We start from the raw sequence: 288358 nt of genomic DNA on the forward strand, positions 1-288358 counted from the left end.
AGTCCTTTAGGCTTTTATATAATCTGAGTAACTATTTTAATCCCTGGTCAGTACGGGCTGTCAGTGGGCAGCGGGGCGGAGGCTGAAACGGGTGTTTGCTTTAAAGGTCATTGCCCCCGGCGGAGTGTTTTCACAGGCTTAACTTGGGAAGGCCGTGAAGGCCAGAGCCTAGAGGGCACAGGGTGGCATTAAAGTGCCTGTTCACATGCTGTTAAAACACACTGAAACTAAGGGGTGTTGCTCAAAACTAAGAACACAAATAATGGCCTTGTGCTATGTAGAAAAATGTTTTTGACAAGTTGCCTTGTAAGAATGAACTCCAGAATAATTCCATAGGCTCTATCGTACAGCCTGCGCAAGACGCATCGTGATGCTCTTTGCTACCTTAAACCCCGTCAACTGTCTATTTTCACACCTTGTGCCTGTGCCGTTAAACTAGCGTCAGAGTTTAGGAATAAATCTACACTGATGGGTGGGGTGGTATTGAAATTAGGTGTGTTTTGGTAAATTTTGGCTTGTTTCTGTTTCGGTGGTGAAAACACAGGTGCGCCACTGACTGTTTAAAACCCTGACAACCCAGTCAATCATCAGAGTCCATTCCTAAAGGTGCTCCCAGTGCAAAAACCTGACTTTTAACTCAACAATAAACAGAATAAAGAATAAAAAGACATTGCTGTTCCCTTAAATGAGCTGCTGGTGTATCTTCACAGTGTGAACGAGCTGGTCAGTATTCTCTGCTGTGATGCACAAAAGTGCCGCGCTGTTAAGATACGAACGCATCAAAGTCAGAGCTCACCTGACTCTTAAAGGGAATAAAAACTGGCTCACTGATTGGTTTATTTCTCGTTACGCCCAAAATTAACCACACCCATTAATAATTTCGAGAATTAGTACATGCCTTTTGCATGTTTTGAGCTGCGCAAGGCATATTTTTTGTGTCCTCACGATACCAGAGACACGCCCTAAATCCAGATGCGCAATCCACAATTGACCACTGCGCTATAGATCACTAAAATAGAGACCCAAATGTTTTTCGTTATAAATTGGATGACTTAATCTACAATGCAGAACATTTTAAAATAAAGAAAAACACTTTTAACAGTTTTAGTTCAATTTAGTTTTAGATTAATGTAATTCAATATACTTCAAAAATATTTATTTTTAAATACATTTTTTGTACAACCTTTTAGAAAGTAAAAAAGTGTTTTTTATATATATTTAAGTATAACTTTAATATAACAGCTCAAATGTATTTCAATGCTCTGTAATTATAATGAGAAAAATATAAATTTAAGTAAATTATAGGATGCAGTGACAAAAAACATTTAAATGTCAAATAAAAAATTAAGTAAATTTGTAATACGCTAAAAATTGTAGTACAGTAAGTTAAAATATAGTTTTATACCAAATGAAGTATACTAGAAGTGTGTTACTTACAAAGACAGGAACAAGAAGCATATCTATACTCTCATGTAAATAGATCACAATATTTAACACCAATTCTTAGTACATTTCTAATATACCTAGTGTAAAATGAATAGTGATACAGTTGAAATACTCATTAAATGTATTATAATTTAACTGTGAGCATATTTAAAATATGGGGTTACATAAATGAAATAGTATGTTTAAATGTTACTTAAGTATATTTAAAATAGTTCCATTTAAGTAAGACTTTTGTCCTATTTTTATACAATTACAGTATAATAAGTACAAAAATTTTAGATTTTAAATATACTGATTAATAATAATGTGGCTACAAGAATATTTTAGTGCACTATAGTATAATAATGCTCAGTGTATTTTAATCTACGTTTTTATCACTAGGGTGGGCTGGACTCTGGGCATCAGTTTCTTCAGTTCTCCGCCCCTGGCTGTGTTTTTCTGCAGTGTCAGGCTCTGAAGATTCCTGTTGCAGTGACTCCTCTCCTGCTCATGCTTTGGATCTGTGCCACGCTGAGGGATTACGTAATGCTTTCCTGCTAAGAAACAGGACGCCAATGACTGTTAGAGGTGCTACAGGTGAGCCTGTAGCATGCCTATCAGCATGCCTATACTGGATCAGCAACTACAGATGCATTGGAAAAAGCTGCATAGTACAAAAACAGTGCACTATGTATGGTGTGTCAGACATTTTTTTTGTGAAATAGTAAAATGTAGTGTACAAATTATCTAGCTAGAATTTCCAGAATTTCCCAGTGTCACACCCTAGCCTGTGTCTGTCCAGTGTCTTTCCTTTTTTGGTTCCTTCCTGCTCCTGTCCTCTGTTCTCGTGTTTTGTTTACCTGTCATGTTTCCCAGCCATGTGCTACTGTGTTTTGGTCCTGTCACCGCCTTAGCCCCGCCTTGTCATCTGTAACCCCTCCTGTCTCATTTGTATCTCTGCCCCCTCATTACCTCCAAAGGTCTCCCTAGTGTGTGCCTGAGTATAAATAATCCGTGTATCATTCGTTCATTTGATATTCAATTGAGAATCAAAATCGGAAAATTAAAAAACCAATTCGTTTTTTCGTTTTTTCGTTTTTGAATATAATACCAAAAAACGAATAACGGCTTGTATTTTGTATTTTTATTTGGTTATCCAAACAAAAATTGGAAATTTAAAAAACGGACCAGGAGCCGAATTTGATTTTGATTTTGAACTTGACCCATTTGTGTGCCCCGGAAGTTACTGATTTGTTTATTCTTGGTGGGTTTCTGTTGCGCGGGAGTTCACTGCAGTGTTATCTACACAGTCTGTATTGCTGTAGGCTTTGGATGGAGTTGAGGATGGAGAGTTTTATCTTGTTCAGAGGAACTAAACGCGTTGCAGTGAAAGAAGACGATATGACAACAGAAAAAATCGGCAGGATCTTTCAGGTGTTTGTCTAACGTTCCGTAGCTAAATGTCATATTTAGTTAATACCTTCAAAAAGATCTTTAATTAGGCCAGAATGTGGTTCCAGTCCGGCCATGCTGCCTACAGCAATACAGACTGTGTAGATAACACTGCAGTGAACTCCCGCGCAACAGAAACCCACCAAGAATAAACAAATCAGTAACTTCCGGGGCACACAAATGGGTCAAGTTCAAAATCAAAATCAAATTCGGCTCCTGAATCCGTGTATCATTCGTTCATTTGATATTCAATTGAGAATCAAAATCGGAAAATTAAAAAACCAATTCGTTTTTTCGTTTTTGAATATAATACCAAAAAACGAATAACGGCTTGTATTTTGTATTTTTATTTGGTTATCCAAACAAAAATTGGAAATTTAAAAAACGGACCAGGAGCCGAATTTGATTTTGATTTTGAACTTGACCCATTTGTGTGCCCCGGAAGTTACTGATTTGTTTATTCTTGGTGGGTTTCTGTTGCGCGGGAGTTCACTGCAGTGTTATCTACACAGTCTGTATTGCTGTAGGCAGCATGGCCGGACTGGAACCACATTCTGGCCTAATTAAAGATCTTTTTGAAGGTGGTAAGACGCATGAAGAGATTTCGTGCACGTTGCAGATCCTGCCGATTTTTTCTGTTGTCATATCGTCTTCTTTCACTGCAACGCGTTTAGTTCCTCTGAACAAGATAAAACTCTCCATCCTCAACTCCATCCAAAGCCTACAGCAATACAGACTGTGTAGATAACACTGCAGTGAACTCCCGCGCAACAGAAACCCACCAAGAATAAACAAATCAGTAACTTCCGGGGCACACAAATGGGTCAAGTTCAAAATCAAAATCAAATTCGGCTCCTGGTCCGTTTTTTAAATTTCCAATTTTTGTTTGGATAACCAAATAAAAATACAAAATACAAGCCGTTATTCGTTTTTTGGTATTATATTCAAAAACGAAAAAACGAATTGGTTTTTTAATTTTCCGATTTTGATTCTCAATTGAATATCAAATGAACGAATGATACACGGATTATAAATACCCCATGTGCTTCCTTTTTGTTTGTCATGCTTTTTGCTTGAAACTTGTCTTGTTACTCTGCTTGGATCGGCCGTGGGTTTTTTTTGTCTACAGTGTTCTGGTTGGTTTTCTTGAGTTTGTTTCTTTGTTTGATTATTTTGCTTGTTTATTTAAGTCTTTCAGTTTATCCTGTTTTGTAGAGTTTTTTAGAAGTAACCTTATTCTTTTTAGTTTGTCTCTAGTGTTTTGTTTATTTTCGTTATGGAAAATAAATGTGACTTGTGTATGCATCCTGCCTCCTCTTCCTCGTTACACCCAGATGGTTTGAAGTTTGGCCATTCTGCAAGGTTAGCCATGATGCTAACAGCCAGGCTTGCCAGAGTTGGATGCTAACCGACACACAGCAGCTGAGCATGGAAGGTTTGGAATTGGAATGGGTTAGCCGTAGTGCTAAGAGCAGGATTTGGCATGGATGGAGATGTAATGCTAACAGGGACAGCAGTTAAATCAAAAATGGGTTAGCCACAATGCTAAATGCTTTTTGGGTTTTATTGAAGCGAGAGCAGCTGGCCACAGCAGGCCTGGGATGGTTTAGCTACAGTGCTAGCAACCACAGCAGGTGGCTTTGGAAGGTTTGAAGAAGACTAGCCATGGTGCTAACAGACACAGCAGCAGAAATTGGAAAGTCTGGAGCAGATTAGCTGTACTGCTAACTGCCAGGCTCAGCAGGGTTAGAGACACAATGCTAACCGACACACAGCAGCTGAGCTTGGAAGGTTTGGAATTGGAATGGGTTAGCCATAGTGCTAAGAGTTGTCTTTGGCAGGGATGGAGATGTAATGCTAACAGACACATCAATTAAATTAAAATGGGTTAACCACAATCAGGGTTTAGACACTTTTTAACCAATAAATTTCCATGCCTTCAAGGCAAATTTTCATGACCATACGATTTTTAAAACAGTGCAAACATGGACAAAAACACAATCAACTAAAACTACAATCAAAATTGATTTATAGTAGTTCTAAAATGAATCTGACACACAATTTTTGATAATAAAATGTGTGTCAAATCCCGAGAGCTCCATTGTGTAGGGCTTAAATTACTGAATTAACTCTGAGCTGACGCATTTGTTGGCTTAAAATAGATTTAATAAACGGAAACACAGAGGTTTGTAGACCAAATTTCCATGACATTTCCAAAACTTTCTGGGTTTTTTTATTTTTCCAAAACTTATTCAGGCCTGGAAATAGCTAATTTTAAATTCCATGACTTTTCCAGGTTTTTAATGACCGTATGAACCCTGCACAATGCTAAATGCTAGGTTTTATTGAAGCTAGCAGTCAGCCTCAGCAGTATTAGACTGTCAGAAATAGCGTAGTGCTCATTAAAGTAGTACTAAATGTGGGTGTGTCCTAATTTTCGGTTTTAAGCTTTTCTTGGAATGTCCTAATGGTTTCACTTGACTCTAAATACCGAACATACCTCAGAGTCCTCTGGTTTTAGTATAAACTCTCTTTGACAGCATATACTCTATTGTTCTAAATTGGCTTTCATCTGTTTGATTGTATACGGCCTCTTTGAAGGATTTAAAGTAAGTGTACAGCGGGTTTAGAACTTCTGTTTAGTCTGAAGGTTTTATATGAGACACAGCAACACAGTTGGATGTCTGGTGGAGAATACACAGACATGTAGATATAAACATTAATGGACTAATGGATTGAGCGGAGCGGTCAGAGGGTGCCGGAGCTATTTCTGTATATGTGTGTTTAAGGGTGTGTATATAAGGCTGAGTGTGTTTTCAGAAGAACAGGCACAGTGTACACGGAGCTCAGCGTCGGCTCCTTTTATTAGATCACCGGTTCGCAGATAAGGATGTTCTGGGGAGGACACACACACAGCGCTGATAAGAGCTTTAAAGAGAAGACTGAACAGAAAGAAGTCTTCTCTGGGACACAGAGACAAGTACTTGTGATCTATCACGATACAATATCACCATCTACAAAAGTATCCGGACACTTAGGGCCCTTTTTTAGTGACCTATAGGGGAACCGTCAACCGTGCAGCTTGATTTAGGGGCGTGTCAGTGTGTCTTTGCTATCGTAACGATGGGAAAAGTACAAAGTACGCCTTAAGCAGCTTGAACTGAAAAAAAAAGCATGTACTAATTCTCTTAATTAATCATCGGTGTGTTATGGGCATAAAGTGAAATAAACCAATCAGCCTAAGTGTCACTTTTGATTCCCTTTAAGAGCCTGGTGCTCTCAGACTTTGGTAGATTGCTATTTTAACGGCGTAGCTACCTGGATGTGCCTAGAAACTGACCTGCTCGTTTACGCTGTGAAGCTGTGCAAGCAGCTCATTTATGGAAACAGCAATAGTATTTTATTTAGTATTCTGTTTATTGCTGATGTAAAAGTTGGGATTGTGCACTGCTGCCTGCAATTGGTTTGCGTCACAAGCAGAGGTGTATGCACGTGGGGGACGCACCAAGATAGCAATGAACGTCTGTCTGACTGTTGACAACGTTTGTCTAGGTTGTATTCAGTCGGTGGATCTCCTGTGTTTTCTGTTGCCAAGATACAGATAGCAATACATCAGAAATGTACCTAAATCACACCTCACTTCCAGAGCACCATGCGCATCAATGTAGATATATTCAGAAGCTCCGTTGCTATTTAAATGACACATAGGGAAACAGTTAAACAGGCTGTTGGTGGGATGAAAGATAGCAATGCGCATCACAATGCATCTTGTGCAGGGTGTAATATAGGCTCTCTCATGTGGGGTTCTGAGTATTGAATAACAGGGTGAAAGGAGAATAAAAATAAAAGTATACAGAGAAGCAGATACAGGACTGTAATTATTATAGAACTACAAAATGACCTATATGACCAGTGAAGCTGAAAAAAGGGAAAATGGCGTATCTGCATGTGTGTTCATCTTTCGCTTGTCGCACTCGTTTTCCGCGCTGGTCTCTGAAGTACACTGAGCATACGCTCCAGCGGCCTGGCAGAACTCCTGAGTCATGCTTTGAGAGATCCCGTTTCAGAAGGAGGAGGAAATGAGCAGCATCACGGCTCCTTTTCCCGCTGCCAGGAAGCCCAACTCACCAACCCGCGATGGTGGCTTTCACGGTTTGGGACTCTGACAACGAGAGAGTGCAGCGAGAAAGAGTCATTTAGGGGGCTTTGAATACCCAGGCCCTAAAAATACACTGAGTGCCAAGCAGGAGGATGCTCTCCACACTGCCCACCATTCAGCAGCTATCTGCCAGCAGCTGAGGGAATGAAAGAGACAAAGATGGGGCTTGTTTAAGAGAGGAAATGGCATTCAGCTCCACAGAAGGTTAGCTGAAGGGCAAGCGGCAGCTCCGAGTGCTAACCGAGTGCTGATTTGGGTCGGGTTCAAGTCAAATAAGGGTTTTATGTCTCTGGAGTATCGCGGACGCTACGCGACCTTTGGTTCTCAAGAGGGTAAATGCCAGTGCTTCCTGCTTCGCGGTTTCCTTGTTTTCGTTTTGCACTTGGACTCTTGTTAACAGCCTCATAAAATCAGCCACAGTTGCATCACAACTTCCAGTTAAGTTGAGTATAATGCAAAATGAATAGCTGGCAGGTAAAGTAGGTCACTGTTTACTCGGCCTAAATGAGGTTCTTGGAAGAAAGTAATGAGGAACCTTATGTTAAAAAATGTCTGCTTAATCTCTTTTACTGTTGAAAGTACAAGTTTTTTGAGAAGCATTTATGGATTCTTTAGATTAAATCTGTGTGGGAACTAGGGCTGCACGATATTGGCAAAAAAATTTACATTGCAAATCTTCTTTTTTTGATTATATACTGTATATCGTGATATTAAACAATGCAGGGCCCACACTGTCTTGCGTCTGGACCGATCAAGAGCTGATTCAGCGCCAAGCTCAACTGAAAACCAGAGAAAACAGCAAAACAACAGTAATCATCCCTTTAATTAGACGTTTAAATGGCTTTTTAAAAGGTAAATGAGCGCATAGTTTTTCTGGGAATAAAAGGGTGAATTCAGCCTTAAATGGAAATAATATCTGTGCTGTAAAACTGTGCTGGACTGAGGTTTCCAGACATGCATTCACAAGCATGTGCTCAACCATGTGGATGAAGGCCATGCGGTTAGCTCTTGTTTACTCCAGCCCCCAAACAGCCCCCCCTCGCGCTACCCCACGTGCTTCTCAGGCAGCAGCAGCCTGTCACTCACACAGACACAGAGACAGCGCTGTGTATCTACTTCTTGTGACAATCAAAACATTTCAACATGACGTGTTTGATTTAATTGCCTTAAGTGATATCGCACATCCTGTGATGTGACTATTGCGCAGCCCTAGTGGGAAACACTTTGAGGTACTTTGAGGAACGTTCAAGAAAATGCTTTTAGCATCGGAAGGATTTCCTCCACAGTTTAAATTGATGAACTCCCAATGAAACACACTGTTGGACTGAGCTGTTTTGAGAGGTTACTGGGAAAGAAGTACTGAATAGCTGAATGGTATTGTTAATACTAGTATTATCAGTGTGGTTGCTAACCAATGACAATAAAACAACATAATTGTACTCATACAGATTTTCAAATTACAGAGGCTTATAGAAACCTGAGACTCTTAATTAAAAAAAAAAAAAAAACATTTATTTTTCTGAAGAAATCTTAGCTATTCTATGGAAGCCTAGCAGTGAAGCTGCTTTCCAAACTGTGGCAAACCAGATCCTTTGCATAGTGCAAATTTCATACTCTCGGTTTTAGTCCACAGCAGGTGAGCCTGAGCAGCTCTTAAAGTGATAGTTCAGGTTCTGTGCTACAACTGCAGCCGATAAGCTAAAACATGTAAAACTGCCTGCATGTACATTTGGCCAATATTTTTTATTGTATAAAAAATGACTGGCTGAACTACTACAACTTTGCTGTCCATAAAATGAAAAGTTAGTTTTAATGTCATTTAAATAATATAGTGTTTTAAAGCTGTGATGTAAGTCTATGCAAGGACCGGGTAAATGTGAAATTTTATTGTTTGTATACATACAGCTGGTTAAAAGCTAAAATGTAAGGTATATAAATGTTACACTTATTTATAATGTTATACTGAGGTGTCTAGTCTCTCTTTCAGTTATAAATCTGTATATCAGATATTGACATCGGTCCAGGGGCCTCATGTACTAAAGGTGCGTACGCACAAAAACATAGCGTACGCCATATTTCACGCTCACGGTCAGATGTACTAAATTTGACTTGAACGTGAGACAGTGCGTATCCCCACGGCACTTTGGTTTCGGGCGTACACATGTTTTTTTTGTGCGTATATATTGTGTTTTTTCATTTGGTGACACTTAGAGGCGATGCATTGAAATTACAACTATTAATATATCCTTTATGCACACATTGTAGTAAGCATTATTGGGTAAAATAAAGTTAATTAATCAGACAATTTCATTGGCTTGCAGAAATAATTGTTCAACATGTTTCCACTTATAGATGCCTAGATTATATAAAAATGCATAAAAGTTTGCGCTGGAGTTGTAGGAGATGGCAGCGTTGGCATTATTGGAAAATATTGCTAATTGCTAAGAGCGCATTTTCCGTGACCATTATGTTTTTTGATGATGATGATGACTGGCTTATAAGATATATTATTGAATATATTTTAATATAATATATTATTTAAATGAAAGCATGTATTATCCATCCTAAAAAAATACATTTAAAACATGGGTAATTATTAGTTATTACGCTACGCGTCTTGCAACATTTTTCTTTCTTGACTTGCATATTATACTCTAACATATTATTATTATTATTGTTTTTATTATTATTATTATTATTATACTCTGTGTAATTGAGGGAGCATTCGTGGCAGGTGTGATGTTTTCGTGCACTTGTTGCGCTTGATTTCAAGTTGATTGCAATGTACTAAAAGAAAGTATGTGGGATTCTGCCTATACGCACGGTTTGATAAATCCGGATTTTTTGTTTGTGTACAGAACTTTTCAGGTCTGAGCGTACGGAACATTTTAGTTGGAAGTCCACGCAAGTCTTAGTACATGAGGCCCCAGAACTCCCATATCAATGCTTCCCTATAAAGAAGAAATCCAATCCAATAGTTTTTTATTTCTGCCTGGCACAATCTTAATTTACATTTTTGCATCAACATAATCAAAGTATGTTGGATTATCCTATCTGATTTTTGTTACAAAACGCAAAAAGAAAAAGCCCCATTAAATTCATATTATAAAAAATTTGTACATTCCTGAAAACCCATTTCTTCTTTACTATACTAAATAAAAAAAAAAATAATAATGAGGTTTTACACCCAGTTTGAGTAATCTGCACTTTTTAGTTTGGTTTAAGATTTATAAAAAAATGCATGAACACATCGCAAAATCAACACGATTCAACAAACAACACTGTTATGTCTCTTTTATTTTTGTATTTCTGCAATTTTAACAATAATCAATTTAAAAAAAATTCTCACATCATACAAATCGTCATCTATACTCCAAGCATATAACACGAACACGTAAGGCCGAGACAAATGATACAGTGGCAGATGGCTTTAGATCAAGGAGAGACCATCTCCTTACAATCACAGAGGATTTATAGCATTTATTACTTATTATTTTTAGTATTTTCTTTTGTACATATCTTTTGGATTCATATAAAGACACTTAAAAGAATGTAGAATTCGGATGTGATTATTACAGTGTTGGTTTGGTTGGCCAGGAAATAAGAAAAATAAGAAAAAACATCAAATAAAACCATACAATTTTTGGCAGGCAGAGTCACTTCTAATTCAGAACCTCCCACATTCTGTTTAACGGGTTATAAATTTAATGTCTGAAGGTCATCTCAAGGTTCTCTCTCTGCTCTTAACTCACTTTTAGCTATAATTATGTTTTGAAATTTTGGACATTAAAAAAATAAAAAAATAAAATAAAAAAACACAAATGGCACCAAATCAACCTCTGGTAAACGGCTCCGAATTTTTGTTCAATATTATTCGAGCTTCTGTAATGATTGGTAAGACCTTTCTGTTTTTTGTTTATTTATTTTTTTTTAACTCTTAACTCCTAGAATACACTAAACACTATGTACAAGTGGACTTTCATACATATGTATTTTAAATAGATCTGACTATAAAAAATAAAACAAATGTGTAATAATATTGAATAAATTGAAACTTTTTTAAGGCTGCCATTCATTCGAGGGGGAACTGCATGTTCCTCCCTGTCACACAGAATGGACCAGAATGAATATATATTTATATTTATATATATAGAACATGGCTCTGGTAGAATGGAGATTAGCCAATGGGGCGGAGAGGGGGGTCTATACACCGGACGGGACTGGATAAAATCAAGCTACTCTATCAGATGAACAGAGATCGGATTCAGAAATGTGTCATGGGAAAGAGATTGTTCTGATCTTATTACTTAATATCAATTATAATGTTAGAATTTTATAAAAAAATCAATTTGTATTTGTATTTATTTATCTTAAATTTTAAGAAACCCTTTTTTTGTGTCGCCCTAACTATCGCCTTGTAGTGTTTAGGGCCTGAATTCACAAAAGTACAGAAATAAATGTATCTTAAATGTTTCTTTTTTTGTCATATTTTTCATAACCTTTTTTAGTATTTTTCGAAAAATCTCCTCATGAATTTCCTCATTTTTCTTAACAGGCATTCTCGAAAATTCTCAGTTTGTGAATATTATCTTAACCTTAAAAGAGCCTCAGCTTTGCTTTGTCCACACAAGATTAATTTAAAAAGTCTGATTTAAAAGGATTTAAAGTGGAAATGTGTCTATATAATTTTGTCTATATAAGATTATTTACTGGTATTTAGCATTGATTATGATAAACTATGCAATGCAGCATAAATGACTAAGACTATACTACAAATAGCCTAAATAAGAAAACAATAAAAAAAAATGTATTTCTTCTTAAAATATTTCTAATGTTTTTTTGTGAATCAGGCTACCTTCAAAATGATTGGTTTTAATTGTTAAATTACAGAATTAATGTCCAATATATGAGTTTTTATGTTGTTAAAGTACTGTCCTACACAATTTCTGCATTATGGCTTTCTGGCATCACGCCACTCACATAGTTTTTCAATGCATAGTTTGTTTAATTATTTATAGTTGTATGTATGTTTATATTTTTTAACGCCTTGTACCAACCAAAACTAGATTCATTATTTGGTTAATCATTTTAATGCAGAAACGTGTTGTGTTATATGTTGTTGTGGAGTCCCTCAAGGTTCGATTTTAGGGCCTATAAAAACTAATAAATTAGTTTTAGGAGAATTAGGAGAGCAATCTAGTTATGAAAGTGAAGGAGTGTGCATTACATTATTACTGTCTACAGGGTTAAGAGAATACTTGAGAACTTCTTAGGGTTTTTATTTGTCTTCTTCTTTTAACTGAAACTTTTCTGAATCCGATCTCCTTTGTTTTCAGCAGTTAGCAGTTAGGCCTGATCTGATTAGACCAGTTCTTCTGCTTATTTTTAGGCTTGTTTTAAATCTGAACCAGCATTTCTTGTTTCTTTTTTTGTTTTCTTAATACACTTTTTTTTTCTTTAATTTGCAGCGTTGATCATGATTTACGTGTCAGCAATCAGAGCAGAGCAGCTGGTTCTATATGGTGATCACTACTACTATTTCTAGCGTGACGCAACACGACTACAGGCGAAACACAGAGATAGAGATGCCCCCCCTCCAGGCTTTTTGGCGTGTTCGAACCATTTCCGTCAGACGCCGAGGCGAGGAGAGAAGACTGTAATTTGCTTGGCATCAAACCTCCCGCTGCACCACCTTCAGCATATTTGGCCCTGTGATTAGATTACGCGCCTCTGCATCGCGAGGAGAACAGAAGCATGGAAATGGAGCCAAATGTGAGCCAGCTAAATATAGCGTAATGATCAGTCACAGAACGGGGGAAGCAGCAACCAATACTCACAATACTCATGTCTTTGAGGTCAGCACCATTGATTATCGATTATCAATTATCTAAACGGGGTGGACAGGGTCTCGGGAAGGAAGAGAACGCAAACGAGTCGCTGCTAACAAACAGTCTTCCTCGCTCGGCCTCATTTTGGGGCGTCCTCATATAAAAATGGCTCTCCATTCGGATAAACGGCAGATACAGCACGGCTCATCTCCAAAAACACGACCGGGCCGTACATGCTCGTGTCAGTTTCAGTGCGCTTGCTTTTTTTTTTTTTTTTGCTTTATTTTGTTTAGTTAGTTCGTTTTTTTTAAACTTCTCAGCTTCACTCATTCGTTTTACAGTAGTTGATCTTTTCCGATCTACGCAATTACAAACAAACAAACAAAATTAAATTAAAAATTAAACAAATCACAGGAAAACAACCCAAAAACAGTATGTTCACAAAACAATAAATACAAGAGGACCAGCCTCTTGAATAAATGGATATGGATAATGGATATGAATGAATGTTTACACACACACACACACACACACACAAACACACACAGACGCACACATACACACGTTGGTTTTGCTATTCTTATGAAGTGAGGTCCTCCCACATGTACTAACAACTAAAGCTAATTATAAATATACAGTACCAGTTAAACATTTGGACATACCTTCTCATTCAACTCATGTTCTTCTTTTATTTTATCTTTACTTAATTTATTTTCTAAATTGTAAATTAATAATTAATAAGAAATATGACTGTGAAAACAGCTAAGTGTTTTTCCTCCACATTAATCCCCTGATCTAAACCTGATGAACTGAGATGGTGATTTGGGGTGATTTAATTGAAAAGCAGCAACTATTGTTCAGCACCTCCAGAAACTCCTTCCTTCAAGATGCTGAGAAAACTCTTCATGTCTTCATGAGGTGACTCTCCCTCATGAAGACACTGAGATTAAAATACCAGGAGTCTGCAGATCTGTCCGAAAAAGAATCTTAAGCTTCGTTTAACACTTTTTTTTGCTTACAGAATAAATTATAATTCAGCACGTGTTCCTGTAGAGCTTTAATTTAGTTTTCAATATTAAAATTTACGATTTAAATAAATCATTAAAAAAACACACTGAATGAGAAAAGGTGTGCCCAACTTTTGACTGATAGTGTTTAAAAAACCTCGACAAATTATGATACACCACTGTGCTTGTGAGGACATCTGGGGCTTCATGTACTAATCCTTGCGTGCAATTCCTACTAAAATATTGCGTACGATGAGATCTGAAAAGTTTCATATGCTCAAAAATATATGCGCTGATTCGAATCCCGGTCATGCAGCTTGCCATCAGCTGCCGGAGCCCTGAGAGAGCACAATTGGCCTTGCTCTCTCTGAGTCGGTACAGTAGATAGGTACACTCCTAGTGTGATGTCGATTAAGCACGAAAAATTAAACTTGCGTAGTGGAACGCACATTCCCACACTCACATTTAGTACCTCTGACCGTTAGCTTAAAATATGGCCTATGCAATATATTTCTATGTACACAACTTTAGTAGATGATGCCCCTGGCCCTCACAAAGGCAACAAAAACGTGTACACACACACGTGCACACACACACAAACATACTGACACTACTACTTCTACTACACCTGCAACATGTCAGGTCAATGTACGATAAGTCAGGAAACCTGTGTGTAGTGACTGTGTGTGACGGAGTGCCACAGTGAGATCATGAAGAAGTGAAGTGAACTGGGTTAAAGCGTTACATCAGGTTACTGTGTGTGATTTTTGTGCATATAAGTGTGTGTGTGTGTGCGTGTGTGTGCCCTGCAGCCTAGCTTCATCTGCAGGCTCTTTGTCCGAGTTGTGATCAAACAAATGTCCTGTACAGCCTCTAATGGATCATTACAAATGCCTTCAATTATGGCCACAATTAGTTTACACTGGTGTAGAGGTAGAGCTAGAGGCACCGGCTGATCGGGCGAGCGAGGGTCTACTGTGTATAAACACACACACACACTGCAGATCAAGACGAGGTTGTGAGCTCTGGGATATTGACTTCCCTGTGCACTGTAAGGGGTATTATGTAACCTAGGCAAACACACACACACACACACACAAACACTCGTGCAACTTAAGAGCGGGCTGTTTACCTAATTCAGATCACGGTAATATTACTGTGTTTGACTAACTACAAAAATCAAGAGTTTAAAAAGTACATTAATAACTGATATGGTAGCAACTTTTTTTGTACGCAACATTTTAACAGCTGATTCACACCAATAAAAAAAGAAAATAAAAATAATAAAAATAATTAAAAAATTAACTTTTTTCTACTATTTCAGATTTTTGAGAGTATTGTAGTAATATTATAATAATAATGTCTAACTTATTTGTTTATTTGCTTGTTTTAGCTTCTAAAAGAGCTTTATTATACTGAATTTAGCAAAGCTTTTGTCCAAAAAAAAAGAAAAAAAAAAAAAAAAAGAAAATGAATAGCAGAATACTAGAAATACTAGAGGAGATACTTTTAGTAGATAAAACAAGTATACTTAAAATAAGCAGAATTATATTTGTAATAATATTCATATATTCGTGTAAACAATTGAGATATTAATGTTTAGATTGATAGATTTAATAGATTTAAGAGAATTTCACTTGCTTATTTTTTTTATATATACACACACACTATATGTATTACATGTCAAATGTTTGTGGACACCCCTTCTAATAATCCAGCATTCAGCCACTTTAATTGGCTTTAATTTAATGCAGCTTTTCTAGTCCCTAAAAAGTAAAAAAGTACTGCCAATAGAATAGGACTCTCTAGAGCCAATAAACAAACCTAAACATGCCTGATGCCTAAATAAATAAGCAGCTGTCACAATACGCTTGTCCATATAGTGTATGTGTATACATGTTCATATGTGTATGTTTGAAATGGTCCTCCATTAAACCACTACAGCATACTGCTAAGACATATTCCTACCCCTGTTCTAGCAGCTTCTGCAGCTCTACTGCCCGTCCCTGTCCAACTCTCCTCAATCAGGCGGAAGCCGCTGCCAACTCCTCCTGGTTTTGTGCCCAGAAACGAGCGCTTCCATTCGTTTTCGCTGTACTGACTTCATCAGAGGCGTCACAGGAGCCGCTAACCTGTGTGCCTCCTACACTGGCCAAGTTACGACAGCGCGCAGAGCCTGGAAACACTTCCACAACATCGAGATAACATTGAGCTAGCAGTGTGAAGCCAAGGTGGTTTAAACATCATAGACGTCACTGTGTAAACATCACTGTACAGAAATGTATAGCTGGTTGCTTAACCCACAGAAAAAAGGGTGTTGTCGCAACTTTAGTTTTGAAACTCCAGGTTTCAGTCTTCACTTAAACAATACGTCACCAAATAAACCTGAAAGCTGGCTCTGGCTAGTGGTTAGCATGGTCGTATTTGGCAGGCACCAGTCTCAGCTCACTCAGAATTGACCAAATTGATGTACTTTTTGTGTAGCAGAGTAGAAAACAAAATGAAAATAAATGGTAGGGTAATTTTAATATGAATCTAGCTAAATAGAAGCTTGTGTAGCTAAAGATTAGCATGGCTAATGGCTAGTGGTGCCTAATGGTAGGGTAAAATTAGCCTTTACTGAATAATTTACAGTTTTTTTTTTCAATACTAACCTGGCTAATGATTAATAAAAGCTATTGTTAGCTAGTATGCATTTTTAACCCAAAAGAACCCTTAAAAGCTGTATAAAGTTCCTTTTAGCAATGTCTGTCCTTTACTTTAACTCATCAAGTTCCTAAGTGATACATAACCTGGTAGCTAGTGGTCAACACAAATCTTAACTTCGTATGTAATGACTGTTTCAGTAGTTTTAGGTAAACAGTTCCCCCTAAAGAGTAAATTAAGTAAAAACAAATACAAGAAAGTGTTTAGCTCAGCCGGAAAGTGCAACCTACCTAGTGATGAAAAGAAGATATTAGTAGCTAGTATTTGGCCAATTGTAACCTGTACTCAACACATTTAAGCTTTTCAGTACGTGAACAGTGCAGCTAAAAAGCATAATTTAGCTTGCATTTAGCAAAAGATATTATTGACAACACGGTTCTAGGTGGGCAACATTAGATTTTATGTTGTTTATGTCATAAAACAGTTAAACAGGAAATACTAAAATTACTAATCTGGCTAACAATAAAAAATAAAACCTAGCTGTCGATAGTGGTTTAGCATGGTCGCAGTAGGTCAATAGTAGCTTTAAGTGAACCTTTTTATAGATTTTTTTATATTTTTAGACGTACAACAAACTTCCTTGTGGCTAGTGGTTGTTTAATATGGATGCATTCAGCCCATGCTATCCAAATAAAACGCCTAAAAATATGTAAATATTGGCCAATAACGAGTGAACTATACTGGTGGCTAGTGGTTATAATGTTTGTATTCGTCCAACAGGCTATCAGCTTTAGTTTGTTGGGTGACGTATTCTTTTAATCCAGACAGGATAGAGCTTAAACACTTTCAGAGGACATGGGCAGCCTTCAACTCCACAATTCTGTTGCTATTTTGCATATCTCTCTCATCTCTTACCTCACACATACACACAGCCAATACATTTAGTACATACAGAGCACAAGAACTGCACGGAGTTACGATACAAGCTGTTTTCAAATCTCTCCTATGGGATTTCCAGTAGATACGTATGTCAGAGGTTTGCATAGTCTACTGCCTTCAGCTTTTTTTATTTTAGTGCATTCTAGCATGGCATTAGCTTTTTTTCCAGTGCTAAACATCAAACCCCGCCCCTCCCAGGTGAGAGAACCATGCTGATGAATGAAATGCAAACTGTCAAAAGGAAAGACTTCTTCATGTCGTCCCCTGAGGGTATAAACAGACTGCCTACACTCACTTGTGCATTGCTCCATCATTCCATTAAACCACTGATGAACCAGTCTGACTGGTCCCCAAGGTGTTCCGAGTTTTGGCTGAGAGATTTTGAGTTCTGAATGAGTTATTACCTACATACTGGAAATGGACATGCAAAAAAAAAAAAAAAGAAGAAGAAGTTCTATGCACACGCGACACACTCACTCAAACAGACTCACAACATGTTTCTGTGACACATATGATCCCTCCCATGTCTCTATCCCACTTAAATCAGTGCATGTTTGTATATATTCTATTGCACAGAACCCGCTGCGCCTTTTTCTGGATGAAGGAACGAGGCATTCTTCTGTGGCGGCCGCTAATAATAATCTATCCGCATTGAGCGCCATGCTTGTTGTTGTCGTCGTGTTGCGCTGGATAGCTGCTAACTCATTCCCATTGTAAACACGTGACTCCACTCTCGCTGTGGACTGGTAAGAAGAAGACACCCGTCACTCGTTGCTCCGGTTGGTTGGTGTCCGGTTTGGTCAGCAGAGAGGTTAGGCTTGGGCCGAGAGTCCGAGCAGGCGAGCTTCAGCCTATCCATGTAGCAAACAAGTGAGGGAAAGGAGCGACTAAACGAACGTACGCACAAACAAACAAACGAAGCAGTTGCACGAGCGAAAGGCCGAAATGGTGTCGTGAAAAGGCGGACGGAGACCTGGTACCCAAAGAAGTGTGATGAAATTTAAAAAACGAAAGACCACAAAAAGTTCCTCCTCAATCTTAGCCTAGAAAAAAAAAAACGTGTGAAATGAGATTTTAAAAATAAAAGCTCAAAACGAAAGAAAGAGGAGAAAGAAATTAAATGAAATGTTCCGCAGAGGTCGGGAGGGAGCAGCGAGAAGATTACGAGTCCTGAAAGGCGATCTGGCCATGCTAGGTGATAGCGTGATTCGTGTCCTGCTCTCTGCTCCAGAGTGAACGGTAGGAAGTGATGGTGGTGGTCGTTAATAGTCCACGACAGGGGCCATGTCTCGGCTCAAAGCCACAGATATGTTGGTGTAGAGGTTCTTTCGGGCCACTTGAGGCGAGTAGTGCAAGTTGTTCAGGCCGTCCAGCCTCTGGCGTTCCTTCGAGTGGCGGAGTAACGTGTACCTGAAAATAAAAGACAGATTTTGTTTTTTATTTTGATTATGATTACAATACTTTAGAAATCACATTTTAACCAATTTAGCTTTGTTTGATTAAATAAACATTTATTTACAGTACCCTTCAACATAGAAGTGGACAAATCTCTTCTCCTTCAGTGTTTTATACCTTTTTATGATTTATTATGTTGTTAATTTAATATCAAAGCTATACAGGAACATATGCGGAATTATTCTGTAAAAAGAATACGTTTTATACTTTAGATTCTTCTAAGTACCACCTTTGCCCTCTTCGAGGACAGATTTGCAATACCTTGGTATTTTAATCTCAAGCTCCGTGTCTTCATGAGGTTAATGTACAGGGGTTGGACAATGAAACTGAAACACCTGGTTTTAGAGCACAATAATTGATTGTGGTGATGGACAGTTCTGGTGGAAACAGGAGAGTTGAGGTGCACATTGAATTCTGCGTGATTTGATCAGCCGTGGTTTTATGTTTTTTTAATACAATCCGGGTTAGCACCCGAATATCCCTTTCAGACAGCTTCCTCTTACAGCGTCCACAGTTAGTCCTGTTGGATGTGGTTGGTCCTTCTTGGTGGTATGCTGACATTACCCTGGATACCGTGGCTCTTGATGCATCACAAAGACTTGCTGTCTTGGTCACAGATGCGCCAGCAAGACGTGCACCAACAATTTGTCCTCTTTTGAACTCTGGTATGTCACCCATAATGTTGTGTGCATTGCAATATTTAGAGCAGAACTGTGCTCTTACCCTGCTAATTGAACCTTCACACTCTGCTCTTACTGGTGCAATGTGTAATTAATGAAGATTGGCCACCAGGCTGCTCCAATTTAGCCATGAAACCCCCCACACTAAAATGACAGGTGTTTCAGTTTCATTGTCCAACCCCTGTAGTTAATGTAAAAACAATGATCAGATTACTACTGAACTCTATCATATTCTGCAATAATCAGATAATATTGTGCATGTAAACTCAAGCAGTAATCTGTACAGTGAGAATAAGGTTGTATGTTTGGAAGGGCATCCCGTTTCCTTCACATCTACTGAACATCTTTTGAAGAGAGTGCCTCCAGTGACAGGTTCACAACAAAAGGTTTATGGTCATTATATTATTTATAGCACAAGAGCAGGAATGTCACAGAGAGAGCGAGAGAGAGAGGACTGGTACTGACCTTCCCAGAAACTGGACCTCTCCTCTGTGGTGGTGGGGAATAGACATGTAGCGTCCAATGTCTCCTGAAGGTCGACTCACAGTGTAGCCAGCATACTGAACCCTGTATCGCAAAGAAATACAAGGAAAGTCACTCCAGAGTCGACATCAAAGAACAGGGGGAAAAAAATGCTGTGCTGAGCCAAGGTCATTACAGTAAAAACATCCTGTTAAAATAACGTTTTATAACAGATGATATATTGTCTCAGGAATTATTGTGATAAACATTTTATTATTATAGAAAGTTCACAATTATCTTATGCCATGTTATTTTATCATATTGTGATAAATTTTCTTATCGTATCGACAATATACATATCAACGATATCATCAGTGCTTATTAAACGATACTGACCCAACTGTACATTTCATTACAGACAGTGTAATAAATTCTGTTTATAAGATGAAGAATCACTGTAATGTGCATGAAAGAGCTTTTTAACTGCAGAATAGTAGAATCTGACACTGCTGATGCATTTTATCCACGTGCCAAAATATAAATACTATGTTTTGTGAAAATGTTAAAATATTTGGATGTAAATTAAGTGCACCCGGCTCTTAAAGGGAATAGCAAGTGACACACTGACTGGTTTGATGCATGCTACGTCGAAAACACTCCCATAATTAATTAAGATTACCAGTATATGCCTTTTGTGTGTTTAAGTATATGCCTTTTTGCAAGGTGTACTTTTCCAGTCGTTACGATAGCAAAGACACAGTGACATGCCTTAATTCAAGCTGCACGGGGTGCAAAGACTAAATACTGACTATCCTTAGCTCACTCACTATATACCACCAATATATACCATGCAGCATGTCTGTTTTAATTAATACAAACTAATGTTTTGTGGTCAACAGAAGTGTGCACTATCATACATCTCACACCGATGTGTTGTGCTCATTTCACACAAGAGGGGAGGTGTTAAGTATGGTACAGTGGAGTGCAGCCACAGCGCTCATCACTTCACAGCGGACACAATACATACGCACTGTGAGGTGCAAATGGTTTCGGTTTGACTTGCATTAGAAAAACATGCTACACTTTTAATAATTGCTCGGTATTGTTCAAATATTTTGCATTAATAAACTCTATGTAGACTAAATTTGAACAGAGCTATTTTAATTAGCTGTTACCACACTTCACTGCCACATGAGTACTTGGATTTTGGCAACTAGTGGTTTTCTTACAATATTAAATGACAAATCCACTTGTTGTTGTGGGTTTGTTGGCTAGATTTAATATTTTGCAAAAATACTACATTTTGTTTTGTATTTGCCTGGAAACTGCTAGAGTGTAACGTTTGGCACATGATAAAAGAGACTCAATGTGTAATTTTGTACTTGGCATGCTCCAAGCAGAGTGTTTTTACTCCTCTGGTGTAAAATGTGCTGTAGAGGTTTAGCTTTTTTAAACTGGAATGGAGTGAAATGTAGATTTAAAGGTGCAATTAGACCCAATTAGTCCTATTTATCCCTTTTTTTAATGCTCTTCTGCATGTTTGATGTGAAAAATGTGTATACTACACAAGTTATACACTGTCTGGCCAAGGTCACCACCTGGATTTAAATACGCAAATAGGTAAGAGCCTCAAATTAAATAATTGCTAGATGGGTGATTTTAATGTTTTAACTGGTAACAAGTTATTTAACTTTAATTGATGCAGTGAGTAGCTTCTCACTGGTAAAAAAAAAAAAACATATGGAAAGACACATCCTGTGGTCCTGAAAAAAACGGATATGTTTAATAGGGAAAGTAAGAGCTTTTCCACACGCCCAATGCACTACTTACAAGCCTGTGGGGGCGGAGCTATGATCTGGGGTTGCTGCAGTTGTTTAGGTCTAAGTTTAACAATGTTATGAGCCCAAAAAATGAGGTCAGGTGACTACCTGAATATACTGAATATAGACCAGATTATTCCATCAGTGGATTTATTCTTCTCTGATGGAACGGGGATATTCCAAGAGGACAATGTCAGGATTCATGGGGTCAGATTGAGAAGGAGTTTAGGGTTGAACCCCATTAAGAATCTTTAGGACGTGCTGGAGAAGACTTTGCCATGTGCTCCAAATCTCCCATCATCAATACAAGGATTCTACAGTGAATGTGTTTCGTAATAAAAAATAAAAACATCCAACCAAATATTAGAGTGAGTGACCTTTTTTTGGCCTTTTGGTGTATTTGTTCTGCAGTACAACTCAAACACAACCTGTAACAGTGTGAGAGCTTATTGTGAAATCACAAGAATATGAATTGCATAAGAGTGCACACATTTCTGCTCCCTTGACAAACTGCATTATGTGGTCTATCCTGAAGTAAACATGCTTGGTCGGTGGATGTAGCTTAAACAGTTTAGGGTGGGATTCCTGCCTGGCTCAGGAGAATTCGCAAGCGCTTACCTGTTCCAGAGGTCATCGTCCTCTCCTCCCCAGCCCCAGAATGCATTTGGAAATCCATTTATCTTCTGAAACTGCTCGGCAGTGAGGCCACTGACACCACCGAAAAATTCATCATACGGCAGCCTGCGTAAAGCAAAAGAAAAAAATACATTAGGATGTATTACAGAAGGCCACAGTCTAGGTCAATACAGGTTTCACACAGAGAATCTGAAACACTTTTGGTTTGAGATTTGTTTGACATTTTTTTGTTGGAGTAACTGTGTCTACTGTCTATGAAATACTTTCTACTAGGCTTTTCTTTTGTGAGGGTCTGACTGAAATCACCAACAAGAAACAAGAGTTAGCGAAGTCTGGATGTTGGATGGTTGCCTTCCCAACCTCATTTCAAAAACGCTGTGGAGCTTTATACCCCTCTAGCCAGCTAAGAGAAAACGTTATAGGGATGTTTAGCAACAGTTTAAGAAGGTTTTAGGAAGGTTCGCTTGTAACATTACAGAAACAATGTTTCAGGAATGCTCTGAAAACCAGTGACATAATAATGGTTTGCATTATAATGTTTCTCACCTAAAGTTCCCAATTAGTCCAATACTTACATTATGGAAACATTAAAAACAAACATTTCCAAAACTAAAAATAAAGAAATTGACAAAAGTTGAATAAAATTATTTTACAACATCCAGAAAACATTTTACTAATGAAAAATTAGCTGGGTAGCCCACGCCTGCTATAAGACAAGATGGAAATAAGTTTTTGTTTGTTTATCTGCTTTCAAAGATTTTTTTTTCAGTGTGTGTGCATTTGCACAGCTGTGACAGCAATTGGTTTATCTTAAAGTAAAGAAAAACACATTCATTAGAAGGGGTGTTGACAAACATGTGGACCTCTCTGTTGAAAAAGGGTCTTATTTAGTGTTTTAGTTAGATTATCTTTCTGAACTAGGAACTGGATCTAACCAAGAGCATAAGCGTGAATAAGCAGATCAGTTTCCTCTGTTGTTGGTTTATATCATGCCCAATACACACCCATTATTCATTTAGAGAATTAGCATGCGCCTTTTGCACGTTTCGAGACGTGCCAGGCATACTTTTCCCGTTGTTACGATAGCAAAGACACATTAACACGCCCTAAATGAAGCTGTGCTGTTGACAGCTGGCTTATAGATCACTAAAATAGGGCCTAATGTCTTTTTTGTTGTTTTATTTCTAGATTTTTCATATTTTGTGTCTTATTTAGATTTTTCTTTTTCTGGATTATGAACTGGGAATTCTTTCTGATCCAAAAAATAAAAGAATAATCAAGACTGGCATTACCTCTGTGTTATAAATGCGTTAAAAACCCCAGTGAACATCAGTACTTACATGTACGAGTACTTGTTAAGCTTGACAGCGAAGTGGCGTGGCATATCGCTGCAGCCGTAGTAGTTACGGTCGTTCTCTAGAATGTGGTCGACGTCATGGAATATTACACAGTCCCAATGCAGGTCCTTCATAGCCTCTTTGAAGCCCACGTTGAAGAGCATGGCGCGATTGAAGGGCTCGTCTCCGGCCTGCGGCATCAGACACACAAACTTGAACTCTGCTGTAATACTGGTTATCTCATGGCTACTGAGTCACTCCTGCTGACGGGGCTGTCAGTGATAAATGATGGACCGCTGAGTGCTGACACAAAACTTTGAGTGTTGCGCTTCATCATACCCAGAATTACTCTGGCCTTTGGTCAAGCTCTGAGTGGAGATAAACGCATCTGAACCCTCAGTGGCAGAGGTAACATCGATGACGTTGTTACTTTGTGACATCCCAATGAATCCTCCACAGTGTGGGTGTGTGCTGCATTACTGAGCTATAAAGACTAGTGCAATGCCGCAATACTGCTGTTATTTACAACACGGCTTTCTAGGGCTAATCCCAGACACAGGGTGTGATTGGTTTCTCAATCAAGGGATGACTGCCTCTGCCTCTTTATATTCCGCTGAGACAACTCTCAAAATCTTCATTCAGACACCCTTAAAAATAAAGATGCTGCAAATGGTTCTTTGTAGTGATGGGCCACGTCGCATTTTTCAGTTATGATCTGATTTGGAGATACAATCCTTGATTTCGACACTGATTACTCAAATATTCCAATAAGAGTCATTTTTGCAACAATATTACATTAAAATTACATTATGAACCTGAAACTGATCACACTGAATACACTGAACTTTTTAGGCATGCCAAAAAAAAATATATATATTTTTTATAGAATTAGAGAATTAGTAGTTTCCCAGACAAGGATTAAACTGTCTTGGACAGAGATGTCCAATATAGTAAGGAAGTAGAAGTACTTCATAACTGTACCTAAGTACTAAAATACCGTATCTGTATCTACTGGAGTACTATGTTTATTTTACTACTGTACTTAAGTACTAAAATGCGGTATTATTTTTACTTTACTACTGTATTTATGCACTTAAAAGCTGTATCTGTACTCAACTGGAGTATACTTTTTACTTAAATACTATACTTAAGTACTAAAATGCTGTATCTGTATCTACTGGAGTACTATTTTTACTTTGCTACTGTATTTAAGTACTTAAATGCTGTTTCTGTCTCTATTGGAGTATTATTTCTACTTGACTACTGTACTTAAGTACTAAAATGCTGTATCTGTATCTCCTCGAGTATTATTTTTATTTTTACTACTGTACTTAAGTACTAAAATGCGGTATTATTTTTACTTCACTACTGTACCTAAAAGCTGTATCTGTACTTAACTGGAGTGTTTTTTTTTTTACTTCACTACTGTACCTAAGTGCTAAAATGCTGCATCTGTATTTACTGGAGTATAATTTTTTTACTTCACTACTGTACTTAAGTACTAAAATACCATAACTGTATTTACTGGTGTATTATTTTTATTTCACTACTTTACTTAAGTACCAAAATACAATATCTGTATCTATTGGAGTATTATTTTTACTTCTCTACCCCTTTTACTACTTCACTTCCACTTTTCCTTGGATGAGTTTAATATTTTTAGTCCAATGCATATTTTATATATAAAAACGTTTGGAATTATTCTAAACCCACATTATCACTAAAGCCAGAGCGGTAGATGCTCTGCACTGTCACCGGGTTTGATGAAGCTCCTAATCATTAATGTTAAAGTGTTGGGGTGTACAAATACACCAATGCAAATATAATAAATTTTTTTGTTAATACTCAATTACTGTTCTGCTCATATTAACATCTGCCCACCTGTTCAACAACGTAGAATCCAAACTGGAGCCTCTGTCTCTGCAGCACTGGGATGAGGTGCCGGAAGAGGATGGGGAGATGCTCGTGACGATTTCGGAAAGGCACCAAGATAGCCACCTAAATTCAGCAGAAAGGGAAGGAAGCAGTGCAGACAAGTTGAGTAAAGGATTTCCACTTTCCCAGTTTAGATTCTGAACTTGAATAAACATCTGATCTCAGTCTTTGTCACTATAGGTCAGTAGTGGTCCTCTTACAGACCTATTAAACCTACTGTATAAATGAACAGATGAGTTAAATCAGGTGTGATTGTGTACAAAATAGTTTTCAAATAAAATCTAAAAATATATAATCTAAATATTTAGAAGTATGCAAATATTGAAAATTAGTGTGGATTTTCATAAACATCTGCTGATTGATGCTGATAAAACATATATGTTGTACAGTCCCAATAAATCACTTAAAGGGGACATGAAACACTTCAAGTATTTAGTTTAATTCACAAGATGTATTTTCACTCTAACAAATTTTAGAAGTTTAACAGTTGTCAGTGAAGCGGAATTAAAATAATAAGCAATCTAAATGTCATCTTTTTAAGTAAGGGCAGCGCCATCTTGTCCCAGCGCTGAAAGTGACGTCACGAGGTTGGTTCTCGAACGCCTCACTACTATAATCTATGAGAATACCGTAATTTAGCTCCTCAATAAATAATAAAATCCAAACCAAAACTCAATGCAGAGCGGGGGGGGCACTTTTGTATTGTCCCTGTGTGTAGTAATACTGGGAGTAGTGAATTTTAATAGGGTGAGGAATGAGTAATATTTACTTTCACTTTCATACCTTCAGCGGGGGCTCGCAGCGCTGAAGCGTGAGAATCCTCCGGTTAGCTGCAACGCTAGGGGTTAGTGGCGAGCACTTTCTAGACCAGGACTATGTGAAGGAGAGGGGTTTGAGTCAGGAGCATTAGCGCCGGATAAATAAGCTGAAGTCCGAGGCTTTTTTCCTCCGTTTTTTATTTTTCCTCTGATCAGCTGGAATGTACAGACCGTCCGACTGATGGTAACGTTACTATGAGAGCAGCAGCTGTGAGCCGCACCAGCCAAACAACACGCCCACCCAGCAGAGCAGCAAGAGGTACCGTTACCGAAAATCTAGATAAAATGACAATTTAAAGATAACATAGCTAGCGTTAGCTACTTAGCTAGCTATCTTATTCTAGCTAGCCAACGCTAGCTAACTAGCTAACGCTAACTAGATGAAGCTAAGTACCCAGTAAGCATTCTAACTTCTAAACTGAACGGTTTATCAACCAAACAGCGCCTGGATGTTTCAATATCCACTTAAATCATGTTCGTTTCATTCAGTCTTAATGAACTCTGGACTTTGCATGTTAAATAGCTAAATGTATATAAACTAGCTGGTTAACTGGATGGTAGTACCTGCTGTGGTCGCGCTGCAGGGTTCTGCACGGCTCCACGTAGAGAGAGAATAAACACTCCCAAAACGTCTCGCTCTCAGAAAAGCATCTGAAAAGTTCTGCTCAGGTTTATACAGGAAAGATCTCTGAGTGAATGCTCCATGTTAGCCTAGTTCAGCTTCGTCTTCATCCATAATCTCCACAAACAATAAGCTCTTTTCCTCTAGCTATATGCCTGGGATCTTAAACCAACCAACCTCGTGACGTCACCAGTGCTGCACGGGCAACATGGCGGCGCCCTAGCTCAAACGTAACAAACATAAATATATTATAATTTAGTGTGTAAACATTTTATATAACCCCCCCCCACCCCCCAATAAATTCCATTATATTTAATACCTTAGAAAACTTGTACAAACTGAAATGTTTCATGTCCCCTTTAAGTCTCTCCAAATGCAATGTAATTTACTAACAAAAATGAATGTATGTACATGTGTAAATCTAGTGAATTCAGTCCATAATTATCTTCAGTGTAAATTAGAATTCTGTTTCAACAGAACACAGAAGACCGTCTGATGTGTTTTTCCTGGATTTGCTTAGTGTTTGCATGCGTGAACAAACAAGTAAAAGCTACAGCCTTGAATTTCTGAACTCTCTCTTACTTATGACTTGAGGGCTCTTGACATTTTTTAAACATTTAAGAGGAGGGTTAAGATCTGCTGTCTGCTTTCACTGCATGCATTACTGCACTTTTACCTGTTTTACTTTATTTACTACTCTTTTTTTCCTGTCTTTAATATGTTCCTATTTTATATACTCATTCAAACAAAAACAGGTGTTACCAAAGTTTTATTTGAGCAATGCTTTAAAATAACCACTTGTGGTTATGTGGTTCTTTTACTAGACCTGTCATGACGATAACTTATTGTACCGTATATGAACATGACTTATGGACAATGATTTATATACTAAAAATAAACTTTTTAAAGATGAATTGCCAAAACACAAGCACATCCCAGACTATTTTTCCCACACTATTTGTTGCTGTACTCCCCCTATCAATAGTGATGCCCCAACACCAGGAGGGTGAGCACTAGCACACGCCTCCTCCGCCACATGTGAAGTCAGACTCTGCCTCTTCCCGAACTGCTGCTGATGCAGCATTGCCGAGAAGCATCACAGCGCTAACGCTCGGAGGAAAGCGCAGCGACTTGGTTCTGATACATCAGCTCACAGATAGATGCAGCCTTGTGCTGATCCACATCACCCTAGAAATGATGAGGGGAAAGAGCGCCATTTATTGTACCCACCAAGAGAGAGCAAGGCCAATTGTGCTCTTTCTGTGCTTAGATGGCAAGCTGCATCACTGGGATTCGAAACCAGCTGTCTCCTGATCATAGTGGCAGTGCCTTAGTACACTGGACAACCACAAACCAGAGCCAATGACAGGCGTATTTTTTACTTCTTTAATTATATATTAATAAAGTAATGCTCTTGCAGAAACTGCTGAGAATTAATTGGAAGTTTGATTAAGCATATCTTTTGGAGTACCCCAGGGTTCTATGTTAGTGCCTATGAAATTGATATGAAATGTGAGATTAACGTAGTTGTGAAAATTAAGAATTGTGGGTTACAAGGTCTAAGTGGTTAAACAGTCTAAAGAGTTATTCATACACACTAATTTCAATTACAAACATGGTTATTTATTTATGAAAGCAAATGTTGTTTTCACACAGCATCACTATATTAAGTGTGTGAAGAGTTGTATTTTATTCAATTGTGCCTGTTCTTTGTTTTAAAGCAAAATGTGAAAATTTGTTTTGTTGTTGAAAATTGCTAGATAAAAAGAAAAGCGTATGATTGTTATTATTGAGGAAGCTTTCTTTAAAGTATTCCTGCCAGGCATCAAAGCTTGCCTTTGTCTTTGTTAAATCGTCTGCTTGTCTCTACACATGCTCTAAGTAGTGTGTGTATGTGTAGTGTGTGTGTGTTTGCGCAAAGCCCCTGTAATCATACAGAAGCACAGGCAAAGCTACTTGACAGGTGTCACGCTTTAATGTTGTCAACTGAAACTGTTTCACAAATGTCGGCAATGCATTTTTTATCACAGCACAGTGAAACTCCAAAGAGCTGCTAAGGGTGGAGGGTAGAGCAGCTTTCTGTTGTCTACTCTATTTCTCTCCACATGGCTTCACACAGACCTACATAAAATCAGAGATCAGTGTTTCCTTTAGGATTTTTTGCAAAACATCTTTAGATAGGGCCTAAAGGAGGTCAAAGGGAAATAATGGGATAGATGAGGAAAGAGGGGGAAGAAGGAAATGAAGTTAGAAGTAGTTAGTTAGATTGTTAGAGGTGTTAGGAGAGTAAGTGCTCTTTGAAGAGCTCTGTCTTCAGGAGTTTATTGAAGATAGTGAGAGATTCTCCTGATCTGGTAGTAGAAGGTAGTTAGTTAGAGGTGTTAGGAGAGTTAGTGCTCTTTGAAGAGCTCAGTCTTCAGGAGTTTATTAAAGATAGTGAGAGATTCTCCTGATCTGGTAGTAGTAGGTAGTTAGTTAGAGGTGTTAGGAGAGTAAGAGCTCTTTGAAGAGCTCTGTCTTCAGGAGTTTATTAAAGATAGTGAGAGATTCTCCTGATCTGGTAGTAGTAGGTAGTTAGTTAGAGGTGTTAGAAGAGTAAGTGCTCTTTGAAGAGCTCAGTCTTCAGGAGTTTATTAAAGATAGTGAGAGATTCTCCTGATCTGTGTTAATGTTTAGCATCGTTTATCATGCTTGGTATGCGTTTACTGAGTTTACCACCTCTTCCAAATCTGACTGTTGTCCAGCTAAAACCTATAAGCTGTACAGGACTAGGATAATAACATCAGCTGAGGTAATGTAGCATTCTGGTAGTCTGGGGTCTCCTTAAGTCTTAAGTCTCCTTAAATGCTGTTTGACACGTCATGGCACGCTGAGGAGTCTAAACCATGTGTAGGGTTTGTCTGTCGATGTGCAACCAGCTTGACATCACATTATAAAGCAGCTCAGCTTGATTTACCAACATTTAGCTCTGTTCTACCAAACCAGCTGCTGATATGTTTAAATGAAATATACTTTCTGTATGAATATCATTTATATTTATTCTAACATTCTAATGTTTTATTTAATTATATTAATTATAATATTAAATTAGCTTCCAGATAAGGAGCTTTTGACTGTTATTTTCACAACCTAAAACATTTGCACAGTGCTGTGTATATTTACACATCACTATTTCTACACGTCAAATACCAGTCTTTATCTTATACCTGAGTAAACCAAACACTAACATGTGTTATTTATTTAAACAAACCTGCTATTTCCTAATAGACAGGGATAAGATGATGAGAAATTAAAGGTATTAATGAATAGATTTACATGGGATGTGGTAAGATAGGGAGAGAAGTATGAAGGGATGGAGGGGTGAGACCAACCTTCCAGCGGGGAATGCAGTCCTGAGGCTTCCAATGGCCGCCGAGGCGAAGGCTAGCGTCAGCCTGCCGCAGGTCTCTCTCCACCTCCTCCAGCGCTATCTCACTCATATTCACCTGCAGGCGTCCCTCTGAGGGGAGGAGAAATGATGTTTTAATACAATGTGATGATGTCTACAGCTTGGTAAACAACACTCTGCACGACACATCCCATAAAATACTCTACAGCAGCTCTTAATAAATCTAAAACCAAACTGCACTCTCTCACTGATTGATTTTACTATATTATATATTTAAGTGAGGAAACTGTAAGATCATCATTTATCATCATGTGCCCAATTTTGCCAAGCTATAGGCAAGTCGTTAACCACTGCGTTAACAGAGCAGCTTGATTTAGGGCATGTCAGCAAGTCTTCGTCAACATAAAGACGGGAAAAGTACAGTTTCCACGGGTCCAAATGTATAAAAGGGATGTACTAATTCTCTTAATCAACAGTGCAGCTACCTGGACGTGTTCAATGCTTCTCAGCAGAGGGAACTGTCCTGCATGTTCAGTCTCAGCAGCTCATTTACAGGAACAATAATGTTATTTTATTTTGTATTCTGTTTATTGTTGATGTAAAAGTTGTGCTTATGTTAATTTGTGTGTAGCAAGCAGGGGTGTACACTTTGTGCGCATGCGGTGCACCTGCGTTCCCAGATAGTAATTAACTTCTGACTGGTGTCAGGGTTTAAATCAGTCAGTCGAGAACCTGTGGTTTCCAGTGCCAAGATTGCAACCATGCATAGGTTTATTCGTAAGCGCCATTGCTATTTAAATGATGCAGGCGAAAGGTGTGAAAATAAAAAAAAAGCCACAGGGTGTAATTTAGGGCCCCATGACTTTGTACAGTAGTTTGGGGAAAACCTAAGCTTCCCTTATTGGTTTGTTTTTTTATTTGTCTTATTTTGATTGTTTCATAATTATTTACTTATGTCATTCTCCTCTTTGTCCTAAGGTTTAGGTAAAGTAATTCATAAATTGGTGATCTTTAAGGCATGCAATATTTTTATTGAGAAAAATAAAATCTACATACACCTCAATTTGTTATGCAAGCCAGCTCTATAGGTTATAGGTTATAGCTTTAAATCTAAAGGTGAAGAGTAAATACTTTTTCTACACTGACTGGCTTATACTAACAGACACACATACTGTATATAGCTAATATATGGTATTACAAAAAATGAACAGATTTCTCCAGAGATCAAAGATCCAACAAGTAATAATGCACTCTGTGTATCGAAGATTAGAAAACAAACAATTATATCGGACATATGTGATCTGCTTTGGTAATCATGGAACATCATGGAATATGTGAATTATCCTTTCAGATAAAGCAAGCTGCAGCATAACATTTATTAAACATAAAATTTATGTGAGAGTATATATGCATAAATATCAGATTACAGCACATGCGCACATTGTGACGACGATTCTAAAACAATATACTGTGCAGCCCTATGATTCAATGTCTCTCAATATATTGTGATTTGTACTGAAGGCGATTTATTTGAATTGCTTCAACAAGGTTTTGGTAATAGTACTTATCTGATCAAACAACGCTGATGTCTAGCGGGTGGGGTTTAAGCCCTTTTTACACAGGCCCTAAAATGCAATTTTTGTCTATTTACAGTCCCTCTGTTAAGTTTGGAATATTTTTTTAAAAACACTGTACTCTGGAGGTTAATTACTTATGTAAAGGTAGATACTCAGATAATCAGAATCGATACAGTACTGCATTATTAACTAATAAACAAATATCAGAAAACAGAACTTACTCATGCCGGGCAGTTTCTCAGGGCAGAAGTCACTGGGCAGGTAAGTAAATCCTTCTGGAAGGTACGGAGTCGGGGGAGCGGCTGTTTCGCTCAGGTTAAAATCGTACGGATAGTCTACAGAGAGAGGAGGGAGACGTATAGAGACAATGACAGAGTGTGAGATCCGGCACAGATTCATACATAAATTCATCAGCTTACAACAAATGACCTGTCTCATCAGTTATGGATGGTATTTTATTATCAGTACAGAAGGGAAATGGCTCTGCTGTTTATTGTATGTTCAATTACGAGCGAGGCAGATGAGTTATTAATGGCAGATGACAGAACTCCGCCCGGCTGAGCGTGGAGGAGTCGCTCTGTACCTGTTCCGTTGATGCTGTAGGCACTTCTCACCACCTGCTCCAAAACCTGAGCTCCAATGTTTCTCATGTTCTCCCGGATCCTCATCCCTCGGGCCTGCACCATGAACAGGTACTCATTCACTGCAGAGAAAGAGAGGGAGAGAGAGACAGAGAGATTTTAAACAATTAAACTTATTTTTAAATGTGGAGTTAACAATCGTTGCAATCGTTTAGAGCATGTCCGTGTGTCTTTGCTATCGTAATGACAGGAAAAGTATGGCTTGCATTGTGCAAAACACAAAAGGCATATACTTATTCTCTTAATCGTTTATTCACTAAGGTTTGGTGGTGATCATCCATCAACACCCTGACCTCATTAACTAAAGCTCTTGTTACTGAATACAATCAAATCCTTACAGCAATTTTCTGTCTAATATATATATATATATATATATATATATATATATATATATATATATATATATATATATATATATATATATATATATAAAATATATTTTTGAAAAAAGAAACAATGACTAAGCAGATGTCGCAATATTTGTACCTATACAGTTTATCAATGTAGCCAAAGTGCCAAAAGACCTGATTAAACAAACAAAAAAATGCATATCTGAATTATTTCCTTGCTGCCAGAGGGCATTAGAAGAGTTATCATTATCATTATCATTACACAAATGGCCAGCTCATCACTGCCAACTGATGGAGAAAGTATTTTTTTATTGATTAGCAATCATTTGCATTTGTGACAGTCCTTAAGAGTTTAATGTACCATACAACCTGTCATTTTTATCACTGGTGTCGTAATAATGTTAATACTGTTTCCAAGGACAAATACAGATAATGAGGATCCCGACAAATCAATGGGGAAATGTAAATGTAATATAATAAAAAAGCTTAGGCAGACTAGACAATAAACAGGCATAACATATATTTATATAATTTTATATATATTTTTTTATACTACACAGTATTCTCTGGAAAACACAATGCCAACGTTGGGCTTCAATACAACCCTTTCTACCACTGTTATATGGGCAATATTTCTATTTCTAATTATATTACTTAGTTTTGATTTTTACAGTGTAATAATGATATAGAAGCCATGAAGAAAACTGCAAAGAATGTCTGCAGAGGATGTCTGTTCCAAGAAACTTATGAAAAATAAATCTATCAAGCAATTAATAAAATATATAATAATACTGTTACTGCAAAAAAAACCTTGACATTTTATTATAATTTTATTTTAGGGCCATATCACCCACACCTATATAATGCTAAATGACTGCCCAGCCCTACCTCCTACACATGGGTTTGTTTTCTGGTAAATGGCTCCAGTACCATGTCTAAAAGCAGCTATTGTGTTTGTCCTACTCTAATACTAAGCCTGATAAAGTAAGGATAATGAATCAGAGTGAAAGAGAGCCTGACAGAGAGAAAGATACACTTCGGTAATCAAATTTGTTCTTGAAAAAATGGACTTAACAAACCATGCACAGACCTTCACAGATTACAGACTAAAAAGCATAATCAAGTTGCCCTTTCAAAGATGTGAAAAGGCACATAAATCATGATAGCTTACTTGCTGTAAGAGAGCGCAGTAAGAGCATTATCATAATCGCCACACTATTTCATCACTGCTGATTCACAAAGATGGTATATATATAATATATATATATATTTTAATCGATTACCAAACAGGCAACTGTGAAAGCCCTAAACAGGACAGCAATATACACTATTATTTCTATATATTCAGTGGTGTGGGAAGCTCAAGATGCATTAATAAGAAATACATGACTGTGGGATAATAAAACACTTATAAAATAAGACAGACTGGACCAAAATTACGCTAATATTTCACATACAACTTTCCACATTTTTCTGATATCCACAGCATTCTCTGAAGACTGCATGGCTGATGATACCACAAGCTTATTGGACTTTAAAGTTATTTACTTAAACATTACATAACATTATGTGCTCAGATCAGATTTGGCAATCTTGACAGTTCACATTTAAAAAATGAAATGACCTTAATCAGTCTGTAATGTGGCATTTATATCCTGTCTCTTCATGCAAGATCAGCCTCCGATCTCTTTTAAATGAGAGACCAAAATACTCTAAACAGAAGGTCTAACTACTGTTTGAACAACATATTTTATATCACAGATAAAAACTGGTGAAACTCTCTTGAACAGTTTGTCACATTTGGCTCAAAAATACACAAAAAAAACAATATTTCGACTTGTTCTGGCTTGTTGTGTTTCTGGCTTCCTCACCAGCATGTTGGCTCTCCTCCACTCTCCAGACAAGCTCTAAACTTATTTTGCTGAAGGGCGATACTTTTTCCATAAATGGTAACAATGATTAGCATTCCAGGAACCCCCATTCATTAATATTATTGAAAAGGTAGATCCCCCCATGCTAGTGGGGAAGCCACCATTTAAAGATCTGTACAATACAGTAGCCATAATAAACTGATTCATGTTTTTTTGCATTTTTTGTAAGCCAAAGACTAGAAGCTTAGATGAGTTTTTTTTTAATCATATTTCTAATAATGATAATGATGATTCTATATTTCTCATAATGATCTCTCCTATGATCTTAACAACCCAAACATCTCATTTCCCCTATAACTAAGCTCAGAAACATGGGTGACAGGGTCTTCTCTTTTGCAGCTTCTCATTCTCTTTTAAAATCTCCTCGCCGATCATCTGAGGGCACCACAGATTATATGCATGTGGGAAAGTTTATAATAGATTTTTATAGTAGTTTTTTGTGTTAAAGCCATAAAACCTGTCACTCTTGAATAACCTGTAGTATTCTTTCTACTGTAGTTCTTTGTTTTATATTGATGCTTCTCTCTGTGCAGCATTTTTCCCACTTTTTTTGTAAAGACAGGGCTTCCTTTCCCAACAACACTCACATTTATGTCACACGCCTATAAATCAGACTTGTATCTGATATAGAACCAAATATAAAATTGACTCAATTCTGTAAGATACAAGGTCTCTGTCACATGAAGGCAAAAATGTGATACAGCCCAAGACACGCCCCTTTTAACTTGTATATTTGACTTTGTTAGGCTCTAAATGGACTCCAGTGCCTAAGAGTCTAAGAGCAGTTTTATTTTGTTGAACTCTATTCTTATCTTAAGAGGTGTGTGTGTGTCTTTAAGAGAGAGAACTGTAAGAATTTGATTGACGTGCTCTGACAAACTGGAACATGCTTGCCCCAGTTTCACACCCAAACTAATGACCTCAATGTGTCACCACTAAAGTAAACAATACACCTGTCTTCCTTTGTGCTGTTTTTTCTTCTCTGCGTTTAGGTGGCAGTAGTGATACTATCACTATTTCATGATCAGGAAACACACAGGCCACTACACACTGCTCTATTTGTTTATAACCTAATAAAAACATGGTTAACATGATTATAACTGCACTGTGTCGTTAACTTACAGAATAAGTGGTGGCTTCCTTTTCAGCACATATTGCATTGTTTTAAAGTGTGGTGCGCCACATTGTTAATTAGGCTACTTATCGTGGACTTTTGCAGATCAGGAGCTGTGCTGAATGTAATGCTGTAAACACTGCTGCATGGAAATAATTAATCTTCAATCTCACACTCTGTGGATTAACCTCATTAGAGCATGCCTGCTCTGCTGTGAGTGCACTCCAATGCTAAGGGGGTAAGGATCAGGCAACACTGAAGTTCTACTGCAAATGTACACTCAAGTATGGGTGGACAATTTAGCAATATTTTTATCCTCAGTTCTGTTTGGCTTTGAATGCAACCGAATGGTGTGTGTGTGTGTGTGTATTTTGTGTGTGTTTTTGTGTGAGCAATGAATCATCTCCCCAAAAAAAACGTGAGGTCAGTGATGTATTAGGTGTTACAAAGATTTAAAACTGACAACTCGATGAGCAAAACAGAAGCATCGTATGTAGGAAATTGGAAATACTGATATATTGATGAACTCCCAAGTACTGCTAATGCGTGCCAAAATTACCGGACAATGACACTGTTTATTTTGATTAAACTGTTTAGTTTTGTTCAGCTTTCCCTACAACTAAACCAAAGCAAACTATGCACACTACATGTACATGTTAAAATACTGTTTTATTGGTTATGTTTCCTCTGTACTATATTAAGCTGTTCTGCGGATCCAGAATCTTAAATGCAAAAATACCCCAGACTCATACTGAAATGTCTAAGTATGACTCCAAGGCTGACCACAAAACCACGAGAATCTGCGGAAATCCATCTGACTGAAAGAAGGGCTGGCACACACACACACACATAAACAGGCCTAAAACACAGGCACAGTCACGTTCTGTTTAAGCCTGCTGATTTGAATGAGACCCACATTTACATGACCAAGAGAACCAGAAGGAAAAAAAGAGATAGAAGTGGAATGAGGGAGAGAGAGAAAGTGGGAGAGAAGTGTTGGTGTGAGAGATGGCCCTATCAACACACTCACAGAGGCGATGTGTGTTTTTTCAGCCGGCTCTGGTGTGTGTTGTTCAGGATGATTCCCAGGAGACTGAGCCACAGATCGTTCTTTCTCTTTTCTGGGCCACCTCACTGTGAAAAACACAGTTTAGAGACTACACAAACCCACTGGTGAAGACTGAACTGTAGTGTTTAGTTGATGGGCCCAACTTACATCCTGCGCATGGCGCGTCGGGATGCTCATTGCTATCTTACACTTAGCCATCAGTCTATTTTTACACCTTCTGCCCACGTTATTAAAATAACAATGTTGGTGACATTGGTGGACACATTGTTCTTTATAAAAATATAACTACATTACTATGCTATTATATCATCATTACATGATATTAGGCTTTAATTAGGCTTAATCCCTAGCTGGAAAACTGACCCTATATCATAAAAAAAAAAGTTATCCTATATGTCAGGCCTAGTAAATGTAAATGACTTCATATCGCCTGACTGTATGCACAATAGGGCTGCCACGATTAGTCGACTAGTCATGATTATGTCGACTATTAAAATAGTCGACGACTAATTTAATAGTCGATTAGTCGTTTTTTTTCCTTTTCTTTGTTTTTCTCTCCAAACTGCTGCGACTGCCTTTCTGTCCTGGACGCACATGCGCAGTAGTGGAAACCGGGGTAGGTAGTGGACGACATCTCAGGACATTATACAGACAGGCTCTGGTTTCATGGCTACCCCGCTACAGAACTCAAAAGTGTGGGATCACCAAGAAAATAAAAGTGAAACGCGTGCAATGCAATATCTGCAATGAAGAACTTGCCTTCCTCGGCAGCACAACCGCGATGCACGAGCACCTGAAAAGGAGGCATGTTGTGGCTGATTAAATGACGAAGAAGCTAAATTGCTATTTAGCTGCTAAAATTAGCGTAAACAGAGCGTTAACTTAGTACTTAACTTACTCATCTTGATAGCTTTAAAACAGAGGTCACTAATAGGCGGATCGCGATCCGGATCCGGACCCAGACGTTGTCACAAATGCCGTCCCAAACCGATAAACTACAGAGAAGGATTTCATTCTGACAATGGCTTCTGTTTTCAGTGCTTTTCAGTGCAGTAAACTCACAGATCAGTCATGTGTGGTGTAAAATCACCAAACGCTCTCCTCTGCCAATCAGATCTGTGCAGACCGCTGCCCTGTGTACGGTAATGTACACAATATCTGGACAGAGAGGCATTTTTTATTAATATACTTTTTTTTCATAATAGTTCAAACAACCTCACGGTTGAGATGTTTCATAAATGCCAGTGCCTTATCCTTATTTTACACAGTTGTTTACACTTTATGCTAAACAGTAAAATAATTGTCTGTTACAACAAGCTGCATATTTCATTAAAGGTTTAATGAACTATGATTTTAATTGTTTTTATTTTTAGTTAGCATATAGCTGAAATCTAATGTTGGTTGTATAATAGCAGCTGCATTCTATTGTGATAAACTGTGTTTTATATTCAATTAACGTATGATCCGATTAGTCGACTAATCATAAAAAATAATCGGTGATTAGTCGACTATAAAAATAATCGTTTGTGGCAGCCCTAATGCACAAGCACAACCAATTACAGCCAGCATCAATTCAGGAGTGAAGGAGGCTTCTGTAGTGCTTAGATAAAGGATGTTTGCCATTTTCACGGCCATTCACTTGAACAATGCGCTCTGTGTGAATCACCGCGGCCAGAACCATTGCAGGGAAAATGGGCTTTCGTTTTAGACCAGATAGATTGGCCGGCTGCACCGAGAGCGCAAAGCTTTCACTTTTACCCACCCCCTCCTCCCTTGTACAGGCGGGGGGAAAAAAACACACCGTCCAACATTAACAGAGCCAGATCCAATCTCTTTTCTGCTTGAAGTGCAGTTTGTTAAATTCCATTTCACATGGCTGCATTTCCCTGGAAGGCTGATGGATTCAGCACTTCTGGCCCCCTTGATGCTTGTAGCGTACGCGCAGCACAGCGTCTGAAGTTAATCGTTTTTTAGACCGTTTATTACGCGTATGATTGATGATGAAAGGAAGGTTTAGAAGTGATGAAGAATATCTTTTAAATGCTTCTGCTTGAGTTCAGCTTGCAGAAGCTCTGGGCTGTTTGGTGGGTATTGATTGTTGTCGTTGGGGAACAGACCCTCATTATTTCTCGTGGCCCTGGTGCACCAGCCAAAGCCACGCTGAGAGCAAGAGTCAATCAATACACAGACAACACACACCAATGTGCACCACTACTGTAGGTAATCTGCTATAAACACACACAACACATACACACACACACACACTCACTCACTTCTGTTTTAAACACTCTACTCTTCTCATGCACTCTCTCTCTTGTAGTAAATTTCTCTCTTCCTCTCACTTCTCTTCATTCCTTTCTGTGTCTGTGCGCTTCCTTTTCTTTTACCTGTACCAATTGTTAAGCATGGTGGTGGTAGCATCAAGCTCTGAATCTTTTTACCTCTGGTACTGAATACTAAAACAGTTTATTGGCTAGAACTTGGCGATACGACATATTGCAACACTGTAAGCAAAGAGATATACTGTGATTGTTTTATGCAATCAAAAATGTGATCTTCTATTTAGTGGTTTAAACACAATATCATATGAATTGGTCTGACACCAATCTTACCATGTAAACTAATACTAAAAAAATATATACTGTATTTGTGTACGTTGATACACTATTGCACAAAAAAAAAACACTGCAATGTACAAAGTACGTAAACAGCATTAATATTTTCTTACACCCTTGTGTTTAGCTGCAGATGTTGATTTGATATTTAAAACAAACTTGCTGCAGAACAGATAAAAGGGTTAAAGGAGGTGAATGTTCATGTGCATGTGTGTGTGTGTGTGTGTGTGTGTGTGTACACAATGAAGGTCAGTTACCCATAACTAGATAATCACTGTCAAATCTATCAATATTTTCTCAAGGTTATTTTTTAAAAGAAGTATTGATTTAGAGTGTCTTAAAAGCTCCAGGTATTTTCCTTCTGGTGATGTAAGTTGGCGATTAATGACAAAGGCCAGAGCTGGAGGAAATACTTTCATTACCTGTTTAGATGGCACAGATAAAGTTTATATATAAACACTATCTGTAAACACTATATGCACAATATGCCTCATGTATATAATATACACTAGATGTCTAAATATTTGTAGATACACTTTCTAATACTATAAAATGAAACATAAAACATAACCTTATTGGCACCATGCCTAATGCCAGGTATAGACTTAAGGGGTATTAAAGCATCCAGCATTGAGCTTTTGGATGGGATATGTTGGGGATGATGTGGTGATCATCTAACAATCTCTTTAGCGTGCCTTCAAAATGTGTTAGAAATTGTACTCTGGACAGCAGAGACAGTTACTCCAACAAAAGCAGGATAAACTATTTTCAATACCCTTCATATTTCAGAAAAAATCAATAAATGGCCTCAATAAGTGTCTCAGGTGAGGACAAACGTTTGCATACACTCACTGCTCATCTGTAATAGTGTAGAATAGAATAGAATAGAATTTCTGAAAGGATTCAATTTTGATTCACAAGGCCCAATTTGATTCAATTCCTTTTTGTTTCAGGATCAATTAATTTAGGGCTGTTTTAGTTACAATCACTGGCTAATGTAGTAACTGTCCCAATGTAATTCTTTCAAATCTCATATGTTACTTAAGTATTATCACTACAGTTGTTTTTACAATATCGCCCAGCCCTAATTTGAGGTTTAGTAAAGGTTTTGAGAAAATGTTGTAAAAACATAGACCAAATAAAACAATACATTCCAAACAAAGCCTTAATCTCTTTAACAAGAAGAAAAAATAGGGCGCACAGGCAGCATTTTTTGTAGCACACAAACACCAGTTTTTCTAAAGTAAAACCACATTCTTTTTTTTTTAAGCTTTAACGTATACCTCCCACACAGCAAGTTCACACACACACACACTACTATTCTGTAGTAAACCACATCTAAAAGTCTATACCTCTTACACAGGAAATGATACCAGTTCCACTGACAGCCTGCAGCCCAGCAGATGCACAGCAATTTTCATCAGTCAGAGATCCATACAGAATCCAGAGCAGAGCAGCCCATGCATGTAATAAGCCAATTGTTCCGCAGTCAATCAAGACTGAGCTGTGAGACGTGAAACAGAGCCCATCACGTTCTCACTAATTTCCTCATTAATGCAGCATTTAAAGCTGGCACTGAGCAACCAGCCATGATCGACTCCTCTACATCACATCGTATACGTAAACATATCTTTATATCCAATACCACCGTATAACATAATATAATTACCGTATTTTTCGGACTATAAGGCGCACCGTATTATAAGACGCACTATCAAAGAACGCCTATTTTCTGCTATTTTTCCATACATAGGGCGCATCGCATTATAAGGCGCGTTAAGTGACACTAGAAAGGGTGCCTATATCAAAGTGAACAGGGGTGGCGCCATGTTTCCCTTCCCCCACCGGGGGTGGTCGCTTGCCGGTGGAGCGTCTCAGTATATATAAATCTAGCTCTTTCAAAGTCAAACGAGTGCTGGATATTAATCTACACAGATTCCTCTCCTGAAAACTGTTTATTTGGGTGAGTAACGTGCTTCAGTTTATTTACAGTAAGCTTAGATTTCCAGATGTCCACTAAGGCTTGCTGCACCAGCGTTAGCATAGCTATCCGCTAGCACGCTAGCTAGTCACCTAAACTAGTAAAGTTAACCCAAACTTAAACGACAGCGTTACACTGAGTAATCCTGCGTGTTCTGGTAAGACAGTGAGATATTAGCTAGCGATTCGTCCCCCGTAGCTTGTTTTAACACTGTAAACAAGCAGATTACAGGCTGATAAAACTCACCTCTGAGAGAGTTAGCGCTTAGCATCTAGCTAATGCTAGCCAGGCAAAGCAGCACAGACTTACAGGCCGATAACTCACCTCTGAACGGTGAACGCTTAGCGATTAGCATCTAACTCTAATAATACTGCTCCAGCAGTATTAAAAGTGCTAAATTTAGAAAATACTGATCTCTGAACAGTGAAAAAGCTAGCTAGCTAAGCGGTTAGCATCTAGCTAATGCTATTGCTGCTCTGCACGGAGTGTGTGTTTACTGCTCCTTACACCTGACGGGTAAAATTTAGATAATACTGATCTCTGAACAGTGAATAAGCTAGCTAATGCTATTTGCTGCTCCAGCCTCGGAGCGGCACGGCTCTGCACGGAGTGTGTGTTTACTGCTCCTTACACCTGACGGGTAAAAGTTAGATAATACTGATCTCTGAACAGTGAATAAGCTAGCTAATGCTATTTGCTGCTCCAGCCTCGGAGCTGCACGGCTCTGGACTCTGTATAGCACTGAAACTCTGTATAACGCTGCACGGAGTGTGTGTTTACTGCTCCTTACAACCTGACGAGTAAAATTTAGATAATACTGATCTCAGTGAATAAGCTAGCTAGCTTAGCGGTTAGCATCTAGCTAATGCTATTGCTGCTCAGCCTCGGAGCTGCACGGCTCTGGACTCTGTATAGCACTGAAACTCTCTATAACGCTGCACGGAGTGTGTGTTTACTGCTCCTTACAACCTGACGAGTAAAATCCATACAAAAGGCGCACCGTATTATAAGACGCACTGTCAATTTTTGTGAAAATTAAAAGTTTTTAAGTGCGCCTTATAGTCCGAAAAATACGGTATTTTAGACTTTTTACAACACAATAAGGGTGAGTGTTTTGGTGTAAATATAATACTTTCAAGAATACATAATTGGTAATTTGGTTTAACACCTGTTATGATCTTTCTTTAACACATTATGGCATGAATTTGGAGTCTTTGTGTATATATCAAATATATATCTTCCTATTTTGAATTTTAATAAGAAACTGATCGTTTGAAGCAGTAAGAAAGCATAAAAACATGCAGGAGGGTTTTCTGAGGGCAACACTATGCTATAGAGGGTTAAGTACTGAGGATATATATCCATATGCTCAAAAAAAACTGTAATACAGTCTTATGCAACAATTTGAGCACCCTTGGTCTCATATCTAATGTCTAAATATGTCACACTTTCTACAGAGGATATTTACTGTTCAGCAGCTTTATTTAACATGCTAAAAATAAAGAAAGAAATAAATACATTGTTTTAGTTACATTTAGAAAATAAATAAGAATTGTGCTCTTAATGTGCGGACGATCTGCAAATACATTATTTTTATAGAGCTGGACAATATATATTGATATTTTATCAAATCGTGATACATTTTTATATCCCATCAACAATTAGAATAACAAAGACATATATAGTCAGTACATAAAGAACACTGACTCAACTGTACATGTCAAAAATCCTGTTTAACTGAATATTGTGAAGAAAAAAATAAAAAAAGAATCACTGTTATATGCATAAAAGAGTGTTTGAATTGCAGTAGATTGGAAATCCTGGGTATCGTGCAAATGTCTTTAACCCTTGTGTGGTGTTCGGGTCTGTGGGACCCGTTTTCATTTTTCATCAAATGATACTAAAAAAAATTTTTTTCTAACTGAAACTCATTGGCATTTGCTCATTTTTTTGTGAAAAACATATATCAAAACACATTTTCGATAAACACACACTGTACACCCCCCCCCCTACACATTTATTTTACGTACTGTCTGTTTGGCCAAGGGCTAATAAACATTGCTTCATTTGTAAATTTTCTACTCATATCTTGAGTTTAATTCATTTTCTTTTACATTTTATTAAAAAACTAATAAAAAAAAGAGTAGCACTTTTTTGAAAGAAGTGTAACATAAGAAAGGTAAAGGGCAAATATTAACCATGTAAGCTGTTTATATTGCTTGCAATTTAGGTGAAGCGAGCATGTGTAAAGCATTTTAATATAAAATTGCTTAATTTTGCTGAATTAAATACAAGTTACAAAGTAAACGAGTAACAAAAATATGAACACCACACAAGGGTTAATAATTGTTGTGATATAATATTTTTATCATATCACCCAGCAGCTCTATCTTTAAATGTGTGATAACATATGCCACAGGCTGTGGCTTTTATACTGTTTATATCAATATCAGAATTGTGTCATATCGACCAAAATTAAAGAATATATCATGTTATAGATTTCTGCCATATCTTTTACACTATTACACTGTTTCTGCTACACAGCACTTTCCAGTTGACTTACGTCTAAGTGTTAAATTAGGCAAAGTCATGATTCCCAAAACTCGTGTGCTGCATTTCCCAGGCATTGTACTGTACACCACCACATGCCTGAGAGATCATTGCTCAGGAGCATTTTGGAGAACCAATCCCAAGCTTGACTCAGAACAGATCAATGATTCACTCGCAGTAACTACCATTAACGGAGGTATTAGCTTTATATTTAGACATATTGATGTCTTAGTGGGCTGAGCACATCAATTACTGGGTGAAAGCTGTGATGGATCAGAGAAGGCCGTTTTTGTCAACACTTCAGTAAGCCAGCATGCACCTGTTCATTTCAGGTCATCTGTCATTAGGTTATTTGAGCTCTCTGAGGATAAATAACTGTTAACTGGTGTTTACACCCTGGATAAAAACATGATGACACTTCACACATTAATGGATGTAGTTACTTTACAGACTTGTCAGACGTGTGTGTTTAAGTGTCTACTAGGGATGTGCCATATCGTATTGTACACAATAATATTACCAACATTTTTGAATACCGGGAACGATTTTATAGCCTAAAATATCGTAAAAATTCACTCTGTTCTAATTTCCCATTTTATATCTACTAGAGACAGATTATATCTGTCGAGTATCATTTATTTTACTTTAATCCTGGATATATGGAGATATATGGAGTGCATTATTAGCATCATGACATTCTGGATCATCGACTTCTGTTACAAATCTGATAAATTTTTGGTATTTTTTAATATCTCAGTTAGGGGTGTGCCATATCATATTGTATGTAATTACTAGGGGTGGGCAATATTATATCGTATACAATATATCGTGACACAGAAATATCATGATATTAAAAATCCATATCGTGATAATAGGGCTGTTCTGTCTTAAAAGTACTCTATTATTTACTGTGAAGCTTTAGGTGTATTTATTGTATAATTGTTTTAGTTTGCAGTTTATATGCGTGCACTAAATATTCTGCAATATTATTTGCTGCATTATATTATTTTATGCTATATTATTTATTTTTGCCACATTATGATTATACTGTTATACTATTATACTATATTCCTGAAATGAATTAATTATTTTAGTTTTCCTATATCGCCAAGTATATCGTTATCGCAAAAATACCCTGAAATATCATGATATTATTTTAGAGCCATATTGCCCACCCCTTTTTTTGCAGTACTGTATTCTTGAAATATTTTTTTTAATTCAGTGTTTTGTTATGCTGATATTATTTGATATTATTTTAGAGCCACATTTCTGATTGGTGTGGATTTGAAGATATTAGATATTAAAGTTAATTATTATAAGACTGGTAGAAAGACATGCTGTGAATTAGGGCTGCAACTAATGATTATTAACTAATGTAGTTAGTGGATGATGATTCTGCCATGCCCTCTATCTCTGCTTGCTGTGAGCACGGTTCCTGTTTTTAGCTTTCTCTATCACTTTCAAACAACAGAATCAGCTAAACATGGGCATTTAAATGGCATTTAAATGTACAGAAACTGCTGATATTTAGTGAGAAAACAGGGAATCTGTTGTGTTTGGCCACTTATAGAGACGCAAACCAATTAACGATTAGTCAAAAATGAAAAATTGGGAGTTGATCATGTTTTATAATCAGTTTTACTGATTAATTAAGAATCAAAAGTCTAACTAAAAAAAGAACAGAGTAACAGCATTTTTATCAGCTGCAGCTGTACTATTGTTCAAGCTCATTTTTATTCACAAGCTTTTATCCACAAGCTCTACTTGCATACAGGAAATAAAGTAAAGTGTTCTGCATTAGATTTTTGACTTGGTATCAGTTTACTAAGTTTACTACCTTTTCACATTTGTCTGTTCTCTACTTGTACAGTGCTAGAACAGTGGTGTTAGCTGAGTTGACTTATCCTAGATGCCTTTCTCTGTGTATATTTTGGTAATGTGACCTACTATATAACACTCTGTGGTTTTTATATGGCTTGTTATAGCTTAGCTTATAGAATTAGAATATTTTGTAACCGCAATACCATGGCATTTTATCAATTTCTAAAGCAGCAGGCCACCACACACTAAGAAATGTAAGTACAGATTTGTACTTAAAAGAGTACAAAGCTTGTCGCTGGGGCTGTACCTTATATTGAGGTACAAAAAAGTCCAAAATTGTCTGGCTTTCAAATAAAATTGTCTGGCTTTCAAATAAAAAATGTGCAATTAAAATATATATTGTTTATTAGTACAGTGATACAGAATACTGAATGTACCTTTTGGCTGCAGGTTAAATGGTACAAATTTGTACTTATTGCTGTTAGAAATTACTTTGTACTTCAGAGGGAACAAATCTGACCCTGTAAAGACCAATATTGTACCTTTGAGGGAACAATTATTAAGAGTGTACCTTTGAGTACAAAAAAAGTACTCATATCGTACCTGTTTTTTAGAGTGCACTTCAAAATATATGTAACTCATATTATCACTACTATAACAATTATTGTAACATACGCACAGACTGTACATACATTAACAGTCTACCGATGGTCTGACGAGTCGCAAATTCACTGGTGAGTTACAATATATAGACAACTGGGTCACACATTTCACAGCCAAACGAAATAGATTCAACCACAGAGGCACATTATACTGCTACCGCTGGTAAAGTGTTCTTGTATCAGCAATGAGGCCTTTCATACTGGCCACATTGGTGTAATAGGTAGTTTAATGCCTGATTCATACGTTCCAGATCGAGTGCCATGCAAACGTGGAGTGAAGCGAAGCGAAGCACGGTCGCTGCAATCAAATCTGCCAATCCATTTTTTGTGGTCTGCTCTGAGCTGCATTTCATTAAAAGCATGTATTCCGTGTATCTCTCACAGCTAAATGATATGCCAGTTTACTGCTCTGCTGTGTGGTTTCTGGTATAATAAGATACACTTCACCTAACACGTCAGTGTGACTATTACAGGCCACACACAATTTCCATTCACACGCTCACTGTTTTTTCCGTGGGACAGTTCAGAACTACAAAATCTAGTGATTTCTACAGAATCTAGTGAAATCTAGGTGTGAAAAGTGTTGACACTCATTACTCACGTAGAATTATAGATAGTAAGATTTAAAATACTTCTGTAGAAGTAGAAGTACTTAAAATATAAAGGTCAAAACCAAGTTCTGTAGATGATGTTATTTCAAATGGATTTTGAATGCTCTTGATTTATTTGAAGTAGTCTAATTTAAATTTGTTCATAAGACTTTGTTTTTTTGCAATTAGATCATTGTTTTGAAGCATTTTTTTGTTCCTAATGGACCATTTAGAGGAAGTTACTTACTAAAACTAAGATATTTTTAGAAGACAAACCTTGCTCTCTCCCCAAAATGCCAGCAAATCCCAGCCAAGTACCAAAAGATATTGGAGAAGCTTAAACTAGTTCAGAATCTTCATTTTTTGCCCATATTGTACACACCTATTACACAGCCAGTAAACTTTTTTTTTTGATGATAAACCATTATGATAATGTATATTGATTATGCAGCTTTATTTTTTTCTGTTTTCCTGCCTCAATTTACTAATATTTAATTCTGAAACAGAATCTCCATGTGTGTGTCGTTTGGGAAACAGAGCACTGGCATAATGCTCAAAGCCAAGGCAAAAGTCTTGTGACCATATCCAGCCCTGAGCTGCTCTTTCTGGTCATGGCCAGGTCATATGATGTAGAGTGGGGCTGGTGAAGGATTGGTTAGCACACTTCTACAGGAATGTGCCTGATTTCTGTATGTCCCACAGTCATGTGCATGTATACAGGAAGCATAGCATATGTTAGGATAGAAAATACAATATGATGCATATAGGGCCATTATAATCAACTGATGAATGTAAAACAATATTAGGACTACCAGTACTTAGTAATTTACCAATTGTGTTCAATTGTTATATGTGTAAAGGTGGGTAATTCTGGTCCAGAAAGATTATTAAAAATTATTTTTGCCTGGTGAGACACAGCAGAGCTATCCAGGCAGTTGGAACTAAATCTAATTCTGAATCTAACATACTTAAAAGTGTATTAAACAAATGTATTAAAACAATGAATTATATTATGTGTGAAATGAATGTAGCGATACAGTCTAATCAATTTAACTGGTGCAAGCTCATTGGTGAATTGGAGCACAGACTTTGCTTTATTAATCTAAGGTTCAACGGTTAAGAATTTTGTAAAACAAACCAAAATTTGGGGAACAGTGTCATCTCATACCTCTATAATCAACTTTAAACAACACACGCTTTAAGAACACAGCGTAGAGCCCACATGAAACCTGGTCATGTGTTGATCATGAGGCATCCATTGAGCTCACCCCACGTTCCTCATTACTATACACATTACACTACTGTGCTCAGATGTTCTTTATTAGTGCATATGAGCTCTCATCACATGCACACTGCACCTTAGTGATACATTTTTAGACATATGCAAATATTACTGTAATAATATTTGGAAGCTTCTTGTTATCTGATCCACTCACACCAGCAAAACACACAAAAAAAGTTTGGACACCCCTGATCTAAAGTCTAAATTATATAATTTTCCATACATTTGACAATGAATGTAGAAACAAGGAGATGGTCCTAACACCCTGAACTCGTACTATGATCTTAGCCTAAGCCTAATCATAACCCGAACCTGTTGCCCTTTTTAGCTGAAAAATAACACACACATTCAAACAAACTGCACTAAGACACAATATTACAGGTCAAAAGTTCTCCTCAAGCTAACACTCAAATCCACTTTACTCAGACACCATTTATTACTGGACGAAAGCTCTCATCAGACACGCTCGCAAAACACACATCACTAGACACACATATGCATACAAGCAATGCTAATTACTACTTTCAGTGTGCGCATGTGCATTCACACCCCTTCATTATGATCAACAGCACACATGACAGGATTATTCTTACTGTGACCCACGACTAGAGCTGTCTTTCGCAAGCAGGAGTGCTGTACAGCCTCCTGCTCGGTGAATTTTTTCCACTTTTTTCATAGTTACTGCAATACTGCACCACTAATAACAGTATGGATTTGTTACTCATATATTCTACCACACCTAACTGTGAGAGTGTGTTCTTAATGTTCATAATCTGATTACTGACGTTTTCTGATTAATCAAGTAGCCATGCAAAAAACAGCGCAGTCTGATTTCTTAAGTTGGAGGTGTATTGAGGTGGATTTTAGCTCAATAATCGTATTTGTAAGTGCATGTAAACTCTTAGTTTGAGTGTTTTTAGTGTTCAGACCGTGTTAGCGGAAATATGCGAGCAGACTTGAACACAGCCAGATAGTGTCCAAAACCAGAAGGTTTTGAATAATCTTTATCTTTTAGCTATAGTACATTCATATTTTGCTGCATGGTGTACGGTTGACAGCTTGCCTATAGATCTTACTCTTTATATCTATTGGCTGATTCCAAAGCAAAAATCGAATTATTGTCTGACTCATTTAAACTTCTGTGTTCTACAGAAATCTAACAAAGTGTATGTTAGCACACATACTGAAAGAATGCAGAAAGCAGGTAGAGATAAGGTTAAAAAAGCTGGGATACAGCTTCATTGTTTAGGAGCTGTCGACAGGTCCAGGTTTCCATTGCCTGACCCTATAGCTTAACAATCACTCAAGCAGTTTGCATTGTTTTCCATGTAGTTAGCTGAATAATAGGCCTTAGGATATAATGAACCCAAGAATGAAAGGTTAATTTGTTGGTGGGTAATGTTCCTAAAAGTGGCTAATTATGGATGAACAAAGCACCTTTACAAACTACTGTTGGCAAAGTAAATGCTGTTGGCCTACATATAGGTAATAATTAACTCTTTCAGCTCTGTCTTTCCCCAGCGATCCATTTAGGGACATGGGTGACGATCCCTTTACCTTGTTTAAGTTTGCTGCTATACAATGCAAACCGTTTAAAAACTAGCCACGTTACACTTCAATGACATCATTCAGTAACATGCTGTCTTGATTTTAATCACTATAAGATAAAAGATGCAAAAAGCTTTCTTTATTAGAAGATGCACTTTTAAGCACGGAGTAAATGCACAAGCATATTCAGAGCACAGTTTGGATCAGTAAGTGCTTATTATTGATTTATAGTAATTAAATTAGGGTAATGGTACCATGTGATCATGTAATGTACTGTAAATTAAAGTTTCTATAAACAACCTAAATAAAATCCCATCAGCTTTCAGAATTGTTAGACCATGTTTTCTGCAATGTAGCTCAAGCATTGAGAACTGGCATCATAAACAGGGAATAGTACATCATTCAGAAATAGCCACTTTTAGACCAAATCATGAATTTCCTGTAAATTGCCCAACAAGACCCTCTTATCTGGCCAGTTTCATGTTATCCGTTAAATGTTGTGTCGTGATGTGCGTGAGAGATAGTAGGAAAACACAGTTCTGACTACTATACTTTTATATTCCTGACATAAATACACTCTTGGAAATAAAAAAAACCTTCCTTTGGAAAACCCAGATCAAGATAGACAAACTTTGAATATTTATATAAACGTAACCACAACGCCAAGAGGAAATACTCATACATGAAAGTCATTCACAAATATTTGAATATTTTGTGACTGTATCTATTGATGCTGCTTTTAGGACTTGCTTTTAGGTTTTTGTTCTGTACTCAATAATGTTGTCACGTCTGCTTCTGTACAAATGAAAGGCCTTCTCTTGTGTCTGACAACTGACTTACATGCTCGCAATTGTAAATTTGCTGTTATAAACAGGTCTGAGGTTTAAAACCAGCTGTAAAACGGTTTAAAAAAGATAACATATTAATTCCTCCACTCGAAACAGTGGATGCAGTGGGAATTTGAAACATATTTGAAGTAAAATGTCACTGAAATTGATGTAATACTGGTTTTGGCCCTGTGGTCTTTTGGCACTGGCAGCATTCACTGCCACTTTTAGCATTTCAATCAGTTCCACTGAAAGGTTTCTCTATGATGCATCCTCTGAAAAAATATTTGTTTGAGCTGAGGCACAAAGAGGCTGACGACAATACGCAGAGAGTAATGAATTTACTGCAGCCTTTCCACACAGCTCCTCCGCGAACAATAACAGGAAGCTATTAAACACACCATCGATCATTCCAACACGCCGAGAGGGAGAGAGAGAGAGAGAGAGAGAGAGAGAAATGAAAACAGTATGCAAAAGAGAGATTGAGAGATTGTGCATAAGATACAACAATAACTAGAGCTTTTAATCTCTACTATACATTAATATAGCTAATAATGATTCAAGTGATATGTACAGTTTACTCTGTTGCAGCTATAAAGGCCTGCATTTATTTACAGAATAATAATGTTTTTATCTGACTGTCTGCTAATGGAGTAACAAAAAATATTTAATATTTAATATTTAACACCCATCAGTAAAACCCACTCTGCCAATCTACACAGCTGCAAACAGACCGCAAAAAACTCCAGCCCTGCAAACAACCACCATGCAAACCCACCAACAAGAGATGCAATGCCATGAACTTTACAAGCTTTTATAACCCAGTTCTTATGCAGTAAAAGGTTACTTCTACCCAGTCTAAATGGAAGCTCTAATGCTGGTCTAATGAACTGGAAATGAGAACATTAGCTCAATAACATCAGGCACATTTATGGCACTCATTTTTGTGTTGAATAGAGACGCCACCTATCATAAAGAACTGAATAATGAATTTAGTTAATGGTTAATGAAAACTGAAGATGAAAAACCTCATCAACTGGCTACAGCAGTAAAAGTAAATTCAAACTCAGCTGTCCCACTTTTGAAACATATTTGGGGTGGAAACCACTGTAGCAATCTGTCAATGTTTTAATGTTTTCATCAGAGCACTTGTCACATTATACTGCGTTTAATATCTCTTCACAATCTGGCTGCTTTCCAGCTGAAAGATACGAGCCGTACAGGGCTACAGCTGAGCTAAGTTATTATTAAGTTAGAATTCTAAGTGTCTGAATTTGTCTTTTGTTGTGTGGCAATGGTTTAACATTACATTGTAATATTTTTTTCAACTGCAAAACCTCTCTAACTTACAGTTAGCTACTTTAATCCTTCTTTTTCTTGTCTATCCTCTCTTCGTCTTCCTCCTGTATCCTTTCTTTCAACCTAAAGGTGTCATTTTGCTGGTAAACCTTTATTTCCTGCTATTTTTTAAATAAAATAGGTCACTCCGAGTTGCGTATGCATGCATCTTGTGAAACTGTTTTTCTGCTCCATTGCCTGCATTAGCCATTAAAAGAAAATAGACAGAAAAACAAATGAATCAGAAAAAGTCCCCAGCCTGATGCCAACAAGTAAATTGCGATTGCATGGGCAGGTCATGAATATTCATGCAAAAGAAATCCTGTTGTTTCTCACATCCCACTCATCCACCGAACTAAAACAGCCTGAAACAGGAGCACCGAAGCAGTTTTCACCAAAACGGACACACTGGGCACTCATTCATACTAGAGACCACTGAAACATTAATGAAAAAAAAATTAAATATGACCTTTAGTAAACTTAGGTGGTGGGCTGCCCCCACAGAATGTATGTAGCGGAAACACTGCATTGTGAGACCAAGTTCTTGCCAATACACAGCCCTGAGGAAGGAACACAATTATCAGAACTGTACTCTGTTTGTTTCTTTGTGTTTATAAATGGTCTAATGGTACAAACAGCAAGTAAGATCCAATTCTGCTTTTTAATGGTGTCTCCTAAAATTCTTTGGTTCATCTCAGTTACACTGTCACAGTTCTTAACCTTTTCCCCTTTAAGGACCCACTCAAACCCGCAGACTCAAACCCACACACACACACACACACACACTCAAAATGAAACGTGGTCTTAGTCAGCCCACTTCCCAGAAGGCAGGCTTTGATGTCAAACAGAAGAGGAGGTGGATGCTGAAGCTTTACAGTAAATACTGTAACATTGCTTCGGTCTCTCTGGAAGCTTCTACTCAATCCCCTATTGGGCATCAGGTTGGCACACGGCCAAACCACTCCACTGCCCCTCCACTGCAGAGAGAGAGAGAGAGAGACAGAAGAGAGAGAAGCAGAATAGAGAAAATAAGAGAGAGAAGAAAAAAGAACTGCATAGAGACAGTAAACAAGAGAGAGAGAGAGAGAGAGAGAGAGTGTGAGGGATGGAGGGAGAGACAGAAGCAGAACAGAGAAAAATAAGAGACAACTGGATAGACAGTAAATGAGAGAGAGAGAGACAGAAGTAGAAAAAAGAAAAGAAGAAAAGAGAAAAAGAAGAGACAAATGCATAGACAGTAAATGAGAGAGAGACAGATGCAGAATAGAGAAAAGAGGAGAGAAAGAGAGAGAGAGAGGAAGAAAGAGGCATAGAGACACTAAATGAGAGAGAGAGAGGGACGAGGGAGAGACAGAAGCAGAACAGAAAAAGAAGAGACAACTGGATAGACAGTAAATGAGAGAGAGAGAGAGAGACAGATGCAGAATAGAGAAAAGAAGAGAGAAAGAGAGAGCGAGAGGAAGAAAGAGGCATAGAGACAGAAATAGAGTAAAATAGAGAGAGGGGGGAGTAGAAAAAAGGAAGTAAAAAAGGCAAAAAGACCTACAAAAAAGAACAACGAAAAGGAGACGGGAAGAAAAGAATTGAGAGAAAACAGAGAGAAGTGAGAAGGACAAAAAGAAAAGCGAGAGGGAGAGAAGAAAATAAAGAGAGAAAAAAGTTAAGTGAGAGAGAAAGGAGAGAATGAGAGAAAAACATGATGGAAAGCTGAAAGAGAGACCCAAGGGAGAACAAATCAGACAGGAAAAAAAGGGAGAGAGAGAGAGAGAGAGAGAGAGAGAGAGAGAGAAAAAGGAAGAGATTCCGCACACTCCTTTCAAACCACTTCCTCCTTATCTCCTCTCTCTTTTCCTGTACTCAGGAACATTCCTTCTTTACTCATCTCCTCATCCATCATTCTCTCTCTCTCTCTCTCTCTCCTCCTTTCCCCTCCTCCGCTCTGCTCTAGAGCTGCTCCCCCTCTCCTTTTTCTGCAGCGGAGACTGCAGCGTGGGTGTGTTCTGTGGGGTTACTCACGGTCAGTTTGAGTGTGTCTCACAATGACACCCTGCACATCACCTGACCGACACACGCACGCCTTTTTGCTTCCACTCCGTCTGTCACTCTTTATCACTCTTTATGAGGGGTGTAAAAAATAGTGCATTTACATTCATAATCTGATTACTGTACAATATGTGGTTAGAAATCCAATCAATGAGTTTACGTGAACTTGGGTAATCAGATAATGCGGGAACTCAAGATGCAGTTAATAATCAGAACTGAGACAAGGCGCTACCAGAAATCCAGTCCAGAACCAGGCAGTTCTGAGACGCGTCTTTCCCCAGACCATCATCAGGCTGTTAAACAGTCGTTTGGACAGTTTACTGTCCAATAGGGCTGCAACTAATGATTATTTAGGTATTCAACTAATATTAATTATTAAAAATATATATTTTTTCCTGATTAGTCGATTAGTCAATGATTATTTCTGCTTGCTCTGAGTACAGCTCCTGTTCCTAGCTTTCTTATTCACTTCAAAACAACAAAAACTGAACGCTAAAAAGCGACAAAAGCTGAACATGGTATTTATATGCCCTTCAAAATTTCAAAACATTGCCCTTTAAATGTGGAAAGCGCTGATATTTAGTGAGGAAATATGTAATATGTTGTGTTTTGGCACTTTTGGAGATGCAGGATGAGTTGAATGTTAACTTATAGCCTTCTGTTTCTGTTCCCAGTGCTACAAATGAACGATTAGTCGAGAATTTAAGTTTGGAGTCGACAATTGTCGATTATATCAACTGATCATTGCAGCCCTACTGTCCAGCAGTATTATACCATCCCATACAAACTCACTCTGCACATACAGGACTATCTTGTACACCTGCATTAAGGCCTGTCCGAATTATATATATGTAACATCTATATATTGTGTTGAGTGTAAGTCAGGTGTATATATTCTGTTTTATAGTTATATATATGTTATATGTTATATATATTTGTTCTTTCTGCATACTAAGTGGGATCATGCACCAACGACATGATCAGACACTCTGTATGAATAAGTCCAAAACCTTTTTCTTCATAAATATTACTGAATTACTCTTTAATGGCCCTCTGCTTTTTACAAGCGCAGCAAAAAGAAATCAAGTCCTGATCCCGTTTGTTCTCTTAATGACATGACAAACAATAATGACAAGCGGCACCATGACAACCCTATCAACAGAGTGACCCATCTCCGCACCAACAAAGCCAACATGCCTCGCTCGACTGCTCAGGTGACCGCTGTAATCAGCAACACTCCCCTTCATTGAACCATCTGTGCTGTGATTAGCCACTGATGGAGGAGTGCCAGCAGGAGAGGCCGCTGTGAGGAGATCACGGAAACGAGCAGGTAAACCATGTCACCGAGAAAAGTGACGCTAAAGAGAACAGCAACGGAGTGTCTGCTGCCCTTGAAAAGGCCTTCAGATGAAGGCTCCCAGCACAGCATGTTATAGCTGTGGAGTGTTCAATAAAGATAAGTGCAGGGGTCCATGCTGAGCATTAATAAGGAGACGCTCCCCCTTAAAGCTACAGTTCAGTGTTTACCAATTTAGACTCACTTTTGGTCTCTGAAATGCTTTTGTATCTTAGGTTTAAGTCCAAAGACATTAAAGATTGCATTAAACATATTAAAGCTCTCTGTTAAGGCAATTTTTCAATTTAAAAAAAAAGTTTTAAAATGTATCATTTTGTCATAAAAATGTGTTTGTGAAAGTCTTATATTGTACTAGCCTGCACTAGTAATTACTTACTAAATATATTAATTGAAACTATTATTTAATTTTACAAATATTTCTTTTTTTTTACTTGACACAAACAAAAACATTAAAATTAAAAAAAGTACATGTAAACAATGTGGTCAACCAGCTTTTAAGCTTTTAATAATGGGTATTTAAATGTAATAAAAGAATCAGTGTCAGATGTATGTTAGCGGTGTCAGCCATTTAAAAATGTTTTGTATTAATCATCACAATAATAAAGTCAAGAATCATATTTTTTTTAAATACTGCATTTTGCCTGTATTTTTGGGAGGCATACAGTAATAATAGTGTAGTGTGGTTTAGGCAGACTAGAGCTGTTTTTTACTGTATCATACTAATACAGATTTAATGCTTTTAAAATTGGAATATTGTAATGCATGTTAGTAACTAAGGGTTAACTTGTTATTGTAGCTGCATATTGTGTATGTGTGTTCGTGCACGCGTGGTCACGTATGTGTGGGAGACGAGTAAGAGCGAGACAGAGAGAGTGTGTCAGTGTGTCAACAGTTCGGAGGAAAAAGAAGTGTGAATGAAAGTAGTAGATGGCTTGATAGGCAGCTAACTTGCTGGATTAGCGTACTAGCCACCAGCTCACAGCTCAACTCAATGACATTTTAGTTGCCTGAAATTTATCAAAATTACAGACTGGAATAATTTAAGACTAAAGATAAAGATGAAACTAAATTAATTCATATTAGAAATTGCTTCCAAAATACCTCACCATTTGGACTGTTTACAGCTTCACAAATGACAGCGTATCTCAAGGTAAAAAAACACACAAGCAATTCTATTAGATCACTTCACAACATAAAACACACAAAACACAGTTTAAAGTGAGTGTTTCATGACTTGAATTGGTAAAGGTAGAAGTAAAAGGCTTGTAATAATAGTTAGCTACATAAGCCTCATTGCTTCAGTTAAAACATCATAGAAAATCTTGGATGGCTGACTACTTTTGTCTTAAAATTTTAAGATAAAACATTAGGTGGTGGTACACCTATAACAGAGGACTATTTAATGATTGATCATAAAACAGTGAAGAACCCTCTGTATCTTTAAATGATTCTTAAATGGGTCTTCACCATCATGGTAAACCTGTCCTAGATTACATTTTTGTAGCCAATCTGCTTTGATCTAGCGATACTGTCAGACAATATGTGAGTAATACGGTCAGAGAGAAAGGCTGGCAAGATGAGGTCATCACGTGAGCCGGCTTTGTCCTAAAAAAGGAAGTCTGGCTGCAGGAATCCTGCCTGTAAATAAGGAAACTACTTTCAATATAACTAAACTTAGCAACTGGGCAATCAGACACCACTGCTGTTGTACATTTTCTTTGGCAGTTTTGTGTGCCTGAACCCACACAATAAAGCATAGCTTAAATATAATTCCTTCAAGAGATGTTTAAAGCAAACGTCTGTGATTTGGTTAAATTCACATTAAACTCTACACTGTTTCCACACTAAAATGACTCCATTTTATACATATAACTAATAGTCCTTATAACAAATAAGTGGGCCATTTCTTGGTAATGTTATTCCTGATTTCTTTACTTATTACTTAAATGTTAAGTTTATCTACCTAGGCCTGCTGCAATTATTACATAATTATCTGAGTGCAATTATTTGTGCTAACTGCAGCATTTTGCGCGGATCGCAAACATTTTAGACATTTATTACTTTTTTATTATTATCACAAACTTAACACACAGAATATATAATATGTGCCCTTCCTATGTTTTAACCTAAAGCCTGGGAAAGTCAACTTGCTAGTGGTCCATAGCACATTTACTTAGGTTTTTTTTTATATGTTTTAAGAATTTGAACCTATTATTTTCAATCTTACAGACATACCGATTAATATATATAACTTTAAAAGATTATCATAACCATAACAAGGCTGTAAAAACAGATAGGCCTAATTATATCGTCAGATAAAATTTCACGAACATGAATCCACCATATATAGCATTTTTAAAAACAGCCACTATCCCTAAGAAGCAAGTCAATGTCTAAGAAAAAATACGCTCCTGAACAAGAGAAAGACACCTTGAGTGAAATTGAGACTCAGCAGGGGAACCCACCACCCTCTGTTTGAACCAGATGGCCATATGGTAGCATAACAGTAGCAAATATAGTTAAGGGCATAATGAATACAGTAATATTTCTGCCATTAAGAATAACAGAAACAATGTGAAGTACAATAATAACTCCAAAATATACCAAATAGGCCAGATGTAAGACTCCAGAGCTACACTGTGCAGAACAACAGTTGAGGTCATGTGCTTTTTGTCCCATGTGGGTTCAGCTATATAATGAGTGACTGTGTTAAATTATATCTTCTTGATCAGACACTGTCAGTGTTTTTCGAGAGTTGGTTTCAGTTTCATTAAAATGTTTGTATTCTTCCAGATTTCAAAGATAAAACTGAATCCTAGCAGTCTGCCTCTAAGATGACACATAGGACTCTAGGTTCCCTTTCAGCTTCCAATTTTAGCTTTAATATTGAGCAGAAATTAAGAGGAAGCAAGTTCGATCAACCTCTAAATATGGGGAAGTTCATATTCATAAAATCTTCCAGTGATGCAAATCTGGTCCTAATTTCACTCTAAGGGCTATAAGTTATAAATAAGTTTCCCTTACATTTACGAGAAGGAACGAAATTTAGGTCACCTTGCCAGATGGTGAAAGTCATGAGAAAGCAGAATTCACAAAGAACTAAGGAACATTCCAGTAAGTTGTTATCGCTTGGCCACAATAAAATTATATTCCCTCATTCCCTTTTCCTTTTTTGTGTTCGTGTTTTATGGCTGCAGAATTGCAGTCTAATTAAAGTTGGTGAGGAAACAATGGAAATCAAACAACACCTTGTACACTTGTAAGATTACAATAACTGCGCAGAAAGATGCACTGTCAGACGTTTTGCTGATGTTTTTTGAGCAGAGTTGTCCACAGTGTGCAAGGCACCAATGGCACACAAATATGAGATAAGACCCCCCACTCTGAACATTTCTGTTTCTCCCTAATTCAATACAGCTAATTCAGCTCATCAGAAACTATGAATTGGTTTTGAATGCACAATAATTAATTATTTTTACTCTGCTGTAAAAAAAATCAAGAATCGAATCGAACCATGACCCTAAAATCGAAAATAAAATAAAATCGAGGATTTAGAGAATCGTGACATTCCTAATATATATATATATATATATATATATATATATATATATATATATATATATATATATATATACTATAGCAATTGATTATCAACATATCAAATAAATTATCTTTATTTTATATACAGTATAATTTAATTAAAGCGTATTTAATTTTTTTTGTAATCCTCAAAATAGATTAAGCCATAAACCTATATAAAGCAAGCATATATTCCAGAACCATTTTTGCTCATACTGTTTATACTCATCACTGTGTGTGTTCATGTACTGTCCCCTTAAAAAACATACTTATGTATGGGTAGTCATGTGACTTCACCCCTTCAACAATGTGACCTGGAAGAAACATGCAAGCGAACTCAGAACACAGAAACTAAAGTGAGGAACTCGAGTAGCTTGAACCAAAGGAAAATGCTGTTCCTGTTGCTGGTTAGAAATAATCATTCATTGAACATGATCAAGGTAACATATTTTAATTCAATTAATCATCATATTGAGATTACATCATCCAGCACTATTTGTAACCAATGACAAAATTCTTCACTGTATGTTATAAGCATTCTGACCAATCACATACTGTTCTTTAATAAACATTTTGTTGCGACGGGGCGTCGAATGGTCCAGCGCTCTAGTGCGCTGCCACTATGAACGGGAGGTCCAATTGGGTAGATGGCGCTCTCTCCCCATCACGATCAAAGGTGGCGTCAGGCGGGCCCAAAGGGGTGGGACAATTGGATAGCCAAATTGGGAGAAAATGGGAAAAAATCCTAAATAAATGTATTTTAAAAACAATTGTTGCGACAGGATTACAATATGACATTTTGTAGAGCAGGGAAAGCCATAAGTTCATGACGTGTTGAGAATTACTGAGTCTACCTACTCTTGCCTCATAGCATGAGTTTTCCAATCGCCTCCGAGTGCTAGCTTTGAATCTCTGCTGCTTCACTAACTTTAAACACCTTTGTGGTTTTAGTCAGGATGTCGTTCTGTTTCTTGTGGCTAAACATCGGCAAACAAAACTTTTGTGTTTTTTTAAACAACAATACAGTCACCATGGCAATGCTGTTACACTACTACAGTTTCCATAATACAATGCAAATCCAACGGCTAAGAGTTTAAGGTACTGTGACAGTAGAGGTGGACAATATGACAATATTTTGTTGTGTCGTAATAAATTTTCTTATCATATAGGGCGTAAAGGGCAAATCATAGGGCCATGAACGAGCTTAAACAAGCACTCTGGTGGTATAGGGCAACATGGCTCCAGCAATCCTTACAGTAATGCTAAGAATCAGCATGTATAGTAAGGAAGTAGAAGTACTTTACTACTGTGAATGCTGTATTTGTACTCTACTGGAATATTATATTATTTTCTCCTATTTCCACTTTTATATGTTTTTAATTTGTTATTTGGGCTGCATCGTTACTCCTTGCATTTATAAAAATGTAAGGAATCATCTCAAACCCACATTATCAGTAAAGTCACTGATTGGTAGATGCTCTGCACTGTCAGCAGGTTTGATGAAGCTGCTCATAAATGAGTGAATCAAGTTTTCAAGCTGATCTTATAAGAAGACCTCACTGCTTTTGTTCTGCCTTTCACTCTTAATACTTTCCACTACATTCTGTAATAACTACATAACAGTTCTGTACAAGCAAATTGTAGAATAAACGACTTGAAACACACAGATAATGTTGAATATTTTAGTACTTTCACTGAAGTTTGGAGCTTAAAGAACCTTTAAACTTCTACTTAAGTATATTTTTTGATAGAGCATTTTTTGATAGAGCACTTTTACTCAAGTCTGGGTCTCTAGTGCTTTATACATTTCTTGCCCAGAGTGCAGCTCAGACTTACGTTAAGTTATGAAATGGGTTGTGACACATTTTTAACGCAACTACACCTGAAATGCAGGCGGAAAAGCACGGAGCCTTAAGCATCTGCTTTCCTGTCCTTAAGTAAAGTAAGTTCAGGCTCAAGTGTACGAATCCAGGTGAAATTCCAAAATAAGATAAAGAAAAAAGACAGAAAGTGTTAAGCAGGCCCTTGTACTAAAAAGATCTCTTCACCCAGTGCCATGCCTGTTTTACCCGTCACTTCATCCATCACTGGCTTTACCGAGTAGGAGTGGCTAAGCTACAGATATTACTCTTTCAACACCACACTGATGAGGTACAACAGAAAACATACTTTTCCTCTCTATGCTTCTGAGACAAGCGATAAACTGTTGCTTGGTGTATCGGCTTGATGTTATGGCTATAACAAATGAGTTTCCGGTTATCAACTGCAGCTCCGTGAAACAGATTACGGAAATTTTAAATCATGTGGCAGAAGAAAGGGGGGTAGGTTTAAGAGGATTTCAGCTGCCAAAGGGAGTGGGTGCAGCCACCTCGCCCGCCCTGATTGATTCTAAACTGAATTCCATTGCTAATACGCTACTTTGCGTCACATGGCTGTCCTTGGACCTTAAACAGGAGGGTGAGGTTCACAGGCTAAAAGTGTCAACTCCATGATAACTTGGATAAAAGCTAGGAATGCCGTCACTTTACAGCTCTCACTTGTATCGATCTGTGAGATGTCTGAGCCTGCTGGGACAGAGCAACAATCCATCATTAACACAATTCCATTTGAAAGCCTCTCGCACTTTGTAATAGGAGCTTGTCACTTCCAACATGGCTGAGGCTGCATGTGCCGAGAAAAAGAGAAACCCAAGGTCGATCACTTTGATTTACACGGCAGCTTGGCTTGTTCATAGAATGCGACAACTGCGCAACATGCCCTGATGTTTGTTCCACTGAGGACAACTTGTTTTGGGGACCAATAAACAACGATTTATCTTGACTGCAAATTAAGTGACAGGGTGTCACTAAGCTGTTTTAGGCCATAGTGGCTAGCTGATCGTTATTTACTCCTCCTGTCCATCTCTTCATCTTCGCTAAACAAAGTATGATGCAAATAAAGGACAGACCACTGCTCTCTTATTTGCAAATTACCATGTAAATGAAGGAGCAAGAGAGTCTAGAGAAGCTAAAACTTTGCTTCCTTCTATCAGTGGGCAAAGAAAAAAGGACAGAAAAAAAACTTCTTAATTATACTCAAATATGGCTTCTGAGGATAAAAAGAGGGGCAAGGACTATAAAAGATGAAAGTGGAGGTAAAATGGAAGGCCAGATGGACCGATAGATAAATCAATGCAGAGTTAGATAACATCAAAGTGGGGGAGAGAGAGTTTTCCTGTAAAGACCTTGAAGCAGTGTTCAATAAGGACCTAAATGATATAATGGTTGGCTGATAAGACTGGTTGGAAGTAAAGCACACAATTTTTATGTCCAGCCCAGTAAAACAATCTTTTTCTTTTGTGTTTGTTCTCTTAGCAATTGCTTTCAACTGCCATACATACCACCTGTCCAGCTTGTAGCTCAAAGTCTTCTGTTCACAACACTTGGTCATTTTCACCAGTTTTGGGCCAAAGTGTAAAAAACTATAAGATAAATCTATTTTTTTAACATTAATGCAATATGAGTTAAATAAAATAAGATAAAAGCATCATACGAGCTGTAATAACCTTGTAAGTAACAGAATTGTAATCGAATTGTACTACCTACTGTATGTGCAGCAATAGCAGGAGATTTTCACACTACAGACTGCTCACATGCCATAAAAAGACTTGAGGTAGAGGTAGAGAGAGATACAGGTCCCTAAGGAACAGTGGTGTGCAGTGAGGCCCTTCTAACCCTTTAGAGAAGGGATGACAATAAATGCAAGTAAATAATTACATACTTTTAAATCAGAAAATATATATTATAGTTATTGTAAGTGTATGGACTTATTTTATAAATTAACTAAAATACAAAACAGCAACAAATTCAAAGCATTAGTCTGTGTTTTCAGTTGCTACAGAACTCTTATATGACTGACAGCGGTACTAACCAATCAAAGCTTTTTAAAACACAGAAGGGGTACCCACTATATTAACTGCACGTCACTGCTAAGGAACATGCACACACAACCACTGCTTAGCCTGGGTACAATGAGTTAAGCAACACCAAGTGCTGGTGGACGTGTACCATCAGTACTCTTTTCTCTTGCAGTGCGTTGTGGGGACTACAAGCACAGAAAAACTTGTAAAAAAATCATATGTAGGGTCCCTCACATTTTTAACATTTGCTAAGATTCTTAACATCCTGTAGTGTGGGCCACGTATATTAGGAAACTGTACTGACTCTTTCACACTCCAGCTTTGTCTGCAACGTCTCTAAAGGCCTATACTTTAAAGGTCCATCTGTCTTCTTTTGATAATTGCTTTTCTAGCCATTATGAGAGCAGTCCTGACATGCAGTATTGTCTAAATCCTACCCTAGAGAGTTCAGTAAGACAGTCTGTTCCGGCAATGCTTTTATACTGACGCCGTTTGTAAGTAATCAGCGAAAGTTGGACACCTGAATTGTTCAAACCAACTTTTAAAGCATAATTGTTCAGAGCTCAACTTTTGCACAAAGGAGCTGAACAAAAGAAAAATGCCCTTTTGTAACTCCGAAATATAGATAATTTCTAAAGTTTTTTTTTATTTCCTTCTTGCTTTTATACCTTGAATAAATAAATGGACTTGACTAAAATACTGATGTTTTAAAAATTTAAAAATGTCACAAAAGGCAGAATTTGATTCAATACAATTCATTAGTATATTTAATATACTTTTAATTAATCAAAATAAGGAGAACCTAAAACATGCATTGTGGTAACAAGGTAATATTTCAGCTGTCAGCTTATTACAATCTTTGAAACAAAAGCTGGGCCTTATACTGTAGTTTCCGAACCTAGTGTTCACCTATACAAACCACAGGCTTGTATAGTCAGGTCTTTACAGGAATGCATAGGCGGGCCTGTGATAAGTTACGTAAGGTGGTTGGTTGTAAAACTCAGGTTTCTATCCTGCTGTAAAAGAGTATGTGACAGCGCATCTGAACTACATGATCAAGCCACTTTGCACTTTGTGCAGTAGCCATAAAAGTTTATCTGGGCCAAGCGTTCAGTGCCAAAACGTGTCAGGGAATGCATCACTTCAGTCATTAATGGTAACGCAATTGTGCAAGAGCTCACCACATCCGTCTACTGCTGCCACCCAGACCCCTAGTCTCTGTGGTGTAGCCTTTGGATAAATGAGGAACAAAAAACACCTGCACAAAGTGGGGCATTAAGCTGTAAGTGGCAATGGAAAAGTGTGTTGACACCTACAAGCCCATATATGAGTGCCAGCATGGCCTGTTCGGAGTGTACATGTGCTCACATGTGTTTAATGCAAATGGTAAAATATACATACTGCTGGTGCTAACTCCAGGAACTCCATTCCAAAACAGCCTCCAAGACAGAGACCAAACCATAAACACACAACATCCATCAACGTCACTTGGCCAAAATTCCTTTAACAGCTGAAGTCATGCATGAGTTTAGAGAGAGGCCATGTTTATTGTAATGTAAGTAATGACATGATACACAGCACTTTAACAATGTTTTAATGCTGTAGAAGACGTGTTTGAGTAACCTCAATAGCACTGCCAACTGCTAATCTTGTCTGATCCAGCTTTCAATTGAATTCCTATTGAATATGAGCTTAATAGAATGGTGCAGAATGCTAAAATAGGCACATAAATGTTACACATAACCTGTTTATTCATTGTTTCTTCTCAAATCCAGGGCTTTTGTTGAGAAACTGCCTCTATTGTCCAGAGAAGGCTTTTTGCTAGATTTGTGAGCATTGCTCTGAGAAATTTAATTGCATTCAGCAACAGGAGTGTTAATGAGATCAATATGTTAGAAGAGCTACACCACTTCATCTCCAACTCATCTCAAAAGTACTGAATCTGAATAAAGCACCATCATTCCAGAAAATACAGTTCCAATGCTCCACACCTCAATGCTGGGCATTATAGGTTCATGTCCATCTGCCCCAGATAATCCTATTCTATTGACCAGCTGTACATTCACACTTCTGAATCAGCAACAGGTTCAAATTTAAGTAGATGAATGCTTTTATTGATTAACAGGAAATTCCAACAGACATTTCTCTAGCAATTTCCGCTGTCCAATCAGGATCCCCTCTGATGACACTTTACTCTACTTGCACAATTCACAGAACTAATCCCGTAATAAACAGTTCCTCTCATTCAAGTTTTGCTTTAAAAGGAAGTTAAGAAGAGGAAATTATATGCTGTTAAACCTGATGCATGTATTTACAGTAAATCTGCCCCAGAAGCGAAGGATACCTTGTTTGTTTAACCAATTAAAAACCTGTATTGTTCAAAGAAGCACCCATACATCACAATTCAATACATTTGGAACCCCACATCTGCACTAGGAACACATATGAAAGAGAACTTACTCAAATCAGATACATTTTAAAATGTCTGTCATGTTATTTATCTGTCAATGTTATCTGTCAATTATCTGTCAATGTTAATTAAGCCTTTAAAACTATGCATGTCCAGTTACAAAAACTACTCCAATTAAGATGTGTTTGTACTTATTTATAGTGTTTAGAATTTTGCCTATACTTTTACACTTTAAGTTCCCTTAAAGCATTGTGATATTGCATGTACACGATATTGCATACCCCTATTTAAAACCCAATTAGAAACAGTTGATCATTGGAACCGTTTAGTCTTCAAACCAAGGCAACAGCTTTGCACACTGAGCCAAAGAAAGGGACAGATTTATTATTCATTAATTAGGCACCTTTAGTCATGAGCTTATGAGCTTCTCAGAAAGGAATGAGATAAAGGGAAAAAGTGTGGGTGATGGGTCAGCTGATCTTCAGAAGCACGAAGGTAATCAAGTTTACCCTGCCTTCCTTCCTTGTAGCGGTTGATGTGCCAGTCAGCAGTCAGTGGAGAGAGGAAACGAGTGACAGCCCATGTGTTCTGTGTTCAAATGTTTATCATCAGCAGGAGACACAGCAGATCTCTCTCTCCACTGCTCCCTCTCCCTTTCTCTCTCTCAGATGGTAAACAAAATGCTCAGGGGATGGAAGGAAGCACCTGGGTTCTCCTAAGGTCTGCTCCATATATATAGGACACTTGCTCAGTTGAGCTCCAACAGGACTCCCCCAGCCCTCCCAGCCCCCAGCAGTAGGGACATGTCTGTATCCTAATGGTTTTATTCATCTCTTGACACTGTCTCTTGAGACAAGGCTTAATATCTCTTGGGTCATGAGGCTGGGGGATGGGATATGAGTGTGTGTGGTGTGTGTATGTGTGTCATGTGGTTTCTCCTGCTATTACTGCCTAAAGGGAACACTCCCCTCCGCACATGACGTAATTCCCCAGTCTCACTTCCTAGCTGAATTTTCTAAATGAACCACAGTCCCGGAAGTCCCAATGTACTTCCTCGTTCAATTGGAATTGTAACACAAACCCATTCCAGCCCACTCAAAGGCACCTTCTGTCCCTCTGCGGCTAAAGGGGGACCATCCATAATTAATACACCGGTTCTACTGGTCCTTGTGTCGAGTTTTAACGATGCCTTTCTGGTGCATCAAAGCATAAAGGGAGCCAACATGGGGGGAGGAAGGGCAAAGAAATGGGCTCCAGCAAGACCTTCGGTCATTAATAAGTAAGCAAATAGATGGACTAAGTGGGGAAATGTGCAAAGACACAGATGATGAGTTTAGCATAGGTTACGGTTCTGGAACACAGCCTTTTACCGGGTTTTAAACATGCTTGTCATATAACTAAGGGTGAGGGTGTAACAATTCCAGTACATTGCTGATGAATGAAAAATGAGTAGGCCTGTCACAATAAGTACATTATCAACTTGTCGTACACTATATGGAAATTATAATCATTTGGCTGACCTCAATATTACTCATTGTGTTTACTTAGTAGAGAGCCTTTTAAAATGAATGAGCTGTTGACACTGTGTAAAAATGTGTAAAAAAATTCTCTTTAAAAGTGTTGCATTAATTAATTACTACGTTATTATACTATCATTATATCAGTGGTATAAGATGGTCCTAAAATTACAATATTCAGACAAAAAAATAATACATATAATCCGAAAAATGGGCGACCATGACGGGTCTAAACATTTTAATTTAAAACTGTGAAATAAAGTCTGCAGTTTTGGAGTTGAAACGACAGGCAAAAAGAATATATGACCTTGTAAGCTGCAAAGGCACTTTTGGCTTGTGCAATGCTCACAAATCCACATCTTCTTTAGTTAATTAAAGAAGAGCAATGTGCAGAGTACACTGAACAAAAGTGATCCACTACATTGGCTGGAAAAGTAAAATCTGTACAACACTACCACATAAATAAAATATATGACATCGGCACAATTTTGCCGTTCGGTTTTGTAGGTTCGGCAACAGCTTTGCTGAAGTAATATATTTTATTCATGTGGAAATGATGCACACATTTAAATGGAGTAGATGTTATGCATTACTTTTTTAGCCTACTATACTTCCTAGCTCCCGTGCAGCGACTGGCATCGCTTCAGAAAAAACAGTGTGATGAAACTTCGAAAAAGTCATACTCATCTTCCCTACCGTCTGACACTAAACCAATTAGACCGTTTCCTCTTTGTAGCTGGCTTTGCTTATATTTTCACATCACAGAATCTGAGAACTGTTAAAACTATTTAAAAAGGCGGCCTCTGTGCACTTCAATTGCACTTCACCACCTCGCCACGCTCAGAGCCAGCCAGACGGAGCTAAAAGCCTGACTCTGTGAGTTTATTCATCAGTGAACAATAACACTCTTAACTCAGCAGTGCAGCGCTGTTTTCGGCTGCTGCCCATTCTTGGTTCGCCTCATGCTTGTAAACAAACAGTCTCACACTCCAGACTGTGAGCAAACAATGGGTGGGAAATAAGGTAAAAATATAATATAACAATAAACAACACTTCAGGTATACAAACTGGGAAAGAAACAACACAACAGTGAAAAACAATAAAATTTGCAAACTATTTATGCCTCCAAAAAGCACCTGCTCAGTGTTTAGTATACTTGCAGATACTACAGTTAATCATTAGTGCAATATTAACCATTGATGTATGCTTAGATTAATCATTATTTATTACATGTGAGTATATTTTCATTTGCTTTAGGGCTGAACGATTAATCGTTTTTTAATCGAAATCGCGATTTGAATGGACGCGATTTTTCAATCGCAGGAGCTGCGATTTGAATTAGCCAATAGCCTGCAAGTGTTTCCAACTTATGTGGTTAAAAGCGCCTGTTCTGTGTCTGAGAGGCTTGTGTGTGTGTGTGAGCACACCGCCTGCTCTTCTCCGATTGGCCTGATGCAGCAGGGGCTGGATTCATTTGAATATTTTTTTCACTGGAGGGCGGGGCTGCGTTCAACGCAACGAAGCCAGCATGCACTGCCGCTCTCTCCATTGCAGCTACATCAGGGTGAATTAAATTTAAAGTGGCGCTTGGACATGAGTGGAAGACTTGGATAAAATAATTTAAAGCCAGGCGGACACTGTGCAATTGTTTAAATGCGTTGTAGAGTTCAGATTGTCTGCGAACCCGAACCTGACTTGATGCCCGAACTCGCGCCGGGTCAGCAGAGAATTCCCTCCGCTTTCCTTTGCGCTCTGTCAGATGGTGCTCCAGAAAATGGTCTGTGAGGTAGATCTGTTTTAATACAACAAATCACACTATGATCTTTATGATGTACCACAAGTTACACTGTTATAATCACACAGTGCTGCACGCGTGTCAGCAGCTGCAGCTCTGCCTGTTTAAAGCTCCGCGCGTGGGTTAATCGGTTTGCGCCGCACACATCGCCGGGGTGACGACGCGTCTTTTTGGGGCAGAAATAATATTTCTTTATTTTATTTCTGCTATTGCGTGCCGTTTTTCGTTTATATCTTTTGGAATTCGTTATATTGTAATTTTATTAGTATTTGGGGATTATTAAATAAAATATAAAAGTAATATATAAACAGTATAAATAAATATCAGTTTGTACCAGTGTTGGGAGTAACGGCGTTAAAACAGCTTCTGGCCGCTGTGCCTGTGGTTTGGCGTGGTGAAGTGAGGCACAATTGTGACGATTTGCTGCTCTAATCAATTCAGTGATTGCCGTGGACAAGCCAAGTTCCGAATTAAGGACGTTAAGCTCTTTTTAGCTGCTCCGATGTTTGTGGTGCTGCTGCTTTCTCTTTTAGAGCTTAGATTTTCTGCCCGAACCTGACCTGACCCGAGGACCGACCCGAAATCGGGCTCCTATTTTTATTTTATATAAAGCTTTGGTGTGCTAATCATAATGTTGCTAAGTAACCAATTATTATTGTTCACTAAAGCGAACGAAATAGCGAAAACTGAAAGTGAAAAACATTTGTGTTAACTGAATCTGATAAAAACGGCAATTAAAAGAAAATAACATAACTATCTCGAACTGTATTTTGTGTTTATAAAACTAACTACAACTAACTGAAATTACTGATAGAATACCCTCATTTTCGTGTTAAATTAATTTAAAAGCGCTGTTGTACAGCGGAGTTGTACAGCGGGCGGTGTTGTGCCGAGCGCGTGGCACCTGGTCCGTGGCGTTAGTTCTTGTGTAAAGCGCTCGCGCTAGCCGCAAAATACGACAGAAAACACTGAGAAACTGCAGAACTATCTATGGGATTACAATATGAGCGCCAGGCAGATGAAAGAGAAACAGCAGATACAGCGTGAGAATATTTACCTGTGAGTAGTAACTCACACCAGAAATCTCTCTCTCTACTTTTGCATTTAATGTGCAAAAAACTGATTTACTTTTAAGTTAATTTATATTGTAAAAATGCATCTCAAAACTCAGACTTTACAGTTACTGATGTTGCAGTTAAACCTTGTTATTTATTTTGTTGTTACTTGCAATTTAAAAATAAAACTGAAAACTGCATTTAATCTGAGATACCTGTGAATATTTTATGTGGAAGAAGTTTATAAATTTATTTGATAGGTATGGTAACCACTAATACAGGTTTAGGTTTTTGATGGATTAAAAATAATCGCAATTTAAATCGCAATCGCAATATTCTGTGGAAAAATCGCAATTAGATATTTTGCCCAAATCGTGCAGCCCTAATTTGCTTAAATAATGCCGGTGTGATCATTAATCATTTGAGATGATTATTGTGTTTAAAACATTTTGCAAGATGTAACATAACCTTTGTCACAGAATGATTATCATTTACATCATGTTATTTATTACTTTATTTACTTATGCTTCTTTCATCCATGGCTATTATACACAAACAAAAATAAATAAATAAATAAATAAATGGGTATGGCCCTACACTGCAAGAACCTTGGTACTGTACTGCTGCAGTTATAGGCAATCGCCTTAAAGCAATAACTCACTGCAGCTCACGGTTTTAGAGTCTTGTTGCACATGCAAATGCAATGCAGGGTAAACCATGTCCTGGTTTTATTTACATGCATAAAAGATAATCTGCTACATTTTCTATGAACAAAAGAGATATATGATGCTTAACTGCACACAATACAAAGGGACATTCTAAAGTATGATACCCAAAGAGTTGGAGAGCATATGGAAAGCATGAGCTTAGCTTTTCTTCAAAAGGTTGCAATGGTGGATCTAATCATCCAACATCAGAACATGATGTCTCTGATGTTGTCAGGAATAACTAAAATGTTCCAACTTCTAGTCTAGGCATCCTCAAAAGAGAAACTTGTTTTCAGAATCAATGTTGGATGAGCAGGAAATGCTGGAGCAACGAATAGGGGACATAAAGCTTAGCTAGTGCAGAGAAAGTGCTTCCTCATACCAAATGCCCTGTAATTTATTACTGTCACTGTCATAAAGATTTGAGCTTGTTTGCAGTGAAACTTTACACACTGAGGAAGTAGACCATACCAAATATTTCAATAATCTGTCTCACACAGAGGCCATTATTGTATGTTATTTGTTATTAACAGCATCAACCTATGTTTAATTATTAACAGTAGACAATAAATGTGTTCATGGAAGAAACATGATAAGAAAATCACACTCATAAAAATAAGGACCTTTGAATAGCAAACCCTTTTATTTTAAGTCACATTTCCTCCTTTACAGGGCTTCAGACTCTCCCACTATATAAACCCTAATGCCAAAAGCATGCAAGGAAAGACCAGTCACTGTCTAAGGAGTGTCCTCTTTGCAGTTTTTTTTTACTGGCATTTATTAATTGCAACAGTACCTAAGATTTGCATAACAATCAATGAATACTACGGAAGCCATAAGACTACTATCAGAATCAGAAACCATAATCAATGAACAGGGAAAATACATAGGTATTGATTACTTCTGCACTTGCAACAGCCTTCAACTCATTTACAATGCAGAACTCCATTTAAGATGTGCTGAGTCCGACAGAGGAAGGAGCAGCAGTGAGGATACTGTAGATGGCTGCTGCCTTCCATTGGCTGTTTTGACATGAAATATGATTTCCCTTTTTATGGTGCAACATATCTTCCATAATCAAGGGCAATAATAGAGAGTATGTCCCCTGCTGTAAAGATTTGATTGCAAGCAGTCACAAAAACAACGCATTTAAAGGTATTGGATGCATGTCCATCACTCCAAAGGACACAGATGCATTGCTCCACATCACAGTGTTGGATAGCTTTATGCCTATTTAGATGCCTGACATTGGGCATGCTGACCTTAGGCTCATGAATGGATACACCAGACTGTTCTCTTTTAGTGGAGGATTGCCTTTTAGTGGAGATGAAATAAGTGAAAATAGGAAAATGGGGATACAAGCTGTGCCAACAATGGGCACACCTTTTTCTTATCTACATTACATAAATGACAGAAATAAACCTAAATGGCTATTACTGACATTTCCAGCTTATTACTTTCAGCTGGTAAAACAGCCAAGCCCTCAAGGAAGCTGAGTTTAGTAGAACCGAATGAGCACTGAAACATGACTGCCGTTCTCACTGTCCTTTACATACCATATTCATTGCGCATGTAAACATGTCCATACTTGGCAATTCTGTTTTCTAATATAGTCTACTAGATGTTATTAGCTATTCTCTTGGTACTGGGCATGGTGAACTTAGACTCATGTGAAACTTCATCAAAGTGTTCTATTAGATTTATATTAGATTCTAAATATTTACTGCATTGAGGCCAAGAACACAAACGTATCCCCCAAAAATGTAATGTCTATTCAAAGTAAATTGCTTCATAGACCAAAGCTTAGACTCATAAATGGATGCACCTATATTCCATTCTTATAACAAAGGATGCACCCTAAAGTTGCTATAATATAATAATGACATGAATTACCATAAATGCTCAGTGCTGAGATTTCCAGGTAACTAAATGTTGGATTACTTTAACTTATCACAAAGGAAAACAATGACGGTCCACTCATCCACAAATTAATGTTGTACCTATAGCATGCAAACGCACAAAGCAGCGCTAAAACACAGTTGCCCTTTAGCTACGTGTTATGTTCACTGAACTTGTGTCTAGATAGTTAGCTAGTTAAATGTGAGCCTAGTCACATGGCATTCCCAATGTCTAGCCAAGCAATACAATTAGCAGTCATTAGCTATTCTCACACTGACAGACAGATGCTGTGAAGATCATATTGCATACAGACACAAGACATGGGTGAGGTCAGGTGTTGGGTGATTAGATTGTGATCTCTCTAACTCATCCCAAAGGTATGAGATTGAGATACAGTAACTATAGTTTCGTAATGGCAGGAACAACCCCAAATATAGTTCCTGCCATTAGTGATCCACTGACTGAATCACTCCCAGTCATCCCCAAAGGAATTGCATGGGGTTTTCCATTTAATTGGACATGGTGCCCTTAAACTTATTTATGGGTGTACCACAGTGCTATTCTTGTAAAATGGTTAAATAACATAGATATGGTATATGAATGAAATGAAATTGGTCTAAATGACCATTAGTGATGTTTCCAGCTGGGTAGCTACATTTCCGCTGGTAGCCGTTTAATTTCAATCAGCCAAACCCTCAAGGAAGCTGAGGTCAGTAGAACTAAATGAGCACTGAAACATGGTATCTGCATTCCTGATGTCTAAGATAGCCTATAAGCTGTCATTAGCTTTTCTCACACTGTCAGACAGAGGATGTGAAGGTCAGATTGCATAGTCACAAGACCTTCAGTGAGGCTAGGTGTTGGGTCATTGGTTCTAGATCACTCCAACTCATCCCTAAAGTATTAGATAAAGCTTTACTGCTCTACACCCTACAATTGGAGGCTTTCTGTCCATTTTGATGCTCGGTTTTGGGCATGTAGTGTTTCAGTACCTATATTTTATACTCTAGACATTTATTAAACATAAATGTTAAAAACAGCCCTAAACACTGGATCACTTCAAATCATACCAAAATAGTATAATAATGACATAAATTAGCCTACATGTCCACCACTAACAGTTTGTTCAAGAATTTAAATACTGGATCATTCATCTCATCACAAAGAAATATGATATAGATCTACTCCTCCACACCTCACTGCTCTGTGTATGTCCTGTTAGATGCTTGGCATTGGGCATGATGACCTTTTAGGCACATGTGCAGCTTCACCAAAGTGATGTGACCTATTCTATAACAATTAAAGCTTAATAGTAAATGAATAACAGCAATGCCAATGCATTGTTGACGTTTCCAGCTGGTTAGGTAGGTTGGATACCTTCAGTTGGTAAAACAACCAAGCTCTTAATGAAGCTGAGTTCTGTAGAAATGAACGATGCCGCCATCCATAGCCAGCAAAAGCACAAAGTAGAACAGAAACATCTCTATCTTTCGCTCATTGTCCTTTTAGAACATGCAATGTTCACTGACTGTGTAGGTTATCTAGACAGCTACATAGTTTGTTAAATGTGAGACTAGAGAGTGAGTGAGGCCAGATGTTGGGTTTTAGATTAGATCTGGATCTATTCACTGGATCTCAACACAAATGAATGGAGTAAATAATAATAATGTAGTTCTACTATAGTAATGGCATTCATTAATACTAAAGGAATTGGATAGAGGTGGGTGTCCAGTTAGATGTACAGCATTGGGTAGTGACCAGAGTAAAGTTTGTCCCATTCTACAGTAGCTAAATCTCCATGTCTATTACTGATCTAGATACATTCAACTGGTAAAAAAGCCATGCCTTTAGGAAGGCACAGTTCGTGAGAAATGAATGATATCCCCATAGCCAGCAAAAGCACAAAGCAGCACTAAATCATGGTCATCTTTCCTTTAACTAAATACATGCCATCCATGTTCACTGACTGTGTAGATAGAAACTGAATGGAGGTCCACTGCTCCACACTCCACTGCTGGTAGATTAGGGGAGGTCCAGTTAGATGCTTGCCATTGGTATGATGACCTTTATTTACGCACATGTGCAGCTTCACCACAGTGATGTGACCCATTCTATAGTAGATAGAGCTCAATACACTTTACTGACTAGCTAACTAGCTGCATAGATATCTCAAAAAGCCTCAGTTTAATAGAAATGAATGATATCCACATATATAACATTAGCCAACAAAAGCACAAAGCAGGCCATGTTCACTGACCATGTAATTAGCTAGGTTAGCTAATTAAACAGCTAGTTAGCTAACGATCTTAGTTAAAGGTGAGCCTAACTAGCCTAACTATCACTAATCACTTGGTATTTCTGATGTTTATCCAGCTTAGTCAGACTATTAGCCAGTCTTTTAGCTGTCATTTGCCATATCATTATTCTCCCACTGTCAGTCATCACACCAGACGCCCTTTAACTCGCTCATTTCCAGCAAGCCCTCGGTTTCTCAGCCCATGAAGGGAAAACAACGCACACACTCACCTATTCCAGGCGCTGAGTAGATGAAGTAAAGCGCTGAGGTGGACAGGGAGAAGAGGAACAGCAGCCCGAGAAATGACCTTCTCCGAAATCTCATGTGCGGCGGCATCATCCTCACAGCGAACCACGGCCAAACCCCACCGCAGGAACGACCCGAAGCAGCCCCTTCTCCTGTGGAAACGTCCTGGTGAGCTGAAGACGCGAACAAGAAGGGTGGAAAACGTCAAAATCTCCTGTTTCTGGGGCGAATCTGTGGGTTATAAGAGCTAGCTGAAGGCTAACGCTGTTTTAAAAAAGCCGTTAAAATTTGAACCGTGAAGACGGGGGCCGCGCGAGCGCCGAGACTGTGGCCGAACAGGCGGGAAGCGCGAGCGCTGCGATTTTTGCTGTTTTTTACGCTGTCATTTGGTTCTTATTAAAAATAACGCTAATTCTGAGGTAAATTCGATATAAAAACACGCCTAAATCCGATCTTCACTCATCTTCGTCGCGGCGAACGCCACCCACTGCCCGCACTGCCTTCCCTTCCCTTCGGCGGCGAGGATGAATGGAGGTGTAGGTTAGCTCGCGTTAGTGTATAAGAAGAGTGGGCGTTTTTTTACCCACCTGTTTTAGGTGAGGACCCGCCTTCTCGGCCAGGATTGGCTAATCAAGCTACTTCCAAAAGTGGCTTCTCGCGAGCTGATTGGTTGGATTTCTATGCTTCTCTGAATCATGTGCGGGAGGGCTCTCCCCAATACGGGCGCGTTACAAAAAGACAACGCTTGGGAGCTGAAAGAAGAATTCTTGAAAGGTGTGTGTAAGTGTATGTGTGTGTGTGTGTGTTTGTCTAATATATCTTCTTCTTCTTCTTCTTCTTCTTCTTCTTCTTCTTTCGACTTTTCCCTTTTTCAGGGGTTGCCACAGCGAGTCATCTTCCTCCAACTCTAAGTCTAATATATCTAATTTATGTTTTATACATTAACTATTTGAATATTTTAAGTAGCCACATTTACTAGTGCATCTAAAAAAATGTGAATATCACTGAAACGTATTTTTTTAGTAATTCAGTAATATGAGTTTCAAAATGTAAAAATGTAAAAAAAAGAGAAAAAGAAAGAAAAAACAATTATATAGAGTTATTACACAGTGATCTATTTTACACGTTTATTCCTTTTATTGTTGATGATTATGGCTCACAATCAAGGAAAACACAAAAATCAGTGTCTCATATATTATAAGACCATTTGATACTTTTGGCAGTGTGTGCAGTGTGCCAAGTGCTGCTGGAAAATGAAATCCACATCACCATAGAAGTTGTCAGCAGAGGGAATTTTAAAAATAGCCTCATTACTTCTATTTAATTTCAGCTTGTTTTTATTCTGACTTCTCATCGTTCAATAAAACCCTTATCCAGATAAATCTCTCCATCCAAATAGAGTGAATCTGATTGTGGTTGGATGAGAAGTGTAAACATAGCCTATACCATTCTGACACCCTATTTTTTTATATATTTTATATATATATTTTATATATTTTTATATATTTTTAATATATTTTATATATTATTGTTTCTTGTTAACACCTAAAATTGTTGTAAATTGTTTAAACACACTGATAATAACACCATGTAAAACTCAGCAACATTAATATTGTGTTTTGTGGCTTTTAAAAAATAACCTGATGAGATTAACAGTAGATATATGATTACATAAAGACCACATATTAATGTTGATGTTGGATAAGGAAGCTAAACTGTACTAATCTCTGCTGGCTAAACTAAATCTCATCAAGTTAAGTCCAGAGCTGGAACTTACAACAATTAAATAATGCACATAAAACATAACATGTTATAGCATGAGTTACAGGTTGTATAGTAAGATGTTTTTTTATTGTGAATGACTGAATCCATTGACCTCAGTCTCAGAAAATGATTAGTTTTTGACAGATTAATCCCATGCGGTTTAAACCATTGCCGGTCTGTGGTTTAAACTGATACAGTATTTATTTGGTAGGCTTGGGCCAAGGCCAAAGTATTAATTATGTTTATAGTACTTTAGATCCTGTTTGTGTTAGGCTGGAGATATCTTTGTAACTGTGTTTAAGGAAATAAGAGAGAGATTGTCTTCGTGATTGAACTCTCTGCTACATGTAAAATGAGACTTATACACAGAAATGAGAATTCTGATATCAATAGGCTGCATAGGCACTGGCCAAAATATAGTAAATATCAGAATATTCTATATTACTTTGTGCAATATGTTAAAAATGTCTATATTTGTAGTTTGCGTCCATGAAGTGATTTCTTCCATCTTGACTCAGAGACTCATTTCTAACCAGGAGCTGCTGGACACAATCATTACTATGGAATACACCTGTTTCCATACAGTGGCACCCACTACCAGACCTCGCTCCAACTCCCATAATTTAATATGCCTTGCCATGAGCACAATGCCCATTGTTCAGCCTCACTCACAAGATAAAACCTCACACCTTATGCAGACACTTTATATACAGTGTACACACTGCTTTCCCATGACTTTTAGCATGGCAGGGTATTTGTGTAGCTACAGTTTGTGCTAATGTTGTGTAGCACAAATGAAATATGCAATAAAACAGACAGTAAGACAACTGTAATCTGGCAATTGTGTTCCTGATGAGAGCCATTTTCATCATAACATTTTTGATGGACTTGACCGGATTGACTGATCTTCATTTCTTAAAGTCATTTTTTCTTTCTTTATTAAATTGAATAGTTCTTGCCATAACATGGATTAAAACATTATTCAAATACAGCTATTCACTGTATACCTTTTACTCTACCTCTTCACTACTTTACAACTGATGCTCTCAAACACTTTGAGAGGCAAGAAATTCAAGTAATTAACTCTTGATGAGTTTATATAAATATATATATATATATATATATATATATATATATATATATATATATATATATATACACATATATGTGTATATATATATATATATATATATATATATATATATATATATATATATATATGTGTGTATATATATACACATTTATTGTGTTTGAATGTATTTATTTATGCAGTGTGTTCATGAGTCAGTGGTAAATGTACATGGCTTTATTTGGACATTAGGCCATCGGGTTCAGATGTAATCACTTAGCCTTTAAACTGAACTTTTCCCGCAACACCCTGCATAATCTGAGTCTCTTTGTCTGAAGAGAAACTGAACTGTTTCCATACGACATTCCTCTGATCCACTCATACACACCCACACCCTCACCTATACCTTTTTAGCACTGTACACCCTATAGTGGAAAATCATCATGGATAAGTCAGAAGTGGGACAGTCTTAATAGTCTTACTTTAACTATTATTTGATTGAAGACTATATTACACAAATATATTTTATGTTTTATCTAGTCAGCTCTTTTTTGTTAATTAATATACTGTTCTTCCATTCCTGCGTGTCAGCCCTGCTACATGTTCCAAAAAATTATCCACCACCCCTACCATGACAGACCCTGACTTTTAAAGTGTTGTTTATTTTCTCTTTGGTCCAGAGAATGCATTGTTTGTTTCCTCCATGACACATTTCGACTGCCTCATGGTCTATCATCCCAGATTTCTCCGACTTAATGAGAATGGAACTGTATTGTAGAGCTTGTTGGTGATAAATGTAGTGCAGACTAGTGCTGGGCGGTACACTGTATGAAGGGGAGAAATAAAACCGGTATGCATTTTTCAATATGGCCATACCGCTAAAAGTATAGGACAGCACTGCCAAAGAAGCAGATACAGCTTGCTAGGTACCACTAGCCAGTTAGCACAACATATCTGAGGAGCTCCTGCTGCTGTTCCTCACTGTATGAGTGTTTTTATCTGAGTAAAATAGAAAAACAACAGCAAACAGCAATTATTTGCTTATTAATAGAATTGTGCAATCAATCCACAGCTCAGAGAAAAGTTCCCCTTGTCCCCCAGACAAGCCCAGAATGTATAGTGTGGAACTATGTAAAATATGTAGTTTTGTAAGTGAAGCAGTGTTGAAGTTGTTGGTTTATCTCTTTTTAAGATATATTGTTTACATTCTTTAGCTCTTTTCCTGCTAATGAAATCTGATTTCTTCATATATTGCGTATTTTTGTGAGAAAAATTAAACCCAACTGTAATCAAAGCCTTAATTTAAAGCCTTAGCGTTTATGTACTCTGAACAGTACAGTAAGTCACAAACCTATAAGCTCAGTTATGTGAAAAAAGAAAGAAAGAAAAAAATATATATTAATCATAAATACTGTGATATACAGTACTGTGAAACTATACATTTACTGTAAAAATATACATTTTTGGTCATACCGCCCAGCACTTCATCAAACATTGATTGCTATTTCGTCAATGCTGGTGCATAGTATGGGCTCAATGCGCATACATCCTTCTTGTTAATCACACACATATGGACATGCGGAAAAGGCGTAGTTTTCCAGTCGTTACGATAGCAAAGACACACTGACACGCCCTAAATCAAGCTGCACAGTGCACGATTGGTGGCTTGCCTATATATATATCAATAACATAGAGCCCTTAGCCTTTAGGGGATACTACTATTTTACGAATCCTGATTACAATTAACCTGTTGACATCATCTGTTTGAATTGGGATTCCTCTATGAATATAAAAGTTGTTAGACTCAGAAGTGTTTATACTAAAACCAGAAAACCAAATTCTCTTAACGATTTAAAGATCGTTTCCAGAACAAAATTAGTGTATAAGCTTTTTCATATAATCATTCTATAAGAGACCTTTTCATCCCTCAGATTTGCTTGATAGATTTCACAGTGATGGATTTTTATGTTTTTGTTCCTTAGTGTTTTCTTACTACAATACCAAGCAAATATGGCACAGTTATATCATAAAATGGGAATCCATCTACTTCTGTCAAAAAACGTACAAAAGAGCTTATCTGCAAAAATCCTGAGTGGCTGCAGGTTTTCATTCAAAGCAAGCAGGAGCCCACCCTGTATAACTAAACACAAGTCAGACTGATTAAACAGGAGGAATCAAGAAAGCTACAGCTTGACTGGAATGAAAGCCCGCAGCCACACTGGCCCTTTGTGGATCAGATTAGTGACCCCTGCTCTACACTGATAAAGAGACCTCTAGCACAGCCTCTGTCGTAGAGGCTAATAAATACAGGTGAGATAGGGGTAATGTTAGCTTTCTGGCTTTCTTCTGCATTAGTCAGCAAATGGAAAAAAAACCTCACCTTTAGATATCCCTCTCAAAACCAACTGTTATTTTTCAGATGTTCCAGTCAAATTTTCTATTTATCATTAGTAGGGGAGTTTCCTGTTGTTTTAAAAGTGGAAAATCTCGCTTTAACATTTCTGCAGGTGGTGAGTCAGCATGGTTACCACAACTGTAGCAAAAGCTAGGATACTAAAACGGATATGAAGTTTAGGGTGGAAAACAAGTCATAAGAAGAAAGCCATGTGTCAGTATGATCCAGAAATTATTTCATCTTCTCTGGACCAAATTTAAAAATGTTTTGTGGTTAGATGAATTAAAATATGAACTTTTAAACGTGCTTTGACCTACAGAAAGCACTGCCGTTTCTGGCGGGTGTTGACACACGGCTTCTTTTATGCATGAAACAGCTTTAACTTGCATTTGTGGATTGCAGCATGGTGAGTTCTCAGAGAGTGATTCTGGAAGTGTTCCTGAGCTTATGCAGTAATTTCACCAGCATCTAGTACTGACAGCCATCATTTTTTTTTTGTGCACAGGGATTTTTCCAGATTCTCTGAATATTTTGATGATATTATGTATGCTAAAATATCTTCACAATTTTACCTTGAGAAACATTTTTCTGAAATTGTTCTACAAGATGCATTTATAAGCAGGTTGGTGAAACTCTGCCCATCTTTGCCTTTGCTTGATTTAGGTTGTGTCAGTTTGTTTTTGCTATCATAATGACAGGAAAAGTACATAATGCACTGCTTGAAATGTGCAAAAGGCATGTACTATTTATTTTAATTAATCATGGATGTGTTTGGAGCTTAAGGGAGAACTCTTTCACAGTGTAAAATTGACTTTTTGTGTAGTAAAACAAGATACTTCAAGTCTGGATAACAGTGTAAAAAGTGATTTATCTGCAGGGGCAAAATATGCCCCATATCATCTATTCTAAAGCATGTTTGAAGAAACTGAAAAAAATACCGGATCTCCTGGTATTGGTGCAGCTACCTGGATGTGTTCAACGCTTCTCAGCAGAGGAAACTGACCTGCTCGTTCATAACAGCAGTGTTATTTTATTCTGTTAATTGTTGCTGTAAAACTTTGCATGGATGACAACTGGCAAACACTTTGGATTTGAGTGTAACAAGTGTGGGTCTAGGTTGTATTCAGTCAGTGGGGCACCTGTGTTTTCCGCTGCCAAGATAGCAATACACCAGATATTTACCTGAACACACTTAATTTCCAAACCACTATGCTCATCAGCGGAGATATATTCACAATTACCATTGCTATTTAAATGACGCAGGCAGAAGGCATGAAAATAGACTGTTGGCGGGGTGTGAGATAGCAATGAGCATCATGATGCACCTTGCACAGGGTGTAAGATAGGGCCCTCTGCTTCTCTAAAAGGCTCTTTTTATACACAGTTAAGTGTAGAAGAGTTAAATTGCTTTAATTTTCTCAGCTATTTTTATTAGTACTGCCTATATCACCCACCTTTTGTTGCTTCTTTTTCAACTTTTTAAAAATATTCTAAATTATTTAATGTTTTTTTGAAAAATGGTTTCACTTTCAGCATTCAATCTGCGTTCAATATAATGTTGTGAACATAACAAGTATATAGAATAAGGAGATTTGCAGATCATTGCATTCTGTTTGTACTTACATTTATAAAGCATCCATGCTTTTTTCTGTATTCGTGGTTGTAAAAGGTTAGCTGCATGTCCACAAAGTCAATACTATCTACCATCTACAGTAGCAGAGCAATCCCAACAGGCCCTTATCTTCACATCATTAAAACACTGCCTAGGCAGCAGAACGGCAGAGAGAAAGGAATGAATTAAGTTAATTAGGATTAAGTTAATTGCTTAATCTTGGCTGGGAGGTAACTTATTTAGAAATGACTAAGAACATATGAAGCCTATTAGCCTACAGCCAGCAGACGGCAGCGTTTTTAATGAACGACGGCTTGTTTTTTAGAACAGCTGAATACGTCTCATTTATCTAAACATCTGCTTCTAGCATTCTAACACCAATAATCCTTATTCCAGCACTTTTAATAATGTGATCATGCTTAAATATAGTGGAAACACTAAAGACACTCTAATTGATTATATTTGTGTTAACAGTTTATGCTGTTTCTTTCTGTAAAAGTAATGTTTGAACATTATAACATCACTGATCATAAATCTGAGCCATATTATATAATTAATACACACTACCTGACAAAGCCAGTAGCAGTGATGCATTATTAGAAGAATAAGTCTTTTTTTTAAGAAATTACCAGACAATCTTAGCAATGACTTTATTACTGCAGTTCTTCACCTGTCAAAACTCTAATTCTTCTCTTCACTGCTGAAATTGAGACACAGTCCAATCTTGTAAATCTGAGGTTAAAAGATATAGCTGTTTCCATGTGGGTCAGCCAGACGTCTTCCTGTAGCAGTTTTCTCCAGTTTCCAAGAGTCTTTTGAAGGTTTAGAAAACAGTACTCACCGCTCTCTGGCTTCTGTATCTTTAATTTCTCTAAAGAAAAGAAATAACTTCTACTTTTAATAGTTATAGAGTTCTCTGTGTTTCTGTCCTTTTTGTGCTGTGTGTAAGTGTGTAAAAGCTGCGGTAGAAAGTGCAGTGACATCATCTGTTCTGGCACTGCTTTACTGCAGATTTTTTTGGCATCAATTTCAAAAGCTCAACTTATTTTCATTTTCATTACTGTTTACCAGCTGTAAGCTGTTAACTAATGGCTTGTTTCTGAAAAATACCCCCTTTTTTACTATTTTTCTTTTGAGCTTTTATATTTTCTAAAAATGCACTGCTAACTTTTGTACCATTTAAGTACAGTAGATTTACTAGTACAGTAGTTACTAGTATTTACTAGTTAAGTTCACTCATTTAATTTATGGCTTAGCTGGCCTACCCTTAAAAACCTCATAAAGCAAGTCAACCAACCAGCTAGGTGATCAATCTGCCCTGCTGGGGAAAAAAATGGGCAGTTCAAGCTGGTTAAACTGGTTACACTGGTTGACCAGCTTATCTGTTGACTGGCATGTTTTCATTTGTGTTTGGTGATTTCCTGAAGAAAATAGATAGAGAGATTTACTCAAAAAAATCTCAAAACCGGTTTGGCATGTGATTCCAAAAATATATCGTCGCTGTCCAATGAAAAACACTTATCTCCAAAACAGCAACTTTACAGGAGCGAGAAAAACCCTTGCAAACTTTCAATGGAAGTCAATGTAAAAAGAGTTCATTTCAGGTCATTTTGAAGAGTTTCTATTGGTCCGTTCATCAAGAAATTTTGGCACAGTGTGAGGGACCGTTTGTCTGTTCAAATTATGTAGTAAACTAAAAATCGACAAAAATGGAGATAAGTGTTTTTCATAGGACAGCGACGCTGTGTAAATATATATTGTGTAAAGCACATTAAATTGTCTCTACATATGAAAATAAAAATGCTATACAAATGCACTTGACTTGCCTCAATTTTAAAACTGTTAAACAAACACAAAAACAGCATACAATCATTGTTTAATTAGAGCTGAGAAATATAGTGCCAAATATTTAATAGTATCAAAAATAAAAAAATCATTGGTGATGCATTTTCTCTGCTTTTCTATGAATATTGTAATATATATATATAAATATATATATATTTATTTATTTCATGAGAAACCAAAGCATGGCTAATAAAACAATGCATAGTCGACTACTTAGACAAACAATTCACAGACTACAAAACCTTCATTATTGACATGCATTGCCAATAATTACACTATTATCAGAGTCAAAAAAGAATTTACAGTTAGAAACCAGTTTGACATTGAGATATGAGCCAGCAGTGCATGATGGGATAGAAAGCAGCACTGTGCAAAGTGCAGTGATTAAATAAATAATATATATATATTTGGAAAAATAACAAAAGGTTTATCTAGGAAATGTGTAACGTTTCATCCAGCCCAATCGTTTATGTATTCATAATTAAATTATTGAATAAAATATATATATATATATATATATATATAATACATAATTACGTACATAATTAAATATTAAATCTCATTTTCTCCCAACACAAATCTTACTAGAATCTTCTTAACGTTGATAAGGACGCGGCATGCGCATCTTCAGCGACCAATCCGAGCAGTATTGACAAGTTACGACGGGGCGCGCTGAGAATGCTGGGAAATGTAGTTGTGCGCTAAACTCATTTATAGAATTTTCGCTTTCTTACCTTAAATATCGTTTTACGAAAGAACCAAACATATTTATTAGGATAAGTTAATAACAGTTAGTGCTGACTTCTAAGATAGCTATGTGTATTGTATTTAAAAACATCGCATCATATATGTTTTAAAACTACAACTCCCAGAGTGCAGCAGAAGTAGTGATGTGTAGCTGTTGGTGGTGTAGCAGCGCGGCTAAGCTGAGCATGGAGAGCAGGGGAATGGGTTTAAATGGTTTAGTTTTTGTTATTTGTCAGTTTTAATGCTGTGTTTGAGAATGAAGCTGTTAAACAGCAGCGTGTTCACCTGGTTACTGCTGATCTCTGCGTGTGTCTGGAGCGCTCAGAGCACTGAGACTCAGTTAGCAGGTGGAGGAGAGGTACAGAGCCAGATCCAGAACCAGGAAGCTCCAGATCCTGCACAGAACCAGCCTGCAGGACCTCATACAGCAGAGGAGAACCCAGAACTCAGCAGGTACTCACTTCATCCACACTGCTGTATTACCTTCTGTTTCTCAAAGCAGCTGCCCAGCTAACTGAACAGTCCAAACACAGTGTACAATTACAGTAAACTACTGTACTGTAGGTTAAGTATCTGTAAAATTACTGTAATATACTAATACGTTGCCTCCATTTAATGTTTACGTAGTAAATCTAGCTCTATTACTGTAGATTGTGTAGTGTCCTGTAAATTGTAATATGTACGCTGATTTATGAACAGGATTAAGGTTACAGTGTTCATATTCACTAACATGCTATATAGTACATATGGCAGTAACCAGAAAGTTGCACTGTATGTGTGGGATCCCTTATGGACAGTATATGAACACCATATGGGCAGTATATGAGCAGTGTGTGATCAGTATATGAGCAGTATATGAATAGTATTTGATCAGTATCTGATTAGTAGGGGTGGGCAATATGGCTCTAAAATAATATCATGATATTTCAGGTTTTTTTTGCGATAACAATATACTTGGCGATATAGGAAAACTTAGGATAATATAGGATAATTAATTCATTTCAGGAATATAGTATAATAGTATAACAGTATAATCATAATGTGGCAAAATAAATAATATAGCATAGAATAATAAATTGCAGCAAATATTATTGCAGAATATTTAGTGCATGCATATAAACTGCAAACTAAAACAATTATACAATAAATAAACCTAAAGCACACAGTAAATAATAGACTACTTTTAAGACAGAACAGCCCTATTATCACGATATGGATTTTTAATATCATGATATTTCTGTGTCACGATATATTGTATACAATATAATATTGCCCACCCCTACTGTCAGTATATGAACAGTATTTGATCTGTGTATGAGCAGTATATGGACATAATTTGATCATTATCTGAGCAGTATATGGACAGTATCTGATCAGTATATGGATAGTATATGAGCAGTGTGTGATCAGTATATGAGCAGTATATGGACAGCATTTGATCAGTATATGAGCAGTATATGGACAATATTGTGGTCAGTATATGAGAGAAATGTAATCAATATACAGGCAGTATATGAGCAGTGTCTGATCAGTATATGGACAGTATATAAGCAATATCTGATCAATATACTGGCATTGTCTGATCAATATGGGGGCACTGTATGTGCAGTACATAAGCAGTATCTAATCAGTATATGGAACAAATGGGCAGTATTAGAGGCCGACCGATCGATCGGCCAGCCGATTTAATCGGCCGATTTTTGTTATTTTTTTATCAATCGGCATCGGCCGATTTTCTTATTTGGCCGCGCCGATTTTAATCCGGCACATCTGCGGGCAGCTACTTGGAACGCAGCGCAAGGTTTCAAGAGTGAGCAAGACTTTCAACGGGTAAGGCATCCATTTTTACAATCCAGTGTCCCAAAGTCTATATTTTCTCTCATGATTAGTAATCTGTGATGTTGCTTCATTTACTGAAAAAGAATAGAATTTCAACTGCATCGGTGTTGTAGCATTTCTCTGCAAACGAAACTATGCTTAGCGTTGATGGCAGGAGTGCATTTGGAATGCGCCCTGACTATGCAAGGCAAGCCCTATCTATAAGCTCTAGTATAAAATAACTGACGTCTCTTCTTCAGAAACGAAAATCTAAGTAAATAAAATCAAATTAACACTTGATATTTTCAGTATTTAAATTATTTTTAGACGAAATGAAAAAGGGCAGGACTAAAACTGTTTAAGGATATTCGCAGCATCAGCTGCGCTGAAATAATAATTACTGGTTAGTCAGGATTATTAGAGGACTGTACTTCTCCTTATATATAAACAGTGTTGGGCACGTTACTTTGAAAAAGTAATTAGTTATAGTTACTCGTTACTTCTCCAAAAAAGTAACTGAGTTACTAACGGAGTTACTCCACTATAAAAGTAATTAAAAGTAACTATCGGGTTACTTTTTATTATTCGCCCGTCAAAAAAAGGAAATCAATTATGCATTTACTATTATTATTAGAAAAATAACAAAAAATAACAAACGAAAATAAACCCAAAATATTGACAAAAATATAATCTAACGAATTTCAAAAAAATAAAACGAAATTCTCCACACAACCAAAGAAAATTACTAAAACTTGTAATACTGAAAAAAGCGGAAAAACGCGTCTGGGGATGAAATTTAACAAACCAAGCCACACTCAAAAGAAATATGTATATATAAAACAAAATAATGGACAAAAACAACAATTTAATGCCCGTTAAAATGGTATTAATATAACAGCTTCACCAAAAGAGAATAGAGCTTAGATCGTGCCCAAAAAATCCGACCCAGCCGGAGCCCGTGCACATTCTGCCCAAGCCCGAACCATAAACTGTCATTATGAGCCTGACCCGATCCGCCCCATAAACTGTCTGTTTTCGGGCTGATTGAATGAGCGAAATATAATCAGAATTATGTTAATTAACACTGTAACATAGAAGCATAGAACTATTATTTAATTTAAATGATTTTTAAGAACAGCTACACACAATGCTGCAAGTCAAACGCGGAGGCGTTCACGTGCGCCCAGAGCTACGTGATTACAGTTTTCATTTTTATTATAGTTTAATTTTATTTTGTTTTTATTTTTTCTGTTCATTTTAGGGTGGGCTTGCTAGCGCGAGCGCTTTACACAAGAACTAACGGACCACAAGGTGCCGCGCGCTCGGCACAACAACTCCCGCTGTACAACTCCGCTGTACAACAGCGCTTATAAATAAATTAAACACAAAAATTAGGGTATTCTATCAGTAATTTCAGTTCGTTTTAGTTAGTTTTATAAACACAAAATACAGTTCGAGATAGTTGTTTTTCCTTTTAATTACCGTTTTTATTAGATTCAGTTAACACAAATGTTTTTCACTTTCAATTTTCGCTATTTCGTTCGCTTTAGTGAACAATAATAATTGGTTACTTAGCAACATTGTGATTATCACACCATAGCTTTATATAAAATAAAAATAGGAGCCTGATTTCGGGTCGGTCCTCAGGTCAGGTGGGATTCGGGCAGAGAATCTAAGCTCTAAAATAGAAAGCAGCAGCACCACAAAAACCGGAGCAGCTAAAAATAACTTGGGTTGTCCACGGCAATCACTGAATTGATTAGAGCAGCAAATCGTCACAATTGTGCCTCACTTCACCACGCCAAACCACAGGCACAGCGGCCAGAAGCTCAAGTTCACCGGACAGAGGAGGGGTTAACCAGGGCAAAGCGAAATTAAAAAAAAAAGTTCATAGAGCTGCTAAAGTAACGTGCAGTAACGGGGTGTCGGAAATGGTAACGGCGTTATAGTTACAGTCATAGTAATTAGTTAGATTACTCGTTACTGAAAAAAGTAACGGCGTTAGTAACGCCGTTAGTTTTAACGCCGTTACTCCCAACACTATAAATAAGCTTTATTGTAAACGAATTAATAAAACAAATAGTTTCTAAAATAATGGAGTTAAAATAAAACATCTCTTTTTCCTTCACTACAAACAGACATTAAATCATGCCGCCTCCTGCTGTTCTGCTGTAAAACTCACCCGTTTAAAGCGGTTTGCGCTGTTAGATATTAAATGAAACGATGAGCAGAATTTTCTGTTTTGTCGGGTTCTACTTTAGAACCCCCTCCAGACTTTTCTGATAAAAGCTCATTTTATCCTGAACCTATAAAGTCCGCGCTCTTCAGCTTTCTCAACTCATTTTCCGCTCACGCACCGAACCTCCAGTACAGCTGATGAGACGCGTTTCTCTGGCTAAGGAGCTCATTTGAAGAAGAAAAAAAAAACAGATAAAGCTATATTTAAATTACAGCACCTGTCTGTTTTTGCATTATTTATAATTTTATTCTTAATTTAAACGTCACCCATTTTTGTAAAATAATAGCTGCAGCCCTAATGTGAACATTTTATAACATTGTCCTCCCATGTCCATTCGTTTTCAACTGCATGGAGTTGAAGAAGAAATGAGCTTTGCCGTTTTGGAGTAACTATCTAAAGTTGTCACATTATGGAAGTCTTCTTGCACTCTGTTAAACATATTAAAATGAATAATTAATAGACTAACAGACTGCAACAAGTCATACATTTGTTAATTAGTAGGCCCCTACAGTAAATTTTATATAATAGCCAACATAATATTTCTACTATAAACATGAATATATAGTGTATATAGAACATATGTTATATAATGAATAAAATAAAATGTTATGGATAATACAATCTAAATAAAATTAATATTTTTTTTATTAACATATAGTGATATAGTAACATTAAAGTCACTATAAAATGCTGACCTTATTTTCAATAAATTGTGTGAAGTTTACAACTGTTGTTCCTCCTCTTACTAGTATGATTTTAAGCATGCCAAATAAATATAATACGATAGCATATCGGCCCTAAAAATCGGCAGGTCACATCGGCCATCGGCTGACTCTGACCACTAATGATCGGTATCGGCATCGGCCTTAGAAAAACCCATATCGGTCGGTCTCTAGGCAGTATATAAGCCGTATCTGATCAATGTCTGATCAGTATATGGGCTGTATATGAGTAGTATCTGATTAGTATGTGAACAGTATAAAAACACCACAGGGGCAATATATGCACAGTATGTGCTAAGTATATGAGTAGTATGTGTTCAGTTTTTGAGCAATATCTGAGTTCAGCAGGGTAATAGTGTATGGAAAAAGGCTGGTCCTGAACTTTTCAGATTCTATTCTCCTGTATCTCCTCCCAGATGGTTATGGGTTTTTAATTCTATGGGCTGTTAATTCTAACGAGGCATTAGGAATGCCTGATTAACTAAGCGTTAAACACCACCTTCTACAGGGCCTTACTTTAAGTAACAGGGGAAATATCGCACCACACTACTGTACTAAACTTCCAGGAAAGTCTATTGTTATTAATACTGTCTGGAATCATTGGTTCAGATCATATGTTAATTGGGTGTTAAAAAACGTCAGCAGCACTGCTGTGTCTGATCTACTCACACATCCACTTACACTTACACAACACACACTAACACACTACCTACCATGCCAGTGTCACAGTTGATTCATCTTTATTTTATGTGCATATTATATTTATATCATGTTACCTGTAATGTTAAGATTTTTTTTTCCAGCAGTGGTGGCATTGAGAAAGAGTGGTCCTTTTCTTAAGGGTGAGCTTGAGTGTTGCCGCTGTAATAATCATTGCTAAACACACCCCTGTTCCTCCTGCTGCATCCACTGTTATGGTTTGATCTCAGAGATAAAACAAATAATACATGGTAATTTGCATACTCTCCAGCAGCGGTGTGGCTGTGGCGACTGCTGGACCACAGCTAAATACACTTCTTTGGTTTTGCCTGTTGCTGTTCTCACAGTTTATCCAGATAACATGTCTGATAAATAAACTGAGATACAGTATCTTAACCTGTGGAAGTGCAGCAAGTTTACAGGTACATATTTACGGAATAAAAACGAACAGTATATTTTGCATTCAGTGTACAGAGTGTTTGTTTTGTGTTAGTGAAAGCGAGTCCACTTTAGGTAGTATATGGTCGGTACGTGAGAAGTATATAGTCAGTAAATGAGCAGTATATTAGCAGTATGTGAGCACCAGACATGTATAAATTACTAGAGACCCAGATTTGACTAAAAGTAAAATATATATATTTTTAAACAAAGTGACTTGAGTAGAAATTGAAGAGTTCTTTAAGCATCATACTTAAGTACCTAAAGTAAAAGTACAAGTCTTGTGTTGATGTTATTACAGACACAATTTAAATATAAATATAAAGTTTAAATATCATATTGTCTATATTAATTCAACAGCACAAGCTCAGGAATGAACAGAATAGAGTATACGTTTACAAAAAGTCTTAAATGAACTTTTCTGAACAAACTTAGCAAAAAGAGAAGCTAAACAGCAAGCTGTTCAGGTCACTAGTTGGTTTGTCACTTTTGTAAAATCAATTAAAACTGTCAAAAGCAAGGGAATTAGAGCACCTTAAAACACTGAGCTGATCTCTTTATAAACAACGATTAATCAACCATGTCCCTCCACCTTAAAAGCATCCCTCTCTTCTCTTCTAATAATAATTTATAAAACATGGTCTAAGTCTAAGTAGTGCCAGGGGTCTCCTTCTCCATTCTCACCACCACTATCACTCCAAGTTAAATTTGGTGTTTCTGGTTCTTTCATTGCAAAACAAACTAACAAAACTCCAATGTTCTCAATGCAGGCAGGCAGCAGTGCTAAAGGCAGAACGGGAGCAGCGAGGTCTTCTTATAAGATCAGCTTGATAACTTGGTTTGCTTAATGATGAGCATCTTTATTAAACTATCTCCTGCTCTGGCTCTGGTGAAAATGTGGGTTTGGAATGAATCCTAAAATTTGTATAATTTTAACGAGCAGTAGAGTTTATAGCTGGCCCAAAAAATCCGTCCCGACCCGGCCAGAGCCCAACCTTAACCACCCCATGAAGTGTCATTATGATCCCGATTTAATCCTGGCCATTTTTTTTTTGTAACCAGAGCGTTAAACTGAGCTTTTTAAAGACATTTAAACTCAGGCACACCACCCTCCCTTAAAAAAATGGACTGTAAATGAATTTGAGATGAGTTCCCAATAGGGGTGAGTGTGTTATATCAGTAGAAATATGATCATTTAGATTCAAATTAGACACACAAACTATTATGTAATGGAGTATGATAATACTCCAGTAGATACAGACACAGCATTTCAGTAATTAAGTACAGTAATGGAATAAAATAATACACCAGTAGATACACATACTGTATTATAGTACTTAATTACAGTAGTGAAGTGAAAATAATACTGCAGTAGATACAGCATTTTAGTGCTTAAGTACAGTAGTGAAGTAAAAATAATACTGCAGTAGATACAGAGACAGCATTTTAGTACTTAAGTACAGCAGTGAAGTAAAAATAATACTGCAGTAAATACAGATGCAGCATTTTAGTGCTTAAGTACTGTAGTTAAGTTAAAAGTAATCCTGCAGTCGATACACATACTGTATTATAGTACTTAATTACAGTAGCAAAGTATAAATAATACTGCAGTCGATACAGATACAGCATTTTAGTGCTTAAGTATTGTAGTAAAGTTAAAAGTAATCCTCCAGTAGATAAACACACTGTATTATAGTATTTGGGTACAGTAGTGAAGTAAAAATAATACTCCAGTAGATACAGATACAGCAGTTTAGTACTTAAGTACAGTAGTGAGGTAATACTAATACTCCAGTAGATACAGATACAGCAGTTTAGTACTTAAGTACTGTAGTGAAGTTAAAAGTAATCATCCAGTAGATACAGATAGTGTATTATAATACTTAATAGAGGTGTGCCAAAAAATCGATTCACATAAGAATCTTGATTCTCATTTACTACGATTCAGAATCGATTTAAAATGTCCCAAAATCGATTCTGAGGGGCGGGTTTTAGACTGATTTTGGGCTGGGTATTTTTGTTGGACCTGGCAACCCTGGGGATAGCGCTTGTCCCTTCAAACGGAGATCTTCCAGACACACACAGAGCGTAGGTGTTTGAGAATCACCGGTAAGATGGCAGAACAAGCATTATATTACCTTAGATTAACGTGTAGTTTTAATGTTTTATGGCAGAATGCTTCATAACAAGCATAAAAAAGATCGCTAGTAGTTAGTTTCAGTAACTGTTAGCTAGCTAACTAGCTAACTTTCCAGTTCCACCTTAAATAACGCTACAGGTGGCAGCGGGCTGCAGCATTTAAGGCGGAACGGAAAAATAACAATAAGCTAATCAGAGCTAATTTCAGCTCCTCATCACAGAGGAATTAAGGAATGGACCATATGAATTAATTTCTCCACCTCCTGCTCCCTTTCTGAAGAAATACAACGACCTTAAATTAACTAGTTAATCAGCAGCTGCTCCTGAACTTTAGCGCTCCAGTGCTATCATCACATCAGCCCAGCAGCGTCACCTACACACCACCGCTAGTAGCCTGGTAATAAATCAGTGTTATTTATTATTTATTTATTGTTCATTAACGTCATTGTGATATCCCAGTGATTCCTCTGTCACTGAGGACCCACATTCCTGCACATTTTATTGTTTTTGTAACACATTACCTGCTTCAGGACCAGTGTATATTTTGGAGGCTTTTTTCAATAAGATTCATAAGCCAGAAGCAGAAATTTTTATAAATCAAATCGTTTTGAATCAAAAATCGATTTTGAATCGAATCGTGGCCCCCAAAATCGGAATCGAATCGAATCGTGAGATAGTAAACGATTCCCACCCCTAATACTTAAGTACAGTAGTGAAGTAAAAATAATACTGCAGTTGATACAGATACAGCAGTTAAGTACTTAAGTACTGTAGTGTTACTGTAAGTTAAAAGTAATCATCCAGTAGATAGACATACTGTATTATAGTAACTTGTACTGATTATACAAGTGTAACATTGAGGCTGGGCTTGTTGTCTAAGGACTGGATTATTCATGTATCTGATTTGTTTTTTATTCAAAACTCTGCATCATTCATCGTACACATCTACCTCACTACTGCTCTCAGTCTTTAAGAAAAAACAAAATCATGTTATCTGACTCTCTGATGTCTGTCTGTAGGATAAATGCCACTTCAAATTCTACCAATGACACCCTACACACCACGGCGCCTCTCACCAAGGCCACCACCCTGCCCACGCCCAAGCCCATCCTGCCTGTTCAGACAGGGGTTAAGGCCCAGGAGGAGGAGCAGTCCAGCGGGATGAGCATCTTCTTCAGCCTGCTGGTTATTGGTATGTTGATATTTCTGGAAATAAATGCCATACACAGTACAGTCTGTGTGTGGGTAGGATGAGTAATGGTGGGGGGATTGAGGAGTCTGACTGCCTGGTGGATGAAGCTGTTGCAGAGTCTGGTAGTGGAGGCTCTGTGTGTTGAGGAGTCTGACTGAGTGGTGGATGAAGCTGTTGCAGAGTCTCGTAGTGGAGGCTCTGTGTGTTGAGGAGTCTGACTGCCTGGTGAATGAGATGAAGCTGTTGCAGAGTCTGGTAGTGGAGGCTCTGTGTGTTGAGGAATATGACTGCCTGATGGAAGAAGCTGTTGCAGAATCTGGTGGTAAAGGCTCTGTGTGTTGAGGAGTCTAACTGCCTGGTGGATGAGATGAAGCTGTTGCAGAGTCTGGTAGTGGAGGCTCTGTGTGTTGAGGAATCTGACTGCCTGATGGAAGAAGCTGTGGCAGAGTCTGGTAGTGGAGCCTCTGTGTGTTGAGAAGTCTGACTGCCTGGTGGATGAAGCTGTTGAAGAGTCTGGTAGTTGTGGCTCTGTGTGTTGAGGAGTCTGACTGCCTGGTGGATGAGATGAAGCTGTTGCAGAGTCTGGTAGTTGAAGCTCTGTGAGTTGAGGAATCTGACTGCCTGGTGGATGAAGCTGTTGCAGAGTCTGGTACTGGAGGCTCTGTCTGTGTGTTGAGGAGTCTGACTGCCTGGTGGATGAAGCTGTTCCAGAGTCTGGTAGTGGAGACCCTGTGAGTTGTGTATAATATAATATATTGTGTATAATACAATATGGCATACCCCTAATTATGATATGATATTGTGACATCACCAGAATTCACATTGCGGTTCTTCAACAATGTATTGCAACCCTATTGAAACTGTAGCATTTCATTTGCGCAATGCATATCTTATACGCAAAATAATAATAATCACAGTTCACAGCAGTTTTAGGGCATGAACTGAGGGAATATTTCACAACACAGAGGCAGCATGGTTTACAGAGGCTGTGTGTACACATGTGGATCTCAGTTCCAGTCCCACTGACCACATAGACTTTAAGGGTGTGGTGTTTTATTCTCTTTACTCCTGACACACCTGATTCAACCTGTTAGGACTCTTTAACTAGGAGAGGAGAAGAATACTCTGCTGATGTAAAACAAAACCATAACACACAGTGCTAACACACACAGGTCACCAGCAGTATCGGCACTGAGATGCCAAAAGTCACGGGACATCAGGGGATGACTTGGCTTGGCAATGCTTATGGCAGTATGTGTATAACATATAATATGTGTATATATATATATATATATATATATATATATATATATATATATATATATATATATATATATTATATACACTTACAGTACAGGCCAAAAGTTCAATGCATTCAATGCATTTTCTTTATTTTCATGACTATTTACATTGTAGATTCTCACTGAAGGCATCAAAACTATGAATGTACACATGTGGAGTTTTATGTACTTAATGAAAAAAAGGTGAAATAACTAAAAACTAAAAACTAAAAATGTTAAAAACATGTTTTATATTCTAGTTTATTCAAAAAAGCCCCCCTTTGCTCTGATTAATACTTTGCACACTCTTGGCATCATTCTCTCAATGAGCTTCTCTAAAAGAGGTGGCCACCTGAAATGAAAAGTTTTCCAACAGTCTTGAAGGAAGGAAGGAGTTCCCAGAGGTGTTTATTAGCACTTGTTGCTCCTTTGTCTTCTTCACTCTGTGCTCCAGCTCACCCCAAACCATCTGGATTGGGTTCAGGTCCGGTGACTGTGGAGGTTTAGCTCATTTTTTGTTAAGAACATAAAACTCCACATGTGTTCATTCATAGTTTTGATGCTTCAGTGAGAATCTACAATGTAAATAGTCATAAAAATTAAGAAAACGCATTGAAAAAGAGAAGGTGTGTCCAAACTTTTGGGCTGTTATGTAAATCCAGCTTCTGTGAAATCAAACTGTCCACTTAGGAAGCAACACTGTTTGACAATCAATTTCACATTCTGTTGTGCAAATGGAACAGACCACAGATGGAAATTACTGGCAATTAGCAAGACACACTCAATAAAGGAGTGGTTGACTTGTTTTACGGACATTACATTAAAGTTGGATCAGCCTGTAGTGTGTTTTTCCACCTTAATTTTGTGTGTGATTCCAAATCCAGGCCTCCATTGGTTAATAAGTTTGATTTCCATTGATGATTTTTATGTGATTTTGTTGTCAGCACATTCAACTTTGTACAGAACAAAGTATTTAATGAGAATATTTCATATATTCAGATCTAGGATGTGCTATTTGAGTGTTCCCTTTATTTATTTTTGAGCAGTGTATTATACTATATACTAAATATATATATATATATATATATATATATATATATATATATATATATATATATACATATATATATATATAAATATATGTGTGTGTATATATATATATATATATATATATATATATATATATATATATATATATATATATATATATATATATATATACACTGCTCAAAAAAATAAAGGGAACACTCAAATAACACATCCTAGATCTGAATATATGAAATATTCTCATTAAATACTTTGTTCTGTACAAAGTTGAATGTGCTGACAACAAAATCACACAAAAATCATCAATGGAAATCAAATTTATTAACCAATGGAGGCCTGGATTTGGAGCCACACACAAAATTAAAGTGAAAAAACACACTACAGGCTGATCCAACTTTAATGTAATGTCCTTAAAACAAGTCAAAATGAGGCTCAGTATTGTGTGTGGCCTACACGTGCCTGTATGACCTCCCTACAACACCTGGGCATGCTCCTGATGAGGTGGCGGATGGTCTCCTGAGGGATCTCCTCCCAGACCTGGACTAAAGCATCCGCCAACTCCTGGACAGTCTGTGGTGCAACGTGACGTTGGTGGATGGAGCGAGACATGATGTCCTAGATGTGCTCAATCTGATTCAGGTCTGGGGAACGGGCGGGCCAGTCCATAGCTTCAATGCCTTCATCTTGCAGGAACTGCTGACACACTCCAGCCACATGAGGTCTAGCATTGTCCTGCATTAGGAGGAACCCAGGGCCAACCGCACCAGCATATGGTCTCACAAGGGGTCTGAGGATCTCATCTCGGTACCTAATGGCAGTCAGGCTACCTCTGGTGAGCACATGGAGGGCTGTGCGGCCCTCCAAAGAAATGCCACCCCACACCATTACTGACCCACTGCCAAACCGGTCATGCTGAAGGATGTTGCAGGCAGCAGACCGCTCTCCACGGCGTCTCCAGACTCTGTCACGTCTGTCATGTGCTCAGTGTGAACCTGCTTTCATCTGTGAAGAGCACAAGGCGCCAGTGGCGAATTTGCCAATCCTGGTGTTCTCTGGCAAATGCCAAGCGTCCTGCACGGTGTTGGGCTGTGAGCACAACCCCCATCTGTGGACGTCGGGCCCTCATACCATCCTCATGGAGTCGGTTTCCAACCGTTTGTGCAGACACATGCACATTTGTGGCCTGCTGGAGGTCATTTTGCAGGGCTCTGGCAGTGCTCCTCCTGTTCCTTCTTGCACAAAGGCGGAGGTAGCGGTCCTGCTGCTGGGTTGTTGCCCTCCTACGGCCTCCTCCACGTCTCCTGGTGTACTGGCCTGTCCCCTGGTAGCGCCTCCAGCCTCTGGACACTACGCTGACAGACACAGCAAACCTTCTTGCCACAGCTCGCATTGATGTGCCATCCTGGATGAGCTGCACTACCTGAGCCACTTGTGTGGGTTGTAGAGTCCGTCTCATGCTACCACGAGTGTGAAAGCACCACCAACATTCAAAACTGACCAAAACATCAGCCAGACAGCATAGGTTCTGAGAAGTGGTCTGTGGTCCCCACCTGCAGAACCACTCCTTTATTAAGTGTGTCTTGCTAATTGCCAATAATTTCCACCTGTTGTCTATTCCATTTGCACAACAGCAGGTGAAATTGATTGTCAATCAGTGTTGCTTCCTAAGTGGACAGTTTAATTTCACAGAAGTTTGATTTACTTGGAGTTATATTGTGTTATTTGAGTGTTCCCTTTATTTTTTTGAGCAGTGTATATATATAATGCTCCAGTAGCTTCATAAACAGCCTTTTAGTAACTAAGTACAGTAGTGAATTAGTGAAGTATACATCTCTAGTAGTGTTCATTAGCTTCCATGGCACATGGCAAAAATCATGGGACACAAAACTGTTCTCATTTCTCCAGAAAAGAACTCAACAGGTACGTACAGGCCAAGCTTCCAGAAACGTCCATCTTTAACTCGTCACTTTTGGACAGCTAGACCAGAGACTGTAAAAAAGATGGACGTTGTGTCGCCGTTCTCATTCATTCAATGAAAATTAAGCCAAAGTCTTCCGCCATATTGGCGATCCTGAAACCCGAGTCTGTAGAGCGCAGTAGAGACCAGAGGAGGGAGAAAGACTGTGGAGAGACAGCCTACTCATTTAAATAACCCCGCCCCTGAGAGCTGCCTCCACAAAGCTCACACAGTCTATGGCCCCGCCCATACAGTCATTGGTCCCACCCCGGATATAGGTGTAACCCAGCCCTTTTACACACCGATAACCACACCTTTTTTTTAATAGAGCTGAATAACGCTTTAAAAAACGAATTATTTGGGGATATAAAAATTTGACATTATAAGCAGAGGTTACACTAGCTGCTGCATTTAAATAAAGGAGGTAGAATTACAGTATATTGGGAAAAAAAAAACGTGATTGAAAGTTGTCTGTTTTGCCATTGAAACCTATGGGGATGGGTTGGGTTACACAGCTTTCTGCAACCGAACAGCAGGGGGCGCCCGACCTGTGGCGACTTCACTTTTGAGAGACGATGCTCTGTCCAGCTAAACACAGTCTACTCTATGAGCTAGACTAGAACATTCCATTGAGTAACTCGACTGTCTAGACTGTTATCACTCCATGCCTCTGAGATGACATGGTGCAGCTACCAGAGATGTGGAGGGTTGTAAAGACACTGTTCTGTGTAGAATTTGACCTTGCGTCGAATTCTGAGCTGCTGTGGCATGCGAACTCTGCCTCCAAGCAGTGATATATATATTGTGGTAGGCCCCTGGGGTTAGGGGTGTGACCACTGTGACCCGGAAGGAGGAAGCTCACAGAGATACACAGACACGGGGAGTAAATGAACTCAAATCATACCTTTTATTTTAAATGCCCTCCACCACACCCAAAAACATCTCAAAACATAACTCAGCCCAATGGGGCTCTAGAGTCTGTAGAATTACTTAGTTTTACTTTAAAGGCTAAATACGAGTCCGTGCAGCCTCAGCCCTCAGCTCCCCAGTCAAAGTCCTCTCAAATGATGGCGGAGGCTGAGTATATATGCCTGTCTCAACTGGCGGCTCAATCAGCCCTCATGCGGGCCAGCTGAGACAGGCATGGCTTTGCGCTCTGGCGTGGGGCGGACCCACAACTCCCCCGCCTCCTCACGCCACAATATATAGACAGTTAATCTGCAAGGTGGGAGGGTGGTTTGGGAGCTGTTTAGACAGAATTCCAGAAAGCAGGGTTTCTCAGTTCTTTGGATAATTGGAGCCTGAGGTGAGGAGGGTGCAATAGGAATGTCCTTCTTTTCTTTTGGGCTTGTTTAAACTAATCTGTTTAGCCCAGTGACTAAATAAAGCAGGGATGCTGTGGTTTAACCCTCTTCTGTTTTACTAGTGCATCTCAAAACATTAGAATATCATGGAAAGGTTACTTTCTTTCAGTAATTTAGTTCAAAATGTGAAACTCATATATTATATAGATGTATTACACACAGAGGGATCTATTTTAAGTGTTCATTTCTTTTATTGTTGATTATAATTATGGCTTACAGCCAATGAAAACCCAAAATTCAGTGTCTTTGAGAAAATGAGAATATTATATAAAACCAATTGGTTCTTTTGGTTACAGTGTGGGCAGTGTGCCAAGTCCTGCTGGAAAATGAAATCCGCCTTTGCATAAAAGTTGTCAGTAGCAGAGGGAAGCTGTAAGATATGAAGTGCTGTAAGATTTTGTGGGAAAACAAAACTGCACTGACTTTAGACTTGATAATAAAACACAGTGGATCAACACCAGCAGATGACAGACATGTCTCTCCAAACCATCACTGATTGGTGGAAACTTCACACTAGACCTCGAGCAGTTTGGACTGTGCGTCTCTCCACTCTTCCTTCAGACTCTTCGTCTCTTAATAAAACATTGAACAAGAAAAAGAAGCAGCGTTTTACTAAAATCTGACTGCCTTCAAGTGCACTTGCATCGTGCAGCAGTATGGGTACAAGAGAGTAAACTGGCAATTCCTGTATCTACTGTAACTGTAGATTACACCTTATTTATAAACTGAAATAAAAGGAATCTGATGGGAATCTATTACACTCATTGTACTGCAGGACCAAGCATCTCAGACTGCCTTCATTGAGCTTACAGTGCAGCCTGAGGAATCCGAAGCAGAGGAGAGAAAGTTAAGTGAGAAACAGTAGATAATTCAGCCTGTAATTTATTTATCAGAGGACGTCTGAGAAAAACACGTACATGGTCGTTCCGGACAGGAATAAAATCACAGAGGATAAAACCCCCATAAAAGAGAATATTACCCCAGGACCCCCTGAGAAACTAATCTTCTCGGGATAGGCCTTTACTCATACTGTAGTTCAGCCAATCGTTTTTTTTTTTTTTATGTGGGTAAAACTACACTGAGACACACTGTGAGCTTCTTCTTATCTTACATCAGTTGCGCCTCACCCAAATGAATCGTGGGTGGTGGCCTTGGCTCGTGCTCTCTCGCCCCCCGATCTCTTCCCATCGTACGATTTTCTCCAGGAAAATCAGCTTAGTGAGCAGAAAACAGCTGCCAGACCGCAGTCCTGGTGGGCTGCAGCACAGCGCAGCGCGTTTCCTGCCTTAGATCAGTCGATTCAGCCGTCAGATACTGTGTGAGCATCAGTCAGCTCAGCTGGGTGGGTTACTGAGGTCAGGATGTCAGATAATCATCAACACACTGGTAAAACGTGTTTTACCTGTTTTAGTGATTTCCTGCTGTAACACACCCAGCTCTCCTCAGAGAGGGAAGTTAGTTCATTAGTTGGATCAGCTGTGTGTAATATGCTGTAAACCAGGGGTGTCCAAACTTTTTTTGTTGGGGGCCAGAAGGAGAAATATATTTGAAGTGACGGGCCACAGACTCTGTAATAAAACAAATAATGAAATATACCACTTTAAATAATACTTTGTTCCTGATTATTTCATTTACACATCATTTTACTTGACTTACTATCTTTATCTTTGACAGTGTTGTGTAAACTAAGATTTGTCAAACTGATGTTTCATTTCATGATGTCTCTTAATATTAAACTCCTTAATTACTGCAACTTTTTAGACTCTTTGGCCCGTTTTTCTGCGCTAGAAATGCGCACTCTCTCCGCTTTTAGACTCTTTGGCCTGTTTTTCTGCGCTAGAAATGCGCACTCTCTCCGCTTTTAGACTCTTTGCCCCGTTTTTCTGCACTAGAAATGCGCACCCTCTCCGCTTTTAGACTCTTTTGCCCCGTTTTTCTGCACTAGAAATGCGCACCCTCTCCGCTTTTAGACTCTTTGGCCCATTTTATTCCACTAGAAATGCGCACTCTCCCTGCGTTTACACTCTTTGGCCCATTTTTTTCCACTAGAAATGCGCACTCTCTCTGCTTTTACACTCTTTGGCCCATTTTTTCCACTAGAAATGCGCACTCTCTCCGCTTTTACACTCTTTGGCCCGTTTTTCTGCGCTAGAAATGCGCACCCTCTCCGCTTTTAGACTCTTTGGCCCGTTTCTGACACCTAGCGTTCAAACTTTGAATCTCACATTATAAAAACCTGCTTAACAGCGGGCCAACTTTCATTGTATTTCTAAAATACCTTGTGGGCCCCTCCAAAAAAGGAAACGGGCCGCAAATGGCCCGCGGGCCGTAGTTTGGACACCCCTGGTCCAGATTATGCCAACAGCCTCAGATTAGTTGTTCACTTTCCACTCTCCACCACTAGACCTGTCACAATAATTACATTATCGACTTATCGTTCAATAAATGAACATAACCTCAATAATTTTAATAATCTCGATATCATCCATTGTGTGCTTAAAAAATCAACACCAAAACAAACTTAAAGGAACATAGTAATGGCCCAGTGCGGCTCTAATCACTTAACTTTAGTGTCTCTTAGGTTTGTATTGCCTCAGCCTTCCTCTCACTGTCAGTGTATCTCTCGAGTGAAGGCAAAGTCCTTATGCTAGTCCAACGTGGGCCAGCTGGGACAGACAGGGGCTGCACTTCATGATGTGTGGCGAACCCACGGTTCCCCTGCCTTCGCACCAAGCAATGTGTATATATATTATTTATGACTATATCTTACTTTGTTTCAAGCTGGGAACTTTTTGGGTTCCAAAATTAGGTCCGTGAACAGAAATGGAAAGTTAATTGTCTTTAAAAATATATGATATTAAGTTATCATTATATTAGTTTATATTTATATTTAATGGTCTTAAAATGCCAACAAATATCATTTATCACGATCATTTATGGGTCAACATATCGTTTGCAAAAAATGTTATCATGACAGGCCTATCCACCACAGATTACATCCAAGTTTTTCTGAACTCTAACTAGCAATTTTATAATTGCGTCCATGGCTATTGTGGCTTACTACCTGAATATATTTGACCAATGTATAAAGTAGATGTATAATTTATTTATAATCTGTCTGACCAGAGGAGCATTGGTCCCTCATATATGTGACCAGTGCTATATAGATAAATGTATATATATATAAATGTATCTTAAATTGTTGATTTGATTTGAAGTGTGTTACATCATCCTATTGTTTTCCTTTTTTTTTCACAGGTATTTGCATCATATTGGTGCACCTGCTGATCAAGTTTAAGCTGCACTTCCTGCCTGAGAGCGTGGCTGTAGTGTCTCTGGGTGAGTGTTCTCAGATCCTGTGATATGCAGTGCGGGCAGCATTGCTAAACATATGATGATTCATAACCTTTATACTGTGTATCAGTGTGGCTCAGCTTGGGGAGGCTCTACACACACAAACAAACACACTCTTGCCCAATTTCCTGTGAAGACAAGTGAATTGAGTTCCCTGGAAAAGAGATTTCCATCTGGATCTTGGTTTTGTGTCTGGATATTTTTTTTTTAAGGTTCAGTGTATCCCCTGACACACACACACGCACATTTTTGGTCGGAAGTGTATATATATTACGGTACCACTTTAAAATAAGACTACCTTTATGAAGGGTTTATAAATGATTTACAAAAATTTTATTATTGTTACTAAATAGGTTGTAAATGCCTTAAAAATCATTAATAATCAGTTATAACACATATGTAGAAAGGGCAACAATGACCTTTTGTTTGCCAAATAGTGAACCCACAGCCGTCTATATTGTTGCCCTTTCCACATATGTGTGTTAACTAGGGGTGGGAATCGTTTACTATCTCACGATTCGATTCGATTCCGATTTTGGGGGCCACGATTCGATTCAAAATCGATTTTTGATTCAAAACGATTTGAATTATAAAAATTTCTGCTTCTGGCTTATGAATCTTATTGAAAAAAAACCCCTCCATAATATACACTGGTCCTGGAGCAGGTAATGTGTTACAAAAACAATAAAATGTGCAGGAATGTGGGTCCTCAGTGACAGAGGAATCACTGGGATATCACAATGACGTTAATGAACAATAAATAAATAATAAATAACACTGCTTTATTACCAGGCTACTAGCGGTGGTGTGTAGGTGACGCTGCTGGGCTGATGTGATGATAGCAGTGGAGCGCTAAAGTTCAGGAGCAGCTGCTGATTAACTAGTTAATTTAAGGTCGTTGTATTTCTTCAGAAAGGGGGCAGGAGGTGGAGAAATTAATTCATATGGTCCATTCCTTAATTCCTCTGTGATGAGGAGCTGAAATTAGCTCTGATTAGCTTATTGTATTTTTCCGTTCCGCCTTAAATGCTGCAGCCCGCTGCCACCTGTAGCGTTATTTAAGGTGGAACTGGAAAGTTAGCTAGTTAGCTAGCTAACAGTTACTGAAACTAACTACTAGCGATCTTTTTTATGCTTGTTATGAAGCATTCTGCCATAAAACATTGAAACTACACGTTAATCTAAGGTAATATAATGCTTGTTCTGCCATCTTACCGGTGATTCTCAAACACCTACGCTCTGTGTGTGTCTGGAAGATCTCCGTTTGAAAGGACAAGCGCTATCCCCAGGGTTGCCAGGTCCAACAAAAATACCCAGCCCAAAATCAGTCTAAAACCCGCCCCTCAGAATCGATTTTGGGACATTTTAAATCGATTCTGAATCGTAGTAAATGAGAATCAAGATTCTTATGTGAATCGATTTTTTGGCACACCTCTAGTGTTAACTGATTATTAATGATTTTTATGGCATTCACAACCTAATTAGTAACCATTAATAAACTAATTATAAACCCTTTATAAAGGTAGCCTTATTTTAAAGTGGTACCTATACTACTTTTATGTCACTGTCCAATTAGTGCTGGGCGGTATGGCCAAAAATATTATTTTTTTATTATTATTTTTTGCATGACTGGGCTTTAATATAGGTTTGTGAGTTTCTGTACTGTTCGGATTAAACATAGCATAAAACACTACGTCTTTAAATTAAGGCTTTGATTAGTATTGGGTTTACTTTTTCCCACAAAATATATACACAATATATGAAGAAATCAGACTTGATTATCAATAAAACAGCCAAAGAATGTAAACAATAGACTAGGGGTGGCCGATATGGCTCTAAAATAATATCATGATATTTCATGGTATTTTCACGATAACGATACTTTTGGCGATATGAAAAAACACTTAATTAGAAAAATTATTTAGAATATTATTATTGCATGCAATATGATATGGCTAACGGAGATATAAAATGTAAGGATTTTATCAGATTTGTAACAAATGTCAATGATCCAGAATGTCATGATATTAGTATTGCACTCCAAATATCTCCATATATCCAGGATTAAAGTAAAATAAATGATACTGGACAGATATAATCTGTCTCTAGTATATATATATATATATATATATATATATATATATATATATATATAATGGGAAATGAGAACTGTGTGAATTTTTCTTTTGCTAAAAACGGAAAAAAGAAGTACCCTGATAATTAGGGGTGGGTGATATTGCCCCATATTTCAGGGTATAATATCGTTCACAATATTAAACATTTTTGGCGATATTATCACGTATGATACAATATGGCACACCCCTACAATAGACCCTAAAAATAGATACGCTAACAAATTTAACACGACTTCCTTTACAAAACTAAATATTTTAATAAGTAGTTCCATAAACACTAAACAAAACAACCCTAAAATACTCAATGTTTAAGTATTCAAAGAGATATTTCTCAAAAGTTCTATTGCACGAAGTAAGATACAAGTTTAATATCAATATACTATATGTTATTCTTATAGGCATTAGAGGCATTACAGGATTTAAATCACCCACATTTCCTTATCTTTCTCCAGTTAACAAATACATTCTAATCATCCTTTTAAGCTACAGTATTAATATATTTAAAAGGGCTGTAGTTACTGTTCTATTTTACTGGGATAAAGCGTTTGACTCTCTTCTCTGACGGTTCGGTTCCGCACAGCGCTCCGCAGCGCCCTCTAGCGGTATGGAGGTATGAGAGAAACACATACCTGTTCTTCCGCCATGTTGGCGATCCTGAAACCCGAGTCTGCGCAGTAGAGACCAGAGGAGGGAGAAAGACTGTGGAGAGACAGCCTACTCATTTAAATAACCCCGCCCCTGAGAGCTGACTCGAGGTCACAGGCTGCAGAACGGTGCGGTGCGGAGCGGAGCTGACGGTCTGTTACTTACAATATAAGCAGAGGTTACACTAGCTGCTGCATTTAAATAATGGAGGTAGAATTACAGTATACTGGGGAAAAAAAAACGTGATTTGAAAGTTGTTCTGTTTTGCCATTGAAACCTATGGGGATGGGTGGGGTTACACAGCTTTCTGAAACCGAACAGCAGGGGGCGCCCGACCTGTGGTGGCTTCACTTTTGAGAGACGATGCTCTGTCCATCTATACACAGTCTATGAGTTTACCCCACGGTATACAGAATGAACTGGTATACCGCCCAGCACTATGTCAAATAAAAAACAAGTATCTTCATTTTTTCAATATTTAGTTTATTACATAATTTGAATACATTTCTTGACGAATGGACTAATATAAATTCTCCAAAATTACCTGAAATAAACTTTTTTTTTTTTTTTTTACATTAGCTTCCATTAAAAGTTAAGAATGTTTTATCTTTCTCCTGTAAAGTTGCTGAGCTAAGTACAAGTCAGGCCAAGTAACAAATCAATATTTTCGGCCTGATCTAAGCTCTAGCCCATAGCCATGATTGAACCCTGGGTACAGCTAGTAAATCAAGATCCCTGTGGTTCCCAGGCCACTGTGGTGTGTCATGGCTTTTTTCATCAGTGTGGAATGGGCATTGTTTTAACACACAAGGACAGACGGACAATGCAAGTATAGCCCAACAGGAAGATACAAACAGGAAGCAGCACACTATTAGCCCGGATACGTTGAATTTACTTTAGAAATTTGAGGAAACCGGTTGCCTTAAAAAGGTTAACTAATAACTTAGAACATCAAGTTATTACAACTAAAGGGGAAGTTGATTTAACTTTTTTTATCTTTGTTTTACTGTAAGACCGGATAAGTTGAGTTTTATTTAACTTTTTTTAAGGAAGCCGGTTTGCTCCAATTTTTTAAAGTAATGAAGAATGAAAACTTGAGTTAGCATCAATTAAAACATCAAGTCATTACAACGAAAGGGGAAGTTGATTTATTTGTAAGGTAGCCCAGGGGGAATCACTACACACTGATGGTGAGTGTTAGTCAGAAACTGTTGGACACGCCCAGTTTCACTCCCTCCAGGAAATACACAACAGTTTAGTTCTTCAGTCACTGATGGATTTAATGGAACTCTTTGGGCTTGCACTTTACTCCTCTTATTCCACCGTCGAACTCGCTGGCTGCACACAACCAAGAGGGAATGAGTTGCCACAGAAACATCTGTACATGTGATGTAGTGTCTTTTAACTTTCTTTTACTCCCTTAATGGAGTTTGAGGAACTTCTGCAGACTCGCATGTGTCCAGTGTAGACTAACAGAATTAACATAAAGTCCGTGTGCAACACAGGTCGTAACTTAGTTCCTACTCAATGAGTACAATACAAAATATTAATTAAATAAAGAAATAAATATTTTAACAAAACAGAACAAACAAATGACGTAAACTATATTTATGGCAGTTAAAACACAGTATGCAAATAGATTTTGACAGAAGCCAATGGAAAAAAAGAAAAGCTGGTAATGGCAACAGACTAAACTTTAAACTTTAAAAGTTATTATAAGTTGGTTCAACTCAAAGATCTCAGTTTGAATAGTACAGTATATGTTCTCACAAATGTTCAGCTAACTCAAAATAGTTGAGTTTTGTTTAGAAATATCCAATTTTATGTAAAACAGACTTAAATCATTTGAGTTCAAACAACGTATGGGTTAAAAAAAACTGAACTTAGTCATAAACGGAAAGCCGAGTCTTCATCAGCGTTCCCAGCCATAGTCTCTCAGCAAGTGTCCATCAGAACAGTGTGTGTGTGTGTGTGGGTGAGCATTATCCTGCTGAAAATGTAAATTCAAAGAGTGTAGAGCAAATCAGCCAAGAAGAATGCCAGAAGAGTTCTGCTCTGACCCCCGATCTGCCCTTCCTTTCTGCTGGGTTGAGTTCAGAGCTTCCTCAAATGCAGCACAGGATACACAGCCTGAAAGCAGCCCCATGCCTCTGTTTTGTTATTCAAAATCCTCCTGACTCAAACTTCCTTTTCCTATGCTAATCACTGCCACAGCTCTCCCACTGCCACAGCTCTGCCCTGACTTCACATCCTCCACTGACCTCTATATCTGCCCTGACCTCTCTCTCTCTCTATCTCTCCCAATCATCAAAATAAATCAAACATTTATAACTTAGAGGTTGTAAACAGGTCCCTTTACAGGAATAGCAATGTTATTTTATGGTGTGTATACGTGTGTTTAGTGCATGCAGGGTACCGGTTTTGCCAAGATAGCAATGAACGTCTGACGTCTGTTGTTTGAACATCTGCCTTGGTTGTTTTTAATTAGTGGTGAAACTGTGTTTTCTGCTGCCTAGATAGTAATACACCAGACATTTTCCAGACCTCTGCGGCCATCAGTGTAGATATATTCAGAAGCACCGTTGCTATTTAAACGAAGCATATGGAAGGTGTGAAGATAGACTGTTGGTGGGGTGTGAGATAGCAATGAGTACTGCAATGCACCTTGAACAGGGTGTAATATAGGGCACACAGTGTCTGTAATCATTTACATCTTTTTTATTTTAATGTTTAATCCTAATGTGTATAAAAAATACATTTTCCTATGCCAATTACTGCCATATCATTGAAATAAATTCAACATTTGTAACTTAACATTTGGAACAGTCTGTTACTCCACACTCTGCAGCTTGATTTAGGGCATGTCAGTGTGTCTTTGCCATCATAACGACGGAAAAGTAAGCCTTGCTTGTTTCGAAACATGCAAAAGGAATGTACTAATTCTCTTAAATAATCATGGGTAAGTTTTGTGTTCGCATAAATGTGAAAAAAAAAACAGTCAGTGCATTAATTCTCATTCCATTTAAGAGCCATCTGTGCCCTGACTTTGGCAGATTGCTATTTTAACAGTGCAGCTACCTGGATGTGTCCCACGCTGACCTGAGCTGTTTTTTACGCTGTAAAGATGTGCCAGCATCTAATATATAGGAACAGCAATGTTATTTTAAACATACGCATGTTGAGTGCAGGTGAGGCACCTGTTTTGCCAAGATAGCAATGAACGTCTGACTGGTAATGCTTGTCTAGGTTGTATTTAGTCAGTGGTGCACCTGTGTTTTCTGCTGCCAAGATAAAGATAGCAATACACCAGAAATGTACTTGAATACACCTCATTTCCAGTCCACCACTTCCATCAGTGTAGATATATTCAGAAGCATTGTTGCCATTTAAATCGAACAGGTGGAATGTGTGAAGATTGTTGGCGGGGTGTGAGATAGCAATAAGTACTGCAATGCACCCAGTGTCTGTAATCATTTAAATGTATAAACTTAATGTATATAAATTTTATTTCCATAATTGTTTGAATTTTCGCATCCAGTCAGACAGTGCATCTTCCTCCGACTCGCTTGCCCACCCCCTTTATCCCTCATCCCCCAATCTGTCTGCTCTCTGTAATTAACTCTAGTGTAACAGGAGCTCTCTCTCTCTCTCTCTCTCTCTCTCTCTAGTCCCTTCATTCTCCTTCTGAAAGCAGTGAAACAATGCCGCTCTGTGAGGCTGAATTCCCTCAGGCTGATGTGGCCTTTTCAGTGGGAATCCAGCCTGGTGTCCCACTGTGGGATAATGCTATGCTCCAGCAATCTCCTTTCATGACACAATTCAGTAATTGAATTAAATATTGGATAGAAATGTTCCATGAGAAGTTTTTTTTTTTTTTATCATTTTACTCAACATTCAGTTCACATTGCATAGTTTAATCACATGTATTTATTAGGGATGGACCAATACCACTGTTCCCATAATAATAACGATATACAGCTCTGGAAAAAAATTGGAGACCACATAAAAATTGAGATGGATGATCACAAGCCATCAAACCAAGCTGAACTGCTTGAATTTTTGCACCAGGAGTAAAGCAGCATAAAGTTATCCAAAAGCAGTGTGTAAGACTGGTGGAGGAGAACATGATGCCAAGATGCATGATTTTAACTGTGATTAAAAACCAGGGTTATTCCACCAAATATTGAAATATATATCTTTGCATTATTTGAAAAGCTCTAAAAGCTCTGCATCTTTTTTATTATTTCAGCCATTTCTCTTTTTCTGCAAACAAATGCTCTAAATGACAATATTTCTATTTGGAATTTGGGAAAAATGTTGTCTGTAGTTTATAGAATAAAACAACAATGTTCATTTTACTCAAACATAAACCTATAAATAGTAAAATCAGAGAAACTGATTCAGAAACTGAAGTGCTCGAGCAGTTTGGACTGTGTGTCTCTCCACTCTTCCTCCTGACTCTGCTCCCTTGATTTACTTTAAATGAAATGTAAAATTTACTGATGGTCAGTGATGGTTTGGAGAGACATGTCATCTGCTGGTGTTGATCCACTGTGTTTTATTATCAAGCACTTGGAGATGCGGATTTCGTTTTTCAGCAGGACTTGGCACACTGCCCACACTGCCAAAAGTACCAATTGGTCTTATATAATATTCTAATTTTCTGAGACACTGATTTTTGTTTTTTCATTGGCTGTAAGCCATAATCAACATCAACAGTAAAATAAATACACAATTAAAATAGATCACTCTGTGTTTAGTATATCTATATAATATATGAGTTTCCTATTTTAAGGTGAATTACTGAAATAAAGTAACTTTCCAATTATATTCTATTTGTTTTAATGCACCTGTATGTAAGAAAGTGTTCTCTTCTCTGATCACTCAACCAGTGCTTATTGATCTTTTCCAGGAATCCTCATGGGAGCGTTCATAAAGATCATTGAGACTCAGGAGCTCGCCAACTGGAAGGTACTGTCTTCTAACAATCCTGTTTCTGTGCATTTTTATTACACACGCAGATACATAGAGCATTGGGTTAATAACACATAATAACTGAGCTTGAAGACAAATTCACCCTAGGGGTGGGCGATATGGCCCTAAACTAATATCACAATATTTCAGGGTTATTTTGCAATAATGATATTCTGGGCGATGTGAAAAATAAAGTTTTAATTTAATTTCAAGATTGTACAACTGCAACAAAACAAATATCAAATATTAATTAACTAATAATTTTAACAGTTGTATACATTCAGTAGAAGCAAAAAAAAAAAAAAACTATAAACTTGTGACTTTTTCAAAAACAATAACTTACTAATGATGTTAAATATATTAACGATGTTAAATATATACCACTAAATTTAAGTGCAGCATATTTAGTGCATGCATTTAAAATGCAAACAGACAATAAAAAATAAATACAATAACTACAGCAAAACAAATGTAAAATATTCAGCTTTCCAGAATATCACTATTACCGTATTTTTGGACTATAAAGCGCACTTAAAGTCATTTAATTTTCCCAAAAATTGACAGTGCGCCTTAGAATCTGGTGCACCTTATGTATGAATTATACCAGTCAGGTATTAAGGAGCAGTAAAGCCACTCTGCGGAAGTACAGCTTTATAAGGGTTTTCAGTGAAGTTTTTCTGCAGCACTAACCCTGCGTTCACACTGGAACGCGACGAGTCGCTTGTGTCGCCCAGCGTTTGTCGCTTGTGGGCGTGTCAAGCTCAACGCCCGCGTTTATCAAGGTCCAGCCTCCGACAAGAAAAAAGGCACAAAAAAGGAATCGCTCGGCCACTTTATTCTCCAGCTATAACTCCCAAACTTGCTGGACTCTTGGGCGTTTCTGTGATTTAACTGCGCTGGAAATGCAGCCGTTCCCGCAGACTGATGTGGGTCCACCCCGTTCAACAGAAAGAACCGGGAAAGAAACTAGAAATTCAGAGAGCAGGAGCTTGAGGATGTCAGCCCGCCTGGTTTGTGATTGGTCCAAAGAAAAGCTAGGAGCCAATCGGGTTAGAATGTCGCTTCACCGCGTCATAATTCATTTGCATAAAGTTGAGAAAAATTCATCTCCGTGTCGCTTGTCGCTCTGTCGCTTTGTCGCTTGTCGCTCTGTCGCTTGACGCGGCGACAAATCGCGCCCTGCCATAGGAAATGAATGGTCGCCTGTCGCTTTGTCGCTTTCCAGTGTGAACGCAGGGTAAGGCTGGGTGCAGCAGCATTAGCATTAGCCGCTAACCGCAATGCTAGTTCTTTCACAGTTCAGAGGTAAGTATATTGGACTGTAGCTATGTGGTACGCACTGCTAGCTGATAGCGTACTGGGTTACCGGAACACTCGGGGTTTCTCAGTCTACATTTACCTGCCCTAGCCCTGTGTTTAGTGGCTAATGCTGCTGCACCCAGCCTTAGTGCTGGAGAAACTTCACTGAAAACCTCATCAATATAGGAATCGAAGCTTACTGTAAATAAACTCAAGCGCTTTACTCACCCAAGTAAACAGTTTTCAGGAGAGAAATCTGTGTAGATTAACATCCAGCAAACAGAAAATTAAACAAAAACTACCAACAATCATTAAATTAAGTATTAAAAAACAAAATGTAGACAGTGAATTATTCTACAACAAGAAACTGAATTGCAAACAAATAGCCAGTACAGCAATCTATGTATCATGATGTTCATATCTGAAATAAGTGATACATTTTCTAATGTGACCCCGTCCACAGAACGGTAATCGCTCTTAAATATCTGATAAAACAAGGTATTATCACTGTTTCAGGGGTCATTCTTCATTTCTGCATTGCTACAAAGGTTCCGTTGCAGGCTATAAATATGCCTGTCTGTTATTAATATCATTTATTTATCTATTAATTCTTAACATGTCTGTGAATTATTAACATATGTTCATTATTTAAATGTATGTAATTTATTGAGATTGTTATTAATTATTAATAGAAATGAAAGTCTCCTGCATACACCGTCTGGACAATTAAGCCAAGCCCTTTAAACTGTGCAATAAAACATGCAGAGTATGTCCGAATGTTTATGAACACCTCTTCTAATAAATGCATTTATTTCATTACTTTAGGTTGCACCCATTGCTGACACAGATGTGCAAAAACACACAGACACACACAACTTGTCTAGTGCCTGTAAAGAAGTATTGCCAATAGAATAGGACCCTCTGGAGTAGGGGTGTGCCATATTGTATCGTACGTGATAATATCGCCAAAAATTTTGAATATCGTGAACGATATTATACCCTGAAATATGGTGCCATATCACCCACTCCTAATAATCACATCAGGGTTCAACTTTTTTGCCGTTTTTAGCAAAAAAAAAAATTCACACTGTTCTCGTTTCCCATTATATATCTACTAGAGACAGATTATATCTGTCCAGTATCATTTATTTTACTTTAACCCTGGATATATGGAGATATTTGGAGTGCATTATTATTACTATCCTGACATTCTGGTTCATTGACTTCTGTCACACATCTGATATATCATATTGCATGCAGTAATAAAATTCTAAATATTTTTTTAAATTCCGTGTTTTATCATATCGCCAAAAGTATCGTTATCGTGACAATACCATGAAATATCGTGATATTATTTTAGAGCCATATCGCCCACCCCTACTCTGGAGCCCCCAGTATTGAGCTGTGGAGCAGTGGAAGTGGGTTGAGTGGGTGTAGGTGGTCTGGTTGAGGCGTGTTGGGTGTGGTATGTTGTTGAAATGTGAGATGTATATCAGTGTGTAAGTAATGTCTTTAGCCTGAGAGTTGAACATGTCTTGTGTACGTTACCTTCTAATCTAACATCCTGAAAAGACACACCTGCAAAGTACACACACACACACACACTACACCCCCAATTTAACATAATCATCATCATTATCATAAATCATAAAATGTAGTCAGGTGAATTTTACAGCAAAGCAAATTGGTTTAAGAGCAGACCGGATTAGTATTGCGGCAGCTGATGGCGAGCTGCATGACCAGGATTTAAACCAGCAATCGTCTGAACATTGTGGCAGCGCCTTAGTCAGCTTGACCACTCGGGGGCCCCTTTAAAGAGTCAGTAAACCCTAAATTATATAATTTTTTTACATTAACAGCTGAAATATCTTCCTTTGAAGTAATGCAACATACCAGTCCTGCGTAAAACTAATTTAAACATTTCCTAAATTTAAAAAACGCTTTTATTGTGGTAATATTTGCCTCTGCAGCGCCCTCTCAGGTTTAGCTGTGCTATAGGCGAAGATGATGTGTCCGTGTACTTTGGTACACAGATAATCTCTCTCAATATGCAAATCAATCAATAAATAATCCCGCCCCCCTGCTGACATCCAAACAACTAGGATCAGAGAGGCACACTGCTGCAGCTCAGCCAATCAGCTCTAAACCCATACATCACCCAGTGCCCCTCCCAAACTACCCCTCACATTTTTTTTTTCTTTCAAAATTTGCATTTTTCAAATTTGAAGTGAGGGTGGAGTTAGCAAAAGTTGGTGTTTGGTGGTTTGACCAAACGTTTATCCTACTTTATGTTGGGTTAAGAAGTAGGGTGTCACCTTACAACCACAAACTTGTATTTTGTATATATGTAAATGTATTTCATTGAAATTTCAAGTGATAGATCAACACATAATAAAACATAAGTATGATCTGGAACAAAATTGATACATGGTTTTCAAAATAATTGAATCAAATAAAAATCGGATTAAAAAGTGTGACGTGCAAAAGTATCAGTTCTTAGTAGTGCCACCTTTCACTGCTCAACAGCTCAAGTTCAGCCAGGTGGGATGGACAGCGTCTGTGAACAGCAATTTTTATGTCTTTTTATAGAAGCTCAGTGGGATTTAGGTCGTTTAGGACTTTGACTGGACTTTTGACATTCTAACACATGAACATTCTTTGATCTAAACCATTCCACTGTAGCTCTGGCTGTATGTCTAGGCTCATTGTCTTGCCAGAAGGTCTTAATTATGCACAAATTACACACAGCTGCACTCGATTAACTAATTGAGTGACTTCTGAAGGAGATTGATTGCACTGGATTGCACATGGAGGTGTCAATATCTGAGACAGTAGTGCCAACAGTGGCTGAAATTGATAGAATTTTTTATCATTTTTTAAAACATTATTTCATAACTATTTTTCTGATTTATAAGTTACAACAACCGTGACAATGTTGATTATGTAGAATATTGATATTATGTGCACCCCTAATAAAGATATTTAAAAAAATACAAGAATTTTATAAGATTTGTAACAGAATTCATTGAACCAAAATGTCATGATACTAATAATCCTAATTATGCACTCCAAATATATCCATATATCCAGGATTAAAGTAAAATAAATGATTCCGTATCTACTAGGGCTGTGAATCCCACAATTCAATTCAGAATCGATTCTTAGGGTCACGATTCGATTTTTTTTCCAATTCTTTCAAATTTCTTTTCTTTCGGATTTCTTTTTTCTTCATCCTCCATACACGACAATACACACCCCTCTGTAGCCTAATAGGGAGAGGCAGTAAGAGCAAAAACTTTTCCTGTCCTGTTGCTGCTGTCTCGCAACACTCACCTACTGTCTCACGGAGCTTTTTAACTGTCTCACGGAGCTTTTTAACTGTCTCACGGAGCTTTTTAACTGTCTCACGGAGCTTTTTAACTGTCTCACGGAGCTTTATAACGGTCTCACTGAGCTTTTTAATTTCTCACTGAGCTTTTTTACTGTCTCACGTAGCTTTTTAACTGTCTCACGGAGCTTTATAACGGTCTCACTGAGCTTTTTAATTTCTCACTGAGCTTTTTTACTGTCTCACTGAGCTTTTTAACTGTCTCACGGAGCTTTTTAACTGTCTCACGGAGCTTTATAACGGTCTCACTGAGCTTTTTAATTTCTCACTGAGCTTTTTTACTGTCTCACGTAGCTTTTTAACTGTCTCAAGGAGCTTTTTAACTGTCTCACGGAGCTTTTTAACTGTCTCACGGTGCTTTTTAACAGCCTCACGGAGCTTTTTAACTGTCTCATGGAGCTTTTTAACTGTCTCACGGAGCTTTTTAACTGTCTTACGGTGCTTTTTAACAGGTTCTGAATCGTTCAATGTTAGAAACGCGATTCGAGCTGGAACCGATTTTTTTTTCTGCACCCCTGCTGGACAGATATAATCTGTCTCTAGTAGATATATAATGGGAAATGAGAACAGTATGAATTTTTCTTTTGCAGCAAAAAAGTAGTACCTTGATGTGATAATTAGGGGGTGGGTGATATGGCACAATATTTCAGGTTATAATATTGGTTACGATATTCAACGTTGGGGATATTTTTGCGCATTATATGATATGGCTCATCCCTACTAACAACATAATAGCAGGGTTATTACCACTATCCCTCTTTCTCTCTCTCTCTTGCGCTCTCTCGCTCTCTCTCTTCCCTATGTTTCTCCTCTGTTTCCTTGAATTGGTGACTCATTAAAGGAGACCAGGTATTTTCACAGGGATGGTCCATTAACTGTCACTAATAGTCTGAATGAAAGTGTATCTGAGGGACTGTTGGGGAAGAACTCGTCTGGTGAGGTGTGCAGTTGTATCCCAGAGCCCAGCCCTGGATCAGTTTCAGTTTAAGTCATCCTGTCTCTCAGGAAGTTGGATCTCTGTGGCTCTGGAATCCATTAGAATGAGATTTCCAGTAAAACACAGTCACTTCTGTTCTGCTCGGTACTTTCACTCTTAGAGCTGCAGCAGTGTAGTGGTTTGTCGGAAACAGCAGTGTTCCTGTGTAAATTTGATCCGGTGCATGTTTAATTACCCAAATAATATCCAAAATAATAATCATCCAAAATAATAATTATTCAAAATTATTCAAATCCTAACAAGCAGTGTGAATATTTTATTACCAACTTCATTGCTAATTATTCTATCAATATTTAGTGCAATGGTGTTCCTTACCTCTAACAGAAATATCTCCATATATCCAGGATTAAAGTAAAATAAAAGATTCCGTATCTACTAGGGCTGTGAATCCCACAATTCAATTCAGAATCGATTCTTAGGGTCACGATTCGATTTTTTTTCCAATTCTTTCAAATTTCTTTTCTTTCGGATTTCTTTTTTCTTCATCCTCCATACACGACAATACACACCCCTCTGTAGCCTAATAGGGAGAGGCAGTAAGAGCAAAAACTTTTCCTGTCCTGTTGCTGCTGTCTCGCAACACTCACCTACTGTCTCACGGAGCTTTTTAACTGTCTCATGGAGCTTTTTAACTGTCTCACGGAGTTTTTTAACTGTCTCACAGAGCTTTATAACTGTCTCACTGAGCTTTTTAATTTCTCACTGAGCTTTTTTACTGTCTCACGTAGCTTTTTAACTGTCTCACGGAGCTTTTTAATTTCTCACTGAGCTTTTTTACTGTCTCACGGAGCTTTTTAATTTCTCACTGAGCTTTTTTACTGTCTCACGGAGCTTTTTAACTGTCTCACGGAGCTTTTTAACTGTCTCACGGAGCTTTATAACTGTCTCACTGAGCTTTTTAACTGTCTCACGGAGCTTTTTAACTGTCTCACGGAGCTTTTTAACTGTCTCACGGAGCTTTTTAACTGTCTCACGGAGCTTTATAACTGTCTCACTGAGCTTTTTAATTTCTCACGTAGCTTTTTTACTGTCTCACTTAGCTTTTTAACTGTCTCATGGAGCTTTTTAACTGTCTCACGGAGCTTTTTAACAGGTTCTGAATCGTTCAATGTTAGAAACGCGATTCGAGCTTTTTTTTTCTGCACCCCTACTGGACAGATATAATCTGTCTCTAGTAGATATATAATGGGAAATGAGAACAGTATGAATTTTTCTTTTGCAGCAAAAAAGTAGTACCTTGATGTGATAATTAGGGGGTGGGTGATATGGCACAATATTTCAGGTTATAATATTGGTTACGATATTCAACGTTGGGGATATTTTTGCGCATTATATGATATGGCACATCCCTACTAACAACATAATAGCAGGGTTATTACCACTATCCCTCTTTCTCTCTCTCTCTCTCTTGCGCTCTCTCGCTCTCTCTCTTCCCTATGTTTCTCCTCTGTTTCCTTGAATTGGTGACTCATTAAAGGAGACCAGGTATTTTCACAGGGATGGTCCATTAACTGTCACTAATGGTCTGAATGAAAGTGTATCTGAGGGACTGTTGGGGAAGAACTCGTCTGGTGAGGTGTGCAGTTGTATCCCAGAGCCCAGCCCTGGATCAGTTTCAGTTTAAGTCATCCTGACTCTCAGGAAGTTGGATCTCTGTGGCTCTGGAATCCATTAGAATGAGATTTCCAGTAAAACACAGTCACTTCTGTTCTGCTCGGTACTTTCACTCTTAGAGCTGCAGCAGTGTAGTGGTTTGTCGGAAACAGCAGTGTTCCTGTGTAAATTTGATCCGGTGCATGTTTAATTACCCAAATAATATCCAAAATAATAATCATCCAAAATAATAATTATTCAAAATTATTCAAATCCTAACAAGCAGTGTGAATATTTTATTACCAACTTCATTGCTAATTATTATATCAATATTTAGTGCAATGGTGTTCCTTACCTCTAACAGGTAATGCTTCAATCAGTAATTGAATAATTCACTCGTTTTTTAAAAAAAAAGAGACATGTTCATACTTTTTTTTTTTAATGTTTCACTACTTTAGAAGACCAACATATTAGACATAAAAGCTTTACATAACATTGAAACATAACATTGATTGCTTAGTGTTGAATACACTAATTAAGGCAAGCAGAAGAAATGTTATACAAAAAAAAATACTTTTAACTATTTTTCCCAGATCTTCAAACTTTTAAACAGGTCAATTTGACCTGTAACATAACCTAGGGGCTAAAATCAACTCCATGGAATCAGAATCAGAATCACTTTATTCCTCCATACAAGCAATTTAGCTTGGTGAGAGCAACACATGTATGACATGTAACAGTCACACTGATAATTGACCAACAAACGTTACACTACGAAAGAAGGTACAATAAACAATAAATAGAATAAGAATAGAGTTAAAAGTACTAAAGGAATAAAGAGCATTGAAGAGCAATGGAAACTGGGAGATAAATGATGAATGATAAATAATAAAAAAAATAAAATCAGAACATATGAATATTATTGTATCAAAAAATTCTTGAGGTAGGTTTATGTTAAATATTGTTTAAAAAAAAGGGAGAATAGATGATGTTTATTTAATATTACATCTGTGCAAATAAGCAAAGTGCAAGTGAGCGAATTGTAAATCCAGTCAGGTTTGGAGACTCAGAGGTGTCCACTGTGGTTAAGGAGTGCTACAGCTCTAAGGAAGAAGCTGTTAGCGTGTCGTGTTGTGCTGGTGGAGATTCAGAGGTGTTCACTTTGGTTAAGGAGTGCTACAGCTCTAAGGAAGAAGCTGTTAGCGTGTCGTGTTGTGCTGGTGGAGATTCAGAGGTGTTCACTGTGTTTAAGGGGTGTTGCAGCTCTGGGGAAGAAGCTATTAGCGTGTCGTGTTGTGCTGGTGGAGACTCAGAGGTGTTCACTTTGGTTAAGGAGTGCTACAGCTCTAAGGAAGAAGCTGTTAGCGTGTCGTGTCGTGTTGTGCTGGTTTTGATGGTCCAAAGCCAAGGCATGTCTAACAACCAGTGATCTCTTACCAGGAGGTGCACTACCCAAACTAGCCTCTGATAGCCCTTTTAAAGAGCTTTTTTACACCCTCTTGGTAGGACCCAGTGTCTTATCAAATCACACCAGTATTTTTCACACTAGTAAGGAACAGGGGTGTATGCATGTTTTCCTTTTAATTTAGCAGATCTTGCCGCTGGATTGTGAGACTTGTAAAGCTAAGCTAAGCAAACAAAACTTCTTAAAAAAAAAAATCTTTTAAAGTCAAACAAGCGCTGGATGTTAATCTACACAGGTTTCTTAGATTTGCAAAATTCCAATAAAGCTAAGTGGAGCAGCATTACCATTAGCAGCTAACCGCTAGTGCTAGCCACGGTTAGCAGCTAATGCCAAACGACCATGTTACACTGAGGAAACCTAAGTGTTTTGGTAAGCCAGGGCGATAATAGCTAGTGGTTCATTCCACATAGGTTGTTTTAACACAGTAAACACGCAGACTACAGGCTGATGATTCTCACCTCCGAATGGTAAAAGTGCTAGCGCTTAGCTAGGTTAGCGGCTAATGCTAAAACTGCTCTAGTGTTGGTGCTGGAGAACTAAACTGAAACTCCTGTATAACGCTGTACTTCAGTGGAGTGGCTTTACTGCTTCTTAAGACCTGACTGGTAGAATTCATACATAACCCGACAGTCATTGGATCTTAAACAGAAAATGATGCTAAAAAGCAAAAAGTGATATGGTACCAAGTAGCAGTCTGACCTTCTTTCAGTCAAGTTTCTCAGTCGATGCATGCTACACCTATAGAATTTCTTTATTTGTACGCTTTTTGTGTATTTATTGACTGTATGAAAAATGGGTTTCACGCCTCATAATGTCATTTAAGCCCTCGGGCACAACGACGGATGGATTTAACTGGTTTGGACAAACATGTCGACTAGCTTGACTGGAACTATTGCTTTTTTCCCTTATTTCCTCATTGCTAAACTGCCTTTGATTTCTCAACATCTTTTTACCACAACGGCCATCCTCAGATTTACTAACCTCACTGTGTAACCTGGCTTACAGTGCAAGATCGGGAACGATGAGCAATTTGTACTTGATTGTGTGTGTGTGTGTGTGTGTGTGTGTGTGTGTGTGCTCAATTGTTGTCAGGTTTAATGTTGGCACACACCTTGTTTGTAACAGTTTTATCTGTGTGCTTACTCAGGGGGAACAAATGCACACATGCATAGGTAATGGAAAAGGTGCATGTCAGGGTTGTGTGTGTGTGTGTGTGTGTGTGTGTGTGTATGTGTATGTGTATGTGTATGTGTATGTGTATGTGTATGTGTGTGTGTGTGTATGTGTGTGTGTGTGTGTGTGTGTGTGTGTGAGAGAGAGAGAGAGAGTACATAAATGTGCACCTTCTCGCTCTGTGTGTGCACAGGCGTGAAGGACATGAGTGAATGACGTCAGACCACCCCCCAACACATACACACACACACACACACACACACACACACACACACACAGAGAAGTGGACATTGCAGAGCTGGAAATGGTACCTAATCACTGATCCTCATCAGTGCAGTCTGCTGATTTACTGAGGGTGCAGCATTTCAGCTTCCTCTGTACCCAGCAGAGCGAAAGCATATTTTATACTGTCTGTCTGTCTGACTGTCTCACTGTCTGTCTCTCTGACTGTCTGTGTGTAAATACGGTATATGAACATGGACAAAGTGTTGGAATACATGCCCTCAAATATCTGTTGGTCTCTGTCTGTCTGTCTGTCTGTCTATAAATACAGTTTGTATACATGGACAAAAGTGTTGGGGTACATGCACATCTATCCATCTATCTATCTATCTGTCTGTCTGTCTGTCTGTCTGTCTATACAGTGAAAGAATATTTTATACTGTCTGTCTGACTGTCTCTGATTGTCTGTCTGTGTGTAAATACAGTATATGAACGTGGACAAAGTGTTGGGATACATGCCCTCAAATATGTGTCGGTGTCTGTCTGTCTGTCTGTCTATACGTCCATACAGTATATATATTAATGGACAAAAGTGTTGGGATACATGCACTCATCTGTCTGTCTGGCTGTCTGTCTATACAGTAAAAGCATATTTTATACAGTCTGTCTGTCTGTCTGTCTGACTGTCTGTCTGATTGTCTGTCTGTGTGTAAATACAGTATATAAACATGGACAAAGTGTTGGGATACATGCCCTCAAATATGTGTCAGTTTCTGTCTGTCTGTCTGTCTATATGTCTATACAGTGTATATATACATGGACAAAAGTGTTGGGATACATGCACTCATCTGTCTGTATCTAGCTTGCTATCTGTTTGTCTAAATACAGTTTATATACATAAACAGAAGTGGTAGGATACACGCACTCATGTCTGTCTGTCTGTCTGTCTGTATCTATCCATCTAAGTCTAATATATATACATAGACAAAAGTGTTGAGACACATGTTCTTTAATTGATTGCCTTTAGATGCACTCTGTCTGTTTGGTCTGTCTGTCTCTCTTTGTCTCTCTGTGTCACTCTGTGTCTGTCTGTTAAGTTTACAGAACATGCTAGAACCAGCCTTCTATCTGTTTGTATGGGGAGAGACCAAAATACTGAAAACTGAAGGTCAAATTACAGGTTTAACAACATAGTTTGCATAACTTATAAAATCTGATAAAAAAAAAAAACATTATGAACAGTTTAGTGTAGTGTTGTGTTTGGCTGGTGTCAGATAACCAGCTCTGTAACACCAGCTCATACCAAAGTGTTGGATGAAGCTCCATCACTCCAGAGAACACAGTTCCTCTGCTCCACAGCTCAATACTGGGGGACTGTATACTCCTCTAGCTCATGTATGACAATAGGCATGGTGACTTTAGGGTTGTGTGAGGCTCAGATGGGGCTTTTGGAGGCTTCCTGGCCGTGAGTGTTTATCGGACAGCCCTGGTGAGTGTGCGTGGCAGGCTTCCTGTGGTTGTGGATGGAGGTTAAAGAAGGGTTAAATATCCACTATAAAAACGCATCCTAAAAATAACAAATACAATTAATCTCAGTTAATCAAAGAATAGTATAGACTAGTATAAATACAGCTGTTCTGTGAAGGCCTAAGTGATGTGTTAGAGAACACTAGTGAACAAACAGCATCATGAAGACCAAAGAACTCACCAGACTGATCAGAGATAAAGTTTGGAGAGACGTATAAAGTAGATCTATATCTTTTACCACACTACATAGACCAGCCCAAACCAGACCACACACCAGAGTGCTAGCTATCATGCTATTGTTCACCAAGCAAGCGTAGATCCGACCTCATTTCCTTTTTTTTTCTTTTTGTTTTACTTCTAAGAAGTGAGCATTAACACTGCACTTACACCTTCTAGATTTAGATATAGTTATAGTTATTCACACTCACGTTTCAGACAATGTTCTGCATGAAGTGAGAGAAAAGACCCTTTCAGTTAATAAAAGTGCACAAAAGTATTGGCCATATCGTATCGTGCACAATAATATCACCAACATTTAAACATATTGTGAGCAAAATTATACCCTGAAATCAGTGGCGTGCAGTTAATATAGTGGGTACCACTTCTGCAACAACCCCCCTCCACCCGCTGACCTACACACATACAGTCATATGAAAAATTTTTGGGCACCCCTATTAATCTTAATCATTTTTAGTTCTAAATATTTGGGTGTTTGTAACAGCCATTTCAGTTTGATATATCTAATAACTGATGGACACAGTAATATTTCAGGATTGAAATGAGGTTTATTGTACTAACAGAAAATGTGCAATATGCATTAAACCACAATTTGACCGGTGCAAAAGTATGGGCACCCTTATCATTTTATTGATTTGAATACTCCTAACTACTTTTTACTGACTTACTGAAGCACAAAATTGGTTTGGTAACCTCATTGAGCTTTGAACTTCATAGCCAGGTGTATCCAATCATGAGAAAAGGTATTTAAGGCGGCCAATTGCAAGTTGTTCTCCTATTTGAATCTCCTCTGAAGAGTGGCATTATGGGTCATCACAACAACTCTCAAATGATCTAAAAACAAAGATTCTTCAACATAGTTGTTCAGGGGAAGGATACAAAAAGTTGTCTCAGAGATCTAACCTGTCAGTTTCCACTGTGAGGAACATAGTAAGGAAATGGAAGAGCACAGGGACAGTTCTTGTTAAGCCCAGAAGTGGCAGGCCAAGACAAATATCAGAAAGGCAGAGAAGAAGAATGGTGAGAACAGTCAAGGACAATCCACAGACCACCTCCAAAGAGCTGCAGCATCATCTTGCTGCAGATGGTGTTCATTTTCCAGCAGGACTTGGCACACTGCCCATACTGCCAAAAGTACGAATTGGTCTTATATAATATTCTAATTTTCTGAGATGCTGAATTTTGGGTATCACTCATAATATATCTGTGTTTAATACATCTATATAATATATTAGTTTAACATTTTGAACTGAATTACTACAATAAAGCAACTTTTCAAAGGTATTCTAAGTTTTTGAGATGCGTTAGTATATATTTACAGTATTTCCTCAGGGCGAAAATCATTTACACAAGCTGTCAATTTATCGTCTCAAAAATAAAGTGGGGGAATAAACAGTGATGTAGCTCTCCCTCTCTTTCTCTCCCTTTCTTTCTCTCTCTTTTTCTCTCTCAGGAAGAAGAAATGTTCAGACCCAACATGTTCTTCCTTCTCCTGCTGCCACCCATCATCTTTGAGTCTGGATACTCACTACACAAGGTAATGCTTTTTAAGACCTTAATAAATATAATTTAAGACCCAAAAATGTAGTGAAAATTTCTTTGGTAACCTTAGTTCTTTCCCCGCTAATTTTAGCTAGCTTGCTGCTAATTTTAATTCTCTCCCCAGTAACATTAGCTAGCTTGCTGCTAACCTTAGTTCGCTGACCTTCGTTCTCTCGCCAGTAACACTAGCTAGCTCGCCGCTAATGTTAGCTAGCGCTCCACTATCCTTAGTTCTCTCGCTGGTAACGTTAGCTAACTTGCCGCTAGTGTTAATATGTGCTTTCCCACCGGCATGAAACAGACGGTCTGAAAATGTTATACCTACAGCTAATTTACAGTAAATTTAAGACAATTTAAGACCTTAATAACGCAGATTTTAATTTAAGACTTTTTTAAGGACCAGCGGGAACCCTGGACAATGCTCATCCACATACTGCGGATGTTAAAAGATGCTAATGGCCAGCTGCTTCTCCAGACCCATCCCTGATTGGTTATAAATGAGTGGGATGCTATTCTATTGGACGCTCTATCCCTACCATACAGTCTGCAGAAACTGTTTGAGAATATTGAAGCTGTATGGGTTGGATTAGCACAGGAAGGCATTAGGAACCTCTACAACAATTAACCAAGAGTTCCCTTTATCAGTGTGAACTTTTATCTTCCTTCTAAATGAGAAGAAATTGCGATTCTACACTTTTTTTTGCATGCAACTGTTTTTGTTAATGCATCTGTTTCTTTGATCATTAACACAGTGTATATTAGCTGGAGGTCAAAAGTTTGGACACACCTTCTCATTCAGTGTTTTTATTTATTTATTTTTTATTCCCTACAAATTAAATTAATAATGTAGTGATCCAGACTATGAAGAATTTAGGTTGCTCTTTTCTAGGGAGCTGTTAACTTGTAGTTTCTGAGACTGGTAACTCTGATGAAGCTTTCCTGTACAACAGAGGGAACTCTTGCTCTTCCTTTTCTGGGTTCTTCCTGATGAGTGCCAGTTCCATCATTCCACTGTAGACCATTTCTCCAGTAGAGCTATTCACTGTATACCTGTAACTCTACCTCTTCACAACTGATGCTCTCTAACACTTTATTAAGAGGCAAGAAATTCAAGTTAATTAACTCTTGATGAGTTCAGCACAGCTGTTAACTGAAAGCCTGAATTCCAGGTCAGTCATAAAGCTGACTGAGAAAATCCAGCAGAGATGTGCAAAACTGATCATCTAAGCTAGCTAAGCAGGAGGAGCTACTTTGAAGAATGTAAAATATAAATAATCTAAATATGTTTTCTTTATCATTTGGATGACGTTAGTGTTAATCTACAGTGCGCAAATGAATTTAAGGTGGTTTAAACCTTTGACTGGTACTGTACATGGAATTAAGCTTTTATGCATTTTTATGGATCACATTGTGTTAAACAGTCTCAGAATCCAGGTAATTATGGGCATTTCTTCATTTCGTACATTTCTCACTGCAAGACCCTCAGCAGCATCAGTGGAGAGGAGTGTTTCTGAGAAAACATGCTTCTTTATATGGCTGCAGACTCATAGAGATTCACGTCGTTTCTAATATCAGCTTATTAGAATGAATGCTGGGTAGTCAGGGCTGGCTCTGATGCGTCACTCTCTTCTCCCGCAGGGCAATTTCTTCCAAAACATCGGCTCCATTACCTTATTCGCCGTCATTGGAACAGCTATTTCTGCCTTCATCGTCGGCGGGGGAATCTACTTCCTTGGTCAGGTAATCCCTTTATATCTGAAGTGGCTTAAAGTGGCATTTATAAGCAGCAGGAGTCTCGTAAGCATTTCACATCCTCAATCCCTAATATGAATATTAATATCAGGCTTACTGAATAGGTGTGGACACCCTTCAATCATCTGGGCTTTATAATGAATTGATTATGACTGCCAAATAGGCCTGTAGGGCGTCTACACTTTAAAAGTATTTATTTCAACATTTTTGTATTTATTTTTGTTTTTTTTAGATTTTTGGGTTTGTGCAGAATTTGTTTTTGTTCTTTTGGCGCCATTATTCTGTCAAGATGATACAGAGACAAATAAAAAAAACGCCCACAGTCCACAATGGGGTACCACAGCAATTAATTTTGCAATTTTGCAACCATCCAAGACACCAACCATAGCAACTATCTGATACTATACAACACCGCAGCATCCACTCATAAACACCACATCAACTGGCTGAAATACCATTGCTCTCGGCTCTGAGCAGTGTAGAAATCTCTAGAAATCTAGCAAACTGTCAACAACACAACTTCATAGCAACCACCTTGGGTAGCATAGCAACCACCACCTTGGGTAGCATAGCAACCTCCTTGGGTGGCAGAGCAACCACCTTGGGTAGCACAGCACCTGTTGACAAATATCTGCCAAAATAGCAACGAACGTCTGACTAGTTAACTGTTGACGTCTGTCTAGATTTCAGTTTTCAGTCAGTGGTGCACCTGTGTTTTTTATTGCCAAGATAGCAATACACCAGAAATATACCTAAAAAAACACCAAATTTCTAGACCACCACACCCATCAGAATAGATATATTCACGACGCAGGTACACAGTTTGAACATAGACTGTTTGCAGTAGTGCTGTGCGATATGACAATAAGTATCGTTACTACAGTAAATTCATTAATTATTTATGCAAATATCTAAAAAGTAGGCTACGATGAAATGTATTGGCGTGGTCACTTTGCATAAACTCGGTTTATATAAGTGATAATTAAGTAATCTTCTTTTTTGTCATATTTTTTCGAAGAATAACTGAAAACATACTTAAATGTGATATATCATGATTGTATATATATCGTTATCATGATATCTAAAAAAATTCCATATCGTGATATATGATTTTTCCCATATCGCCCAGCACTGGTTCGCAGGTTGTAAGATTGGACCCAAGGATCATCTCTGGACAGTAGAGACAGTTACTCCAACAAAAGCAGGATAAACTCCTTTTAACACCCTTGATTTTAGAAGAAACAGTGAGAGAGTAGCTACCCCAATACTTCATTTCTCATTTATAGTGTAAGACTTAACGTTAATTGTTATTAAGAAGCTAATTTAATGCTAGCTATAATTTAAGTAGCACTTTGCACTTCCTAATATCCCATTCTCAAATATTTATCTGTGGAGGCAAAGCGTCCTCCGCAGCTGTATGGAGCTAATGTGATGCGATGTGTAATGTGTGTTAACTGGGTTTCCATTAAAGCCAGACTCCCAGTCTCGGTGGGATTCCCCTGATAAATAAAATAAATAATCCGGTAATGGTTTCGCGGCTTTCTAAAGTACTTTAAAGGAACGCTCCCCGTTAAATTATCCATAATGTAGTACATGATTTTCCCCTTCCCGCGAAAGCCAGTGTGAGGAAATGAATCCAGAATCCCCCAGGCAATTTATAACAGCACAGAAGCAGTTAGCCGTGAATTAGTGGACATGTGACTGAGGAAGTTTGTGATTAAGCTGCTCAAAAATGCCTTTAATAAAAATCTAGGAGGAGCAGGGGTGAAATAATGGCGTTTTCATAGTGTTGTACTGTGTGAAAACTTTACAGGGGTATAGGTACAGTATTACTGAGGGCAGGAATTTGTGTAAGATAAGCAATTATGAGCTTCTTTTTCATCTTAAAGTAGCTGAATGTAGACATTAGAGTAGGTGTCTTTAAATATTTGGACATAAACTAGTGCAGGGGTGTCCAAACTTTTTTTGTTGGGGGCCAGAAGGAGAAATATATTTGTATTTATATATATTTATATTTATACTTTAAATAATACATTTTTCCTGATTACTTTCATTTACACACTATTTTACTTGACTTACTATCTTTATCTATCTTTGACAGTGTTGTGTAAACTAAGATTTTTCAAATTAATGTTTAATTTAATGATGTCTCTTAATATCAAACTCCTTAATTACGGCAACTTTTAGACTCTTTGTCCCGTTTTTCTGCTCTAGAAATGCGCACTCTCTCCACTTTTAGACTCTTTGTCCCGTTTTTCTGCTCTAGAAATGCGCACTCTCTCCGCTTTTAGACTCTTTGGCCCGTTTTTCTGCGCTAGAAATGCGCATTCTCTCCACTTTTAGACTCTTTGGCCCGTTTTTCTGCGCTAGAAATGCGCCTCCTCTCCGCTTTTAGACTCTTTGGCCCGTTTTTCTGCGCTAGAAATGCGCATTCTCTCCACTTTTAGACTCTTTGGCCCGTTTTTCTGCGCTAAAAATGCGCCTCCTCTCCGCTTTTAGACTCTTTGGCCCGTTTTTCTGCGCTAGAAATGCACACCCTCTCCGCTTTTAGACTCTTTGGCCCGTTTTTCTGTGCTAAAAATGCACCCCCTCTCCGCTTTTAGATTCTTTTGCCCCGTTTTTCTGCGCTAGAAATGCGCACTCTCTCTGCTTTTAGACTCTTTGGCCCGTTTTTCTGCGCTAGAAATGCGCACTCTCTCTGCTTTTAGACTCTTTTGCCCCGTTTTTCTGCGCTAGAAATGCGCACCCTCTCCGCTTTTAGACTCTTTGGCCCGATTTTCTGTGCTAGAAATGCGCACCCTCTCCGCTTTTAGACTCTTTGGCCCGTTTTTCTGCGCTAGAAATGCGCACTCTCTCTGCTTTTAGACTCTTTGGCCCGTTTTTCTGCGCTAGAAATGCGCACTCTCTCTGCTTTTAGACTCTTTTGCCCCGTTTTTCTGCGCTAGAAATGCGCACCCTCTCCGCTTTTAGACACTCTGGCCCGATTTTCTGTGCTAGAAATGCGCACTCTCTCCGCTTTTAGAATCTTTTGCCCCGTTTCTCTACGCTAGAAATGCGCAGCCTCTCCGCTGTTAGACTCTTTGGCCCGTTTCTGACACCTAGCATTCAAACTTTGAATCTCACATTATAAAAACCTGCTTAACAGCGGGCCAACTTTCATTCTATTTCTAAAATACCTCGCGGGCACATATGTTTAAATCAGACAGTCAAACAGTATCAAACAGTAGCGTTAAACATTAAATCATCAGTCTGAACCAGTGCTGGACGATATGGGAAAAATCATACATCACGATATGGACTTTTTTATATCACGATAACGATATATATCATGATGTATCACATTTGAGTATGTTTTCAGTTATTCTTCAAAGGATATGACAAAATAATATCATTGCTCACTTTTTTGTGTCACAAAAAAACACATTATGAAGCGAGTTTTTGCTAATATTACTTTATTATCACTTAAATTATGCAAAGTGACCACGCCAATATATATTTGCATGAATAATTGATGAAATTACTGTAGAAACGATAGAGACGATAGAAGGTAAGTAGAAGGATAGATATTTTTCTATGGTCCCCACGATATTTATCGTCATATCGCACAGCACTAGTCTGAAGATTAAACAATGTTAAGCAAAGCTAATCTGAGGACTTTACTTAGCTAGCATGAATGCTAACATTCTGCTCACCACAGGATATTATTTAAATAAGTCATACAGTAGTGTTAAACATTAAACCACAAGTCTGATGATTTAAAAAATGCTTAGCATTGCTAATCAGAGGACTTTACTTAGCTAGCATAAAGGCTAACATTCTGTTCACCACAGGACATTATATAAATAAAGTCATACAGTAGCGTTAAACAGTAAACCATCGGTCTGGAGATTTAAAAATGCTTAGCATAGCTAATCAGAGGACTTTACTTAGCTAGCATGATGGCTAACATTCTGGCACAGAGTGTCAGACAGCTCAGTACAGCTGTTTTTGACTAACTAATGACAAAGTACTGATGATAAAAACATGTAAAGTCTTAGTTGGTTAACTAGAAATGTTAACTAACAGGCTAACTAGCTAGCGCAACACCAAAGCACGGACCGTTTTCCTCCCAAATGGGGCTCAAATTACATACGTTTAAAAAGTAAAGCATTAAAACTGCATATACAGTCGAGTGAATTAGCATACATTTCAGATTATGTCCATGTTTAGTGGCTTTATTTTTCCCATTTTTTCGCAATTTATGTGGCTAATTGTCCCACCCATTCAGCTGCTACTCGTATATCCCCCCATCAAGAGGAAAGCGCAGCGACTCGGTTCTGATGCATCAGCTCACAGACACAGCCTCGTGCTGATCCACATCACCCTAGGAGTGATGAGGGGAAAATGCACCATCTACTGTACCCACCCAGAGAGAGCAAAACTAATTGTGCTTCCTCAGGACTCTGGCAGCTGGTGGCAAGCTGCATGCCCTGGATTCGAATCAGCAATCTCCTGATTATAGTGGCAGTGCTATTTTGAATGAGCTATTTTGGTCTGTATTAACGAGAGACAGAGCAGAATTTTTTTCACGTCAGATGCTTCTAACCCATTACATTACCACCAATCATCTCGGATACTATGACTACTATACGATAACACCCTAGCAACCACCAAACAACAGCATAGAAACAGTGTTAAATACTGTAGCAGCCACTGTGCAACAGTGTAGCACTCATCTATCAGATACTATGCAACATTGTAGCATCTAACTGAGATATCCTGGCAACCCCCTAAAGCAACGTTATATAAACCATTATTTCGTCCTTTTCTTTTATTACTGTTATTAAAATAGGTGTCTGCCAGAGTCACGTATCTGTTCACATCTGTTCACACTTCTTTCTATTAAGGGGAAAAAGGGAAACCACACATTTCACACATTTTACCACCACATCAGACACAGATTCCTTATCGCATTTACGATAAATGATATGTCACACCATTGCTTTAACACTGATGAAGTTCGCCTATTGACTCCATTCAAAAAGCCCATGCCTGCTTTGGGCCTGTTGATTATGAGAATAATTCGCAAAAAAATATCTATAATTTTTAACCATTCATGTATTTTCCAACAGGCGGACGTGATTTACAAGATGAGCATGACTGACAGGTGAGTGACTTACTGATTTACTGTTATATCTTGTGTTAGATATGTGTACAATACCAGTTCAAATTTGGGACACAAACTTACTTTAATATTTTTTAATAGATTAATACAAAATCAATTTTAATCAAAACTGTTAAGAAAAACATACAGAATTATTTTGTAAGCAAAAGTGTTGCCTAGATTGGACAGTTTTGCACATCTTGGCTAAATTTTCTTAGTAAGCTTTATGAGGTAGAGTCACCTGGAATTCAGGCTTTCAGTTAACAGCTGTGCTGAACTCATCAAGAGTTAATTACTTGAATTTCCTGTCTCTTAATAAAGTGTTTGAGAGCATCAGTTGTAAAGTTGTGAGAGTTGGTGTACAGTAGGGGTGTAACAGTACAGAAAATTCACGGTTCGAGGTTCACACCTCGATCTAAACCCCACGGTTCAGTGCGTTTTCGGTGCGTTTTCGGTACATTTTCGGTACATTTTCGGTACATTTTCGGTATGGTTGGTGGAAAAAATAAAGAGGCTGGTCATTCTGTATAGCCTCTTCTTTATTAACTTCATGATATCAATGAATCTTCATTATAATCATGTTTAGTTTTTTGGGATGGAATGTTGTAACAGGGCTCGAGCTCTTTTAAATGCTTGAAACCAGGGCTCTCTCCTACTGTCATCATGAGAGGATCCAACTTTTAGATCTTGTTGGAACAAACAATGAGCCTGATTGTGGCGCTTTATTAAGAAAAACAACTGCATTACTTAAAGTGCTTAAACTACAAATATTTTTCCTAAACATATTACTGGAGAGAGAGAGAAAGAGAGAGAGAGTACGAGCGCCTAACCCTGCGTTCACACTGGAAAGTGGCAGGCAACCATTAATTTGGTTCCACAAGTCTCCTATAGACTGCTTGTACCGTGTGTTCTGCGTGTGTTTACGCAAATCGAACCATGTATAATACATGTACAGTTACATCCCTCTTACACAGTGAATAGCTCTATTTGAGTAATGTTCTAATCCATATTATATGAAGCAAAAACTACTCAACTAAATAAAGAACAAAATGACAGTCAAATTTTAAGAACTTTGAAAGTATACTCAAGTGCAGTCTCAAGGACTGCCAAAAACGTAATGATGAAATTGGCTCTCATCAGGACCGCCCCAGGAAAGGAAGAGCAAGAGTTTCCTCTGTTGTACAAGATACGTTCATCAGTTACCAGCCTCAGAAACCATCTAAATGCATGGATGATTCAGTATTCATTTACGATGTTGGGAAAAATAAAAACATTATATGAGAAGATGTATTCAAACTTTTATTTTTAAAAATAAAAACAGTGAATTGTGAGTATATAATATCTTGTTTTGCAGTTTTGCGTTTGGTTCTCTGATCTCGGCTGTGGATCCTGTAGCGACCATCGCTATCTTTAACGCTCTGAATGTGGACCCTGTGCTGAACATGTTGGTGTTTGGAGAGAGTATTCTCAACGACGCTGTGTCCATCGTACTAACCAAGTAGGTTTTCATCTGTATTATCACATATCATATTTTATACTGTATATTAAATAGATTTAATAGATTAACTTTCCACTAGGGGTGTACAATATAAGTTAAGATTGTAAATTAGTTTAAGATTTTTAAGGCAGTGTTTAGCTAGCTAAAAAAATGACACATAAAACCTGTAATTTTCTTAATTTAAAAAAATCATATATATGGCTGCAAACATGAATATATATTGTATTGGGTTATATTATGTGGTTTTATTTGAACATTTTCAAGTAACTAATTACTACTGTTATTATTTTGTATTATTTATCTTTTATTTTATTATCTACTCCTATTTTTTAAAAGTTGCTTCGTTTTCCTTTTTTTGTGTGTTTAACTCCTTTAGACCTAGTTTTCTTTTTTTACCTTATTTTATCTCTTAAATACAATTTGAAAAACCTTTATTTGATAACTTTTATTAGGTACACCTAATCTTATGTTCTTTTTTCTTCTTCTTCTCCTTCTTCTTCTTCGTATTATTAATAGTATTACTATTGTTAAAATGTAATTATAAGTATAAAGTAAAAAATAAAGTAAAAAATACCCTTTTGCCATTTACCCAGGCTGATTTTACTGGATTTTTTTTTTATAGTTTCTCATTTTAGTTAAACCAGAATAAACTTTTACATTTAAATTATAATACCTTTCAATTTTAAACATGGTATTTCCAAGTGAAAATTTGACCCGACCATAGGTGTCAAGGTGGTCTCGCTCTGGATCTTTTGATGCCTGATTAGACAATTCTGACCAATTACACAAACCTGAGGCAGGCTATCGTAACTTATTAAACTATAGAAGAAGAAAAAGGACATTATAGGCCCAAAGAATGAGTCCAGACCTGAATCTCTTTAAGAATCTTTGGCATGTGCTGGAGGAGAAGACTTTGTGCCGTGTTCCAAATCTCTTTTTTATCTCATTTTTTTTTTATCTCATTGATACAAGATCTTGGGGAGACATTAATGCAGCTCTGGACAGAAATAAATGTTGGGACATTGTGGAAACGATGCCACAGCGATTCCCATTGCCATCATAATTAATCAAACATAAAGGCGCTCCAGCCAAATATTAGATTGTGACCTTTTTTTTTGACCAGGCAGATAATATACTGTATGTATAATATATTTATAATTAATGTGTAATAAATATATAATTGTGTATTATAACCATGGGGTGGAGATTCCACTGAAAGAAAGGGATGAAACCGAGTGTATTAATGTATGAACTGAAGGAGGGGGAGGTTGGAGGATGGGGAGAGGGTGTCTGCACTACTACACTACTTCTCATTATTTCCAGTTCCTTGTTCCCGTAGCTTCTTCACGGCCTCTGCCGTCCTTTCCTTCAGCTGCTTCCTCTTTAAAGCTCAAACACCCACAACTAGGCCATACGCTCACGAGTCCCAACAACCACACTCTCTCTCAGTTCCCACAGAATTACTGCAGGCGGCGAGTAAAAGAGAGAGAGAGAGAGAGAGAGAGAGAGAGAGAATAATCGAGAGAGAGTGCCCAGCAATATCTTGGCCACAGGCAACACCAGAACATGAGTGAAACTGGCATCCATGCAAAGACAAAGCGCTGGCACAGTCTGTAGCAGGGTCAGTATTTACTGTGCAGAGGGTGGGCAGGGGTACTAGTGTCTACCAGTGTTCAATCAGTAATAATATTCACTATATTACCAAAAATATTCACTTACGCATTCGAATCGCTTCATGTAGCTTCAGATTAGATCATCACTACACACCTCTTCACTACTTCATGTAGCTTCAGAATAGATAATCACTACACATCTGCAAACTTCATGTAGCGTCAGAGTTCATCACTACACACCTCCAAACTCCATGTAGCTTCAGATTAGTTCATCACTACACACCTCCAAACTTCATGTAGCTTCAGATCAGTTCATCACTACACACCTCCAAACTACATGTAGCTTCAGATCAGTTCATCACTACACACCTCCAAACTTCATGTAGCTTCCGATCAGTTCATCACTACACACCTCCAAACTTCATGTTGCTTCAGATTAGTTCATCACTACACACCTCCAAACTTCATGTAGCTTCCGATCAGTTCATCACTACACACCTCCAAACTTCATGTTGCTTCAGATTAGTTCATCACTACACACCTCCAAACTTCATGTAGCTTCAGATTAGTTCATTAGTTCATCACTACACACCTCCAAACCTCATGTAGCTTCAGAGTTCATCACTACACACCTCCAAACTTCATGTAGCTTCAGATTAGTTCATCACTACACACCTCCAAAGTTCATGTTGCTTCAGATTAGATCATCACTACACACCTCCAAACTTCATGTAGCTTCAGATTAGTTCATTAGTTCATCACTACACACCTCCAAACTTCATGTAGCTTCAAAGTTCATCATCACTACACACCTCCAAACTTCATATAGCTTCAGATTAGTTCATCACTATACACCTCCAAACTTCATGTAGCTTCAGATTAGATCATCACTACACACCTCCAAACTTCATGTAGCTTCAGATTAGTTCATCACTACACACCTCCAAACTATATGTATCTTCAGAGTTCATCACTACACACCTCCAAACTTCATGTAGCTTCAGATTAGTTCATCACTACACACCTCCAAACTTCATGTAGCTTCAGATTAGTTCATCATCACTACACACCTCCAAACTTCATGTAGCTTCAGATTAGATCATCACTACACACTTCCAAACTTCATGTAGCTTCAGAGTTCATCATCACTACACACCTCCAAACTTCATGTAGCTTCAGAGTTCATCATCACTACACACCTCCAAACTTCATGTAGCTTCAGAGTTCATCACTACACACCTCCAAACTTCATGTAGCTTCAGATTAGATCATGACTACACACCTCCAAACGTCATATAGCTTCAGATTAGTTCATCACTATACACCTCCAAACTTCATGTAGCTTCAGATTAGTTCATCACTACACACCTCCAAACTTCATGTAGCTTCAGATTAGTTCATCACTACACACCTCCAAACTTCATAGCTTTAGATTAGATCATCACTACACACCTCCAAACTTCATGTAGCTTCAGATTAGATCATCACTACACACCTCCAAACTTCATGTAGCTTCAGATTAGATCATCACTACACACCTCCAAACTTCATGTACCATATTTGTCTATTTAATTAAACATATTTATCTAATAAAAGGACTAGAAATGTTTAAATAGAAGAAGAATATGAACAATAATATAAATAATCTGTATAATTATAATGAGAAAAGAGAAAACTCATATAAACAGTGTGTGCTTGATTGAGAACGGGGTTTCCCATTAAACTCATTACTTCCTGTATCTTTTACTTTCCCTGTTACGGTTAATGCCGGCTTGTGTAATGCAGCTGATCCAGTTCTGAGACCATTCTTAAAATGCAGTAGTAAAACAGGCTGTACGTTTGGAAAAGAGAAAGGAAGTATTGATGCTGAAACTTCCTTATTGATTCATTTAACCACCACTGACCAAAAATATTTCTTACATGAAGTCCTAACATTTCAGCTCAGCTCTCTTCAGCTTCTACACTCATTTAGATACAGGTGCATCTCAAAGAATGAATCTCATATATTATATAGATGAATTACACACAGATTGATCTATTTTAAGTGTTTGTTTTTCAATGAAAACCCAAAAATCAGTGTCTCCGAAAATTCAAATATTATATAAGACCAATTGGTACTTTTTGCAGTGTGGGCAGTGTGCCAAGTCCTGCTGGAAAATGAAATCCGCACCTCCATAAAAGTTGTCAGTAGCAGAGGGAAGCTGTAAGATATTTAGTTCTGTAAGATTTTGTGGGAAAACAAAACTGCACTGACTTTGGAGTTTTTTGATAATAAAACACAGTGGATCAACACCAGCAGATGACAGACATGGCTCTCCAATTCATCACTAATCATTAGTAAATTTTACATTTCATTTGGAAATCAAGGGAGCAGAGTCTGGAGGGGCTTTATACCCCTCTATTTAGCGTATACCCGGCATTTGGCTTGGTGCCATGTTTGTTTATCTGCTCCAGAGTCCTGTTCTAATGGCAATACTAGACCAGAAGCTTGGTGTGTATTCACATACGTGTGTCAGCGATGGCTGTTTATTTATGTTTATTTATGCAACTGAATACTGCATTTATTATAAAGCATTATTCAAATATTTGGACATACACTTTAATGTTAGTTAGATTTTCTGAATGACTGTCTCAGAAACAGCCGTCTCTGGTCGTCTCTGGCCGTCCCTGGCCTTCTGGAAGTCTCCAGGTGTGGGCCAGTCAGCAGGGCCAGGTAGGCGGGATTAGAGAGGTGGATTTGGAGTCAGGTGGCCTGACCAATCCTGAGCTTCTTGAGCTACTCTGGCCAGATGAGAACTATATATATGTTTATAATCTGATCTGTTTCCCTTTAGCTGGCACTCAGAGGCTTTACTGTGTATTTATGACAGAGTAACCTGTGCACCTGAGTCTCACTCACTCTCTCACCTGTTCTCACTGGTTCTCACCTAAAGAGAAAGGGGTAAGAAATGCAAGAACAGGTGAGAACAGGCAAGGATAGGTGAGAATAGAAAAAGATAGGAGAGCATAGGAGAGCATAGGTGAGCAAAGGCAAAAAAAGTGAGAATAGATAAGAACAGGTGAGAATTGGTATGTATAGATCACCTATTCTCAGTTATACTCATTTATACTTACCTATTCTCATATATCCTCATTTATTCTCACCTACATTCACTTATTCTCACCTCTTCTCACCTAAGCTCACATATTTTTACCTATGCTCACCTATTAACATCTGTTCTCATATATACTTACCTATCTTTATCTATCCTCATCTATCCTGACCTATTCAAATCTATTCTTGCCTATTCTCACCTATACTCACCTAGACATACCTACTCTCACATATACTCACCTATGATCATCTATCCTTAACTATACTCGACTAGTCACCTATTCTCATATATACTCACCTATTCACACCTGCCATCATCTATACTCACCTATTTACACCAATTTAAACCCATTCTCACCTATACTCACCTATTCTCATATAAGCTGACCTATTCACACCTACCCTCATATATACTCACCTATTTAAACCCATTCTCACCTATTCTCACATATTCTCATATATACTCACCTATTCATACCTACCCTCATCTATGCTCACCTATTTAAACCTATTCTCATATATACTCACCTATTCTTATATATACTTAGCTATTCACACCTATACTCACCTGTCCTCACCTATACTCACGTGTCCTCACCTATACTCACCTGTCCTCACCTATGCTCACCTGTCCTCACCTATACTCACGTGTCCTCACCTATACCCACCTGTCCTCACGTATACTCATCTATACATGCTTATTCTAATATATGCTAAAACCCATTGTCACCTATTCTTATATATACTTACCTATACTTACCTATCCTTATCTATTCCCACCTATACTCACCTATTCTACCCTATTCAAACCTATTATCAAACCTATTTTCTTTACTCATATATCTTATTGTCACCTTTTGTCAGCTATTACTCACCCTGACTCACCTATACTGATCTATACTCACCTATTCTAATCCTAATATCACATACTTTTTACCTACACTTTGCTATTCCTGCTTATTCTTACATATTTCCACCTATTCATACCTATACTCACCTATTCTTATCTGTCATCATCTGTAAATACTACCTACTACTACTACTACTACTACTACTACTATACTGTACTGTCTTTAACATTGTCTGTAGCACAACAGTTCACCAGTAAGTAGTAGATACAGTGTTTACTATCACCCTAGAAATCCTGTCTCACAGCCAAACAAAGCAGACGTGTGTGAATGTGTGTGTCTGTGTGTAGAGTTACAGTGTGTGTCAAATAACAGGTGGATGACATTACTGCTGGATAAACAAGTTAAGCATGAGTCAGTCAGTTTCTCCGCTCATCGCATCACCGCTGAAACTGAGAGTCCAATTTTAAGCTGATCTAAAGGCGTTGCCATGTGGGTCAGCCAAACGTCTTCCTGTAACAGTTCCTCCATTTTTTAAAAGCCTGGTGGAGTTCTGTGATTAGCTCATACCTCCCCAGTGTCTCTCACTCAATCCTTTTGAAGTCTCTGAGCCGTCACTCTCACCTGTGAGGGCTGAACTCGAGCTTTTTATGCTGCACCTGGGGCTCTTTGTCCTAATGAACCCCAGCTGTGTGGCATTAGGGCACGACTCTTGGGGGTTAGCCCATGGCTCTGTCAGTGTTCTCCCAGTTGCAATAATATATTCTAGTTGCAACATTTTCAAGTTTTAGTCATTTGACATGGATTTAAGTTTTATACTAGAATTTCCCCTCAGGGATCAATAAAGTATCTATCTATCTATCTATCTATCTATCTATCTATCTATCTATCTATCTATCTATCTATCTATCTATCTGTCTATCTGTCTCTCTGTCTATCTGTCTATCCTGTCTGTCTGTGTCTGTCTGTCTGTCGGTCTATCTATCTATCTGTCATATCTGTCTATCTATCTGTCTGTCTGTCTGTCTGTCTGTCTGTCTGTCTGTCTGTCTGTCTGTCTATCTATCTATCTATCTATCTATCTATCTATCTATCTATCTATCTATCTATCTGTCTTGTCCTGTCTTGTCCTGTCTTGTCCTGTCCTGTCCTGTCCTGTCCTGTCCTGTCCTGTCCTGTCCTGTCTGTCTATCTGTCTGTCTGTCTATCTTGTCCTGTCCTGTCCTGTCTGTCTATCCTGTCTGTCTATCTGTCTATCTATCTATCTGTCTGTCTATCTATCTATCTATCTATCTATCTATCTATCTATCTATCTATCTATCTATCTATCTATCTATCTATCTATCTATCTATCTATCTTGTCCTGTCCTGTCCTGTCCTGTCCTGTCTGTCTATCTGTCTGTCTATCTATCTTGTCCTGTCCTGTCCTGTCTGTCTATCCTGTCTGTCTATCTGTCTGTCTATCTATCTGTCTGTCTGTCTGTCTGTCTGTCTGTCTATCTATCTATCTATCTATCTATCTATCTATCTATCTATCTATCTATCTATCTATCTATCTATCTATCTATCTATCTATCTATCCTGTCTGTCCATCTATCTATCCTGTCTGTCCATCTATCTATCCTGTCTGTCCATCTATCTATCCTGTCTGTCCATCTATCTATCCTGTCTGTCTGTCCTATCTATCTATCTATCTATCTATCTATCTATCTATCTATCTATCTATCTATCTATCTATCTATCTATCTATCTATCTATCTATCTATCTATCTATCTATCCTGTCTGTCTGTCCTGTCTATCCTGTCTGTCTGTCTATCTATCTATCTATCTATCTATCTATCTATCTATCTATCTATCTATCTATCTATCTATCTATCTATCTATCTACCTATCTATGTGTCTGTCTGTCTGTCTGTCTGTCTGTCTATCTATCTATCTATCTATCTACCTACCTACCTATCTACTGGTCGAACTGGCGCTAATCTGTTAGATGGGTAGCTAAACTATGCTATTCTAGCCTATGCTTCAAAGCACACATCCCCCAAAGTATGAGTGGATTTAAGATTAAAGGCTGTAATTCAAAGCTCCACATATAAATGATAAACTTTTTACTGGTGGAATGGGCACTAATTTGTTAGCTGGGTAGCTAAGCTACGGATTCTAGCCACCCATGATAAAATATTCTATTTAAAACTGTGCACAGGTTGTTTTAGTGCTAACCGTCTAGCTATCCAGCCAAATAATCTCGGATTCATCTTCAATGAATATTATATTATATCACATTTAATGCTGGAGACCCCGCCCACATATCTCACAAGTCAGCGCAGTGTACTTTAGCTTCCAAAGGACATGGCAAAAATCATGGGACGCAATACTCGTTCCTGTCCCTTGACATGTGGTATGTGAATGTACAGTTCCAGTCTTTTATCTTTTATTATTTCCTACATTGTAAATATATACTGAAGTGATCCAGACTATGAAGGAACATATAAGGAATCATGTAGTAACTTAAAAACATTGTTAAATAAACCAAAATACTCTGGAAAGCATTTAGTTGCTTTATTCTGGGGATAACTTGCGGTTTCTGAGGCTGGTAACTCTGATAAATCCTGTACAACAGAGAAAACTCTTGCTCTTCCTCTCCTGTGGCAGTCCTCATGAGTGCCAGTTCCATCATAACATTTTTGTCTGTATTTTCTGTGACTGCACTTGAGGATACTTTCAAAGTTCTTTAAAATTTTCAGATTGACCTTAGTCATTTTTGTCTTTACTTAGTTGAGTAGTTCTTGCTTTTCATAATATGAATTAGAACTATTCACTGTATACCTGTAACTCTACCTCTTCACTACTTTACTACTGATGCTCTCAAACACGTTATTAAGAGGCAAGACGTCTAAGTAATTAACTCTTGATGAGTTCAGCACAGCTGTTAACTGAAAGCCTGAATTCCAGGAGACTCTACCTTATGCAGAACATTGTAAAATAATGAAAAAACAGTGAATTTTAGGTGTGTCCAAACTTTTGACTGGTGCTGTATGCTAAATTATTTCATTTGGAAAAATTCTTCAGGAAATTCTGATACAGTGTAAAAAAAACATTTTTTTCAACAGCAACATAATATTTTAAAGATTAAAAATAGTTATTTAATTTTAGTTATTAATTCGATTTTTGAAGCATTTTTGAAGTATGATTATGGCGTGATTGTGTGTGATCAGTTAGACGGTTCTGTTTGCCTTTGAGGGAAATGTAAAGCTGAATGATTGAGATGGATTTCTGAGAACACATGGAGGAAGTGGAGGACTGTGCCAAGTCAGCATATGCTCAGAATGCAACACTATCAAAACCCAAAGCCTCAGAAACACAGCGCTAGTGCCCTCCAGAGACCCGTGAGGGTTCTGTTGCACTGTTCTCTCTGAATCTTCTTACACCTAAAGTGTCTTTTCTACTGTCTGAATACTAAATACTAATATTAGCTGCACTGTAACTCTTTTTCTAGTGTGGTTGATATATTTTCCCAGAAATAATTGCGATAAATGATAGTATTTGCATTTTAAGGACATGGTGAACATAAGGCTTGTGTTGTGTACAGCAGTAAAGTTGTAGTAAAGTGGTATTAGTGAATATAGTAACTCTGTGTTGTAGTAGAGAAGTGGGCGGAGCTTCTTCTGGTCATGGTGAACATAAGGCTTGTGTTGTGTTCAGTAGTAAAGTTGTAGTAAAGTGGTATTAGTGAATATAGTAACTCTGTGTTGTAGTAGAGAAGTGGGCGGAGCTTCTTCTGGTCATGGTGAACATAAGGCTTGTGTTGTGTACAGTAGTAAAGTTGTAGTAAAGTAGTATTAGTGAATATAGTAACTCTGTATTGTAGTAGAGAAGTGGGCGGAGCTTCTTCTGGTCATGGTGAACATAAGGCTTGTGTTGTGTACAGTAGTAGTAAAGTTGTAGTAAAGTGGTATTAGTGAGTATAGTAACTCTGTATTGTATTGTAGAGAAGTGGGCGGAGCTTCTGGTCATGGTGAACATAAGGCTTGTGTTGTGTACAGTAGTAAAGTTGTAGTAAAGTGGTATTAGTGAATATAGTAACTGTATTGTAGTAGAGAAGTGGGCGGAGCTTCTTCTGGTCATGGTGAACATAAGGCTTGTGTTGTGTACAGTAGTAGTAAAGTTGTAGTAAAGTGGTATTAGTGAATATAGTAACTCTGTATTGTAGTGTAGAGAAGTGGGCGGAGCTTCTTCTGGACATGGTGAACATAAGGCTTGTGTTGTGTACAGTAGTAAAGTTGTAGTAAAGTGGTATTAGTGAATATAGTAACTCTGTATTGTAGTGTAGAGAAGTGGGCGGAGCTTCTTCTGGTCATGGTGATCATAAGGCTTGTGTTGTGTACAGTAGTAAAGTTGTAGTAAAGTGGTATTAGTGAATATAGTAACTCTGTATTGTAGTAGAGAAATGGGCGGAGCTTCTTCTGGTCATGGTGAACATAAGGCTTGTGTTGTGTACAGTAGTAAAGTTGTAGTAAAGTGGTATTAGTGAATATAGTAACTCTGTATTGTAGTAGAGAAGTGGGCGGAGCTTCTGGTCATGATGAACATAAGGGGGCTTGTGTTGTGTACAGTAGTAAAGTTGTAGTAAGGTGGTATTAGTGAATATAGTAACTGTATTGTAGTAGAGAAGTGGGCGGAGCTTCTTCTGGTCATGGTGAACATAAGGCTTGTGTTGTGTACAGTAGTAAAGTTGTAGTAAAGTGGTATTAGTGAATATAGTAACTCTGTATTGTAGTAGAGAAGTGGGCGGAGCTTCTGGTCATGATGAACATAAGGCTTAAGACGTATGATATGTGTTACTGAAAAGGATAAAATACTCCTAAATAATCAAATAACAGGAATTATGGATTTATTGGCGTCACTTTTACAGAATAATTTAACAACCAATATTCTTCACTGCAGGTTTACCCTATTTATTTGATCATAGCGCCACCATGTGGAGTAATGATGTAATACTTTATAGTAAGTCAGATTGGGGGGTGGGTTTTAAGATTAGATTTCCTATGATTGAGAAAACAAAATACCAATATTTTACTGCATGTATCACAAAATAGAACGATATGATATATTTTGTCCCACCCCAATATTAATATGTTGCATGATTAAGCTTAAAGCTGGACAATATATTTATTATATATATATATATATATATATATATATATATATATATATATATATATATATAATTTATTTTAATACTATATATTACAATATAATATAATATAGCTGGACACCCAGCAGCTCTATCAGTGTGTGATTATGTACAACAAGGGTGTTGGCTTCTATACTGTTTATATCAATATCAAGTTGTATCGTATCGACAAAAATGAATAAATATATTGTGATATAGATTTGTGCCGTATCGCCCAGCTCTAATGAAACTGACATAGTAATCCTCCTTTTTGTTTAACTGAACTCTGTTTCTCCACCTGCAGCACGGCAGAGGGCTTCACTGGTTCAGACGCTTCCACGGTAACCGGCTGGGAAACCTTCCTGCAGGCGTTGGGATATTTCCTCAAAATGTTTTTTGGATCAGCTGCTCTGGGAACGCTGACCGGCCTCATATCTGCTATTGTATCCTTCTGTAATAAAGTGTCTAAAGCTGCAGACTTCAGCTGCATGTTTCACTGTATAATAATGTAATTTTTAAAGATAAAGTAGACACTACAGTACAGTACAACTATTCTATTGTAACTTAAAATATAAACTAAAATATTGGTATTCGGGAGATTGCTGGTTTGAATCCCGATCATGCAGCTTGCCATCAGCTGCCGGAGCCATGAGTGAGCATAATTGGTCTTGCTCGCTCTCTCTGGGTGGGTACAGTAGTCCAAAAGCAGTGTGTAAGACTGGTGGAGGGGAGCATGTCAAGATGCATGAAAGCTTTGATTAAAAAACAGGGTTATTCCACCAAATATTGATTTCTGAGCTCTTAAAACTTTATGAACATAAACATTATTTGAGGTTAAAAAGCAACAATTTCTCATTTTGCTGTAAATGAGAGTATTTTTATTGGGAATTTGGGGGAAATGTCCTCAGTAGTTTATAGAATAAAACAAAAATGTTCATTTTACTCAAACATATGCCTGTAAAAAAATAGCAAAATAAGAGAAACTGGTAATTTATCTTAATTTTTAAGAGCTGTATTTGGTATTATACTTAGTGCTGAAAGACTATAAAAGGGTGTTTTTAACTATTATGTTGTTTTATGGTCTTAACCATATCTGTTCAGTGCCTGAAGCACTTTGACCTGAGGAAGACCCCGTCTCTGGAATTTGGCATGATGATCATCTTCGCCTATCTGCCGTATGGTCTGTCGGAAGGGATCAAACTCTCCGGTGGGTTTTCAGTTTCAGGCCCCAGTGCTGCATTCTTCTCCAAACAATGGGCCAGTGTGTCGCAGGCAGCGCATGCAGAACAGAAACATGGGTGTGGTTTCAGTGGAACCGCGCCTCCGCACTCAACACGCTCGACTCGTAAAGCGATCTTCATAATCCCAGATCAGACTGGTGGAAAAGGAAGAAAATTGCTTTCAGCTGAAGTGTCACTTCTCTTTTCTTGGGTCTACCTCTTCAACGCCCCCACATTAAATAAACCCTTACAGACTGAGTCATTTCAACTGGAACGCCCCCAGAAGCTGGATTTTCTGTTTAGAAGGTTTGGCGATCCTCACAAACCCAGAGTTAAAAAAATCCAAGATGGCCGCCCCACACATCAGTAGCAACAGTAATAAAAGCAGTCATATTATTATACGTTATTATATGTTTCTTATCACCTTTATCTTTTAGTGTTTTATTAAATCACTCCTACACTCAGCACTGTCCAAATCCTCTCCTACTATTCTAAAAATGAAAATATGTTAATTTAGAACATTTGTTTGTAGAAAATGAGAATTGGTCAAAATACTAATGTTTTAACTCCAGTCAAAGCCATCAAACTAAGCTGAATTTCTTGATTTCTTGCATCAGGTGTGGCATGATGTCATGATGTCACCCAAAAGCAGTGATGCCAAGATGGATGAAAGCTAGAATGAAAATTCAGCTTTTGTGTTGAGTTAAGACATTAGTGTTGTTGCTTCTAAATTAATAAGATATTGACAATTTCTCATTTTCTACACACAGTACTGTCCAACTTCTGTCTGTGGAAATGGTGTTTTCATGGTGTTTAGAGGTGCAAAATACTGTATATTAATTAAATTAAACATTTAAACATTTAGGGCCCTATCTTACACCCTGTGCAAGACATGTCACAATGCTCATTGCTATTTTAAACCCTGCCAACAGTCTATTTTCACACCTTGCTCCTGCATTGTTCAAATATCAACATTGCTTGTAAATATATATACACCGATGGGTGTGGTGGTCTGGAAATGAGGTGTGTTCAGGTCAATTTCTGGTGTATTGCTATCTTGGCAAAGAAAAACACGGGTACACCACTGGCTGAGTAAAACCTAGACAAACGTCAGCGTTCATTGCTATTTAGTAACACAGGCGCATTGCGTCTGCACCCCTGCTTGTTACTTTTACATCCACAATAAACAGAATACTAAATAAAATAACATTACTGTTCCGGTAAATGACCTTCTGATGCACCTTCACAGCATAAACGAGCTGGTCAGTTTCCTCTGCTGAGAAGCATTGGACATGTCCAGATAGCTGCACCATTAAAATAGCAATCTGCCAAAGTCAGAGCTCACCTGACTCTGAAAAAGGGAATGGCAAGTGACCAATAACTCGGATTGGTTTATTTATTCACGTTACACCCAAAACACACCCATGATTAATTAAGAGAATTGGTACATGCCTTTTGCACCTTTCGAGACAAGCAAGGCATACTGTACCCGACGTTATGATAGCAAAGACACATTGACATGGACTCAAAACAAGCTGCACAGTGCTTGGTTGGCATCTGGACCTATACAGGCAATGCTAGTCAATGCTGCATCAGCAGCAGTTCAAAAAGAGGCAAAGTCTGACTTCACATGTGTCGGAGGAGGCATGTGCTAGTCTGCACTCTCATTGTGTTGTGGCATCACTAGTGATGTGGGATATACAGCTGAGTAGCAGCTGAGTAGCAGCTGATTGGGTGGGAAAATTGACCAGAAATTGGCCAGATTGGGGGAAAATGAAGAAAAAATAGAAATAAATTATTTAAAAAATGGCTTTTAGGTCAAAGTTTAGAGAAAATACTTTCAGAAATGTAAAATTATTGAAATTACTGGTAATCACATTGATGTTAGCATGTTTTAGAGCTTTAGTTTTAGTAGATGTGCGCTAGACAGCAGCTCCCAGTTTCCTATCTCCACCTTAGAGATGATCCAGAGCAGTTATTTGGTAATATATGCTATCTGATGCCCCCTGCAGGCCATGTGGATACTTACAGACTATCTGAAGTACAGGACAAACTGCAGAAAGCAATTTACATTGTTGTTTCTGGACCAAAATGCTCATTATGCTCAAAAGGACCGAAAAACATGCTTCTTAATAGTGCTAATTTGGTTCTTTTTTTGAGATATAAACACAAATTTAATATTCTTTTTTCCTATTTCTCTGTAGGCATCATGGCCATTCTGTTCTCTGGTATAGTGATGTCCCACTACACTCATCATAATCTGTCTCCAGTCACCCAGATCCTCATGCAGCAGACCCTTCGGACCGTCGCCTTCATGTGTGGTTAGTCCCTCAGCATTTAAGTGCTTTATGACCACCTCCTTGTTTCTACACTCACTGTACATCTTATTACCTTTACTGATCATATAGGATTTTTTTTTATTTGTTCTCCTTCATTCACCCTGTTCCTCAATAATCAGGACCCCACAGATCACAATTATTATTATTATTATTATTATTATTATTATTATTATTATTTGTGTGGTGGATCGTTTATTCTCAACACTGCAGTGATTAGCACTGATTATCATAGTGGTGGTGGTGTATGAGGTTTTAATATGTGTTGAGCTGGTGGTACAGTGAGTAGATCAGATGCAGCAGTGCTGCTGGAGTTTTTAAACACTGAGAATAGTCCACCAGCCAAAAAAGTATTCCCATACATTACTCTGTAGGTAGAAGTATAAATACTAGGGTTTAATAAAATACTCCTGTAGAAGTTGAAGAAGTATCAACTCAAACTCTTTAAGTAAAAGTGTTTAAAAAACTACTGGTTTCAGATCGACTTAGACAAGTATAAAAATAAAAGTAATGTAAAGGGGTAAAAAAATAAAGCCATTAAGAACAAAAGCTCAACACTCACGAACACCTCATACACCACCATACACCATGCTAATCACTGCTAATCACTGCTGTATCTGATCCACTCACTGTACCACCAGCTCAACACTCACTAACACCTCATACACCACCATGCTAATCACTGCTAATCACTGCTGTATCTGATCCACTCACTGTACCACCAGCTCAACACACACTAACACCTCATACACCACCACCATGCTAATCACTGCTGTATCTGATCCACTCACTGTACCACCAGCTCAACACTCACTAACACCTCATACACCACCACCATGCTAATCACTGCTGTATCTGATCCACTCACTGTACCACCAGCTCAACACACACTAACACCTCATACACCACCACCATGCTAATCACTGCTAATCACTGCTGTATCTGATCCACTCACTGTACCACCAGCTCAACACACACTAACACCTCATACACCACCACCATGCTAATCACTGCTAAACACTGCTGTATCTGATCCACTCACTGTACCACCAGCTCAACACACACTAACACCTCATACACCACCACCATGCTAATCACTGCTGTATCTGATCCACTCACTGTACCACCAGCTCAACACACACTAACACCTCATACACCACCACCATGCTAATCACTGCTAATCACTGCTGTATCTGATCCACTCACTGTACCACCAGCTCAACACACACTAACACCTCATACACCACCACCATGCTAATCACTGCTGTATCTGATCCACTCACTGTACCACCAGCTCAACACACACTAACACCTCATACACCACCACCATGCTAATCACTGCTAATCACTGCTGTATCTGATCCACTCACTGTACCACCAGCTCAACACACACTAACACCTCATACACCACCACCATGCTAATCACTGCTGTATCTGATCAACTCACTGTACCACCAGCTCAACACACACTAACACCTCATACACCACCACCATGCTAATCACTGCTAATCACTGCTGTATCTGATCCACTCACTGTACCACCAGCACAACACTCACTAACACCTCATACACCACCACCATGCTAATCACTGCTGTATCTGATCCACTCACTGTACCACCAGCTCAACACACACTAACACCTCATACACCACCACCATGCTAATCACTGCTGTATCTGATCCACTCACTGTACCACCAGCTCAACACACACTAACACCTCATACACCACCACCACGCTAATCACTGCTGTATCTGATCCACTCACTGTACCACCAGCTCAACACACACTAACACCTCATACACCACCACCATGCTAATCACTGCTAATCACTGCAGTATTGAGAATTAATGATCCACCACCCAAATAATAATAGTAGCTGCTCTGTGATTGTTTTCTCTTCTGTGGGGTTTCAAGTATTGAAGAACAGGGTGAAAGGAGGAGAATAATAAAATATACAGAGAAACAGATACAGAACTACAGTCTGTAATTATTATTATACAAATACAAAATGTCCTGTATGATCAGTGGAGCTGATAAGATCAGTGGAGAGTGAGTCGACACCTGACACTTCTTGCATGTTAAATGAGTTAATCTCACACAGCTGCATTCTTGGCCCAATTCTCTAGAAATAATGAAGCAGAGCTTTCCGAGGAAAAGTATTTACGGTGTTAAAAAGAAGTTCACAAAATAAATATTCTTTATTTACTGTACAGATATTTGATATGAAGTCTCTGGCTTGTATTTTCTTGAGTGTTCTTAAGAAAATACGTTTCTACTTTGCTTTTAAGTATTTCTCACTCTCTTCATGTGAAGCATGTGACTCTCCTCTTTCTCGTTTTCTCTCTTTGATCTTTTCTTTCCACAGAAACCTGTGTGTTTGCTTTCCTGGGCCTCTCCATCTTCAGCTTTCCTCACAAGTTTGAGCTCTCTTTCGTCATCTGGTGCATCGTAAGTGACTGTTTGTGACCCTTATCTACTGAGAATAGACCAATTTCCCTACACCAAAATATTATATTGAGAAAAAAAAACTGCGCTAGACATGTAAAATGTATTTTACTCATCAGTTTGTGGATATTAAAAGGTTAATGATGTTAAATGGTAAAGGAGATTTATGCATATTATTAGATGTCATTAGATGTCATTATTTTTATTAAATCTATTAAAATTTAATTTACATTACATTACATCTACACCATTTAGCTGATGCTTTTATCCAGAGCAACGTACAAGGTTGGGTAAATTTAGTAAATTTAGTATTGTAGAGTATTGCCCATTACTCTTATTGGTTTAGAGCAGATAGGTCACCCGGACCTCGAATTGAAACGCAGTCTCCCACATGGAAGCTCACTGGCAGGCGGTGGTGTTATCCACTGCACCACACCAACCAATTGATGAGCCATGACCACCCAACCTCATTCTGAATCCTGCACCTCATCCCAAAATAACTTTGAAAGTATCCTCAAGTATACAATGCTTAAAGACGGTCAAAAACATTATGATGAAACTGGCACTCATCAGGACCTTCCAGGAAAAGAAGAGCAAGAGTTACTTCTGTTGCACAGGATGAGTTACCAGCCTCAGATAAGAGCACCTGAATGCGTATTTATGAGTATTTTGGTTTGTTTAACACTTTGTACAAGTTTACTACACTTTACTATTAATTTACTATGTGGCATAAAAAAAAAACATTAATTGAAATAGTGTGTCTAAATGTTTGACTGATACTGTATATAGTGTATGTTTAGAAGAACAATGGTCTTAGAACAGAGCCTTGGTGTACCCCAGTCAATATAACAAGAATACTTAAATGATATATACTTTTATCTGCACATTCTGGTTCTTCCTGGCTGTGCTGTAAATGTATTACTTCTATACAGTACATTCAAAATAACAGCGGTCCTGGAACAGAGCCTTCTGGTACCCCCGTTAGTGATAGCCCATGTTTAAGACCATATAAATGACGTAGTTATTTTATTCACAGGTTCTGGTGCTTCTCGGTCGTGCTGTGAACATCTTCCCTCTGTCATTTTTGCTCAACTTCTTCCGGGACCACAAGATCACCCCCAAAATGATGTTCATCATGTGGTTCAGTGGTAAGAAAATTATTCTCTTGTTTTTTTTTTTTTTTTGTTTGTTTTTTTTCTTTCCCCCAGTGGATATCACGTTCTTCGTGTTGGATCGAAGGGAATCTTTGATTAGTTCGTTTGGGGGATTAGGCGGCTCTGTGTTCATTCAGAGATTGATTTGGACCTCTACTTCTTTCAGTAGTACTGGATCTATTTTATTGATCATGCACTTCCATGCGGTCACATTAGTTAATTGTAATTAGTCATACACACTTAATGGTGTTTAACCCTATTGATTACATTGTTACGGATGCTTGGCTGATTCTCATCCCAAATGGATCCATCTCTTATTCTCTAACATCTGCTCTTTCTTTACTGTCTGTCTTTGTTTTCCCGCCTTTTCCAGGCTTGCGGGGTGCCATCCCCTACGCCCTGAGCCTTCACCTGGGTCTGGAACCCATCGAGAAGCGGCAGCTGATCGGCACCACCACTATAGTCATCGTCCTCTTCACCATCCTGCTTCTAGGAGGTGGCACCATGCCCCTCATCCGCATCATGGACATCGAGGAGAGCCAGTCAAGACGAAAGAACAAGAAGGACATCAACCTCAGCAAGACGGAGAAGATGGTAATGGGTTTGATGCTGCATTGGGGAGAACTAGGGACATTCCACGCTTGTTTGTTGGTTTGTAAGGGAAAAGACAACAGGCCTGCATGTTTTGTATTTCCAGTACTTTAAATGAGATTAAGGTGAGATATTAATTTTAACTAATTTGACTCCAACTTGGTGACAATTAACAGTTAATCATTATCAGTAACACACAGTGATGGTATAGTTACTTTAAAAAAGTAATCCGATTACTGATTACTGATTACTCCTTTAAAAAGTAACTTAGTTACTTTATGGATTACTTGATTTTAAAAGTAACTAAGTTACTTTACAAGTTACTTTATTAGTTACTTTCAGCAGCTGCAGACACCACCTCCCGCCGCCTTAACATAAACATTATAACCAGTTTTGCCAATACTGCCTTTATTGGAAAATGCATTTTTAACAGCAACAATGTATCTCTAGACATTTAAAGTTGAACTATTTCCTGAAAAAATAAGTTTTTTTATAAAAAATAAAAGACCATTTCTCTTAATTTAACTTAACATAAATATATTTTTTATAAAAAATAAAATATGGTCTTTCTTGATTTCACTTAACATAAATACTTGTTTTTATAAAAAAAATATATAATAAAGAAAGTCTTTCTTGACCTGACATATTTTACACTATAAAACTGAACATTGAACCTGTTGTTCTCTGCAGGGCAGCAAGGAGTGGTTTTATAAAATAAAACTGTATATATGGTCTGGGCCAGGGATCACATATATGCGGACCTCGGTCCGGACCCAGACGATGTCCAATGCGAACCCAAACCGATAAACTACTGAAAAGGATTTAATTTTGACAGCGTTTATTTAAAGCACCGGGACTTGCAGACCAATCACGTGTGGTGTAAAATCTTCAAACGCTCACTTCTGCCAATCAGATCTGTGCAGACCGCTGCCCTGGCTAGTGAATTGGGACGCGGCCGGGTAAAAACGCATTTATAAAGAGATAGGGAGCCCGAGAACTGGCGGCAAAACAAGAACGGGCGGAAGCTAAAGACACGCCGAGCGTGAGAGAGAGACGGGAGGAATGTAAAGGTGATGGGGAAGGGAGCGGTGTGTGAGTGTGTGAGGTGGAGAGAGAGAGAGAGAGAGTAACGCACAGTGATTTGGATAAGTAACTTTAATCTGATTACTGGATTGGAAATAGTAACGCGTTAGATTACTCGTTACTGAAAAAAAGGGTCAGATTACTAAGTAACGCGTTACCTACACCACTGGTAACACACCTACTAAGAATAAGGTTATGTCTAACAAAACCAGGTTTTTGACCAGCTGTCAGTTGTAAAGTTGTAAAGAGATAGAGTTGGTGTACAGTAAATGGCTCTATTTGAGTAATGTTCTAAGCTGTATTATGAGAAGTAAGAACTACTCAACTAAGTAAAGAAAAGTAAAAAAAATGACTAAGAGATAAAGGTTAGCCAATCCGAAAAACATTTCAAGAACTTTGAAAGTATCCTCAAGTGCAATGCTTAAAGACGATCAAAGACGTTATGATGAAACTGGCACTCATCTGGACCTTTCGGGGGAAAAAGAAGAGCAAGAGTTACATCTGTTGCACAGGATGAGTTCATCTTACCAGCATCAGAAACCACAAGTTAACAGCTCCCTATATAAGAGCACTCTTTCCAGTACTTTAAATGTAACAGTAACGCACCTACTAAGAATAAGGTTATGTTTAACAAAACTAGGTTTGGTTATATAGTTCAGTGATTAGAGATATGCGCATAAAAGCTATCAGTTGTAAAGTAGTGAAGAGGTAGAGTTACAGGTATACACTGAATAGTGAATATTTGAGTAATGTTCTAATCCAGATTATGAGAAGCAAGAAATACTTTGAAAGTATCCTCAAGTGCAATGCTTAAAGATGATCAAAGACGTTATGATGAAATTGGCACTCATCAGGACCTTCCATTTTTCCCACACACTCTGTCTGTCTGTCTTAGCCTCTTACACACTCCTTTTCTCACTCACTCTCTGTCTACTTTTCTGTGTACCTGTATGTCTGTCTGTCTGTCTACTTGTATGTATGTCTGTCTGTTTGTCTGTCTACTTCTATGTATGTATGTCTGTCTACTTGTATGTCTGTCTGTCTGTCTGTCTGTCTACTGGTATGTCTGTTTGTCTGCTTGCATGTATGTCTGTCTCTCTACGTGTATTTCTGTCTCTCTATATGTCTGTCTTACACTCACACACTTTTTTTCTCACACACTCTGTCTGTCTGTCTTAGCCTCTTACACACTCCTTTTCTCACTTACTCTCTGTCTACTTTTCTGTGTACCTGTATGTCTGTCTGTCTGTCTACTTGTATGCATGTATGTCTGTTTGTCTGTCTACTTGTATGTATGTATGTATGTCTGTCTACTTGTTTGTATGTCTGTCTGTCTGTCTGTCTACTGGTATGTCTGTCTGCTTGCATGTATGTCTGTCTCTCTACGTTTATTTCTGTCTCTCTATATGTCTGTCTTACACTCACACACTTTTTTCTCACACACTCTGTCTCTCTTTGTCTGACACACTCTTATTCTTACTCACTCTCTGTCTACTTTTCTAGGTACCTGTATGTCTATCTGTCTGTCTACTTGTATGTATGTATGTATGTCTGTCTACTTGTATGTCTGTCTGTCTGTCTCCTGGTATGTCTGTTTGTCTGCTTGCATGTATGTCTGTCTCTCTACGTGTATTTCTGTCTCTATATGTCTGTCTTTTCCTCACTCACACTTTGTCTTAGTCTTTTACACATTCTTTTTCTCACTCCCTCACTCTCTCTGTCTACTTGTATGTATGTATGTATTTATGTATGTCTGTCTACCTGTATGTATGTCTGTCTGTCTTGCACTCACACGTTTTTTCCCACACACTCTGTCTGTCTTAGCCTCTTACACACTCCTTTTCTCACTCACTCTCTGTCTACTTTTCTGTGTACCTGTATGTCTGTCTGTCTGTCTGTCTACTTGTATGTCAGTTTGTCTATATGTCTGTCTGTCTTACTCACACACTTTTTTTCTCTATATGTTTATCTGTCTTTCTCTCACACACTCTTTTTCTCCCTTCTGTTGTGTTAAAGAACCGCTTGCTTTGGCAGGAAGTAGTGGTTTAACTCGCATGATTAGTCTTGAAGACAGCGTGATGTTGAGGGACTTGTTAAGACTGTGCCATCTCTGTATCTCATGGGTGATTTTTATGATGATCAGGACAAGCGCATGCCTCCTCTGATACATGTGAACTCAGACTCCGCCTCTTTTCCAACTGCAAGCTGCAGCATCACCAGCTCTGATACATCAGCTAACAGAAGCCTGTGCTGACCAACATTGACCAGCACTGGGCATGATGAAAAGAGACAGCGCCACCTAGGGGTTGGCAATATTATATCGTATACAATATATCGTGACACAGAAATATCATGATATTAAAAATCCATATCGTGATAATAGGGCTGCTCTGTCTTAAAAGTAGTCTGTTATTTACTATGAAGCTTTAGGTGTATTTATTGTGTAATTGTTTTAGTTTGCAGTTTATATGCATGCACTAAATATTCTGCAATTTTATTTGCTGCATGATATTATTTTATGCTATATTATTTATTTTACCACATTATGATTATACTGTTATACTATTATACTATATTCCTGAAATGAATGAATTATTTTAGTTTTCCTATATCGCCAAGTATATCGTTATCGCAAAAATACCCTGAAATATCGTGATATTATTTTAGAGCCATATCGCTCACCCCTAGCGCCACCTACTGTACCCACCCAGAGAGAGCATGACCTTAAAGCAGCTCAGTTTAATAACTTCATAAGAACTTTTTCTCTCCTTGTTTCCCCTCTCCTCCCGTCTCTCCTCCCGTCTCTCTTCCCGTCTGTCTCGACTGTTCGCTGCGCGTCTCTTTGATCCAGTTCTTCTGGATTGTTTCTGCAGCTTGCGTCAGGTCCCGTCTGGAGCTGAAGAGGTGCAGAGGTTCTGATTCGCCCACATCCCGTATTCTCTCGCTCTCCTTTGGGACCGAGTGCCACCCTCTTCTCCGAACCCGCCGCGCCGAGCCCACGAGGCCCGGTTCAAACGCAGCTGACGCGTTTACGCCTGATGCAATGCACTCATCAGCGGAGTTAGCCCTGTTTAGCTGGATCTGCGCAGTCATGCGGAAAGCTGTTGAGTAATTGAGTGGCGAGATTTATATTTTTAACGCTCAGTAATTACAGCTTTATTCCTCCTCCGGCCGGCGCTTCACTTCTCCACAGCCCGTTTACGCTTTCCCACACAGCGCTCTGTAAGATTCTCAGAGAGAAACAACACTGAGAACAACTCTTTCTCTCTGTCTAACTATTTGTCTTTCAATCCATTCATCCATCTATCTTACGCTTTATCTCTTTCCAGCTCTTTGTCTATATAACCCTCTCTTTTCATTATCTCATTATCTCTTTATCCCTCCTTCTCTCTCTATACTTCTTTCTCTCTCTCTTTTCTCTCTCTGTCTTTCTATTTCTCTATTTCTACTAAACTCCCACACTCTCTTTCTCTCTATTCAACTCTACCTGTCTCTAAGTAATTCGCTTTAACTCTTTCTCTCTCTCTCTCTTTTTCTCTTTCTATATCAACCTCTCTCTCTTTTTACTTTTCTTTCTTTCTTTTTTGTCTTTCCTTACCTATCTCTTGTCTATCTCTATCACACTGTCTATATATATATATATATATATATAATGTCCATTCAATCCATCCATTGATAAATCTATTGCTGTCTTTCTCTCTATCTTATTAAATATATATTTCTACCTTACTCCCTCCCTCTCCCTCTATTTAACTCCCTCTCCAACTCTCTCTCTCTCAATCTTTCTCCATCAACATCTCTCTCTATTACCTCTTTCTTTCTCTATATTGATCTCACTCCATCCATCCATCCGTCCATCTATCACTGTCTTTCTCTCTTCCTTTTTAAACATGTCTTCTGTATTTCCTCACTCTCTCTCTATTCAACTCTGCCTCTATTTATCTCTCACTCTATCTCTATCTGTCTATCCAACTCTCTCTCAATCTCTATATCAACATCTCTCGTTTTACCTCTTTCTTTCTCTCTATTGATCTCACTCCATCCATCCATCCGTCCATCTATCACTGTCTTTCTCTCTTCCTTTTTATACATGTCTTCTGTATTTCCTCACTCTCTCTCTCTATTCAACTCTGTCTCTTTTTATCTATCTCTCTCACTCTATCTCTCTTTGTCTCTCCAACTCTCTTTCTCCATCAACATCTCTCTCTATTACCTCTTTCTTTCTCTCTATTGATCTCACTCCATCCTTCCATCCATCCATCACTGTCTTTCTCTCTTCCTTTTTATACATTTCTTCTGTATTTCCTCACACTCTCTCTCTCTCTCTCTCTCTCTATTCAACTCTGTCTCTATTTATCTCTCACTCTATCTCTATCTATCTATCTATCCAACTCTCTTTCTGTCTCTCTATATTGATCACACTCCATCTATCTTCAGTCCATCCATTCATCTATTGCTGTCCTATCTTTCTTCTGTCTTACTCTCTCAATCTCTCTCCATCAACATCTCTTTTTTTTTACCTCTTTCTATCTCTCTATATTGTTCTCACTCCATCCATTATCCATCCATCACTGTTTTTCTCTCTTCCTTTTTATAAATGTCTACTGTATTCCCTCACTCTCTCTTTATTTAGCTCTCTTTTTATCTCTCCCCCTCCCTTTATCTCTCTCTCACTCTGTCTATTTCTAATTTTCTCTCATTTCAGTTTGATTTATTGACAAATATTGAGAAATTTACATTTATACTGTCAATATTTTACAATTGTAAAGGACGGAGAAAAAATGGGTAAAATAAAATAATAATAAAATATGAACAAACCTGTTAAAAGAGGAAATGTATTAAAGAAGAGGCTAATAATAGTTATCAAATACATGCTTGTGATTAAAATAAACACACTTAAAATTGTTAAACATACATATTAAATCTCATTCTCTCTCTCTCTCTCTCTCTCTCTCTCTCTCTCTCTCTCTCAGGGTAACACTGTGGAGTCGGAGCATTTATCTGAGTTGACAGAAGAAGAGTATGAAGCTCAGATCTTCCAGAGGCAGGACCTGAAGGGCTTCCTGTGGCTCGACGCCAAATACTTGAATCCCTTCTTCACGCGCAGACTGACGCAGGAGGTGAGACCATCCTTTTAAGTTACAGCTGAGGACACGCCCCTTCTCATATCAGATTGTATCAGATCTAACTGCAGCCAACTTTTGCTACTCCTCCTCTCCTACTCCTCCTTTCCTACTCCTCCTCTCCTACTCCTCCTTTTCTACTACATTATTTAAATGTCAAGTACACAGCAAGCACCTATCAACACACTCCTCCCACCTCCCCCATCATATGAACATCAGCTTGTGATCCCACTATCTTGAGTTTAATCACTACACTACACTTATAAAGAAGGTTAATCGTGAAAGTACAGTGGCGAAAAATAAGTATGTGACCCTTTTTTATGTTTTTCTGCATACATTTTCGAGAATTGTGATCTGATCTTCCACCAAGTGACAGATACTGACAAATATATTACACAAAATCATGATTATTTGTGTTTTCAATGAAAACAACCATAAAAAAAAAAATTATAATAATAATTATTAGAAAAAAGTATGTGAACCCTTGGGCCTTTTTTTAATGATCTATATCAGGGTTGTCCAAACTACGGCAAATGGCCCGTTTCCTGTTTTGGAGCGGCCCACGAGGTATTTTAGAAATAGAATGAAAGTTGGCCCGCTGTTAAGCAGGTTTTTATAGTGTGAGATTCAAAGTTTGAACGCTAGGTGTCAGAAACGGGCCAAAGAGTCTAAAAGCGGAGAGGGTGCGCATTTCTAGCGCAGAAAAACGGGGCAAAGAGACTAAAAGCGAAGAGAGTGCGCATTTCTAGCTCAGAAAAACGGGGCAAAGAGTCTAAAAGCGGAGAGAGTGCGCATTTCTAGCACAGAAAAACGGGGCAAAGAGAATAAAAAAGCGGAGAGGGTGCGCATTTCTAGCGCAGAAAAACGGGGCAAAGAGACTAAAAGCGAAGAGAGTGCGCATTTCTAGCGCAGAAAAACGGGGCAAAGAGTCTAACAGCGGAGAGAGTGCGCATTTCTAACGCAGAAAAACGGGGCCAAAGAGTCTAAAAGCAGAGAGAGTGTGCATTTCTAGCGCAGAAAAACGGGCCAAAAAGTCTAAAAGCGGAGAGAGAGCCCATTTCTAGTGCAGAAAAACGGGACCAAAGAGTCTAAAAGTTGCCGTAATTAAGGAGTTTAATATTAAAAGACATCATGAAATTAAACATCAATTTGAAAAATCTTAGTTTACACAACACTGTCAAAGATAAAGATAATAAGTCCAGTAAAATGGTGTGTAAATGAAATAATCAGGAAAATGTATTATTTAAAGTGGTATATTTCATTATTTGTTTTATTACAGAGTCTGTGGCCCGTGACTTCAAATATATTTCTCCTTCTGGCCCCCAACAAATCTATATTAATCTATATTCTATCACCGGTGAATTGTGGATCGGACAGCTGGATTTAGGGCGTGTCTGTGTGCCTTTGGTATCGTGAGGAAGCAGTGCAGTGCTTTTGTGAATTTCAGCAGAGAGGGAACAGCAATGTTATTTTATTATTTATTCTGTTTATTGTTGATTTAAAAATTGATTTAAAAGGGTTTGTGCGCTGCAGCACCTATAGAAATAGACTCTGACTATTGACTGTTGTCAGGGTTTTATTCGGTCAGTCGAGCTCCTGTGTTTTCCAGAAATGTACCTGAACACAACTCACTTCCATACCACCACACCCATCTGATGCAGCATTGCAGAGTAGCCTCACAGAGCTAACGCTCGGAGGAAAGCGCAGCGACTCGGTTCTGATACATCAGCTCACAGACGCAGCCTTGTGCTGATCCACATCACCGTTATCTATCCGTCCAGAGAAAGCAAGGACAGTTGTGCTCTCTCGGGGCTCCGGCAGCTGATGGTGAGCTGGCTGACCAGGATTCGAACCAGCGATCTCCTTTTGATAGTGGCAGTGTCTTAGACTGCTGGACCACTCAGAGCCCTGGAACTGAATATCATGCCCAGATATGTCTATGTTTTGGTATATTACATATTTGTATTATTACATTTATTATATTATTTCTTCTCTCTATATATTTTATTCTCTCTCACTCTCTCTCTCACTCTCTTTCTCTCCCCTCTCTCTCTTTTCTCCCTCTACACCTCCTCTCTCTCACTCTTCTGCAATCTCTCTCTCTCTTCTAAACTCTCTCTCTTTTACACTCTCTCTTACACACCCTTACACACTCTCTTGCTTCTACACACTCTCTCTCTCTAACACACTCTCTCACACACCTCTCCCTCTACATTCTCTCTTACACAATGTTTCTCTCTCTCTCCTACACTCTTTTCTACATTCTCTCTCTTTCTCTCTCACACACACTCTGTTTCTCTCTCTCTCTCTCTCTCTCTCTCTATCTCTCTCTCTCAGGATCTGCTGCATGGGAGGATCCAGATGAAGACTCTGACTAATAAATGGTATGAGGAGGTCCGTCAGGGTCCGTCTGGTTCTGAGGATGAGGAGGACGAAGCTGAGCTGCTGTGAAACGAGCTGCTCTGTTTTTAACTCTAAACAGAGAACAGAACTCTGTACCGACGGCACCGGGACCGGGCTCTGCACCCCCCGAACCGGCCCGTACCGAAACTAACCCGGGCCAGACTGCAGGGTTTAGGGGGGATTCTCTGATATTTTGCACAGAGCTGGAAATAAAGAGCGGAACTGAATTAAAGGGAAACTGATAAAGGAGGAGGTAAAGCAATATCAGAGATGCTGTTTATATATATATATATATATTATAATCTTTTATTTCTACTGAATCACTAAAAGGGACTCGGCAACGATGAATGTTGATTCTGGTGATTTATTTTTCTTTCTGTATTTATTAGTTTTCTACATGAAGGAATGTATGTGAAGGGTAGAGCTTTTATATGTAAAAAAAGAAATGTTAATATATATATATATATATATATATTTATATTTATATATATATTTATATAATTATTGCCACTTTTTAATGTGCCAGGCAGGTGACTGTAAAATAAAAGTCCATTTACATGACAGCGAGGAGACAGGGAACCAGTGACACCTGCTGTCTGCTTTAGGGCATCACACTTTAAAAAAGCAGTTTATCGTACTAAAAAATAATATTTCTCAAAGATGGAGTTTAACACTGCATTATTGCTTTCTGCTAAAAAGGGGGATTTCATTCATTTTGCCACTTTATTTCACTATTACATAAATTACATAATACTTTGTCTTGCTTTTAAAGAAAAGGCCATTACAAAACTACAAAATATCAAAAATATTTAGTAAACATTGAATATTTGGTGCATCTCTACATTCAGCCAATGTTTTATATCATTTTGTATGAGCATTCCCCACATGACCTGAGATTTATAAAGCTATCCAGTGATATAAAGCTCTCTTTTTAATCAATTCAGATGAATATAAGTAGCCTAAACATTCTATTATAGCTGATTTTATCATGTTTTAAACATATAAAATCAAATCATCAAAAATATCCTTCACATTAATCACTGTGAAAATCTATTAACAGGCTACATATCAATGGAAAAAACTCTCTGAATCACTAACTGCACTAAACTGCACTACATGAAGTCACTTAAGTACTAAACACATCCACAAATCCCATAATCCAAATACAGTTTTAAGCTGTTTATATGTGATTCTATGTGAAGTCCCGGTGAAGATATAAAAGTATATATAAAAGTAACTGTAACTGTGAAAGAAAACACCTTAAACTGGAACACTGTTAATGTTTTATTGTGTAGAGTTCACCATCTTTACTTTTTTTTTAATATAAATTCTATTAAAACACAATTTTAACAATTGCTGTAAATGATTTATTGTCATATTTGTTTCTAATGTTAAGATTTAATGTATTAATGTTTATCTCATGGCAGTATTTGTGGATAGATAGATCACTGACTGACTGACCTAAATACATACAGACAGACAGACAGACATACATACTGACTGACTGAAATACAGACATACATACTGAATGACTGAAATACATACAGACAGACAGACAGACATACATACTGACTGACTGAAATACAGACAGACAGACAGACTGAAAAACGTTCGTACAGACAGAAATACATACATACATACATACAGACTGAAATACATACATATAAACAGAAATAAATGATGCCAGAGGGTAATGCTGGAAATCCCAGTCCTGGTCTGATGGTTTCTTGCTCTTCCACGCCCTATAAAACCTGACAGATTTTACCAGGTACAGTACTAGTTAAAAGACTTCTAATTCAATGTGTTTCTTTTTCGTTTTATATTTTTTTACATTGTATATTTAATATTAAAGACTATATTAAAGCTATACAGGAACACATGCAGATTTGTTGTGTAAACAAAAGGTGTTAAACAAACCAGAATATGTTTTATACTTTAGATTCTTCTAAGTATCACATTTATCTTTGAGGACAGATCTGCACACTATTGGTTTGTAATGACTTTAATCTCAGTGTCTTCATGAGGGAGAGTCACCTGGAATAGTTTTCTCAGCATCTTAAAGGAAGGAGTTCCTGGAGGTGCTGAACAATAGTTGCTGCTCCAGCTCATCCCAATTAAATCACCGTCTCAGTTCATCAGGTTTAGATCAGCAGATTAATGTAGAGGATAAACACTTTTTTTAACTGTTTACTACAGAATTCTATGTATCTTAATCATTTGATTGTCTTTAATACTAATCTACAATGTAAAAAATACATTAAATAAAGAAAAAGAAACATTCAATAAGATGGTGTGTTCAAACTTCAGACTGGTACTGTCTATATTTAATAAAATATAGTGCTCTAAAGCCTATCAGAACCACATAACCATATAAATACAGATTTTTATAAGGAAATTAAATTAATTTTAAGCCAAATTCAGATCTGGTTCCCAGTGTAAATGAATTACCCTGCCCTGCTATAGAAGGGGGTTGTGTAAATTTGACCACAAGAGGGCGATCAAATACAACCTTTCATTAAACTTTATAACCATAATAAAGCCAGGCTTTTTCTCTCAAGCCTTGTAAAATATATATATATATATATATATATATATATATATATATATATATATATATATATATATATATATATATATATAAAGAAAAACACTGAAGCACCATAGAGTGCACTTTACAATACGTGTAGGTGGACTTAAAGACACCATTGCAAATATATAATAAAAAGGTGCTGAGCTGCCAACAACACACACACACACACATTATTATACACACACACATATATATATATATTTATATAGTTCATAATATATTTATCAGCGTTCATTATATATATATATATATATATATATATATATATATATATATAGAAAGAGAGAGAGAGAGAGGGGAGGTTATTAGAACGCTTTTCTAAGCCGCGGTGATGACGCCATCTTTTATACTGTGACGTCATGGAACGTGCATGACGTCATCGCCGCGAGTGTCTATAAAGGTGGCGCAGATGGACATTTGCTCAGTGGCTTTCCAGAGTATAATAACCTGTTCACATATTTGAATAACGTATGCGCATCGAAGAGTGAGTCTTCCGACTCTAGCAAGAAGGGCGAAAAGAAGGGGAAGTGGGGAACTAAAGAGGCATTTGCTGCACTAAAGCTCCTGAAGGAACTTTTGGAGAGTGAGTCCTGCGACCCAAGCAAGAAAAAGATGAAGGGCGAGAAGGAGGTGGAAAAGAGCAGACAGCTAATTACAGAGTTGTTTGCTGACATAAAGCACGTGATGACGAAACTTTTGGAGAGTGATATTTGCGACGACCCAAGCAAGAAGGGCGACAAGGAGGGGAAGAAGATCAAATGGCGAATTATAGAGGCGTTTACTTCACTAAAGCGCAAGAAAATTGATGCTTTGAGGAGCAAGATGAAGACCAAGAAGAAGAAGATGAAATGGGACATAAAGCAGATTTCGGCCGGTCTACAGGAAGGCGCAGTACTGGGTGGATCCATATGCTGTGTCTGGGGCTGTGTCGCGGGCATGTTTTTGGCCGGTCCACTGGGCATGCTTGCGGGGGGTCTAGCGGGCATTCTGGCGGGGGCTCTGGTGGGGGCTCTGGTGGGCGCTGTGTTGAGCAGTATAGACCTAGAAGAACTCCGCCGTTATGAAGTTATAAGGATCTCTTGGTTATAGGGGAATATATATATAGTGCTGAGAGAACAGCAGCAGAATCATGGACAGCTTGCTGAGCTCCAGCCAAGAAAAAAAAATAAAAAAAAAAATCCACTGAGTGGATATATGGGGGATTAGCTCAAATGGTAGAGCGCTCGCCTTGCACGCGAGAGGTAGCGGGATCGATGCCCGCATCTTCCAATCTGCTCTTACAATCCTTGACGTTTCTGTCAATGCATTAGAGATACAAAAATGAACAATGATTCAAAAACGTTCTTTAACTATTTGGAATAACGCTCAGTACAAACAAGGCTGAAACGTCATGTGTGATGTCAAACTTAACGTTCTATATATAATATGCAGTAGAACACATGTCCATCCCGCAGCTTTATATGGGGGTTGAAGTCCATGGCGTGGATTTATGGGGGATTAGCTCAAATGGTAGAGCGCTCGCTTGGCAGGCCAGAGGTAGCGGTATCGACCCATATAAAGCTGAGGGATGGCCACGTGTTCTGCTGCATGCTGTAGAACGTTGAGTATGACGTCACACGTGGCTATATGGAGAATTTGGTTAAATGGTATTAAATTCATAATTGTATATATAAAATAAAGAAGATATCACATTTTGGTATTGAAGTCAAGTATTGACAGCGGTGAATTTAGTATTTACTCAATAAAATAATATTATAAATAATATACTCTAAAAAAAAAAAAAAACATTGTTTCACCAAGGTTCATATTCACAGAGATGTTAGTTTTCTTCAAAAAGAAAGAAGAAAAGTCTTGCCATAATTTAGATACAATGGAACATTAAAAAAAAAAGATGTGATACTAATTCACATGCTGATTGACAAAAGGAGCATTCAGCTCAATCTACCCACGTCTTACACATGTGATATCACATCACATAAACTGCGTATTGTAGCAACATCTGTCCCCTCTTCCAAAACAGGGCAGATCACAACAGAAACAGAATCAACCCCTCAAAGATCAGCTCCATTTTTTTAATGGCAATCTTTACTAAAGTTTGCAAAAACATCCCCTGGATGTGTAAGGGGCTGGAAATGTAATAAAGAAAATAAACATCCATTATGCTTTTATAAAGAGAAGCATTTTTTATACAATAAAGAGCGGAACTGAATTAAAGGGAAACTGATAAAGGAGGAGGTAAAGCAATATCAGAGATGCTGTTTATATATATATATATATATATATATATATATATATATATATATATATATATATATATATATATTATAATCTTTTATTTCTACTGAATCACTAAAAGGGACTCAGCAACGATGAATGTTGATTCTGGTGATTTATTTTTCTTTCTGTATTTATTAGTTTTCTACATGAAGGAATGTATGTGAAGGGTAGAGCTTTTATATGTAAAAAAAGAAATGTTAATATATATATATATATATATATATATATATATATATATATATATATATATATATATATATATATATATATATATATATATATATATATATATAATTATTGCCACTTTTTAATGTGCCAGGCAGGTGACTGTAAAATAAAAGTCCATTTACATGACAGCGAGGAGACAGGGAACCAGTGACACCTGCTGTCTGCTTTAGGGCATCACACTTTAAAAAAGCAGTTCATCGTACTAAAAATTTATATTTCTCAAAGATGGAGTTTAACACTGCATTATTGCTTTCTGCTAAAAAGGGGGATTTCATTCATTTTGCCACTTTATTTCACTATTACATAAATTACATAATACTTTGTCTTGCTTTTAAAGAAAAGGCCATTACAAAACTACAAAATATCAAAAATATTTATATATATATATATATATATATATATATATATATATTTATATATATATATATATATATATATATATATATATATATATATATATATATATAAAGAAATATAAAGAAAAACACTGAAGCACCATAGAGTGCACTTTACAATACGTGTAGGTGGACTTAAAGACACCATTGCAAACATATAATAAAAAGGTGCTGAGCTGCCAACAACACACACACACACACATTATTATATACACACACATATATATATTTATATAGTTCATAATATATTTATCAGCGTTCATTATATATATATATATATATATATATATATATATATATATATATATATATATATATATATATATATATATATATATAAAGAGAGAGAGAGAGAGGGGAGGTTATTAGAACGCTTTTCTAAGCCGCGGTGATGACGCCATCTTTTATACTGTGACGTCATGGAACGTGCATGACGTCATCGCCGCGAGTGTCTATAAAGGTGGCGCAGATGGACATTTGCTCAGTGGCTTTCCAGAGTATAATAACCTGTTCACATATTTGAATAACGTATGCGCATCGAAGAGTGAGTCTTCCGACTCTAGCAAGAAGGGCGAAAAGAAGGGGAAGTGGGGAACTAAAGAGGCATTTGCTGCACTAAAGCTCCTGAAGGAACTTTTGGAGAGTGAGTCCTGCGACCCAAGCAAGAAAAAGATGAAGGGCGAGAAGGAGGTGGAAAAGAGCAGACAGCTAATTACAGAGTTGTTTGCTGACATAAAGCACGTGATGACGAAACTTTTGGAGAGTGATATTTGCGACGACCCAAGCAAGAAGGGCGACAAGGAGGGGAAGAAGATCAAATGGCGAATTATAGAGGCGTTTACTTCACTAAAGCGCAAGAAAATTGATGCTTTGAGGAGCGAGTCTTGCGGCCCAAGCAAGAAAAAGATGAAGACCGAGAAGAAGAAGATGAAATGGGACATAAAGCAGATTTCGGCCGGTCTACAGGAAGGCGCAGTACTGGGTGGATCCATATGCTGTGTCTGGGGCTTTGTCGCGGGCTTGTTTTTGGCCGGTCCACTGGGCATGCTTGCGGGGGGTCTAGCGGGCATTCTGGTGGGGGCTCTGGTGGGGGCTCTGGTGGGCGCTGTGTTGAGCAGTATAGACCTAGAAGAACTCCGCCGTTATGAAGTTATAAGGATCTCTTGGTTATAGGGGAATATATATATAGTGCTGAGAGAACAGCAGCAGAATCATGGACAGCTTGCTGAGCTCCAGCCAAGAAAAAAAAATAAAAAAAATCCACTGAGTGGATATATGGGGGATTAGCTCAAATGGTAGAGCGCTCGCCTTGCACGCGAGAGGTAGCGGGATCGATGCCCGCATCCTCCAATCTGCTCTTACAATCCTTGACGTTTCTGTCAATGCATTAGAGATACAAAAATGAACAATGATTCAAAAACGTTCTTTAACTATCTGGAATAACGCTCAGTACAAACGAGCTCTAAGGCTGAAACGTCATGTGTGATGTCAAACTTAACGTTCTATATATAATATGCAGTAGAACACATGTCCATCCCGCAGCTTTATATGGGGGTTGAAGTCCATGGCGTGGATATATGGGGGATTAGCTCAAATGGTAGAGCGGGACCGATGCCCGCATCCTCCAGTCACACGTAGTGCAGTTCAACACCCATATAAAGCTGCGGAATGGCCACGTGTTCTGCTGCATGCTGTAGAACGTTGAGCATGACGTCACGCATGACGTCATACTTAACGATGGTTGAAGTCCATGGCGTGGATTTATGGGGGATTAGCTCAAATGGTAGAGCGGGATCGATGCCCGCATCCTCCAGTCACACGTAGTGGAGTTCACAACCCATATAAAGCTGAGGGATGGCCACGTGTTCTGCTGCATGCTGTAGAACGTTGAGTATGACGTCACAATCTCACTCATCATTGACTTCTAACGTATTTTTTGCGTAGTTCCACTAAAACGACAGGTGCCGCCAATGTTGCTTTACAAATGTACAGACGCATTTGATCTCCGCTCGTAAAAAGGACATTTATTTATATTGTTTCTTTATTTTTAGAAAAACTCATCGAATCACATAAACTACATCCAGTGCTAACAAAAATAAAATCTACAGCATTTGCGTTTGTGATTTCAGTATTTCAGTTCTCCTGAACGGCAGAGACGGTCATTTATTATTGACACAATAAACCACCTGTGTAAGTAGATGTGTTTCCTTTAGCCTAACATTGTTATGATTATAATACTATAAAGCACTCTTTAGAAGAAGGATATATATATATATATATATATATATATATATATATAATTTTTTTCTTTTTTTTATGAGAATTTTACTGCCGGCAAAGACTAGAATCTCACACTGTACACACTGTAAAAAGTACTTTTGTTCCGCTTGTTCATTCTTCCATCTTATAATGTGTTAAACTAAGCTGATATATAATTGATTATTAATTGTTTGTATATTATTTTACTCAAATTATAAATCTAAGTGTTGTGTGCTGTGTTCTTGCAGTCTGGAAGGGATATTTTATGCTACAAAATAATAATAATAATAATAATTATAATAATAATAATTATTGTTATTATTATTATTAATATAATAATAATAATAATAATAATAATAATAATAATAATAATAATAATAATAATAATAATAATAATAATAATAATAATAATAATAATAATAATAGTATGCTAAATTGCAGTATTTGTTGTACACAAAACAACGGTGTGCAAACATTTGTGGATCCTTTATTCCATTGAGCTGTGGAGTAGAACTGTATTCTCTGGAATGGTATTGCTGCATACAACACTTCTAGGTTGATTTGGGGATGAGGTGGGAATGAGGTGGGGGATGAACATCCAACGTCCTGACGTTACTTACGCTTTTGTAACTGAATAAAATTAGATCCTCAAAGCAATCCTCCAAAAATGTAGAGTCTTCTCTATACAGTAGAGACCGTTACTCAAACAAAGGCAGGATGAACTCGGATCATAAACTATCACAGCAACCTAGCTGTTAGGTGATTGTCATGTTGTTTAAGGTGACTGAGTGAGAGAGTATAGTAAAGGGGAAGGGAATGGGCCCTATGTATAACTCCAGTTATGTGCTGGATCATCTTCTGGATCTGTATACTTTGGTCAAGTCTTTTCAAGTTTTTTTTTTTTTTTTGCATATATGAGGTTTATAATGCTCGCTGGTCTTCTGTGGAACTTCAACTCAGAAGGGTTCCATCCCTAATCTCAGATAAATAAAGTTCCCCTGATTTATATAATACCAGCTTGAGCAACTTGACCAAGCTTTATTTTGGTGTATCTTTACTGAAGTACTGGGAGGAGCACTTTTACTTTAACTCCACTACATTTCCTAAATGGTCTCTGCTTTATTCTGATAGCATGTTTTGGGCTCTAGGCTGAGTCCTGAATGTATTTTACTCTAGACTCATTGTAGGGGTCTGTGGGGGAGTTTGGCAGTGTCATTTTTTGGCAGTGTCGCACTGTCAAAATCCTACTTCCCCTAGTAAGCCCCTTATGTTGAGTAAAATACATTTCAGGACTAGTGCCCAAGACATGCTATCAGAATAAAGGAGAGCCCCTCAGACCTTTGGGTGCTGAAATCAGAGGGTAGTCAAGTTTAACATTTTCTCTCTGATGAAGGTAAACAAAACATAAAATATGTGGATTTCCATTCATATTCAGTAAATGAAAAAGACTTAGAACATGTAAAGTCGGACCATTTTAAATGCCATCATATTAGCTAAAAGCTCCATAAAAATTAAAACATTGTTGGGTGTTTTAATTGTATATTGTGGTTTAACATCTTTTATATTCGTAATTGCACCCTAATTACTTACCATTAATAGTTATACGGAAGGCTTTGTAACCATGTTCTAAAGTAATTGGTTTATTTTGTATTTGAAAAGGGATTTTCGAAATGTATTATTCTATTTTTGGGAAACTGTACATTTGTACATATGTTTATAGACTATGTTAATATACTGTGCAAGTGCATACTAACTGTGGCATGTGATACCTCTAACTGCATAGATCCACTGGGAAGTCAAATGAAGTACAAATTCTTATGTATTCAAGGTATATGTTTTAAGTGATATTACTGTATCATTTTGAAGTAATGGGATACCAAATAAAAAAAAGTCTATTCAGTTTCCATAAAACAGATTTTGCAGTCCTATAAAACCGAATAGACTTTTTGTTTAGTTTGGTACCCATTTACTCCAAAATGATACATTTATATAATTTGATACTTACATTATTGAAACATGGAATGTATTCTGCAAGGATTACATGGTGTTATTGGATAACTATTCATTTGTGTTGTGGAAAAATATGTTGCTGCATCGAAACCCTATAGTCAATTTTGAATAAACATTGACACTCCTGCACCTTTTCAGGAAATGTACGACTTCTCCCAAAAATTACTAAAACATCACCCTCAACAATACAATAGCTGTACATTCACTCTACGATTTACAAAACAACGACTAAAATGGATCACTTCCAGCAACCATGAAAGAGTTTTACACTTTCACAGTGGTGCGCAGTATATGCTACCTATATGACGTCATTATAGCAGTGAAGAAAAAAATCCAAGCGAGCAAGGCTGGGTTTCCCAAGAGGTTCTTTACACTAAGACAATTCATAGATGGTTCAGCAAGCTTCACACTGGGCACTCTCTCTCCATGTTAAGATGTTCTTAATCCTAAGGTGCTATTAGTGACATAACGTGGAGACAGAGTGGTTTGCAAAATTATTCATACCCCCTTTTGTCACTTCACAACCACAAACTTAAATATATTTGATTGAGATTTTAAGTGACAAACCAACACAAAGTAGCACATAATTGTGAAGTTGAAAGAAAATGATACATGGTTTTCAAATTTTCAATCAAATAAAAATCTAAATGTGACCTTCAAAAATATTCATCCCCCTTTACTCTGAACCCCCTAAATAAAATCCAGTGCAATCAATTGTCCTCAGAAGTCATTTAATTAGTTAAGAGTCCAGCTGTGTGTAATTTAGTCTCTGTAATCACTAGAATTCCTTTTGTATATCATTTTTTTACTTACTTTCTATTTCTCCCTAAATTCTCTCAAACTGTTGCTTTGTTGTTTTTAAAAAGCTTGTTTTATCACCAATACTGTTATTATTATTGTTGTTGTTATTGTTAGACAAGGGGAAATACCTACATTAATCTATATCTATAATAATAAATACTACAATTTAAATATTGAGCAGGCCAGGTAGGTTTGAAAAAAGAAAAAAGTTGAATCGTTTTGACATAATATAATTTCATCACCCCCCAACTGCGCCTGCCTGCTCTCGCTGATCAGCACTCATTTCTATCCATAGTATATAAGTCAGAACTCTGTAATTTACTGAAATTATTAAAATCTACAAAGGTTTACATTTTTTTTGTTTCTACTAAATGTTTTAAACTGTTATATATAAAACTATAGTATTTATTGTGTTTCAAAAGTTTATTTATTTAAATTCTTTAAAATATTTAATTTATTGTCACCAAGAATATCATTATCACAAAAATACCCTGCAGCTAAATGACCTACCAATTTATCATTAAAAAAACTAAATACACATAGAAAAGACCTAAATTATGCCAATTTTGAGAGAGAAAAAAGAATGAATACAACAACACACCTAAAAGGAAAAAATAATAACAAAAGCAGGATTTGTATCAGTCTTTATTTATGTAGACATAATGCTTGGGTGTATGTTTAATTCCAATTAGTGTGGGTGAAATGTAGAAAAATTTAATGATGATCAGACATAATTACGTTTGATTTTTATTAACAGTTTGCCAAAAAATAACAATAACAAACAACAACATATTCCAGAGTAGAGATAGTATATTTCATGGTAAAGGTCTCATCATTTAATTATCAGTCTTTATTTAGTGCTTTGGTTTGCTTTTCTTGTATTTTTCCTTATTATGGGTTAAGTAGTTTTAGTTTATTGGTAAGAGCTAATATGTATTCCTTTTTTTATTATGTTTCTTTGGTTCATTTGATTGCATTAAGGTTATTTAACTAAGGTTGTATTTATTTGCATGATTGTTATTATTCTTGTCTATTATTATTATTATTATTATTATTATTATTATTATTATTATTATTATTATAGATACTATTATTGATACTGCTATTATTGATTATTGCTATCCTTATTGCTTCTATTGTTACAATTGCTGCTATTGTTTTTTTATTATTGCTATTAATACTAATGAGTAATTATTAATAAGATTGTCCTTATTCATTTATTGAGTTATTGGTACGTTTATTGATTTTGCTTTATTTAATTATTTGCCTTTTACTTTATTTTCTGTATGATTAACTTTTGTGGTAGTTACTTTGAGATTTACTTTTGGATTTCAATGTTACTTTTCTAAAACTTAAATGCTTATTTTTCTTTTGGGGTTTAATTCTGTGCACTTTAAGTTGGTTTTTGATTATTAAATTGCTATTTTATCTTTTGTATAAATAAAGAGAACGCCAGGTTTTTTGCAAACGCTGACTTCTGTGTCCGTCTCTCTTGTTTTTAAGGGACACGGACGTTTGTACCGTGCCCAAGGTTTCCCCTAGGCCTGAGATCGGTAACAGATGCTTGGTTTCTTTTTGATTTGCACATTTATTTGTTTTATTTTGTTGAGTGACACTTTGTTGATGTTCAGTGCTGTTTGTTTGTTTCACTGTATATAGTTGCAAATTTACAAATAAACACATTTAGAAATAGGACCTGTTTGTTTACTTGAGATGGGCCTCTGTTTTAGTATTTCATCATTTTTTTGTATAAATAAAACCATATAAATAATACATGTTTCATATAATGTATGTTTTTACACAAGTAATTCATTTTAGACATAATTTGGTAATAAATTGATTTAAGCAACCAAAAAAATCTAAGGAGTCACTTGAGAGCCAGAAGGACCGGCTCCCTAGAAAGAGCAAGAATTCCCATCAGTAATAGGAATCCATTCAAAGGTTTTCAAAGTTTGCTTGGAAAAACAGGACAACAACTCCCCCTCTGTCTGACTATATTTATAGTTAACATAGAATAGAATGGCTAGCTATTGTTTTATGTTGCGTCCTTGCATGTGAAAAATGTAGAAAGTAAGATTTGTTTGCCCAGCACTTGCGTTTAGGTACAACAGATGAAAAAGAAAAAGAAAAAGATAAAGAATGTGTTTTAAAAATACCAACCTAACACTACAAAACATGAGCTTGTCCAACTTATGCTGCATTGTGATTTAAAAAATAAAAAACGATTTTTCGACAGACAGACACCAATCGTTTTTTATTTTTTTATATCACGATAACGATATATATGATGATATATCACATTTATATAAATCAAGTATAAATAAATTAACAAACAAGAAAATGAGGGTATTCAATGTAATTTCAGTTCGTTTTAGTTTTTCTTTTATTTACCGTTTTAATTAGTTTCAGTTAAGAAGAAATTTCGTTAACAATAAGACTTGGTTACTTAGCTATATGGTGATTATCATGCCATTGCTTTATATAAAATTTAAATAGTATTAAACAGATGACATCACAGACTATTTCCTGGAGCCCGTCCGACCGAGGAAAGTGACGCGCTCATCCACGCGTTTAAAGATGTGCAGGTGGATTAATAGGTGCGCAGCTCGCGGGGATCTGGCGCTAATTCTACTGCTTTGGGGCTGCATGACGTTCAGTCTCTCAGCCTGCCAGTCAGACTACAGTGTCGGCATATAAATCACCTGCGTTTTCGTACAGGACAAACCATTCAAACATGTGGATGAGCTCTCAGCACCCAATTAAAAAAATCACACAGTGTCTGTCTGTCTTAAAATAATTAGATACAGCTATTAAGTGAATAAATCAACATTCATTTAAAAGACCAGGGAGACGTTCTGTATGCTAACAAGCTAGAAGCTAATAAGCTAACAACAACATTTAATAAAAACAGAAAAATAGATATAAAATAGGAAAATAACCAACTAAGCTAAGCTCAAAATGCTAAAAGAAATACAATCTAACGAATTCTAAAAGATCAAAACGAAATAGTGAATCCTCAAAGCAGTAGCTTAAAGACAGAATATAAAGCTTTACCAGATTCAAAATTATGAATCTTAATTATAATTAACAAGGCATATTTCGCCCTAAATGTTTATTTCCTGAAAGGACATACAGCTAAATAGGCTAGATACTTAAATGCAGAGATTATAGGCTTTAAAATGGCATATTTGGTGTCCATAATTATTCAGAAACACAGCAAGATATTAACTATGACATATTTCTGGCCCGTCGGCGGGCCAGGGCGTGTTAAGAGGTTAATGATGTGTATTGAGCTCTACAAAATAAACTCGTCGGCATTGCAAACGTTGCTCAATAGCTGACAATTCAAGATTATTTCCATATCTCTGTTTACCGGCTGCAGCTGGGGTCTGTCCTCTGGAAAACAAGTTTGTTAATTTTGCATCCATCTTCCTTATTTTTTTTAATCTGGCCGTTTCGGCTCCGCCTGGCCTCTTTTTTCCCTCCATTCAGCCGACTGACGCTTCCTGCTATTCTGTTGCTATATTTAATTCTATCGCTTCAGAAAAGACCACTCATGGACAACCAATACTTTATTTATTTTTTTTTATATAGCGCTTTTCTAAAACCCAAAGACGCTTACAGTCATCATTTGTGAAAACAAATAGAAACATTACACAACAAGTGGTGACAGACAATCAACATAGTACGAGAACAGACAGCAGGGATAAGTGGTAAGAGAGAGGGGAAAAAAAAAAAAAAAACCAAGTCAAACATTTGGGAGGGGAGAATTCCCTCAGATGGTTAAACCCATCTAATCTACTGCGAAGTATAGGGTCTGTGTTGTCAGACGAATAGAGAAGGCATACGTAGTTGAATGGAAATGAATGCAAGAATAATATTAGATAAGTGACGGGTAAATTATTTTTTTTCGTCCAAGCGGACCAAACTCGAGCCGGCCCATCGAGAATCCTCTCGAATCTCCCGATTAGCCACTCCGGGCCTGGGTAGCCACGCCTATGGAGCCAAATCATGGACAAAAGTATTTTTTTATATATATATATTTAAGATCTTATATTTTTCAGGTGCAGATTTATTAAGGTTCAAATCTTTTTTTTTCAATCAACCTTTATTTTGATTCGGACGTATGTAGATAAAAAAATAAACAATTAAAATAGAATTCAAATCAAATAAAAAATATATATATATTTTAATTGGGCGTGGCATCATATGAAAGGGGCGTGGTATACGGTTGAGGACCTACTCCGGAGGACCCTGCCTGAGGGAAATATGTATCTGAACGTTCTCCCGCACGCGACGGCGTCCGCTCCTCCGTGACAGACCACAGTATAGTTAGTTTTATTTTTGATATTCGACTTTTCGGCGGTAATAACCTTTGAATAGAGGATTATATCCAGCAGATACTTACATAACCAGAACAGTAGACCAGAGAGAGAGACGCACACCCTTCATTTTAGTGTTAATACCGAAGAACAAAGAGCACTGAGAACACTTTTCCAGTCAGAATAAAATATACTTGTAATTCTGACCACCTCTACATCTGTACACTCATTTATTCACCTCCAAATCACTTTAGTGCATAAAAATGCCTATTAAATGTTCCCAGATTAGAATAGATGCCTTTAAGAAATTAAAAAAACACCAATAGCTCCAAATCATTAGAATTATTACACATCAGAAGAACGGGGATGTTTACTTTGAGTCATAGGGAAAATTGCACACTCATTAATATTATGCAAAATGCGTACAGTTCTATTATATATTATATATTAACAAATTAACAGCCACTGTAAGCAAACACGCACACCCTTTATATTTACAATACAGTGCCAAGTTTATTATATATTAAATTTGATATAAAAAGTTTTGAACCCTAAAAAACACAATTCGAAACTGTGAAAAAAATGTGATTACAAAAATAACATTTTAAATCTTAAATATCAAAATACGCAATAAAGTGAAAATAGAAAATGTTTAAAACAATTCCAGAAAGTCAAAATTATATATAAGCTGAAAAAACTTTGAAACACTTTTTTTAAATATATATTTTGTTCAAGTTCAAGGTTAATACTTTTAAGGTTAAAACTATTTTTTGACAAAACTTTTTAAATAATATTTTATGTAATTAGTCAAATTTAAGATAAGGTATTTTATTTATGATCAATTAATGAATCAATCAATGAATCAATCAAATCAATCAATGAACCTTTATTACAACTGGAGAGTAGCACATCGCAGACTATTTCCTGGAGCCCGACCGGCCGTGGAAATTGAGGCACGCCATCGTCAAAGAAAAAATAATAAATAAATAAATAAAAAGACCCAGTATATTAGTAAGACAAAATATATTTTAAAATAAGATATAAAACAAATAAGATAAAAAAAAAAAAATTAAAAGGAATCATAAAATCATCGGTAAAAAAAAATCTAAGTTAATAGAAAATGATAAGAATGCAACTACAGATAAATAAATAAAACTAAGAACATAAAGGAGGAAAAAATAATACGCAATAAATAAAAACAATAAAAGAAAAGGGCTGGGAATAATAAAATAAAAGAAACTATAAAAATAAGTCAGCTAAAACAAACCAAAATTTAAAAAGTTAGCTAAAATTAAATATGACCTAAACAACTTAAAAAAAAACATACCAAAAATCATTTTAAAAAATCGTCATGTTGGAATAAACCCTGTAATACTGTTGATATGCTGAAAATCAGCTCTTTTGTTTTTGAGCGCTTTCCTCTGCATTTTGGCGGATTTTTAAACGTGATTTTGAGGCACTGAAAACGTCTATAATGCAGCGTGATTTATAGTAAACATCGCTGCATAAACTACATGAGCTAAATATGTCCCAAAATGCATCGCTGAGACCTCGGTGAAGCGGGGCCATCATATCATCAGAAACGGAATAAAAATATTTGCATTGGTTAGTGCTGCGTTTGTGCAGCAGAAATTAGCGTTTGTGCTGTTGTCGTTATTGAATTAATTGTCGATATTAAACATTATATTTGCTGTTATTGTGACTCAGAAATTAAACATTTATTTCCATACCTTGTATGTAACACAGCTCCTCATTTTTAATTGGCCAAATTTACTGGGTAAAAAATATTCGTAGGTGACATTACCCATCCATCCCCACAATAAAGCCCAAACAACACTAAAGTGGTCTCGTTCATCAGGGCTGCGCTCGTGCCGGTTTGTGCTGTTAAAATCAATGTTTCAGGTATTTGATTATTGTTTGATTATTATTATAGGTAAAAAATATTTATTTACACACGACATCACCAATTTTTTCCTTTTTTTCTTAAAGAAACTTTATTATGTACTTTAAATGTAGAAAGATAGGAATTTTCAGTTTTTACCTTTTTGTCCAGAGTTTTTCGACGCTTCTGCGACATCTAGTGTTCCACAGTTTTAATTTGACAATACGGAAAGTATTATTGAAACCATAAAATTTATTTTTCTGAATATGAGAGATGATTGTTTAAAATTCCAAAGACGCCCGTTTATGTATTGATTTGACATACGATATTAAAATATTTTTATTTATCCCAGACGTCTTTATATCTATAGCATTCAAATAAAAAAATCTAAAGTTTCATTACTGGGGCAGTATGGCATTAGACACTGTGAGGTTTTAACATAACAGTTCCATTTCAATACCGCTCTTACTGGGAGCCTATGTACAGAGATCAACCAAGAAATGTCTCGTAATTGTTCAGAAATAATTTTACTATTATGGTTATTAATTGGGTATCATTAACGTCTGTATCTCTAAAATCGACTAAACCACCAAAACATTTGCTATTTTTTAATATATCCTTTTTTTGTATCAAAGGTCCAATTAATGTTAAGTGCTTCATATTTATTAATAGAATCAGAAAATATTACTTTAAAATATGGTATATTTGATCTAGATCTTCCAACTTTTTTCTGCCTCCAATTTGTAATATTGCCCACCCACTCAGCCTGTCTATACAGGCCAGTTGCTATAATTTTGCACGCTGCTATTTTATTTTCAAAACCAATATCTATTGCTCCCAGACCACCAAGTTCTTTACTTTTATATAAATATATATTACATGATATTACATGAATTAACTACTGCCCTGATTAAGCAAATTCTGAAAAGAATAATATGAACATTAACCAAAAATAAGAACTTAAAATGTAAAATTGTTTTTGCTTGGTGACAGTCTGTTGGTGGGGTAAAGTCAAGAGTTATTTTTGCATTTTCTTTTAGATAAACCATTCTAAAAGGAATGTACATTATATGGTAGTGTAGTAGGTCAACCCTAATTGTTGCTGCACATACGCAGCACTAACGAACGAAAATGTAATTTAATGAATACAACACAAACGCTAATTTCGCTGCACAAACCAGTACAAACGCAGCACTAACCAATAATAATATTTTTTTATTCAGTTTCTGATGAAATGAGTTTATCGCTGAGTCTTGCTAATAAGCAACAGCCACCAGGGTTGCCAGATTGCTACAGTGGGATTTGGATAAACCAAGTCAACAGTATTACAGGGTTTATTCCAGCATGTTCTGAAATAAAATATGTAATCTTGGATATCACTAATTACAAAAACAAAGGACATTTAATCAATTTTATCTACATGTTTGTATTATTTATGTATGTGTTTTGTGCATCGTATGATAGGAAACACGAACCAAAGAAAAGTCATTACAGTACATGTGCATAATGTGCATACAACATAACTTATTATTATTATTATTATTATTATTATTATTATTATTATTATTATTATTAAGCATACTCTCTTGTACATTTACTTAAGTGCAAAAGTAAGATATGTTATTAAAAATAATAAAAGCTACTTAGAACACTGAAAAAATAGCATTTGTTACCTGTCCACACTCTCTAACTAGAAACTTTACCATGAAATTTAATTATTAAAATCCGTCAGAGATGTATTTCTTTGTTTCTGGATTGTGTAAGTGCAAATTGCATCTATACTTTTGACCACATTACCCCATTGTACAGCAAGTCGCATTTACAACAGGACGTTTTTAAATGTAACATGACTTTTGTAACCATGCTTGGATTAGAAACCTTGTAAAAACATAAGTAAAGCTGCCTGAGAGTGACCAGTACATGTTTTGAATGGTTAAAATAAATCATGCTCTGTCTGCCCCTTGTTCCAGCAGCATAGACAGTGTAAAAGTAAAGACAGGAGTTTCTGTGCCTGTTAAAGGAGAACTCTGGTGTAAAATAGACTTTTGTTGTAGTAAAACATGATAAAAATGTTTTTTTTTTTTGTTGGTGTTTGATCGGACTGTTAAAATTTCTGGATCTCTGAACGCTGTGGGAGAACGGAGGTGTGCTATTCATCAAAGGTACGTACATTTTTTTAAATCATGTTTTACTACAATAAAAGTCCATTTTACACCAGAGTTCTCCTTTAGTCAGCCTGTGTGGCCTCATTACCTGTGTTGGAGCTCCCTCTTGTGGGTTATTTGACTGAGAGAAATCTGTATTTAACCCTTGTGTGGTGTTCGGGTCTGTGGGACCCGTTTTCATTTTTCATCAAATGATACAAAAAAATATTTTTTCTAACTCAAACTCATTGGCATTGGCTCATTTTTTGTGAGAAACATATATCAAAACACATTTTCGATAAACACACACTGTACACCCCGCCCCCCTACACATTTATATTACATACAGTATGTTTGGCCAAGGGCTAATAAACATTGCTTCATTTGTAAATTTGAAACTAAACAAATTTTCTACTCATATCTTGAGTTTTATTCATTTCCTTTTACATTTTATTAAAAAACTAATAAAAAAAGAGTAGCACTTTTTTAAAAGAAATGTAACATAAGAAAGGTAAAGGGCAAATATTAACCATGTAAGCTGTTTATATTGCTCACAATTTAGGTGAAGCAAGCATGTGTAAAGCATTTTAATGTAGAATTGCTTAATTTTGCTGAATTAAATACAAGAAACAAAGTAAACCAGTAACAAAAATATGAACACCACACAAGGGTTAATTCAAGCCTTTTTTTTGTATACAATATCTTTTAAATATTGAATGCCTACCTGTTTTTTTTTTTTTTTTTTTTTTTTTTAAACAAAACATAACGTTAATTTATTGGGATATTTTTGCTTATTTTATGCAAATATTATGTTGTTCAATTCAGACATGGGAAAATGGCAATGACTTAATGATTTAATTACGTAATGAATTATTAATTGTGTTTTACACTTTAAGATATAGTATCCTTTCACATATCATATTAACAAGAAACACTTAAATTAATAGTTTTTAAGCTTGAGAAACATTGTGGATGTTAATTGCGCCTGTTTTATAGAATGACTCGGGTACTTTTCTGTCACTTTCTGGTCTTATTTTAAATTTTTTATTTTTTAAATATTATTGTTAATTAATGTCTACTAACTATTTTTTCAATTATATATATATTTTTTGTTTGGTCTTCTTGTTCTTTTTCTCTTATTCTTGCTGTTGTCTGTATTATTGTTATTCATGTTTATGTTTTTATTACATTTACATACAGTGTATTCGATACTATTTAATGTAATAACCTTCTGTTTTAGACTTTTCCCTGGTGAAATATATATATATATATATATATATATATATATATATATATATATATATATACTTAATTGTATTTTAAACATATTGAGAAATGTCTAAGTATGCTTTCAATATACCAACAGATTTATATACTTAATTAAAATATATTAAAATACATTAATAATATTATTTTATCAAATGTTTGAAAGTACACTTTGATCATACTTTTTAAAAAAGTACATTATAGTACATTTAAAAAAAAATAGACTATTATGAAATAAACTTTTAGTTTAATGTAATTCAATATAATATAATTTTGTATATTTTTTGTTTTAGCAAATTATGTTAAAAACAACAAGTTACAGTAGTTCACTTAAAGTGCAATGTATCATGTAACTTTTTAGAAATTAAATTAAATTACTACATTTTGAAAAATATTTCTGTAAAAGTAAATTTGTAACACGCTAGAAATTATAGTACAGTACATTAAAATATATTTTTATACCCAACAAAGTATACTAGAAGTGTGCTTCACTACTTCCTTTGCTACAAAAGACAGGAACAAGAAGAATATATATTTGTACTCTGAAACATAAATAGATCACATATATTTAACATCAATTCTTAGTACATTTTTAATCTAATATACCTGGTGTATAATAATAGTGATACAGTTGTAATACTCATTATTAAATATATTATAATTTTACTGTAAGCATATTTAAAATACGGGGTTACATACTGTGCATAAAGTAGTTTAAATGTTTAAATATATATCAAGTATATTTAAAATAGTTCCATTTTAGAACAGTTAAGTACACTTAGCACAATTTAAGTAGTATTTTTGTACTATTTTTATACTGTAATTAAAGTAAAATAAGTTCAAAAATAGTTGTTCCATTTTATCACTCTTTAAATATACTGATTAATAATAAAGTGGCTACAAGAACACTTTAGTGCACTATAGCATAATAATGCTTATAGTATACTTTAATCTACTTTTCTTTTGTTTCACTAGGGTTTAGATGATCCGTTCAGCATCACTCTGAAGAATCATATCTAATCTTTTTTATTACCAGGTAATTTAAAATCTGGTGAGCTTCTCCTTTAATGGATGTGGACGGGTGTTGTGAAGGTGACCTCCTGAGGTAAATCCGTGTGTAATTGATGTGGGTGGGCGGCGGCTGCTTTGATGTTGAGACTGAAAGATAACTGATGCTCCTCCCCAGGTGAGTCCTGCAGGACCGATCAGCAGGTAGATGAAGATTAAGGAGCAGCAGGTGATGGATGATGAACACGCTGTGGTATGCTTGTAATGTGATGCATGAAATACTCCTACAGGGGGCAGCAGTGGATAGTACTTTTATGTGTGTGTGTACGTACACACTGCTGTACAGCTTTCATTTGCTCTGGCATATTCAGCACCACTAATATACACTGCCTGGCCAAAACAAAAAAAAACTACAAAAAAACTCCGCCTTCAGAGTGGGTGACAAGGTGGCCCTGAGTAAAGCGAGAGCCGACCTGTCACGAGCTATCAGAGAAGCAAAGCGCGCACACGCCCAGAGAATCCACAGCCACTTCAAGGACACGGGTGACGCGCGGCGCATGTGGCAGGGCATCCAGGCAATCACCAACTACAGGACAATGCCACCATCCTGTGAACGTGATGCCTCCCTCCCTGATGCCCTAAACAACTTTTATGCACGGTTTGAGGCACAAAACAACACGATGGCGAGAAAGACCATGCCCAAGCCGGACGAGCAGGTGTTGTGCCTGACTGCAGTGGATGTGAGGAACACTCTGCGCAGAGTCAACCCACGAAAAGCTGCAGGACCAGACAACATCCCCGGCAGAGTGCTCAGGGAGTGCGCAGACCAGCTGACAGATGTTCTCACGGACATCTTCAACATCTCCCTGTGCAGCGCCACTGTCCCAACGTGCCTCAAGTCCACCACCATCGTCCCCGTGCCGAAGAAGTCCACAGTGTCCTGCCTCAATGACTACCGTCCCGTTGCACTTACACCCATCATCATGAAGTGCTTCGAGAGGCTAGTCATGAAGAACATCAAGACACAACTGCCCTCTTCACTGGACCCCCTGCAGTTTGCGTATCGTCCCAATCGCTCCACGGACGATGCCATCACCACCACCCTTCATCTCTCCCTCACCCACCTGCAGAAGAAGGACACTTACGTCAGAATGCTGTTTATAGACTTCAGTTCAGCATTCAACACCATCATCCCACAGAACCTCACCAGGAAGCTAAGCTCGCTCGGCCTCAACACCCCCCTCTGCAACTGGATCCTGGACTTTCTGACGGGGAGACCCCAGTCAGTCCGGTTCGGGGGCAGCACCTCCAGCACCATCACACTGAACACTGGGGCCCCCCAGGGCAGTGTCCTGAGTCCTCTGCTGTTCACCCTGCTGACTCATGACTGTGCTGCAAAACACAGTTCTAACAGCTTTATCAAGTTCGCCGATGATACAACCGTGCTGGGTCTCATCACCAAAGGCGACGAGTCAGCATACAGAGAGGAGGTGCAGCGGCTGACAGACTGGTGTACAGTCAACAACCTTCACCTGAATGTGGACAAGACAAAGGAAATGGTTGTTGACTTCAGGAGCACAACACACCCACTGTCCATTCAACATCGACGGGTCCTCTGTGGAGATTGTTAAGAGCACCAAGTTCCTTGGTGTCCACTTAGCAGATAACCTCACCTGGACCCTGAACACCAGCTCTACAGCCAAGAAAGCCCAGCAGCGTCTCTACTTCCTCCGGAAGCTGAGAAAGGCCCGTCTCCCTCCACCCATCCTCACACTCTTATATACAGGGACCATTGAGAGCATCCTGAGCAGCTGCATCACTGCCTGGTTTGGGACCTGCACCGTCTCTGACCGCAAGATCCTCCAGCGTATTGTGAGGACAGCTGAGAGGATCATCGGCGTCTCTCTCCCCTCCATCACGGACATTTACACCACCCGCAGCATCCGCAAAGCAACCAGCATTGTGAATGACCCCACTCATCCCTCACACGAACTGTTCTCCCTCCTGCCTTCGGGAAGAAGGTACCACAGCATCCGGTCCAGCACGACCAGATTCTGCAACAGCTTCTACCCCCAAGCCATCAGACTCCTTAACTGCAGAGACTGAACTGATGGTTTTTCTGTACATGCACACACACTCTTACCCCACTTACCCCAGAAAATGGAAAGCACTAAAAACCCTACTACCTCACTGGACTCTATTGCACACTGTGTAATAGAGTAATTACTACCTCGCCTGGTCTTTTTTGCACACTGCAAAATTTGCACACTGTCTTGTTATTTATTATTCTTTGTCTGTATGGTGTTGTATTGTCTGTCTGCACTTTTGTACTGTTGCACTATTGTTCTGTCTACACTGTGTTTATGTGCACCATGGTCCTTGGAGGAACGTTGTTTCGTTTCACTGTGTACTCTGTATATAGCTGAAATGACAATAAAAACCACTTTGACTTTGAAACTTTGACTAATGGCAAGCTAAACAGGAAATATATAATGAAAGCAATATATATATAATGAAAGCTGATATATAAATATAATGAAAGGCGACATATATATATTATATATATATATATATATATATATATATATATATATATATATATATATATATATATATATATATATATATATATATTATGGCAAGCTAAACAAGAAATATGTAATAAAAGCTGATATATATATATATATATATATATATATATATATATATATATATATATATATATATATAAAATGAAAGCAATATATGTATATTGAAAGCTAAACAAGAAATATGTAATAAAAGCTGATATATATATATATATATATATATATATATATATATATATATATATATATATATATATATATATATATATATAATGAAAGCTGTTAAGACCCCTTAAGAGGTAAACGGGTTCATTATATATATATATATATATATATATATATATATATATATATATATATATATATATATATATATGTATATATATATATACATATATATATATATATATATATATATATATATATATATATATATATATATATATATATATACATATATATACATATATATATATATATATATATATATATATATATACATATATATATATATACATGTATATATACATATATATGTATATATATATATACATGTATATATATATATATATATATATATATATATATATATATATATATATATATATATATATATATATATATATAGGGGTGTGCCATTATCATTTATTTTACTTTAATCCTGGATATATGGAGATATTTGGAGTGCATTATTAGGATTATTAGTATAATGACATTCTTGATTATTGACTTCTGTTATAAATCTGATTAAATTCTTGTGTTTTTTACTGTCTATATATGCAATAATATACTGCAACAAATACATTTGTTGCAGTAGTGTAATCTCAAAACATATATATGTTTAATTCAGGTTTTTGTCATATCGCCAGTATTGTTATCTTGAAAATACCATTAAATATCGTGGTATTATTTTAAGGCCATATAATTTTTTTTTTCACATAAAAACAGCACATAAATTTATGAGAGCACATATATTCAAGTAATATTTACTCTCAGTGTATTTAACTTCACATTTTTCAGTACATATTACTTTGCAACCTGTTTACTCAATTAAATTAACTTTTACTCAGTGTAGATTTTACTACAACAAAGTAGAGCCACATTCTCGCATAGCTTTTATTATTTACTTAATAGTAGTAGCAAATTTTTTAATTTTAATTCTTTAGTAGCAACTACCAGCCAAATATTTTATTAATTGTAGTATTTATTTCTGTAGGTGTTTATACATGGCATATAATAAAAAAAAACAGATTTGAAGTGTTACACTTTACAACAAGTTTTTTATAACAATTTGAAAAAGTTTAATTGTTTTGCCCCAATAAAGTAATGCATCTTCATTTACCAGTCAAAAAAATAACAGTACTTCAAGCTTGTTACTAAGTCTTACTTGCTGCTGCACCCAAAAAACAAACAAAAAAATAATATATATATTCAAAATATCAGAGAGAACTACATACATGCTTGCTGCTTCCAGGAGTCATTGGAAAACTGGAAAATGATGCAACTTCCTGTCTTTAAATTAAAAAATTTAAATTAAGTATGTGAACCTTTGGATTTAATAACTGGTTGATCCTCTTTTGACAGGAAAAACCTCAACCAATCGTTTCCTGTAGCTGCAGATCAGACCTGCAGAACGATCAGGAGGAATTCTGGATCATTCCTCTTCACTAAACTGTTTCAGTTCAGCTATAATATTATGGGATATCTGGTGTGAATCTCTCTCTTGAGGTCATGATGCCACAGCGTCTCAGTTGGGTTCAGGAGGTCAGGACTCTCCAGAAGGCGCTGTGTTTATTTTCTTCTGTTGAAGTCGTTCGGTTGTTGATTTACTTCTATGTTTTGGGTCGTTGTCCTGTTGCATCATCCATCCTCTGTTGAGCTTCAGTTGGAGAACAGATGGTCTTAAGTTTTCCTGCAAAATGTCTTGTTTTTACGTTGATGGCGGCAATCCGTCCAGACCCTGAGGCAGCAAAGCAAAGCAGCCCCAAACCATGATGTCATGATGCACCCTCCACCATGTTTCACAGTTGGGATGAGGTTTTGATGATGGTGTGCTGTGCCTACTTTTTCTCCACACATAGAGTTGTGTGTGTTCCTTCCAAACAACTCAATTTTGGTTTCATTTGTCCACAGTATATTCAGCCAGTAGTGCTGTAGTGGAACATCCAGGTGCTCGTCAAACATGCAGCAATGTTTTTTTTGTTTTTTTTTGGACAGCAGTGGCTTTCTCTGTGGTGTCCTCCCATTAACTCCACCCCTATTAATCTTAATCATTTTTAGTTCTAAATATTTGGGTGTTTGCAACAGCCATTTCAGTTTGATATATCTAATAACTGATGGACACAGTAATATTTCAGGATTGAAATGAGGTTTATTGTACTAACAGAAAATGTGCATTATGCACTAAACCAAAATTTGACTGGTGCAAAAGTATGGGCACCCTTATCATTTTATTGATTTAAATACTCCTAACTACTTTTTACTGACTTACTGAAGCACAAAACTGGTTTGGTAACCTCATTGAGCTTTGAACTTCATAGCCAGGTGTATCCAATCATGAGAAAAGGTATTTAAGGTGGCCAATTGCAAGTTGTTCTCCTATTTGAATCTCCTCTGAAGAGTGGCATCATGGGCTCATCAAAACAACTCTCAAATGATCTAAAAACAAAGATTGTTCAACATAGTTGTTCAGGGGAAGGAGACAAAAAGTTGTCTCAGAGATTTAACCTGTCAGTTTCCACTGTGAGGAACATAGTAAGGAAATGGAAGAGCACAGGGACAGTTCTTGTTAAGCCCAGAAGTGGCAGGCCAAGAAAAATATCAGGCAGAGAAGAAGAATGGTGAGAACAGTCAAGGACAATCCACAGACCACCTCCAAAGAGCTGCAGCATCATCTTGCTGCAGATGGTGTCACTGTGCATCGGTCAACAATACAGCGCACTTTGCACAAGGAGAAGCTGTATGGGAGAGTGATGCAAAAGAAGCCATTTCTGCAAGCACGCCACAAACAGAGTCACCTCAGGTGTGCTTTTGCTTTTACCTCAGGCGACTCTGTTTGTGGCGTGCTTGCAGAAATGGCTTCTTTCACATCACTCTCCCATCATTCTGCACTGTCCTCTTGCACAGGGTTTACATACTTTTTCTTGCACCATGTACATGGTCTCAGTTCAGATGGAGGGAAAGTCAGGACTTAACCTCACAGATAGCACCTCGTCCTCTCATCCTTCACTGCACATGCTATTCAGAAGGTCGTAAACAGGGCTTGTTAGGTGATGTGTGTGTGTGCTGCAGCAGGTTAGTGAGGTTGGTGATGAGTGACACTGATAAATTGGCTGGTCATACCGGCACAGACAGAGTCCCACATTTAACAAGCTACTGTCGACTTAGCCTTGCCACTTTTCCTTTGGGAAAATCTGAAACATCATCCTGAGGGCTGGATCTTTACTGGAAAAAAGGCTTAATTCGATCCATGGAGGGTGAGGAATCAGGTACTGACATCTTCGATTTATTCAGAAATAATATTCAGTGATATATATATATATATATATATATATATATATATATATATATATATATATATATATATATAGATAATTAAGCAATAATACACTCGAGGTTCGTGCTATAATGTGTAATATTGGCACTGCTGTGCTGCAACAGTGCCAATATTACACAATATAGCACGAATCTCGAGTGTATTATTGTGATTATACCACAGTTCCATTATTGCTATTTATTGAAAGATTTTGAGTTAAAAAGGATGAGAAAATACAAATTGTTATAGGTTATAAACACTCCACGAGTTAAATTAAGTTAAGTTTCATTGCTGCTCTGTTTGTAGCTGCTGTGCTGTTTGGTTTGTAAGCGCTGCATCGTTGCTAGGTTACCTGTATGTGCTGGAGTAATACATGTAGAGCTTCGGTTACAGTGCATTACCGGCTGATAACGGCACTCGTGGAACGCCTCTCAGCCAATCACATTGCAGGGTCGGAAATTACTGGACATAGACATAACTGGGTGTTTTTTTTTTTATTTACCAACTTTAAGTTGAACCCATTGCTGACACAGATGTGCAAATGCACACACATGCATACAGCTTGTCTAGACCCTATCGTACAGAAGCATTGCCAATATAATAGGATGCTCTATAGCAGATCCTTTTTTCCAGTACTTTTGGATGAGTTATGGACAGTTACTACCACAAAAGCAGGATAAAAATGGTAGTAGAGTATAGTAAAATATGTTTTTATATCCAAAGAAGTATACACTAGAAGTGTTCTACTTATAAAAGACAGGAACAAGAAGTATATTTGTACTGTAATATAATTAGATCACATATATTTAACATCAATGCTTTAGTACATTTCGAATATACCTGGTGTATAATAAATAGTGATACAGTTGTAATACTCATTAAATGTATTATAATTTTACTGTAAGCATGAAGTAGTTTAGCCTCCTGAGACCCAGACTTTTGCTTAGTGTGTATTTTTAATTTATACTAGCTATTTGAGATGCAGGACCTTCCAAGTATAAAAACTAAACTTTGTCTTTGTACAGGAAATTGTTTTGCAAAAAAAACAATGTCCTAATATGGGGACAGTAGTAAAACAAATACAAACATATCCTTGCCATTTGGGATCAGAAGGACCCCACTCTACAGTAAGTAATTAACTACCTTCAAACATAAAATTCAACAAGAATTGTTACCTGGACCATTTATCGGCCTGGACTGGCTGTAAAAACTTTTGATTGGGATTCCCAACATCTTTTTTTTAATCAATTAAGTATAATTGCCACGTCCTCGCCCTGTTTTTGTCTGTTCTCGTGCCTGTGTGTTGTTCCCACGTGACCCCTGCTCCTCTATGTCTCCTGTCTCAGTAGTTTTCCACCACATGTCTCATTTGTAGCTCCGCCCTTCCCCAGGTGTTCATTGTTTCCTGTTCCTATATATAGATCTTTTGTGCCACTTTGTCTTAGTCGGTCTTTGCACCATCCTCTGTTGTTTTGTCGCTTCTCGTTACTCTAGTTTTTTCTCCTCATTCCCTAGTTCCTTGCTCTGTGTTTTTCTCTGTTTTTGCCTTGTATATATATATATATATATTTAGTCTATTTCCTTGTTTATTTCTAGTTTATTCCCTTGTATATATTCCCTGTTTATTTATTATCATTATCTCTAATTGGTTTAGTTTATGTTCTCTGGTTGCTCTCGTTTGTTTTGGTTATTAGTTATTTGTTTGTCTTTGTTTCTGTGTTACTCGTTCCTTGTTTCTTTGTTTATTTGTTATTTATTTAATAAATTATTTATTTCTTACCTGCGTTTACGTCCGCCTCCACGTCTTCCCTGCACACTTCCGTGACAATAATGTTGTTATGTGAAGTTGTTATTAGTTGTTATGGGCAGTATCTCTATATGAGGCCAAAGGGTCAACGTTTAAAAAAAATATTATCATGGTGCAGAGAAGCAGAAATTTAATATCCACTTATGAGGACGTAGGGTCTCAAGAGGATATTTAAATGTTACTTCGGTGTATTTAAAATAGTTCAGTTTTAGTACACTTAGCACAATCTAAGTAAAGACTTTTGCACTATTTTTATACTGAAATTAAAGTATAATACGTATAAAAAAGGGTAACACTTTCTATGAATGTCATCTCTATAAGACTTTACAAACATATTCATAACACATTATAATGCATTCATAAGGCATTATAAACATGGCTATAGATATTTATAAAACTCTGTAATTCGTCATAGCCATGTTTATTATGCATCATGAACTGTGATTATAATGCATTAATAGCTGTGTTTATAACATATACGTCAAGTTATACTTCAATACCAAGAAACTCAGTCCCAGCTTGCAGACTTGTATTATGACTAAAACAGCTTTCCACTATTAAACACACCCTCAGTAATCCTATAAATATATTTTAACCACTCATGAATTATACTTGTCTTAAATTTAATATTAGTTATAGTCAATTATAATGTATTATAACAGGTCTTTGTGCGCTCTAAGTAAAGTGACAGACTTTTTCATTGCAGGACTGGACTATTAACGATAGATATACTGTATACTATTTTAACATGTATATCATAAGCATAGCTATTAATGTATTATAATCACAAGTCATAATGCTTATAATAAACATGGCTATAGTGGGTTATGCAGTTTTATAAATATTTAAAGCCATGTTTATAATGCCTTATGAATGCATTATAATAAATTATGAATGTAGTTATAGAGTCTAATAAGGTGGCATTCATAGAAAGTGTTACCAAAAAAAGTTGTTCCATTTTAAATATACTGATTAATAATAAAGTGGCTACAAGAACACTTTAGTGCACTATAGCATAATAATAATGCTTAATATACTTTAATCTACTTTTTTTTACTACTATTATTATACTTTTGTATCATTTCATTGGTTATTGACTCGACCTAAAGAGCGTAAAAAAGCAAAAAGTAAATGGGAAAAAAAAACTCTAAAGTGGTCTTTCTAAGGTGTGTGTGTGTGTATTAGGTTTGCTCCACAGTAGGCAGTTGGATGGAGGAGCTGTTAGTTTTATAGCTGGTTAATTAAAATGTGCGTGTTTTATCCTCGGGGTCTGAGAAGAGTCTTCCGCTGTGTGTTTGATAAGAAATCCCAGCGCTCTCTGCTTTCCACTGCTCTATTTCCTCCTCACCACAGCACAGCACTGCCTTTACTCCCTGTGTTTTACTGAGAGAGAGAGAGAGAGAGAGAGAGAGAGAGACGAACGCCTCAGAGAAAAAAGTAGTAATATGATGTTTACATGAACAGCATTGATTTCTGTTCTGTTCTACATCCCACTGAATCTTAATAACTGGCTTAGATCCATATAACTCTGCAGATATGTAAATGATTACAGGTGTGTTCCGATCGTGATTGGACACTGATCGGTTCTGATTGGTGGTCTTACCACAAGAGGGCGTAAAGGAGCTTCCTCTGCTACCAGGCCCGGAGTGGCTAATCGGGAGATTCGGGAGGATTCCCGATGGGCCGGCTCATGTCAATCTCGAGTTTGGGCCGGTTGGACAGAAAAAATCATTTTGACACATATCTGTCACTTCTTTAATATTATTCTTGCATTCATTTCCATTCAACTACGTATGCATTCTCTGTTCATCTGACAGCACAGCCTCTACTTCGCAGTAGATTAGATGGGTTTAACCATCTGAGGGAATTCTCCCCTCCCAAATGTTTGAGTTGGTTGCGTCCACGAGTGGTCTTTTCTGAAGCGATAAAATTAAATACAGCAAAAGAATAGCACGAAGCGTCAGTCAGCTGTGATGGAGGGTAAGAAGAGGCCAGGCGGAGCCGAAAAGGCCTGATTAAAAAAAAGAAAGAAGAAAAGGAAGAAGCTGCCAAATGTCCAAAATTAACCGGCGGGCTAGAAATATGTCATAATTAATATCTGGCTGTGTTTATGAATTATTATAGACACCCAATATGCCATTTTAAAGGACACACGCTCACATGCCCATCCCCCCCCCCCCCCCCCCCACCTCACGCTCCTGCCTCAAATTCCGCTCCACAATCCAGCAAATCCAACAAACCAGTCTCCAGTAAAAAATGAATATCTATTTTAATCCGCTGTAACACAGCTTCCCTGTAACGTACCCGTATATAATGTATATGGACGGAAAGCTTAAAGTCTCGTCTGATCAAATATGTGTCGGCCGACTCTGGAAAGGAGGGGGCTTTTAAAGAAAGGAGTAAAGGAGTACTGCAAAATAAGTTATGAAATAAGTTTAGTTTTTATTCTTATAAAGTTTCCAGTCCTTTGGAGAAAGAAAATTCCATTTCCAAAGTTTAAATCTCTATAATATCCATAAAAACCATTGAAAGTGAGCAGTTTATCATTTTACATGGTGATTCTAAACACTTTAAAGCAAAATATAGAGCTGCAAAAACACTTCATCCATATAAATATTTCATTTTATGGATCTGAAAATAAAAAAATGAAAATAGAAAATCTGAAAAGCGGCTAAAAATGTCCTGTTTTTACTATATTTTGACCATTACATGTTCAATTAAATCATTTTAAGTGTTTTCAATTAATTTTGTAAAGGCTTCTAAGAAATATCAACTCATAAAATGTATTAATTTAATTTTAAATCTTTATCTGATTTCAATTTTAATGAAACACGTTTAAGTGAAGGGTGTTCTGTTAACTTACCAACATATACTTGTACTTATATACAATAAAAAGGCATTGTAAGAGCTAGCTGCTGTTTCATTTCATTAAATTCCTCCTTCATGGAAAAAATGGGCCGGATTTGGGCATGAAACTCCCGGGCTGAAAAAGGGACCCACTCAGGCCCTGTCTGCTACTCTTTTGGGTAGTTCACCCCCTAGTGAGAGATCACTGACTGCTAAACTGCTTCCATGTCAATCAGGCATTTTTGGTAGAGGTGGGCGGATCGATCCAAATATCGATAATATCGATACCAACGCTGGTATTGGTATTGAGCAATACTCGTGTAAAAATATCGATATTCAAGCTTTTTTTTCTCTGCCGCACGCACTGACTGCTTCGCACGAGATTCACCACAATCTACTCTCTGGTCTCTTGTTGCACATGCGTCACATGGCTCAGCAAAGCCAGCCAAACCGCCACGCTGGTAGGCTCAGCCTGGCCCCGCCCACTCATCGCTCTCCTCGAGTCGACACGCCTCTACCTCAGGAGATTAGTGTTGAGTGATATTTTTTTACACTCTGTTTATTTAAGAAAAACTTGCATTTGAATTGCACTGAAAGGAAGACAATTCCTTATTTTTTATTGTTTTTCCAAATGACAATTCTATTAAAAAAAAAGAAACAAAGAAACAAAAGATGTCTAGTGAGGGGAGAATTTTTATTTTATTTTTTAATATTTTTTTACTTTATATTTAAACTTTGTTTTGTTACTGTTCCATTGTTTCTAAACAAAAAATGTTGATTGTGATACTAAAGTATTTTGTTATCACTTACAATGTTTGGTGAAATTATATCCTAGGTTTTTGGATCATTTGGATCTATAAAGCTTAAATATTAAAAAGTATCGGTATCAGTATCGATATCGGCAATACTGGCCCTGCGTTTACTTGGTATCGGATCGATACCAAAATTCCCGGTATCGCCCACCTCTAATTTTTGGGATCAGCTGGGGAACCAGATACAGCAACAGCTCTCATTATTTCTCTTCTTCTCTTCTCTTTTCTTAATCACATCTTTTCCTTTCTTGTCTCTTCTGTCAAATGTCTGTCACTTTTCTTGCTTTATATACTGTTCTTATTTTCTCCCTCATTTTCTCTCATCTTTATGTCTCTCTTCTTACATATCCCCTTCTTATTAATTATTTTATTTTATATCTCTTCTTATTTTCTTATTTAAACTCTTATTTAAACTTTTCTTGTCTGCTCGTCTTTCTTTTCTCTCCTCTTCCTTTCCCTCTTTTTTATTCATCTTCATGTGTCTCTTCTTACATATTCCCTTATATCCTTTCTTTCTTAGAAGTGAACAAGAAATAAATGAGTGAAGGAGAGATGGGATAAATAAGTAGAGATGAGAAGAATAGTGAAAAAAGAAGAGAAAATGAATAAGAAGGCAATATGTAAGAATACATGATGAGAGAAGAGGATGGAAAAGACAAGAAGAGAAATGAAGAGAAGAGCTGAAAAGAGAAAAGGAGAGAAGGGTGAAATAAGAAAAGATGAGAAAAATAAAGAAAAAGATGAGATGAGAAGAAAAAATAATAAACAGATGAAGAGAAGAGAATAAGAGATAAAATGAGAAAAAGAGAGAAGGGGAAAATAAGAGGATATTAGAAGAATAGAGAAAAGAAGGGTATGAGAAGAAAAGATTGGGTATGATTAGAGAAAATGAGGGAAGAGAAGAGAAGAGAGAAAAGAGATGAAGAAAATACATATTTAGAAGAGAATGTGTAAGAAGATGCATATGAAGATGAATGGAAATGACAAGAGAAGAGATGACAAGTAGACAAAGAGATAAAAGAAAGAAAAAAAGAAGAGGAGGGAAGAGAGGGAGAGATTAGAAGAATAGAGGAAACGAGGAGATACTTGTCTTTCTTTCTCAACTTCTCTCATCTCCTTCTTGTATATTTTCTTTTTTACCTTCTTCTATTTTCTCTTGTCCTTCATTCTCCCTTTCTCCTGACATTTGGTTTTTACCCTCCTTTTCTTCTCCACATTCTTATTTCTTCTCTTCTATCTGTTACTGACTTCTTTGCTTTCTTCTCTTACTCTCATTCATTCCCATGTTTCTTTTCTCTTCTTCTCTCGTTTTCTCTCTCTCTCGTGTTGTTTGAGAACATGTGTGTACTATATGTCTGTATGTGTGATTTGATTGGATGCAGGTGGTAAAGGCAGGTGCTGTACTGGGCTGATTTATTGGCTGTATTAATCAATAATGCAGGAGAACATGATGGAGGGATGTTGTGTTTTGTCTCCTGCAGGGTCTGGACTGTGGTTCTGAAGCGGGAGGTTAATTTTTATAAATGTGATCATGCTGGTTTTGGCGTGGTGGTGCTGTTGGAGATGCTGCTGAGTGGGCGGGGCTGTCTCTTAAATGTCCTTGACAGTCGGGGAGATTTATAAACAGGAAAAATCCACTAGAGCAGGGTTGTCCAAACTACGGCCCGCGGGCCATTTGCGGCCCGTTTCTAGTGCGCATTTCTAGTGCAGAAAACGGACCAAAGAGTCTAAAAGCGGAGAGGGTGCTCATTTCTAGCGCAGAAAAACGGGGCAAAAGAGTCTAAAAGCGGAGAGGGTGCGCATTTCTAGTGCAGAAAACGGACCAAAGTGTCTAAAAGCAGAGAGGGTGCGCATTTCTAGCTCAGAAAATCGGGCCAAAGAGTCTAAAAGCGGAGAGAGTGCGCATTTCTAGCACAGAAAATCGGGCCAAAGAGTCTAAAAGCGGAGAGAGTGCGCATTTCTAGCTCAGAAAATCGGGCCAAAGAGTCTAAAAGCGGAGAGAGTGCGCATTTCTAGCTCAGAAAATCGGGCCAAAGAGTCTAAAAGCGGAGAGAGTGTGCATTTCTAGCACAGAAAAACGGGGCAAAGAGAATAAAAAAGCGGAGAGAGTGCGCATTTCTAGCACAGAAAACGGGCCAAAGAGTCTAAAATTGCCGTAATTAAGGAGTTTAATATTAAGAGACATCATGAAATGAAACATCAATTTGAAAAATCTTAGTTTACACAACACTGTCAAAGATAAAGATAGTAAGTCAAGTAAAATGGTGTGTAAATGAAATAATCAGGAAAAAAGTATTGTTTAAATTGATATATTTCATTATTTGTTTTATTACAGAGTCTATATTTCTCCTTCTGGCCCCCAACTAAAAAAGTTTGGACACCCCTGCTCTAGAGGATTCTGGGTCTGAGTGATGCTCATATACTGCACTCATCTGCTTTTTGTTGCTTTTAAAATCCCTTTAAGGCTCTTTGACAAAACCTTTTTAAGTAGGGGAACAAAAGTGTTGAGACAGCGGTTTATAAACATAGTTTATCCCGTTTTTTTGTTGGATTACCTGTGTCTACTCTTCAGAGAAGACTTACCAACTCCCCAACTCATCCCATCCAAAAGTAATGGACAGAGATTCATCAATCCATCCAGAGAACACAGTTCCACTGCTCCACAGCTGAACTCTCAATAGGTTAATGTTTATTTATCTGATCCAGAAACACCTATCATAATTTTAGTGTGGGAGGTTTCATGGCTAAATTGGAGCAGCCTGGTGTTCAATCTTCATTAATTGCACATTATTGCACCAGTAAGAGCAGAGTGTGAAGGTTCAATTAGCAGGGTAAGAGCACAGTTCTGCTCTAAATATTGCAATGCACACTATAACATTATGGGTGACATACCAGAGTTCAAAAGAGGACAAATTGTTGGTGCACGTCTTGCTGGAGCATCTGTGACCAAGACAGCAAGTCTTTGTGATGCATCAAGAGCCACGGTATCCAGGGTAATGTCAGCATACCACCAAGAAGCACCAACCACATCCAACAGGATTAACTGTGGACGCTGTATGAGGAAGCTGTCTGAAAGGGATGTTCGGGTGCTAACCAGGATTGTATTTAAAAAAACAAAAAAACAAACCCTCGTCCTCAACTTCCCTTAAACCTCCGAACATCTCAGTATTACAGAGAACGCTAGAAGAGGAAGTAGGTCACGAGGTGAGCGCTGCAGGAAGTGGAGATCTGTGTATGTGTGTATGAATTATGAGTGTGTATCAGTGTGTTAATTTGACCTCTGTTCGCGCCATCGTGATTTTTATTCTCAGCACATTTATCCAGCACGGTTTTCCATTTGTTTTCTCCCCGGGAGAGTTTCTGGGCTTTCAGGTGGAGAGCTGGAGAAGAGCAGCTCGGCCTCTTGGCCTAACGCATAATTAGATAACCCCCCCCCCCCACACACACACTCCATCCACCTGCCTGCGAATCGAAGAGTGGTCGGATGGTTATTATCTCCACCTACACCCACCTGTGGCCCAATCAGTGAACCCAGTGAAGCGCTAACAGGCCCCCAGTCAAAAAAATCCGTTTGATGGAAATGAGGGAGTAGCAGTGGTGCTGGTTTTGGAGGAGGGTGGAGCGTTAAGCATGATAAAATGTGAAAAAGCACAGAAAATCACGAGAAAATGTATTTAAACCCTGAATTTTATACAATGCTTGACCCAACAAAAAGGTCACACACACTAGGTCACACAAACTGTTCTCCCTCCTGCCTTCGGGAACAAGGTACCACAGCATCCGGTCCAGCACGACCAGATTCTACAACAGCTTCTACCCCCAAGCCATCAGACTCCTCAACTGCAGAGACTGAACGGATGGTTTTTCTGTACATGCACACACTGTCATTCTTGCCCCACTTACCCCAGAAAATGGTAAAGCATTTGCACTAAAAAACCCTACTACCTCACTGGACTCTATTGCACACTGTGTAATAGAGGTAATTACTACCTCACTGGTCTCAACATTATTGCACACTGCATAATTTGCACACTGTCTTGTTATTTATTATTCTTTGTCTGTATTGTGTTGTATTGTCTGTCTGCACTTTTGTACTGTTGCACTATTGTTCTGTCTACACTGTGTTTATGTGCACCATGGTCCCTGGAGGAACGTTGTTTTGTTTCACTGTGTACTCTGTATATAGCTGAAATGACAATAAAAACCACTTTGACTTTGACTTTTTGACTTTGACTATGAAAATTTGGTTGGACTGCCTTTTGCTTGATTCCACAAACATCTGCACAACATTTCAACATTTATTTCTGTCCAGAGCTGCATTACCCTGGTGAAAATAAAAATATATACTTAATTTTACCTAAAGCATATTGAGAATTTATGTACTTACTTATGTACTTAAAAATATATTAAAAGTTGTGACGCCTACCACAGACTCTGTAGTTCCTTTTTCTGACTCTGCCGTTCCCGTCTATGGACAATCCCCGGTCCGGAACTACACCTCCCAGCATGCACCTGACAACACCACGTGTTCAGACTCAGCCAACCGCGGCTCATTCGTGCGGTCTACGTCACCGGAATTCTAGACTGTGTTCAGGTGTTGGTAATTTACTTCAGATATAAATACCTGTCTGTTTGTCTCGTTTTTCGAGAGGTATTTTCCCTGTTCACCAGCGATATACTGAGCGTTATTTTCCTGTCTGTATTACCCGTGTATGACCCTTACTTGTTCTTTTCGACTACATTTTTGCCTTATCCTTTTGTTCTGTTTTTATTGTGATTTTCTGGTTATTTGAACTCTGCTTCTGGTTTATGGTTTCGTTTTCGGTTTGTGATTCGGCTCTGATGTTTTGGTTGGTTGTTTTCCTGGCTTTGACCCACGCCTGTTATCTGACTACGCTATCTGCTTACGTGCTTAATAATAAAGCCTCGTTTGGTTTTTACCGCGAGCGTCTGACTCCCGTCTGTGGCGTTACATAAGTACATTAATATTAAGCTTTCATCAAATGTTTAAAGGTAAACTTTGATCATACTTTTTAAAAAGTACAATATAGTGTATTAAAAAAAATTGACTATGAAGTACACTTTTAGTTTAATGTAATTTAAATATACTTAGCAAAGTGTGTTTAAAACAACTGTTACAGTAGTTCACTTTTTAGAAAGTAAATTTAATTACTACTACTAATTAAAAAAAAATAAAATAAATGTGTAACATGCTAAAAATTGTAGTATATACAGTATAATAAAATATATTTTTTCCCAAAAAAGTTTTTTACAGGAAAAGACAGGAACAAGAAGCATATTTGTACTCTAATGTAAATATAGATCACATATATTTAACATCAATTCTTATTACATTTCTAATCTAATATACCTGGTGTATAATATAGTAATAGTGATACAGTTGTAATACTCATTATTAAAAGTATTATAAAATATATGGGATTATAAACATTAAGTAGTTTAAATATTTAAATTGCACTTATGTATATTTAAAATAGTTTCATTTTAGTAGAGTTAAGTACACTTAGCACAATTTAAGTAAGACTTTTTTATACTATTTTTATACTGTAATTAAAGTATAATAAGTGCAAAAAAAGTTGTTCCATTTTATCACTCTTTAAATATACTGATTAATAATAATGTGGCTACAAGAACACTATAGTACTTTAGTGCACTATAGCATAATAATGCTTAGTATACTTTAATCTACTTTTTTCACTAGAAAAACCCAGAAGAAGGAAGTAAGGAAGTGGGAAAATCTTCCTTCTGAACAGCATTGCAATCGGCCACTTTTTTTTGATGGTGAATGTAAAAGTATAGCTCAAGATGAGTCTTTGAAAACAAGCCATTTTGAAGATAGAAGAAAGAATGGCATTTTGAACCAAAATCAACAGCATAGAAATGTTTAAAAAAAAAAAAAAAAAAAAGCACATGAGCAATACCCAATCTGTGATGACCAGGACATTCAAGGAAGACCACAGCCAATGACGACAGAGAAAAATTACAACAGAGCTACGAAAAAGAAGCTCCAATATGAGCAATAACTGCAGAGCGCAGAGCTGGACACGCCGTGAGTCACCGTTCACCCAAGAACTTTCTGAGGAAAATCTAAAATCTGTCGAGCTGAAGCTCCTCAGAACTGAGAGAAAAAAGCAAAGACAGACAGGTGAGGTGGAGATAAAGCTTTATCACAGTAATTGAAAGTGAAAAGTGTGGAGAAACTGGAGGAGTGGACAGCCTAGACACTTGACAAGATATCGGTTTGTGTAGAGTTTCCTCTGGAGACGAATGGAGCTCAAAACACGTAGCTGTTTAATTGGATTCTCAAGCTTAACAGATGAATTAAGCAGTATATAATAATACATTATTATATGATTTGTTCTGACCTGGTCTGCAAAGTTGGAACATGATTTTGAAGACAGGATAAATAAACTATAAACTGAACTGAAGTGATGAAAAGACAACAGGTTCGTCAGATTGTTCCATTGTTGTCGAGTTAAACATCTAAAATATCTGACACTATGATCAGGAGATCACTGGCTCGAATCCCAGTCATGCAGCTTGCCATCAGCTGCCAGAGCCCTGAGAGAGCACAGTTGGTCTTGCTCTCTCTCTGGGTGGGTACAGTACAGTAGATGGTGCTCTTCTCTTTCCCCTCATCACTCCTAGGGTGATGTGGATCAGCACAAGGCTGCGTCTGTGAGCTGATGTATCAGAACCGAGTCGCTGCGCTGCTTTCCTCCGAGCCTTAGCGCTGTGATGCTACTCTATAATCAGCATCAGCAGCAGTTCAAAAAGAGGCGGTGGCTAATTTCTTTGTCTTTAATGTCATGTTTTTTTTACAAACCATCACTGATTGGTGGAAACTTCACACTAGACCTCGAGCAGTTTGGACTGTGTGTCTCTCCACTCTTCCTCCAGACTCGGATCCCTTGATTTACTTTAAATGAAATGTAAAATTTACTGATGATCAGTGATGGTTTGGAGAGACATGTCTGTCATCTGCTGGTGTTGATCCACTGTGTTTTATTATCAAGTCTAAAGTCAGTGCAGTTTTGTTTTCCCACAAAATCTTACAGCACTTCAAGCTTCCCTCTGCTGCTGACAACTTTTATAGAGATGCGGATTTCATTGTCCAGCAGGACTTGGCACACTGCCCACATACAGCCATTACTGACTTTAAGTGAAGTGAATTTTCATATCCTTTTTATACATGAAGTAAATTTTATTATGCCTCACTATAATGTCTTGACAGTACTGTAAATAATGCTTTATAATGTGTTATGCACTTATATAAAAGCTTAATTTGAGAAATCATAGCTGCATATTATAATGCATTATACCAAAATAGACCAAATCTGTGTTAAAGTGCATTACAACACTACATTGTACAATGTTCTTATGAACAGATATTATAAGGCATTATAAGCCCTTTCTTTGTAAACCCTTATACTTGTAGTTTATAATGTGTTATGAATATCGCTGTAAGTACTTATGAGTTTTATACAGGCTTATTAGAGTCATTCTAAAGTATTATGCATGTCATATGATGCATTATAAATGCATTTATAATATATTATGAATACAGGGTTCATAAGAAGTGTTACCAAATATTTTTTTTATATTTTCTATTACAATTACACTTATGATTTTCAGTAAAGGTCTCTATAAAACATGAAAGCTTTTTATGTAATGCTTGAATAAAAAATAAAAAGATTTAGTGGTGTAATGTCAGACAGACATGCAAGTCACATGGTATTCAATTACAACTGACGATCAGCTATTTCAGCCAATCAGAGAACAGGAACCTGTCTTACATCTGCAGATTAGCTGCTGGTTTGCATGCTGTGCTGTGCCGTGCTGTGAGGTGCTTCAGCAGTGCCAGCTCAGTGGCAGTGTTTGGCTACGGTAAGATAAATGGAGAAGCAGAATGAAACAGAATTATTTACCAGCATGAAGAACAGTACTGCTCTCGCTGAGACTGAAGAACTGAAGATGAGTCGGGAGTGAGGCGAGACGCCCTGCTGAGGAGCTGTCAGGCCTGCAGTAATTAGCTTAATCCTCTTAAATACACAGAAAACCAGACTCCAGGTGCAAAGCGAACGCATGTTAACGCAAGTAGAGGATTGTGGGTACATGCCAGGGTGGACCCGAGGCAGAAATAGGCTGCGTCCAGAAACTTTTGCTACTCCTCCTCTCCTACCCCGGAAGAAGGTGGAGGAATGGAGGAGAGGAGAGGAGGAGGAGGAATGGAGGGAAGGAGCTGTAATTGGGGAAATGGGACAGCTGATGCCTTTTAGATAGGATGTTGACTACCGATGAACTGAGCCAATCACAATGCTCACTTTCAGCACATGCCGGATAATGCCCAGCCAATCACAGCTTCTGCATAGAGCTCCACATACAAAAACAAAAACGAGAGATCAACTCCAAATTCTAGAGATCAAGCTTCAAAGTGCAGCCTGATTAGCCAGTGATGAAGGTTGCATATGTAAATATTACATTATTTTAATAGTAAAATATGATTTAATCGAATGTCATAAAACAAATAACAACTATTAATAAATAATAAATTTAATAAGAAATATTATATTTTGCATACATGTTGAAGTGAAAAAATATTAGATTAAACAGCATCAATGGAACATTACTATCACACAGCTAAATATTTAAATATTACAATACTTCCAATACTACTTACTCCCAGGCATTTTGGGGGGCGGCACGGTGGCGCGGTGGGTAGCACTTCCGCCTCACAGCAAGACGGCCTGGGTTTGATTCCCGGCTGGGGCGTCCCGGGTCTTTCTGTGTGGAGTTTGCACGTTCTCCCCGTGTCTGCGTGGGTTTCCTCCGGGTTCTCCGGTTTCCTCCCACAGTCCAAAGACGGCACGTTCAGGCTAATTGGAACTTGATTGAAATTGCCCCTTAGGTGTGAGTGTGTGAGTGAATGTGTCTGTGTGTCTGTCTGTGTCTGTCTGCCTTGCGATGGCTTAGATCGTAGAACCTTGTGATTAGACAGTACCTTTCCTGCCGCGAAATAGCCGACGAGCTGATGTGGCGTTAAAACTCGACTACCCCCAACCCCAGGCATTTTGGACGCATTTCTCTGGCCAGTAAGATAAATATATATATATATATGTTACAAATATGGGATCATTTTTACTGAGCATTCAGCTTACCTAAACTATAAATTATGTTACTGCTTTTCTGGCTGTTTAATTAGATAAGGAACCTAGTTAATGAATATGTTTATGACGTATATTTGGGCGTTGCCTTCTCCATTCCCGCGTGCTCTGTGGGCGTGGATGCAGTGATGTCATTCAAAAGTCCTTCCGGAGTAGAAAGCTTTTGTGTATCCTGTTGGAAGCCTCCTAGAGGAGGATTTTAAGCGGCAAAGATGGCGGCATGAAATCAGTTTCCGGGTCACGTAGGAGAGGAGAAGGATCGGTAGGAAAAAGGAGACACTTTTGGGGTTTCTGGACACAGCCATAGAGAGGGGTTGCCCTCATGCAACTAACCACCAGTGGACTCGTCTGAGTGCTTTATGTAGGGTCTTAAATAATTTAAAGTTATACTTATTTAGCGCCTTTCTAGAAATCCAAGGACACATTACAATTACATCACATTTCACACACAACCATTTACACTTAGCACTCATCCAAACACACACACACACACCGGTGAGAAGTGGCAGCCAATCGTGCACAGCATACTCTCAACCGGAAACCTATTCACTCTCTTTATGGCGTTTGAAGCCAAAAGATGGCCCAAATGAGGGGACATGTACAGCCAGCCGACCTGCTGTTCACCAAACTTTTAAATATCAGGAAATATCACTCCCCTTTAAACATCACAAATTAACTCCTATAAAACGCATTAACTTAAAAAAAATATATAAAAACACTGGGGTTATTAACATAGAATGTACAGAACATCCATAATTTCCCATTCAAATGAAAAGAAATAGGTGGGGTTAAAAGTTGTACTAGAGCCAGGCACTAGAGGGCGCAAGAGACATAGTGGCTTCACTTTTCAACCACTGTCGTCCTGTTCATACTTATATACAGTCTATAGGAGTGACCCACCCATACACCCACCGGGACAATTCAGAGCATCCCTATTTACCTGATATCCATGTTTTTTGACTGTGGGAGGACCGAGGGACTTGAACCCAGGACCCCCAGTGCTGGTAGATGAACATACAGTACTAGCCACTATGCCCTTCACAATGACAGAGCTGTAGCGAGGAGGTACTGTACCACATTGCAGATGCACTAAACAACCAAAAAATGACTAAAGATTTTGAATAATTTTTAAAAAATGTAACTTTTTAACTCTTGATGAGTTCAGCACAGCTGTTAACTGAAAGCCTGAGTTTCAGGTGACTCTACCTCATAAAGATGACTGAGAAAATCCAGCAGAGGTGTGCTGGACAAAATGTCATCTTAACAAGAGGTGCTACGTTGAATAATAAAATATATTGTTTTCTAAAAAAAATCAATGATGTGCTAATAAACAGCATAATTAATAAATAAATTCAATTCTTACATGTCCAATTCTGACTTAACTGATTTTTTAGGGATATGTCCTTATAAAAACCCAAATTCATGTTTATTAAAGTTGAGTGTTTACAGGTAGAGATGAGCAGTTATCCTTCACCTCCAGCTAGGAGCACGTTTCCACCTCCCTCTGTGCCCCACTGCCCATCTGTGGGGCAGAATTCCTTGAGCCCAATTAGTAGGAGGCAGGTAGAGGGTATGAACCGGAGGGGAAAGTTCTGGAAGGGTTGGAGAGCTGATAAGGGCGCTGGGGAACTGAAGACTCAGCAGAACTGTCTCAGAAACTCCGTCCTCTCCTTCCTCCAGTAGTTTAAGGAGGAGGAGAGCCGCTGGGGAGCAGATATTTAGCTGACTGATCCACGTCCACCACGTGCAACTATCATCAGGAGATCGCTGGTTCGAATCCCGGTCATGCAGCTTGCCATCAGCTGCTGGAGCCCCGAGAGAGCACAGTCGGCCTTGCTCTCTCTGGGTGGGTACAGTAGATGGCTCTCTTTCCCCTCATCACTCCTAGGGTGATGTGGATCAGCACAACGCTGCGTCTGTGAGCTGATGTATCAGAACCGAGTCGCTGCTCTTTCCTCAGAGTTGGAAAATAGGCGGAGTCTGACTTCACATGTGTTGGAGGAGGTGTGTGCTAGTCTTCACCCTCCTTGTGTTGTGGCATCACTAGCGATAGGGGATGTACAGCTGAATGGGAGGGACAGTTTGCCTAGCTAAATTAGGAGAAAAATAGCATAAAATGGGATAAAAATAAAAAACCTATATTTTTTAAGCCTCCATCTTTTCCAGTTGTTTAATTTTCATATTTTAAAAAGACAAATTAATCAAATAAATTGCAAGTTTTATATGTATGGTGCATTTTAACCATCATTTAAATAAGCTGTAAAGTTTCTTTTTCACAGTTTTTCACAAAAATATGCCCTACCTTTATGATAATTTTTGACTTCTTGAATATTCATATTGTTTATGTGCAAAATTCGGTACAAAATGTACAGTACCAGTCAAAAGTTTGGACACACCTTCTAATTTAATGCGTTTCTTACTCTTCCTTTCCTAGGGCGGTCCTGATGAGTGCCAGTTTCATCATTACATTTTTGATGGTCTTTAAAACTACACTTGAGGATATTTTCTTGAAGGTTTTTGAATTTTTTTGGAATGTGTGACCTTCATTTCTTAAAGTGACTTGTTTTTTTTTCATTTAGTTGAGTAGTTCTTGCCATAATATGGATTAGACCATTACTCAAATAGGGCTATTCACTGATCTACAATTTATGACATTTTAAAGGAAAAAAGGTTTGTCCAATTTGTAAGAGTAAAAAAATTTAAATATTCTGAATAAAATTATAATAATAATTATTATTATTTCTTATACACTTGGTGCAAAGTACCAAGTACCAAAGTACCTCTAAGAATCACTCAACAAACCCTTTGAGGTACAGATATTTTAAGCCTCTGTTCCAGTAAATCTACAGTATTTTCTGCTGTTTTAAGCCCGTCAGCTAATTCCCCATCAATCCTGTCAGTCATTGGATTTGGCATCATGGCGTGTGCAGTAATATCCAGTAGAGAACAGAGGTGTTTATAGATTTGATATATTACACATTTCACAGAATTCCCTCTGCTAAAACACAAACTCCAGCCAAAATGAAAGATTTACATCTATTTTACAGGCTACATCTCTTTTAAACACACGAACTCGAATCCTGTAGCAGAGCTGGATCAGTCTCTAGAGTGAGATCATCTGGATTAAAGGCTTTAAATTAAATATATTGAAGGTGGGCGGAGCTTTTGCAGAACTATCACTGCTCTGGGGTGAGTTTATGGTGTTGAATGCCAAAGGATTTTATAGAGCTGCTGAGAAATTATCAGCATCTTCAAATTAGCATTACAATATTACATTTTTTTCAAAATGTTATCCTATATAAGCCTTATATATGGACTCATAAATATTAAGAAATATTCTAATTCTTACCAGAAATGCCTTAAATATTAAGGAGAATCCCTGAGTTTTGGTGAATTTTTATCTCTCATTCAAATAAGCCCAATAAAGTCATTCTATTTTTCACCAAACTTGCCAAAGTACAAAAGGCCTTACCTTTATATGTATTTTTGGACTGTTCTTTAGATATTCTTATATCTAACCCAAATAAATCATAAAAACACTTTTAAATCTAAAAAATGTAAACATATAGCCTTACTTTCACATCTATTTTTTATTGTTTTTAAATAATCTTATAAAAAATCAAATATCGTCCAATAAAGACCTTTCCATCATGTTTTTTTTTACTGTTTTTAAATATTCTTTTTTCCTGTTAAAAAGAAATATAATTCAAAAAAACTCCCCCAAAATTGCAAAATTACATGACCGCCCTACCTTTGTGTTTTATTTTTTAAAAATAAGATGGAAAATGCATGTGCATGGTCCACTGTATCCAGTGCCAAACAAATAATAGCAAAAATGCTATTAAGTATTCTAAAAAAAAAAAAAATGCAGATTTACGTAAGGCTATATTCTTACCTGTGAATATGTGTGTGGATAGCCTTACCTTATATATATATATATTTCTTTTTTATTAAAAATAACTCGAATGAGGTGGTAAATGCCTTTCCGTGGTGCATTGTATCTAAAATCATCCAAACAAAAAGCCATACAAAATGCTAATAATTTTTGTGTAGCCTTATGTAATTTTGCATGTTTTATAAAAAAAAAATAGCATTTTACCTTCATGTCCTTTTTGAACTTTCCAAAATATTCTATTTATTTTTTAATAATTCAAATGTGGTGGGAAATGCCTATACATGGTTCATAACGTCCAAAAATATATTTTGCAAAAATACATTGCAAAATTACAAATATTCATAGCCTTACCTTCATTAACATTTTTGGAATGTTCCTAAATATATATATATTTTTTTAATTAAAAATAACTCAAATGAGGTGGGAAATGGTACATTGTGTCCAAAAAAGCCTTTTAAAAATGCTGGTCGTTTTTCTTCAACATTTCAAAATTATAAAAAGCTATATCCTTACCTTCATGTGCATGGTTGTGTTTTTTTATTTATATATATATATATATATTTTGTTTTATTAAAAATAACTCAAATGAGGCAGAAAATGCATATGCATGATACATAGTATCTGAAATCATCCAAAAAAAAAGACATAAAAATGCTGAGATTTTTTTTTTGTCCAACATTTGACCTTCAAGTCTACTTTTGGACTTTTCTTAAATATATATTTTTTGTTTTTATTAAAAATAACTCAAAAGAGTTGGAAAATACCTGTGCATTGTATGTGAAATTATCTAAAAAAAAAAAAAAAACTATAAAAATGCTGACTACTTCACATTCTATAAAAAAAGTGTCATATCTTTAGCGTTGTCCAATGAAAAGTGTAATTTTAAAAAATCTTTTAAATGTTAGGGGAGAACTCACTTTTGTTCTTTAATTGATTGGTTTTGTATCTGTTTTAAATGTGTCTCAGACCACCTACTTAATGCAAATTGATCTTATCCAGATTTGATTCTGAAGCTGAAGAAGGTTAAAGTGATCAATAGTTAAATTGGGACTTTGATTTTATGATATTTGGGGGGGATTTGATGTGAATTAAACCCTGACCTCATCACTCACGTCCATCACTTTCCTCCCTCAGTTCCACCGAAGGGACCGGAGCTGAGGTCATTAGTTAGAAGCCATGCCACCCAAGCGTGGCGATGCCACCTGGGGTAGAGTAGAGTTTCTGGATGAAGCAGTGAGTGAGCGTGTGGGTCCACGTCTCTGTACATATACATATGTCCGAACGTATTAATTGAAGCTGTTTTACGCTGTTCTGCCCCCCGGGTCAGCTGGACCGGTTCCAGCGGGGTTCTGGTGGAGCTTGCCAGGTTGTTAGACTCTTAGCCGGGGGGTGTGGAGCAGAGCAGAGACCAGCAGAAGTGCTCTGGTCTCGCCGGCTGATCCGAGACCCTCAGCCCTCCGGCGTAGCCCCCCTAACCTCCCCTGATGGAGGAGCTCTGAGGATACATAGTGATTGATGAGTATAATCTCCACCCCAATTACTGTTTCCACTACGGGGTCGTGCTCGTCTTTCCCCGGCCGAGGGAGCGACAACAAATTATCCTCCTCTTTTATTCATCAAAGTCCGGTTTGTGCAGGTCAACGCGTTAACACAAGTGCAGTTTCCTCGTTTTAATGGCTTGTCTTAAATTGTCACTCGGTTTTCAGTGTCTTAAAAATATGATTACACCCCTGTGCATATGCACAAATTACTGATCCAACTCAAACAAGCAAAAATCAAACCAATCACTTATTTACAGGAGTTGGTGGCCAATTTTTATTAATTGCACATTGCACCAGTAAGAGCAGAGTGTGAAGGTTCAATTAGCAAAATATTGCAATGCACACAACATTATGGGTGACATATCAGAGTTCAAAAGAGGACAAATTGTTGGTGCACGCCTTGCTGGAGCATCTGTGACCAAGACAGCAAGTCTTTGTGATGCATCAAGAGCCACGGTATCTAGGGTGATGTCAGCATACCACCAAGAAGAACCAACCACATCCAACAGGATTAACTGTGGACGCTGTAAGAGGAAGCTGTCTGAAAGGGATGTTCGGGTGCTAACCCGGATTGTATCCAAAAAAACATAAAACCACGGCTGATCAAATCACGGCAGAATTCAATGTACACCTCAACTCTCCTGTTTCCACCAGAACTGTCCGTCACCACAATCAATTATTGTGCTCTAAAACCAGGTGTTTCAGTTTCATTGTCCAACCCCTGTAGTTACAGCCATAAACAAAAAAAATGCTAATAATGTTTAACATTTTTAATTAATTAAGTAAAAAATTACCTTCATTAACCTTTTAGGGTTGTTCTTAAGTGTTCTTATTTTTTTATTAAAAATAATTGAAATGAGGTGGAAAATGCATATACATGGTAGCAGAAAAAAGCCTTAAAATGCTGGTTATTTTCTACAACACTGCAAAATTACATTTTTAAACTGTTCTGAAATATTCTTGTTTTTGATTGAAAATAACCCAAAAGAGGTGGGAAATGCCGTTGCATGGGGCATTTGTATCCAACATCATAAAAAAATAGCTATAAAAAGTCTACTTTTGGACTTTTCTTAAATATTGTTTTAGTTTTTTATTAAAAATAACTCAAATGAGGTGGGAAATGCATATGCATTGTATGCAAAATCTAAAAAAAGCCATTAAAATATGCGGACTACTTTGCATTCTATAAAAACTATAAAAAAGCAACATATCTTCAGTGTCCCATGAAAAGATACAATAAAATATTTCTTTAAAAATGTTAGGGGTGTCAACGCGTTGAAGCAAGTGCAGTTTCCTCGTTTTAATGGCTTGTTTTAAATTGTCCGTTTCAAATAAGCAAAAATCAAATGTAATTACCTGAACATACCTTTAAATGTAACCCAACATATCAGCTCACAGATGCCTTGTACTGATCGACATCACCCAAGGAGTGATTAGGGTAAAGAGAAGAAAAGAGATTAGATCAGGGGTTGGCAATGTACTTGGCGGACCAATAAAAAGTTATGTTTTGTAAAATGAAGTGTAACGGGATGGAGTACTACAGAATACTTTCCTAAATTTCCTTCGGGATAAGTATCTATCTATCTATCTATCTATCTATCTATCTATCTATCTATCTATCTATCTATCTTTCTATCTATCTATCTATCTATCTATCTATCTATCTATCTATCTATCTATCTATCTATCTATCTATCTATCTATCTATCTATCTATCTATCTATCTATCTATCCATCTATCCATCCATCCATCCATCCATCCATCCATCTAGTAGCTCTCCAGCCCAGAGGGTTGTTCAACCCAATTGCAGAACAGTTTATCTCAAAGCAGGTAAACCCAAGAACAAAAAAATAAAGAATAAATAAATAAACACACCGCTCCTCACGCAGGATCGAACCCATGTCGCCAGGGTCACGTTCCAATATGCTAATGCTGCCCTGGCTAGTGAAAAGGGACACAGCCGGGCAAAAAAAAAAAAAAAAAAACACCCTTATAAGGAGATAGGGAGCCCAAGACCGCGCGAAAAAAACAGAACAAGCAGAAACTAAAGTCACGCCGAGCGCAACAGAGAGAGAGAGACAGGGAAAGAATGTAAACAAAAGCTCTCCAGAGAAGCATTTTATATATATATATTTTTTATTATCGTTCATTATACAACCTTACGGATTAGATTATTACTCAAATAGGGCTACTGTATATACAGTAAATAGGGCTAATTAACTCTTGATGAGTTCAGCACAGCTGTTAACTGAAAGCCTGAACTCCAGGTGACTCTACCTCATAAAAGTGACTGATGTGCAAAAGTGTAATCTAAGCAAGAGGTGCAACTTTGAAGAATGTAAAATATTAAACATATTCTGGTTTGTTTAACACTTTTTTGTTTACTAAATAATTATATATGTTTTTCTTCATAGTTTGGATGACTTTAGTATTAATCTACAATGCAGAACTTTTTTAAATAATGAAAAAACACTGAATTTAAGGTGTGTCCAACTTTTGTCTGGTACTGTAACTTTATAACTTTATCATTTTAACTTTATAGAAAGTTTCCTCAGGTCACTCTCAGTTATAAAGTACTCTTCATCAATAATTATTCAACCTTTCTGACCACAATCAGTCACACTCAGCTCATCTTACATCCCATAATCTCCCTGTTCTTCACCACGCCGGACACCAGATTACAGAGAATAGCCTTTTGGAGTCTTTCAATGTTTCCCAATGAAGCTCATGTCCAGATCTCCTCCCACTGCCCTCAACAGATAATCCAGACTTACATCAGAACGTCCAGCGCTCCAATCATCTGCAGACAGGTTTAATACTGAAGGAGACTGGAGGAATAAAAACATCCCGACCTCTAAATACAGGATCATCTACAGAATACTAACTGTAGAGGAGGTAAACTGGGCCAGCTGCTAAAAAGCTAATGAAGTGTGACTTTCAGGATGAAGATCATGGGAAGGGTAATAGAAGGAGAAAATTACACTTGACTCAAATAACAGCTCTGAGCAACCAGATTCTCTCAGGTTTGATCAAATCAGTGGATTTTTCTTTCTTTATCTGAAGAAATCTTGGTAACACTTTCTATGAATGTCATCTCTATAAGACTCTATAAACATATTCATAACACATTATAATGCATTCATAAGGCATTATAAACATGGCTATACATATTTATAAAACTCTATAGCCTTGTTTATTATGCATCATGAACTGTGATTATAACGCATTCATAGCTGTGTTTATAACATGTTATACGTCAATACCAAGAAACTCAGTCCCAGCTTGCAGACTGTATTATGACCAAAACAACTTCCAACTTATAAACACACCCTCAATAATCCTATAAATATATTTTTAACCACTCATGAATTATACTTGTCTTAAATTAAAGTTAGTTATAATCAATTATAATGTGTTATAACAGGTCTTTGTGCGCTCTAAGTAAAGTGAGAGACTTTCATTGTGGGACTAGATTTTTAACGATAGATATATACTATTTTAACATATATATCATAAGCATAGCTTATAATGTACTATGATCACAAGTCATAATGCTTAATAAGCATGGCTATAGTGGGTTATGCATTTTTATAAATATTTATAGCCATGTTTATTAATGCATTATAATATATTATGAATATAGTTATAGAGTCTAATAAAGATGACATTCATAGAAAATGTTACCGAAATCTTCTCTTTAAACACTTGAGAAAGTTTCTTACATTGAATTTACCTTATCTACTACATGCAGTATGAACACAGGATACATATACTGTAATATACTTCCATTCCTGCATTTCAAGCATGCACTATATTCTTAAAAATTTGACTTAGGAAAGAACTAACCAAATTAAAATGAAGGCATTGTATTGTAGTAGAGAAGTGGGCGGAGCTTCTTCTGGTCATGGTGAACATAAGGTTTGTGTTGTGTACAGTAGTAAAGTTGTAGTAAAGTGGTATTAGTGAATATAGTAACTCTGTATTGTAGTAGAGAAGTGGGCGGAGCTTCTTCTGGTCATGGTGAACATAAGGCTTGTGTTGTGTACAGTAGTAAAGTTGTAGTAAAGTGGTATTAGTGAATATAGTAGCTCTGTATTGTAGTAGAGAAGTGGGCGGAGCTTCTTCTGGTCATGGTGAACATAAGGCTTGTGTTGTGTACAGTAGTAAAGTTGTAGTAAAGTGGTATTAGTGAATATAGTAACTCTGTATTGTAGTAGAGAAGTGGGCGGAGCTTCTGGTTATGGTGAACATAAGGCTTGTGTTGTATACAGTAGTAAAGTTGTAGTAAAGTGGTATTAGTGAATATAGTAACTCTGTATTGTAGTAGAGAAGTGGGCGGAGCTTCTGGTCATGGTGAATATAAGGCTTGTGTTGTATACAGTAGTAAAGTTGTAGTAAAGTGGTATTAGTGAATATAGTAACTCTGTATTGTAGTAGAGAAGTGGGCGGAGCTTCTGGTCATGGTGAATATAAGGCTTGTGTTGTATACAGTAGTAAAGTTGTAGTAAAGTGGTATTAGTGAATATAGTAACTCTGTATTGTAGTAGAGAAGTGGGCGGAGCTTCTGGTCATGGTGAATATAAGGCTTGTGTTGTGTACAGTAGTAAAGTTGTAAGTGCTATTAATGAATATAGTAATATATGAATATAGTAGGTATATATATATATATATATATATATATATATATATATATATATATATATATATATATAATATAACATGTTCTTATAACATTCTCTGTTAGCTGGGCAGTTACATCATGAGAACATGATATTCCTGAGGACACCTAACTTCTGGTTCAAGCTTTTCACCACATCATGATTGTTCCAATTATCTCCTTTCAGAGGACTCACAGAGCTGCAGCTCATTGGTCAATCACCATCACCTGCCTATTGTAGGGGCTCCCCTTTGACCTCACTACTGAGACCACTTCACTTCACTTCACTGGCTTCTGTGGGTGTAAATATCAGACACAAAGCTCCAGTTTTCTCATATAAAGGCTTTTCTTTAGAGCTGGGAGTAGATTTCTGATTTCTGAGGGAGGAACGAGACTAATGATGGACATCAGGAGAATATGATCATTCCCACACCTCTAACCATCTCCACACTTGATTATTGCAATTATCTCCTTTCAGAAAATTCGAAATGATGGAGCTCATCCAGTTGCACTGCTCTAAGTCTGCGAGACCAGGGGTCGGCAATAGGCGTCCAGTGGGCCAGATGTGGTTCATGAGATTTATTGAGAACTATAATGAACAATAATGGAAAAAAATAATATAAAAAAGCTTCTCTGGTGAGCTTTTGTTTACATTCCCCTCCTGTCTCTCTGTCGTGCTTGGCGTGACTTTAGTTTTCGCCCGTTCTTGGGTGTTATTTCCTGGCTGTGTCCCAATTCACTAGACGGGTTAGCAGTAGTGTATTGGAGAGCGACCCTGACGAAACGGGTTCGATCCTGCTTGAGAAGTGGTGTGTTTATATATTAATTTATTTATTCCTTTCTTCTTGGGTTTACCTGCTTTGAGATCAACTGTTCTGCAATTGGGTTCAACAACCCTCTGGGCCGGAGAGCTACTAGTCTGTAGCACTCCATCCCATTACAATTTTTTTGGGGGGGGGCACGTAATGGCTTGGAAAACATCTGGCCTGGTCCTCTGACAGTACTTATATACAACTAAGACTAGACTAGAGACTAGACGAGCTGTGTGCACATTTGCACATCTTTGTCAGAAATGGGTGCAACGTAAGCTGAATAGATTAATTAGAAAAGTGATTCATTTAGCATTGCTCTAGTGTTACTAGGTGATTCTTATGGTGTTGCCAGATTGATGCTATGGGAATTGATTAGTGTTTGCTAGGTGGTCGCTTTGCTAGTTTGTTACTTTGTAGCTTCACATCATCAGGCTGTTGCTAGGTGGTTGTTATGGTACTCTAGGTGATTGCTATCGTGTTACTGTAATGCTGCTTATTGATTAATGTGGTTGCTGTGAATGTTGTTTAGTGGATACTAGGGGTGGGCGACATGGCTCTAAAATAATATCACGATATTTCAGGGTATTTTTGTGATAACGATATACTTGTCGATATAGGAAAACTAAAATTATTCATTCATTTCAGGAATATAGTATAATAGTATAACAGTATAATCATAATGTGGCAAAATAAATAATATTGCATAAAATAATATAATGCAGCAAATAATATTTTAGAATATTTAGTGCATGCATATAAACTGCAAACTAAAACAATTACACAATAAATACACCTAAAGCTTCACAGTAAATAATAGACTACTTTTACAGAAAGCCAGAACATCCCTATTATCACGATATGGATTTTTAATATCATGATATTTCTGTGTCACAATATATTGTATACGATATAATATTGCCCACCTCTAGTGGATACTGTGGTTTTCTTTGGGGCTGCAAGGGTATTTCAGGTGGTTGTTATGGTGTTAAATTTCAGGCTTTGGTTTCTGTGGTACTGCTAGTTGATTGGTAGGTTGTTACAACTGCCCCCTGACACAGGAGTATCCTATATGGTTACTGTATGATCACATGTGTTTTTTATAAAGCTGCTAAATCGTTGTCAGGCTGTTGCTATAGGTGGTTGTTATGGTACTATAGGTGATGTTGTTTTAATGGATACTATAGTTTGCTCTGTGGCTGCAGGTGGTTGTTATGGTGTTGCTAATTGGTTGCCATTGTATCAAACACGGTTTCGGTGGTGCTGCCAGATATTTGGTAGGTTGTTGCCACCCCTCTCACACAGGAGAATGCTATATGGTTACTGTATGGTGTCACATGTGATTTTTATAGTGCTGCAAAATCGTTGTCAGGCTGTTGCTAGGTGGTTGTTCTGGTATTATAGGTGATTGCTATTGTGTTACTGTAGGTTTTCTTTGTGGCTGCATTTCAGGTGGTTGTTATGGTGTTGCTAATTGGTTGCTATAGGGTTTTGGTTTCTGTGGTGCTGCTAGATGGCTGGTAGGTTCTTGCAACTCACCTTACACAGGAGTATGCTACATGGTTACTGTGGTGTTGCTAGGTTGTTGCTGTTTGGTGTCACATTATTTTTATAGTGCTGCTAAATTGTTATCAAGCTGTTGTGTTACTGTAGGTTGCTTATTGATGAATGTGGTTGCTATGAATGTTGTGTGGTAGATACTGTGGTTTTCTTTGGGGCTGTAAGGGTTTTTCAGGTGGTTGTTATGGTGTTTTGGTTTCTCTGGTGCTGCTAGTTGGTTGGTAGGTTGTTGCAACTCACCTTACACAGGAGTATGCTACATGGTTACCATGTTGTAGCTATAAATGGTTGCTATAGCACTACAGGTGATTCTTATAATGTTGCTGTGGTGTTGCTCAGTGGTTGATACGGTGTTGCTGCACACGGTCCCTGGATACTATGTCGACAAAACAGTTTTATAGGTAAAGAGTCAGAGCTTTAGAAGTTTCTTTAAACTTTTCTCCATTAAATGTAGTTACTACATGCTTTCTGCTCTTTATTTCACGCATATCTGCGTTAATTTAATTCAACAAAGTTTTTGAACTCTTTCTCCTGAACTCTGAGAAGGTCAGTCTGTCTGCCTAATTCAGTCTAAATTCAGCCCCATTTAAAGCACACGAGGGGGCTTCTTCTTTCCACCAGGACCCCCAGAGGTGACTGGAAAGCAGTTAAATGGAAACGGACGATACGGACCATCAAAGTGTGTGTGTGAGTGTCAGTGGCCGTGAATCTGGGCGTGTGTATCCCCGTTTGAGTGATGGATTGGGCTCAGCAGGGTGAGGGGGTGTGACATTGAGATTGATGATGCTGTGTTTGAGCCGCGGCAGGGATGTGGCGGGTTTTATGGTGGGATGTCAGTGCCTTTATTAATACTGCAGTCTGATGAGCATCTGAGTCTGATCTGTTAAATTACTGCTCTGAATTATATTTCTCATTCTGAAGTAGGTAGATAAATAGATGGATAGATAGATACTTTATTTATCCCGAAGGAAATTTAGGCATCCAGCAGCAACAACACAATACAATAAGAAACATATTCAAACATATAATAAAACACAGAAGAATAGAAAAAAAATATAAGGCTATAAAAACGTCCTATACAAGGTACGATATATCTGTAAACAGAGCAGTGCAGTAGATGTTGCTAATGGTCATTAAATAATTAACAGAGCAAAGTGCAATGTGCAATGACATTGATTATGAAAGTGACTGATGTGATATAGAAATATAATATAATATGCATCTGTAACAAACATAGTTCTAAAAAGAGAATGTGAATATGTGAATACCCAATCATGAGTAAAGTGTACTTGAATTTAAGTGAGGTTGGGGAAGTGTTAGTGTAAATAATTAAGTGGTTGAATAATGTCCAAGTGGTGTGACTGGATTAAACTCAGTCAGCAGCAGCATCCCGTCTCCGATGGGAGGAGTTAAAGAGTCTGATGGCTCTCGGGAAAAAGGATTTTCTGAGTCTGTCTGTTGTGCAGCTCTGTGACAGCAGTCTGCCGCTGAACACACTCCTCTGCTTCATGATGGTGGTGTGAAGTGGGTGACTATCATTGTTCATGACAGAAAGCAGTTTATCCAAAGTCCTTCTCTCAGCTATTGTAACCAGAGAGTCCAGCTCCACTCCAACCACTGCCCCGGCCCTCCTGACCAGCTTGTCCAGCCGTGATGCATCTCTCCTCTTCATGTTGCCTCCCCAGCACACCACAGCGTAGAAGAGAATGCTGGCCACGATTGACTGGTAGAACATCTGCAGAAGCTTCTTACAGATGTTATAAAGGACCGCAGTCTCCTCAGGAAACTGGTAGTTGAGATCTTTAGAGCTAGTCGGAAGAACAAAGATCGGTTTCAGATTTCTACTGGAAGCTCTCAGCCAATCAGCACCTCCAGTGGACGTGTTCAATTCCATCAGTAGCTCACCTGATATTAACCAGCACTGGAATTTATTTTACAAACAAATAAATGCTCTAAAGGACAAGATTTTTATTTGGAATTTGGGAGAAATGTTGTCCGTAGTTTATAGAATAAAACAACAATGTTAATTTTAATCAAACATAAACCTATAAATAGCAAAATCAGAGAAACCGATTCAGAAACTGAAGTGGTATTGCAATTATTTTCGGTCATAACCTTTTCTAACTTGGACTCATAGAATAAAAACATGCACATCATTAACTTATAAGTAAATGGACTGCTAGCATATATCACTTTAATTGGTAAGTCTGTAAATCAGGAGTTGGATTGAAATTAGTTTGTAATTAAAACTGAAGACCTGAAGTCTCCCATCGGCTGTTAGGATAAAGCTACTCTGTTATTAACGTGATTAAAAGAAAAAAAAAGCATTTTAGTGCCGACACACGGCATTAAATGGTGTTTTTGCTAGAGGTTGGTATGTGAGAATACTGATAGTTTAGCAGGAAGACGGCCCGGAGTAAACCCTGGAAAGGTCATTGTCTATTGATAAAAGCTTGCTTTCTTGGAACTGTTATTTCCTAAAGAGCAGCAATTAATCTAACTGAAATGTTAAAGCAGTGAGCGTGAGTTAGAGAGGGGGGGCTTCGGCGCTGACAGAAGGAGGCTGTGTTTTAGGATTTTGGAATTCGTGCAGAATCTTTACTCTATAATGGTGGTTATGACCCGATACAGGGTCAAGTTGTAACAGATAACAAGAGAATTCTCTGTCTGCAGACCCTCTGTAGGACCAAGCATCGGATACTTGTAGTTCTATAATAATCACAGACTGTAGTTCTGTATCTGTTTCTCTGTATGCTTTCTCCTATTATTCTCCTCCTTTCATCCTGTTCTTCAATACTCAGAACCACACAGGAGAGAAAAACTGAGAAAAAAGAGATTCCTGAGGGTGGGGTTTGCTGACACAAGTCAAGGAACCAATCAGAAGTGAATTCCTCCTGTTGGTTCATCTAATTCTGTATTGGATGAACTCCTATAGTGTGTTCATTTCTGCCATTTTTTTTGGAACAGACTTGCTGAAGTTCGGAGTCTATAAAGAGATAAAACTAATGGCAATTAGTAAAGTTTACATGGGTTCACAGAGACAAAAATCATTTTTTCTTGCAGTGCAGCTTGCAGAAAATGGTCTCATGCGAAGTTGACGTGGTGTTAAGGGCAGTTATTGTAAAGGTCTGCATGTGTATAGTGCATTTAGACCTGCGTTGTGCAGCCGTCTGCCAATGGTGCTGGCACTAACTCAACGGAGGGCATCACTGTTCGTCGAATTTACACAGTCGTGGCTATTGGGTCACTCTGTACATATCGGTTCTCCCTCTCTCAGTGCTTTTCCAGCATCATAGGACCAAGGACCAAGAAAAAGATAAATCATTTTGGACAATTTGCTCTAATAATGTAAATTTAACTTAGAATACATAAGCATAAATATTCATGCGTAAACATACAGAATGTGTACATGTTGTATATGATCTAAAGCACATGCTTTACATAAAATCAACAGCAGCGTTCAGTGAGTACGAGAGCAGTTTGCTGATAGAGCTTAATTTCAGCAGGATACTGGTTTGATCTCGTTTTTCTACCCGAAGCTCAACACGCCGCCCATCCCAGCGTGAGCTCTGCCTTTCATCTGCTCATCAGCTCCTGTAGTTTTATTACACACTGTCAGAACGGACAGAGGGGATGAATAAACGAGTGTATCATCTCTGTACCAACTCTCACTTTTCATTTTCATGTGTGTAGCGCTCCTGTGACCGGGTCAGTGCTGGTGGGATGAGTCACTTTAGTGGTGCTTACTTATGAACCTCTTTAACACAAGTATTTTAAAAATGCTATGTTAATAATATTAAATCAATTTAATGATTGTCAAGACCCTTTCACACTGCCTTGAAACATGTCAAGTCGTGTCAAACTGTCATTTAGGGTTACACAGCATACGCAGCCACAGCTACTACAGCAAAACCACTTCCTGTTTCATCATCGGTCACCAAATCAGTGTCAAAGATATAATATAATAATTGCGAAATTGCTAAATTAATTTGTGTCTCTGCGCTTAAGAAAAATTGAACATAATAAATTTGAAACAATACAAATTCAGAAACATAAGGTAAGGGCCTGAGTTGCATATGTGCAGCAAAACACCTGTTATGAAATATGGTAGCTTGCCTGGCAATTTATAGATCTCTAGAAAGTCAAGGAGCCATGGTAAACGACTTCTATGGAAGTCAAGGGACCCATAGCAGGGGCCCTCGTGATCAAGGGCCCTCTAATGGTATGTCTTTCCCCTCTCTTGGGACCCCTGGTAGGGGCTCTCATAACCAGAGCCCTCTAAAAATATGCCCCCCTCTTTCCTCGGAACCCTAATACCCAGAAGTCGAAGTTAGAGCAGTGCCACAACGCCTCACACATCTTCATAAAGGGCCGAAAAACATGGCTAGGGCCCCAAAAGAATGTCTAGGGCCCCCAAATGAATGGCTAGAGCCCTAAAAGCATGGCTAGAGCCCCCAAAAGCATGGCTAGAGCCCCCAAAAGCATGGCTAGGGCCCCCAAAAGAATGGCTAGAGCCCCCAAAAGAATGCCAAGGGCCCCCAAAAGAATGGAAAGGGCCCCCAAAAGAATGGCTAGAGCCCCCAAAAGCATGGCTAGAGCCCCCAAAAGAATGGCTAGGGCCCCCAGAATAATGGCTAGAGCCCCCAAGGAATGGCAGGGGCCCCCAAAAGAATGGCTAGGGCTTTCAAAAGGTCCTGGGGTAAAAGTCCCTAATAGTCAGAGGATCTTTAAAATGAAGGGCCCTTTGGAAATACAAATATATTGTATCATAGATGTTGATAGGCATCGCAAATTATTTTGGGCTTTTAATTTATATTGAAAATAAATTAAACACAGCTGCAGGACTCTATTAACTGACTAAGTAACTTCTGAGGCACAATTACAGTATGTGCTACTTTGTGTTGGTACAGTGGCTTGCAAAAGTATTCATACCCCTTGAACTTATCCACATTTTGTCACCTTACAACCACAAACCTAAATGTATTTTACTGCAACTACAACTGTAGGTGATCTGGGGTTTATCTCTACCCACGAGTTGTGGATCTCTGCAGCTCCTCCAGAGTGACCATGGGCCTCTCGGCTGCTTCTCTGATCAGTGCTTTTTGCTGTTTGTTCACTAGTGTTCTCTAATAAACCACAAACAAACCACTGAGGCCTTCATAGAACAGGTGTTTATATTTATACTGAGACCAAATTACACACAGCTGCACTCTATTAACTTATCAAGTGACTTCTGAAGCACAATTACATGTGTATGTGTTATTTTGTGTTGGTTTATCACTTAAAATCTCTATAAAATCTATTTAAGTTTGTGGTTGAAAGAGGTTTAAGGGGTGTGAATACGTTTTGAAGGCCACTGTATAGCAAAAATCTCCCACCTGCCTCTCAATCAATAGTCTCGAAGTATAAAACAGACAGAGATGGGAGTAATTAAACCTCAGAGCTTTACTGGCTTTAGGTTATTCTGTCTCCACAGATTACAGATAGTCCAGAAGCCTCTGGGCAAATGGAGATTTGGGTATAGCCGCGAGGAGAAGCATGAGCTGGGAAATCAATGCAGCTGAGAGAGCAAAGTTCTGCTGGTAAGTGTTTATTATACAGTGTGATCTCTGTTCCTGTTCTGAGAACTTTCTATTACAGACGGAAACATAAAACCTGGTTGTACTGCTGAATTTCTGGAGGTCAGAAGGTCAACGACATCAACATGTGCATTTAATAGCGTAGTTTAGTTGTTTTGCCTCAAAGTTACATCACTGAGAAAAGCAGAAAAGAACAAGGCTATCTAACTTTCAGGGACTTTTATTAACAAAGGATTTCAGATGATGATGATAATAATCAAAAACACTCATTCTAACTTCAGCCGTTGTAGAAACGTCTCCAATCAATACATTTTACCCTTCCCTGTTCCACCACCTTCATTTAGAGGCAGTAAAATCCAGCAAAATATATTTTTTTTTCAGACGCATTTCAGAACATGAATAGTGCATATGCTGTGTAGGTGTGCTGTGTGTTTTAAAAGTTACGTAAGTTACATACTGGCCTTGCTTAAAATAAAACTTTTTTATTTTGATGGGCCAAATCACTTTTCTTTCTTGTTAAGTTTTCCCAATTTTCCCTATAATTTTCTCTACACATTTTTGCTGAGCCAGTTAACCCACACACTCATTTGTGCATTTATACACGTAAAAGTCAGACCTTGTTTAGAAAAGTTTGCTTAATTTCGTCCAAACAACCACCAATGTAACATCATTAGACAGTCAACTTCAACTTCAACAGAGGCACAATGCTGTTGCTGCAGCTCAGCCAATCAGCTCTCTCTCTCCTGCTCCGCCTCTAAACCCATACATCACTAAAATTACTAAAATTAGGAAAAGTTTGGTTCATCTAGTCCAAACTGAGATTATCTGGAAGGGCTCACCCAGCGAGGGAATTGAACCCAGGTCTTTTTAGCTACCTGGGAATGGTAGATAATAGAACCCTAGAACAAAGTAGACAAGAGAGACACCTGAGAGCCTATCCAGACGGGATTAGTTTTTTCAGGGGGACGTCTGTGAAAATATTTCACACTTCTACTCAGTGATAATTGCAGTCCTGCATCCGGACTGCAATTGAAAAAACAGGAGGATCAGTGAGTTTTTAGGCTTTCTGAGTCACATGACAACACGGGGTTCAGTAGCTCCTCCATTTCCACTCGCTTTTGTGTTTTTACATGGATCTCCGTGGAAACTGTGGCGTGCCCAAACTGTAATTACGGTGTGTGGCAGTGGACAAATAGCTATTTTATTAAACGTGAGGTGACGAAACTCAGAGATGTGCGTCTGGACGTGAGTTCAGCGAAAAACAGTAGATAATTCAGCGTGTAATTTTTTTATTATCAGAGGACGTCTGAAAAAAAACAAAAAAAAAACAACACACACACACGTACATGGTCGTTCTGGACGGGAATAAAATCACAGAGGATAAAACCCCCCCATAAAAGAGATAATTACCCCTAAAACCCCCCTGAGAAACTAATCCCATCTTGATAGGGCTAAAGAAAGTCCAACTTTTTGTCCAGACCGTGATTTTACTGTGACTCATGTTCAAAAACAGATCACATGACTCTTGGTCTGTCCTTATAAAGCCGTTTGACTTCCCTTTGTTTAAAGCTGAAGCAACTGAGCATCATTTTTAATGTTTTTAGGTATTATAAAGTGATGAACTGACTCATCAGAGTAAAAGTGTGTCAAGTGTTACAAAGCTGAGGTAATTACAAAGAGTCTAATTAATGTCCAGCATCTGTCTCGTCCATTAGAAACCATACTTAGGCGCTTTATCGCTTTAGACAAACATTAACCTTATTTATACCACTCTCACCTCCGAGTAGCCAATATTTCTGTCTGCCTCTCACAGCCTGACGTTACAGAGTCTTCCCTCAAACCCATAAATTATGCTTATTCTCACCGGTCATAAGAGCATTGCATTTCACATGGATTTGTCCTTGTTGTCCCGAAGGGAAAAAAAAGAAGTCCCACTTCCTTCCAAAATATAATCGTCTTTCATATTGTCAGATGGTGTTTTATTGGATTTGGACAGCTTGAATAATACGATAACACAAGATCCCTGCTGTACGGATCTGAGCTCACTGGAGGAACAGAGGAACAAAAGAAGAGCTTTATAAGCAAACCACAGACTGGGGCACCTCGCGTCGCTTTGTCCCCAGGAACGTCAGTAATTACAACCCCAAAAAATCAGCGATTCACTGCTGTTCTCGGCACAATCCTCCAGTGCCTGTTCCTTTGTATTTCAGAATTACTTCAGCAGGATTGGCACAATGTGTTCGACTGTCTGGGCTACTTAGTAAAGTGAAACAAGGACAAGATGTCTGAGCAGGCAAAAAAAAACAGACTACAGAATTTCAACAGAGGAAAGATGGGTTCTTCTTTTTCAGTCCTCTCTTAGAGAGTTTCTCTTTTTAATCTTCTTTAATGTTCCTCTCTGGTTCCTTTTCGTGGTTAATTGCTAAGCAGTTAATTGGCTGGGTATCAGTTGGGTAACAGTTGCTTGATTGGATATTGGTTGAGTAAACAATGTCTGGTTGAGTAGGAGGTAATGATTGGTTGGCTGGTATTGTTTGGACATTGGTTGTATAACAGTGTGCTGTATATTGATTGGATAAGTGATGTCTTGTTGGGTATTGGTTGAAAAACCTTGGGTTGGCTGGGTATTGTTTAGGTAATGATTGGTTGGGTGGTTGGTTGGTATTGGTTAGACATTAGTTTGTTGGATATTGTTTGGGTAAGAGATGGCTGGTTGGGTTGAAGATGGTTTGTTGGGTATTGGTTGGAGAGTTGTTGGTTTATTGAGTAATGATTAGGTAATGGTTGGTTGTCTGGTATAGGTTGGACATTGGTTGGATAACAGTGTGCTGTATATTGTTTGGGGAAAAGATGGTTGGTTGGGTAGGAGTTGGTTTGTTGCGTAATGGTTGGATAGCTGTTGTTTTTTTGGCTTATGATTAGTTAATGGTTGGTTTGCTGTGTATTGGTTGGATAGCTTTTGGTTGGTTGGCTAATGATAAGGTAATGGTTGGATTGTTGGTTATTGATTGGATAGCTGTTGGTTTGTTGGGTATTGGTTGAGAAACATTGTGTTGGTTGGGTATTATTTAGGTATTGGACATTGGTTGGAGTTGGTTTGTCGGGTATTGGTTTGGTATATGGTTAGCTAAGTAGTGGTTGGGTAATACTTGGTTTGTTGTGTTTTTGATGGGTAATAGATGGTTTGCTGGTAATAGATCAGTTGGTAATGGTTTGTTGACTGGGTATTGAGTGGAAAACAGTTGGTTTGCTGGGTATAGTTTGAGTAACAGTGGGTTGATTAGAATCAACTGGAACTTGGACTGTTGCATTTATGAAATCATGTATGTAAAAGTTAAGCATAATAGTTAGTTAGAATAGTTGCTAGACTAAAAATTAATTGGGTAACAGTTGGGTGGCTGGGTATTGGTAGGGTAATAATTGGGTAAAAATTGGTTGGGTATTAGTTGGACAACAGCTGGTTTAATGAAAATTGGTAGGGTAATGTTTGGGTAACAGATGATTGACTGGGTATTGGTTGGGTAAAATGTGACTGTTTGGGTATTGGTTGGATAACAATTTGCTGGATATTGTTTAGGTAAGCAATGTCTGACTGGACAGCTGTTGGTTTGTTGGGTATTGGTTGGGTAACATTGGCTTTGTAGGGTATTGTTTAAGTAATGGTTGGTTATATAACATTTTGTTGGGTATTGTTTGGGTAAGAGATGGCTGGTTGGGTAGGAGTTGGTTTGTTGGTCTTGGTTGGATAAGATTTGGCTGGTTGGGTATTTGTAAGATAATGGTTTGCTGATGGTTGCCTGATAATAGATTGATTATAGGGTATTGACTGAATAACGGTTGGATGGGTACTGGTTGGATAACAGTTGGTTGGCTGGGTATTGTTTAGAAATTGAACTGTTGCATTCATGAACTCATTTTTTTAAAGTTAAGCAAAAGTACTCTAAACTGTGCAGCTCATATGTGTGATGGGCAGTGCTGCACCGCGGGCTGCCAGCAGGGGGACTGGTAGACATAAGGGAGGAAATGGTAGAGTGGGATCCCAAATCTCCAACTCCCAGAATCCCCGGCGGTGATTAGTGACAACCAGCTGCACCTGTGCACTACCCTATTTAAACCTCAGTCAAACCAGACCTCACTGTTGCACCTTCACTGAGGGGTGACCGGTACTAGAGGGTATAAGAAAAGAAAAGAAAAGAAAAGAAAAGAGAATAAAATAAAAGGTGATTTTAAAAAAGGAAAGTGATCTAAAAAAACAGGAATCACAGAAAGAAAATAAAAGAAAAGGTGATCTCAAAAGAAAGCCACACAAAAAAAGAAAAGAAAAGAAAAAGGTGGTCTCAAAAGAAGGAAAGAGATCTGAAAAGAAAGCCACACAAAAAGAAAATAAAAGAAAAGAGAAGAAAATAGCTTGAAAGAGAGCATAAAGAGAGGACTGAGCGGTGCTCAGCCAGTTTTAAGTTTGGTTGTGTTTTAGTTTGGTTTATTTGAAGTTTAAAGCTGTCTTTTGTTGGTACAACCCATGTTGTGGCATTTCCTTTGTTCTGTTTCCCGCCTTTTTTCCACACCTCTTGTGGGGGATTTTTTCCCACTCATTCTCCAGTCTCCTTGGAGAAACATTCACTTAAGCACAACACATTTAAAATTATTATCCCAATCCATAACTAGAACTAAATAATACAAAATAGAACAATATCCATATAAGTATATAAATGTATATAAATATATATATCCATTATTTATTCATATCTGCTCTGCACTTGGATCCCACACCTACCCCAACCGTAACAATATGTGTCAGATTAGCTTCTTCTACAGTGTTAATCTCTATTCGCCTGAAACTCAATTTATATTATATATGTATTTTTCTCGTTCATCACTCGTCACATGTTTAAGTGGAAGAGGCAGAATATTCAGATAAAACAGCATTAGTAAATTCAAAGGCCAGCATGAAATGAATGTAAAATAAGGCTCGTGGGTAAATATTAGTAAGAGTTTTTTAAATGTGTGCTATTAAAGCTTCGACCAAAACCCTAACTTTCAGCATTTCATGGCATAAGACACTTTGTCTTTGTTATCAGTGCTGATAAGCACCGATAGGAATCTGTAAAAGGGAAATGATCTTTTGTAGCTGTAATTTCCATAATAAAGTATATGTGAGGAGTGAGGAATATTTCAGACTGTGAGGAGGTGCTGCACAGCAGGCCGTCCGTCCGTGATTTTATTGTTTTAAAGACGTGAAAGCCTCTTTGTTCTTCTGCAGATGTTAGTTAGATTCTGCAGATTGGGAGTGTAATTCTTTCCCTGGAGATATAAACACTTTTACTGACTTTCATAATGCTGACACACACAAACACACACACAAACACACACTTTACACTCATGAATTATGTTGTGCAAGTAGATCTACTGTCCATTGTTGACACCAAGGGGCCCTATCATACACCCTTGTGCATGTCCATAGTTTGATTGACACCCTGTCAACAGTCTATTTTCATGCCTTGCCCCTTACGCCGTTAAAAAAAGCATCAGAGTTACTAATAAATCTATGCTAATAAGCGTAGTGTGGTGATCTGGAAGTGAGGTGTGTTCAGGTCAATTTTTGGCACGTTTCTATTTTGGGGGCAGAAAACACAGGAGCTCCACTGACTGAATAAAACCCTGACAACAGTCAGTTGTCAGAGTCTTGTCAGGTAGGGAGCAGGAACAAGATGAAGAGAGGACGCACTTGTGAGTATTTAATAAAAATACATGAATAAACAAATAAAGAAACAAGAAACTGAAACAAAAGTAACATGACCATAGAAAACACTGGGAACACAAAACAAACCTGACTGATGTTAACAACACACAACCAGGGACGGGGGAAAACGGGTACAATGGGAATATTTTTACAAACGGAAAAGGACAAGAAACAGGAAAACACCTTGGACCAGGGGGCGGAGCTACTACAAATGAACAGGTGAGCAACAGGCGAGATTTGCGTACACCCCGGTTTAAATGCAACTTTTAACTCAACAATAAACAGAATAAAGAATAAAATAACATTGCTGTTCCCTTAAATGAGCTGCAGCCATACCTTCACACCGTGAGCAAGCAGCTCAATACCCTCTGGTGCGCTGTTAAGATACAAACGTGCCAAAGTCAGAGCTCACCTGGCTCTTAAAGGGAATGACGAGCAACTGGCACACTGATTTGTTTTATTTTATAATACGCCCAAAATTAACCACACCCACTATTAATTAAGATAATTAGTATATGCCTTTTGTACTTTTTGAGCTGCACAAGGTGTATTTTTGCGCCTCACGATACCAAAGACACACAGACTGTCACGGGACTATGAAGGACTGGACCCAAGTGCAAAGAGGTAAGTAATATGTTGCTGCTAAATAAGGATTATTGTTATATGTTGATATGGATATGAGGGATCACTTTAAGCTGGGCTTGAACTCCCAACCTTGTCAGTGCTTCCTAAGGAGGAAAAAAGGCGGGAAAACCAAACAAAGGAGATGCCACATGGCATTTCTCAAACAAAGGAAAAGCAAACAATCTAAAAAGGAAACTTAAGACAGACTTGCTAAAAGAAGTCTTTTTCTTTTGAGATCTTTTCTTTATTTTCTTTATTTGTTTATTTTTTCCTTTTTTGGATCTCTGTTTCTTTTGTAAGCCTTTGCTTTCTTGTGAGATCTTTTGAGATCTCTCTCTTCTCTTCTCTTTTCTTTTCTTTTATTTCTTCAGTACCCTATGTTACAGGTCACCCCTCTACAAAGGTGTGGCAAGAGTGTGCTGCTTTCCAGGGCCTTATATACCAGTGCCAGCAGGTGTGCCTCGTTAGCACTGATTACCTCTTAGAACTTAGGATTTCTGTGTTCGCCCCCTGCTGGCAGCTGGCAGCACTGGCCGACCCCTTACACAGACATGCCCTAAATCCAGCTGCATGATACGCAATAGCACTATAAATGCACTATAGATCACTGAACTAGCGCCCTGAAATGACACAGTGCCTTAGTGGTTAGCACGTTCGCCTCCCATCAGCGGGGTCTTGGGTTCAAGTCCCTATCTGGGTGTAGTTTCCATGTTCTTCCTGTGTCTGGGTTTCCTCCCACAGTCCAAAAACATGGAGATCAGGTAAATTGAATACTCTAAATTGATCTGGTGTGTATATATGTGTAAAGTGTGTGGTATGTATGTAAGATTTTGTGTGTTGGTAAATGTATGTATGACTGTGCCCAGATATGGATTGGCACTCTGTCCTGGGTAAATGCTGTAGTGCCCGATGCAGTCCTCCAGTTGGACGGTGGTTGTTTCCGGTTGAGAGTACGCTGTGCGCTATTGGCTGAGTGCTGATGTGTAATGTGCTTGTGTGTAACACGTGTAAATTGTAAAGTGTCCTTGGGTTTCCAGAAAGGTGCTAAATAAGTTAAACTTCATAAAAGTTAGTGGTAGTGAAGTATTGTGAAAACCCAGCCCTTCTGCTGCTGTATTTACAGATGTACATAAACTAACTACCAGTCTTTCTCTATGTATGTGTGAGTAAGCAGTTGTGGCTGCACATCTGGAGCTCTTGAGCCTACAGCCGAGAAGGCGGGGTCAGGTCAGGCCTGTAAGAGATCTAAAGATGGCAGGAACCTCACACACTCCCTGTCAGCCCAACCCAATCTCCTGCCATATATAATAAACACAATGCCGTATATGAGAGAGTGTCACTGTGCTCTCCGTGTGCCCAATCTCTTCTTCTCTTCTTCAGAAATCTTATATAATCACAGTATTTCCTCCTGAATACTGCGTGAACACAAAGGTTCTGTTCATATATGTGTATATTTGATTTCTTGTACAAAAACTACAAAAAAAAAAAATTGGAGAAATAGCTATAATTTCAATCAAAGTCATGTTCTATTTGAACCTGTTCAAATATAGTGTGTTTGTAATGGGAAGTTTAAGTGTTTTGTGTTTGGGTTAAATGTTCCTGATGAATTTATAAATATCTGTTAGGTGAAGGAGTTAGGTTACCACCACCACCACCACCACCATGTTTTACATTCAGTATGATGTTCTTTTTCTGAAATTATGTAAAATGATGTAACGGGACACACACCTTCCAAAAAATTTCCACTTTTGTCACTTAAGTCCAATATAAAATATTTACCCAAATTTTTCCTGGAGATCATCGGGATGTTAGTTGGTAAAAGTGAGACGGGTCGTTGTGTTCTTCTGTTTTTGGTCAGCAGTGTTTTTATCTTAGAATTCTCCCATGGAGAACATTTACACCCAGTCTCTTTATTCTTATTATTGAATCATTAACACTGATCTTAACTGAGGCAAGTAAGATCCTGCAGTTCTTTAGATGTTGTTCTGGGTTCTTTTGTGACCTCCTGGATGAGTTGTTCATGCCCTTTTGGAGTAATTTCGGTCTGTAGGCCGGTCACTCCTGGGGAGGTTCACCAGTGTTTCATGTTTTTCCCCATTAGTGAATAATAGTGAATCACTGTGGTTCTCTGGAGTCTCAAAGCTTTAGAAATGACTTTATTACCTTTTCCAGACTGATAGATGATCAATTTTACCATCTGTTCTCGAGTTTCTTCAGATGGGGGTATAATAATAATAATGTGCTGCTTGTTTTTGAGATCTTTTATCTGCTTCATGTTGTCAGACAGATTCTATTATATAAGTGATTTCTTGATTTTACAGGTCTGGCAGTAATCAGGCCTGGTTGTGGTTAGTAGTAAAATTGAACTCAGCTTTCCAAAAAGTGTGATTAATCACAGTTAATTTATTTTTCACAAAGGCTTGGATTGGTTTGGATTGTTTTTTTCCTCTTAATAAATGAAATCATTATTTAAAAAGTAATTTGAAAAAAACATTAGTTGAATGTTAGTTGAGCCTCTATGAAGCATCTATAATAAACCATCCAAATAAAGTGTTGCAGTTTTATCTACAGCTCTGGAAAAAAAATAAGAGAACACTTTAAAATGATGAGTTTCTTTGATTTCACCAAATTGAAAACCTCTGGAATATAATCAAGAGGAAGATGGATGATCACAAGCCATCAAACCACCAAACTGAACTGCTTTAAATTTTTGCACCAGGAGTAAAGCAGCATAAAGTTATCCAAAAGCAGTGTGTAAGACTGGTGGAGGAGAACATGATGCCAAGATGCACGAAAACTGTGATTTAAAAAAAAAAACAGGGATATTCCACCAAATATTTAAATATTGATTTCTGAACTCTTAAAACTACTTTATGAATACGAACTTTTAATGTTTTCTTTGCATTATTTGAGGTCTGAAAGCTCTGCATCTTTTTTGTTATTTCAGCCATTTCTCATTTTCTGTAAATAAATGCTCTAAATTACAATATTTTATTTGGAATTTGATAGAAATGTTGTCTGTAGTTTATAGAATTAAACAACAATGTTCATTTTACTCAAACATAAACCTGTAAATATCAAAATCAGAGAAACTGATTCAGAAACTGAAGTGCTCTCTAAATTTGTCCAGAGCTGTATTTGTCTTCTGACTTGAATTGAGAAGCCGACTGGTCTTTTGAAAGTTGCACGTCTCACGCTGTACTCTGTATCTGCTTGTATTCTGGTCGGCTCTGCTCTCTGTGTGTTGTCCTCACAGGCTTTCTCCTGTCATCTTCTATTCCATGTATTTACTGCTCTGCAATCGCTGCCCTGCATCCACGATTACATCCCTCTGCTCATCCTATCTGCGCTCGTCCCACGCTGGTGTAGTAATTCGTCTCGTACAGGCTGTGGGGTAAACATCATTTGTCTCTGTCTTCTTTCATTTTCGCAGGATATCATCTCTGATCGGGACTGGTAGTATTGGTTCGGGTTGTGTGAGTTTGTATGTGTGAGTCATGGTCTCAGCGATGCCCCGGTTCCGGTGTAGAGTGTCTGTGGTTTGTGCTGGTTACCAAACACCTTCTTTCCCCCTAACCCCCCCTCAAAAAGCTTTATTTAACCCCTATGAGTCACAGTTGACAAAAGCATCTCATCTGAAGGCCAGTTTATAACTCTGCATTAAACCTATGCTGTAGCCTGTGCGTAACCTATGCTAAAGCAAGATGAGCACCTCCCCAGGAATGTAGTGTGAAACTGCAGGGCAGCAAGAGTGTTTCTGATATTCTGAGCCCCCATACTCCTTCTCCTCCTCTTTCTCCACATCCATTCATCACTCAAAACCTCTATTCTCTAATTTACCCTTGTTTTTAAATAAATAAGAGGTTAATAGCTTATGCTAATGCTAAGGGGCAGCAAGGAGAAATAAACATGCATATATGCAACATCAAGCCCTTGGTGCTAAACTAAGTGAGATACGAGGTAAATCTTTGGGGGTAATTCTTTGCATATCTAGTGTTTCTACAGGGGGTCGATCCTAATGCTAACGCTAATCCCATCAAATCCCTCCATGCATCCGAAACAATTAGCAACTGCAGCCAATCACAGACCTTCACAGATGTATAATCATATATAATCATCAATGAAATGGTTGTAAGAGTTGTTTCAAGCTGAAAAAATGGTGGGATTGCAATGCAATTCAGAAGTTACAAAGAGCAATAAATAAAAATTCAGTTGTTTTATCATTATTTGATTGTGGATTAAAACATATGGAATTATTTAGTAAACAAAAAAGTATTAAAGCACACTGCAAGAAAAAATGTTGCAATGTGCAAGTTTAAAAAAAAAGTCTTAAAAACCTTGTTGCAAACATTTTTGCAAGCTTGTTTTTAAGTATAACCCACAAATCCTTTTTGGTAATTTTTACAAAAACTCTTAAACTGGGATTACTTAAAGTGGCAGTCCGTATTATTTAGTTTCTAAACTGAAAGCAGAAGAATATGGATAAAATATTGTGTTTAAATGGTATTACTTTGCTGGAACGACCATCCCTAAGACTAAGACTAATTCTAATATATTCATTCTAAAAACTGGGTTGTGGAGTCGCTTTTTTGCGGGATTCTCCTTCTTCTGGTCACGTCACGTATCTTTACCTTTTTACGTCACACGTACAGCCTCTAAAAGAGGATCCGGCTCAGTTTTACTGAACGCGAGCGGCTGGTGAAGCAACGGGGACTTCAGAAGAGGAAACTCAGAGCTCAGTAGCTCATTAATCCATAGTGAAACCAAAGAAACGAAGGAGTGAAGTTTCTGACTGAGCTCTCTCTTTCTGACTGAGCATAACCTGGAATATGGATTCATCAAAATTAATCCGCTCTGAAAGGAGACCACATCACACCCACCCAGTTTAAAATGATTCTTCCGCGTGCTCGGTGCAATTACCCATTCTCACCAGAGAGGGACCTAAATCCCCCAAATCCAAAAACTTACGGACATCAGCTTTAATAATAAGGTTGCAAAAATGTGACACCATATTTTTACGTAGAAACCAACAAATCTTTTTTGGTCTTTTTTAATTTAAAAATCTTAATCTTAATCTTGCAAGAATCTTCCTATTTTATTTTAATGACCAAGGTTCACAGGGCTCAAGAATCATTTTTGTCAGTGCAGAATATGTTTTATATTATAGATCATTGGTGCGAATCCTGGTCATGCAGCTTGCTATCAGCTGCCAGAGCCCCGAAAGAGCACAGTTGGTCTTGCTCTCTCTGGGTGGGTACAGTACAGTAGATGGCACCCCTTTTCCTCATCACTCCTAGGGTGATGTGGATCAGTACAGGGCTGCATCTGTGAGCTGATGTGTCAGAACCGAGTCGCTGCGCTTTCCTCCGAGTGTTAGCGCTGTGATGCTACTCGGTAATGCTACATCAGCAGCAGTTCAAAAGAGGCGGAGTTCACATGTATCGGAGGAGGTGTGTGCTAGTCTTTACCCTTGTGGTGTGTTGGGGCATCACTAGTGATGTGGGATATACAGCTAAGTATCATTTGAATTGGTGGGACAATCAGTCTAGCTAAATTGGCAGAGAAAAAGAAAAAAAATATTTTGATACTATACACTTGATATATTACAAGATAATTCTATACAATACTTCACAGGATATAAGAGGAAGAGGATATAATAATCCTAAATAAGCAAATACCAGGATTTATAGATTTTTAGGTGTCTTCACCGCAGGTTTACCCTATTCATGTGATTTTAGCGCCATTATGTGGAGTAATGGTGCAGTAACTTTAGTAAGTCTAATTGGGGGTGAATCTTAGGGAGTTTAAAGTGTCTATGTTTAAATCAGAGGTGGAAAAAGTACTGAAAAATTGTAATTAAGTAAAAGTACCTTTACTTTGCTAAAATTCTACTCAAGTAAAAGTAAAAGTACCCATCTAAAAATCTACTCGAGTAAAAGTAAAGTACTCAATTTAAAATTTACTTTGAGTAAAAGTTACATAATCACTTATTTATTTGATGTAAAAAAGTACAAATCAAATATTAAATGATAATTAAATTAAATATTTTTTCTTCAGACCACCCAATAAAACATTTTTTAAAAACAAGTGGTATAGGTTTCTATGATCCATTTTTTTCTTTACTGTTAAAAAGTTATGGTAATATAGGTGACTATAAATCGTATTTTTATAAAGTATTTATTTTACAGTTCGTTATTAATTTTTAACCTGCCATTGCTATGCTTTTAACTGCTATTTTTTTTTTTTTACATCCAAGCAGATTGTTTTAATGTTCCCAGTAAAAACGTAAGGAAATATAATTAAAAACATGAAATCATACAAATAATAAACTGTTGATCGGCGCATGCGCAGTGCCGTATAGAAGCACATATCGATGGGTAGCATAACTCGACAGAACTCGACAGTTCCCCCAAGCACAGCTGATTCACACAGCGTCTCTCCTAACCGCTAACCATAATAAACACTGCATGGAAAAGTTCAGCTGCGCTGCCATGGAGAACAAAACTCTTTTGTTTAGTTGTTTTTTTCCCCAGCATTCAATTTTTTGACTCAGTAACGGGGAGTTTTCCAAAGTAGCAAAGTAAATTACTTGTGTCAAAATGTACTTGAGTAAAAGTAAAATTACCTAATTTAAAAACTACTTTAAACATTACAAAGTACTCATAAAATCTACTCAATTACAGTAATGTGAGTAAATGTAATTAGTTACTTTCCACCTCTGGTTTTAATAAACAAATATCTATATTCAACACCAAATATTGATAATGTATCGCAAATAAAAACAATATGCTATATCGCCATATCAAAGTTTTGCCCCACCTCTAGTTTAGAATATACAGTATGTTGATAAAGCAGGTAATGTGAAGCAGTTCAGGACCTGCAGGTGGAGTACCTGAGCGTGCAGCAGTGGGGTCGACCGCAGATCTATCAGGTTCTGTGGGTTCTGACCCGGCGCGAGCCGGAGATGATGAATGCAGTGAGCCGTCAGTCATCTCTGGCTGATAACAGAGCAGAGACCCAGCGAAGACAACAGAGAAACACATTACAGATAACACTTAGCAGAGGACCTTCAGACGGGAGACGCTCCAGACTGAGCGGAATATTAAGTGGAAGTGAAGATGGGAAGGATCGGGAGGAAGCTCTTATTATCTATCAGATGTCAGATGGAAATTCACCAGAAATGATACAACGTGGAGAAGAGTCACTTTTTTGGCAGCTAAAGCAAAAGCATTGTCAAAAATGACAGCGCTGAAAATATATACATGATACAGGGCTCCTAACTGATTCTTCCCAGAGTAAAAAAAATAGTGCACTAAAGTGTTCTTGTAGCCACATTATTATTAATTATTAATAAAAAAATCTTACTTAAATTGTGCTAGGTGTACTTAACTGTACTAAAATGGAACTATTTTAAATATACGTAAGTAACATTTAAACATTTAAACATATTACTTCATGTATGAAACCCCATATATTTTAAATATGCTTACAGTAAAATTATAATACATTTAATATAATGTGTATTACAACTGTATCACTATTACTATATTATACACCAGGTATATTAGATTAGAAATGTACTAAAAATTTAAGGTTAAATATATGTGATCTATATTTACATTAGAGTACATATATACATGTTTCTTGTTCCTGTCTTTTTTTTCTGTAAGTAGCACACTTCTAGTATATTTCGTTGGGTGTAAAAATATATTTTAATATACAGAACTACACTTTTTAGCATGTTACAAATGTATATAAAAAAATATTTGGCATTTAAATGTGTTATTTAACACTGTATTCTATAACTTACTTAAACGTATACTTATATTTTCCTAATTATAATTACAGAGCATTAAAAATAAAAAGAAATACTTTTTTACTATTATATTAATGCAGTATAACTCTAACAGCTGTTTTTAACACACTTTGCTAAAAATGTAAAAAAGTATATTTGGAAATAAGTATTTTAGAAGTATATTGAATTGCATTAAACTAACAGTGTACTTCATAGCAGTCTATTTATTTAAAATACACTATATTGTAGTTTTTTAAACACATCACCAAATGTTACTTTCAAACATTTGTTGAAAACATATTAAATGTACTTTTAATATAATTTAGGTAAGTACATAAATCTGTTAGCATTTTTACAGCATACCTAGACATTTCTCAATATGTTTTAAAGGTCACCTTCCGTCGTTTTTTCTTTCATTTTAAAATGTCTAGTTGTGGTCTCTAGTATGAATGAATGACATGTGAGCCGTTTTTGTAAAAAAAAAGTGCTCAGGTGTCTCTGTATAGCTCTTTTTTAATGGACTGTTTTAGGGGTGTGTCCAAAATGACCGGATTCCAGCTTTGCTCATGAATATTCATACATGCAAACAGCATGCAAATATCTCTCCTCTGATTGGCTAGGAGCACTGCGACGCCCCTCCGCCGCTCTGCCGCTCACTGCCTCCCACCTCCTAACTGATGAGCGGTGATGTTGCGTCGCTTCAGCTCCGCCTCTGGGAGTTTCTCGAGCCAAGGTGGGCTGGTCTGTGAGTTTCTGCCTACGTAGGCAGAAAGATAATTCAAAATTCACCCGTTTTTCGGAGGGGGGGAGGGGGGATTTCTTTGCTTAGCTCCTGCAGACAATGGGGGCTGCAAAACAGTTTAATGTGCAGGTGTACACATTCAACTCGGAGAGACCTACTGTATTCCACAAAAAACAAGAAAAATCGGATTTTCACGGAAGGTGACCTTTAAGTATAATTAAGTAAAATTAATAGCTCCTGCTCTGGTAGCAGTAGGTGTTTTTTACCACCACTGGGGAACTATGTAGGAGAACAGTCTAGATTGCTTTGATTTTGTGTGATGAACTAAACACTAAAAAAAGTATTTTTAGTGATGTAAAATAAAGTAAGTAGCAAGGGAAATAAACTGAGTTTTGAAAATGGATTTAAAAAAAAAAAAGTCAAGTTCCAAAGTCTTTTTGTAGTAAAGCTGGAACAAATTGTGTTACTGCTGTTACTCTTTACTGCAGCACCATTTACACATTTACACACTTACACAGACAATCCAAGTCTCCCTGAAGCTGCGGGAGTCTCCCGCATTTCGGTAGCGGCTCCCTGATGCCCGCGAGTCACATATAATCTCCCGCAATTCAGAACGAGCGCCCCAAACGCCACACAGGCCACAGACTTTTATTCTCTAATCGCGTGTGGGAAGGAGAGAGAGAAAACAGAGAGGGTTCTGATTGGCCTGTTCTCTGCAAAGAGTCTCTGAGACAGCCAATCAGTTTTTAGTGTGGGCGGGCAGTGTTTTTCCCCCTCCCGGACGGGATTTGTTCAGCGAGTGAGAGAAAGCAGATCAGGGCGGAGGCAATATTAATAATTATTGTAATATGATATGAAATGTTTTTGATGTTGTGCAATTTTTTGTGATATTGTAACTGTCGATTTTTGTCAAATAAAGGCTTTTTTTTCCAAAAAAAAAAGGAAAGCAGAGGCAGGGCCTTCCAAAAAGAAAAAAGATAAAACTCATTTCACCTCTGAATCTGAATACTCTAAATTTAATAATAAAAAAGTAAAATGAATTAATATAAAAGTAAGATGTCTGCTTACAGCACATTCACACTTTCATCATAAATCATAATAACTAGAAAAAGACAAAAACAGAAACACAGAGACGTCTGTAAATATTAAAAGTAGAAGTTCTTTCTTTTCTTTAGAGAAATTACAGATACAGAATCCAGAGAGCGGTGAGTACTGTTTCCTACACCTTCAAATAACGACTCTTGGAAACTGGAACGTCTGGCTGACCCACATGGAAACAGCTTTAGCTTTAGCCTTTAGCTCAGATTGACATGATTAAGGACTGAGTCTCAGTTTCAGCAGAAATGAAGAGAAGAATTAGAGTTAATAAACATGCTGAAAGTGAAGAGAAGTGAGGTTGAGGAGGTTTGAGACGGCCCCACTTTCAGAAAAGAAGAAATGTTTTATAAATGTTGGAAGTGATGGAGAATATGAGGAGATCTGTAGATCTGCAGTAGCTGCAGGGCTGAAAGTGGGTGCTGGTGAGCAGCTGTGTGTGTGTGTGTGTGTGTGTGTGTGTTGGCACTGTGGCCTGCTGAATTCTGCCACAGGCTAAACACACAGTCTGTCAGTAGACTGGTAGAAATCCAGGGGAAGATCCAGTGACTCTATAAAGCCACAGACACACACTTGCTTTATACAGTCTATTCTGGTTAGCATGAAACTGTATCAAATTAATCTGGAAGATAACATCTTTCCCAAGCCTCTGACATGCAGTGTTCAGCGTCAAGAACATCTTTATTTTAAATATATTCTAAATTATTTAAAAACGATTTATAAATCTGTGTGTTAAACATTTCTAAAGCTCTCCTAGAGGAAGAGCAAGTCTGTACAAACTAGGAATACATGGGTATAGAAGACTTTACAAAAGAAAACCTGTGAAAATGTTAGATGTGTTGACTTGGTCCATGGGTTGGATTCAAGTTGCTGATGCCAAAATCTACCATACCTTCTAGATACTGTTGTAGACCAGCATCTAGATACTGTAGAACTTGGCGATAATTATTTTAACATTAGCATGTCAATCCTTTTTTTAATGTTTAGTTCCTCAATCAATTATAATGCTTGCAGTTCCTTTAGAGCTGCTGCTAATTCAGTATACTCAGTGTGCTCACACCCTGCACTGCTCCTAAAGAGTCTACCCTCTGGTGAGGTCAACAACAAGCAGTGCTATTGGGCATGACTTTGAGAAGGGTGTATGGTTTCAACGAGGAGCGCGTTTAGAGACACAGCCCATTTGTCCACCTACAGGCTTAGAACTTAACGTCTTCAGCTTTTAAGGTAGAACAGAACATTCAAATAAGAATCTGGGTGTAGTTTTATGTGGACATTTCTCAGAAATGTGTATATATGTTTATATATATGTAGTATGTATATAAACATACACACATACTACAGGCTCCGTGTAACATGCACACCTTTTTAAGGTGGAACTGAAAATGAGAACATAAACTAAAAGCTTTACACACTGGTGGGTTTAGTACTGAGAAATTAGTTGCTCATATATGAGTAGTTTTACAGTAAACTCTACCCTGATGAATAAACTTAAAGTTAACATTATGTTTTTTTTTTTTTTTTTTAACTAAGAATTAAATTTTCATGGCATGAAAACTTCTAATAAATTAGGTTATTGGGTGGCCTATGCCATTGCACATATTATGCTGCTATAGCAAAACTTGCACTCTGGACTTCATGTTTCTGCTACCTGCCTACTCTACCTTTTTTGTGTATTTATCTTTATCTATTTTGTTCTATTCACTTTTTATTGTGTTATTTTATTTTGCTATCTATTTGATCTATATTTGTCTATTTTAACAACAGCTCCTGGGTGTAAACTGGATCGTGAGGTCACAATTTCGTTCCACCTCATGTACCACATGTGATGCGAACGACAATAAAATCTCCTTATTTTTTGGATACAATCCGGGTTAGCACCCGAACATCCCTTTCAGACAGCTTCCTCTTACAGCGTCCACAGTTAATCCTGTTGGATGTGGTTGGTCCTTCTTGGTGGTATGCTGACATTACCCTGAATACCGTGGCTCTTGATGCATCACAAAGACTTGCTGTCTTGGTCACAGATGCTCCAGCAAGACGTGCACCAACAATTTGTCCTCTTTTGAACTCTGGTATGTCACTCATAATGTTGTGTGCATTGCAATATTTAGAGCAGAACTGTGCTCTTACCCTGCTAATTGAAGCTTCACACTCTGCTCTTACTGGTGCAATAATGTGCAATTAATGAAGATTGAACACCAGCCACCCTAAAATGATGACAGGTGTTTCAATTTCATTGTCCGACCATCATCAGCTCTTGAGATACTCAAACCACTTCTGACACCAACGACCATGCGTTCACATGTTCTCTATTCTGACTCTGAAGCTGAGGGTTATTGTTGATGGAAACGGCAGGTTTTACCACTATTTTCAGACGCAACCTTGAAGCCCTGAATCTCCTGCTCTCTTACAGCACTTTACTGCCTTTACATCACTAATGGATGAACTGTGTCTCTGCTTGTTTAGAGAAAAAAACACCTGTAGAGGAGTGTGTGTGTGTGAGACAAGCTGTCTCTGTGTAAACCCTCAGTACACTCTTTCAGAGAGACGGTAAGAAAGAGAGAGAAACTGCTGTCAGATAAAAGAGTACAGTTGTGCTGCTCGTGTTGAGATGGTTTGTCTGTATTTGGTGGCTCTGTTTCATTTGGAAAAACAAATGCTGAGGATTGAAATTCTCTACATGCCTGATGCAGTTTTCACACATTCAGTTCATTAATATGAATTACCTTGCCTTACATATCTATTTTCACGCTTTCCATCTGCATCATTTAATTAGCAACAGTGCTTGTGAATATATCTACACTGATGGGCGTGGTGGTCTGGAAATTAGGTTTGTGTTCAGGTAAATTTCTGGTGCATTGCTATCTTGGCAGCAGAAAACACAGGTGCACCACTGACTGAATACAACCTAGACAAATGTCAACAGTTAGATGTTCATCTTGTTCATTGCTATCTTGGCAACACTGCTTGTTATGCGCACATGAACTTTTAAATCAAGAATAAACAGAATACTAAATAAAATAACATTACAGTTCTCGTAAATGATCTTCACAGCGTGAACAAGCACTGAAAACCTGTTGGGACATGCATTTTAAAATGCTGCCCTTATGACTGGACTGTACTCAGATTTTATTAAATATTAAATGTTAAGTAAAGTGTGATATAAAGAGTGAAAATGAGTCAAAAGGAACAGGGTCTATAGCAGTAAACAGCAGCAGTATGGGTTAAACATACCAACATACCAGTAGAGAGACAGTCCAAGAATCATACATGGTAAGGTGATATTACAGGGCTGTTGGGTAAAATCAGGGTCATAGAAAAAAAAAAACACGGTCGATACACGAGAGAGAGAGAATAAACACTGGAGATGGAAACACTCTGTAAAGTGGGTAAACCAGACAATACTTTGCAAGTTGTGTCTGGAGCGAAAGTGTACATATATGAAGAGTTTGATTCCGAAACGTGATAAACGCCATTTAAAAAAAAAAGGTTTAGAGCCAGAATCAGAATGTTATGTGACCACTCTTGAAAAGCCAATATTCAATTTTCATCAAAACGTCACATCCGCTGTGTAATACTGCCCTGCTTTCTCTCTTTCTTTCCAAAACGCGACAAACGCCAGTCTTGATTTCCCCCAGAACGCCACATCTCCCCTCATCCAATCACAGTGCGGCATTCCACGAGCTATCTAATGTAAACATCATAGCGCGCGCCCTGTTGAGCCGGCCGGCATTTCGTGTAGCCTACTTTCACTTTCGTTTTTCACTCAAAGTCCGCGAAAATGAACGGGTTTGATGGTATAGAGGAGCCTGTTCGTGAAGCAGTTATTGGAAAAAAAAGAGAGAGCCATCAAAAGAGTCTCATGTACGAGAAAACGTAAAGAAAATGAGGCATTCAGGAGGGGGGAAATGCCGGCTGTCATCTGCAGTTCACACACACACACGCCCACACACACACATACACTATACTACACCACACTACACTATACTACAGTACAGCACATTAATGTAACGTGATTTTGGGGATTTTATAGTGTTAATGTCTTGTTCGTTAATGAAATTTTTAATTGAAATTTGTGTTTTTAGGCCCAATGGTTAAACTATTATATTCAGATGTACAATTTACTGTTATTTATTATTGTATTTTGCACATTTTCAGTAAAAAAAAAAAAAGTTCTATTGATGCCAAAGGATATATAAGACATTTTGAAAGAAAAAAAAAAAACAGGGCATGGATTTATTGCGTTTTGCAAAAAAAAAAAAATATTTTTTAAAAATAAATCTTTAAATATTAAAATTTTGATTTGATTTTTTTGTGTCATTTTAACCTTAGTATGGTATTTTATAGTTTAAAACAGAAAACGGTGGTTTTCAGCCTACCACTTTCTCGCAAAAGAAAACACATTTTCACTAAAATTGATAAAAATGGATTCATAGCGTTTTGGAACCAAACTCTTCGTATATATATATATACACACTGAAAGGTGCAGGTGAGTTCAATATTCTGGTGATTAACTTTCTGTTAGTGCCGTGTGCACTGTCGCAGGAAGTGCTGAGTGTTGGAGAGTGTGTACTCAGTTTCTTATCATGTTTCACTACAAACCAAGCACATTTCACACCAGTTTTCTTTCACTTTAAAGTAGCTGAATGCATTTAGTGAAAGGGTTGTGCATAAATATATATATATGAAATTATAGTGTTTCTAGATCTGTTCGTCTGCAGATAAAACACAGCTGCGTTTGTGAGAACGAGGGTTTGGGCTACATTTACAGAGTGTTTCATGCATTATTCATAAGGGCTCATTATATGAGCTCATAAACATGTTTACTTAGCATGCAGTGAATTGCATACACACACACTCACACACACACACACACACACACACATATAAACATACACACAGTTTCATGTTCACTGAATACTGAATGGTCCAACTGTCTAAAAATGGTCCAATTTTCCTGGAAATTGTGCAGAGTAATTTGTGTGTGTGTGTGTGTGTCCTTTTATTATAGCTAAGCTGTTTGCGTGTGAGTGTGTGTGTGTGTGTGTGTGTGTGTGTGTGTGTGTGTGAGACGGCCGGGTTGTAATTGGCCCGTTTGAAGGGTACAGACAGAAACACAGTGATTGTACCAGTCCGTCACGAACGTGATGAACGTGCCGTGTGTTGAGTTATCATTGCATGGCCATGAGTTTCTTCTCTGTCTGGTAAAGCCTGTGTGCAATCAATTCAATCAATCAACCAATCAACCAACCAATCAATCAATCAACCAATCAAACAATCAATTAATCAATCAAAATCTTCTCACTATATTTACTTTCTTGCTCCCGCATCAGACAGCTCTGACCAATCAGAGAAGACAATGTGCTTGCGTGGTTTATTGATGCGCATTTTAGAGTGATTTTGGTGCATTTAGGTTTTGATGCCTGTGTGAAACCAAACCAAACAGAGGGAGAAACTCTCCAAATAAACAAACTCATCAACTGATCCGGACCATAGAAACTGTAACACAACTACAGGTGTGAAAACGCCCTAAAACCTCCCACATTAACTTTTCACAAAACATTAGTTAAAAATTAGTTCATTCTAGTTTAGTCTTTTAAATGTCTGTTATTTAAGTGTTAAAATATTATAATATATATGTGGTGTGACCCATAGTAGCAGTGACTGTAAGTGACTGTGAATTAAGAATGAAGGTCAATCAATTTGAAATATTTCATGAAACTTTGAAAGTATCCTCAATTCCAGTCACTACAACGACTATTAAAAATGTTATGATGATGAAACTGGCTCTCATCAGGACCGCCCCTGGAAAGGAAGAGCAAGAGTTCCCTCTGTTGTACAGGATAAGTTTCAGCAACCGCAAGTTAACAGCTCCCCAGAAAAGAGCCACATCATTTACATTGTAGAAAAAAAAAAAAAAATATATATATATATATATATATATATATATATATAACATTTAATGAGAAGGTGTGTCCAAACTTTTAACTGGTACTTTATATTAGCATTAAAACACACAACCTCCCACTCGCTCCCATCGCCCAGATGAGTTGATGGACTACAAACAAAGAAAACAAACAAAACATACTAAGTTTAGTACCGTAAAAATGATAGAATTTTTTTTTTATATATAAAAAAAAAATGATTCAGCATCATTTGATTAATAGTACTCATGCTCTCTGTGAGTCGTTCATCCGCCGGTGGCTGTTTGATGGGGTCAGTTTCAGTATCCTGTTGGTGCTGAGTGTCTGCAGGCTGTAATCTGAAGGGTTTAGTAGCTCTGGTGAGCAGTATAAGGAGCTCAGCTGGGTGTTTGCTGTGATTCCACTCTGCAGTGTACCGGCTTTCTGTCAAACAAGCTCTGAGAGTGTGTGTGTGTGTGTGTGTGTGTGTGTGTTCGCTTTGAGAGCTTGAAGAGCTTTGAGATACACTTTCACTGCTGCAGATCACAGTACAGGCGGGAAAATAAGAGCTAACACAGGTTTATCACAAGAAAACTAGATAATGCTTTATAATATAGCCTGAGTTTTAGAGGGTAAGTTTCCGTTACTTACGGGTCCTACAGGTACGTTAACTGTAAGTATAAATAAAGAACAATCAGGAACAAGAGAGTAACAACTAGTGTAACAACTTTTCCAACACTTATTGTGTAACTGTTCTATGTGAATCAATATATATTATATATATTTTTCATATAAAATAATACTATTTAATAAATTTGCCCTTTGTTCATGGCAGTTATGAAGGCTTCATTCCAGTCACACTCCAGGGAATTATAAATATAATATTATAATATTATGTATTAATTAATACACAGAAACCATAAGGTTTTATATTAATGCTTAATAAACCCACATCTCAGCTGATTTGTACTGTTCTTACTCTATAATTACACAGTACTTACTCAGTAATTACTCAGAAACAACAGGAAGCGTCAGGCTGTATTATATAGTGTACAGTGTTTTACCATTCTTACCATTCCCTTGAAGTTTACAGTATTTAGCCTCTAAAACGCAGGCGTTAACGGAAACTAAATACAATAAAATATAAATCCATACCTTAGCACAGGTTTTCTGTGTTTTTCACATGTTTTGCCTGAATTTTGGGTTCACTTGTGAAACTTAAAGAAATGCAAAAATTCATTATGCAGTTATGTCTCACTATGTCTTAAATTAAACACTACATGTTTAATCCATCTCTCCATCCATCTCTACATCTCTCTGTTCATCCCTCGATTCATCCATCTTTCCATTCATCCCTCCATCCATTTATCCCTCCATCTCTCCATCCATCCATCTATCTATTTATCCATCCATCCATCCATCCATTTATCCCTCCATCTCTCCATACATCCATCCATGCACCCCTCCGTCTCTCCATCCATCCATCTATTTATACATCCATGCATCTCTCCCCACCTCTCTGCCCACCCCTCGATCCATACATCTTTCCATTTATCCCTCCATCTCTCCATCCATCCATCCATCTATCTATTTATCCATCCATCCATCCATTTATCCCTCCATCTCTCCATCCATCCATCCATGCATCCCTCCATCCATCCATCTATCTATTTATCCATCCATTCCTCCATCCATCCACCAATCATCTCTCTATCCATCCATCCATCTCTCCATCTCTTCATCCATCTCTCTATCTTTTTCTACATCTCTCCATCCATCAATCCCGCCATCTATCAATCACTGTGTTCTCTAGAATGATGGAGCTCCATCCAGTACTTTTGAATGGTATGGGTTTGGGAGATGGGGATCATGTAGGGTTTTGAACATCATCCAACATCCTGACCTCACCTCTCTAACTCTTTTCACAGCTCTTGGTCAGTAGAGACAGTTACTCCAACAAAAGCAGGAAAAACTCTTCTTAATACCCCTAATTTCAGAAGAAACAATGATTGAGAAGATTTCTACATACTTTTGACCATTGTTTGTTTTAAAATGTAAGATTAAACACTACAGAATTTTGGGAATTTGGGTTAATTTCTGTTAAATCAGCTGTTCTCGTTGACTTGATTTAAACGTTTTTCTGACTGCAGTGATCGGATTAATTTCAGTGAAATGATGATCTTTAGAGTGTGCATTATGTGTGAGCAGTCCAACCCTGATAAAAAAAAAAAAAACATCACTCAGGCTGCGTTCACATTACCAGGCTGAAGTGACTCAAATCAGATTTTTTGCTTAATGTGGATCAGAGCTGATTTTTTCATGGCTGTGTGAACGTGCCAAATCCATTTTTTTTCAAATCAGATTTGAGTCACTTTGAGGCTACGTTCACATTACAAGCCACGTTGCTCAAATCCGATTTTTTCCTCAGATCGGATTTGGCTATCTTGTCGGTTCACATTCACTGTAAATGTAAGTGATCTGTATCTGTGTGATGTGAACACAGAATCTGTTCCTGAAACGCCGTCTCACATGCTGCACATTGATACCTGTATAAACGCCTCCTTCACCAACAACAAAAACCCTCATATTAGAGAGACGAGAGACTCTTTATAAAGCTTTATAAAGGGAAATGGATGAGTTAGCAGCTCATATGTGGATCATATGGATCTTTTGCTGAAGTGGAGAAACAGGAAACTGCTGGTCTGAAGTTCATGTTCAGGTCGAGGAGGTAAAAAAAGGACCAGTGGGTTACTAAGTAACGCGTTACTGACATCACTGCTCATGTCCATGATCTAATACAGGGGTGTCCAAACTACGGCCCGCGGGCCATTTGCGGTCCGTTTCCTTTTTTGGAGCAGCCCGCGAGGTATTTTAGAAATAAGCAGGTTTTTATAATGTGAGATTCTAAGTTTGAACTAGATGTCAGAAATGGACCAAAGAGTCTAAAAGTGGAGAGAGTGCGTATTTCTAGTGCAGAAAAATGGGCCAAAGAGTCTAAAAGCGGAGAGAGTGCGTATTTCTAGTGCAGAAAAACAGGCCAAAGAGTCTAAAAGCGGAGAGGGTGCGTATTTCTAGTGCAGAAAAATGGGCCAAAGAGTCTAAAAGCGGAGAGAGTGCGTATTTCTAGTGCAGAAAAATGGGCCAAAGAGTCTAAAAGCGGAGAGAGTGCGTATTTCTAGTGCAGAAAAACAGGCCAAAGAGTATAAAAGCGGAGAGAGTGTGCATTTCTAGCACAGAAGAACGGGCCAAAGAGACTAAAAGCAGAGAGAGTACGCATTTCTAGCGCAGAAAAACGGGGCAAAGAGTCTAAAAGTTGCCGTAATTAAGGAGTTTGAAATTAAGAGACATCATGAAATTAAACATCAATTTGAAAAATCTTAGTTTACACAACACTGGCAAAGATAAAGAGAGTTAGTCAAGTAAAATGGTGTGTAAATGAAATAATCAGGAAAAAGTATTATTTAAAGTGGTATATTTCATTATTTGTTTTATTATAGAGTCTGTGGTCCGTGACTTCAAATATATTTCTCCTTCTGGCCCCCAACAAAAAAAGTTTGGACACCCCTGATCTAATAGGTATCCGATTTAGAACCACAAATCATGACACAAATTTTGACTGATTCAATATTTTAATTTTATTTCAGGTTAGTATAGCTTCTTAAATCCTCAGAACAATTTATTCTCATTATGAGGCTCAGCCATTTCTCCAATTAATGCAGGCAGTCATAAGCTCTTATTAATGACTTTACAGCAAATCAGTTTAGCATGAATGACATTTTCAGGTCCTCAGCCAATCCGTTAATCTGAGCTGTGAATGATGAAGTGCCACTATGAGAGAGAGAGACGCACCATATGGGTCTCTGTTTGGTGCCGTGTGAGATCAGGATCAACACTCATGTTCGACAGACGTTAACATGGGATGCATGTCTGTGCCGGACTGTGCTCTTTAATTAGCTTATGAATTCATCAGTAATATTATCTTATACTAATTCCCCAGAAAATCTGAAGACTCTTTCAGTTACCCTATACACTGATATGCCACATGTCATGGGATGGGAAATAGTATAATGTCCTGTGAGTTTTGTCATGTTCCAAGGAAGCCGTCTCTGAATGTCCAAATGTTTGTGGACACCCCTTCTAAAGAATGCATTATTCGGTGGATTATTTCTAAATATTGCTAAATTTCCTTCCTGATCAATAAAGTATCTATCCATCCATCCATCCTTCCCATCTGTCCATTTATCCATTTATCTATTTAACCATCTCTCCATCCATCCACCAATTCACCCATCTCTCTCCCCATTTCTTCATCCCTCTATTCACCAATCCAATCCATCTATCTATTTATCCATCTCTCTCTCCACCTCTTCGTCCATCCCTCGATCATCCATCTTTCCATTCATCTATCCATTTATCCCTCCATTAATTTATCCCTCCATCTCTCCATCCATCCATCCCTCGATCCATCCACCAATCCATCCATCCCTCTATCCATCCATTTCTCCATCCATCTCTGCATCCATCCCTCATCCATCCATCTCTCTCTCCATCTTTCCATCCATTCTACCAATTTATCCATCCATGCATTCATCCATCTCTCTCTCCCTCCATCCACCCATTTCTCCATCCATCCAGCCATCCACCTTTCTCTCCATCTCTCCATCATCTCGCTCTCCATCCATCCATCCACCAATCCATCCATCCCTATATCCACCTATTTATCCATCCATCCATCCATCCATCCATCCATCCCTGCATCCACCCCATCCATCCATACATCCATCCATCTCTCCATCCATCCATTTATCCATCCATCAATCAATCACTCCATCCATCAATCCATCCATCCCCATGTCTCTATCTATCTCTGCATCCATCCCCATCCACCAATCCATTATTCCCTCTATCCACCCATTTTTCCATCCATCCAGCCATCCATCTTTCTCTCCATCTCTCCATCCATCTCCCTCTCCATCCATCCATCCACCAATCCATCCATCCATCCCTCTATCCACCTATTTCTCCATCCATCCATCCCTCTCTCCATCCATCCATTTATCCATCCATCAATTCATCACTCCATCCATCAATCGATCCATACATCTCTCCATCCATTCATCCATCCCTCCATCCACCTCTCAATCACTGTGTTCTCTAGAATGATGGAGCTCCAGTCAATACTTTTGAATGGTATAAGTTGTTATGAGAGACTGAGATCATGTAGGATTTCGAACATCATCCAACATCCTGCCCTCACCTAACTAACTCTTTTCACAGCTCTTGGTCAGTAGAGACAGTTACTCCAACAAAAGCAGAAAAAAACTCTTAATACCCCTAATTTCAGAAGAAACAATGACTGATAATTGATCTAAATACTTTTGTCTATAATGCGAATCTTCACTGTTTGTTTAAAACTGTAAGATTATCTGTATCTTTCAGGTTGCCCATGCAGCTGAACTCACTGGCACAGGATGAGATGCCCGGTGGTACCGCTGGCAGAATTTGATTGCTGCCTCCATATTCCCAGACCAAACGCCAACCTTACAGCCCACGTCCACCTCCCACTCTTCAGAATCCACTGACGGCTCAGATGCAGTAGCATTAGGAAAATAGATATGTAGATTGGTAGATACGGGTTTATGAGGGTAGGAATAGTGAATAATGTTGACTTTTATGCTTCCTAAACTTTACCATCACGAGTACAACTCTTAGTTCAACTTATATATCGCCTTCCTAGAAACCCAAGGATGCTTTGTAATTTTACACATTTTTTTTAAGTACAACCATTCATACTCAGCACTCAACCACACACCGGTGAGAAGCGGCAGCCAATAGCACACAGCGTACTCTCAACCGGAAACAACCACCGTCCACCTAGAGGACTGCATCAGGCGCGACAGCATTTACCCAGGACAGAGTGCCAATTAATACCTGGGCACAGTCATACATATATTTTCACACACACACACAAACTTACATACATACCACACACTTTACACACATACACACCAGATTAATTTAGAGTATTTAATTTTCCTGATCCTTATGTTTTTGGACTGTGAAAGGAAACCCATGCAGACACAGGGAGAACACTTGTGAAAACTCACTTGAAAAGTTACTTTATTTCAGTGATTCAGTTCAAAATGTGAAACTCATATATTATATAGATGTATTAAACACAGAGTTATCCATTTTATGCATTTATTCCCTTTATTGTTGATTATGATTATGCTTTACAGCCAAAAAAACCCCAAAAATTAGTGTCTCAGAAAATTTGAATTTAATATAAGACCAGTTGGTACTTTTGGCAGTGTGGGCAGTGTGCCAAGTCCTGCTGGAAAATGAAATCCACATCTCCATAAAAGTTGTCAGCAGCAGAGGGAAGCTGTAAGATATGAAGTGCTGTAATATTTGGTGGGAAAACAAAACTGCACTGACTTTAGACTTGATAATAAAACACAGTGGATCAACACCAGCAGATATCAGACATGTCTCTCCAAACCATCACTGATTGGTGGAAACTTCACACTAGACCTCGAGCAGTTTGGACTGTGTGTCTCTCCACTCTTCCTCCAGACTCTGATCCCTTGATTTTGCAAATTTTTACAAATGAAATGTAAAATTTACTGATGGTCAGTGATGGTTTATCCAGAAGTGGTGCTACATTTTAGAAGAAATGAATGTAGCATGCTTTAAACCAAAGACAATATGGACCATCCAGACTGTTATCAGTAACTTGCTCTACAACTTGCCTCTAATTTTACATCTTTTCCATGCAGGGACACACATGCATTTTTCAATAAGACAAATTACAAAGGCATGTCTGTGGATGAATAAAGTCCTGAACAGTCCCCAGTAGATGATTTATATTATATAGAAACATTATTATTTTTTAATCAGATAACTGCAGGTGCTTATGGAGCCACTAATGGAAGTTAGATCATATTTATAAATGAAGAGCCTAATAGATAAGGACTTCCCACGAGTCCACTGGAAAAGAGATCAGATGTCCCACATTTTCCAGAAGACAATTTTGACCACATCTTAGATGGCCTGATTTTAGGCAATAGCCAGTATTGTTTGGGGCAGGGCTAAGATTATTCATGCTCCAGAGATAAATAATAAGGGAACTGTTATTTCTTTCCTGAGATATATTGACCATGGCAATCAGATCATCTGATTACTATCAGGAAAGCTGCTGTCATGCGATGGGTAATCGTTTATTTTGAGCAACACAAATAAGAGGTTTGGTTAAGTCTTGTTTTTTCCTTATTAAATCCCAAAATAGATGTGTGCTTATGTCATTATGACTTTTATTAGTACAAAATTTGGGTGTCTGGGGTCTAATTGACCCCATTACTCAATGTAACAATAATAATACACAATGAATATTTGCTTTTTCAGCCTCTTAAGACATTTTCACCCAGTCTCTTTATTCTTATTATTGAATCATGAACACTGATCTTAACTGTTGTTCTGGTTTTAATGTGACCTCCTGGATGAGTTGTTCATGCCCTTTTGGAGTAATTTTGTTCGGTCGGCCGGTCACTCCTGGGAAGGTTCACCAGTGTTCCATGTTTTTTTCCTTATTAGTGAATAATAGTGAATCACTGTGGTTCTCTGGAGTCGCAAAGCTTTAGAAATGACTTTATTACCTTTTCCATAATTTAGATTGAGACATAAAGTGCTGCTTTTTGAGATCGAGATCTTTTAACTGCTTCATGTTGTCAGACAGGTTCTTTTATTTAAGTGATTTATTGATGATGGTTAGTAGAGAAATTGAACACAACTTTTCAAAACTTTTCTCCTTAATGAATTAAAACACCATTTTAAAAATGTGCTTTTTATATTTACTCCGGTTATATTTGTCTGATATATATTTTTTTAAGTTTGTTAGATAATCTGAAAAATGCAAGTATGACACAAAAACAAATACTAAAGGAGGCAAACACTTTCACGCCACTGTATCTTCTTGTCCTGACCTTCCTTGCATTGTTTTTTAGTCAGCTAAATCTTTACTGACCCAGCTGAGTCATGAATCTACATATGCTGCAACATCCATACCAATAAAAGGTTTTGCCAATACAGCATTTGGCATGAATGGACTACTATATTTAGGCTGACAGGGAAAAATATATATATTTTAGCACCCATTGCTGTCATAGATGTGCAAAATTCTCATTCTCTCTCTTTTTCTAAAATAAAAATAAAATTGCACGTCATAGTGATCTCACATCATCCAACATAAATGTGTGTAAAATTCCGGCATTTTATATGTTTTATACAGCTAAACTACATTAGGAAAAATCACTAAATATGAAGTAAATACAATTATATTAACTGCTTATTTAAAGGCGTTAAACATTGAATGGAATCAAATTGACCCCAAAGATAATAGGAGGGCTAATTACTTTTTTTTTTTGCCTCTTTAGCTCTATCCAGATGGGATTAGTTTCTCAGGGGGGCATCTGTGTAAAATATTTCACACCTCTACTCAGTGATAAAACTCCTGCATCTGAACTGCAATTGAAAAAACAGGAGGAGCAGTGAGTTTTTAGGCTTTTAGGCGTTCAGTAGCTCCTCCATTTCCACTCGCTGTTGTGTTTTTACATGGATCTGAGTCGGAACTGTGGTGTGCCCAAAGTGTAATTACAGTGCGCGGCTGTGGACAAATAGCTATTTTATTAAACGTGAGGAGACAAAACTCAGAGATGTGAGTCTGGACGGGACTAAAATTACCGGAGGACCACGGAGTTCAGAGAAAAACAGTAGATAATTCAGCATGCAATTTTCTCAGAGGACGTCTGAGAAAAACATACACATGGTCGTTCTGCACGAGAATAAAATCATAGAGGGTAAAAACCCCCCATGAAAGAGAATATTACCCCAGAACCGCCCGAGAAACTAATCCCGTCTGGATAGAGCTTTAATGTGTTTATTGTGAGAGCATCAGTTGTAAAGTTGTAAAGAGGTTGGAAAGAGTTGGTATACAGTGAATAGCTCTATTTGAGTAATGTTCTAATGCATATTCTAAGAAGCAAAAACTACTCAACTAAATAAAGAAAAACATGACTTTAAGAAAAAAATAAGGTCAGTCAATCAAAAAAAAAGAAGAATTTTAAGAACTTTGAAAGTATCTTCAAGTGCAGTCACCTCAAAGACCATCAAAAACATTATGATGGAACTGGCATTCATTAGGACAGCGCCAGAAAATGAAGAGCAAGAATTCCCTCTGTTGTATAGGATAAGTTCATCATCCTGTGAGTTACCAGCCTCAGAAACCACAAGTCAAGAAGAATATGGATAAAATATTTTATTTAATGGTACCAGTGTACTGAAACGACTATCCCGGCTAAGCGTAATTCTAATATATTAATTCTAAAAACTGGGGTGTCGGGTCTCTTTTCACGTGGGAGCTCTTCTTCTGGTCACGTCACACGTCTTTACATACTTACGTCACACGTACAGCCTCTAAAAGAGGATCCGGCTCAGTTTTACTGAACGCGAGCGGCTGGTGGAGCATCGGGGACTTCAGAAGAGGAACCTCAGAGCTCAGTAGCTCATTCACTCATAGTAAAAAACAAAGAAACAAAGAAGTGAAGTTTCTGACTGAGAGCGCTCTCTCTCTCTGACTGAACATAACCTGGAATCGGATTCATCCACACTGAAAGGAGACCGCATCACACCCGCCCAGTTTAAAATGATTCTTTCGCAGTTACCACTTCTCACCAGAGAGAGACCCAAATTCCCCGAATCTTAAAACTTACAGACATCAGCTTTAAATAATAAAAACACTAAATGAGAAGCTACGTCTAAACGTATGATTGGTTCTGTTTAGTGCAGGATCTGAAACCCCAGTTCTACAGACTCTTACAGCAGAAAACGTGGATAATGGATGGGATTCAGTAATGAATTTTCTAACACAGTTGAGGCAGCAGTTACAGACTGTGCTCGGGTTGGGGAACAGTCTGAGCTGGATGAAGATGAGTGTCAGAAACATTCTGAAAGCTGGTTTGACATCATAAACATCTGAAGTGGCAACGCCAGGATCTGTTCTTCAGCGGATGCTGAGTCAGAGTCTGCAGCTTGGTGTGTAAATACGGGTCGTGTGAGGAGAGAAGACATGTCTTCATAAGTGAACGAGGAGCTGAATATGAATATGCTGTCTGTGTGTAAAGGAGATTAATTAATATCAGGATGCTTATTTTGCAGACGGAAAAAAAGTTTCCGTCTGCAGGAAAAGACGATAGATGGTCTATGTGGACCACAGCATAATAATATGACCCTTCTTCACCAACATGACCAAATTCTAATGTATTTCTAATGTATTTCTGTTGGACCTGTTGACCTTGCGTCAAAGTGCTTTTATTTCTTTAAACAGGGATCATCTATTGAAAACCAGATCCAGTTCCGATCCTTTGTTTTTACCACTGTGTTCTAGTGTAGTGCCTTTTTTGGGTCTCTAGGTACTATTCCTACCCACGTCACACTTTAAACAACAATTCAGACCGCAAGACCCTACAGCGGATAGTGAGGACAGCTGAGAAGATCATCAGAGTCTCTACCCTCCATCCCCGAGATCTACACCACACGCTGCATCCACAAAGCCACCAGCATTGTGGACGACCCCACCCATCCCTCACACGGACTCTGTTTTAATGACGTCTGGCAGAAGATACAGGAGCATCCGAGCCTCCACGACCAGACTCTGCAACAGCTTCATCCACCAGGCAGTCAGACTCCTCAACACACAGAGCCTCCACTACCAGACTCTGCGACAGCTTCATCCACCAGGCAGTCAGACTCCTCAACACACAGACCCTCCACTACCAGACTCTGCAACAGCTTCATCTCATTCACCAGGCAGTCAGACTCCTCAACACACAGAGCCTCCACTACCAGCTTCATCCACCAGGCATGTTTCCATGTTGAAATATCCGCTCCTAATGTGTGCAAATGTATTCATTTTCCCTTTTAAAGGCAATGCCAAAGAAATATTGACTATGGAGGTGTAATTTGGAGCCTGCTTACGTATTTGTTCGCGTTAATCAGCATTAGACACATCTAAAATAAATAAATTAATTAATTTAGCAAGCTCCCGAGTTTTTTTTTTTGCCTTAACTATGCAAATTATGACTAGTCGACTACTTTTTTTTAACAACTAATAGACTAGTGAAAAATACTAGTCGTGCAACCACTAGCGTGGACTGTATTTCTCAGCAGATCACACTATTGTCTGAGCAAATAGCAATTCAGCTACAAGGCTTCGAGGCTTTTGTTCATGATCTGCAGAAACAGACAGTCAAACACGGGATAATCTGGATTTACAGTGAATCATAGAGTGAGAACTTTTCATAACTTTATTATTAATATTAAGCATCTCTCTTACAGACATTGGAATCATCTTCCCTGTGTGCACACAGCTATTCACTTCGCTATTAACCTAATTCAGAGATTCATAAAAGAAAAACTTTATAAAAGAAAAGGGTCTCCAAACTTCACAGGCCATTAAACAAATACAGAAAGCAGTGGGAGTGATTGAGAAGAAGGTAACGGTAATGAAAGTACATCGTTATACACAGAAAAGGTTTAGTCTAACATGCTGTATTTCGTGTATTTCTACAGCTTTTGGTGAATCACATTTTAGCTCCAGTGCTTCTGTGTAAAAGATGATTAATCTGAAGCTTTATTTAATTCATCAATAAGAATTAGAGCCAGTGATCCGATTCATTAATGGTTGCTGTTTTGATTCCTCCCGGAGGCATCGTCGGGATAATTAGCACAGAGTGAAGGTTTTAGGATAGCAGAATGATAGTTAGAGATGGGTGAGAAAGAAAACGCATGATTCATTACATCATTTTAACAGTGTCTTCAGGCTGTTTTGACACTGTAGTCTTTGTGAACTGAAAAGAGTCTAAAGAGACTGGCTTTTCTGGCCTCGGCAGTTGACTGGGTACTGAACAAAACTGACCAAACAAGCCACAAACAATTGTTTTATCCTAATAATTGACTTCTTTAATAAATGTATGTTTAGTCAGTGTAACATCGTGAAGTCAACTTACCATTTTATTATAGATTTTTTTCTACATAGTAAATGAATACTATAATAATTCAGACTGTGAATACTCTGTGAAGAAGCATTTAGGTGCTCTTATCTGGGGAGCTGTTAACTTGCAGTTTCTAAGGCTTAACATTTTAAACATTCTGATAGCATCGCAGCAGCGTAAATTATATCAGTGTTTTTTTTGTAATTTTTACTTTTAGTAGTATTACTTCTTTTTTTTAAATAATTTTATTTATAATTTTTCCCATTTTCTCCCCAAATTACACGGCCAATTACCCAACACACTCACTAGGACTCCCCCTATCACTAGTGATGCCCCAACACACCAGGAGGGTGAAGACGAGCCATCGCTTCTTTTCGAGCTGCTGCTGATGCAGCATTGCTGAGCAGCATCACAGTGCACTCGGAGGAAAGTACTGCGGATCGGTTACGATACATCAGCTCACAGACGCCCTGTGTTGCAGACATCACCCTAGGAGTGATGTGGGGAGAGAGCGCCATCTACTACTGTACCCACCCGGAGGGAGCAGGGCCAATTGTGCTCCCTCTGAGCGCCGGCAGCTTGATGGCAAAGCTGCATGACCGGGGGTTCGAACCTGCGACCTCCTGCTCATAGTGGCAGCGCTTTAGACCGCTGGACCACTCAGTGCCTGTAATGTTAGTTCTAAATGTTATGTTTCCATGATGTTAGTATTTGTCTAGCTGGGAATGTTGTGAGAAACTTTCTAATAACATTGTTAACATACACAATCAGTTAAAATGTCACACGTTTTCAGAACATTTCTATTCTGGTTATAGTGTGGTGGGAAGGAGGACTATATTAATTGTATGAATTAATTGTATAAAAAAATATTGAGAAATGTCTAAGTATGCTGTGAATATACTAGCAGATTTATGTACTTACCTAAAATATATTAAAAGTACATTAATATTAGGCTTTTATCAAATGTTTGAAAGTAAACTTTGATCATACTTTTAAAAAAGTACAATATAGTGTAGTAAAAAAAATGGACTACTATGAAGTACACTTTTAGTTTATTGTAAACTAATATACTTCTGAAATACTTATTTTCAAATATACTTTTGCACATTTTAGCAAAGTGTCTTAAAAACAGCTTTTACAGTAGTTCACTTAAAGCTCCACTAGGTAGGATTGATATTTTGTGCTCGTGGGCTCCCCCTACAGTTGTAGAGTGTAATAAATGTTTCAGGCGGATTAGTTTCTCTTTCTCGTTTTCTGGCTTTAACAGACATAATCGGTCTCTTCCCAGCTTCTGCCAGAGTGTCTGTATGTTAGTTTGTAAAGAATGAACCAGTAGTCCTTGTGGAACTGTTAGAACTAAAGGTCGGAAAGCAGGTCGCAGTTCTCGCGAGCGTTGGTCGCGGCCGCCTCGGAAAACTTACAGAGTCTGGTTTGAGCTCAGAGGAGCTCCGGCACAGACACAAGAGCACCGCTATTCCTCCTATTACACCTCAATGCAGCGCTGCAGTGAGTTTCAAGCTGTAATTTTACTTCTTTAAGAAGATCAAAAATCAAGGAAATCCTACCTAGTGCTGCTTTAAAGTACAATGTATTATGTAACTTTTTAGAAAGTAAATTAAATTACTACTACTAACTTAAAAAGTCTAAAGTAAATTTGTAACATGCTAAAAATTGTAGTACAGTATATAAAAATATATTTTTATATCCCACGGAGAGGTACTGGAAATACTAGAAATGTGCTATTTAAAAATATTATGAACAAGAAGCATATTTGTACTCTAATATAAATATATTTAACATCGATTCGTAGTGATACAGTTGTAATACTCATTATTAAATTAAAATTATAATTTTACTGTCTATTTAAAATATGGGGTTCCATACATGAAGTAGTTTAAATGTTCAAATGTTACTTAAGTATATTTAAAATAGTTCCATTTTAGTACAGTTAAGTACACTTAGCACAATTTAAAAGTAAGCCTTTAAAGTATTTTTAGAATTAAAATTAAAGTATAATAAGTACTAAAAAGTTGTTCCATTTTAGCACTCTTTAAATATACTGATTAATATTAATGTGGCTACAAGAATAATAATGCTTAGTATACTTTAATATATATATATATTTTTTTGATACTAGGGCATCTTTATCTAAGTCACAACAATAGACAAACACAGTCAGCTTAAAGTTATACCACACACAAAAGCTTCATTATGTTACTGTATATTCTCTTATTCTAATGTAAAATACTTCTCTCTTCAGGGTCTGTGTACCAATAAAAGCAGCCGAATGCCTTCATTAAAATTTTATAATGATTTTATATCCATAAACATTAGAAAGTACTGTATAGAGTCCAGTCCTCCACAGCCGCAGTGTTTGCCTATTAAAACACACAGAAGCTCTTTAGTTATCTTTAAGTGGCAGCGGTTCCTCCTCAGGTGCCGACCCGTTCACAGATAATAAGCTCTAAGATAATTGCTGTGAATGTTTCAGCAGATGCACATTTTTGTAGCATCTTTCTGAAGTCTATAAGACAACAACAACAAAAACAACAACCAAGCCTACAGAAATGACATTGCTAGGTCTAATAAACACAGATTGCATTGACTGACAGTACTAACATCATTATCAGTCTCATCTGCAGATCTGCTGAAATCTGTAGATCAGGGGTGTCCAAACTTTTTTTGTTGGGGGCCAGAAGGAGAAATATATTTGAAGTCACGGCCCACAGACTCTGTAATAAAACAAATAATGAAATATACCACTTTAAATAATACATTTTTTCCTGATTACTTCATTTACACACCATTTTACTTGACTGACTTTATCTTTATCTTGTAAACTAAGAATTTTCAAATTGATGTTTAATTTCATGATGTCTCTTAATGTTAAACTCCTTAATTACGGCAACTTTTAGAATCTTTGGCCCGTTTTTCTGCGCTAGAAATGCACACCCTCTCCGCTTTTAGACTCTTTGTCCCGTTTTTTTGCGCTAGAAATGCGCACTCTCTCCGTTTTTAGACTCTTTGGCTCAATTTTCTGCACTAGAAATGCGCACTCTCTCCGCTTTTAGACTCTTTGGCCCCGTTTTTCTGCGCTAGAAATGCGCACTCTCTCCGTTTTTAGACTCTTTGGCTCAATTTTCTGCACTAGAAATGCGCACCCTCTCTGCTTTTAGACTCTTTGTCCCGTTTTTTTGCGCTAGAAATGCACACTCTCTCCGTTTTTAGACTCTTTGTCCCTTTTTTTGTGCTAGAAATGCGCACTCTCTCCGCTTTTAGACTCTTTGGCCCCGTTTTTCTGCGCTAGAAATGCGCACTCTCCGTTTTTAGACTCTTTGGCTCAATTTTCTGCACTAGAAATGCGCACTCTCTCCGCTTTTAGACTCTTTGGCCCGTTTTTCTGCGCTAGAAATGCGCACCCTCTCCGCTTTTAGACTCTTTGTCCCGTTTTTCTGTGCTAGAAATGCGCACCCTCTCCGCTTTTAGACTCCTTGTCCCGTTTTTTTGCGCTAGAAATGCGCACTCTCTCCGCTTTTAGACTTTTTTGCCCCGTTTTTCTGTGCTAGAAATGCGCACTCTCTCCGCTTTTAGACTCTTTTGCCCCGTTTTACTGCGCTAAAAATGTGCACTCTCTCCGCTTTTAGACTCTTTGGCTCGTTTCTGACACCTAGTTCAAACTTTGAATCTCACATTATAAAAACCTGCTTAACAGCGGGCCAACTTTCGTTCAATTTCTAAAATACCTCGCGGGCCGCTCCAAAAAAGGAAACGGACACCCCATCTCACTCTATGACACCCCTGCTGTAGATAATAAAAGACAAGAATATATATTTGGAGATATCAAGAGTCTGTTGTTTGTTTTTGCATGTTCAAATTAAAGTCGTTGATAATTCAGACTAAAACATACCCAACCACACTCTTTAAATATCATTATTCAATTCACTGCATCACAAAAGTGAGTACACCCCTCTCTTTTTTCTGCAGATATTTAAGTATATATTTTTAGGGGAAAACTGACACTGACATAATGATACTTTGACACAATGAAAAGTTGTCTGTAAATTTATTCTTCCCTCAAAATAACTCAATATACAGCCACTAATGTCTAAAAAAACCCCGCAACTAAAGTGAGTACACCCCTAAATGTCCAAATTGAGCACTGCTCGTCGTTTTCCCTCCAATATGTCATGTGACTTGTTAGTGTTACTAGGTCTCAGGTGTGCATAGGGAGCAGGTGTGTTCAGTTTTGTAGTATAGCAGCTCTCACACTCTCCCTCATACTGCTCACTGAAAGTTCCAACATTGGCACCTCATGGCAAAGAACTCTCTGAGGATCTTAAAAGACGAATTTTTGCGCTACATGAAGATGGCCAAGGCTACAAAAAGATTTCCAACACCCTGAAACCAAGGGTCAAGCAAGATCAGCCAGTGTTTTAAAAGAGAAGGCTTCACTCAGAACTAACCTTGCATTGGTCGTCCGAAAAAGCACATGTGCTCAGCATCACGTCCAAATGCTGTTTTTTAAAAAAAGAAAGGCACAGGGGTGCTCAGAGTGCTCATGAGTGTCAGTCTGTCAGTGCTCAGACCATACGCCGCACACTACATCAAATTGATCTGCATGGCTTTTACCCCAGGAGGTAGCCTCTTCTGAAGTCTGTACACAAGAAAGCCCTCAAACAGTTTGCTGAAGACATGAAAAAACAAACGTCTGATGAGACAAAGATTAATATGTTTGGTTCAGATGGTCTCAAGCATTTGTGGCGGCAACCAGCTGAGGAGTACAAAGATAAGTGTGTCATGTCTACAGTGAAGCATGGTGGTGGGAATGCCATGGTGTGGGGCTGTATGAGTGCAGCAGGTGTTGGGGAGTTAATGTAGTTAGTGTGATTTCACTGAGGGACACATGAACTCCAATGGAGGAGTGGAAAAGCATTCCAGTAGGAACCTCTGAAGCTCTGGAAAACTCCATGCTTAGGACAGTTAAGGCAGTTCTGGAAAATAATGGTGGCCACACAAAATATTGACACTTCAGGAACTTTCACTAAGGGGTGTACTCACTTTTGTTGCCGGTGGTTTTTAGACATTAAAGCTCACCTTCCGTCGTTTTTTCTTTCATTTTAAAATGTCTAGTTGTGGTCTCTAGTATGAATGAATGACATGTGAGCCGTTTTTGTAAAAAAAAAAGTGCTCAGGTGTCTCTGTATAGCTCTTTTTTAATGGACTGTTTTAGGGGTGTGTCCAAAATGACCGGATTCCAGCTTTGCTCATGAATATTCATACATGCAAACAGCATGCAAATATCTCTCCTCTGATTGGCTAGGAGCACTGCGACGCCCCTCCACCGCTCTGCCGCTCACTGCCTCCCACCTCCCAGAGCCTATGGCTCTGCCACCTCCTAACTGATGAGCGGTGATGTTGCGTCGCTTCAGCTCCGCCTCTGGGAGTTTCTCGAGCCAAGGTGGGCTGGTCTGTGAGTTTCTGCCTACGTAGGCAGAAAGATAATTCAAAATTCACCCGTTTTTCGGAGGGGGGGAGGGGGGATTTCTTTGCTTAGCTCCTGCAGACAATGGGGGCTGCAAAACAGTTTAATGTGCAGGTGTACACATTCAACTCGGAGAGACCTACTGTATTCCACAAAAAACAAGGAAAATCGGATTTTCGCGGAAGGTGACCTTTAATGGCTGTATATTGAGTTACTTTGAGGGAAGAATAAATTTACACCGTGATATAAGCTAAGCAGACTACTTTTTATTGTGTCAATGTGTAATTTTGTCAGTGTTTTCCCATAAAAGACATACTTAAATATCTGCAGAAATGTGAGGGGTGTAAACTTTAAACTTACATGGTTGGGCGACACTTTTGAACTTTTTTAGTTTGGGTTCGAACCAAAATTGCAGGTATGAAAGATGCCGCCATAACCCATAAACCACAATCCAGAATAAAAGAGCCAAATTCAACCATTTACTGGCGCTTTTCTAGATGGTTTGGACTTTTGCACCAATTACAGTTTTTCACAACTCTGCTGGATTTTCTCAGTGAGTTTTATGAGGTAGAGTCACCTGGAATTCAGGCTTTCAGTTAACAGCTGTGCTGAACTCATCAAGAGTTACTTACTTGAATTTCTTGTCTCTTAATAAAGTGTTTGAGAGCATCAGTTAAATAAAGTTGTGAAGAGGTAGAGCAACAGGTATACAGTGAATAGTGAATATATGAGTAATATTCTAATCCAGATTATGAGAAGAAACAACTACTCAACTAAATAAAGAAAAAAATATGTTAAATATATAAAAGTACTCCAAAACATTTCAAGACCTTTGCAAAAGACCATCAAAATCATTACAATGATGAAGCTGGCATTCATCAGGACTGCCCCAGGTAAGGAAGAGCAAGAGTTTGTCACTATTCATTTACTATGTACGAAACAAAAAAAGAAACATTGAAGTGCGCTGTACCCGACAACTGACAGCAGAAAAATATAATTTCATTTTTTTTTTTCAGTTTAATTTGATTTATTCTGAAAAGAAAAAGGCTAGACAGACATGAAATTGGGAAATATAGAGTGGTTTGCTTTTTCTATTTTGACAGAGCACTGAAACTATATCACTCCTCAATCTATATTTACTGATAAACATATATATCACATGCAAATAAGGGGAAAAAGTGTGATAGCACCACTTATCATGCAAATGGTAAAACATACAGGTGAACATTGCAAGCTGTGTGCACATTTATGCGACGCATTTTATGAACCTGGTCCAACGTATCATGGCTTAACATCACTGTGAATATTACATATCCTTTGTTGCAGTTATATATATTTTACCTTTATTTTTAATGTTTTTTTTTTTCAAATCTTAAATCACATTAAAAATAAAGAAAAAATAATAATAAAAAGCTTGCAAAAAAAACAGAGTATCAAATTATTTTGCTGGTTGGTCAAAGCAGGATGATTTTCCAGGTCATTAAAGGGGAGGAGCCCTAAATACTCTCTATAGCTCAAGCTCCTTATGACTCTTTTACATACAGCTCCCCTGGTGGCCAAAGGAGTAAGTGGGCATTCCAACCAGTTATTGTAACCATGGTCAAAAATCTTAGTAATGCACAAAGATAAAAGATCTCACCAGCTCTATTCTTTATTCTTGCTGGTTTAAGCCTTTTTCAGAAAGAGCCGTTTAAGGGCTCTGTCACTTTTATGCAAATAAGCTGTTGTTGGCCACGCCCCATGTTCACATACAGTATTTGCTTATTCTAAATGGCAAAACATAAAGAAGCTAGTTCATGCTTAACTATGATACCTCATCATCTCTAGTGATCACAGACAGTAGGTACAGATTCCTCCCTCAGAAGAAGTCTGCTGGCTAATCCTGACTGAAATTCGATTCTTTAACTGATCTAGTGGGTGGGGCTGTAGTGGAGGTTGATGATTGAGAGGTGGAGCCAGGATTGTTCTATGCAGGCATTATATACTGTATAAAGGAGCATCTAAATGGTTAATAGAAGCAAATGATTCCATACAACAAACTCTTTAAGCTAATTTACAGAAAACGAATGATATGCATGATAAGTTCCCTTTAATACTTGAAATAAATCAATTAAAATCACATTATATCACAGGGTTCACAAAATACTTATTTTACTGCTGATTGTTTTTTCATTTTTAACTGCGTATTTTCGTAAATTGAAGACATTTGGTGTCTTTTTTCCCCTCTTGTGTTAAAAAAAAACACAACTAACCAACAGACTGTAAGCAATTTCTGTTTCTACAATTGTGTATTTTTTTTTTCTAAAGAGAACAATGAAACATCAGAGCTTTCACAGCTGCTGTGACATCCTGCCATCCTCTAAACCTTGTGTTGGTTATCCCTGAGTCAAGGCTGCCAAACAATACCCTTCACTAAGTGAGAAATATGACAATTTCACACTCTGTGAAGTTTAGTTTCTTCTTGTTATGCTCTGGCTTTCATTTTATTCCATCCATTGGCAGCCAGTGCCACTTTTCCATCAGAAGACAATGGAAGATTTATTGTGTATATTCCTCAGTGGATTATTTTTTTTCCAAATATAGACATATAAATATGAATTAGGGGGCGGTTCATTGGCAGTAGACAATTGTAGGTGTTAACTGGATGGGATAACATCCATTTCCAGGGTTTTTGCACCATTTTAATGCTTTTTAAGACCTTGATAAATATAATTTAAGACCCCAAAATTTAGTCATAACTTCTTTGGGAGAAAATAATTAATTAATGTATTGGAAACCTCAGCTATCTTTAATTCTATTCCTGGTAGCTTACTCACTGATAAGGTCAGTATGATAGCTAGCTCTCTGCTAAACTTAATTCCCTCCCTGGTATCTAGTTAGCTTGCCACTAATGTTAGCTAGCACTTTGCTAACCTTAGTGCTCTCCTTTGTAACATAGTTAGCTTGCCACTTATGTTAGCTAGCTCTCTGTTAATCTTAGTGCTCTCCTTGGTAACATAGCTAGCTTGCCGATAACCTTAGTTCTCTTTTCGGTTACGTAGCTGGCTTGCCGCTAATGTTAGCTAGCTCTCCGCTAACCTTAGTTCTCTCCTATGTAATGTAACTTGCTTGCCGCTAATGTTAACTAGCTCTCCGCTAACCTTAGTTCTCTCCTCGGTAACTAGCTGGATTGCAACTAATGTTAGCTGGCTCTCCACTAACCTTAGTTCTCTCCTCGGTTATGTAGCTGGCTTGCAGCTAATGTTAGCTAGCTCTCTGTTGACCTTAGTTCTCTCCTCTGTAATGTAGCTAGCTTGCTGCTAATGTTAGCTAGCTTTCTGCTAACCTTAGTTCTCCCCTTGGTTATGTAGCTAGCTTGCTGCTAATGTTAGCTTGCTCTCCACTAACCTTAGTTCTCTTCTCGGTTACGTATCTAGCTTACTGAAAATGATAGCTAGCTCTCCACTAACCTTAGTTCTCTCCTCGGTTATGTAGCTAGCTTGCTGCTAATGTTAGCTAGCTCTCCGCTAACCTTAGTGCTCTCCTCGGTTATGTAGCTAGCTTGCAGCTAAAGTTAGCTAGCTCCCTGCTAACCTTAGTTCTCCCCTTGGTTATGTAGCTAGCTTGCTGCTAATGTTAGCTAGCTCTCCGCTAACCTTAGTGCTCTCCTCGGTTATGTAGCTAGCTTGCAGCTAAAGTTAGCTAGCTCCCTGCTAACCTTAGTTCTCCCCTTGGTTATGTAGCTAGCTTGCTGCTAATGTTAGCTAGCTCTCCGCTAACCTTAGTTCTCTCCTTGGTAACTAGCTGGCTAATGTTAGCTAAAGTTAGCTGGCTCTCAATTAACCTTAGTTCTCTTCTCGGTTACGTAGCTAGCTTACTGAAAATGATAGCTAGCTCTCCGCTAACCTTAGTTCTCTCCTCGGTAAATAGCTGGATTGCAACTAATGTTAGCTGGCTCTCCACTAACCTTAGTTCTCTCCTCGGTTATGTAGCTGGCTTGCAGCTAATGTTAGCTAGCTCTCTGTTGACCTTAGTTCTCTCCTGTGTAATGTAGCTAGCTTGCCGCTAATGTTAGCTAGCTCTCCGCTAACCTTAGTGCTCTCCTTGGTAACGTAGCTAGCTTGCTGCAAATGATAGCTAGCTTTCTGCTAACCTTAGTTCTCCCCTTGGTTATGTAGCTAGCTTGCTGCTAATGTTAGCTGGCTCTCCACTAACCTTAGTTCTCTCCTCGGTTATGTAGCTGGATTGCAACTAATGTTAGCTGGCTCTCCATTAACCTTAGTTCTCTTCTCGGTTACGTAGCTGGCTTGCAGCTATTGTTAGCTAGCTCTCAGCTAACCTTAGTTTTCTCCTTGGTAACTAGCTAGCTTGCCGCAAATGTTAGCTTGCTTAAGTAAGTACATAAACACATTTCTTAATTTGTTTAAAGTACTATTAAGTACTTTTTTTAACCAGAGTGTATTACAAACCCCCAGCTTGTAATAGTTGTAAAAAAGTGATCGAACAAAATAGAAGAACAGGGAATGAGGCTGTTCTGTGGAGCTGAGGAAATGCCACCGCCAGTTTTTCTTTTTCTGGACAGCTTGTCTGGGGAAAGCATTTATCAGAAGCAGCCCTTCCACTGCTGCAGGCCACTGCTTTCAGTGATTCAATCCAAACGCCAGTCAAACCCAAACCAGAATACTGAAAAAACATATTTTATAGGAATAGGAAAGGCTAAACAAAGACAAACACTCTTTTTATATGGATATACTGTATGGATACATGTTGGAGGAGTCTGTTGTCATAAGTCACATGTTTAGTACATGGAGAAGTATATACAGCTCTACAAAAAATAAGAGACCATGAAAAATGATGAGTTTCTTTGATTTTACCAAAATTAAAAATCTATATATAAATCAAGAGGAAGGTGGATGATCACAAGCCATCAAACCACCAAACTGAACTGCTTGAATTTTTGCACCAGGAGTAAAGCAGCATAAAGTTATCCAAAAGCAGTGTGTAAGACTGGTGGAGGAGAACATGATGCCAAGATGCATGAAAAAAACTGTGATTAAAAACCACCAGGGTTATTCCACCAAATATTGATTTCTGAACTCTTAAAACTTTATAAATATGAACTTGTTTTCTTTGCATTATTTGAGGTCTGAAAGCTCTGCACCTTTTTGTTATTTCAGCCATTTCTCATTTTCTGCAAATAAATGCTCTAAATGACAATATTTTAATTTGGAATTTGGGATAAATGTTGTCTGTATTTTATAGAATAAAACAACAATGTTCATTTTACTCAAACAAACCTAAAAATGGCAAAATCAGAGAAACTGATTCAGAAACTGAAGTGGTCTCCATTTTTTTCAGAGCTGTACTTTTAGCATTAAAATTAATACATACTTAAATACATTTTAACAAGATGCTACAGTTACAAAGTTGTTAAAACTTCAATAATAAAGTATGCAAAGAAACAGATACAGAACCAAAGTCTGTAATTATAGAACTACTAACTGTCCTATATGACCGGTGGAGCTGACAGATTATAGATAATTGGTGTATAAACAGGCAGGTAGTCATAAAGTTATGCTTGACCGTATGCATGTTGGGTTAGAGCAGGTACTGTAGACTTCCTGACCTCAGAATAGAGCTTTTTAATGGTAGGAAGACCTTTTACTTCACGGTTCTTTGGAGAATCTGTTTTTTTTTAAAAGGTACTGAACACTAAAAGGCTTCCTCTACAAAGATACCTGAAAGATTTATTAAGGGTACATGAGTTTTATGAGGTTTAGGTCAAACTTGGGGCTGAAGATGCGCTGGAATTCACCTGACAGGTTTTTAACTGGAGTTTATTTTCATTCAAGACAAATCTCTTGAGTTTGGATTATTTTAGTTTAGAGAGAATAGGCCGGCAAGTTGGACAGATCTTCACTTTGAACTTGAAGTGAACTCTTAAAAAAATTAAAAATAAATAAATGTTTTCCAGCTCGGATTTTGACCGGCATGGTGTATGTTTTTGATTAAGTTTAATGATGTAGCTGGTCTATAAGCTTAACAATCAGTATGGCCAACCTTGACTATGCTAGGTTACCAACACAACCAATAAGACCAATTGGGTAGACCAGCGTGGCCAACACGACCAATTGGATATACCAGCATGGCCAACACGACCAATTGGATATACCAGCATGGCCAACACGACCAATTGGGAAAACCAGCATGGCCAACACGACCAATTGGATATACCAGCATGGCCAACACGACCAATTGGATATACCAGCATGGCCAACACGACCAATTGGGAAAACCAGCATGGCCAACACGACCAATTGGGTAGACCGGCATGGCCAACACGACCAATTGGGTAGACCGGCATGGCCAACACGACCAACTGGGTAGACCGGCATGGTCAACACAACCAATTGTGTAGACCGGCACGGCCTACACAACCAATTGGGTAGACCAGCATGGCCTACACGACCCATTGGGAAAACCAGCATGGCCAACACAACCAATTGTGTAGACCAGCATGGCCAACACAACCAATTGTGTAGACCAGCATGGCCAACACGACCAACTGGGTAGACCAGCATGGTCAACACGACCAATTGTGTAGACCAGCATGGCCTACACGACCAATTGGGTAGACCAGCATGGCCTACACGACCAATTGGGTAGACCAGCATGGCCTACACGACCAATTTGGAAAACCAGCATGGCCAACACGACCAATTGTGTAGACCAGCATGGCCAACACGACCAACTGGGTAGACCAGCATGGCCAACAAGAACAAGCATGATGAGCCCAAACTGGTTGATGAGCATAACCATGATCAAATGCAGTGTGCACTATGCTGACCAAGAGTTGGATAACTAGCTATCTTATAAATTTAATGACCCTAAGCTCTCTTATTTGGGTTTATTTTATTGGGTTATTATTATTACTTAGCAATCTCTTCATTTGACTGCTTGAAAAAAAAAGTTACCCTGTCTACTTATCCCTTTATTTTGATTAGTTTTATTTCTTCTCAATTAAATCTAAATTGGATTTGTTTTTCTAATGCTTTTTGCCATTTGATTTATTTATTTTTTTCATTTTTCAGTCCCTTTAAGTTGTAAAGGGTTGGCCGTTTGAAAATGAGATAGATAGATAAATGGATACTTTATTGATCCCCAAGGGGAAATTTTGGACATCCAGCAGCGGGTATACACAGTACACAAGGGATGCCCTCAATGTATTACTGAGTGAGATAAAGGTAGATTATTTGATTAATTTGATAAGCATGCAAAGGCAGACAAACATAATTTTAGCAATATAGAGTAGCAATAAAAACTTCCCCTAAATTGGATTTTTCAGCAGGGTGGTAAAGAGGATTATGCTGACTCTGTATTTTATTATATTCATTATGTAACTTTAATCCATCACTTTAAACCCATTATTAGGGGAAAACACAGCAGCTGAAGTGTAACTGAAGGTGTTTATGATGAAGGTTATTCAGAGTTATTTATCTACAGAGTTAGAGGCCGGATGTTCTGCATTGTCTCGTGGTGTTTAACTGGAAATTCTCCACCCTGCATCGTACTGCTTGTATCTGTCGCTCCACTCGTTTGTTTATTGGAGCCCCAAGGTCGCTGTTATCATCCTATAGAGATGTAGCTCATAATTACTTGCTAATTAGTTTGTTTCTCCTTAGTGAGCAGCAGATGAAGCGGGGAGTTTGTGTTGCTGTTTGCTGAAGGTGATGGAAGTGAGGTCTATATACACACAGTACTGTATAAAACTACACTAGCACAGGAATGTCAAAAATGTATTTTAATTTCAAACACTGATATTTCTCATTTAAAAGAACATCCAGCAGAAAAAAAAGAGCTGTAAAAACAGACCGATTACAAATTACCAAAACTGTTACATCACAGTCCATACTTGATCATTTAAATCAAGGGGATTCACATAAAACCATATTTAAAGCAAAGCCAGCTGGCACACAATCAATCTTATACATTGAAATGTGGTTGAAATGTGACCAAAGTAATGTCTGATGTTGTTTAAACGTTTAATCCACATTTAATGTTTAATGATAAATTAGCTCACATTACCATTTGAGCATTTTTCATCCCAGCTGAAGTCACAAACCTGCTCTCTCATTGTTTATTTTCTGCAATGACGATTATAAATAAAAGTTCATCCTGCATCTCTATTGTCAAATGAAGACCTTCACCCTTTGCAAAGGTCGTGATGCTCATTACTATCTTACACCTTTTACCTGCGTTGCTCAAATAGCAACAGTGCTTGTGAATATATCGAAGCTAAAATGAGGTTTGTTCAGTTAAATTTCTGGAGTATTGCTATCTTGGCAACAACAAAAAAAAAAAACAGGTGCACCACTGATTGAATACAGCCTAGACAGACGTCAACAGTTAGACGTTCATTGCTATCTTGGCAGTAAATTGTCAACAATTAACAAAGGTACATCACCATGGAGCGAACACATGGACACAGAGCAGTGCACAAACCCATAGTGCATGTCTGTTGGCAGCTATGTGAACTTTTACATCAACAATAAACAAAATTAAAAAGTGTGAGGAAGCAGCTCAGTTTTCTCTGTGGAGAAGCGTTGGGCACATCCAGGTAGCTGCGCTGTTAAAATAGCAATCTGCCAACGTCAGAGAGCACCTGGCTCTTAAAGGGGAATGGCAAGTTGGCTTATTTTTGTTATTTTTGAGTACTGGAGGCTTTATACCCCTTTATATCAAGCCTGGCATTAGGCAATTAGCTGAATACATTTATTAGAAGGGGTGTCTACAAATATTTGGACATATAGAGTCAGTTTCTCTGAACTTTTCAAATGAAAATCTCCATTTATTCAAAATGCGTTTTACTCAAAGACTAAATAATAGGCTTAATTTTCAGTAGTTAGTATTCCATAGCAGAATTTATTCCCAGGCTTTAATTAACAGAGCAAATTATGAGGGGGTGTTATGGAGTCTGCGGTGCATAACAACACTGTACTGTATTGTTGAATGTGAATCAAACACTGCAGCTGTGAGTTTAACACTGCTGATTTTTGGTAATCACACATGCACAACCCTGGTGATTTTCCACACTGTATGAAAAGAACAAGGAAAGGAATAACATCAAGTATGTGTTGTTGAATAGAAGTGAAGAGACAGACATTTTTATATTCCTTTCAGCTGTTTATTCAGAAGACATGGGTTTTATAAAGACAGCAGCACTTTCAGATGAAACAGAGTTGGTTTTAAACCAACCAGTTCTTTTTAAAATATAGATTTAAGTCTTATTTGTTAATGAAATGCTAAAATCTTAAAATCTTAATGAACCAACCTTCTGGGTGGACCATGGATGGTGCCAAAGAAGAAAGAGAAACAAAACAACCTACCAACTCAACCCAAAAATAACCTAACCAAATATACAAACATGGCACCCACCCACCAGTGTTCCTTGACTTGGCTTGTGTTTAAATTGGCTTGGCTTGTGTTGACTAGGCCTCCTTCATTACTCAATCCTTCATTCTCTTCCTGGTGAGCCACTCCTTCCATTGGTGGATCTGGTCAGCTGACCTTGAGCATCTCTACCATTGGCTGGCAGTTATGTAGCTACAAAAGAAAACAGCCAGAGAAGAAGGAACTTTATTTTAATATGTAGTACTACTTTGGAAAATTATATTATAGGTAGGTAAATGGGAAGTGTAAATAATAGTAGTATATTTTGGGTGATTATGCACTTGTGATGTTGCTGCCCAGAGCGGAGTTTAAACTAGTAATCTGTGGATTATCAGCCCAGTGCTCTACCACACCACACCACACCACACAAACTACATCCTTCAGAATGGCAGTGGCAAAAAAGGAGGGAAAACAAACAAGGTGTTGCTAAAACTTAAGCTTTTTGTGACTTTGTCAACTTTGTCTTGGCTTGTCTTGGCTAGACTTAGCTTGTGTTGACCTGGACTTGGCTTGGGTTAAAACAATCTTGGCTTGTGTTGAAACTGTCTTGGCTAGACTTAGCTTGTTTTGACTTGTCTTGACTTGTGTTGACTTTGTCTTGGCTAGACTTAGCTTGGCTTGCGTTGACTTTGTCTTGGCTTGTTTTGAAACTGTCTTGACTAGACTTGGCTGTTGTTGACTTTGTCTTGGCTTTATTTGGCTTGTGTTGACTGTCTTGGTTTGTTTTGGCTAGAGTTGGCTTGTGTTGACTTTGTCTTGGCTAGAATTTAGCTTGCGTTGACTGTCTTGCCTTTTGTTGACTTTGTCTTGACTTGCGTTGACTTTGTCTTGACTAGACTTGGCTTGTGTTAACTTTGTCTTGGCTTTATTTGGCTTGTGTTGACTGTCTTGGTTCGTCTTGGCTAGACTTGGCTTTGTGTTCATACTGTCTTGGCTGGAGTCGGCTGTTGTTGACACTGGCTTGGCTATGCTTGGCTTGTGTTGACTTTGTCCTGGCTAGACATGACACGGCATGGCTTGACTTTTGTTTGTGGTTGACTTTGTCTTGGCTTGAATTGGCTGTTGCTGACTTTGTCTTAGCTTTGTCTTGGCTTGTGTTGACAGTGTCTTGGCTAGACTTGGCTGTTGATTGTCTTGACTTGTGTTGACTTTGTCTCGGCTTTGTCCAGGCTTCTGTTGATTTTTCTTGACTTTTTGTTAACAGTATTTGCCTTTTTCTTGTCTTTGCGGAAGCATACCTTACCAGTCACCACTCAATAAAGGTGTGACAAAGACAAGCAGGATCCACAGCCTTAAATACAGGAACCAGCAGGTGAGGCTGGTTGGCACTAATTACCCCTGGGAATTCTGGGATGTGGAGTCCCCATGGGGAACAGTGCCTCGCCGCTGCCAACCTCTGCTGGAAGCTGGCAGTGCACGCTGACATAAGATCCTTACAAAACGATATAAAAACATTATCTTCATTAGTTGTAAAATCTGATGAGAAAATTTATGAACGGTTTGTAGTATTTGTACACAGCCTTTGATCATTACATGAACTTCCATTTGGATGTCAACCAGATGCCTGGTCTTAGATGTTTGGTTTCCCTATTAATAAGTAGACAAAATATTGACATCACAAGATATTTTATATGAAATACAGTTGCTCTAAACTTCCCACAACTAAACAAAATTGTTAAACAAAACGGAATCTGTTTTATTCTACTTTAGATTCTTCTAAATAAGTATCACATTTCTCTTTGAGGACAGATCTGCAGACTCTTGGTTTTAATTTTAATCTCAGTGTCTTAATGAGGGAGAGTCACCTGGAATAGTTTTCTCGGCGTCTTGAAGGAAGGAGTTTCTGGAGGTGCTGAACAAAAGTTGCTGCTTTTCCTTCACTTTGCTGTAAAGCTCCAGCTCATCCCAATTAAATAAATCACCTCAAATCACCATCTCAGCTCATCAGGTTTAGATCAGGGGATTAATGTGGAGGAAAAACACTTTTTTTTACTGTTTTTTTACTACATAATTCTATATGTGTCCCCTAATTGTTTTCATGTTTTTTTATATTAATCTACAATGTAGAAAATAAATTAAATAAAGGAATAAAGAAAAACGTTTGACTTGTTCTGTATATCATCCAGGCTGTGCACTCATCTTTTTTTTGCGTCATAATCGTCTCATCTGTTGGAGTGTCATTGAGCGGCTGGAGAAAGGGCTCTTGGGTAATGAAAGGCTGAAGTGTGGGCTCTGCTGCAGATGGAAAACACTCACGGGTTTTTTTTATTGAGGCTTAGTTCTCACTGTAATGAGGGCTGAGCACTCGGCATTGTGTGAGCAAGAGAGAAGGAGAAAGAGAGGAAAAAAGAAAGTGATAGAGATAAAGAGAGATAAAGAGAGAGAGAGAGAGACAGAAAGACATGTGATACTCATTGGAAAAAATGTACCATTAAACTCTCAGTCCGGCTGCAGGATTGTTCTCAGCACCTCAGTGATGGGAAAACAGATGTACATCACTTTATTCAATCAGTGTCCTCATTCAATTACTTTAAACAAGTACCTGATCCAGTTCACACACTCAATCTCAATCTCAAGGCCTTCAAAGACAATGACTTTTTTCTACATAGTAAATGAATAGTGAAGTGATTCAGATTATGAAGGAACACATAAAAAACCCCAAAAATACTCTGTGAAGAAGCATTTCGATGCTCTTATCTGGGGATAAGCTGTTAACTTGCAGTTTCTGAGGCTGGCAACTCTTAATCTTCCCTTCCTGGGGCGTTCCTGATGAGTGCCAGTTCCATCATTATAAAGTTTTTGATGGTCTTTGTTAGGACTACACTTGAGAATACTTTCTCAAAAAGTTCTTCATTTCTAAAGTCATTTTTTTCCTCCCTTAGATGAGAATTCACTGTATACCTGTAACTCTACCTCTTCACTACTTTACTTTAACTGATGCTCTCAAACACTTTATTAAGAGACAAGAAATTCAAGCATTTAACATTGGATGAGTTCAGCACAGCTGTTAACTGAAAGCCAACAGCAGAACATATAATCTATCCAAGAAGAAAATAAAAATAAATAAATAAAAATAAATAAATCAAACCTGCGTCGTCAGGGTCGTGGTCCAATACACTACCGCTGCCCCGGCTATTGAATTTGGACACGGCTGGAAAAAAAACGCCCTTATAAGGAGTTTAGGAGCCCAAGAATGGGTGGAAAAACGAGAGCAGGCGGAAACTAAAGTCACGTCGAGGGCTACAGAGAGAGAGTCAGGGGAGGCAGGTAAACAAAAGCTCACCAGAGAAGCACTTTATTTATTTCATTATCGTTCATTATAATTCAAACAACCTCACGGGCCAGATGTTTAACGCCACCTATTGACAAGCCCTGGTATATACTCAACTCAACAAGTCATAGTAGATAAATGATATATATAGTACATTATATATAATCCATTATCATTTTAATTTATATCAGTTTATGACAGATAATTAATAATATGTAGTAGAAAATCAAACAATTAGAGTAAACAATGACTCTTCAGACATTTTAGAGTTGAAAGCTCTACTACAAGTTCTACTAGGAGACTCTAATCCAACTCCAATCATCAGAATTATCATTATTTCCTTTTATAACAGCTTTTAATGGATAAATTATTTTGAGATTAAAATATTTCTTATTGAATCTGTGTCTTCAGAGTCATTCTGGTAAAAAATGAAGGTGATGTTTTAAAATAGGAAACAGGGCATGTGTTCCTCCAGGAATGTCAGTAGTTGGGAATCACTTATTTACAGCCTACATCTGTTCAGACATGATCATTCATTATTTAAAATACACACATTTACAGTAGAATAAACATGGAACTACAATCCAGTGAAGATAATCAGATCTGACAGTGTATAGTGTTATATGGATGTGCAGCAGAGCAGTGTTCATTTTGTTGACGAATAATTTTCCTCACAGTTTTCGCCAACAAAGATTTTTTTCTAGATGAAAACGAGACGATGACTAAAAAAAAAAAAAAGACATGAAATAAAACAAAAATGATGAGGAAATTAACTGACATTTCCATCAACGATTAAAAACGAGACGAAAATGTTTGGCAGGGACGACATCCAATCAGAACTGATTTAATTGTTTTGTGAAAGGTAGGGACCAGTTAGGACAGGGGTGTCCAAACTTTTTTTGTTGGGGGCCAGAAGGAGAAATATATTTGAAGTCACGGGCCACAGACTCTGTAATAAAACAAATAATGAAATATACCACTTTAAATAATACTTTTTTCCTAAATATTTCATTTACACACCATTTTACTTGACTTACTATCTTTATCTTTGACAGTGTTGTGTAAACTAAGATTTTTCAAATTGATGTTTCATTTCATGATGTCTTTTAATATTAAACTCAATTACGGCAACTATTAGACCCATTGCCCTGTTTTTCTGCGCTACTACTTCAGCCTCTCCGCTTTTAGACTCTTTGGCCTGTTTTTCTGCGCTAGAAATGCGCACTCTCTCCGCTTGTAGACTCTTTGGCCCGTTTCTGACACCTAGCGTTCAAACTTTGAATCTCACATTATAAAAACCTTCTTAACAGCGGGCCAACTTTCATTCTATTTCTAAAATACCTCGCGGGCCGTGGGGAAACCCCTTGAGCTAGGAGGAGATCCAACCACGACTACTTTAGAGTAGGTGGAGGGGCAGGACAAGCGGGGTAGTCAGCCAATCAGTTCCTGTCTGTTCTATCTCTGGTAAAAACACCACAAATCTTTCAGGCTTCTACAGATAAGAGAAGAGTTTAAATTTTAAATATTTACACATACCTACAATAAGAATATACAGGGGTTGGACAATGAAACTGAAACACCTGGTTTTAGAGCACAATAATTGATTGTGGTGACGGACAGTTCTGGTGGAAACAGGAGAGTTGAGGTGCACATTGAATTCTGCCGTGATTTGATCAGCCGTGGTTTTATGTTTTTTGGATACAATCCAGGTTTGCACCCGGACATCCCTTTCAGACAGCTTCCTCTTACAGCATCCACAGTTAATCCTGTTGGATGTGGTTGGGTCTTCTTGGTGGTATCTCGCTGACATTACCCTGGATACCGTGGCTCTTGATGCATCACAAAGACTTGCTGTCTTGGTCACAGATGCTCCAGCAAGACGTGCACCAACAATTTGTCCTCTTTTGAACTCTGGTATGTCTCCCATAATGTTGTGTGCATTGCAATATTTAGAGCAGAACTGTGCTCTTACCCTGCTAATTGAACCTTCACACTCTGCTCTTACTGGTGCAATAATGTGCAATTAATGAAGATTGAACACCAGGCTGCTCCAATTTAGCCATGAAACCTAAAATCCCACAATAAAATCATGACAGGTGTTTCAGATTCATTGTCCAACCCCTGTACATTAAATCATACACAAAAATAATTATATTTCACTTTCAAACATTAATAATATTACACAACTGTTTAATACATGTTTCATTTCGTATAAGAGTATGGTTAATAATAGTCAAAATTAACACTGCAGCAGAGATCAGAAGCCGGCTCAGGTGATGAGTCATGCAGGTGAAGATGAGCTTGAACTGTCTGTTTGATGTCAGTGTGTTGATGAGGTGATGTCAGGCAGGTTCTGTGAAGATCTGTAAGCTACACACAGAGTACAAAGCCCTGATGACCCTCTGGGCAGAGTGACTAACGCCTCGGAGATGATGGAAACAGGCAGTAAGCAGAGCGTGCTGAGAACATTCATCAATGCCAGCGTGGAAATGAGTCAGAATTCATTAAGATCTATTGAGCTTCTCAAACTGACAGAGAAAGAAAAGCTGCTGTCAGTGATGGAAATCCTTCAATGCTGTAGGACCGCAGCATTACAGTAGGTTCATACTACCTGATTTTAACCCTGATTTTAAAGGGAGATTCTGATTGGTTCTGCCTCTGAAATTAACTCTTTTTAGTCCTGATGTCAGCTAAAGGGACATTCCAGGATTTTGGTACATTTCAGGGGTGGTCACGTCTGAAAATTTGATCTTCAATTTGATCATTTTTATTCATATATTTATTAAATACAGGTAATAGACTATCAAAAAGTTTGATTGGTCAAGCTCAGGTATCAAATCATTTTTTTAAATTAGATTACGTAATATATTTGGTAACTTACAGTAACAGGGTTGCGAGTAACAGGGTTGCAAATCTAGGCTAAGTTGTGGTTTACCCCAGGAACAGATGCTAACTGTAAAATTTAGCTATGTATACAAGATCAGGGACAATCATGGTTATATAAGTATATAAAGTAAATTTAGACTCTACTCATTATTAGTCTTACAATATGAGTAACAGGGTTGAGTTCACTGAGTGACGCACACAACTTGGACAAACATATTTGGAAAAACAACTTGAAAATTGTTAGAGCACTTACTCTTGGTCTTGCCATGTGGGCAGAAAATGTCCTTGTGATGTCACTTCCTTTGTGCCAGTAGACAAATATTTTTAACTCTTTCTCTGCAGGTAAAGTTCCTTATGGTAACAGGGTTGAGCGCCGCATGTTGTGGGACACAACTTAACAGCATAAAAACTGTAACATGCAAAACAATGTAGACCAAAGAAGTTGTTTTCATAAGTAAAGGAGATGCAGATCAACAATATACAAGAGGAAGTCATTTATTTAGAGCTTATTTTATTTGTTAAATTTGCCAAAGGAGTTGGTCACCCGATGAGTGGGACAAGAGAAAACGGCCATTTCTTGAGGCGGTCCAAAGGTATTCGGTCTTTTGAATAATATCTAAGGAGCTTACTTTTCCACCATATTTTACAGTTTGTCTTATAACAAGTACATTGTTCACAAAAATAGTCATTTAGATATTTTGGATATGTACATTTGAAATTTAAGTGGTGGGACAGGAAATGTACCAAAATCCTGGAATGTCCCTAAAATAGATATTCTGATTGATTCTGCTTCTTGAATTAACTCTTTACTGTCCCAACCCAGCCAAAATAAAGATTATGATTCGTGACCAGTTAATTTAATTTCCTTAAATGAGCGTACAAAGTTATTCTGGTTCTAAAATCATGTGAAGGGCTGGATTAGAACCCTTATCAGGTTGGTTCTGACTGATGGTCTACTGATGTAGACGTGTACAAATAGACCAATATTGTAGAAGTGGTGACCGATGATACTGTGTACCACTTCTATAGATCTCTGCCATACGAAACCTTGTATCTTCAGAATGATAACTACATGATCTATCTTGGTGTGATTGCCTTTGTCTAAGGTAATACATTTACAGTGGGAATAATGCACGCTCTGGTTAGTGTGCAGCACAGTTCTACAGAACTGTGCGAAAGCTCACACTTTCCAACCTGTTTAATATTCATTGGTTTCTGCTATTCTGTCAGGGTCTAAATTCCTCTCTCTTATATTAAGATGAATTTTTAATGAATAAAGCCAGCTACCTAATGGCAGTTGGGTCTGGGTACACCACTTTATATGGGAGTCAGGTGAGCGCTGTTTGTTTGATCATGGTAATGTAGTCACGCTTCAGTGATTGAAGTTGCTTTTTTCCATATTTTAGTAAGAAATGTGTTTGCTGTTGGCTCATCGTGTTGCGATTTCCATTAAAAACACCAAAAAATTTATTTTTTATGTATTAAATGTCTTATCCAGGCTTTCTGCTGCAGGGATTCCAGGCTGTGTTCACATTTCAAGCCCCATTAATCAATTCCAATTTGTTGATGTAGAATAATGTTTTTTTTATTCTGTATTCTGTTTAGTTTTTATGTAAAAGTTTGCATAGCTGACAACAGGCACGTGCTATGGGTTTGTGCGCATGTTGAGGATGCATCTATGTTGATAATTCACTGCCAAGATAGCAATGAACGTCTGACTGTTGACGACATCTGTCTAGGTTGTGTTCAGTCAGTGGTGCACCTGTGTTTTCCTTTGCCAAGATAAACAAGCAAAACTCCAGAAATTTACCTGAACACACCTTATTTCATAACCAGAACACCACAACCATCAGTGTAGATAAATTCAGAAGCACTGCTGCTATTTAAACAAGGCAGACTGACGACATAAAAAAATAGAGTTGGACATGTTCAGGTACTGCGCCATTAAAATAGCAATTCACTATGTAAAGTCAGAGCTCATCTGTATGGCGTCACACCAATGTCAAAAGTCGGAGGCACAAAAATACTAAGTGAAAAAAATTAACCAGCATATTTTTGCAGCAACATTTTGCGCGTGGAAATGAACTTCTCGCGAGCTCAAATTCACCTTTCTCCTTGTGCGCCATGCTAATTTCAAATTATTGGGGCTTTTTAAAAAATTTTGCTCGAGTAAGTTTTTTGCACTCAAGTGTAGAAAGGGGTGGCTTTGACAGTTTGGGTGCGGGGTCAGGGTTTCCTCCCTCAGCGAATGGAATAGGAGGGCGGAGAAAGAAGCACAGCAGGAGAGTTAGCAAGCTAGCTATGCTAAAAAACTGCTGAACTCGGGCTAACAGCGTCTGGAGGATTTTAGCATAGCTAGCTAGCAGTGTTGGGAGTAACGGCGTTAAAACTAACGGCGTTACTAACGCCGTTACTTTTTTTCAGTAAGGAGTAATCTAACTAATTACTCTGACTGTAACTATAACGCCGTTACCATTTCCGACACCCCGTTACTGCACGTTACTTTAGCCGCTCTATTAACTTTTTTTTTTTAACTTCGCTTTGCCCTGCCCCTCCTCTGTCCGGTGAACTTGAGCTTCTGGCCGCTGTGCCTGTGGTTTGGCGTGGTGAAGTGAGGCACAATTGTGACGATTTGCTGCTGTAATTAATTCAGTGATTGCCGTGGACAACCCAAGTTCCGAATTAAGAACGTTAAGCTCTTTTTAGCTGCTCTGGTTTTTGTGGTGCTGCTGCTTTCTCTTTTAGAGCTTAGATTCTCTGCCCGAATCCCACCTGACCCGAGGACCGACCCGAAATCAGGCTCCTATTTTTATTTTATATAAAGCTCTGGTGTGATAATCACAATGTTGCTAAGTAACCAATTATTATTGTTCACTAAAGCGAACGAAATAACGAAAACTGAAAGTGAAAAAACATTTGTGTTAACTGAAACTAATAAAAACGGTAATTAAAAGTAAAAAAAAAACATAACTATCTCGAACTGTATTTTGTGTTAATAAAACGAACTAAAACGAACTGAAATTACTGATAGAATACCCTCATTTTCGTGTTTAATTTATTTATAAGCGCTGTTGTACAGCGGAGTTGTACAGCGGGCGGTGTTGTGCCGAGCGCGCAGCACCTCGTGGTCCGTTAGTTCTTGTGTAAAGCGCTCGCGCTAGCCGCAAAATACGACAAAAAACACTGAGAAACTGCAGAACTATGTATGGGATTACAATATGCGTGCGAGGCAGATGAAAGAGAAACAGGAGATACAGTGTGTGAGAACATTTACCTGTGAGTAGTTTATACCAGAACAGGCAAATCTCTCTCTCTCTCTCTCTCTCTCTTTCTCTCTCACGTTTCTTAGATTGATCTCTCTGATGATATTTGTGAAAACTAATAAAAACTAGCAAGCCCACCCTAAAAACTTACTGAACAGAAAAAAAATGAAAAATGTAATCACGTAGCTCTGGGCACATGTGAACGCCTCCGCGTTTGACGTGCAGCACTGTGTGTAGCTGTTCTTAAAAATAATTTTTATTAAATAATAGTTCTATGCTTCTATGTTATAGTGTTAATTAACATAATTGTGATTATATTTCGCTCATTCAAACAGCCAGTTTATGGGGCGGATCGGGTCGGGCTCTGGCTCATAATGACAGTTCATGGTTCCGGCTTGGGCAGAACGTGCACGGGCTCGGGCTGGGTCGGGTCGGATTTTTTGGGCCGATCTAAGCTCTATTCTCTTTTGGTGAAACTGTTATAATAATACCATTTAGATTGTTGTTTTTGTCCATTATTTTGTTTTGTTTATATATACATATTTCCTTTGAGTGTCGCTTGGTTTGTTTAATTTCATCCCCAGACGCGTTTTTCCGTTTTTTCCGTTTTTTTCAGTATTACAAGTTTTAGTAATTTTCTTTGGTTCTGTGGAGAATTTTGTTTAGTTTTTTTGAAATTCGTTAGATTATATTTTTGTCAACATTTTGGGTTCATTTTCGTTTGTTATTTCTCTAATAATAATAGTAAATGCATAATTGATTTCCTTTTTTTGACGGGCGAATAATAAAAAGTAACGCACAGTTACTTTTACTGGTAACTAATTACTTTTATAGTGGAGTAACTCCGTTAGTAACTCAGTTACTTTTTTAGAGAAGTAACGAGTAACTATAACTAATTACTTTTTCAAAGTAACGTGCCCAACACTGCTAGCTAGCTAACTTTCCTGCTGTCCTCCAGCTCTTGGAGGTTTTGATAGTTTGGGGGCGGGGTCAGGGTTTCCTACCTCAGCGAATGGAATAGGAGGGCGGAGAAAGAAGCGCAGCAGGAGAGTTAGCAAGCTAGCTATGCTAAAAAACTGCTGAACTCTGGCTAACAGCGTCTGGAGAATTTGAGCATAGCTAGCTAGCTAACTCTCCTGCTGTCCTTTGGCTCTTGGAGGTAGGCAGTCCCTCACAAACCCTGGAGATATCAGCCAATAGCATTCACTGAGGGATGTGACCCTGACCCCGCCCCCAAACTGTCAAAACCACCCATTTTAACACTTGAGTGTAAAAAAGTCCCTCGAGCAAAAACAGCAGCCCCAGGTAATTAGCATAGCGTGCGAGGACAAGTGTGAATTTGAGAGATTAAAAAATGTAAAAATATATAAACATATAAAAACAACAAAATATAAAAACACACTGGTTAATTTCTTTCAGCTGGTATTTTTGCGCCCCCGACTTTTGACATTGATGTGATGCCGTAAACCTGGCTCTTTAAAGGGAATGTTAAGTGACTCACTGAATGTTTAAAAATGGTATGTTACACTCAAAACACACCCATGAATAATTAAAAGAAGTACTTCATGCCTTTTGCACATTTTGAATCACACAAGGTGTACTTTTCCAGATGTTACGATAGCAAAGACACACGGATATCTCTAAATCAAGCTGCACGGTGCACGGTTGACGGCTCGCCTAAAGATTCCTACAATTCGGCGCTTAGTAATCAATTACTCTATTATATTTTTAATGGTTCTATCTTTTAATTTTTACAATGTGTTTTCTCGTGTTAGCTGAGCTGCTGCTGGTTTGTTGGGATCTGAGGCTTTTCCAGGTTGAAAGAGGCTCAGCGTGAACTAGAGAAACCTGGCTAATGCTCACCTGCTGTACAAAAAAACACTGCATTTGAATTTCAAACAGGAAGAGATGGTGTGAGAGAGAGCATGTGAGAGGAAGATACGGTGTGTAATCATAGAAAAGGGGCTTTTGATCTGGGGTTGAAGAGGGGGAACCAAGACACTGCCTCTCTGAGTGTGTTAAACGTCTTTTAAACGTACAGCTCTCTCAATAGTGCAGATATAAGAACCATCTGCTTTTGGACGTGGCTTTCATCCCATGTCACGGGTTGTTATGTGTGGAGGGGAGTGAATTCTCTTCCCTAAAGCAGCTCATAGAATATTCTTTACCACATACAGTGGTGTGAAAAAGTGTTTGCCCCCTTCCTGATTTCCTGATTTTTCGCATGTTTGTCACACTTAAATGTTTCGGAACATCAAACCAATTTAGATATTAGTCAAAGACAACACTGATAAACAGAAAATGCTATTTTTAAATGAAGGTGTTTATTATTAAAGAAGAAAAAAATCCAAACCCACATGGCCCTGTGTGAAAAAGTGATTGCCCCGTAAACTTAAAAAATAGCTGGTCGGGCCACCCTTAGCAGCAACAACTGCAACCAAGTATTGGCGCTGTGGAGGAATTTTGGCTCCACTAATCTCTACAGAATTGTTGTAATTCCGCCACATTGGAGGGTTTTCGAGCATAAACTAACTTTTTAAGGTCATGTGTTACGACCCCTGGTTGTATTGTTTTTTCTTTGTATGCCCTCTGTGCTGTTTGTGTTTAGTTTTTGATTGTAGGACCATGATTGGCCACCGGGGGCGCACTCTATAAAAGGGCAAGAGGAAACCTGACCTGGGAGAGATGTTCAGGGCTCCTCCCCTTTCCTGACCTGGAACAACTTCCTGCTTAGACCAACCCGGCACCTCCATTTTGTATTCTCTGTGTTGCTTTATTTTTTTGCTTTAATATACATTAGTCTTTGGGTAAAGTAGGGGGTGAGTGCCATTTTGTTTTGCTACCTTTTTCTCCTGTTTTGGTGACGGGGAGTCAGGGTAGTTTGTGTATTTAGTTTTCTTTATTTTGCAGGTTCAGTTAGTTGTCTTTGTTTGTTAGTTGGTTTTATTTGTTATTTTGGCCTATGCTCACTCCTGAAGTCATATTCCCTTATTTTTACCAATAAATTCATCCTGTTTTACTTAATTTTCAGTGTCTGGTGTTTGGTCTGGCAGAGGGTCTGGGGAGAGAGCCCACTCTCATTTTCTGTTATGGCCTGACCCTAGACCTCTTTAACTCAAAATCTTTCAATAAACAGCGATAATGGAACTGTGGTATAATAATATGCAATAATGCACTCGAGGTTGGTGCTATAATGTGTAATATTGGCACTGCTGTGCTTGTGCCTTTGACCGCATCACAGCAGTGGCAATATTATATGTTATAGCACTCCCTCTCGTGTATTATTGCTATATTATATTCAATTTCTTTCCATTCTATTGAAATTAAAGACCAGAAGCAGAGCCAAACTCAAATGCAACTCATTTTTTAGACCCAACCTCTTCTCACAGACCAAGAGTCTCAGACTGCCTTCTTTGAGTTTACAGTGCATCCCTAAGGACTAGAAGCAGAGTGGGTTTTCACACTTTGTCCAGTTTGTGCAAATCATATATTTTACTACCGTCAATTTTAACATTTCCATCAAAGTACAGCACATTACAGCAAATTACAATCCTTCCTACCTTACACCCTGTCAACAGTCTTTTTTATGCCTGATGGGTGTGGTAGTCTAGAAGTGAGGTGTGTTTATGCACATTTCTGGTGCGTTTCTGCACTGTTAAGATATCAATGCGCCAAAGTCAGAGCACACCAATCTCTTAAAGGAAATGACAACTGGCACACTGATTGGTTTATTTCCTGTTATTCCCAAAAACATGACTAATTAAAGAAATTAGTAATTAGTAATGAAAGAAATTACTATGAGTAATTACTATTACTAATTAAAGAAATTTATTCATGCCTGTTGCCAGTTTTGAGACGCACAAGTTGTATTTTCTTGCGCCCTTACGATACCAAAGACACACCGAAACTGTTACAGTTTAGCCCGTGTCTGTCTTCTGTTTCTCCCTCGTTTGGTCTCTTGTGCTCCTGCCCCTCTGTTTTCCTGTCAAGTGTTCCCAGCCATGTGCTTGTGTTGTTGTTTTTGTCTCCACCATAGCTCCGCCCCAGCCCTGCCCTAGCTATTAGTGTTCTCACCTGTGTCCTGTTTGTAACCCCGCCCCCTCGTCATCCCAGCCCAGGTGTTTCTCACTCCCCTCCTGTATTTAAGCCCCTCTGTTTGAATGTTCAGTGTCGAGTCTTTTGTATTTTGTATCCTGTATCCGATATCCTTAGTCTGTATGTATCCTTGCTGCCCGTATGTTTCCTAGTTTTAGTTTCTTAGTCTGTGTTTGTTAGTTTGTTATTCCAAGTCTTGTTGTTTTGCGTTACCCGCGTTTTATTTGTTTTGATTTATCTTGTTTGTTTAAAATAAATATCTTTGCACTTACGTCCTCCTCCTCCATCACACCCCAGCGTGACATAAGACTCGACCCTGAACATTCAAACAGAGGGGCTTAAATACAGGAGGGGAGTGAGAAACACCTGGGCTGGGATGACGAGGGGGCGGGGTTACAAACAGGACACAGGTGAGAACACTAATAGCTAGGGCAGGGCTGGGGCGGAGCTATGGTGGAGACAGGTACAAAAACAACAACACAAGCACATGGCTGGGAACACTTGACAGGAAAACAGAGGGGCAGGAGCACAAGAGACCAAACGAGGGAGAAACAGAAGACAGACACGGGCTAAACTGTAACAGAAACACCCTAAAAAAACACGCATTTTAAATCAACATTTAATAAAAATATATATGTAAAACAGAAAATTCTAAAATACCATAAAAAAAAAAATAATTTGACATGAAAATAAAAAATGTATAAAATATAAAATAAGTAAATAGATAATAGTAGAAGTAAAGTAAAATTTTTAAAATGATAAATGATTAAATGAGTAATAGAACTAAGAACAAGAATGAAAATACAAAACATTTAAATTAAATAAAAAATAAAAGTAATAATAAATAAACAAAAAATAAATTAATAAAATTAATAAATCTGATCATCTTTCACCATCTTTCTGATGGTGATTAGAAACTTAAAAGTTTAATGTGTTTTCCTTTTTTAATTTTAAAAGGATTTTTTTTTATAAAACAATGACTGATTAATGACTGAATCTCCCTCTTCTCTCTATGTTCTACCCATTCCTCCATTCTTCCATCCGTCATTGTTCATTCCAGGCACACCTCCAGCACCCCGACCCTCAGCCCCTCCCCCCGTTCCCCCGTTCCTCCTCAGGAGAGGCTTAGAGAGTGCTTATTGGGTTAATCACGTGGATATGAAATCCAGCGGCTCCTGAGCTCAGGATCGGGTTCTGATCCTCACGGCCAATTGAGTGATTGAATTTTCATCTCCTCCAATACTGACGACCGAAAGTCAACAATCTCCCATTTGTCCTTATTATTGATGTGCTGGTTAGAGCTGGTGTGATGGATTTATGGGCTGTTTCGCAGAGCTGGGTTGAGTGGAATTTGATTTTGCATGGCGAGAGATCACCTAACATCAGGAGGACTTTTACTGTGGTGCTTTTTTAAAGAGTTAGGCCCAATCCCATTTCACCTCTTGGCCCTACCCTTTATGTGTCCTAATTCTTGTTAGACTGGAGGGGTAGGTTAGGGGGAGGGATAGGGCTTATTCGCCCTTCATACTGAGAATTTTCTGTATCACTGGTAAGAAAAACACAATTATAAGTATTTTCCTTATTAAAAGTGATGATTAGTACTATATTACCAGTAGTTCCAATGTTTATGACCAGATTCTTCATAATAAGCATAAAAAAGATTGCTAGTAGTTTGTGTCAGTAGCTATCTTAATTTCCCGTTCCACTTTAAATGGTGCCTAAAAAAAGTTTATGAGAAGCAAGAACTACTCAACTACTCAAGTAAAGAAAAAATACTTCAGGAAAAAAATGAAGGTCAGTCAATCTGAAACATTTCAAGAACTTTGAAAGTATCCTCCTCGAGTGCGTTTATCGCAAAAAACTTCATAAATGTTGAAATGATGAAACTGGCTCTCATCAGGGCCGCCCCAGGAAAGGAAGAGCAAGAGTTTTCTCTATTGTATGGGATAAGTTCATCAGAGTTACCAGCCTCAGAAACTAACAGAAGTTAACAGCTCCCCAGATAAGAGAGAGCACCTAAATGCTTTTTCACTGAGTATTTTTGGTTTGTTTAACACTTTTACTTTTTTAAGTTACTACATATTTCCTTATGTGTTCCTTCATAGTCTAGACTCAAGACTTTAAAAAGTGCTGGAGCCGGGGTGTGTGTGTGTGTGTGTGTGTGTGGGGGGGGGGGGGTTATAAATGTATGTTTTTTGAAAGCCCTATCCGGATGAGATTAGTTTCTCAGTAGGTTCTGGGGTAATTTTCTCTTTTATGTTTTTTTTTTATCCTCTGTGAATTTATTTCCATCCAGAACGATCATGTATGTGTTTTTCTTAGATGTCCTCCGATAAATAAATTACAGGCTGAATTATCTACTGTTTTTCTCTGAACTCCATGCTCCTCCGGTAATTTTAGTCCCATCCGGATCCACTTTCTGAATTTCGTCTCCTCATGTTTAATAAAATATCTATTTTTCCACTGCCGCGCACCGTAATTACGCTTTGGGCGCGTGTTTCCAAGGAGATCCATGTTAAAAACACAACAGCGAGTGGACATGGAGGAGCTACTGAACGCGATGTCACGTGACAGAGTAAAAAAGCCTAAAAACTCACTGATTCTCCTGTTTTTTCAATTGCAGTCCGAATGCAGGAGTTTTATCACTGAGTAGGAGTGTGAAATATTTTACACAGACGTCCCCCTGAAAAAACGAATCCCGTCTGGATAGGGCTTACGATAAAACATCAACATATGGCAATGTGTGAAACACTATATGGTGAATATAGTAACTCTGTATTGTAGTAGAGAAGTGGGCGGAGCTTCTTCTGGTCATGGTGAACATAAGGCTTGTGTTGTGTACAGTAGTAAAGTTGTAGTAAAGTGGTATTAGTGAATATAGTAACTCTGTATTGTAGTAGAGAAGTGGGCGGAGCTTCTTCTGGTCATGGTGAACATAAGGCTTGTGTTGTGTACAGTAGTAAAGTTGTAGTAAAGTGGTATTAGTGAATATAGTAACTCTGTATTGTAGAGAAGTGGGCGGAGCTTCTTCTGGTCATGGTGAACATAAGGCTTGTGTTGTGTACAGTAGTAAAGTTGTAGTAAAGTGGTATTAGTGAATATAGTAACTCTGTATTGTAGTAGAGAAGTGGGCGGAGCTTCTTCTGGTCATGGTGAACATAAGGCTTGTGTTGTGTACAGTAGTAAAGTTGTAGTAAAGTGGTATTAGTGAATATAGTAATTCTGTATTATAGTAGAGAAGTGGGCGGAGCTTCTTCTGGTCATGGTGAACATAAGGCTTGTGTTGTGTACAGTAGTAAAGTTGTAGTAAAGTGGTATTAGTGAATATAGTAATTCTGTATTATAGTAGAGAAGTGGGCGGAGCTTCTTCTGGTCATGGTGAACATAAGGCTTGTGTTGTGTACAGTTGGGTTGCATTGAAATGCAGGAATGAATGTATATTAATACGTGAAATGAAGTTTAGCAATCAAAACAGGACATATCTTATATACAAGTTGAAGTAAATTCAATATAATCTGTTTATATTTGTATTTTCCCTAATGTCCAATCTTTTTCTGAGTGAGGAGATGCTGCTAGACGTCTACCGTGAGTCTCCAGCAGTTCCAGCCCCAGATTAATGCTGATATTCTGTTATTCATTTTTCTGTGTCTCCTTTTCTCCGTCTGGTAAACTGCCTCAGGAGAAAGCAATTTCTCTCTCCAGTGTTGGATCCCTCTTTCATTCACTCCATTTTCTTCCCCTCCTGCCTCCTGATACGCTGAGCAGATGAAGACAGGTGTGGAGAGAGAGAGAGAGAGACTTTTACAATTCCTTTATTAGCAAAGAACTATGTACAAAAACATTTCACAAAAAGGGGGACAAATCCCACTCAACCTGACCTAAAACCAAACATTAAAAGCTCATCTGAAGAGGATTCAAAAAGAAAAACTCATATACATATCATAAGCTCTCCTTCTTCAACACAACACAAAACCTCATTGACACACCACCAATTTTCAAACGTGCTAAAATCGTTGATTGTACTAAAATATGCAAAGTCCACTTTAATGCGTGCACTAATGAAACTCCGTAACATTATATCTGGGTCAGTGAGCCCATGTCCTCGCATTTTATTTCTTCTTGTGAGCCATATTGCCAGTTTGGCCTGTCCGAACACAAAGTTTATCAGACACCATTTGAAACGCTGTGAAAAAGAGTACCTTGGCCCCAGTATGAACAATCCAAAAGTAAAAGTCACTCCAAATCTTAAACAAAGTCTGTGTAAAAGCCCAAAAAGTGTATTAAGGCGTGAACAGTCTGTAAAAAGGTGCTGAACAGTCTCTGGCTGAGAGCAGAAAGGACAGCCTACTTCTACCCCCTGGACAAAGTGGGCAGTGTGCTTGTTTGTGGCGATAGCCCCGTGGATAATACGCCACTGTAAATCCCCAGTCCTCTTAGGGATTGGCAGCTTGTACAGGACCCTCCACCTGAACCCAGCAGTGCTCTCACCTGTCAAAAGTTCTTGCCACTGATGCTCTCTTACCTCTGCCAAATCTCTCAGGTATCTCACCTTTACACACATGGCATACAGAGCCTTCCCATTGGCCTCTGCAAACGGGCCCAACCTCGGAGAAGAGAAAGACAGTAGCATACCTCCATCTTCCTGCCACCCCCCATCAGCAGCAGAAACAACCAACGAGGGAAATGATGGAGTAGCGTTTTCCTTTGGTATATCCAGGAACTCTTGAACACACTGGGGTAGAGCTGTCTTCACTTCACCCAATATCTGTCCTAGAATCCTCTGCGTAGTAATTCCTGTTTGTTGGGCAATAAGCTGCACAGGTTTCCAGTCGGCCCCGTCTGACACACGTAAATGTCCCAGCTTACAGATCCCAGCAGCCAAGAACTTCTTTACTATGGTTACGGAGTGCAGAGAAAGAACAGGTATCAGTTTGTTATAAAAGATAGGCTCTTCCCAAATCCATGGTGAAGGCTCAAGTCCCCCTTCACGTGTGTGCTGTAACAAACACCATGCTTTTAGCATAGACGCATAGAAGACGTCCAATCCAGAAAGATCTAGTTCTTTTACTTTCAGGAGGAAAATGTGTCGATCAAGGCCCATGTTGCCAACTTTATGAAGTAGAATGTGAGCCGTGTCCCTCCAGGGCAGCTCTTTGTGGTAGAGCAGTCTTTGTACAGCCTTAAGCCTGAAAGCAGCTACTCTGCTCTCTAAGTCAATCAGGCCTTGCCCTCCCTCATGTGTGGGTAGGTAGAGCACTGCAGCCTTCAGCCAATGCTGGCCTGACCAAAAAAAGTCTACCAATCTCCTCTGAACCTCTCCCAGTAGGCCAGCAGGTGGGTTCAAAACAGCCAGTCTATGCCACAAAGTGGAGGCCACAAGGTTGTTTATTACGAGCACTCTTCCCCTATATGACATTTGTGACAGGATCCATTTCCACCGTGTCAGTCTCTTCGAAACAGAAGATAAAACATCAGCCCAGTTTTTCCGGATAGCATCTGTCGGGCCCAGATGTATACCCAGGAGTTTAAGACCAGACCTGCTCCACTGTAGACCTCCAGGCAGCTGTGGTGGTGCGCTGTCTACCCATGGCCCACAGAGCAAGGCTCCGCTCTTCCGCCAGTTCACTTTGGCAGACGATGCTGCACTGTACATGTGCAGACACTCTTCCAGCTTCTGTATATCCATACCATCACACACAAACACAGACACATCGTCTGCATAAGCAGAGACAGAGATACGTGATGACCCATCAATAGACACCCCATTAATTTTAACACGTATTAGCCGTAGTAAAGGCTCAATGGCAAGGCTATACAGTTGTCCCGACATAGCACAGCCTTGTCGGACTCCTCTCCCTAGCACAACTGGTCTGGCCAGCCCTCCACCTACATTAACAAGGCAAGAAGCTCCAGTGTACAATAGCTTAACACACTTAATAAAATTTTCACCAAACCCAAAATTCAATAATACTTTAAAAAGATAGTTATGATCGACTCTATCGAAGGCTTTTTCCTGATCTAAAGAGATGAGGCCAAGATCAAAAGGAATGCTGTTTGACAATTCTAACACATCCCTTATTAAATATAAATTATCAATTATAGAACGACCAGGAATACAATAAGCTTGATCAAGGTGTACAATAGTATTTAATGTACTCTTAAGCCTATTTGCCAAAGTTTTAGAAAGAATTTTATAGTCAGTGCACAAAAGTGCCAATGGGCGCCAGTTTTCTAGTGCGCACAAATCTCCTTTCTTAGGCAATAGAGTCAAAACTGCCCTCCTACAACTAAGTGGCAATTCACCTCCCCTAATACATTCCATTAA

General features: G+C 37.9%; 2 protein-coding genes, 1 long non-coding RNA gene and 2 other non-coding genes across 5 annotated transcripts; 3 read left to right on the forward strand and 2 right to left on the reverse strand.

Annotated features, from left to right (window-relative positions):
• Positions 1-10315: 10315 nt before the first annotated feature.
• b4galt5 (UDP-Gal:betaGlcNAc beta 1,4- galactosyltransferase, polypeptide 5) lies at positions 10316-75872 on the reverse strand. Its single transcript, XM_007237648.4, has 9 exons — positions 75292-75872; positions 32770-32889; positions 32408-32521; positions 30593-30720; positions 25728-25844; positions 23850-24037; positions 22492-22614; positions 20057-20158; positions 10316-18866 (listed from the first exon to the last, which is right to left on the reverse strand). Exons 1-9 carry the CDS (start codon positions 75398-75400, stop codon positions 18719-18721), a joined length of 1149 nt encoding a protein of 382 aa, XP_007237710.3. The 5' UTR covers positions 75401-75872; the 3' UTR covers positions 10316-18718.
• An 8897-nt stretch (positions 75873-84769) lies between these two features.
• Positions 84770-161018, forward strand: slc9a8 (solute carrier family 9 member 8). Its single transcript, XM_049463132.1, has 16 exons — positions 84770-85192; positions 93814-93986; positions 102893-102973; positions 110681-110739; positions 124097-124180; positions 125824-125925; positions 131049-131083; positions 132435-132578; positions 143612-143750; positions 144409-144514; positions 146732-146848; positions 149230-149312; positions 150346-150457; positions 150837-151057; positions 157111-157257; positions 159598-161018. Exons 1-16 carry the CDS (start codon positions 84981-84983, stop codon positions 159709-159711), a joined length of 1929 nt encoding a protein of 642 aa, XP_049319089.1. The 5' UTR covers positions 84770-84980; the 3' UTR covers positions 159712-161018.
• Positions 147418-148777, reverse strand: LOC125780647 (uncharacterized). Its single transcript, XR_007423913.1, has 3 exons — positions 148513-148777; positions 148340-148426; positions 147418-147934 (listed from the first exon to the last, which is right to left on the reverse strand). It is a non-coding gene; the product is annotated as an uncharacterized LOC125780647 (long non-coding RNA).
• Positions 161019-163449: 2431 nt separating the features above from the next.
• trnaa-ugc (transfer RNA alanine (anticodon UGC)) lies at positions 163450-163522 on the forward strand. Its single transcript has one exon. It is a non-coding gene; the product is annotated as a tRNA-Ala (tRNA).
• A 2908-nt stretch (positions 163523-166430) lies between these two features.
• Positions 166431-166503, forward strand: trnaa-ugc (transfer RNA alanine (anticodon UGC)). The gene has a single exon. It is a non-coding gene; the product is annotated as a tRNA-Ala (tRNA).
• The last annotated feature ends 121855 nt before the right edge of the window (positions 166504-288358 follow it).

Source organism: Astyanax mexicanus, chromosome 13 (genome assembly GCF_023375975.1).
Source record: "Astyanax mexicanus isolate ESR-SI-001 chromosome 13, AstMex3_surface, whole genome shotgun sequence".
NCBI lineage: Eukaryota > Metazoa > Chordata > Actinopteri > Characiformes > Acestrorhamphidae > Astyanax > Astyanax mexicanus.

Excerpts from the sequence above, each read along its gene's own strand:
- b4galt5 (XM_007237648.4), bottom strand. The coding sequence starts at position 75,400 with ATGATGCCGCCGCACATGAGATTTCGGAGAAGGTCATTTCTCGGGCTG. Across the intron at positions 32,522-32,769 it reads CTACAGCATCAACGGAACAG|ACTATCCGTACGATTTTAAC; the intron begins GTACAGAGCGAC and ends CTCTCTCTGTAG. Across the intron at positions 18,867-20,056 it reads GAGGTCCAGTTTCTGGGAAG|GTACACGTTACTCCGCCACT; the intron begins GTCAGTACCAGT and ends TTTTATTTTCAG.
- slc9a8 (XM_049463132.1), top strand. The coding sequence starts at position 84,981 with ATGCTGTGTTTGAGAATGAAGCTGTTAAACAGCAGCGTGTTCACCTGG. Across the intron at positions 93,987-102,892 it reads CTTCAGCCTGCTGGTTATTG|GTATTTGCATCATATTGGTG; the intron begins GTATGTTGATAT and ends TTTTTTTCACAG. Across the intron at positions 149,313-150,345 it reads CTTTCGTCATCTGGTGCATC|GTTCTGGTGCTTCTCGGTCG; the intron begins GTAAGTGACTGT and ends TTTTATTCACAG.